Genomic DNA, 260,922 nt, shown 5'->3' on the forward strand with positions numbered 1-260,922 from the left:
ACTTTCACATTTGGATTGGATAGATTCTTGTTGGAAAATGAAACCATGGAAACGAACCTAATGAAATTAAATGGAATCGTAGTAAACATCAATAATCATATTGAATGGTCTGCTCCTGAGAAATTCAGATATTGTTTAGCTGAACCTTAACTTTAATCACCAGGTACCCTAAACTTGTGCTGCCCTTCCTGGATTAAAAAAAGTCTACCAATCTCAATCCTGACTATTTCAACTTTATGCTCAAAAAATACTCGAGGTGGCTTTTTATTATAGATTAGATAAAGATGGAAACATAACATAAATCTGTCCTTTAAATCCCACATCCAGTTCGAATCATACCTATCTCTTACAAGAAAGACTGAGTTCATTTGATATAATTCTTTAATTTGTGTTGCAGAAAGATCAAGAAGCTTCATACAAAATGAATTAAAAATACATTATTAGGGTTAATGAAGGGTACATCTGAAAAAACGTACCTGTTTGATTTACACACCACATATAAAGGAGGCTTCATCACCTTGTCAATTGCTAAAACCTGATTCAAATTGATCTAATTCTTGCTGAAAATGAAACGTATTTTGTAGAAGCTATTTGTCTGTCACACATCAGGACAATTCACAAGAATACCAGCACAACAATTACCTTGGGGTGCTAATTCAACCCTTAGCGATGTGATCAAAATGTAACTAATGTAATGCAATATGACAATGTCAACTGGCAATTGTAGAATTAAATGTCTCACACATTTGATGAAAATGTTACCAAATAAAATTGACTGAACCACATAAGGTGGTATTAGTAAGGTTTTTCAAAGTTAAATGAGAAAAAGATATATTTTAAAGGAGCGTCTTAAATGAAGAAAACAAATAGCGAGCCGGAGCAGCCTGTGGGTAACACCACTTCATTGAATGGCCAGTCTAATGTTTATTTACCACTGAGAACAAAATTTGGACCCATGAAGCAGACCAATGCAAAATCGTAAATTATTTTGAACTTTATTTTCCTCGGCTGTATAAAATAGATATGCCCCAAACTTATATCCCAATCAAGGAAATAAAAGGTTCCAACCGATGGAAACCTGAAGTTCATATTTTGTTTTCTGTCAGCCCACATAAACTGATCCAGCAATCATTCCTCAGAATAGGTTGCCAAAAGGAAAGTCTTACTATTAAATACTTAAATTCCATTAAGGTGAATAAATGAAACAAACATTAAAGCATTTCAATTAGCGGAACACTATATTGGTGCTCATGTCAAAGATGCTCTGAATTGCCATTGTTTGGAGCTAAGGCTGCACTTGTTAAACTGGATGAATATTTGTTTTGAGTAATGACAAAAGCCTAATAGGCTTTGCTGGCTAGGCATTACTTGCATAATGTCATTGCTGATTATCATCATTACATACTTGAAAGCCAACTGTATTGCAGACAGATAGCCATCATAATACCTTATCTGTACAAAGTGACATTCCCAGCAAGGTATATTTCAGAGCAGTTTGTAGTTTTAAACGCATGTATTATTTTACAGTCGATAAATGCAGCTACTTATATTTGAATGGATTTTGATCACCACAGTGCACATAGATGATCAATGTAAAACTCTTTAAATTGTAGAAAATTTTATCTGCAATTTAGATGGGTCAACAGTACTATAACACCCTGTATTACAAAATGCAGAGCGTATGTACTATATTTAGCTAGTTTCCTTTCAGAGCTCAAGTATTGACAGAGGCTCCATCTTTTTCCGACAAAAAAGGACAAGAATGTGAGTAAATGGTAATCATTGAGCTTCAGACACTGCAGTAAACAAGAATGGCTAAAAATACATCTATATTAATTCATTAACAGGATGTGGGGACTGCTGGCTGAGCAATGGGGGCTGATTTATTACCCAGCCCTAATTGCTCTTGAGCAGTTGAGCTGCCTTCTGGTAGCACTACAGTCCATGTGGTGCAGATACACACAAAAAGATGTCAGGGAGGGAGAATATGCCATATAATCACTTTGCCTCCATGGTCATCTATCTCCTGCAATCTCTCCTTTTCCAGATCTCTTTCTCACAATCTCTACTGTCTGAGTGTGTACCACTTATCAGAATGTAACATTGATATCAGCAATTGTTAAGAAGAGACTGTGAAGAATGCACAGAATGGTCTGTTCTAGTGAGAGCTGTACTCCAATATATAATAGAAAGACCTTCCATAAACTGAAAAGAGTCAGATAGCAGTCACTCATCGTTGAGGAAAAACGATCACAGTCCACAAACTATCGGAAGACACAAGGGACAAGTGCAGAATGGAACCACAAGTCATGAGCCTTGAGCCTTGAGGAAACATAAACTAAACATCTCCAAGAAACTAGCTAAATAAAGAAAGGAAGGAAGAACTCATATTTATATTGTGGTTGCCATAAAGTGTTGTTTAGCCAATGATGACCTTTTGAAGTGCAGTCACTACTCGAGTACAGGAATGGCAGAAACTGATGGATGCACAGCAAGATCTTGCCATGCTACAACAATGAGAGATAGTATGGAAAATAAAGAACATTATTAAAGGAAGGATTAAAGCATGAAGCCACTGGCAATCTGTGGTCAGTGGAAGGCAGGATGGAATAAGAATAGTGAAATGCTCTTACATGAATTAGCAGAGTAAGGTTAAGGCTGAAAGGTCACTATGGCGAGATGAGATAACACAAGTAATAAAGCAAGTTTCTTTGTTAAGTGTTATTATGACAGGATTGGGACCATAAATATTTGGGACATGACATTAAAATATCTAATTAATAGTTAGTAGTCAGCTTGAGACAGGACACTATTGTAATAGATGGAATAGCTAAATATCTATCATGACAGGTTAGTCTGGAATAGAAGATCACTGTAGCAGAGTTAGCAATAAATATCTAACCATGACATTAGAATAACATTAAGTAGAATGTACAACTAAGGAGCTAATGGGAACTAACATCACTGGTTTATTGTGTAGCTAGAGTGAGGTACTTTGATTAATATAGTTGGACATGCTGATAAGCTAACAGAAACATGATAAAAAAAATAAAAATCCACGGACCCTGAGGTTCGTGGACAATCAAGAATCTGCTTTCTCAGTGTCACAGTTTTTTGTTGCAAAAAAAGACCTACTTCTTGAGGAACTCTCTGCGTCTTCTGATGATTCTCTATATTTTCTCCACAACAAATTTGGCGCTGCAAACAGGGTCATGCAGAGACACACCTGGACAGAGGGCGGCAGTAACAGGGTGCTTCTTGGTCCACTGGGGGCACTCCCAAGACTGACAGAATAAGGGTACCCAACAAAAAAAAGTTAGCAGTTTTGCTGTGAATTTGGACTATATTCTGTTGGCTTGGAGTGGTCCTTGGGGAGTTGAAGGTGCGGTAACTTGCTGGAGAGTCTCTCTGATCCAAGATTAAAAGGCGAGGGGTTAATTGCTGCTGAAGGAGACGTGGAGAATTGGTCAAGAAAACTGCACAGTGGGGTAAGGAGTGAATAAGAATATAACGTAGCAATTGTCTGAGTAAAAAGTTCATGGTGGTATATATAAGACCCTATAGATAGATAGGACAGAATAAATAAGGGGAACTTGTTTTACTTGAAGCACTGATTGACCGATTCAGAAAGCCGGCAGATTGGTAGTGAATGATTAAGAGTAAAATAGAAAATAGTCATAGTGTTATTGTGTTACTAGATTGTTAAATGTTTTAGATAAGGCCTGTAGGATAATAGGATTTTTGGAAATGAAGAAAGGGTCTGTTTAAGTAATGCTTTGGCTGAGAGAGATTGATCTAAGTTCTTGTGTGCCTGTGAGTGAGTGACAGAGAGAGAGAGAGAGAGAGAGAGTTTATAGTTCAGTCATTGTGATCTGATTTTATGCATAATTGTTTGTTGGTAGTTAAATGTTTGTGTTTTGTTTCCCTGGAGCTCGAGATCCCGGAGTATTTTGATTATATTTTGCACTGTAAGAATTTAAGATAATTTCTTTTTGAGAGAGAAATTTTTCAAGAAATCATTAGTGATTGGTGCATTTTGAAGTTGCAGTATTGGATTGGTTTAGGCTGAATGCTGCAATTGAGGATGCTTAGGGATTGATGGATTGGTAAGGGACATTTGCAAGTTATAAAGTTAGGGATTGCCTATACTATGGACAAAGCACTACCAGACTTGAATGGTATGAGGAAGTGATTAATGACAACAAAGATAGTACATTAGCTGGACTGAAATATATTGTAGGATGGATAAAGGACTGCAGTTGAGATACTGAGTAAGAAATTTCCAGTGGCAAGAAATGATATTGTAAATATTTCTGAGAAATGGGAAAAAGGAACTAAGGATTTATTGACTTAATGGCCGACAGAAGGTACCTCTGATATACATATGTGCAATGAGATGGAAGGACTAATTAAGAACTATAAGCCAAAAGATAAATCGAAAAATAGAAACCAAAAGAGGGATCAGGAGATGGAAATACTGAAACTTTTCAGGAAAGAGAGTGAGGAACTGAAGGTAGCTTGTCAGGCCCCTGTGGTGGTTAGGAAAGCTGCAAAAGAACAAGCTGAGCAGTTTCAGGAAACAGAAAAGCAGGAATCAGCCTCTGCCGCCACTCCCCACCTCAGAACTGGAGTCCCCAAGGACAGGGACGTAGGAATAGAGGACTAAGGTACATAATAAATAATCAGGCTCAAAGGGGTCCAAAAATGATGTGCTGAGGATGCCATCAACCAGCACACTTTAAGAGGAATTGTGCTTATTGGACCAGGCCCTCTTTGCCCTACAGTGAACCTGGATGGTCGGAATCCCCAGTGGCCATTCCCAGACACCTACAGGCCCAGCAGGACCTGTTAACCCATATGGGATGTGCTAGGGATGCCCTGAGAAGCTGGTTGGGAAGGGGCACTATCCTGTAGTGGCATGGGAGGTTGATCAAGAACCAGTAATAGAGGTTAATATAGAAGGGCAGCAGACACTGGTGATGATAGACACTGAAGCTACATACACTTGTGTATAGCCGCGATATCCCTCTCACCTTCCCATGTCAAGTAAATTTGTTAACATTGTCGGGTTCTCAGGGAAATCACAGTTAACTCAATTTACAGCTCCAGTAAGATTAGAATAGGGGAGATAATTCTGCCAATATTAATGTATAAAGAGACGCCAATTAACTTGTTAGGTAGGAATCCTTTATTACAGTTAAAAGTGAGATTGGAGTGCATACAGCAGGGCTTGGTCATTGAAAAGTTCAATACACAATTAGTGATGTAAGAAGTAAAAGATGTTAATGTCTATTGGATAGGGGATATAGCAAGTGATATTCAAGACATCTGGGGGATGTGGGAAGCAGAAGTGTTGATGATGTTGACTAAGGCAAGACCACCTAAGTCAGAGCTGCACTGTACAGTGATATTTGATGAGTCTCAGGATGAGGTGTTAGAGAGGCAGTGGCAGCAGGAAGTCACTGTTCCACAACATTTGAGAAGTGAAGCAATAGCATTAGGGGGGCAGGGAGTGATCCTGCAAATAGAGAGAAATGCATTCCTGGAAAAGTGGCATAGAGTACCAGGCACCGCAACACATGTAACCTTACTGGGAAATAAGGGATATCAACCTAAAGACTTAGGACCTATGGCCAGGCATGTAGAAACAGTCAGGGAATGGCATATCCTCACGACAGGGGTTTGAGAATCCAGGGATGGCAGCTATATTAAAATCCTAGCATGCTGCAACTTGACAGGGAACTCGAAGGAAGTCAAGATAACACCCCAGCGGAGTATGACAGTGGAGGTAGGTGATCAATGTGGTAATGAACAATTGGATGCATTACTAACCATGTGGGGAGAGTGAAATCTGTTAGCCCAGTGGAAATAAGGTTGAAACCAGGAGCTGGGACCATAGTGAAATTTCTGACGAATGAAGTACCCTAAGGTTTGGTATACTGTCGGAAGTTAGTTCAGACAATGGCTCTGCCTTCATTCAAAAAGTAGTGAAGTTGGTGCTGCAGACTTTGAGAATCAAACAGAGGTTTGGGTGTGTGTATCATTCCCAGTCCCAGGGTATGGTGGAAAGGATTAATGGGACATTGAAAGCCAAATTAAACAAGAATTGCTCAAGCACCAACCTTAATTGGGTTGATGCGCTGCCATTGGCGATAATGAGTTATCGCATGCAAACTAATCGCATGACCAATCTAACACCGCATGAGATGCTCACAGGTAGACCTATGCCAGAGCCCTGGTGGAGAGGCCCATACAAAGGGCCTAGCTTGGAGCAGATAAGCGTAGAACTTAAGCAATATATGCAGCAGCTAACTATGATACGAGACTATCCACCTGCAGGAGACACAAAGGGAACCGGCACCTGTTAACGAGAAAGGACCTATTAACCCCAGGGATTGGGTGTACATGCGGGTTTTTCGAAGACGCTGGAATGAGCTGAGGAGAGAGGGACCTTTCGTATTGACTAAGGCATCACCTACCGCCATCCAAGTGGAAGGACGACACATATGGCACCACACTAATCATTGTACTAAAGCTCTCCCACCGGCTCAAATGAACTCTAACACTGAGGTAAGTGGAGCTGAGGCCAAGGAACTTGGACAAGGGCAGGCCATACAGGAGGCTAGTACCGCTCAGCAGGGTTCCGAACAAGGTACAGGTGAAGTTCATGGGGATATTGATCATTCCAGAAATGATTGTGATGGAGATGTGGAGCACAGTTCTCCTAGCAGCAGGAATGGGGAAGACATGAGGGAACGCCCATGATGCCCCCCTCTCTGATGGCAGGACTGCATACTCACACTTGGAGACCATTAACTTGGCAGACCTGGACTGGTAATACCGGGGTCATTCAGGCTGGGAGGCAAAGACATATTAGAATTGCAGATCTTACTGCCCTAACATGGGTGCGCGCCCCTTGACAATCACTGGTATCAATGGGCAAACTATACAGCCATAATGATGGCAAGACAGGACTGTTTCCTGTGTACAAAGGCAATCCCCTCATACTATGTTGTCCATTTGCCTTATAGCTTGGCATTTGCAGCACTCTAGCCGACCCCTTAATCCAGATGACTCATCAATTTACAGGCCATCCCATTGCCCGTTTTGGTGCATCCTACTTCAGGCCTCTATGTTTTATCAGCAGGATGATGTGGGCAGGCAGCAACTTCAATGGTGGCGTGACTATAGTACCCCATGGAACACCAGTAAGACTAATCGCCCATTCCCTGTGGCTGCTTTTAGGATTCGGGAAGGATTGAGTTTTAAATGCTTTAAGCAAAATGGTTCCACACCAGTCGGCTATTTTAAGGGTCTGTGCGGGAATACGATTGAATTGGAGGTGGACACCACATTTGGGACTGTCCCACTGGCAGATACTTGATGGCTGTGTGGTGAGAAAGGAGGGTTGCACCCGACGCTGTCCACTGACTGGAGTGGCAGCTGTGCCCGTGTAATGCTCCTACACGAGGTAGTTATATCACCACACACGCAGCTCGATGCTACGTTGCAGTCAGCTTTGTGCCAACCTAAACGATGGTATGTCCCTGATCTGACGATTCGGATTGATTGCACAGGACAGCCAAGAGGTATTCCTAATGGGGTTAAGGCCTGCAATGAGATTGCAGTGGGCTGGGAGGCTCTCATCCCAGTGATAGGGGTTAGCAAGAATGCTGAATGGATTAATTACAGTTATTACAACCAGCAGAGATTTATTAATTATACTAATGATGCCCTTGTGATCTTGGGAGAACAATTGGATGCTACTGCTAAAATGACATGGCAAAACAGACAGGCCTTAGATTGGACGCTGGCAGAAAAAGGTGGGGTTTGTGTGATGTTTGGGGAACATTGCTGTACCTTATAACTAACAACACTATCCCTGGGGGATCTTTTACTAAAGCAATGGAATAACTAAAGAATCTAAGATAGGAGATAAAAGACAATGTGGGGTTTGGTCATCAGGCTTTTGATTGGCTGAATAATATATAAGGGTCTTGGGGAGCATGGTTTGTCAAGAATGGTCTTATTGTAGGCGCGGTTCTGCTTGTTGTCGCCTTCGTCTTTTGTTGTGTTTTACCTTTTACTAAATCCTTTTTGTTCACATCAATACACGGCAACTTGTGGTCATTTCAGCTACCCCAGGAAGTATTTACTCCTCTAATGGAACCCCACCGCTCTACTATTATGATCTAACAACTGCCACGGTGCAAGGAATATGTCCACGTGGGGATGTCGGTGATACTTCTGACGAACAGGAGTCCTAGATTGTGAGGGATCTTGGGTCTTTTTTCCTGTTCTGGTTATTGGAAGACAGGTTTTTGGCCCAAGGGACCCCAGAATGGGGGAAGAACCCTTTAAATCTCAGACCCCGAAAATTATTTAGTCCTTGTTGGAACCTACATTGTTTGTATTGGGCACAAGAGGGGCTGAGCTTATTGCCTTATTTCTCTAGATGAGACCAGTAGTCTCAAAGGGGGAAATATGGGAAAGTACGGGAAGGGTTAAAGCTGAAGACCACTGGCAATCTGTGGTCTGTGGAAGGCAGGACAGGATAAGAATAGTGAAATATTCTTACACCAATTAGCAGAGTAAGGTTAAGGCTGAAAGGTCACTATGGCGAGATGAGATAACTCAAGTAATAAAGCAAGTTTCTTTGTTAAGTGTTATTATGACAGGATTGGGACCATAAATATTTGGGACATGATACTAAATTATCTAATTAATAGTTAGTAGAGTCAGCTTGAGACAGGACACTATTGTAATAGATGGAATAGCTAAATATCTATCATGACAGATTAGTCTGGAATAGAAGGTCACTGTAGCAGAGTTAGCAATAAATATCTAACCATGGCATTAGAATAGCATTAAGTAGAATGTACAACTAAGGAGATAATGGGAACTAACATCACTGGTTTATTGTGTAGCGAGAGTGAGGTACTTTGATTAATATAGTTGGACATGCTGATAAGCTAACAGAAACATGATAAAAAAAATAAAAATCTACAGACCCTGAGGTTCGTGGGCAATCGAGAATCTGTTTTTTCAGTTTCTTGTTTGCAAATAAATGACCTACTTCTTGAGGAATTCTCTGTGTCTCCTGGTGATTCTCTATATTTTCTCCACAACAATAGTAAAAGGATGGAACACATCTTTATCTAGTTTATCAGCCTGAGACCAGCATTGGTCATCAATATCAACAGCAAGCAGATATTTAATCTGCATAGAGCGAGCAGAAATACACCATGACATACCCTGACCCTAACATTTAAGGGGTGGAAATGAGAGAGTGTTTACACACTTACGAATCAGGGAATACTTTAGGAATCAGGGAATCTTGGAAATGTAAAGCTTCGGCTGAATTTTAATGGAAAACAGCCAAGAGTAATTCTTAGACGATTTTTACCCAGCATTTGTCACAGAGGTAGAGATGTCCATCTTCCAGAACATAGTTAACAATTGAGGCCAAACCAAGATTGCCCTCCAACCAACCCCCCTTCCCCTGCCACCACCCCCTGCCCCCCCCCCCCCCCCCCCCACCGGCAATACCACCACCACCACCACCCCAGTGGTTCCTGACATTTGAAGAAGATTGGAGCCTTATGGAATGCTTCTGAGTGGGACACAAGGAATGCTAGAGGGATCAAGGGAGGAGAGTTTACAAGAGAGGAGAGGTGAGAGGCTGAGATTGCAAGGCAGAAATCTTAAACGGAGAGGAGTTTTAATGAGAGATAGGCCACCAGAAGGCAGAGATTGTGAGCGGAAGATCACAAAGAGAAGAGATTGCTGCTGAGAATTCCAGAAGTGGAGAGAACCCAGGGGAGGAATGAGCAGAAGGAGGAAGAGGTCACTGGAGGCAGAGACAAAGAGGGAGGAGTGGAATAGAGATTGCAGGAAGGAAGACAAAATGCATGCCATGTTTATCATCGGGAAGAGATCAAGGGTAGGGAGAGATCATTGGGAAAATATCACAGGGAAAAAAGTTATTGGGAGGAAGAAATTCCAAAGATGAGATCATCAAGATGAGTGATGGTGGGGAGAGTTGCTGAGTCAGAAACAAAAGTGGGAGAGGTCACAGGGCAAAGATTAAGAAAAGCTGAGATTGCAAGGTGCTGATATAACTTTATAAATCACCAGTACACTTAGGTACAGGTTATGATCAATTATTCAAACATAAACAGCGAATGCCAGACTTAGGCAGTTTAAGACAGTCCTCTGAAAAGCCACAAATGTTTGCTCCTTCATATGCAATTTTAGTTACATCCACATACCCTTTAGTCATTTCTAATTTTGTCAATTTACAATCACATGTTGAACAGATGTCCAGACAAAAATGCATTAGCTCCTGCAGTGCATGCAACATGCAATTTTGTTTTAATCCATCCAAGGTCCTCCATTATTCTTCTGATTGCGCAGTCTAGGCAATGTTGTTGTTTCCATCACACACTCCCTAATCTGGTCCTTTACCCTAATCTCATTCCTAATCCTCTCTACAGTGCAACTGCACACCTTCTGTTCCACTCTTTTCTGCTTCCACCTTATTTTACAAAAAGACACTTCTAACTGTCCATCTTTCTGGCCCTTGGTCTAACCTAAGGTAGCCAACTAAGTGGTAATGTCACTTCCCTTGCTGTTCACCACCATAAATACTGGCCAGATATTGATATTGTGATTTGTAGAAGTACTTTGTTCTACAATCTGTACAGATTGCACAGGCACTTATCTCATCTGCCCAGCCCCTGCAGTCTCCTAATGCCTTTTCTGGTGCAATAAACCAAATATGCCAGGTATAGAACCACTATCAATGGAGCAATAACCAAAACATGGGAAATGATCCTAATCCATTTGAGTTCCAATTCCAAAGCTTCTTCCACCAGATGGTGGCATCTATTTGCTTGACATTGTTGACCAATGCCCTGTCTTGTTGTTGCAGTGTGTCTTATGCTCGAGACAATCCATGCACTCGCAGCGCCTCATCTCGAATACCTGTAAAATGGTCAAACAACAGTGGGATTACATAGGAAAACTGGTTCAGATACCTTCGTGGGTTTGCCTTAATGCCTTCTTATGCCTGTATGTTAACTGCTACTCTACTGTAGATTTCCATCCATTCTACCTTGCCTATGCTAGCTGGTATCTTTGGTTGTAAATAGGACAGAATCTAGATACAAACAATTATGAACTGTCAGCATTCAACTCTACCAGTTAAAACTTGAACTACCTTATAAAACTCTCCTTCAGCATCCATGCACGTGTAGACAGACCCAAATAAAAGACATGGGCGATTGGCAGATGGAAAGATAGTTCAGCAGTCCCTGGCATGGGTTCACTGAGATGGTGCCCTAGCTTGTCATGTCCTTGATCTTCCTCCTCCAGCCACTTTCACTTGCTTGCAGGAGACACTGGGTAACTGGTTCACGTTTATAACCTCTCTGGCTCATTGGTTTAGAACCACAGCTTAACAGCAACTGATGAGGGAAAATAGATGGCTTTCTTTGGACTTCTGTTTTTTTTAAGTGCAGCGAAAGAACAACAGTGTTCTGATGGCTTCTGATGAATCATTCACACCCAAACGCTGTGCAGCGAGCTGGAGTTAATGGCTGGCAGGCAAAGTGCCTTTGGCATCAACAACTCATCATTTCCAGAAAATTTGTTACCTGTTTCTGGCTAAACCTCATTCATACTCAGCCCTTGGCTATAGTTCATCTACAACTCAACCCACCCCCAATGCCCCCCCTTCCCATGCTTGAACAAACAGCAGTGTAAACTACACTAAAAACAAGTGTTGGTACAGGTTGCTCTACTATAACACACATTTGGTTAATGTTAATTCACTGTAACACAATTGATGAATTGGTGTCATTGTTTCTATAGCACAAGCTTTTAAAGTATGTATTGGTGATAACGTGATTCCGGACCCAGTAGTATACATGGTGTTGCTATTATATGATTTTGTTATAAAAAGGGGTTGCATGAGAACGGAACTATCGCATTAAAGCAGAACTGACTGTAATTTGCTTTTAAAATGTGCAGTAGCCCCTCTGTAATCCTTGAATTTAAAGCAGTGTTGATTTCAGCTCACAATCAACATTACAAAAAGGTTAAGGGTTATGGTCCTTACATTGCACAGGCTCACATATCATGAATTGTGATTGTCTCATAAGGCCCCATCCATTTTGGCATGAATCCTGGCTTCATCAATGCAAAATTCACCAAGGTGTTATCTCTTACACTGCTCTCCTCTTATACAAACGATTTAGGTCTCTTCCTCTCATGGGTCCTATTTACCTCAGGACCAGTCACAACATCCTCTGGCAATCTCATTTCCCTTCATTAGCTCCTACAGAATCAATCTAGTTGATATACTGTGGAGGGAGTGGGGGGTGGTAGGATAGACACATAGGACTGAGTACCTTTACTAGGTGACAGACTGGACCATTCCTGCACTGTCTTTTGGTTGGCTTGAGCTAATGGTCTCTTTAATATTCTATTTATTTGCTTGCCATGCCTGAGCTCCCTAATTTGAATCTAATTGTAATAGCCTGGCCCAACTGGGGCCTACAACCTCTTCTACAATTGTGTTTGATCAACAGTTGTGTTTAAATAATCTCACGTGGGATAGGGCCACCTTATAAATTGACCAATAATGACCAATGGGTCTTTCTGCAACTCAATGGAGGGTTCCGATGCACCCTATCAATCCACTGTCGCTATCTTACTTCCACTTTGTTAATCCAACACTGTAGCCCATTGCATAATATTTATGTAGCTACCATCCAATTATAGCGACATCCTTAACATCTTTTGACATTTTGGTCCAAAACCCTACTTCAACAGTTTTGAGCACATTTCAATCATCACATTTGGGAGCTTAATCCCTTGAGGATTGCACGTAGGCATCCCAGTTTTGCTCTGCATAATTTACTATGTGCACACCCTTCTGGGAGATAGACACTGTACATCACCAATTGTTCCTCCCTTTCCTAGTTTCTCCCCTCCCCCATTACTTCAAACATAACCCTATGTTAGTCATTGGTGCATTTTCCACCTCAGCTCTTTCCCCTGAATTGTGGTCAGTAGGTATTTTATCCCAAAGTTCTGACAGCCTCTTAGCTTTTACTGGGACATGAGGAAGCTCTGCATCTCCCTCCATTTGGGTCACAACACTAGATTATTGCTCCAGGGCTTGAGCTGGGGTAATTCTCTAAGCATTATCTGTTTCTTCCCTGGATGAAGTAGAACATCTGCGATCTTTTCAGCCATATTGTCTGTCTCCCTTTCTTGTCCTGTATTGGTGACATCCTCAACCTTAGGTGTCCCAGTCTTTTCTTTCAGTTGTTGTGGACATGGGGCTATTTCTTCCAGATACAGGGTACCAGGATTGCTGTGGTTTCAAATGGGTCTGGTTATTTCCTATTGCTGTTGCATCTTCTTCTAAACTTCCCCAATGAATTTTCTCCTCAATGTCAGTGGCAGGGGACATTGCTGCACCACCTGATGGTTTCTTTCCCTTAGACTGTTGAATGTCAGCATTCACGTGCCTGCACGGAGGTAAATATGAATGGTCATAATTGAGATAACTCCACAATGGCCAGTATCTCAGCACTAAGTCACCCTTTATTAACATATGGAGAGTCCTTGACATTAATCCAGCTCCCTCAGAGCCAGCTCTCGGAGTGAACAGATCCTCTGGCACCTCATACCTGTCAGCCAGGGCTCCCTGATTGGACCATGTTAACAGCCCTAATCAGAGAACTCATAATCTGGCTAACCTTGTTCCAATTACATCAATAATCATGATCCCATTTTGTCACTTTCTTTCTTTTGGGCGAATCCTCCTCTTTTTCTCTTTCATTAATTGGGGGGGGGTGGTGAAGGTGAAGTGGGTAGAGGGTGTGAAGGAGGTTTGGTTCATTGCATTTTCCTACACTTTCTTAATTATCTTTTTTTGATGCTCCACTGAGAATCTCATTATGGATCCCTACAATCTCAAGTCAGGGGCACAGCAGCCTCCTTCTTCTGAAAATATCTTGAGTCTCTCTTCTAGACTTCTACCTTCTCTGGGCAGTCTTCGTACACCAAACACCAAAACTTCAGCTGACCTGTTCCGTTAATGGAACTAACCAATCTGTCTGGCTTCAGCCTCCTGTCCTGCTCATGTCTTTCTGCCTCCTTCCCCTATACCTCCTATCCTGAGTCCTCTAGATTCTTCTGATATTATCCATGCCAGTCCCTGATGCTAACAGCCCTACCTATAGACATACTCACCAGTTTTCAATTCCAATCCCAGTAAGAACCTGCTGACTATAGCAATATTGTTACACAGTGACATGCCAAAATTGGCAGGTGACTCTGGTAAAGATGTTTAATAATTCATTTAAATCTACACAGGGACAGTCAGTCTTAGGTAGTACTCTGAAAAGCTGAAAGGGGAAATATTTAAAGGGGACCTTTTTCACGCAGAGAGTAGTGCATGTATGGGATGAGATGCCAGAGGAGGTGGTGAGGGCTGGGACAACTACAACATTTAAAAAGCATCTGGATGGGTACATGAATAGGAAGGGTTTAGAGGGATATGGGCCAAATGCTGGCAAATGGGACTAGATTAATTTGGGGCATCTGGTAGGCATGGACAAGTTGGATTAGAGGTTTTATTTCCATGCTGTAAATCTCTAGGACTCTATGACTCTATAAGTGTTCATACCATCTCCACTGTTATAGACCAAACCAGACCCCTCTCAAATATTTTAAGAAGGTATCCTAGACCCTAAATGTTTCATACTTTAAAGTCAAATATAAAGTGTCTGTTGCAGATGCAATGTGATTAGTCAAACTACTTGATGTTAAGCAAGACAATTTATTTAAATATTCAAGTTAAAATACCAACCAAAGACAGAGGAATTTAGAACAACTCATTGGAAACGTAAACAAATAATACATGTAGTAACTACTCCTAATTAACCGTTCCGATATAGTAACATCCCATAAACACACCTCTTGGCAAAATGGGAAAATTCAGACATAGATTCTCACATTCAGATCTACAGTCCAGGAGGAAATAACATCAAGAGAAAATTCAGAGAGTGTTGCAGCTGGGAGACATTCGCTGAAGCTTCCAACTCTGTTGAGAGCCCAATAGTTTTTGATGCAACAGAAAAACCAAAACCCAGATATCCCAATCTGTGAGAGCTGGCCACAACCATTCAGGCTGTTTACAAAAATCCCAAGGCCTCCATAGCTGTTTGCACAAATGGTTTTAACTAGCCAGCTCAGACCCTCTACCCTATAACTTTTCTTTAAAAGCAACCAGGACATAATAACCTCTTAAAGTGATAGCACTGTTGCAACACAAATTTATACACATACCATTACCAAATTCTAATCTCGTCAAATTAACAACCATGTTTTGAACAGATGCTGCAGCACCAGATGATTTAGTACCTGCATCGGGAATTGTTCTCTCTACAATCCAAGATTCCCACTGTCTCATCCCACTGATTGTGCAGTCCATACTACGTCCTGCCTCTTATCACCCACTCCCTGACTGACCCTTTGTCCTTTGCCGTGTTCTCATTCCTTGTCCTGATCGATGTACACCTGCTGATCTTCTACTCTGTTCTTTTTCAATTACATCTTATTTTGCTGAATGATATTTCAAGCTGAAACCACTTCACCCTTGAAGAAGAAGAGAAATCGCAGGGAGCAGAGATGATTGATTAGGAAAGGTAGCAGGAAGGGAAGAATTGCAACAAGTAACAGATCAAAGGGATGGGGTGATCATGAAAAAGAGGCAAATCATGACAGAGGTGCATCTAAAAGCAACACTATTTAAAACGCTGATACGATGAATCTGAAATCTTACCTTCCTTTGCTGACCAAGTTTCTTGAGGCCAAGGAAGCCTAACTCACAGTCCTTAAAGTCAAATGCCAAACTATGAGGAATTAAGCGAATGTTGCACATTATAATTAAGATCTCTGGAGCCAACAACTAATCTACTGTTGTTGAACTGCAAACAGGTTCTTTCACAATGTGCAGTATCATGTCACCAACTCCAAAACCCACTGACTGTTTTCAACTCATTCTGCAAGGTGTTAAATGTTACACAACAAATCTTTGGTCAATAATGTAAATGCATAGCGTGGAATATTCTAGTACACAGTGTAATTTCAGCATCAGAATTAAGCATTAAACAGCAGCATCTTGAAAAATGTCTGTATCACAGAGGAGGAGCTGCTGGACGCCTCAATACGCATAAAGGTGGATCAATCCCTGGATCCTGATCAGGCCTATCTTAGAACTCTGTGAGAAATGACGTAAGAGTATGTTGGGCCCCTTGCTGAGATATTTGTATCATCGAAAGCCATAGGTGAGGTGCTGGAAGGCTGGAGGTTGCCTTACATGGTGCTACTGTTTATGAAAGATGGTAAGGAAACATCAGGGAACTATAGATCAGTAAGCCTGACATCAGTGGTGGGCATGTTGTTGGAGGGAGTGGTGAGGGACAGGCTTTACATGTATTTGAAAGGATGATTAGGGATAGTCAACATGGCTTTGTTCAAAGGAAATCGTGTCTCATTAACTTGATTGAGTTTTTTGAAGAAGTAACAAAGACAATTGATGAGGGCAGAATAGTGGACGTGATTTATATTAACTTCAGTAAGGTTCAACAAAGTTCCTCATGGTAGACTGATTAGCAAAGTTAGATCACATGGAATACAGGAAGAACCATCATTTGACTCAAAGGTAGAAGACAGAGGGTGGTGGTGGAGGGTTGCCTTTCAGTCAAGGCTTGTGACCAGTGGTGTCGGCTCCACAAGGATCGGTGCTGGGTCCACTGCTTTTCATCTTTAAGTAAATTTGAATGTGAGTATAAGAGATATAGTTAGTAAGATTGCAGATGACACCAAAATTGGACAGCGAAGAAGGTGACCTTAGAGTAAAACAGGATGTTGATTAGATGGGCTAATGGGCCAAGAAGTAGCAGATAGAGTTTAATTTAGATAAATGCATTTTGGGAAAGCAGATCTTAGCCGGACTTATACACTTAATAGTAAGGTGCTGGGGGGTGCTGCTAAGCAAAGTGACCTTGTAGTGCAGGTTCATGGTGGCTTGAAAATGGTGTTGCAGGTAGATAGGATAGTGAAGAAAGCTTTTGGTATGCTTTCCTTTATTGATCAATGCATTGAGTATATGTGTTGGGAGGTCATGTTGTGGCTGTACAGGACATTGGTTAAGCCACTATTAGAATACTGCACGCAATTCTGGTCTCCCTTCTATAAGAAGGATGGTATAAAAGTTGAAAGAGTACAGAAAAGATTTTCAAGGTCATTGCCAGGGTTGGAGGACTGAAGCTATAGAGAGAGGTTGAACAAGCTGGGGCTGTTTTCCTTGGAGCATCGAAGATTGATGGGTGACCTTATAGAGGTTTATAAAATCATAAGGGGCATGGATAGGATAAATAGACAAGGTGTTTTCTCTGGTGTGCTGGACTCCAAAACCAGAGGGCATAGCTTTAGGGTGAGAGGGAAAAAACTTAAAAGGGAGGTAAGGGGTAACATTTCCCACTCAGAGAGTGGTGCATCTATGGAATGAGCTGCCAGAGGAAGTGGTTGAGGCTGGTATATGTACAACATTTAAAAGGCATCTGGATGGGTATATGAGTAGGAAGGGTTTAGAGGGATAAGGCCAAATGCTGGCAAATGGGATTAGATTAATTTAGGATACCTGGTCAGCATGGACAAGTTGGATCAAAGGGTCTGTTCCTAGCTGTACATCTCTATGACTCTATAACATTGCTTCTAATGGGCAGCCTGCCTCCCTTGGCCATCTTCTGTGCCCATGCTCATTACACTCCTGCCTCTGTTCCTCAGTAATCATCTGGCCCAGGCATCTGAAGGCTATGGCCACCAGATGTTTAACCTTGGCCTGGCCTATACTGAGAGCCTTTTCGTTTAATGCAGTGCAATCTATTTTATCTCCTAGTCATCATTATATCACCTTGAGAGTGGAATTTTTTATTTCAATATATCTTAAAAATTATAATGTATTTCTCCAAGTATTTGCCATTGCTTGTTGATCATCAGGCCTATTGCAATTATCCTCTCCTCATCTTATCCAGTTACAGCAAGGGGTTTACGGGTTCAGTGGCAGCCTTTCAGGCCAGAAGCTGCTGATTCAAGTCTGACCCAGACTGAATGGCGACAAAGACAAATGTAGGTAAAACAGATTGATTCTCAAACAATCACTGAGACTCCTGGTCAAACTCAGCAGCTCTGAGATTCACAATCCTGACAATGGGTCATGCCAGACTCAAAACATTAACGATCTCCGCAGATGCTTCCACATCTGCTGACTTTCTCCCAGTATTCTCTGTTTGTTTCAGCTTTCCAACATCCACAGTATTTTCCCTGTGCTAGGTTGATTCTCTACCTGTAAATCCTCCTGCTATGTTTTCGGCAAGAGCTCAGAGAGATAGGGTTTCCTGGTCAGCCAAAATAGTCAGGCAGCTGTGACACAACAAACTGCCCATGTCAAAAACAAAAACTCCGCATGTAGGTTACCATCCAAGGGAAACTTTGTTCAAAGGGATTACCACACCATCATTTTCCCTCCTCTACTTTTCTGTTCCCGAAGCCTGCAAACTGAGAAACTTCAGCATGTCAATAATTCTGAGTCTGGTCAACTGGTAAGCTTCACTTTAGTCATAAATGCATGCATCTGGCTTCAAAGATTAGTAGTTCGAGTTTGGTTTCAGCTTACTGACTTTTAAATTGTGTGAAAGGATCCAGGCAATGAACACATTGGTCTAAAAATCCCTGCTTAGCTACTTTACGCATTTGCAAAGGACCCTTTTCATTTCATCTCTCCATCATTTTATTTCTTCTCCTTGTCCACAGTGCAAGTAAGCCTCACCAAAGAAAAAGCTCCTAGTTACCAGATACCTTGATAGAAATGCCTGACACGTAAACACCTTGTCAGCAACATCTCAGTGATCACAAAGTCTAATCTGTCCCCACGGTGTTGGCACATAGCTCATTGGTGTGCATCACCCTTCCATGCTTGTCAGGAACAAAAAGAAATACTAAATGGGCTTATTAATTCATCAATTTCTGTATTTTAATCATGTCTACCAGAAATAGCCAGCAAGGAGAGAGAAAGTACATTTATTTTCCAATTAGGCTGTGATCTATGATCTGAAATCCATGTTGCATGGAGTCTAAAAAGACTAAATTAACCTATTACAGACTTAAAAGTATGACAGGCCCCATAAATAAAGAATGCCTATCAGAACAACCTTGACCTGTTATAGCTTAATTCTTTGAATTATCTTTAAACTGTATGGCTGTGGCTTGGGATAAACTAAAGTTAAAGAAGATTGGAGTTTAGGTTTAAAAACTATTGCAAACCCAGTGAATCTGTCATTATTCAGGGAAGCTGATTTTGGTGAACTTGTATATCTGTTTCCCTCATTAATACTTACATTTGAATCTGGAGTTGATTACTTGGCAGTACACTGGAAGCGGATTCTACCAAAAAAGGAAATCACAAATGCAGGGCTTTGGGGACAGTGATAGTACATGCACAATGGGCCAACCAGCATCTTTCCCTGAAATATGATTCAATTTTGTTGGACCGAAGGGCTTGTTTTCACACTGTAGGGATTCCATTAAAAAAATTATATTCTATCTTTGAGTTTGCCACAAAATTATCAGGGGCTTCCTTTACATCTGAATAGACCAATCACAGACAAAGTTTACAATTCAACACAACTGATGAAAATTTTTATTTTCCTTTGAATAAATTGAAAACCATTACATTTAATATGATCAGTAAGACAGATTCATAGTTGTTAATGAGATTTTGCAATTAATCACATTTACAAGGAATGCTTTCATAGTAAGAACTAGCGTTAGGTTGGATATTGTTATTTGTGAAATGAATGGTCCGCTGAGAATTCAATACTGAAATAATGCCAGTTCTCAATAAAACACAATGTCCAGTTACTGTCTTTCATGTTTCCATTCATTCACATTTATGAGCAACACATGCACATTCTTGCATATCAATGACTTTATGTTGGAGTACGGTTCCATTCAGACATCGCAGTGGCACTAACAGTGGTGTTGATGCTGTCGCTGAACAGCAAGTACATTCATTCTGCACACCATCCTCCTGCATGGAATAGGCTGATTTGCTTGAACAGCGTCCCTGAAAATTAGAATGAGTTTGCAATTGGATAATGACAGGATTGTGCAAACCGCTTCCAGTTTCATTACTTGACACGATCTGTACTTATGAATAAATAGTGTTTTCTCCTTCTTGAGGTGAGAAATTCAACTTATTTGTGATATCGTAGAGGATGTGGATGATGCAGGAATGGACCATATATATGAAACAGGACAATTCTTCCTATAATGTGCCCACTATGAACCCATGGAGCAATATTCATTCAAAACTAGGTTTAGAAAGGATTGTATGAACTCTATCTCAAGAGCACGCCTCAACAAGATCTCAAAAATGACTTATATAGATTTCAGCAATGTACTTTATCTGTATTTATAACAAGATCATCATCATCATCACAGAATCATCAATACCTTAGTCTAAGTGATTTCAGAAGACTGACCATCGTGCAAAGTATATTAGTTCAGTTTCCACAAGCCAACAACCCTTGTGATATTGTCTAAGGTATTTGAATAGATTAGATTCCCTACAGTGCGGAAACAGGATCTTTGGCCCAACAAGTCCACACCGACCCTCCGAAGACTAATCCACCCAGACCTATTCCCTTACTTCCTACTATTAGGATTAGATTAGATTAGATTACTTACAGTGTGGAAACAGGCCCTTCGGCCCAACAAGTCCACACCGACCCGCCGAAGCGCAACCCACCCATACCCCTACATTTACCCCTACCTAACACTACGGGCAATTTAGCATGGCCAATTCACCTGACCCGCTCATCTTTGTGACTGAGGGAGGAAACCGGAGCACTCGGAGGAAACACACGCAGACACGGGGAGAATGTGCAAACTCCACACAGTCAGTCGCCTGAGTCGGGAATTGAACCTGGGTCTCAGGCGCTGTGAGGCAGCAGTGCTAACCACTGTACCACCGTGCCGCCCATTGCCCCTATCACCACGGGCAATTTAGCATAGCCAGTTCAGCTGAATTGCACATCTTCGGACTGTGGGAGGAAACCCACGCAGACACAGGAAAAACGTGCAAACTCCACGCAGCCAGTTGCCCGAGGCTGGAATGGAACCCAGGTCCCTGGCGCTTAGGCAGCAGTGCTAACCACTAAGCCACTGTGCTGCCCCTACGTGTAGATAGTGCTGTGTGGTAAACATGGCCTTTGAAAGTTACAACAAAAGGAATCCCAGTCAATTATATCCAAGTAGCAATCTTTTGAGCTGCACTTGAGACCAAATCTGAGGAGCGAAAGAGCTGTGCAAATTTTTGCTGTCTTATCCACATCCTGGGAACAACACATATCATCAAGATGTAAAGAATTCAGATGCGGACATCTGGAGTTTATTTTGCTGCGGTCATGAATTTCCCTCCATTAACTGCACCCATGCACAAACTCCTCTATTTACTCTCATTGCACACAGTTTGGACTGGCCATGCACCATCACAAGATTACTAATACCTTGTTTCAGAGCATTGATACAATTGTGAGGTTAAGGAGAAGGACAATGTATCATGGCTTGGATCTTTAAATTTAGGGAAAACAAAGACCGTTGTGTGCCTTATTCTAAAACCTGACAGTAAGTCTGGATGATTTATTTGTTTCAGATTGAAGGAAGGCTGAGATTGTTTTACTGAAGTAAAGGGGCAAATCATTACACTTGGGACAGTAACAGCAGCCTGTGCGCTCAGAATGGATAGACAATGAGCCGCCTGAAGTCCCAGAAAGGTGCTGTAGTTATCTGGTTATAAACTGCTGAGTTACAAACTGTCCACTTATTTCTGCAATGAAAGAAAGGTAGGGTTCAAGGATAGCTAATTAGCATTTCTATCCAGATCGAAGTCTAACATATTTCATGTTGCCAATGGGAAGAGGCTAGAGCAAGTCATTGTTGAGATCAGTCACTACATGATCTTTTAGATATTTATTGCAGCAAAATTTTTAAAACATGAAATTTTGTTGCATCATTCTTTCAGCAATTTACTGCAGATTCAAACTCGTCCAACATTATTGGACTCTACAGGAATCATAATAATGACCAAATCTCTGTAAAGCAAAAGAAACTATTTTAAGTAACTTTCTGTGTACCGGGTTGGCCTCCCTCCTTTATAATATCCCAGATAGTTAAGGAGTTTTAAAACGGACTCACTGTTATAATGTATAGAACACTGCCATCAGATAAATGACAACATAGTCCCTTTCAGTAATGCTAGTTATGGGGTAAATATGTGGAAAGGGACACTGCACAGAACCCTTCTGCATTATATATAACCATAGCAACTCTTATGTCCATCTGTTAGAGGAATATTGTAAATTGTCTTCCCTCTCACCTAAAATGTGACCCATCTGATAGTCAGGACAATTTACCTCAATGCGTTGAGTTTCTGGCATGTGTTTGTCTGTATGAAAGTGAGTAGGAAGGGTAAGTCTTTCAAATAATTTGATCAAGTATTGAATAGATCCAACTTTATGATCTCAGTGACCTTGTGCAGCACCATCTTGTGGCAAAGTCTGGTAATGCTGCAACCATCACGCCTCTGGAATTGTATCTTGTCATCTTTACGGACCTGAATAATCACCAAGTGAAATATGCAGCACACTCACAAGTCTGCTGAGAATAGCACGCTTGAGACTTTTCATTAAAATAAAGTCATATTACAAGGTTAAGCAGTGCTTATGATGTGACTTTGAGATAATTCTAAGAATCCAGACCTCGATGCTGTGCAATAAGTCTTTCTACTGTGACTTTCACGTGTACATGTTCTGAATTGTATTAGTGGGACTGAAAATAACTGCAGTACCCACCAAAGCTTTAATTCAAATTAATTCCAAAAACATAGAGAAATTGTTTGGTTACATGCTAACATTTGTAACTTAACAATAGCCCCTAAAGTAAGAAAACAGCTGTGTGTATTAAAATTACTGCAAATATTCACACACAACATTAACATATGGAGGTAAGTACACTGGTTCCAGGCACTGATTTTAGAAATATGTTTGAAGGGTGCACTGATATTTGGGTTGCCAATTGGTTGGAATTATCTCCTGGGTATTGTTGCAATCAAAAATTCATAGGACCCGCAATCCAGAATATAGGAGGGCCACGGTGAATTTGCCCCCAAAACACCAAGGGTAATTCAATCACAATACCATTGGGGCAAAGCTGCTTAATTGCAAGAGGGACAAGGGAATAGGGAGCTGAAATTTGGGGGGGGGGGGGGGGGGGGGGGGAAGGTGGAAAGCAGGTTGCAAGGGAGGGCAGGGAGAGGGAGAAAAAGTGGAAGAAGCTGGGAAAGTTGCAAGTGGGAGAGGGAGAGGTTGAAAGGTTGAGGGAGAGGGAAGGTGTACAGAGAAGTCAGCCGCAAAAGAAGGGGAATTAGGGAGGCTGCAAATTTGGAAAACAGCCTTAATGCTATCAATAAGGGAATATCCAGCTCAGTAGGATGTGGGAGCTCACTGAGCCTACTGGGTTCGTTGCAAATCACTGTATAATCACCAACAGAGGGCACCATATTTTCAAAAGCCACTACATGGGGAGAGATTGTCATGAATGTTTTTGTAATGATCACTGTGCTAACTGTTAAATTTTAATCTGAGATTGAGATCTGAGATGCTGTAAAGATGGGAGTAACTGCCTAGCTATAGTTCTTTTTTAATTTATTCGTAGAATGTGGGCTTCACTGGCAGGGCCAGCACTAATCATCCATCTGCACCTGCCCTAGAGAAAGTGCTGATGAGCTGCCTTCTTAAAATACTGCTTCCATTTGATGTAGGTACAACCACACAGTGTTGTTAGATGCAAATTCCAGATTTTTGACCCAGCGTCTAGCAGATTTGCCCTTTATGTCTTCACCATCCAGTCAGTCATTATGTTTTTCAACCACTCTTGATGACAGATATTAAAGTCACCCACTTACAGCACATTCTGTGCCCTTATCACCCTCGTGGCTTCCTCCTGTCTTGTAGCTTTAAGTTTAATGGCAGTTGAAAATTATTGAGGAGACTGACAAATTCTTCTAACTGTTTTAACTGTTCAGGTTCTTCTGTATGAATTAAAATCTGCATTTGTCAACAGGAGTGGAGAAGATATTGTTACAATATTCATTGTAAATATGTATTAATGGGAACAAAAAAGAAGACTTGAAATGGCACAGTGGCTCAGTGGTTAGCACTGCTGCCTCACAGCACCAGCGTCCCAGGTTCTGTGACTGTCTGTGAAGAGTTTGCACTTTCTCCCCATGTCTGCGTGGGCTTCCTCTGGGTGCTGTGGTTTCCTCCCACAGTCCAAAGGTGTGCAAGTCAGGTGAATTGGCCATGCTAAGTTGCCCATAGTCAGAGGGAAATGGGTCTGGGTAGGTTACTCTTCGGAGGGTCGGTGTGGACTTGTTGGTCCGAAGGGCCTGTTTCCACACTAATCTAAAAACACAACAAGTAGCCTGAAAATCAAACAGCAGCCCTTGACAAAATCTCAAGAAGAACCTTCTAAAAACGTATTGGGTCCTGCCACACTAATGAAAAGAAAAGACTTGCTTAGAATACTTTGATTTACTTGCTAGTAAATAATTGAAGATTGTGAGAAAGCTGGTGGACTTGTTGGGTATGGTGGGTCATCCGCAGGCAAGAGGTCATGTAACGAAACTATAGGGATTCAGAACGTCGATCTCAGTTGATGTAGATAACATTAGCCTGCAATTCTCTGACATTTCCTTCAAACATTGATTTCTTCTGGAAGCTTGGGATGGATACAATTACTCCTCTGTCATTCTAAAAGCTATAATTTAAGTGCAGATTTGCTCTATAACATCCGCTGACCCCTAGTCCTTTCCCTAATGGTCAATGCAATGTCTTAAAGGGTCAAGTATTGCACAGTCGCTGTGAATTAATGTGGGTTTTACTGCCTGGGTTGACCATATTGATGCTGATTTGTGAGAATTCCAAATCAGTAACCATGACCAGGTAGCCACGATGATAACTGAGACCTGTTTTGGCCAGGAGTGACATTCTGAATATCAGCTAATATTTTCCTTTAGTGATGATAATGGTATCATAAACCCATTCATAATATATAGGTCATCTTCACAGTTGAGATTCTTGTGATCAATAAATTTATGCCTCAAGTGATACAGCTCACTGAAGCACAGACAAACCCCACAAAAGATGAACAAGAACAACTAACTGGATGGAATTCGCAAAAGATACAGTTCACCTTGTCCAACAATTGTGGGAAAAGTGAAAAGAATGGGACACCAATGGCATAAGAATATAGCACCAGGACTAAATGTATTTATGCATGAAAATATACATCTTTCAATGAAGACTACTCAAGGGAAATGATTGGAAGAAGTTCTGCCATTAGAAGCTAGTCACTGAAGAAGGCATAACTATTCAACTTATAGCTGAAAAAAATTCATTCATTACTAAAATACCCTGCTTATTTATGGTTTCGACCATATTGTTATCTTAAATATGCTAAGAAAATTATTGCAGGGAAGAAAAAAATAAAACACTTCTGTATGCATGATCCCAAACGCATTGCAAGCACTTTATCGTGGTATGCATAGCATATGCATAGGCTACTTATTTTTATTTGTTGAAAATGTGTTGCTGGTTAAAGCACAACAGGTCAGGCAGCATCCAAGGAATAGGAAATTCGATGTTTCGGGCATAAGCCCTTCATCAGGATTGAGGAGAGGGTGCCAGGCAGGCTAAGATAAAAGGTAGGGAGGAGGGACTTGGGGGAGGGGCGATGGAGATGTGATAGGTGGAAGGAGGTCAAGGTGAGGGTGATAGGTCGGAGTGGGGTGGGGGCGGAGAGGTTAGGAAGAAGATTGCAGGTTAGGAGGGCGATGCTGAGTGCCTATTGCATGCAATTTGTCCAAGTGCATTCTTCACACACTTGCATGCGAAGCAGCTAGAGTTCAACATGTAACTGAGTGAACTGAGCTTCTTCGGGAAAAGTGATATGGAACAACAGTGTACTACAACTGATATGTTTTAGAAACTTGTAGATGAGAAGAGACTGGACATAAACATGAACACGAATTGATTTAAAAAGTTGAGAAAGTTGATATGGATATAGATTTCTTCTGAGCATAAATAAAGCAATAGAATATAAAAGCAAATAGAATGTACGAGAACACTGCAATGCATTGACTCGGCCTGGAATATTCTAGACATTTCTAGGCTTCTGGAAAAATATAAAGACCCTGGTAAAGCTATAGAGGAGGATTACCAGGTGAGTGAGTCATTTTAGTTATGAGGAAAAATTGGAAAACCAATACTTCACAGAAATAAAAGAAAATATATTATAAAGGTACAAAAGACCAAAAAATATGCTGGAAATCACACCGAGTCAGGCAGCATCCATGGAGAGACAGCAAAATAATGGTTCAAGTCTAGAGTCGACTCTGATGAACAGTCATCTGGACTCGAAATGTTAGCTTGCTCTCTCTCCGTGGATGCTGCAGACCTGCTCTGTTCTCCAGCATTTTTTGTTTTCAGTACAGATTTCAGCATCTGAAGTACTTTGTTCCAATGTGTTGTTATAAGGGAGTTGGTTTTCCATTTCAATGCTCTGAAGAGTGTCTTACCTTAGTTAAGAACATTGCCCACCCATCCCAGTATCTCTTCATCTATTGGGAAGTGCAAAGATGGAACACAGAAGAAAATAATTTATAAGAACACTCAAAAATGATCTTGAATTGTAATTAGTACCTCACAGTAATGCATGTAAGTTTCTTTTTCAGTCACACAGTCGTCAATCCTAATATGTTTAATTATTCCAGTTATCTTTCTGCACTGTTGTGGCTTGTACTTGCCTGAAAGTAAAATAGAAATACAGAAACATATTAGAAAGATAAAGCCATGAGTTAGTTTATTTATGTGCCATAGGGTGGAAATTTGAGGAATCCATTATCTCAGCTGAAATCATCACTCACAGGACTCTGGTCTATTATCACTGGATGTGATTGACCATTAACTAAGTATTTGTTGCTGGACCATTATTATGGTCCAGATCTTCCAACAGGGAGTCTCTGCTGCAAAGCAGAGTTAGGATCTCACGTTGGAGCTCTGCAGATGTCTCAATGCAGCTGACTCCACTTGCCTGGGAAATTGAAACTTCCAATTGGCAATTAACTGGATGTTGTAGCCCTCCAAGATAGTCGCAGACTGGAATGGTTCTAAGTTATTTACCTGAACAGATAGCGAGGAAACGTTGGGGAGATTAAGACCTGCTCAACTTCTTAGTTAGCTATAAAACTGAGCTGCCTGATCACATCCCTAAAGCCTTGCTGTAGGCACTCAACTTCTCACCCCCGACCTCACCAAACCCAACTGGGCCCCTAAGCCAACAACCAACAAAAGGTCTGGAATGTTCTGGAAGGCATCCCACCCAGACTCCTACCATGGAGCAGACAACCCACAGACTCCCCCTTCCCAGTCCATCAGGAAGCCTTGTCAAAAGTGTCCATTACTACAGTGGCCAGAAAGAATGCAGTACTCTCAAACCATTGCCTTGGAGAATCATGGACTTGGGAAGGGCTCAAGTGGAAGAACAGCACAAAATATTTTAAATACATCAAAAGCAAGTACAGGTGTCCCACTGTATCATGGGTGATATGTTTCAAGACAGATAGTAGCAAACATAATTTAAATGGGAAATTTACCTCCCTGGCAGCCCTCGGGAATTATTTCTGGAATGTTCCATGTAATATTTTTGCGTTGCAGTAAACCACAGATAATTGAAACCGTGGAAACCGAATCCACGGATATGGAGATTCTAGTGTATGTTGTAACCATGGAGGGACAATCAATTCCACTTGAGATTGAATAAGCTGCTCCAAAATGAAACACTCAAACTGTCTTTTGATTGATAAGAATTTGTAAGAGACCTAAGCTGAAAAGTTTGTATAGAAAGTTTGCGTAAATCAGAAACATCCCCAGATGCTTCCACTCGACGCTGGATGGTGGAGGATGTGCTCTCTCTCGATCGCTGTGCAAAATGCCAGCAGAATTAGTTCTGTCGCAATGCCTTGACCCCACATTCCTGTCCAAAATGTCACAATTTAAAAAGCGGTTAACCCGCATGTGAAAATTACTTTGGTCATCCTCTCGTTATGCCCAATCTCATGCTCTTGTTTTCTGCCCCCCATACACTTTGTAATCTGCTTTATCAATGAAATAACTTTATATTAAAAGTACTTATCAACCCTGCTTCAACAATAGTTTCGAGCAGATATTTTTTATAGTTGCTGCGCCACCTCCTCCTTAAAATTGTGAGCTCCTTTATTTCATGATATAATTTATTTCATGATTATCTTTACTCCCACTGTTCCCATCTTCTGCTGTGAAGCAAAATTAATCTAGCACCATTTGCTTTAATAGAACTCTTCATAACTTTGAAGACAACAATAAGGTAATCCTTTCACTCCCTCTATTTCAGTATACAAAGCTCTAACTTTATAATTCCTTTTCCATTACATTAACCATCTGTTGCATTATATTAACCATTCATTACTTAATCCACCCACAAATTGCATTGGCATTTTACTGTTGACTTACTCTGAATGTTCCATATTTTTAGGTGCACAACTTAAAATAGTAGGACAGCATGATACATTGTATAGTTACTCACAGGAGAAGCAACAGGAACTATCCACGCGGACAATTTCACCCTGCATATCGAGAGAAGGGGGAAATAAGTGAATTAAAGTTCATGTTAATACTTAAAAAGGTTTTCCTTATTTACAACTTCCAAAATGTAGTCAAGTTTACAGAGGGTACTCCCACTGCTCTCATATTAAAAATTCTCTCTGCACACAAACTAACAAATGCATCATATATACAGTCTTACCATGAACTACTTATGTTGGAGGGAAATGACTACGAACCAACGTTATTACATCAAAGATCCTGACATTAGATTTCACTGCTGGAAAATACTGAGGCTGAAAATCCTTCAGACCAATATCCCTGCATAAAGACTGGCAGAGGTCTCTTGCTGATCTCATTGGCATTTATGAGGGTCCCTCGGAGCTTACCTTCCCTTGGAAGGGATTAATGGGCAGCTAGTGTGGTTTACCTTGAATGTCTGACTACTGAGTCCATAGGGACAATGTTAGTACTTGGACGGGGTACTTAGTGCAATCATTCCACAAGTCAAAAATCTGCAAGCCTCCCAAGTTGGCGGGGGGGGGGGGCGGAAAGGTGCATGCATGTGTATAAATGTTCACCTTAAAGAAATGTACTGGGGTTCAGGCTGAAATGCAATGCAAGAGCCCACTTAACACCAAGAAGTGGGCATTTCAGCTGTGTCAGCACAGGGGTTGACATTGAAAAGATTGTCAACAACAATTGCCTGGAAGGAATGGGAACAAACTCTTTTGTCAGCCCTGCAAGCACACTCAGTGTAGATCTCAGCTGGTGTATTCATCTCCTAAGCTATTTCTTGGCCTTTAGAACTGTTGTATAAAGTAGTAGTTCTAAAAGAATTAATGTTGCAAACTGTCTTAAGCTCCACCCAAATGGATGATTTCATACAGTCTTCATTAAAGAGTCAAGCATCAAACTCCCGATTCCAATGGGATCTCATCCCTGGCTGTTATAAGTCTCGGTTCTTGTGTCTAACTAGCTATTGTAACTGGTGGCTATTGCTATCACGCAAAAAACCACACCTTGTCATGAATATTTGCTGTTAAGACTCACTTGCAGCCCATCCTCTATCCTTGGTAACTAAGTGACCCCTTAGGCCTAATGTAGAAGCGAGAATTGGTGGCTTCTCAACTTTAACCATGAGCTGATAGTGGCTGATTCTGCAACATTTATAACATGTCAGCCTCCTGCTAGACAGTGTTGGGAGGGAGAGATGTTGTAAAGGCTGAGAAATGTCTTTGCTGCTACCTGAGCGGTCAACTACAAACATTTCAGAGCAGAGACTGCACTCAGATCACCATATTGCATTGATTACATTTTGGAGGTTTATCAATTTCATTTTGCACATGAGTTAAGTCAACAGGAAGAAAAATAATTTTTTTTGTGGACAGCCAGTTCCATTAATATAGGAGGATTACAGCTGAAGTCACACAAAATGCTGACAAAGTAGAACCACTTTCAGATAGGATACTTCAGGTTAAATCCTTAGAATCAAGAAATAAAGAGACTGTGGTTTTGTTCTTGATGACTGATCATGATGCCAAAAGTGACCTTTTTCATTTGTGCTTAGCTGGTGATCTTGTGAGCTACCAGCGACACCACTGTGAAATAATTTTCAGCTTGAAAGATTCCAGTTTAATTTAACAGAAGTCCATCATTTAAAGACATTGAGCACATTGACTCTTACCCCTCCAGATATGCATTCTTCCTTATCAAGTGGAGTGCACTGGACTGTTCGTTTCTCTGTAGAAATCTCTCCATTTTCATTTACTTTGCATCTGTATGAGTCACAGTCATCTTGTATACTTTCATCTGCCTGTTAAAACAGAAAGTTCTTATTATACTCATGCTTCTTTCAAACCTATTTTTTAAAGACTAAGACTTCATTTTTTGCAATAATCTTATTGAACATTGGTGAGGCCACAGCTGGAGTATTGGGCGCAGTTCTGGAATCCGTCTTGTAGGAGGGATGTGATTGCACTGGTGAGGGTGGGGGGGGTGGGGTGGGGGAAGCGAGGCTACAGAACAGATTCGCCAGAGTGTTACCTGAGCTGGAGAGTTTTGGTTATGAGGGAGATTGGATAAATGGGAGCTGCTTTCCTTGGAGCAGAGGAGACTGAGTGGGGACATGATTGAGATCTATAACATTTTGAGGGGGTTGGACAACATAGATGCAAATAAAATGTTCCCTTTGATTGAGGGATCAGTGGTCGGGAGCATAGACTTAATGTAAGGGGCAGAAGGTTTGGAAGGGGTGGTGAGGAAAACCTTTTCGCCCAGAGGGTGATGGGAATCTGGAACTCACTGCCTTAAAGGGTAGTAGAGGCAGAAACCCCCATAACATTGAAGAAGTGTTTAGATTCACACTTCTGATCACAAGGCCTACAACGGTAGGAGCTAAGTTCTGGAAAATGGGATTAGAGTAGTTAGTTGGTTGTTTTTGACCAGCATAGACTTCATGGACTGAAAGGCCTTCTTTGTGCTATAGATCTCTATGACTAATCAGTGAACATTAATGAAGTCTGTATTCCTGTTTTCAATCGCTTGAAGACATTCTGTTAGAAAGAAGGGAGAGGCAAAAAGAAAGAGAGAAAGTGAGGAAGAGCAAAAGTAATGTTGTATAATAAGATAGACTTTTCAACATGTCCCAAAGTGTTGTCAGCTCAGTATTTTATGACATATACTCACAGTAGTAGCTGGGAAAATGTAATAGCCAATCAAAACACAACACAGACCACACTAGCAATAAGATATTTGACCAGAAAATGTATTTTTAGTGATATTGGTTATGCAAAAAGTACTGGCCAGGATATCAGATGAATATTCCAATCCTTCTTATATTGTGTCATAATATTATTTTACATACACAGGAGAGTGTGATCCAAGAGTGATGTTAATCTATGAGTGCAAACTTGGATTAACATCATGTCTGAAAGACAATATCTCAGCCAGGCCATCATTCCCCAGGCATTGCACTTAATTGTGAACTTGGATATGGGCACAATTCTCCAGCATAGGGCTTAAACTCGAAATTTTCAGATTCATTCCTAAATGTGCTATTAGAGAGTCAAAAACTGTACCTGAGAGAGAGTAAAGAGTTAGCTGCATTCAGTATCTAAATAATTTCAAAAGATACCTTTAACATAACCACCGTCCCATTTCCCAGATGGATAATACACCTTGTGGCCAGGCATATTCCACAACAAGAACCCTTTTCCTTCTTCACTCTGTATCCCTGCAACAAACAGCAAAGCAGGCTCTCAATAAATACCTTAGACAATTCTTTCTTAGCAGTGTCACTGTTCAAGTCTGTAATCATGTGGCATGGCCTGTTTACCAATATTACTAAATGATTGCAGTGGCATTTTTACATTAATTGCTATGTTTAATATTATTCCTTAATATTATTTAATTCACTCATAGCTCATGGGTATCATAAGTGGGCCACCATTTACTACCCATCCCGATCTGCCCTGGAGAAGATGGCGATAAGCTGCCTTGTTGAACCACTGCAGGTAGGTAGAACCATAATGTTGATGTGTGTGTGTGTGTCGGGGTGGAGGGGGGGAGGAATTCCAGGATTTTATCCCAGTAAAGAATATTTTTAAGACCTTTGGAATGTGTTTCAATGAAATCTAATCAATAAAATTATTCAAATCTATTTGTCACCACTCTTTCAACAAAGGAAAAGCTTCACTTTTTTTTAAACATAATGGCTTGTCTCCCATTCATTCTCATTGTATAGCAAGTTCCAGTATAAAGAACATATGATTTTAGTGGTCACTGTTACACAGACCAGTTGCTTTGAATTTATTTTCAAGAGGTTATCTGCTGATAAATATCATACCCAAAGTTTACTTCCTTATTGATTAGGATCTAACTAATCATCAAAGTTAGAAAGTTAATAAACAACCCAACAAGTGGGAATTAAGCTTGAAGAAAAATATTTACTCCACAGAACAATGTTTGCATCAACAGGTAGTGTTTGTAAATCAGGATTCATTACAAAATACTCAACGATCAGCAGCAATCGCCTTGACACAATATTTTTGCCATTAATTTTAATATTGCACAAAATGCACCTTTTTTTAAAAAAATCTGTTCTCACAGAAGTGAGAAAATGAATGAAACAGGCAACCATGATCCCCTTCATTGTGGAGGAAGGCTGACTTTATCAGATAACAATCATTATTTGGTCATTATTTGAACAACCTAACATTTCAAACCACCGTAAGTTGTGCCAACCTGTCATGTAAGGTGACTCAATCTTACAAATACAACAAAATTGGCATGTACTCAGCAGATGCTATCTTCTGCCATACTTTGCTTTGTCTGCATCAAAAGCCTCATTTTTCCCTCCACAAATGCACTTGAAATCAACTTATAAGTGGGCATTCTAAAGTAAGAAAGTGACGTGAGCTGTGTTGCGAACATGCTCAGGAGATTACGACAGATGGAAGCAGATGACATTTCAACTGGTAATCATTGAAACCCCCGGGTCAGAGTTTCACTTCAATACCCGGCATTTTTGGAGAAATTTTGAGGGGGACTTTCTGTATCCCCACAACCACAGGTCCAGACCATGCACAAATGTTTCAGCAATTGAGTACTGCCGTGACACAGTTAATGAAAATTAACATCTGAAGAGGATCTTACATCAGGGCAATTTCTACAACGTTTGGTACTGCACTGAAGTGAGTGTGTATTTGTCAATCTGTCCATTTCTTCTGAGCAACGGCACTCAGTGCAGTCATCTATTTTCAAAGTGTCTCCGGCCTTGGGAAAAACAAAAACAGAAGTTAATTCGCTTCCAATATTCCGGTGAATATCCTATAAACTATTGAAACATACGTGTACATTATCCTGGAAGTTTAAGGTGCATCACTGATTTTGCTTCCAATCCTATTTACTTAATGCATGTTTATATTTAGTGAATAATCAGCTTCAGGTTTCCAAATCTTTATAGTTAGAGTTGAAAAGGGTGGCACATGAAAAGCACCAGCAGGTCAGGCAGCATCTGAGGTGCAGGAGAAAGTGAGGACCACAGATGCTAGAGCTCAGAGTCAAAAAGGGTGGTGCTGGAAAAGCACAGCCAGTCAGGCAGCATTCGAGGAGCAGGAGAGTCAACATTTCGGACTCTCCTGCTCCTCAGATACTGCTTGAGCTGCTGGTGCTTTTCACGTACCACCCCTTTTGACTTTGTCTCCCAGTCTATAGTCCTCACTTTCTCCAAATCTTTATAGTTAGTCTATTGTAGCTGATGTGGCTGCTCCACCATTGGGAGCCTGAGTGGAAACTTACAATAAAACACTGTAAAATATCCAAGGAGAGTGGAGCATGGTAGAGATTTACCAGGTGGAAAATTAGCTGTAAATTATTTTTAAACTTGCAATGATAAAATCAGAATCGTTAATTCTTCAATAAGAATGTCTGCCTGCAATTCTGACCATTAATAATGTGCTGACTCAAAGTCTCTGTCAGCAGAAACATTGATCAAAGGCAAACCATCGATGTTCAGAATGTAAATGAAGACTCCCGATGATTCCAAGGACACAGTTAACTTCTGATTATGGTTGGCAAAAACTTTAATTTTGTGCATTTCTTTGCTGTTTTCTGGACGTCTCCATTAAATCAATTACTGTTAGTTTAAACACTCCAAAGTATCCATGATTCTTAAGATGAGGAATGGGAAACTAGAAATTATGTGGATGATATTAGAAGGTCTTTATTTTCATTGGGAATAAAACCTTTGTTAATCAAGCAGATAGATCAGTGTCTTCAGAACCAATTGAGGATTTGTACTCTAATATTTACAAGCAACAACATAAATTATGAAAACTATGACAGATGCGAATGAAGCATATTCCCACTATGAAGAGAGAGAATTTTTAAAAAAATTATATCTGTATTAAAGGATTCCAGAGTCTGGAGAACACAATGGGCATTTTATCATTCTGACTGCCTCAAAATATTCAGCAATGTCTAGATTCTGAATCAAAAACAGCATTTGCTGGAAAAACTCAGCAGGCCTGATCGCATCTGTGAAGAGAAATCATTGTTAACGTTTTGGGTCCAGTTATAAGGAAAGATCACTGGACTCAAAATAGTAACTTTAATTTTTCTTCACATAACCTGCCAGACCTGCTGTGCTCTTCCACAACTTCTGTTTTTGATTCCAATTTACAGCATCGGGTGTTCTTTTGCTTTTTACCTAGATTCTGAGTGATTGCTTTATCATTAGCTGCCACAAGATGGAGGTAGCAGCAACCAGAGAGTTAATCCTGAAAATCTGGCTCCTGAGTATCCAGTCTTTTCAAGGCACAGGTAACATTTTGGATGCTAAATGGTATCTACTGCACACGTTTCTGGTGCAAGCCATGCAGGATGTTATTTTCATGAGATTGTTATTGTGTGCAGGGGGTAGGCCCATTAGAACAGACAGATTGTGACAATCATCAGGGTGTATAACTGTTTTGATGCCAGCATTATCAATTTGGAGTTCAACATTACAGCTAATGCTGGTCCTGGAGTATATGTTCAACAAAACACAAGACCCAATAGCAACGCTTTTTAAAAAGATCATCAAAACTGCTTCCGCATTATTGATTCCTGGCTGCTGCTGCAGTTGGTGGTTTTCAGAGTTGTTTAAGGTCATTGAAGTTTTTTTTAAATTATTTGTCCCTGGGATGTGGGGAGAGTCTCTTGTTAAGCGTATTCATCTCTAACTACCCTTGACAGGACCACTGCAGTCATTGGTGAGTAGTTATGATCACAGTGCTGTAGGGAAGCTGGTAGGTGCTAATGGACTATGCACTGATTTCAAAAATCCTGCAGAAATGGCCTGCTGCAAGATATGGATAACCTATCAGAACCCAGGTCATCAGTCATTAAGCCCATTAAAACTGATTAACATAATTCATTAGAACATAAGGGCACGGTGGCATAGTGGTTAGCACTGCTGCCTCACAGCGCCAGGGACCTGGGTTCAATTCCCACCTCAGGCGACTGACTGTGTGGAGTTTGCATGTTCTCCCCGTGTCTGCGTGGATTTCCTCCGGGTGCTCCGGTTTCCTCCCACATCACAAAGATGTGCGGGTCAGGTGAATTGGCCATGCTAAATTGCCCGTAGTGTTAGGTAAGGGGTATATGTAGGGGTATGGGTGGGTTGCGCTTCGGCGGGTCGGTGTGGACTTGTTGGGCCGAAGGGCCTGTTTCACACTGTAAGTAATCTAATCTAATCTAATAAGGTCATCAATCTGATACGTTAACTATGCTTCTCCCTTCACAGATTCTATCTTACTTGCTGAGATTTTCCAATATTTTCTATAGATACAGAATTTTCTATAACTTTCTTGGACAAGGCTTATAGGGACGGGGGTCTTGTTCTTTATGTTCTCTCTCTCTCTTTAATCGATTTTACAATGGCCAGTGCTCTTTTGCAGTTTTCTCTCTGAGTCTTTCTGCAAGCATGTCAGTCTACAATAAATAAAAGCAAATTACTGCGGATGCTGGAATCTGAAACCAAAGAGAAAATGCTGGAAAATCTCAGCAGATCTGGCAGCATCTGTAAGGAGCGAAAGATCTGACGTTTCAAATCCAACTTACTCTTTGTCAAAGCTTAGTTGATAACTAAGTTCGGTATCCTAGGGAGGGCCTCAACCGGGACCTTGGGTTCATGTCACATTACAGGTGACCACCATTGCACTACACACATACACAGATACTCCTACACACACACACTCTCACACATACCCAGGCACTCCTATGCACACATACACACAGACGCACGTATGTACAGGCGCGCACACAGACACCCACACACACCCTTACAGACACACATACTCCCACACCCGCACATGCACCCCCTCACAGACTTAAGACACTCTGCACTCAGTACACACGCACACATACACTTTCTCACACTCACAACCCTCACCCCAGACAGACACATACACACAGACAGACAAAGACTCACATGCACACATATATTTTGTGGGGTGAATTTGTACTTTCAGGGTTACATTGTACTTTGCTCAAAAACTGCATGCATCCATGTAGAACTCTGAGCTCAAAAACTGCATGAATTCATTTAAAACTCCATTATCTCACTTTTTAGATTAGAATCAATCTAAACATCATGGCATAGACAGAGAGCACAGGGGGCCAACACCTTCAACATAGTGTCTAGCTATCACCATTGTTAACAGCTAACCTGACAATGCAACTTTTTAAAAAAAGGTTTGTGATTTACACATGAAAGAAGTGAAACTATCACGGTATTCTAACAGGTGAAAGGCTTAACAGACAATCAATTTTTCAATGTATAATTTCAGTTACATCACACAGTAAATTTTTGCTATAAATTCTGTGTGTTAGGATTGTGCCCTCCACTATCACCCGATGAAGTAGCGATGCTCGAAAGCTAGTGTGCTTCCAATTAAACCTGTTGGACTATAACCTGGTGTTGTGTGATTTTTAACTTTAAACACAAGGTTCTGCTGCCTGAATTAACCTTTCTCCTTGAGCCTGCTAGATGGCGCTCTGCACCAGGCTGCTTGTCCATGTAATCTCAATTAAAGCACAGTACTTGTTTCATAACATTTTACAGTGAAATGTAACAAAACATCCATTGTCTTACCCCAATGCTGGTTCCATTCAGTATGCAAACGTTTCCTGGAACTACAAAAAACATGTCGATTAATTTTATTTGTACTATTAAGAGCTAATATAAAATCTTGAATGCCCCATTATGTTCATGCACTACTGTAAGTTATAAAGTATAATTTAGTGGTTATCGTCCAATTCAAACATTAAATATCAAATTTTCACACAATTTATATTGGTTTCTAACTTTATGCCTCTTATGATTATTCTTGTTTCTACAATACTGATGTAGGAACATAAGACTTAGAAGCAGGAGTAGGCCATTTGGCCCATCAACCTGCTGCTATATGAAGGGCTTATGCCCGAAACATCGAATTTCCTGTTCCTTGGATGCTGCCTAACCTGCTGTGCTTTAACCAGCAACACATTTTCAGCCATCAACCTGCTGCACCAATCAATAAGATCATGCCTAACTGGATTGCAGTCTCAGATCCACTTTTGAATCTCAGCTGCTTTGTCTATCAATAGTCCATCTTTGGTTTGATTTGATTTATTATTGTCATATGTGCCTGGGTACAGTGAAAAGTTCCTGTTTGAGTGCAGTACAGGTAGATCATACTGTACAAAGTGCATTAGGGTAATAGAACAGAGTGAGGAATACATTGTTATGGCTGAAAAGAGTGAGATCAACATTAAATCTGAAATTTGAAGGTTCATTCAGACGTCTAATAACAGCGGGGAAGAAGCTGTTCTTGAATCTGTTGGTATATGTGTTTCAGCTTTTGTATTTTCTGCCCAATGGAAGAGTTTGGAAGATATGACCTTACTCAGCGTTGAGTATCATATCACAAGCACAGGTTCCAAACCCAAGAGCAGAATTTCCACCTGCTAAGAATAGTGATGCAGTGGTATGAATGAGAGGTTCATTGAGGATCAGTTCATCTAATGGAGTAACATGTTAACTCTCTAACCAAGAATGCAATGTTCAATTAGCCCGTCAGAATAGGAATGAATTTGCTAACCCTCAAACAAGTGAGCACTTACAGCTGGCAGTGACATTTTTTATTGCCTCACTGTAATTCACAAAACAGACACTGACAGCCAATTGTTTGTTTACTTTGCATCGTTGTGGGTATGTTCGCTGAGCTGGGAAGTTGATTTGCTGATGTTTCGTCCCCTGTCTAGGTGACATCCTCAATGCTTTAGAGCCTCCTCAAAAGTGGTGCTGTACAGTGACTTCTGGAATTTATTTGGTTTCGTTTCTGCTGCTTTTGGTTCCAGTAGATTGTTGCAGTAGTCGATATATTGGGTCTGGGTCAATGTGTTTGTTAATGGAGTCCGTGGATGGTCAGTATATTGGATCTGGGTCAATGTGTTTGTTAATGGAGTCTGTGGATGGTCGATATATTGGGTCAGGATCAATGTTTTTGTTAACGGAGTCCGTGGATGGTCGGTATATTGGGTCTGGGTCAGTGTGTTTGTTAATGGAGTCTGTGGATGGTCGGTATGTTGGGTCTGAATCAATGTGTTTGTCAATGGAGTCCGTGGATGGTCGGTATATTGGGTATGGGTCAATGTGTTTGTTAATGGAGTCCATGGATGGCCGGTATATTGGGTCTGGGTCAGTGTGTTTGTTAATGGAGTCCATGGATGTTCGGTATATTGGGTCTGGGTCAATGTGTTTGTTAATGGAGTCCGTGGATGGTCGGTATATTGGGTCTGGGTCAATGCGTTTGTTAATGGATGGTTGGTATATTGGGTCTGGGTCAGTGTGCTTGTTAATGGAGCCTGTGGATGGTCGGTATATTAGATCTGGGTCAATGCATTTGCTGATGGAGTCCGTGGATGGTCGGTATATTGGGTCTGGGTCAATGTGTTTGTTAATAGAGTCCGTGGATGGTCGGTATGTTGCGTCTGGGTCAATGTGTTTATAGATGGAGTCTGTGAATGAGTGCCATGATTTTAGAAATTCTCTGGTTGTCCTTTGTTTAGCTTGTCCTATTGTTGTTGTGTTGCCCTCATTGAATTTGTGGTCCTTGTCATTTGTGTGTATGGCTACTAAGGACAGCTGGTCATGGTGTTTAGTGGCTAGTTGGTGTTCATGGATGTGGCTTGCGAGCTGTCTGCCTGTCTGTCTTTTATAGTGCTCCATGCAGTCTCTTGCATGGAATGTTGTAAACTACGTTGTATTGCATGTGATTAGTATAGGGTCTTTTGTTCTAACTAGCCACTAAATGTCACAACCAGCTGTCCCTGGTAGCTATACACACAAATGACAAGAACCACAAATTCAACTGGAACAACACAACGATCATAGGACAAGCTAAACAGAGGACAACCAGAAAACTTCTAGAAACATAACACTGATCCACGGAGTCCATCAATAAATACATTGACCCAAACCCAATATACCAACTACTGCCACAAATAACCAGAACTGGCAACCGGGAGCAGCAAGAACGAAACTAAATAATTTCCAGAAGACATAATACAACAGGACTTAACAGGATGCTCCACAGCACTGAGGATGTCACCTAGACGGGGGACAAAATGTCTGCAGCTTGGCGAACATACCCACAACTACGGCAACTGGCACCCGAGCTACAAATCTTTACACAAGCCTTGTTTGCTTACTTGTATGAGAGCTGGCTGCCATTTTTGTCCATTAAAATCCAGGCACACCTATTAGAAGAAAGTGAAGTCTGCAAGTGCTGCAAGGGTGTAGTGCTGGAGAAGAACAGCATGTCAGGTAGCATCTGAGGAGCAGGTGAGTCAACATTTCGAGCATAAGCTCTTCATATTTCCTGAAGAAGGGCTTACGTGTAAAACATTGATTCTCCTGCTCCTTGGATGCTGCCTGACCTAGCTGTGCTTATCAAGCACCACACTGTTGACATCTACTAGAGGGGTTTGAAAGCAACCAGTTTCACAGCCTTCATAAAACTTCACAGTATGGCTATGTGCTGAACTCTGACCAACAGATAACACTGACAATTGACATGCCTTGTCACTGGCGGAGAAGAAAACCAAAAAAAAAATCAAGCACGTGTGACTTTCAGTTTCTTTCATTGTTACCTCCTTGGAGATCAGAAACCCATGTTGAACTGCAGCTGCAGCAAACCAGTTAGAGTTGAGCAGTTTACCCAAGCAATCACCACCATCACTTTCCCTGTGGGAAAACAAGTGACAAACCCGAACTTTCTTCCAAGTGTGAGGCATGGATGGTAGCCAAATGGGTCTCAAGGCCTCTAAACTTAATGACATAGTGTTTGTGAACCACAGGAGTTCATGATCAATGACCAGCCACAAGGGACCCAGTAGATGAAAGCCAATTCCCCGGGCAGGGATTGCTTATTTTCAAGAAACATTCTGTACATCTGCGAATTGAAAGAGGACCAGAGACAAAGTTTATTCTTCCTATCACCTATGGGAAACTGAGAGTTAACTAAACAATCATTAACCTCTAATTTCTCAACATTAACCGATGCTGCACCCTAATAGGATGTCTCTCAGTAAAGTAGCATCATTCACTTCAAAAGATTCTCACAGCTATCATAATCAACCAAAAGACATCTAAAATAGAGAAGTTAATGCTAGGTCCAATTACTTTGGAATTGTATAGAAAAAGGTACTGATTGTGACAACCATTCTGATGGGCATTAGGGCCAAACTTGTGGCCTGGAATTCTTAACTGGTAGTATCTCAAAGAGCTGAAGCTTGTGAGCTCCATTGATTTGTTTTAATTGGCAGAAAATATATAAACTGTGCGTCCATTATGTATTACAATAAGCAGCTTGGAATATTGTACCATGTTAAAGATGGGATAGAAATTGAAATTGATGTTGTTATGGTTCACATTGGGAATGAAGCGTCACAAATGTATTGTGTGTTTTTATGAAGCCCGAGTGCGCTACTGATTCCAAGAGAGGATAATGAGCTGCTATTTGTAAGAACTTACCACACTGGCACATGGGACAACAGTTTCTGACTCCATTGCACTTCAGCTCATAGCCGAGAGGACATTTGGGTACATCAATATGGGTACATGACTTGTTTAGTTCATGCACAATCACTTCCCCATTGAGGTCCAAGCATTCCATCGTGATACATGGATCGTCCAGGGATGGCCATCTTTCACCAGCCTACAAGATAACAGCAACTAGTTATACTTCACTAATACATGATACCAATTGAAAGCAGATTTGTCTCTGATGGTTAAGTTTTGAATTTTCACACTTGACCCTCCCATCCATTATCTACAATCAATTTGATTGTGCCATAATAAACTAAATGTTTTGTTTCTGTTTTTACTTTTCTCATAAATACAGATAATTTGATCATTGCATCTGAAAATCGGAACCTGGTTAATCTAATTAGATCATTGAACTATCAGACACAGGAGCAGAAGCAGGACATTTCGCCCACTAAAACTCATCAGCCATTCAGTGAGATCAGGGATGATCTGATCATCCTCAACTCTTGCCCTTCCCTCAAAATCCTTGATTTTCTGACAGACTAAAAATCTGTCTGTCGCAGCCTCGAATATACTTAATGACTCAGTTTCAACAACTTTCTGTAGTAATGAATTCCACACATTCACTACCCTTTGACTGAAAGATAATACTCCTCATTCCTGTCCTAACTGGGAGATGTGAGACTCTCCCACAAGGGGGAGCAACTGCTCTGCATCTACCCTGTGAAGCTCACTAAGAATCTTATATACAATGTGTTTCAATGAGATCGCCTCTGGTTCTTCTAAACTGTAATGAGTACAGGACCAACCTACTCAATCTTTCCACATAAAACAAGCCCTCTCTAATCAGGATCAGCTTAGTGAACCTTCTCTGGATTGCCTCCAATGCCAGTATATCTCTCCTTAAACAAGGGGACCAAAACTGTTCAGAATATTCCAGTTGTGATCTAACTAGTGTCTTGTATAGTTTCAGAAATAACTTTCCATTTTAATATTCCATTCCATTTTGAAATAAAATGTAACATTGCATTCGTTTTCCCTATAACCTACTGAAATTGGATGCTAGCTTTCTGTGATTTATGTACCAGGACTCCCAAGTATCTCAGTGCCACAGCTTTCTATAGTCTTTCTCCATTTCATTAATATTCACCTCCTCTAATCTCCTTGCAAAGTGCATAATATCATATTTTCCCACTTTCCACATCTTTTGCCTCCCCATCTATTTTTATGTCATCCACAAACTTGACTCTACTTGATTCAACTCCCCCAGGCAAGTTATTAATATATATTGCAAATACCTGCAGCACTGATTCCTCTGCAAAGCCACTAGATCCAGGTTGCTATCCTGAAAATGCCTCCTTTATTCCAACTGTCTGTCTTCTGTTATCCATGTTAATACACTACCTCAACGTTCTGAGCTCTTATCTTATTAAGTAGCCTAACACCTGCTACCTTATCAAATTCTTCTGGAAATTGAAATACCTGTATATTATTTTCACTGCTTCCCTTTTATCTATCCTACTTGTAACGTTATCAAAGAATTTTCATAAATTTGTCCCCTGTATGAAGCCATGCTGACTCAAATTGAATATCTTATGTATTTCTAAATGTTCTCCTATTACATTCATTCAATTATTACAATGTAAGATTAAAATATTTTAATATCAGATGTTAAGCTAATTAGCCTACTGTTAACTTTTATTTTTGTCTGACTATTTTTGAATAAGGGGGCTACATTGGCAGTTATCCAATTCTCTGTTCCTTTTTAGTTTTAAATATGGTCTTGCTGACAATCTTGATATTATTTACTACTTTACTCTAAAAGTATATTTCCGCTTTCTTTATTTTTTATGGACACCTTTTGTTCATTTTTAAAACTTCTCCAATCCTCTGGTTGACCACAAATATTCACCACTGATTTTTTTTTTCAAATTACTGCTATCCTGAACTTCCCTGGTTAACGATGATCAGGGCACCATCTTCCTAGAATCTTTCTTTCTCGATGGCGTGTATCTTTTCTGTGATACATGAACTATTTTCTTGAATATCTGGCATTGTCTCTCAAGTACCTTTTCTTGTAAACTCCTTTCTTGTCACTCTGCCCTCATTCCTTCACAATTAACCTTGTTTAAGTCTATCACAGTTATTTCAGACCTACGTTCCTTTGTCTCAAGCTGAATATAAATTGTACTATGGTATGCTCTCATTTTTCCAGGAAATCTTTTATTAAATCTGTCCCATAACAGATCATCAAATTCAAAACAACTGATCTTTGGTTGGATCCACAACACATTGTGCTAGGAACCTGTCTTGAATGCATTCTATGAACTCTTCCTTACGGTTATGTCCTCCAATTGGACCATCCCAATTGACATAAAGATTAAAGTTTCCATGATGGCTTCTTTTACATACCCTAATTATCTCCTGATTTACTTTCTGTCCCATTGTATTGCAACCGCTAGGAGGGCTGTAGACCACTCCCATCAGTGTCTTCTTCCCCATGATATTTCATACCTCCATCCATATAAATTTTACATCTTCAGATTCAAGATTATTTCTGGCTATCTGGCCTATTCCATCATTACTAACAAAGCTACCCCACAGCATAGTTAGTATCATTTTGACTTCTGATTCAAATGTAGTGATGAAGTCCCAAATCAATGACTTAATGTGAATGAATGTCAATTAATGCTGCAATGTTGTTGATTGTTCATGAGGGGGACATGTTAAACCATTTAATCATTGAGCAGATTGAAATTTTATTGGAAGTGATACTAAAAGTTCAGTTCACTTTTTCGTTTTAAAACAATTTAAGTCCCAATGTTATTTTCAACTTCTGAATCCACTGCATAGAACATTGAACATAGAACATAGAAAGATACAGCGCAGTACAGGCCCTTCGGCCCTCGATGTTGCGCCGACCGAATCCTACTTAACCTACACTAGCCCAATAACTTCCAAATGCCTATCCAATGCCCGCTTAAATGACCATAAAGAAGGAGAGTTCACCACTGCTACTGGCAGGGCATTCCATGAACTCACAACCCGCTGTGTAAAGAATCTACCCCTAACATCTGTCCTGTACCTACCACCCCTTAATTTAAAGCTGTGTCCCCTAGTAACAGCTGACTCCATTAGCGGTAAAAGGTTCTCAGTGTCGACCCTATCTAAACCCCTAATCATCTTATACACCTCTATCAAATCTCCCCTAAACCTTCTCTTCTCCAATGAGAACAGCCCCAAGTGCCTCAGCCTTTCCTCATAAGATTTTCCTACCATTCCAGGCAACATCCTGGTAAACCTCCTCTGCACTCGTTCCAATGCCTCCACATCCTTCCTATAGTATGGCGACCAAAACTGCACACAATACTCCAGATGAGGCCGCACCAGAGTCTTATACAGTTGCAACATGACCTCAGGACTCCGGAACTCAATTCCTCTACCAATAAAGCCCAGTACACCATATGCCTTCCTCACAGTGATCTACACACATCATCTCATTTTCATCTAAATTTGACTTAATTCAGCCAGAATTATACAAATATCGGGAGTGCATGGTTACACTAAGTAAAATATTAAATGTTTGCTACTATTAGTTTAAAATTGACGGAAATATCGGGCACATGTTCAGTTCAACACAGAAATTGAGAAATTACTGTCAGTGGTACACTCTTCCTCTGTATAGTAAGCTGTTTATAGATAGAATCAATTTTGGATGACCTGCTTTGATTTGCCAGTATTTCCCCCTCTTTCAATTTCAGGTTTAAAGGATTGAATCCTCCTAAACACAACTGAGTAAAGTTCCTGCAGAAAACTTTGAGATGAATGCAGACTAAATGCAATCTTCTGTCAAAAAGATTGTAGCTACTCACTCGATAGACAATCTTCTGCGCAAATTCGTCACCTCTGTTGAAACCATCAACTTCACAAACTGCAACTTTGCATTTTCCACAACATGCACCTTCCACATCTCTATAGATCTGCCCCTTTATAAGGAAAAAGACACTTTTAGTGGTATCATTCCAAGCTTTGATTCTTGTTTGTGACAAACCCTGGAAATACAATTGGCTTTGACTCAAATGCATTACTGCATTTCCTTCTGGATGTCAAGCCACAGCTCATTACAAAACAAAATACAGCTGTTAGCTTTGTCCTTGTAGTAAGTAGAGAGTACAAAAAGCAATTAAAATCAGGATAGTTTATTTTATTCGTTCATAGTATGTAAGAGTCACAGGAAAGTGTCATATTTGTTGCCCACCCCTCATTGCCTTTGAGGATGGCACTTTCTAAACCGCTTCAGTCTTTCTGATGCAGGTTTTCCCACAGTGCAGTGAGGAAGGGAGTTTTGAGACAGTGACAATGAAGGAGCAGCAGTAATGAATCATGTCAGGGTGATATGCGACTTGGAGGGAAACCTGCAGGTCGTGGCATTTCCGTGTATTTACCAAACCAGTTCCTTGAATTGGTAAATGCAGTGGGTTTGGAAGGTGCTAGGACAGGAGCCTTGGAAGGCTTTACAGTGCACCTTGTATGTGTTGCACACTGCTGCCACTGTGTACCAGTCATGGAGGAAATGAGTTTAGATGATGATGGATGATGCAAGTTATGCAGATTGTTTCTTTTCTGAAGGGGATGACCTTCTTGAGTACTGTTAGTGCTGCACTCCTCTGGACAAGTGGAAATATTCCATCCCACTCTTGACTTTTTCCATTGGATAGAATTTGGGAGATTAACAATTCTCCCGTATTCTGCCTTGTCTTGTAGCCAGAGTGTTTACATGGCTCACCCCATGAATTTTCAGCTCAATGATAATCCTCAGGAAGTTGCTGCACAAGAGACCAGAACTAAAAGGAGTGCAGAGATCTGAGAGGGAAAGGCAGGGAGGGGAGGAGAGGGTAGTTATACGAGGTGGGGAGAGGTGAGATATTGAAAGAACTCAAAGAAAAGGATGTGCACTTTAAAGTCAAGGCACTGCCAGACAATGAGACAAAGTAGGCCTGAAGGACCAGTGGTGAAACAAGTTAGGTGATGACTTTGGAGATTACTATAGAGTTTTGGATTAGTGAGTGTTTGGCAGATATAGTCAAGTCTAGTGGTAATATTGGTATGGATAAGGATTTCAGTGGTAGATAGATTAGGCAGGGTTAGGGGTGGGGATATTATAAAGATGGAATCATACAGTCTTGGTCAGCAGCTATGGAGTCAAAAGTCCCATCAGAGTGTGACAGGATGTTTCTCTTGTTGACAATCTGGTTCGATTTGTGGCAATGGCCAGGGAGATAGTGAGGCCAGAGACTGTGGGACCAAGGTTGTGGCAAAGTTCAGTGGCAATGATTTTCCCAATAGAGGAAATGCTTGTATACTAGAGCTGAATATCAGACAAGCAGTTTGACAAGTAAAGGAGGAAACAAGGTGTGAGGTAAAGTTGGTCATTATCAGAGTATACATGGAACCTGTTGTTGTCTTTTTGGAGACTATAGATGAAACACAGAATTTTGGGGAACCAAAGACAATGGTAAGGGAGAAGGAAGGGAAGCCATTGCAGGTGATTCTCTGGTCACACATGTGCTGTGTGTCTTTCCAGGGAAACAGACTTCACTTATTTAGCACCTCATTACATCTGCTGGATGCTCCACAGCTCCATATATGTTGGTTGGATATCTCATTCCTAAAACTTGAACTGTATTGAATTTCATATATTCAGTTAGGGGAGGGGGGGTGGGGGTGGGTCAGTGAGCTCAGTTGGCTGGACAGGCAGTTTGCGATGCAGAGTGATACCAACAGTGTAGATTTAATTCCTGCACTGACTGTGGTTACCATGAAGAATTATCCTTCCTAACCTTACACTTTGCCTGGAGTATCGAGACCTTCGAGTTAAACCACCACCAGTTGTCTCTCTCTCTCTCTCTCCAATGAGAGAACAGCCCTATTGTCCAGTTGGACTAGGGCGACTTTATAATATTAAGAATCTTATCTGACTGTCACAATGTAAACCATAAATATCTTCCACATTACATGTAACGTTTACAGCAATCTGAATCCAGTTGAGATCTGAGCTTTCCTTCTATTTCCTGTTAAATAAAAAGTGTATCCAATGTTCTTTTACTTACAGCTGGACAAACATTCTTGCAGGTTTTAGTAACACACTCCACTTCATGAAGTCCTGTGACAGCGTTCTTCCTGTCAGTGCAGGTGCATTGTTGGCAAGACTCCTCCCATGTCTTTCCAGTCATGTAGACAACACCATTGTGAACACAGACCTTCACATGGTAGGTATCAAATAATGTGCACACAAAACATTTTTGCATGTTAATATTATAATATTAATAATTTATCTCTTATATTAAGTTGATAGAGTAATATCCCTCACATCAACATACTCACACACTAATATAGTAAAAGTAACAAAACAAACTTAATTCAAACCATCTATAACTTAAATGGCAGTCTATGATGTGTAAGATGTATTGTCAATGTTACAAATTCACATAGCCATGTACACACAGTAATTTAACATCACAATAGCACGTAAACAGCAATTTAATTTGGTCTTCACAATACCATAACCTCCCAATGATACACCCTTGCACTGATGTATCTTCACTCACACATCCATACCATTTCCTCGCAGTCATTAGCATTTCAATTATAAACAAAACGAGGTTCAAGACAATAGCATGCATAGTTCCCAGTTACCTCATTAGGTTCACAATAGGATGTGGTACAGTTGCAGTCATTTATCACTGACTTGACTGAATATCCAGCAGGACAGGTTACTACCTCACTGCTACAACTGCAAGCACATTCGTATTTGTCACAACATTGTGTCTTTATAACAGACAGTGTTCGGTGAGGTGGGCATGTTATAGACTTGGCTTCACATTGGTTCCGTTTGCAGACTGAAAACAGTGGAATACGGATTAGTCTTTATAAAGTACCGTTTTAATCCTTTTAACATTAATTTTCTTAATTGTATCTTGGAGATGCTTGAACAGTACAGATTGAACATTAAGCTGAAGGCTTTCCCTCAGCCTTGTAATCATGCTGCAGGGCTACATTGGGCAGATGGCTTTTCATTAGGAACCATCTGGTGCCATAAACCTTCTTCTTTACAACAATAACATTGAATTGTAGTAATCAACACTTTTCCCAGTTAGCCAATCAACCATTAAAGTGTGAGTTTCATTAGAGTCTGTGCAGCAGGGGTATTCTTGTGTAAGATTCGCTTCCCAGTCCAAGGGAGCTCAACTCATTCCATTGCAATGGACAGGGCAGTGAAGCATTATTAGGATGGGCCATCCATAAGCTTATGAAGGGGTAGCTTGACACCAAAATTACCTGACAATGCTTATAAAGGGTGGTGACTAATGCTTTGTATTAATGCTCCTCTGAACAGTGATAATCTCATTGTGGGTAAACAAGGCCATTTCAATCACCACTTCAAGGGAGAGTCACTCTGTCATATTCAGTGTTGCTGGAATTGGGACAAGAACCTCTGAAAACATCAAATGGCTTTATAGGATGCTTTGTCAAAACTTCACCAACATTCGAATAACCTTCCCTGAAGATTTTACTTACAATGATTTGAGAACCTCATCGGAATAAGCAACAGGAAGGGAGCTCTTTGGGCATGTTCCTAGGAGACACCTTGGTCTGAATGATATATGGGAGATGAGTATGAGGCTACACATAAAGGGACAGGAGGATGACGTGGAGTCCTTCCCTTTGCAGATCCAGGACATCTCACATCCCCTGGACCTTTTCCATTGCGATCTTCAGTAGCACATTCAAGATTGTCTGTGTAAGGTCCCCCAAATCTCAGCCGTCCCACACATTCCACACCCTGAGTAGAACTGGGTGTGAAGACCTTCATATACAATGCACAAATTGTAACTGATTAGCACTTGAGTGTAAACATGCAGATTTCTGGTTTAGCATTTATAGTCAAGTCAAATTATAGTCATCAGTATCAGGACCAAAATTGCTTGCTAAACCTAGACTGACAAACAGACATTAACACAGCACAAATCATTGATTCTTTTCATCTTAACAGCAAAATAACCCCACTACTCTTTAATTACACAGACATAGTAGAAGAACAATCATGGGAAGGATTAGGCTCATCTCAAATGTTGTAACTGTTGTGTTCAACTATTACCTAAACATGTGGGTGGCATGGTGACACAGTGGTTAGCACTGCTGCCTCACAGTGCTAGAGATCTGGGTTCAATTCCCACCTCAGGCGACTGACTGTGTGGAGTTTGCACATTCTCCCCGTGCCTGCTCTGGTTTCCTCCCCAAGTCCACAAATGTGCAGGTTAGGTGAATTGGCCATGCTAAATTGCCCGTAGTGTTAGGTGTAGGGGAATGGGCCTAGGCAGGTTGCGCTTTGGCAGGTCGGTGTGGACTTGTTGGGCCGAAGGGCCTATTTCCACACTGTAAGTAATCTAATCTGCAGATAGCCAATTACCATTCAATGCTAACAACCATCTGATATGAATACATGTTCATTGTAACCTTATCTGCAAACCATGTTTATTGGAAAATTATGAATATTTTCTGTGCATTTCAATTGAATTGTGGGCACATATGCTCTGATCCTCACTTTCATGAACTAAGGTAGCAGATATGAGAAGGTTACCTTCTGCAGTCCACATTAATGAAAATCTACACGAGGTAGATTAGATTACTTACAGTGTGGAAACAGGCCCTTCGGCCCAACAAGTCCACACCGACCCGCCAAAGCGCAACCCACCCATACCCTTACATTTACCCCTTACCTAACACTACGGGCAATTTAGCATAGCCAATTCACCTGACCCGCTCATCTTTGGACTGTGGGAGGAAACTGGAGCACCCGGAGGAAACCCACGCAGACACGGGGAGAACGTGCAAACTCCACACAGTCAGTCGCCTGAGTAGGGAATTGAACACGGGTCTCAGGCGCTGTGAGGCAGCAGTACTAACCACTGTGCCACGGTGCCGCCCACCGTATAGTGTCGACAGAGAAAGTTTGTATCCATGCAAAGGTTAAATAATAGAAGTAATATTTCAAACTGGCTTGAAATTTCATAATTCTTCTAATCACTATATAGAATGACATTAACAAGTACTTAGAGTCATAGAGATGTACAGCATGGAAACAGACCCTTCGGTCCAACCCGTCCATGCCGACCAGATATGCCAACTCAATCTAGTCCCATCTGCCAGCACCTGGCCCATATCCCTCCAAACCCTTCATATTCATATACCCATCCAAATGCCTCTTAAATGTTGCAATTGTACCAGCCTCCACCACTTCCTCTGGCAGTTCATTCCATACATGTACCACCATCTGCGTGAAAAAGTTGTCCCTTAGGTCTTTTTTATATCTTTCCCCTCTCACTCTAAACCTATGCCCTCTAGTTCTGGAATCCCCCACCCCAGGGAAAAGACTTTGCCTATTTATCCTATCCATGGCCCTCATAATCTTGTAAACCTCTTTACGGTCACCCCTCAGCGTTCCAGAGAAAACAGCCCCAGCCTGTTCAGCCTCTCCCTATAGCTCAAATCCTCCAATCCTGGCAACATCCTTGTAAATCTTTTCTGAACCCTTTCAAGTTTCACAACATCTTTCCGATAGGAAGGAGACCAGAATTGCATGTAATATTCCAACAGTGGCATAACAAATATCCTGTACAGCTACAACATGACCTCCCAACTCCTGTACTCAATACTCTGACCAATAAAGGAAAGCATACCAAACACCTTCTTCACTACCCTATCTACCTGTGACTCCACTTTTAAGGAGGTATGAACCTGCACTCTAAGGTCTCTTTGTTCAGCAACACTCCCTAGGACCTTAACATTAAGTGTATAAGTCCTTCTAAGATTTGCTTTCCCAAAATGCAGCACCTCGCATTTATCTCAATTAAACTCCATCTGCCCACTGGCCCATCTGGTCCAGATCCTGTTGTAATCTGAGGTAACCCTCTTCGCTGTCCACTACACCTCCAATTTTGGTGTCATCTGCAAACTTACTAACTGTACCTCTTATGCTCGCATCCAAATCATTTATGTGAAGATTTTCTCAATTTAAGCTCTCTGATCAAATCAAAAAGCTGCAATAAACTTTGCAAAAATACCTACCATTTACTTTTGTGGGCTGCCTACTGTAGCCGGAGTACAGATATATCAAATGAGGAGGGTTATTCATTCATGAATAACGGGTGTATTCAAAAACCTACCACATTCATAAGTTGATTTGCATTCGCCTGGATTTTTCAATGACAGAATACTTCCATCTTCACATGTTGGGGTGGGTGGCTGATCGCAGCTGAGCAAATCACAAACTAAGGAAATGTGAACAACCAAGACTAAATTATTCTCATAAACAAGCACTGTATGAAACATAGAACAAATAACACAACAATTTCAGCAGTAAGGTTTGCCAAGAGTATTTCCCCTAGTCACCAGCATATCAATATGCAACATGGGAGGAAAGAAATGCAGAGAATGCTGGAGAAACTCAGCCTGTCGAGGGAGAACAGAGTTAATGCTTGGAGTCCAGTGTGACTCTTCTTCAAAACTGAAAGTTGAAAGACCAGAACTTTATAAAGTTTATTATAAAGTTGCCAAGTCCAGACAATACAGCTTGCTAATGCTGTTAATGTTTAAATCCAAAACACACCTCTTTAATCAAAAGCATTCTCTAAATTTATCTCAGTAACTGAGGAAGGAAAATAATGCATTATGTAGATATTGACCAGCTCTTTCTAATGTAATATTTAGATACAAACTGCAGTGATCTCTCATTGCTCACAACAACAGAGTGTGGATAGTGGATTAGTGGTGCTGGAAGAGCACAGCAGTTCAGGCAGCATCCGTGGAGCAGTAAAATTGACGTTTCGGGCAAAAGCCCTTCATCAGGAATAAAGGCAGAGAGACTGAAGGGTGGAGAGATAAGCTAGAGGAGGGTGGGGGTAGTGAGAAAGTAGCATAGAGTACAATAGGTGAGTGGGGGAGGGGATGAAGGTGATAGGTCAGGGAGGAGGGTGGAGTGGATAGGTGGAAAAGAAGATAGGCACGTAGGACAAGTCATGGGGACAGTGCTGAGCTGGAAGTTTGGAACTAGGGTGAGGTGAGGGAAGGGGAAATGAGGAAACTGTTGAAGTCAACATTGATGCCCTGGGGTGAAGTGTTCCGAGCCAGAAGATGAGGCGTTCTTCCTCCAGGCGTCTGGTGGTTAGGGAGTGTCGGTGAAGGAGGCCCAGGACCTCCATGTCCTCGGCAGAGTGGGAGGGGGAGTTGAAATGTTGGGCCACAGGGCGGTGTAGTTGATTGGTGTGGGTGTCCTGGAGATGTTCCCTAAAGCGCTCTGCTAGGAGGCGTCCAGTCTCCCCAATGTAGAGGGGACCGTATCGGGAGCAATGGATACAATAAATGATATTGGTGGATGTGCAGGTAAAACTTTGATGGATGTGGAAGGCTCCTTTTGGGCCTTGGATGGAGGTGAGTGTGGATAGTGTTCATACTTACCACAAACATACCGTGGGCAGCACTCATCAGCATTCCGTCGTAATGTTGCCTTTTCACAAGCTCCACATGATGGGACTATAAAGAAAGAGGAAAAGAACAGGTAACACCAATATTTGCAATCAACAATTGAAAGAAACTTTTATGTCATTAAAGGCATGCAGATTGGACTTTGTGGACTATGACAAGTGTAAAATGTAGAAATGTCTGCCAGTTCTTTGAATAATACGTTTGGAGTGTTGAGGTTATTGAGCATATGAGTTTCAACTTATTAAATCTTAGAATGGATCCATGCACACTAGGCAGCACTTGGCCTGTTTTCTACATGCCAGCTCTCTGCAAGAGGAACTCACTTAGTCCTACTCCCCTTCGTTATCCTTGCAATACTGCAATTTCTTCTTTGTCTTCAGATAATCATCTAATTCTTTTTGAAGGTTTGGATTGAATCTGCCTCCACCCTCCCCTCAGGAAGTGCATTCTAAGTTCCAACTGTTTTAGATTAGATTACTTACAGTGTGGAAACAGGCCCTTCGGCCCAACAAGTCCACACCGACCCGCCGAAGCACAACCCACCCATACCCCTACATTTACCACTTACCTAACACTACGGGCAATTTATCCTGGCCAGTTCACCTAACCTGCACATCTTTGGACTGTGGGAGGAAACCGGAGCACCTGGAGGAAACCCACGCAGACACGGGGAGAACGTGCAAACTCCACACAGTCAGCTGCCTGAGTCGGGAATTGAACCCGGGTCTCCGGTGCTGTGAGGCAGCAGTGCTAACCACTGTGCCACTGTGCCGCCCACCGTTCACGATGTAATGAGGGGTTTTTTTTCTGCATAGCATCACTGGTGCTTTTATCATTTATCTTTTGGTTTATTCATTCATGGGATGTGAGGGCATCGCTGTCTGGCCAGCATTTATTGCCTGTACCTAGTTTCCCTAGAGAAGGTGGGGGTGAGCTGCCTTCTTGAGATGCTGCAGTCCACCTGCTCTGGATTGACCCACAATGCCTTACAGAGGGAATTTCAGGATTTTGACCCGGTGACAGTGAAGGAATGGCAATTTAGTTCCAAGTCAGAATGGTGAGTGGCTTGTAGGCAACTTGCAAGTGGTGGTGTTCTCATGTATCTGCTGTCTTTGTCCTTCTAGATAGATGTGATCGTGCATTTCGAAAGTGCTGTCTAAAGATCTTTGGTGAATTTCTGCAGTGCATCGTGTAGATATACGTAGTGCTGCTACTGAGCAACGATGATGGAAGGAATGGATGCTTGCAAATGTGGTGCCAATCAAGAGGACTGCTTTGTCCTGGATGGTGTCAAATTTCTGAAGTGCGGTTGGTGCTACATTTATCCAGACAAATGGGGAGTATTCCATCACACTTCTGACTTGTGCCTTGTAGATGATAACTCTTTTGGAGTCAGGCCTCCCGCAGTATTCCTAGCCTTTGACCTGCTCTTGTAGCTGCTGTGTTTACAAGATGAGTCCAGTTGAGTTTCTGGTCAATAGTAGCCTTAACTCAGGGCTCTCTGTTTCTTGATCCTTCTAAAAATGGGAACATTTCCTCTTTATCAAAATTTCTATACCAGACTCCTTGACTTTGTACATCGCTATCAAATGTTCTCTTAATCTTCTATTCTTGAAGGAAAACAACCCCGTCTTCTCCAGTCCATTGAATTGAATTGAATTGAATTTGTTGTCGTGTGTACCGAAGCACAGTGAAAAGCGTTGTCTTGCAAGCAATACAGGCAGATCACAGAGTGAAGTAACATAGATAGATAATGAGCATTGTGATTCATGACTGGAGTGTGAGGTTGCAATATTGAACATAGAACATAAAACATAGAACATTACAGCGCAGTACAGGCCTGGCCCTCAACATTGAGCCGACCTGTCATAACAATCTGAAGCCCACCTAACCTACATGTACGTCCATATGCTTGTCCAAAGATGACTTAAATGTACTTTAAGTTGGCGAATCTACTACCGTTGCAGGCAAAGCATTCCATACCCTTACTACTCTCTGAAGTTAATGATGGCATAAGTTTAGAGTGTTGAGTTTGGAGTGTTCATATTTTGGGGTGCAGGCACTGATGGCAAGGCATTAGTTGCCAATCCCTAATTGCCCTTGGAATGAATGGATCGTCATTCAACTCCTATTTTTGAGGGCAATTAAGACTCAATCACATGACTCTGGGTCTGCCATCACATTGAATCAGATAGTTTTTACAACAATCAGTCACAGTGACTCTGAATTAGTAGTTCCAGTGACATTAAGACTTTGCCACTTTCTCCCCAACACAAAAAGATCAGAAGTGATGCATAGCAAGATAAGTTGCTGGAAGAATTAAGGAAGAAGGCACACATCCACTCTGGGTGTCCAGGCAACACTCTCCTACCTGAAGCTGGAGTGTGAAGTTAAATGACAATGTTGAGAATAATAAGAGTGTTGATCAGAGGGTGTTGAGGTTAATGACAATGCTATGGCTATTAATAGTGTGAAGTTGATGGGAATATGAGATTGGTGAGAGCATGAGATCAATTGCAAGTGATGCTAGAGTGTAGAACCTTGTGGCAGCATGAGTCCCAATTTAATGCATATAGTTTCACCATCTTGATCAAAGCATTTCATTTCACAATGTGTGAAGTAGTTTGGTGAGATAACCGAGCATCTAATCATCAAAGTTGAATCTACCCAAGAAACTAGTGACAAATAAGCATATGCGTTAAATCATAGAACTCCTACAGTGCAGATAGAGGCCATTTGATTCTATTGTTTGTACCTCCGCGCCAAGGCATATCCTGCCCAGACTCATACCCATAATCTTGCATTTACTACGACTAATCCACCCAGAATACACATCCCTGGACAAATTAGCATGGTTACTCTATCCTAACCTGCACATCTTTGGATTGTGGGAGGAAACCGGAGCACTCGGAGGAAACCCACACAGACACAGGGAGAATGTGCAAACTCCACACAGACAGTCGCCTGAGGAAGCAATCGAACACAGGTACTTGGTGTTGTGAGGCAGCAGTGTTGACCACTAAGTCACAATGCTAGCCCTTCTATTTGACCTCAATAAAATCATATCCACCAAAGTGCAGTGCGCCCAAGGATGATAAAGAGTTTTGGATAGTGTGAAGTGTCTCTTACCTGTGATGGTAGGACACAATCTGTTTGTGCAGTTAATCTGCCTGTTGTCTAAGCATGTGCAGAACTGGCAAGGTCGGTCATGCGGTATCCATGTATCCAAATGCTGAAAAAGAAAGGATAGTTACTAAAACCCCTGCCTTGTCCCAAATTGTTACATTGTATTTTTGAAGGGATTGTGATACTGTCAGCAGCATCTGTCACATCATTTTACTTTGATTTAGTTTTTTTTATGCTCTTGTCCTTTGCATTCAAATTGATTTCAAATGAATACAATTGGAACACTGCATGCAATTCTGGTCTCCCTACTATAGGAAGGATGTCGTGAAACTTGAAAGATACACAAAGATTTTACCAGGGTTGAAGGGAGATGCTGAATAAGCTAAGGCTATTTTTCCCTGGAGCTTCGGGGGCTAAGGAGTGACCTTATAAAGGTTTGTAAAATGATGAGAGAATGGATAAGGTAAGCAAAGTTGTTTTTTTTCCCTAGGGTGAGGGAGTCCAGAACTAGAGGGCATTGGTTTAAGGTGAGAGGGGACGGATTTAAAAGTGACCTAAGGGACTGCGTTTTCATGTAGAGTTTGGTTCGATTATGGAATGAGCTGCCAAGAGGAAGTGGTGGAGGCTGGTACAATTATAACATTTAAAAGGCATCAGGATGGGTATATGAATAGGAAGGGTTTAGAGGGATATTGGCCAAATGCTGGCAAACGGAACTAGATTAATTTAGAATATCTGGCCAGCATGGATGAGTTGGACTGAAGGGTCTGTTTCCGTGCCGTACATCTCTATGAGTCTTTAAGAAATCTTGTAATAGAAGTGATTTGGCCCATTGAGTTGATTCTTTTTACAGTGCATTGTCCTCAGGATCACTTTCTCTTCCCCTCTCTGAAGGTCAGTTGTTAATTGCTGATTATTCTCCAGACAGATTTGTACATAATTTAACTTTATTTTTGTTTGTCTTGTCTAACGTAGCATATATTATGAAGGCTAACTAATTATATGGCATCTGTTCTTTTTTTTACTTTTAAAGTAGATTGAGGTGCTGCAATGTGTATTAGCACTTCCTCTTCTCCTAGTGCCTCAGTCTCTTCAGAGGCATTGAAAAATTACAAGATGAAGAACATCTCTCTGTCTGTCTGTCTCTCTTTCTCTCTCTCTACTCTCTCTACTCTCTCCATGGTTGTTGCCAAGGGTTCACGGAGAACTGTGATCAGATTTCACACAATACCAAAATATCGAATCACTTTCATGTTTGAGAACTAGATATTTTAAGTACCGAGTGCACCAGAAGCAGGACTTCCATGGGAGCACCATTTTATTAGAGAAGAGTGTGCATCAAAGCTTCTGAAAATGTCATGTTTTACATTAAATAAACTTCAGATCTGACTTGGGATGATTTGCAATGTGATACTGTGGTCTCACGATGCATCAGTACGGAGAACCATATTGTGTTTTTAAAAGGGACTTTAATCTTGACCTTTTGAGATTTCTGGCATATTAATTACAAAATGAGCCATTACTTTTTTTTCCTGACTAATCTCTTCATATCCCTTTATTAGGTTCAACATTGCTTATAGGACATTTTAATGATGTGACTGTATCCCTAAATTTTACTCTCTAGCAAATTGGTGCTATTGAATTTGATTAAATCATTAAAGAATTCATAGCTAACATTGATTTAATGATGGTGAAAGATCATTAACTTTAATATTTGTTGATCAACTTGTTCAGACACATCTTAACATTCCTCCAAGACAAGACAGGAGAGGCTTGAACCTGATCTTTTGGCACACTGCTAAGAACACAGGTTTACTAATAGCCAAATTTAGGTTAAAATTGCCCCCTAATAACTGTTCCTCCTTTGCTATTGTCTGAACTGTTGAGATTTTTTTTTAATGCTTTTATTTCAAATTTTCAGAATCAAGCCTATTACAGTTTTGCATACTTAAAAGGAGCAGATTTTAAGTCTTTCAATCTTGCTACTTGACTTTAAATACCTGACGAGGAATTTGCTGATCATCAATACATTGACTGCAGACATCAGCTGTGACACATTTTCCTTCCAGCAGCACTTTCCCTTCTGGACAGAAGCAGCCTTCAGTCGGAGAATCTAGGCAATGTGTTGTGTTCTTTGTCGCAAGGTTATCGCAATGCTGGATGCAATTTATCCCACAAGGTTCGTAAACGAAGGAATCGGGGCACTCAATAGCTAAAGGCAAGGAATAACAATTTAGGCAGGAAGCCAATGCAAATTGTAAAACTGTGTTCAAACTGTCAAAGAACCATGGGAAATGTCCTTTCAGTGGTTTAGGGTTTAACACAGCTCTCTTCGGTATTTCCTTTCACTGATGCTGTGCCCTGAATTGTGGTATGCATTTGTTAAGTTCAACAGACACATCTACAATCAAATTTTACTGTCAATAACAAAACAGCAACAATTTAATTATGTAGTAAATAGCCGTTTGCAGGCATTTATGTTGACACATGCAAATACATTCTGTTCAACATGATGGGTCAGGCCTCAATGCTGCAGATCACTCCAAGTAGCTGGGCCATCCTGTATCATTTGTCCTTCATGGAGAAATGTGCAAAGAAAACCACCTTTGACCACAATTCCATCAGGAAGTGGTCAGCATGTAGCGTCCTCAGGGAAAACGAAAGGGTAGATCCAGTTGGGGTGCTCTCTGAGCAGACTGTCAAAGTCATTTGGATGAATACTTCATCATTAGAACTTTCCAACAAGCACCAAGTATTCCTACAGTGTGGAAACTGGCTATTTGGCCCAACAAGCCCAAGAGGGCAGCATGGTGGCTCAGTGGTTAGCACTACTGCCTCCCAGCACCAAGGACCCGGGTTTGATTCCAACCTTGGGTGACTGCCTGTGTGGAGTTTGCATGTCCTCCCTGTGTCTGCATGGGTTTCCTCTGAGGGATGCACTGAAACTTGGGGTAGCTGCAATCAAGTCACAGTGGGAAAAGGTCTAAGGTCTTTCTACCAAAGTACAATGGGGGTCTGCTCAGTTAACAGACCTTCTCAGTGCCTCAAATGAATGTAAATATAGCTCAGCATTAGTAAGAAGTGCCTTGGGATTTTTGGAACTGCAGGGAATGTCAAATTTCAATGTTTGTTTGTTCTTCTGTACAGGCTATACAGAACAGCTTCAGCAATTATGTATGTATATACAGATGTTTTTGTGAATAATTATATTTTTGCAATAAAAGAGCTTATCAGCCAATCTTAGTGAGCTGAGGGATGATATCTCTATTTATGGAAGTTTTAGAATTTGGGGTAAAGTTTAGATTAGATTCCCGACAGTGTGGAAACAGGTCCTTTGGCCCAACAAGTCCACAAAAACCCTCTGAAGAGTAACCCACCCAGACCCATTCCCCTCTGACTAACACAAGAGCAATTTAGCCTGGCCAACTCACCTAACCTGCACATCTTTGGACTGTGGGAGGAAACCAATGCAGACACAGGGAGAACATGCAAACTCCACATAGAGTGGAGACACAGCCCAAGGCTGGAATTGAACCCGGGTTCCTGGTGCTATGAGGCTGCAGTGCTAACCACTGAGTCACCGTGCCACCCCACCCAACAAGTTCTGTGCTGATTGCTTTGTGCATTTTTGCGAACCTGACTGACAGATTGATAATGCATAATTCGCACTGGTTTGGAGGCTTCAGACTGTCAATATTTGATGTGCTACACCTTAGTGTTCTTCACACCCTTTTCAGGAGTTAACCATGTGTATTAACTATCTGCAGTTCAGTAGCCAGCACTAACACTAAAACTAATGCAACAGTTTCAGGATTGTAGCTATCTTCAGTTTGAACTGCATAAGACAGATGATGAGGTACATTCTTGAACAGAACTCTAAGAGGAATAGTGAGAGATACTGACAGAGAGAGGCTTCTCAACAGGGAAATGGAGAGAGGAAAACCAACTAAAGGTCTGCTGTACCCTACCAATGACCACAACCCGCAGTGCTGTGAAACAACAGAACTTTCAATCCTCTAAGACCTTTCTGTTCAGTCTACTGGTGGAAGCAAACTCTAACAATTAATCTAACCTGGCTGTCATAGCTGCTGAATTCTGACTTCAATTTTCCAATCACTTCACCTTGGAAAAATAAACCTTCAAGTGGCAACACTAATAGACTATGACCTACTTTCATCTTTCTATCATTTATCTGTACATTCTTATAACCTTGGGGAATCTCTTAACTGGTGTAGCCTTCATTTACCATCACAGCGTTTGGTATCACTCAAATATCTTCCACCAGGCTGACCACTGAGGATTGCATTTTGTCTGGTTCCTCCCTTCCCGTTTTACTGTCAGGTGATCCTGCCAGGAATTGAGAACCCCCAATGGCATTGCTCTCTGGATCAAAGGAACATTCAAGCCTTGCACCACAGCAAAGTGGCAATCCACAGAAAGGACCACCACTCTATGGATATAGAAAAAGTGGCACAAACACCTGGCCTGAATCTCAAAATTTACAACTGATTATTCTGGTTTCTCCCCCTAAGCAAAGAGTTTGCCTCCAGCTATCTATGGAATCATCTTCATACTTCACTCACACATTTAGCAGTTCAGTTTATGAGAAATAAGTCAAAATAAAATGTGTGTTGAGGTAACTTATTCCTATCACTGCTTGTTAATTATCCAAAAAGACACTTGTTAGATCAATACAAAAAAAAGTCCACTTACAGCAAAAATCATTTGACCTCCAGTTAACACAGATGCCCATAAGATTGCATCGGAAGTTATATGCTGAAATGGAGTCACATATATCATTCTTGTTACAGGCTTCCTGTTCGCATTGTCTGAGATATGGTTGCACATCGACTACTTTCCTGCATTCATCAAATATTGCGGAATGCAAAATGCTGCACTCATTTCCAGTTAATTTACAATCCGGGGATGTGTCGAGCACTTGTTCAAAACAACCCTGTGACGATTCTTTCAGAGTCCAATCCTTTATAAACGTGAGACTGTTATTAACAACAGAATGATCCTGGAGTTCAAAATCATTGAGTGGATTGTTGTCACATTTACCTTGATGCAAACAAATAAAAAAAGTCACTAATTAGAATGTTAACCAAACAGTTAAGTATCACATTTCACATGGCAATGCAACCCAAAGGCAACTTATCAGACAACATTCGATACATATTGAGATAGTAAGATAGTTGACCAAAGGTTAGAGGTAGATCTTAAAAGTGCTTTTTAAGGTACAGAGAGAGGTAAAGACTTTGGAGAGGGAATTGAGGCCTGGGTTGGAACAACGAAAATCAGGGTCATGACTCCATATCCTCTTTACTTTCTTCATTAAATGATCAAAATTTCAAAGTTATTCAAATCCAACACATTATTCAACACTGTTCAATAAGATCATTTCAGTAGTGGATCAAATTCAGAATCACAGCCGTGTAAACTTGTGGCATACTGGCTTAGTACATAGCACTATTGCCTTACAATACCAGGGACCTGGGTTCAATTCCAGCCTGGGGCAAATGCCTTTGTGGAGTTTACACATTTTCCCTGCGTCTGTATGAGTTTCCTCTCAAAGATATGCAGGTTAGGTGGATTGGCCTTGCTAACTTGCCCATATTGTGGATGTCTATGGTAAAATATGGGGATTAGGTGGGATGCTTTACAGAAGACTGGAAGGGTTAAATAGTCGCTTTCTACACTGTTGGAATTATGTTTATTTATTTAAGTCTACTGCACTCTACAATTCACCCTGGGATCTCAGCATATGTGATGAACTTCAGATTTCAGGCTTGATTGCTCTCATTCAGTTCATGCAAGAGTCTTCCCCAGGGGAAGGATGGGCTGGTTTCAGATAGATCCTGTCAACTAGTCTACAAATGGCACTCAATTCTGGTACAGTAAGAATAGGTGGTGATATTCAGTGGTAATTTAATAAGTTCTCTTGAGTTAGAATATAAATGAGGATAGAAATTTTAGTTAACTTGAAAACAGAACATTGAAACATAAGAAAATAAGGACAAGAAAAATTCATCCAATTGAATAGATTGTATAACCTTGTGAACACATGCATTAATGCTGTAATCTGGGTGAAGTAGAAGTAACAAGATAAAACTCTATGAAGTAACAAGATAAAACTCTAAGAAGAATGTTCCTGACAGTCTGATATGACTAGAGTGGTGTTGAAAAAGGTCAGCCAGTCAGGCAGCATCCGAGGAGCAGGAAAATTGACGATTTTCCTGCTCCTCGGATGCTGCCTGACCAGCTGTGCTTTTCCAGCACCACTCTATTCTAAACTCTGATTTCCAGCATCTGAAGTCCTCACTTTTGCCTAGTCTGACATGACTCCACACTTAGTCTGATTATAGGCCCAGCATTTTGCACAGCCAAAGGGGGGTCTCCATCTCAGTGAAAGTGGCACTGAAAGCTGAATCTGGAAGTACCACCTCTGAATCCCGTACCCACAATTTCACAGGAGCAAACAGGAAGATGTTGTTCATTGAAGCAACTGCACATGTTAATAGGGAAGTTGTCTTTAGTTAGATACAGGTTTTGCTATAGAGGTATCCAAAACATAACTTGTACATTTTACATCTACTGGAGAATATCTAAATTTATCAAGAATTCTTTGGAAAAATAAGTATCCTTTCAGTTATGGTCCCAGAATATGTTTGGGAGTAGTCAAATGTCCCTTAGGAAAGGTGGGATTCCCTCTACAAAACTTAAAACTTGAAATTGTTAAAAGTGAATACTTGCAAAATATGAACAAACTGATTGGAGTTGTCAGAGGAAACTATCAAACTGTTGAGGCATTTAACTCTCCTATCTCTTAAATATTTGAACAATCTGCAGTGCTTTTCTAAAAGTACTTTTTAATTCACTTGCCTGTTGATACAAACTTGACGGCTATCATGCTGCATGGTTGATTTCATATCCTATTAATATCACAGTGGAGTGCTGATCAGCGTGAAGTTTGAGAAAAAGGTTTTAAGAGTTTATTAAGTCCAAAATGTGGGATGGAAATGCTTGCTTTTGTAAAGGATTCAATGTAATTAATGTAGTTCATGGGTGTTTTTATAAATGAGATTTGAAATTAATTCTTCAATAGGCTCAACTTTATTTTCATCTGGGTCCTGAGGCAATGGTGGATACTGGGCGATTTGCCACGGAGAGTGTAAGGGACAGAGTCTGAAGTAGGTGCTCATAAGTTAACATGTTTAAGTACTGAATTAGCATAAGGACTATAAAAAGGGCAATAGGGATAGGGTAGAGGGGCATATATTGGCATGGGGCTGAGGTGCCAATGGGCAAGATGGGTGAGGATAGATTGACATGGATAATTCATGGGGAGTGAATAGAGGATGGAGTGAGGGATGGAAGATAGTTTTCCTTTTTTGTTTAAATCTAAGTTTGGTGAAGTGCAGAAGAAATAGATCAACTTCCTGATGAAGGGCTTTTGCCCGAAACGTCGATTTTACTGTTCCTCGGATGCTGCTTGAACTGCTGTGCTCTTCCAGCACCACTAATCCAGAATCTGGTTTCCAGCATCTGCAGTCATTGTTTTTACCAACTTGTTGTCCAGCCCATCTGCACTCCCCAGTGGTTGACTTGAACTCTTTCCAAGGAAGATTCCCAGTAACTGAAATGAAAATCCAACTTTCTGGTACACTGCCTCCCTGATTAGGGTTTGCAAAGCTGGGAATTATGTCAACTCCGTGTCCCTGACCCATAGGCCAACATTCAGGCTATCCTCCCAAAAGTCTGTTGTGTACCTGTCATAGGTCTGCTTTGTACTCTTACAACTTCCAGTCTACTGGAGCGCTATCTTTAAATCAAAGATCACCCCATATTTCGATACCTTGGAATTCAGGCTTTCTTGCGAAAATAGAACATTACATAGATTAATAAAATCTACAAAGGCCTTGGAAGAACATTGTTTATCCCACAATTCTTCACCACTCACCACAAAGCCCAGATACTCTGGTGTGGAACAGTGTCGGAGAAACCCAAAGAATGAAAAGGTTGCTAAATGGACTATAGACAAGGGCTATTCCCAAATCTGGAATATTTGCTACAAAGCTGTTGGACCCATGGTCAATGACCTCCATATTCACGACAGTTAAAGGCAGAGAGACAAATTTTCCATTGACTGAAACCTAGTGGAAAGAAAGAGTACAGAATTGATTAAAATTTTTATGTACAAGAAATGTAAGATCATATCCTGAATTTGGTAATTATTAACTCAGCTGAGTAACGCTTTCCTCAATAGTTAAAAAATACATTTATATAGCACCTTTTCACAACCTTCAACCCTCCAAAAAATGTGGCATATACAATGGATAGTTTTGCTCTGTTAGTCACATCAGAAAGACTCGAATACACTTACTGTCATATCATCATTTAGCAGGGTTGCAATGCTGTATTGCTTTATTTCAATTGCTTTAAGGCAGTTTTCTTTGGCGTTTGAGTGACAGGGACTCTTATGAATTATGATTTTTGTTTCTTGATCATCAACTTGGAGCAACAAGTAAGAGCAGTTCCCGGTCAATGAGAACTCGCGTCCATCAAAAGTAACAAACTGTGTTTTTGCAGTCACTGTGCATACACCTGTTAATAAAAGAAGGAAAAAGGTGTAATTTATGTCAGATTGTACTTACACCACAGAAATCGATCATTTGACCAACTGGTTTATACCGGCGCTTATGTTCCTCACAAGTCTCTACTTTAGCTGATTCTATCAATATTTGATTATGCAGTGTCCCTTGAAAAACATCTATGTTATTCATCTTAACCACATCATATGGTAGTGAGTTTCCAGGTAAGGAATTGGTCCTAAATTATTTTCAGATTAATTAGTCACTTCCTTATATCGATTGCTGTTATTACTGGATTGCTCCAGCAGGGCAAATATTTTCTCTCAGTCCACCCTAGCAAATTCCACCATAGTTTTAAGGAACATGATGTATCGAAGAAAAGACTGTCAGATCATTTGTGATAAGGTTTAACAGCAAATTTAACTTTTCAACAAAAGCTATTCTCTTTTTCATCATTTTAAGACAGATTATTGCACTAAGTATCAAGACAGTAGGTCCATGACCTGCAACGGAATGAATGCCCAATTCATGTCAATATTGTATTGTTACAGATGATTTCCTCCTGTGCCTTTCATATCTTCAGTGCATCCTAATGTGTTTCATGACAAATTAATTTTTTTTTATGCTGGTAATAATATCAGCCAGTTTGTTGACATCAGTGTTTGAGGGGTCACAGAGAACACAAGCTTACAATGTTCTCATTGACCAGAAAGGCCAAATCATTTTAGTTGATCTACTCAGAAAGATCTTGTGGTCTTCCCAATTCAGTCAGAGGTCACACAACGCCAGGTTATAGTCCAACAGATTTATTTGAAATCACAAGCTTTTGGAGTACTGCTCGTTCATCATGTAGTCACTTCACCAGATGAAGGAGCAGCGGTCTGAAAGTTTGTGGTTTCAAAGAAACCTGGAGGACTATAACATGGTGTTGTGTGACTTCTGATTTTGTTGGAAATTTACCCAATGTAAGTCACGTCTTCTGAGCATGGGGAGAAGGGGTAAGTAGGCCATATATGTGATGGAGGCACTGTGGCTCAGTGGTTAGCACTGTTGTCTCACCGCACCAGGGACCCAGGTTTGATTCCACCCTTTGGTGACTGTCTGTGTGGAGTTTGCGCATTCTGCTGGTGTCTGCATGGGTTTCCTTCAGGTGCTGTGGTTTCCTCCCACAGTCCAAAGATGTGCAGGCTAGGTAGTTTAACCATAGGGAATGCAGGGTTACAGGGATGGGGTGGAACTGGGTGGGATGCTCTTCACAGGGTCAGTGTGGACAATGGACCAAAGGGCCTGCTTCCACACTTTAAGGACTCTATGAATGCTTTCTCTCTCTCCCTTTCTCTCTCTCTTTCTCTCTCTCTCTCTCTCTCTCTTCTTTGAAAGGACATTGGAAACCATGGATCTCTGTGTTGGTCCAGGATCCTGCTTGGCAAAGCATTGTAGCGGTGTGATAAGAATGCAAGAGAGTCAGTCAGCCATCTAGAGAAGGCACAGCACACTACTTCAAACAACAACAAAGCAAAATGAATAGTAAAACAGAATAGAAACTGACATAATAAGTAAAAGTTTGAGACTTATTTTGATATTACTGTTTAATATCAGTTTGAAACATTTTTTTTAATATCCTAGTTCTTTCAGGGTGAAGATATCTCCAAATTAGAAGATTCTGGGTTTGTGGACAGCAACAAATGCTGAGCAGATAGTGTAGGTTCCTTGTGAAATGCTATGTTACTTACGTCCCAGTTTTTTGTTTGAGGCATTGAACTAATGAACTGTGAGTCAGTGTGGGTGGGTATAAAAGCAGCCCTGATACTTGACTATGAAGAGAAGCAGGGAATATTTACACTTTTCTTGCTAACATTCAATTTAGCCACCCAAAAATAATCAGCAATAACCTTCAGGTAAAGTTGAGAATTGATTTCAGTTTAATTGCAAAAAGAGAACAAAGAGATCCTAGAATAAAGGGTTCATAACTTATTAATACAAAAATCGATAATATGTGGAGTAGTCATTTGGGGAGCGTAATGGATGCATAAAGCCTGAACTTGTTAAATAAAAACAAATTGGGTGCTGAATTGGGCAGCCATGGTATGGAGATGCCAGTGTTGGACTGGAGTGAACAAAGTCAGGAGTCACATGACACCATGTTATAGTCCTCCAGGTTTCTTTGAAACCACAAACTTTCAGACCGCTGCTCCTTCATCTGGTGAAGTGACTACATGACGAAGGAGCCGTACTCCAAAAGCTTGTGATTTCAAATAAAATCTGTTGGACTATAACCTGGCGTTGTGTGACCTCTGACTGAATTGGGAAGACCACAAGATCTTTCTGAGTAGATCAACTAAAATGATTTGGCCTTTCTTGTCAATCATAACTTTCACTTCATTAACACCAATGGCGTGAAACCGTATGAGCCAACTACAGGCTGATGAAATTGATTCTGACAAATTACTGCTGGTATGGTGTAGTTGAGCAATCAACCCCTGTGCCTCTTGCCCTGCTTTTTACAAATATTTTAAATAGGTATCCAGAAGCTGCTGCAGTTCAGAATCTACTCCAGCCTGCGTTAGTTTCCTGTAGTCATGGTTTTACTCCAGTGTATCAAACCCTGTGACCAAATGGCAGAAAATGGACTCAGCTGCATGGACACTAGATGTCAGTGCACAGCTCCAAAAATCTAGACCTAAAGACCAACATCCAAGTAACATGAAAGAGAAAGAGCAAGAGACAAATAAAACTGGTGTCATGAACACCATATCAGTGAATGCACCTTCTTGACATCGCAAGCTCTGTGAAAGATTTTAAACAGCACTGTCAAGCTAAAGTTGATCCAGAGAGAAAAGAATGTCTTTTAACCAGTTCCAAATCAGCCTCTGTCCCTGCTCCCACTAGATACCTTCTGGAAATAATTCTTATTGTGCTACTTACAGGGGCATGCATTCCGACAGCCACACTTTTCCTCAATTTTGATGCTGGATAGATTGTTGCTGCAGGTGGGTTTCTGTAGCTTATCACAGTTTATTATATGATTTGTGGAAACCACTTCTCCATTTGCTTTGCACGTGAAACTGTGACATTTATCGGGCAACATCCACTTCTCTCCTGCCTGCAAACAATGCAATGGAAGCAGCATTAGGAATCAATAACTGCATTCAAGTTTGGGCTGAATTTTAACAAACTGTTAGAGCTGGCTGGGAGGAACAGCCCTTGGAAAATGGTGTGGAAAATATTGAGAGGGCGCAGCTAACGCGGGATATTAGGTAAAAACAATGACTGCAGATGCTGGAAGCCAGATTCTGGATTAGTGGTGCTGGAAGAGCACAGCAGTTCAGGCAGCATCCGAGGAGCAGTAAAATCGACGTTTCGAGCAAAAGCCCTTCATCAGGAATAAAGGCAGAGAGACTGAAGGGTGGAGAGATAAGCTAGAGGAGGGTGGGGGTGGTGAGAAAGTAGCATAGAGTACAATAGGTGAGTGGGGGAGGGGATGAAGGTGATAGGTCAGGGAGGAGGGTGGAGTGGATAGGTGGAAAAGAAGATAGGCAGGTAGGACAAGTCATGGGGACAGTGCTGAGTTGGAAGTTTGGAACTAGGGTGAGGTGGGGGAAGGGGAAATGAGGAAACTGTTGAAGTCAACATTGATGCCCTGGCGTTCTTCCTCCAGGCGTCTGGTGGTGAGGGAGCGGCGGTGAAGGAGGCCCAGGACCTCCATGTCCTCAGCAGAGTGGGAGGGGGAATTGAAATGTTGGGCCACAGGACGGTGTGGTTGATTGGTGCGGGTGTCCCAGAAATGTTCCCTAAAGCGCTCTGCTAGGAGGTGTCCAGTCTCCCCAATGTAGAGGAGTCTGCATCGGGAGCAATGGATACAATAAATTATATTAGTGGATGTGCAGGTAAAACTTTAATAGATGTGGAAGGCTTCTTTAGCGCCTTGGATGGAGGTGAGGGAGGAGGTGTGGGCAGTTCCTGCATTGGCAGGGGAAGGTGCCAGGATGGGAGGGTGGGTTGTAGGGGGTCGTGGACCTGACCAGGTAGTCATGGAGGCAACGGTCTTTGCAAAAGGTGGAAAGGGGTGGGGAGGGAAATATATCCCTGGTGGTGGAGTCTTTTTGGACATGGTGGAAATGTCAGCAGATGATTTGGTTTATATTGCCAATGGTGCGAAAGACAGACAAGAGAAAGCCAGAGAATGAAGTAACTCTGAACAATTCAACTGCATTTATTTCAATTACAGGTAAGGCTGATGAACTCAGGGCATGTATCAGAACAGGACTGCGACATCATAGTTATTACAGAAACTTGGCTGAGGGAAGGACAGAACTGGCAGGTCAATGTTCAGCGTTTTAGATGCTGCACGAAGCATAAAAGTGGAGGAAAGAGAGGAAGGGAATTGGCATTTTAGATTAATTTTTGAAAAATCATCCAGTGAAAATATATGGGTTGAAATTGGAAATAACAAAGGAATGATCATCTTGATGGGACTATACAATAGGTCCCCCAATTGTTAGCAGGAAATTGAAGAACAGATATATAGGGAGATTTCAGATATATGGAGGAATCATAGGGTTGTAATAGTTATGGATTTTAATTTTCCAAACATTGACTGGAACTGCCATAGTGTTAAAGGCTTAGATGGTGAGGAGTTTGTTAAATCTGTTCAAGAAAAGTTTCTTTATCAATATGTAAATATTCCTAATCGAGAAGAAGCAAAATCTGACCTCTTAAGAAATACGACGGAGCAGGTGACTGAAGTGTTAATAAGGAAACAATTTGGGACTAGTGATTAAATTGTCCTAGGTTTAAAACAGTTATGGAAAAAGATAAGCCTTCCATTAAAAGTAAAGATCCTAACTGGAGTAAGGCAAATTTTAATGGTTTAGATTAGATTACTTACAGTGTGGAAACAGGCCCTTCGGCCCAACAAGTCCACACCGACCCGCCGAAGCGCAACCCACCCATACCCCTACATTTACCCCCTACCTAACAGGCAATTTAGCATGGCCAATTCACCTGACCCGCACATCTTTGGACTGTGGGAGGAAACCGGAGCACCCGGAGGAAACCCACGCAGACACGGGGAGAACGTGCAAACTCCACACAGTCAGTCGCCTGAGGCAGGAATTGAACCCAGGTCTTTGGCGCTGTGAGGCAGCAGTGCTAACCTGCCAAATTTTAATGGTATGAGACAATAATTTTCAAAAGTTGATTAGAGTAGATAGTTCACCAGTAAAGCTATGATGGACAACTGGAAGGTTTTCAGAAGTGTGTCAACAAAAGCTCGGAGGCATTGTGTTACTGTTAGACTAATGCTGGTAAAATTAAGGAATAATTGATGAATAAAGATATTGAGGTTCTAGTCAAGAATTTAAAAAATTATATATTAGTTGTAAATAACTGGGATCAAATGAATCGTTTGAGGTGTATAAAAGATGTAGAAGCATTCTTACAGAGAAATCAGAAAGGCAAAGAGGGGATATGAGATAGCTTTGGCAGATAAGGTTACGGATAATATAAAGAGATTCTACAAGTGTGTTAAGAGCAACCAATGAGAGAGTAGGGTCCCTTAAAAAGCAACAAGATCATCTTTGTGTTGAAACTCAGGAGATGAGAGAGATATTAAATTAATATTTTACTGTGGAGAAAGAAATGGAGCTTAGCGAACTCAGAGAAATAAATATTGATGTTTTGAAAACAGTTCACATTACAGAACAGGAAGTGCTGGAAGTCTTAGCAAACATAAAGGTGGATAAATCTCTGAGACCAGATCCAGTATTTCCCTGGGTATTAGAGAAGATATTATGGGCCTCTAGAAGAAATTTTAGCATCATCTATAACCACAGGTGAGGTCCCAGAGGATTGTTGTGCCTTTATTTAACAGACACTGTAAGGAGAACCTGGTAACTATAGAGCTGTGAGCCTGACATCAGTGGTAGGTAGTTGTTGGAGGTGATTCTGAAAGATGGACTAGTTTCATTTGGGAACATGGTCAGTGTGGACTAGTTGAACTGAAGAATTTGTTTCCCTGCTGTATGGTTCGATGATTTATCAGCCAACCACCAGGTGGCCAATTACTGCAATTTTATTTTCCTTTTGAGTAGAGATACTCTCTTCTCTGTGCAACCTCAGTAGCAACCACCTGTATCAGGTCTTTGATTTGTCCAGAAGATTGGAGAGGCAAGCACATCCTCCTTCATTGTTGGTGCTTTTGGGGCAGCCTCTTATTAGCAGCTGGCAACAAAACTCCCCCCTTGGGTTTGCACCATCCGCCCATGTGGGCTCGGATTCAGATGGCACACTTTGTGTAAGTCTATAATTTCCCTTAACCCCAACTGGAAACTTTTCTCCAATCAACGCAAGCATCGTAAATCACTATACAATTGGTCAGGGGTCAATATAGAGTAATCCTGTAGGGGAATGGGTTTGGGTGGGTACTCTTTGGAGGGTCGGTGTGGACTCATTGGGACAAAGGGCCTGTTTCCACACTGTATGGATTTGAAGAAATTCCTAAGAAATTTCAACAATTTAAAAAGGTAGCCTTCATTCTTAAATAACGCAAATGTTGAAGTGTAATTGTGTGCTTGCAACTAATATCAGAATACCATTCAACATAAGGGAATGGACAATTTACGCTCAAATCCAGCCTCAGAAGTTGCCAAGGGAAAACTGAAGGTATAAGTTAAAAGAAGGTTGTAGACTTACTAACTGGCCAAGATGATATAAAGCAAGGCAAATATAATAGAAAATGATTCAGGAGAGAATTCGGTAGATATCTAAGGGAGAAGAAATTATTTTGGTGATTGCTTAGAGGAACTCAAGATGTTTTCTAATCTGGTAAAGGCAAATTCCAATTTATGGATGTCTGACTTGTTAATTCTCATACTTTACGAATGTTGTCCTATATATGGATGAAACTTTAATGATTCAACATGCAAACAGCTAATTTATTTTGTCCTGCATTGTGTTCTGACTTGCACTCAAATCAACTTGTGAACAGACTCCAGAGTGGAACCCATTCATAACCTGGGGACAGTTTGTACTTCCCTACATTCTTAATCTTGATCCAGATCCAGACATTCCTTGCTCCTTCCCCCGAATCACAATTTTGGTTTCATTGGAAGCCTCCTAGAAAGGCTATTTCTCAACAGTTTCTACTGTATTTCTGCCACGCGATGTTGGTGGTTTGGAAGTAATTCTGCAGAACTTCAGGTCTTGTGTATATTTAAACGGTGCAAATTATGGGGCAAATGGGCCTTGTTATATGTGAGCAAGTGGACCTGCAATTATGGGACCGTAAAACTCTGACGAATGAGAGCTTCTGAATAATAAATTATACCTGTCGTCGATTCCCCTTGTCATCAATGCATTCCTGAGGTAAAGTTGCTGTGAAAGAGAAATGGAAACTGGAATTACCCCTGTTTGTGCTACAGTTAATAACTAATCAAGGGAATTCATCATTTGATTTAATTTTTCTGATCTAAAGATTAATTACTAATATTGATTTATGAGACTTACCTGTACAGATTGTTTCCATAAAGTTATTACTAATTGTCATCATGATGGGAAGATTTTCTGTCTTAGCCACGTGAAAGACATTGTTTGGATTATGCCCAGCTAAGGTTAGAAGTTGTTGCTCATCAATTTTTTTACCTATGCCTATCGGAATCACTGTTACACCTAAAATAAAAGAGATTAAGAAAAAGGCAGTGATTTTAATATGAATGTTCATATAGTGTCATAGAGTAATAGGGGTGTGCAGCACGGAAACAGACCCTTTGGTCCAAAAGATATCCTAACCTAATCTAGTTTCATTTGCCAGCACTAGGCCCATATCCCGCTAAACCCATCCTATTCATAAACCCATTTGGATTTCTTGTAAATGCTGTAATTGTACCAGCCTCCACCACTTCCACTGGCAGCGCATTCCATACACGCACCACCCTCTACAAGAAAAAGTTGCCCTTCAGGTCCCTTTTATATCTTTCCCCCTCACTCTAAACATATACCCTCTAGTTCTGGACTCCCCCACCCCAGGGAATAGACCTTGTCTATTTATCCTTTCCATGCCCCTCATGATTTTATAAGCCTGTATAAGGTCATCCCTCAGCCTCCGATGCTCCAGGGAAAACAGCCTCAGCCTATTTGGCCTCTCCCTATAACTCAAATCCTCCATACCTGGCAACATCCTTGTAAATCTTTTCTGAAACCTTTCAAGTTTCACAACATCCTTCCAATAGAATTTTGGATAAAATAAGCTCATTATGCTTGTCTGTTTCCTTTGTAAATGCCTTGAATAATTTCTGATCTTGACTACAATTTCACCACTTTGAACAGAAAAGCTCTGTGATCCAATAATCTGGTGCCAAACTTTAATTCATTTTTTCCTCTGGACTGCTGCACACTATACTCATCTGTACGTGGAGTAGAAACATAGAAGTGAGCAGACACGAAATGAAATTTAAAAATAAATAATTGACATAGTTCACAGGACCAATATCCATTTTGACATTATTTTTGGTCAGGTTGCAAATAACTAAGATGAACCAAACAACATTGTATCAATATTGATAGCTACAGATAGATAACTAATACTTCCAGCAGCTACTGAGATTATTTTAAATCGGAGGTGAAAGAAGAATTTGCAGATGCTATAGCCAATTAAATTTTTTTTAACAAATGGCCACTGTTGCAATGTACAAAATGCCAACCTGAGCTCAGCTGAACAGCCATATGATAATAACCAGTTATTTTCCTCTTATGGTGTTGGTAGAAGGATGCCAATGGCATGGGTTCAATTCCCACACTGGCTGAGGTTACTATAAAAGGATAAACCACCACTAGTTGTCTCTCTGCAATGAGACAACAGGCCTCTGGTCTGGTCAGCCTATGTAACTTTTCTCTTTTACCTTTATTAATTGAGGTGTAATCATTGGGCAGAACACTGAAGAAGCACTCCCCTGCTCTTCTGCCAACCAGGGCAACAGGATCTTTTACACGGATCCATGAGGAAGGCAGTGCCACAGATTAGACAAAGATTGCAACCCCAACAGTGTGGCTCTTCCTAGGTACTGAACTTTTGAAAGGGCATTGACTTACCTGTTATCACTGCTTCCTGTGCTGCCCGACCAACATCATCTTTAGAGGTGTCAGTCACTATCATCACGACAATCTTTGGAATACCAACTCTTGCCCCTTTTGCTTCCATTACCATATTCTGTACGGAGAAGGAGAGTGCTGATCCTGTAATAGATCATAGAGAAATTACAGGAATATATCTCTTTTTTTGCTGGTGTAAAGAAATTATAAAATAAAGGAATAATAAAAAAAAATTTAGGACATGGGTGTCACTGGCTGGGGCATTTATTGCTTGTCCCACATTGAGAAGGTGGGATGAGCTGCCTTCTTGAACCACTGCAGTCCACCTGCTGTGGGTTGACCCACATTAGGGACGAAATTCCTGGTCTTTGACTTTGACCCAGTGACAGTGAAGAAATGGTGATATATTTCCAAGTCATAATGATGAGTGGCTTGGAGGGGAATTTGAAGGCAGTGGTGTTACCATTGTCATTCAGACGGAGGCGGTCAAGGATTTGGAAGGTGCTGTCTGAGCAACTTTGGTGAATTTCTGTAGGAATTCTTGGAGATTGTACACACTGCTGCTACTGAGTGTCAGTGTTAAAGGGAATAGATGCTTGTGGATGTAGCGCCAATCAAGAGGGTTGCTTTGTCCTAAATGGTGTTGAGATGATTGAGTGTTCTTGGAACTGCATCTATCCAGGCAAGTGGGGAGTATTCCATCACATTCCTGACTTGTGCCTTGTAGATGGTGGACAGGTTTTGAGGTGTCAGGAGGTGAGTTATTTGCCGCAGTATTCCGAGCCTCTGACCTGGTCTTGTAGCCATTGTGTTTATGTAAAATTGAATTTAAAAAATACACTTTAATATCAGAGAATGTTTACCGAGGCGACTTGGTCCTGATACCCTTTGCTGAATTTGGTCAATCAATTCGAAAAGCTGTTCCTTTTCCTGGTTTTCATCGAAAGAAATTTCCTGTGTCATGTCCCTTCCGTACTGCAGCACAGAGATATGAGTGGCATCTGTTCCTGCAGTAGAAAAAACTGTTTTGGTGGAAAAACATACACAACATTTCCTCTTATGTACGTAAAGCAAAGCTCAAATGGTAGGATGGAGCAGCATGACAGGAATAATAAAGGGTTCCTCAACATTCTAACTTAAATAGGATAGGAATGTTTACCCTCACCAAAAACACAAGTGATTTTCAATCAGGTGGGAAGTTAACATTTTAAAACGTTAAAAATCTGTCACAAATTGAACCTATCCGACTTCCCTGCGGAATAAACTCATCTTTTAACAGAGTCGGTGATTATTCCTCTCTGGGAAATTAGGTTGACCACTAAAACCTTTTCAGGAGTGGTATGCCCTCATTCTAACAGTTACTCTATCTTTAATCATTGCCTAGGCATTCCAGCTTTCAAGAAAATGCCAGGTAGAGCATGGGGATACAGGCTTGATCTATTGCTTTTATAACATTATTTATAGATCAGGAGGCATAGGAGCCATGCCAGGCCTAACTAGTTGATCTAAAACTGTGTCTCTACCTTTATGGGTTCCACATGCCACTCAGTAATTATAGAACTTCCCCCTTCTGCTTTCCAAAGCATTACCAACTCAGTTAATCTCTGACTCTGCTTTTAATCCTCCTACCTCTCATTCCACTCTCTGATTCAACAATGCAATGCCTTTCCGATTGTGGCCTAAAATTTTCCATGTCATTATCTCTGACTGCCGATTTGTATCTCTGACCTGCCTCTAACCATGCATTTTTGTCTCCAATCACTCTCCAATTGTCTACCACATCACCTCTGAACTCACTCCTGTGTCCATCTTTGGTCTCACTGACCCTCTCAAAGTCTACCTCTGAATTCCTTCCAATCCCCTCATTCTCTGCCTCTGAGCTCTCCCCAGATTGCAATCTCTGTTTCCAGTCTCTCTGTCTACCTCTACAGTGAACGGTCTCTCTGCTGTGATTTTGTTCTAATAAGTGCATGTTTGACTTGTTTTGGAGTTGTTTGCTGAGTAGTTTGGTGTTTTTCATAATGTTGACATTCTTTTCACTAACCTGTTTGGATTTTACCAACAAAGGCTTTCACGAATGATTTCATTTTGTCAAACTGTGACTCTCCAACTCTGTCAGTAGCATCGAGGAGTATGGCAACATCCATTGGCTCAGTGCATGGAGCTATGTGAAAGAAATAGAATTATGCCTTAGCACACCTGCCTTCATAACTCAGAACTTTGAGTATAGGAGCTGGGATGTCATATTGTGGTTGTACAGGATGTTAGTGGGGCCTTTTCTGGAGTACCCTGTGTGAGTTCTGGTCACCCTTCCCTCTGGTGGGCGATTTCAAAACTAAGGGACTTATTTTTAAGGTGAGAGAAGAAAGTTTTAAAAAAGACACGAGGGGCAACATTTTTACTTAGAGAGTGTGGTGTATGTGTGGAATGAACTGCCAGAGGAATCAATGGATGCAGGCACATCTGAGGAATGTTTGAGGTCTCTGGGTTTATACTTGATGGAGATTAGAAGGATGAGAGGGGAATCTAATTGAAACTTACAGAATGCTGAATAGCCTGGACAGAGGGGATGTTGGGAAGATGTTTTCATTGATAGCAGAGACTAGGACCTGAAAGCACAGCCTTAGAGTAAAGGGAAGACTTTTTAGAACGGAGCTAATTAGAAACTTATTGAGTCAGAGAGTGGTGAATCTATGGAATTCATTGCCACAGAATGCTGTGGAGGCCAAGTCATTGAGTATATTTAAGATGGCGACAGATGGGTTCTTGATTGTCAAGGGGAGAAAGCGAGAGAATGGGGTTGAGAAACTTACCAGCCAAGATTGAATGGCAGAGCAGACACCGTGGGCGGCACGGTGACACAGTGGTTAGCACTGCTGCCTCACAGCGCCTGAGATCCGGGTTCAATTCCCGACTCAGGCGACTGACTGTGTGGAGTTTGCACGTTCTCCCCGGGTCTGCGTGGGTTTCCTCCCAGTCCAAAGATGTGTGGGTCAGGTGAATTGGCCATGCTAAATTGCCCGTAGTATTAGGTAAGGGGCAAATGTAGGGGTATGGGTGGGTTGCGCTTCGGCGGGTCGGTGTGGACTTGTTGGGCCGAAGGGCCTGCTTCCACACTGTAAGTAATCTAATCTAAATGGGCTGAATGGCCTAACTTCTTCTCCTACGTCTTAGGGTCAAATATCATTTGAACATTTAAAAGACATTTCAATAAGTTCATGAATAGGGAGGGTTTGGATGGAAATGGGCCAAATACAGACAATTGGGACTAGTTTAGTTTGGGAATACAGTTGGTGTGGACTAGTTGGTCCCAAGGGTCTGTTTTCATCCTGTATGACTCTACGACTTAATCAGCCATCCGCGATTTGAAGGTAGGTGGCCAATCTTATTTTTCTTTTGACTGAGGTATTCTCTTCCCCCTGAAGTCTCAGTGGCCTGCTTCCACACTATAGGATGCTATGATTCTATGATTCTGTAAGTGGTGTGTGGACATTGATAAATGAAGGGAAAATAGATCTATGCCTTCTAGCAATATTCAGTTACTTGAGTGCAGGTGGGCACTGGAAAGATGAAATAGTTTCAAATTTGTGAGATGGAAATTTCTCAAAACTTTTCAAACAAGTGCTTAAGATGTTTGGCAAATTGTCACTGTTTGGAATTCTCAGAAAATCATCAATCCTTTTAACAAACAAGTTGAAATAAAAATGCCAGCTGGACCAAATGACCTGTCTCTAAGCAACAAATATAATGTAACTCCATCTCGAAGTCCAGGTTATCCACAGTTCAAGTAAGCAGGGATTCTCACCTAATGGCAGTCGTGTTGTGGTGGTACTGGTGGTAGTGGCCAAAGTCGTAGGCATCGTTTCATCAGTGGCTGGTTGGCAACAAGTTTTGTAAACCTTGTTAACTATATCAGTAATATTGGCATAGGTAGTTTGCACAACTGGAAATGGGAACTCAGCTATATCGATATCAGATCCAACAACAATTGGTATTAAGTCTACGTTGTTGTCTTTGACAGCCTTTATTGGATTTGTGATACTGTCTGATGGAGGGTTGCTGGTTATCATGAACACTAAGTCAGGTGCTTCCTCCCTTGCACCATTCTGCAAACTTAATGTTTCTTCAATGACGTAACTTATAGCACTGCCAGTGTTGGTCTGCTCTCCTCCATGAAACCGCATTTGTCTTATTCTTTCGATCACTTCCCAGTAACTCTGAGAGCTAATGAAAGTAAATTCATCGTTTATTTTATCAGAGAACAGGATGACAGATATATGCGTGGTTATCTCTGTTACATGAAATTTTTCTACAGTTTTTATCATAAATTCTTTTGTCCTGTTAAAGTTAGCTTCCCCAACCTTATTTGAGTCTTCCACAAGGAACACAACATCCCATTTTTTACCTTGCCTTGGCGGTGTGGTGGTGATCAGTACCTGGGCGGCAGGGGGGGATGTGGTGGTTGTTGATGGTATTCCTGCTGGTACAGTTCCTGGGATGGTAGGAGGTGGTGGTGTAGCTCCACGACTGCACATATAATCTAAGATTGTACTTCTGTATTCTTTAAGCTCACTGACATTCTTCAAAATGAATGACTTGCCATCACGTGATTTGGATGTTATCAAGTTTATTTCTTTTTTATTTATATGTGAACCAATTCCAACTGTGATCATAGTGACTTTCCTCTTGATGATGAAAGGCAAGACCTTTGTAACACCTTTAGATGAGGCACTAGCTGTCACAAGTATGGCTACTTTGGGAACCTTTTTCCTTACATCCTTTCCAAACACAAGAATTGCTGTGTGCTTCAGAGCTTCAGCTAGATTTGATCTAGAATCGCCAATGTACTGCATTGTTTTCACTAATGCCTTCAGTTCTCTTACACTCTTTTTTTCCCACAAATCAAACAGTTTTGTGATGCGTGAATGAAACTGCAGGACAGAAACACGTATGTTGGATTGGCCAATCTGCATCTGTTCCATCATTGCCAGCACAAACTTCTTCACTTCTTCAAATTCCTCCTTCGAAAATGACATACTGCCATCAATCAAGAAAGCCAGCTCCATTACCCTATGGCAGCCACCAGAGATTATATCAGGGACTTCTGGTGACGGGGTCAAAGTTGGCGTTTTTTCCGATACCGGGCAATTTTGGCAATGCAAGAAAGTTCCAGTACATAAACTGAGGGGATGTAAAAGAGAGAAAATAGAGTAAATGATCATTCCTATCATCTTTAACATGCTTCACAATAGAGACCATGATAAAAAGTCATCAATATCCCATAACCTTGAGCAGAAACCATAAGTGAACAGCGTCTTTAGACAGAACCAGAACTAGAACAGATTTGAGATGCTTCAGTGATAATTACTAAATAGATTACCATAGGGGACCTATTTCAATTGCTCAATCATAGCAGCTGCCTTCTCCTCCTGCCTGAACTCTGAACTACATTGACCAAGGAGCTGCCTGAGCCAGGCACAGGTTCGATTATTGTAAATAGTTCAAGGGGTGAAGGTGGGAGGTTAGAAGACAGGGTATACGACTCTACGAGCTCTGTAGTAAATAACATTGGTAAGCTGTGTCTCAAAAAGTTGCAACTGTGTGTCTTTTAATCCCACACACAAAAATCAATGTGCTTGTACACAAACAAACGGGGACAAATGTAATGATGCAGTTGTTCTTCTGCTTACTTGCAGCTTTTCTGTGAAGCACTTCTGCAAAACTGAAATGTGATTCAAAGAGGATTTGCAAGTGATTAAACTGTATCTTAAAATCATTGCTGGGCACATTTTGGATGTAGTTGCTAAGAGTTTGCAAGATCCAAAGCATGAATTTAACAGAATTAAAACTCATCCTAAACCATAACCCAAACTCAAATGCATATGGGGTCTGGAAGGAATATTGGAACATAATGTAATATTACAAAAGCATACCAGGTCTGACAGTGTTCTGTTCCTTCATTAATAACGATTGTCTGTCCATCTGGAATACGTTGACCCTCATGGACACACACTGGACAAAGTGCAGGATCAATGCATTTTTGTGAACTCTCATCCAGTATAGTTCCTAGATGTTATTGAAACAACAAAAAGTGAAGAATTTTACTGTCAATGGTTTGTCAAACTATCCCATTCAATGGCTTAGAGATGTATCATCAAAGCTAGTACCTGTACTATTTATCTCATAACTAAACAGATGCTCTCGAGTTCAATATCCTTTTATTTATTTCTGAATTTTGGTCGATTTGTAAAAAAATCTTTCAAGAGGTATAGGCAAGGCCAGCATATTTTGCCCTTTCCTACTTGCTCTTGAAATGAGTGATTCACTAGGCCACTTCAGAGGGTAATTAAGAGCCATTCACTTTGCTGTGGCTTTCATTTAGGCTGGACCAATACAGGACAGCAGATTTCTTTCCCTATAAGGATGTTAATAAATTGCATAAATTTTAATCTTCATTGAAGATAGTTTTATGGTTACCATTAATGATATTAGTTTTCATTTCCAGATGGTTAATTGAATTTAGGTTCGGCTTTGGACCCATGTCTCCAACGCATGGATTACCAGTCAGTTCATATGACTATTTCTCTATCCTCTCGTTTACAAGGAATCTGAATCAGCGTAGATTATTTAAGATAAAACAAGGCCTTCTTATGATTACACCACATTATTGCCAGGGGAAATGAAAGATGGGAAGTAAACATGATCTGGTACATACTCTATGCCAGTTGTGAGAAAGTCTTAGACTTTATTATTGCTTCATACCATATTCGAAGATGTTCACAGAATCATTTGTTGTAATGAGAATAGAAATATAGCCCTCTCTACCTCACTAATTTATTGAGATGCTGACAGAGAACAACCAAAAAAGCATGGAGGAGTTGGGAATCTTCATCCCTGTCTCCCACTGCCATTTCTCACGACCTTTGCACTAGCTGGACTTGTCTGATGTCATTGCTAGGGTGAACTACAATCACCAGCAACCTTACCCACACATTCTATTACCTCATCAGAAATCCCTAACTGCTCTAAAGCGAGTGTTTCAAGCAGAGTTAGAAAGTTTGTTGCTTCAGCATTGCATTTACCCCCCAGTCTTAAAACATCTCTCAATTATGAAAGGCTTCTAGTTCCAACTCCAAAAAAACCAGATGTCCCTGCTCTATCTCAACCTGCCTACAGTTGAAACTCTCATACATCCCTAAGATTCCCTCAACCTGACCTATTCTAATTCTTTCCTTGCTTCAGAGGGTCCAGTTCAGGTTGTGATGTAACTCCACCTCCCACCCCCACAAGAAATTTATCAAGCAAAACCATTGCTTCTGTTTGGATTGAAGTGATTGTTTCACTATGCAGGTTGTTCCATTCACAAAAGGTGAGATTTTATTCACAACGAGCAGTTACTATCCTGTGTTTGGCGATGAGCCTCCAAACTGTTCACTGTATTCCTCGCCAATAACAAGGAAATGCGGCTTTACACATTCACCAGCTTGTGAGTGAAGTCAATCAACATAACAAGCACCCAATCTAACTAATGAAACCCAATAATGAAAAATAGGCACAGGCACAGAATAATTCGTGGAGGGATTTAATTTTATAAAAGGTAGGAAACGTTTTTTGAATTGCCTCTAATAACCAGGATACGTAAAACAGCCAGCATGATCGGTAGTATTGGCCTGACATGAGTGATTGAGTATGGTAAGTGTTGACATTAAACAGTGGTAACAATATGCCAATATTTGAGACCAACCTGCGTTTAATAAAGTTCTGGAATTATGAAATGTTCCCTTTGTACTTTTTTCTTTCTCCAAAACTAACCTGAAGGACAATATGCATGGCAGCCCTCCACACAGTTCACAGGGCAGTTTTCCTCTTCAAGGTGATGTTGGCAGGTCTTTGGGCAAGCAGGAGCACACACATTGTATCGCCACTCACACACGTATTCTGCCTGTCCGGTGTTCAGTTCTTCACAGCTTATTGCTGCAGTGAACAGAGAAAGGATCTTTTAGTTGACAAGGTTAGAGAAACTCAACCATGTACCAATACGTATGCTCATTTGGGGTGGTAAAAGTGATTGTGGCCTGCCATTAGTGTTCACATGCAACATCGGTTAAATTTGGCAAACCTTTACTCCTAGGGCTTTTAGGAATCATGATGGAATGTCTTGTGGTTTCCTGTTCATGCCAGTCCATAAATTCATGCACATATCACAGAGAAAACTCAGCACCAAAAATGCAGAATCAGACAATTAACCTCATTTGTTTTTTTAAAAAACCCTATCTTTCTGAGGTGAGGGAGTTTTGTAAATTAGCAGTGCTGGTTGCAGTGGGAAAGTTATAACTTCAGCAAAAATACTCTTCTTTCAGATCTTTAAGATGAATTGGGGTGAACAAAATTTTAATTGAAACATTTATCGCTAAAACTGTCCAGTCCACACCTGGATTAATAACCTCTTCAACATGCATATGAGCCGAGTAGTCCACTACTTTCCAAATTCAGTATCACCACTGGAGATGCCTCATGATCTACATAATCAGCATGGTTGGTGCCATTTGCTTAACCTGGGTGGAATAACTGTTGATGCTAAAAATGGTGCAAACTCTTTTTTTTAAATCACTATAATGAGACCTATCAAGAACACATTTTACAACGGCATTTACCCACAACTTTACTGGAGTAAATTATTCACTTTGGTTTTTACATCAATCCTGAGCAGACTAACAAACCACATTTTCAATAATGAACAATCCTAACATTGAGTCGTAGAATCGCAGTGTTTCATAGCATGGAAAGAGGCACTTCAGCCCATCATAAAGTACCTATCTGCTCTAGTCCCACTTTCCAGCACCAATGCTCTTGAATGCTATGGCATTCATCTAAATACTTCTGAAAAGTGATGATACTTTCTGCTTCTACCATTCTTTCAGACATTCACCACCCTTAGGGTGAAAAGAAAATCTTCCTGAATCCCCTCTAAACTTCCTTCCTTTTATCTTAAATCTTTGCCTTCATGCTATTGAGCTCTCAGGTAAAGGGAAAAAGTTTCTTCCTATCTATCTTCGCTATGCCCCTCATAATTTTGTAAACCTCAATCAGGTCTCCCCTCTCAGGAAAACAACCCCGACCTATCGACTTTCTCTTTATAGGTGAAATGTTCCAGGCCAGGCAACATCCTGGTGAATCTCCTTTGCATCCTCCAAACTGCAATCATGTCCTTTATATAGGGCAGCAACCAGACTGTATACAGTACTCCAGACATTGCCTAATCGATGTCTTATACAGATCCATCATAATCTTTCTGCTCTTGCAGTCAATGCCTTGACTAATAATAGCAGGTATCATACATGCTTTTTTAACCACCGTATCTGCCTGTAGACATGCACACCAAGATCCCTCTTATCTTTCTAGGGTCCTACTATTGATCATGTACGCCTCTGACATGTTAGTCTCCCAGATACATCACCTCATACTTTTCAGGATTAAGATCCATTTGCCATTGATCTGCCTTTCTGACCAGTCCATCCATTTCGCTCTGTAGTCTAAGGGTTTTCTCCTTGCTATTTACCACAACACCAATTGTGGTGTCATCTGCAAACTTACAGATTATTCCTCTAGCATTCATTTCAAGATCATTAACTAGCCTTCCAACCAAAATCTAATTGCTATCAAGGTTACTTACGGCACAGATTAGCAGTTCTCCACTGGACAAGGATGCCGAGTTGTGCACATTCGTGTGCATAGGCTGCTATAGCATTGCATAGACACAGACACTCTCCAGTAGAGTCACAAGAGCAGGTGTCATACACACAAATCTCCCAGAAAGGTTGAGGGTCAATCTAAGAAAAATGAGAAGTATTTATCCTTGCCCGACTCTTCTTGGTTCTTTTTACATGTTTGCTGCTTCATATATGCTGTATACATATCTTCCTTTAAGGAAGGTTAACATGCATTGCTTGTATACAATGGTGCACCCCTGCCTGGCAGTTAGACTGCTGTAGGTTTGTAAGCTGCACGCAAAAAAATCACCTGGCTTGCTGTAATATCTGCTTCATAGAATGTAATGTTTTTAACTGTTTTTGATAAACAGCCCACAGAGTTAATGAATCACCAATGAGCAATTGATCACTAAACATTCTTTACAATATGATAATACCAGGACTCAGATTGAATGAATCTTATGTTCCTTTGAAGCCACAGGCAGTGAGGAAAACATTTGTTAGTATAGATCAAGTGGAACACTTATTATAAAATCTGTTTTTTATCTTTGGATACATAGGAAAGACCTCTTAGTTGTTGTCTGGAATCCGTCATTTATGACTTACAGGGGTTATCTGCTGACCAATCTGTTTTTCCTGGATCCCCAGCAGACTAACATATCTATCTTACTGTCATGATTTGGAGATGCCGGTATTGGACTGGGGTGTACAAAGTTAAAAGTTACACAACATCAGGTTATAGTCCAACAGGTTTAATTGGAAGCACTAGCTTTCGGAGCACTGCTCCTTCATCTGGTGGTTGTGGAGGACACAATTGTAAGACACAGAATTTATAGCAAAAATTTACAGGGTGATGTATCTGAAATTATACATTGAAAAATACCTTGTTTGTTAAGTCTCTCACCTGTTAGAATGACCACGATAGTTTCACTTCTTTCATATGTAAATCATAAAACTATTTTTAAAAGTTACATTCTCAGGTTAACTGTAACAATTGGTGTCAGGCCAGATAACATGTTAAAGGTGTTAGCCCCCTGTGTTCTGTTGTCTGTACCATAATGTTTGGACTGATTCTAATCTAAAAAATGAGTTAACAGTGTCTTACACAGATTCATTACACAGAGTCTTGCTGTCAATCAGGTTCTCAGTTGAATCAATTATGAATGCTGAGGTTATGCTCACACTGTTCCATTTGAGATCAGACTCTTCCTATCCTTAATACCCTCCTTCTGTAGTACCTACATCTTTCAGTGTGGATGATGTGCGCATACACATTATGGGTGATGTAAGTGATATGCTGCATTATAAGCTGGTGCTTGATTCTGTGACATTGATATGGTTAGGCTGCTCTTGTAACAATCTCCCATAAGCAGAAAAAGGACAAAGCATTTTGATGAAGGACATCCTTCAAACAGCACCAAATGGCAATTTTCTGCATGCCATTGTATTATGTTTGAAAGCTTGACATTTATATATATTAGATTACTTACAGTGTGGAAATCAGCCCAACAAGACCACACCGACGTGCAACCCACCCATACCCCTACCTTTATTCCTTCACCTAACACTACGGGCAATTTAGCATGGCCAATTCACCTAATCTGCACATTTTTGGACTGTGGGAGGAAACCGGAGCAAACCCACGCAGACACGGGGAGAATGTGCAAATTCCACACAGTCAGTCGCCTGAGTCGGGGATTGAACCCAGGTCTCTGGCGCTGTGAGGCAGCAGTGCTAACTACTGTGCCACTGTGCCGCCCACAGCTGCGGTTCTGCTAACCAGACCAGGTAACCATGAAGAGTGGTCAGCTTTCACTTTATGTTTGTATATCATGTATAATATACCACTGTATTCTAGGGCTTTATTGGTCACATGGGGGTCATTTCAGATATTTCAGAATCTGAAAAGCCTAGTAGTACATGTGCATTTATTGCAATTTTGCCTTGAGAAAGAGCAGGAAGGATAAATGTTGCAAAAGAAACTGTTAACAGTATTCCTCCCTGTGACCTCTGCTTGGAAGCAGATTTCTGCTAATCCAGAGACTGAGAAAAGGGTTTCTTCTTGGCTATTCCCAAATTTGGCCCACGAAATAACTCAGATAAAGTTAGAGATATAATTGAATGTGAGTGTGAGCATGTGTGCATATGCGCATGAGAGTGTGTCTGCTGCCACGAAAACAAGTCTTATTTTAATATATTTAACCATAAATTGTTCTGTGATAATTGTTTGTGATCCTTTAACAGCTTCCTGCTGTACATGTGGAAATGCCACTTGCCTGATCTGCTTTCAATGGATATAATTAGTACTGGATAAGGAAGGAGGGACGTCAGTTGAAATTGTCATTACGAGATGTTCTATTGACACCTTAATGCAAAGGTATAACATAATGAAACAGTCACCTCATGTACTCAGGGAAAACATGGACTGACAACATCTTATAAAGGGGGCATTTTCTGAATGGCAACCAGCAACTTGTAGAGTGCTTCAGGGGTCAGTGTTGGCACCACAATTGTTTACAATATATATTAACAATTTTGATTAGAGAAGTGAATGTATCTCTCTGAGTTCATGGATGACACAAACATCAGTGGAGAAGCAACTGGTGGGGATGCAAAAGGAGTACACAGTGTGGGTAAAAACTTGGAAGATGGAAGATAATATGGGAAGATGCACATTTGTGTACTTTGGCAGGCAGAAAAGAGGAGCTGACTATTATTTAAATGGGGAAAGACTACAGCAAGCTACAGAACAGAGGGGTTTGGGGGGGGCGGGTCCTCATCCATGAATAATACACGAGAAAGAAGTCTCAAATCTAAATGCAGCCTGAGGGCTCTGCGTGTGAGCTTTTGGATTAGGATACAGTATGTTGATGTTTGCTCTGAAAGGACACAGCTGTGAGCTTCCATGAGACAGCCCTGCATGTGCCCATAAAAAGAACTGAAATATCTCTCTACTTACTGAAAAACAGCTACCAGCCAAGCCACTGCTGAAGAAAACAAGACAAACCCCTTACTGCAGAATTCAGAACTGGTTCATTGCTAAAGTTAACATCACCAGAATCAGCCAGTTTAACAGACATAAATTTTCAAAATCTATTCAACTTGGACAAGCCAAATACTGGCTTCTTCTTTTTACCTTTACTTTCTGGATTCACCTCTCATCTCTAATTTGTGTGTATGTGTGTCACATCTTATTATCTTTTCTTGCCTTGTACTAGCTAATAAACACCCTGATTGTTTTTCTCAAGAAAGCCTGGTTAAAGTATCTCTTCATTAAATATACCTGCATTTGACCCGGCAAAAGGAGTTTGTGTAAATTAATCTTGCAGAAACTAACAGAGGGAAGAGTTGAATAAAGAAGGGGTGTCAGTTCATCCCTTCTCACCAGGAAGCATTACCATTCCGGGTATTCTATCCAGAATTGGAATAAACTGGGGATCCTCACCTGAGAACCAGTCACAGCAAGTACATTAAAATTTTGGGGGAAGAAAAAAGTCTCACCAACTGTGCACATTCACTGAACAGGCCACTTTTGATGATGTCGCATGAATTTTCAACTAATGACTGCTTCAGGCTGTTTCCACTGCATGGAGAAGGTGTCTGAGAAATTGAATGCAATCAAAATTAATATTTAAAATGAGTAAAGTGTCTATTCTTTTGTGAAGACATTGTTAACAAACTAACGTGCATAGCATAGTTTAAGAAATTACCTCGTAGGCATCTGCACACAAATGCTTCACTGTCCATGAATTTCCAAAATCAATGGGCTTAATTTCAAGTTGATTACCACTGCCAACTAAATCATTGTTTGCATTTCCATCAAAGTTGCCACACAATCCACAAACTTTACCCTGTTTCATGGGGTGGGTAGAGGCAGAATTGAAGAAGAAAAATTGTGATTATTTTTCCTCAAATAAAACATTAGGATGACTAATTTCAGTTGAAACATCATGGTTTTTAAATATTTCTTTGAACTCTCACAGGCTATCTGACGATCCCTACAGTGTGGAAGCAGGCCATTCAGCCAGTTGAGACCACACTGACCTGCCCAACAGCATCCCACCCTGACCCACCACCCTACTCTATTACCTCGCATTTCCCATGGCTAATACACCAAGCTGCACACTATGGACAATTTAGCATGACCAATCCACCTGACCCGGGAGAATGTGCAAACTCTACACTGCCAGTCACCTGAGAGTGGAATTGAACACAGATCCTGAGCCGCTCCAATGCTGTATATCATTGTGCCATAATGATCAGACATTTATTAAACATCTATTGATAAGAATTACTGTTTGCAAAAAAATCAAAATGCAAAGGTTGTTCCAATTCTAAAATTATTTGAAAAGGGGTAAAATGGTTTAGAAATATATAACGAATATCAAAGATAGGAAAATAATGAAAACAATTTAATATTTTATTTCTTTTGCAGGTAGTTTCTTCAGAACCACTGGATATAATGCAGTGAAACTATTAGCTATAAGAGCAGCAAAAGAGTGAGTTGTACTATTTCAGTCTTATTTATACCATCTTACCCTTGACATTGTTACAACAAATTTTATATGACATACAGCATAGAAACAGGCTATTTGGCCCAACTGGTCTATGCTGCAGTTTATGTTACACATGAGCCTCCATACCCTACTTTATTCTATTCATCAGGATATCCACTTATTCCATCTTGGTGTTGTATTCATTGAACATTTCTCACAAAATAAGTCTATACTAACCATCTCCACCACTCTCATCAATAATGTGTTCCACATTGTTACCACTCTCTAAATGTCTGATTAGCTTACTTTGTGATTAACTTATATTTAGACCTCCTAATTTTGGACTCCTTCACAATTGGAAAAATTTTCTTCACGTTGACCCTATCAAACATTTTAATGACCCTTAAGTTAGTTTACCTCTTTGCTTTCTATTTTCTGAAGAATTCGAGTAAAAGGTGAGATCTGCAGATGCTGGAGATCAGAGCTGAAAATGTGTTGCTGGTTAAAGCGCAGCAGGTCAGGCAGCATCCAAGGAACAGGAAATTCAACGTTTCGGGCTAAAGCCCTTCATCAGGAATCCTGATGAAGGGCTTTAGCCCGAAACGTCAATTTTCCTGTTCCTTGGATGCTGCCTGACCTGCTGCGCTTTAACCAGCAACACATTTTCAGCTCTATTTTCTGAAGAAACAAATATTATTACTGTATCTACATCCAGAAAAAAGCTATCAGGAATGACCTTCTTCCATGAAACCTGCTGGCTTTCTGTATGATTGACAGCATAACTAATTAAAAGACCCTGTTTCCTTTTGGCACTTAACTGTTTTCCTGTCTGTTCCAGTGTTGAGATCCCAATTCTACAGGAAATGGAAAGATGGAAGTGAAAAGGGAAAAAAAATGAGTAGAAGAAGAGATAGGGAAGAAAGGATGAGAAATGAAAGGAAGGAAGGAAGGAAGGATGAAACAAAAGTAACTCAAAGCCTATTTTAATTCTGAAAAACAAACAAGGAAGAATGAAGGAGACAGTGATGAAGGAAAGGAGCTAGGAAGAAATAGTGAAGAAGTAGATCATTAAAAGTAACTCACCTTGTATTGGCCCTGAAGTTGAATGGAGATCCGAATGCCCTTGTCCCAGAGAATGGTAATCTTTTTGCCCAATATAATTACGTAGTAAAGACCAGATTTGTGTATTTGCACATCTCTTTCATTCTTAAGGTGCTTTTTGATAGTCACCTGACACAAGAAGCAGATAAGTTAAAACTCAATATGAAAACATGACATCATAAAAGAAAAGTCATCTTTAATAAACGCACCAATTACGATTTACTGCACAACTCCAAAAGTTCCAAGAGGATTGAAACAAAATGGCAAACATTCCAATATGCATTGGTATTCATATGATTGGTGTTGTTATTACATACCTCTTTTCCAAACAGCTCAAGCTCTCCTCCGTCATAGAACACAGTGATGTCCTTCGAGCATTCTTCGCCTGGCACGCCACAGCCAGTGTGTTCTACTATAATACGGAAAGTCCCTTCAGTCCCATCACAACTATCCTAAAAAAAATTCAAAAAAGTGATGAAGGAAGCAAATAAATGTCTAAATAGTAGAGTACTTTGAGGTTTCCACAGGTAGGGAGTTTAACACACATGGGAACAAATTCCTCCTTATGACCCCTGAAAATGCCTGGGAAAATTGCACACAGGGTATATCAGGGAAAGATCGCTTTTTATGTGAGACAGGTAGGATATGTGAGGAGTTCTCCAATCATTGATTATGTTTCTCTCATGCTCGTCCAATGTCAGGCTACTTTTTGACTGCATGTGCCACTGATTGGCTGACTCATGACAGAATTAGCAGCAAATGCAGGAGATTCTACCTTCAATTTTAATACCGAGGGTAAAGGTACTTTGGAATTGCATCATCTCATAAACGAATTATTGAGAATGAAAAGGGAGAGTTGTGAACCAAAATGTAGCTTTCATAAATTAAAAAGTATTCCTTGAGAAAATCTCAAGAAAATCTCTGAAAAATAACAAAATCTTGACTCCTGGTAAGGAAAGTTAAGTCCAAAAAGGTTCTTTAGTAAAACACAGTTCTAAGGAATAGTTGGCAGGCTTAAGTGTATTGCAAGAAAATTAGAAATTTAGCATGCTTTTTTATACATAGGGATGATTTTATTAAGAGGTTGCCTTAGGATTATAGAATAAAGTCTACAGAAAGGCCTGGTTCCTGTTAGAGAAAACAATATAGGAAGTATTATCACAGCAAAATATTGATTGGGTAGTTTGGGCTCGATGCCAGGTCACAGACTGAAATATTACCTCAGTTTTTCTCACTACAGATGCCTGCTGCCTGATCTGTCAATACTTCTAGCACTTTTTCTTCTTATGGCCAGATGTATAAATGGCTTCTCCGATGCAAAACATTCCTACACTGCTCTGTTATTCAAAAGCTTAAACATTTACTTTACAAAAATAAGAAGATGCAGTAAATTGTACAAAGATGTACAGCTAGTGTGGGGTCTTGCTGACAAAAACATATTTTGGAAAGTCCACATTTGTCCATCTGTTTTGAAATGATTACAAAGAGCCACAACAGGGAGTTCTTACCTGTACCAGGACATACTGACATTTCCCTGGGAATGTATACTTCAGTCCATCAAAAGTTATGTAGTGGGACTCGCCGACTCCAATGCAAGTTCCATCACAGACTTTGTCAGTGCAGTGCCACTTTCGATTGAAGCATTTACTTCAAAAACAAACAGCAACAATAGTTAGCTCCTACTTTTCCAAAATATTGTCAGTCATTCAGTCCAGAATGAACAGTTCGCATTTGATTTCGAGGCTGGAACAAAAGATCATTGAGTATATACCTTCCCACCTCCCAATAGGGATCATTGAAATCAGCTATTATGTCCCACCATTGCTTCAAGTTGCATCCAGTAATTCAGCATAAGTCTTGAATTTCCCAACATGGATTAGATCTAATTGTCTTCTCAAATACTGGAATGATGTAAGAAACAGCAGACTCCCATATATTAACTTGGAGTTAATTTCTGCAAGCAATTCTCAATTGAACTAGCTGTACCTATTTAAGAAAACAATGATTGACATCTAAAATGTATGAGGTTGTGACATTCCAGCCTGAGCCAGAGGTAGCTATTTGCCTCCAATATTAGCACAAGCCACAATATTCAATGTAAAATGTCTAATTTCTTCCAGGTCAGAATTTAAGTAATTAAAGCTCAAACATTTCTGTTGACACGTTTATGTTTATATCAAGAGGATTTGATTGTGTTTGGACTGGAACATGAACAGTTCCTCCATTTGCTTTCTGCAAACGCAGCGCTGTACCTGAAATTTAAGTCCTGCTATCTTGTCATGGGGATTTGTAATAACAAGACTTGAAATCACAGAATCAGTAAGCAATAATGGTGGTGCCTATTATATCCCTCCACTTTTACACACACACACACACACACACACACACACACACACACACACACACACCTGATCTCTCAGACTCTTGTTCTTGTTTCGATGCCAGATACTTTGTAAGCTGACGATGTAATTTTCAGTTCTTGGCTCTCACTGTATTTGATGGAAGAAAGTGAACAGGAGACTTTTTCCATATTATATTAATTGCTTTGCTATGGTCCCTGTGGTAAATTAATATGCCATGTAAACAGAAAAAGATTCCACTCCATCAGTCTGCTGTTTGGAAATAAGCCACAATAAATCAAGTTGTTCATCCACTTTGAGTCAAATGTCATGACATTAGTTTCATTGTACCTTAATGCTAGTGCATGGGCTCTCCTGCTCTGCACATTCCTTCTTAGGATACTGAGGCTCAGGAGTTGGGTTAGCTCAGTTGGCTGGATCATTGGTTTACAGAGCAGTATGATACCAACCATCACCGTCTTGAGGTTACTATGAAGGACTCTCCTTCTTAACCTCTTCCCTTGCCTGAGGTCTGGTAGCCCTCAGGTTAAATCACCACCAGTTGCTTCTCTCTCTCTAATCTCTCTCTAACGAGAGAGCAGCCCCTATAGTCTGGTAAGACTGACGCAATGCAACTGAGGCTCACCTGATACTGACAGCTCAAACACATTCTGCATGTGATTCCCTGCAATGGTTCTAATTGCTTTTGAAAGATAGAAAAAAAATCATAGAATGCTTATTGCACAGAAAGAGGCTGCTTGATTCTTTATATCTGCTGTGACTGAAAACAGGACATCTTGCCCAATCCAGGATGAGAGGTGACTCAGTGGTTATCACTGCTGCCTCCCAGCACCAGAATCCCAGGTTCGATTCCAGCCTCGGATGACTGTCTGTGTGGAGTTTGCGCATTCTCCCTGTGTCTGCGTGGGTTTCCCCCCAAAGATGTGCAGGTCAGGTGAAGTGGCCATGCTAAATTGCCCCATAGTGTTAGGTCAGTTAGTCAGGGAGAAATGGGTCTGCGTGGGTTACTCTTCGGAGGGTCGATGTGGACTAGTTGGGATAAAGGGCCTGTTTCCACACTGTAGGGAATCTAATCTAAACCTGAGAGTTTTATGGGAAAAGGTATGGAAATGAAAATCTAAATGTGATGTTGAATCATTAAAAAGACTTCATGGGAGAGCTGGAGCTCATTACTAGTAATGACAAGAGGATACGATACACAGTCACTACATACTGCCTGAAACAAGGAAAGATAATGGGAAAACTTAAACTCAGGCTGTTTAATTAGAACAGATGAGGTTATTGTTCAATTTGATTGAAATGTTAAAAATATAAAATGACGGGTCAGAGCACACAGGTTGATAAGAGGTACAACAAGACATAACTCAGGCATTCAGAGTTTAGATCAGAGTGTTGCTGGAAAAGCACAGCAGGTCAGGCAGCATCGGAGTCCTGCTCCTCAGATGCTGCCTGACTTGCTGTGCTTTTCCAGCAACACTCTGATCTGAACTCTGGTTTCCAGCATCTGCAGTCCTGACTTTTGCCTCAGACATTCAGAGTTAGTTTAAAGATTTACAACACAACAAGAGAGGACAATGTTTACGCAGGGATTACACAAGGCAGTGGATTACACGAGTCAATGGATTACGTGAGGCAGTGGAATACATGAGGCAATAGAATATGTGAGTCAATGGATTATGTCAGTCAGTGGATTATGTGAGGCAATGGATTATGTGAGGCAGTGGATTATGTGAGGCAGTGGATTACGTGAGGCAGTGGATTATGTGAGGCAGTGGATTACGTGAGGCAGTGGATTACCTGAGGCAGTGGATTATGTGAGGCAGTGGATTATGTGAGGCAGTGGATTACATGAGGCAGTGGATTACCTGAGGCAGTGGATTACGTGAGGCAATGGATTACGTGAGGCAGTGGATTACATGAGGCAGTGGATTACCTGAGGCAGTGGATTATGTGAGGCAGTGGATTACATGAGGCAGTGGATTACCTGAGGCAGTGGATTACGTGAGGCAATGGATTACGTGAGGCAGCGGATTACATGAGGCAGTGGATTACGTGAGTCAGTGGATTATGTGAGGCAATGGTATGCATGACTGCGGTTAGTGATTAAACTAAAGATGAAGAGTTCAATTGGAAATTTGTGCAGGTGAGTACATTTTGAATGGGGCAACATTGGACCCAATATAATCATTAAAGAATAAATTGCAGTTAACAGAAATAGGGACGAGGGAACTTGGGAACAGCCTGAGCACATAGATAAACACCACATGGATCAGATGATCTACTTCTACGTTGAAAATTTTACATAATTTCATTGTGACATGTTTCAGATATAAATTGAGATTTGCTGTACAGTTACAGTTCAGATTATATGAGTGGATTGGATTGGGGTAATATTCATAGAGTAACAGGTTATGAAGGAAATATTGTGGCATTAAAAATTTGAGGTAGATATATTTAACATAGAAAGTAAATCCAGAAAAGACTTTGCAGTATTCTTCTATAATAATGAATTAAAGTCCCTTGCATATTAGCAGCAGACTTCACCTAACCAAGTATTTCTCAGGATACTTTGGTGACATGGTTTTCATAAAGTGACAATGAGTTCTTTGGTGCACAGAATCCTTCTATCCCATAGCTAGGACTGTTGCTATTGAGAACTCAATTGTGCAGATATTCCACCAGGGCAGCCTGATGTTCATGCTCATACTGAACAATCAAAATATATTGGGAAGAAATGAATATGTGTTCTCGGTCTGGGAAAGCAGAAAGATTGTATCATTTGCACCACATTTGTGCACTCGCATGATGAGTCTAACCATCCATAGAAAATAGCTACAGGGCAACATTTTTAAACTGCACATCCAGCAGAGAATCTCATCCGCAGGGAATATCGTTTCGGAAGTCTGGCACATGATCATTGCTATTTCCCATCTGTAAGCACAATAAATTACAGGAAGTGCATTTCCCGGAGTGGTTTTATGAAGTCTGCTGAATATATATTTTCCTTTCCTGGCAAAGAAATTAAGACTTCAAATGAGGTACTTTTCAAATACTTCGTTACTTATCATTTTTAAATCCCCCATGGGCTACATATTGGAAGCAAGGTAACAAATCAACCCCTTATATTCACTACTTGGAGAGAATTGCTTGAGTTAATTTTCTTCTTCCTGTCAGCTAAAAGGGACAAAGGTGAAATCATGAGCAATTTGCATATTTTACAAAATCTGATATGAAAAAGAATTTGGAGCTGATTTTGATAACTGCACACTTAATTCCAAGTAATCATCTGTGCTTGCATGTTAATAGAATTAAATTGTCATATAAGGTAATGATATTGAAAGGCTTAATGTTGAAGACCACTTTTAGCTCTATCCAATCTGAACATGCCATAAGGACTTGCATGGGGAAAGTCAAGACATCTTAGGATCTCAATAGTTTTTGTGACAATGTTCAACCTATTAATGTAATTTATACCAACAGACTACCTCTTGTCTCATTAAAGACTCGATAGTTTTCATTGTAAACCAACTGGACCATTACCCTAGGCAAGGAAAAAATGATGGTGGCAGAAAATTACATCAACCAGAAGATTGCAGCACTATAACAGAAATGGATTAATATTATATTTTGTGTCATTTAAGGTCTGCACTGAAATAACAAACATAATATTCACACGGTGATAACAGTAGAAAATGATTTCCAAACCCATGGTCAACAAGCCACTAGATATGGGGCAGTGTCATTTAAAGCAATAGCTAACCGCTAAGCAGTGAAGTAAAAGTAGCCAGCAATTACTCTCAGTCAATAAAAAGCGTGCACACAAGACTAGTATTTAGAGGCAGATTAAACAATAGAAATGAATTTAATTCTTGGTAGTGATGCTGAAAGAATCCTTTGTTTATTAATCAGATGTCTTGTAGAGACAGGGAGTAATATAGAAGTTAGCTTTACGCAATGCAGGTAACCTTTTAGGAGAAGTTTGGTCAATAAATATTTGAATCTTGGTTTTGTTGAGATGGCTGCACATTAAGTATGCTTTGATTTTTCAGTTATTTTGAGACCATCTAATCATCTTATGAAAATTGGATATAGCCTATCAGCCATCTCTAGTTTGTACATGGCATTTATTTCAACTTGCCAAACAAAGTTTCAGAAGGTAGGAACAAATTACTGCAGATGCTGGAATCTGGACTGAAAACAACAAATGCTGGAGATCACAGCAGATCAGACAGCAATCTATGAGAGAGAGGTCAGTACAACTGTATGCTTCCTTAATTTTGATAATCCAATAAACAATGGACTAAAAATATCAATGTCTTGAAGTGTCACAAAACAGTTCTACAGATTTACACAACATGGTGACAGCCAATGGTCACAAGATAATGGCATGCCTTTTCCTTTGTTATTTTGGACTTGCTCTCTGTGATATAGCCCAATGCTCTCTCTGCATTTGGGCTCTTCTTCTCTCACTGCTGGTGAGTTGGAGGTGGGAGTGGCATTTAATTACATGGAATGCTGTTTTGCCTGAATCCTCACTGCCTTCCCATCACCATCAGGATTAAGGTTTGGATGAGAAGGCCCGTCATTGACCTTCCCATCCCTCTGCCAACTGGAGCCCTTAAGTGGTCACCTCCTTTGCTGTTATCAGTCCAAGAATAGGTCAGCATATTGCAACATTGCATGTAAGAAAGTTCAAGTTGTGCAGGGCCACTCATCACCATAGTGTGGTGCAAAGGGGCATCTCTATCAAATGCTACCACTGCTTGATCAAGGGGCTGGACCTCAGTACAAGGAGTCCAGTAAGACCCATTCCCCATGAACCCTACCCCACAATCTCCCACATTACTTCTCTGTGGCCTGGGCCCGCCATAATCCTGCAGGAGGTGCTCTCCAGCAGCAGTCAAAACCTCCCAGTGCAAAAACTGTCAACTTCTGATTGGGCAGCAGCTTTCATCAGGGATTTCCAGTCCTGGGGTCTTGATTCTGTGGGACTTTCTACTGGTGTCTAATCCACTGCGTAACTGAAGCATTGTCCAATAACTGTCTTGCCAGCTCTCCCTGAGCTGGCCGTTGACAACACAACAAGATTCTGTCCATTGTTTCTGATCATTGACCTTTTGTGTTTGAAATTTGGGAATAAGTCCTCAATTTTAACTATCTCCTCCTGCTAGGTACAAGGCAGAAGATCAGCGAACTGAAGGTAAGAACAAACCTGGCAGCTTCCTGCTCTATATAACTTAGCTCCTTGCTGCATAAACTGGATGTCAGAAGTAGCACTGTAACAGGTACATGATCGAGATCCTAAACTTTTGCAACTAGATCATAGAGGTTCTGACAAGCATTGCTCATAAATATTCAGTCATCAGAAAGCAGTGAGTAGCCAATAATTTAATGCACAATATGTTGTATATGGGTGAAGCCTCACACCAGACATGCTAATTCTAACATAAATGTGACCAGTAGACGTCTGCATCCAACATTTTCCTTATATTAAATTTACAATGTCATGTGTATTAATTATCGTAAGAAAATAGCATTACCAGGTATTGCAGTCATGCCTGACAGTCTCTCCAGGGCGATATTCCTTGCCATTGTGTGGACACGGGCACATTTCTGGAGAAATGCATGTGTTCTCTTCTTGTACCTGAAGAATAAATGACGCGTAAACTATACAGTAAGAGGTAAAAACAGGGCGCTGTTTCATTGCACATTCGGATTTCTCACCTGCCCATGAGGACACATGCAACCTGATATGCATTTTGAGCTCACACAATCCAAATCGTAGTTCTGACACGTCTTTAGACACTCGGTACCTTGGGCTGTAGGGTCATCTTCTGGGCAAGAAAATCTACTCATTGGTGAGTCACAACTTGCCTCTCGTTTGGCTGGAAGAAGGGAGTTTGGAATTCAGTATCAATTGGCTACATTTAAAATCAAGCTGAGATGGTAAATGTGACAGTTTAGGAGCACAAGTTGTACAGTATTTATGCTACATGCGTCTTTAATCGATTGAAAGCTATAATTAATGGCTACTTAATGATTATAAAACTTATATGTTGAAGGAATATTACTTAGGAGTGCGGACACAATGAGTTAACTAAGACTTTGGTATTTCTGTTCAGAAACCTTGGTGTGAAAATAATGAGCAGTTCACAGAAAATGTCTTAGAATTGGCACTAAGTTCAAAAAAATTGTTATTCATTCATAGGATGTGGTTATTTCTGATTACTCCAGCAAATATTAGCTGTACCAAATACTTCTCCTAATTTAATGTTAATGTTTCTAGAGGAGTGATGATCGGGGATCAAATGTTCATTACCTGGAGCTTGGCATAATCAGCACACACAGAGAAAAGCATTTGCTATTGATTCTATGCACTCTGATTTGACGGAACCACTGTTCAAGCCACATCCACAATTTATAGTGAGCTGTGTTAACTTACACTGTTCAAGACAAACAATTGATATCTGCTGTTCGAATAAAGAAGGTTGAAACTTATGTTCATCTGCTTTCAAAAGATATGTTATTGACTTGTCTTCAGAATAGAGTTGATTTGGATCAGAGAAGAGGATTCCAGTGATGAACATGACAATAGCTGTGCATGTGTTGGTGGCATTGGGAGACAACTGGAATATGGCATTGAGATAGAGGATCAGCCAAGATCATACGGAAAGGAAGACCAGGCTCAAAGGCCCAAATGGCTTACTCCTGCTCTTGATTTTTATATTTCTATGTCTCCATGTCCCTTACCTGATTAGGCAGCTCTGTGATATCTGACAGTACTAATGTTCAAAAACCAGCAAATGTCTGGCTGACAAACGGAATCTGGAGTTGTGATCATAACAATTAATCTTGTATATTCTTTTCACATGTTTCAGTGGTGCATCTTGCTAACCAATTCTATTGCAAGTCATGGTGTTGTTTGGAAGCTTAACAGTAAATTATAATGCCAACCTGCATACTCTCAGCAAAATAGTTCCTGCACACATTTAGAAGCACCTAGCCCTGTCTAAGCTCTATGGGCTTACTGTGAACAGAGTCTACATGAGAGAACATGTATACATGCTCCCATGTATTGGGAACTGAAATGATACTTGAAAGCATTTCTCGGTAGTTTAGTTTAGAGACTATTAACATCCCAATAGGTTTTCAAGCATGCCAGGCAACTGGCAGATCAAAAAATTCATTGGAAAATCTTGTGGTGTTAAATGTCCATGGGAACCTCTGGGGTCCAGAACAAAGATTCTCTTTGGCTCCTTAACCCTCCCTGCACCACCCACCTACCCACCCACAACAATCCAATAAATATTCAGACTCTCACCTCTGCCACCCTCTTCTGTGTCTAAGAAAATGTTTGGTGGATAATGATGGGCTAAATTATTTGCACTGCAACGCATCACACCATTTTCACAGTAACTGCAAAAAGAAAAACAAACAGGTTGTTTGAAACTTGGAAAGTTACCAAAACTTCGACTCAGTTGGCTACCTTGAAAGAAAAGACTAGAAAGTGGCAGAACCTTACAGTTTAAACAATGAACTCGAATGTCTATATTTTAATACACAAACAAGTCCTTGCTCATTTGAACTGGTTCTATTTACAAACAGAGTGATCATTCTTGAATTTAACAATAAACTCTGAACACTGAATACCTGTAAATTTTTAATTAAAATAAGCAAAAGCAATCGCATTCGTGTGTAATCTGATTCATTGGTTCAGATCAGATCGGATTGAATTGAATTGGATTGACTTTATGTTTGAAGATTCCCCCTTGAAGAGTCAGCCTGGCAACACTATCCAGGAAGTTACTGCCATACTGGGGCTGCCAGTGTAGTTTCGTAACAGGCAGGATTGATTTAAAGTAGTGAGAAGGTGTGAAAATTTAGGACAGTTTAGAGGCCTCAGCATAGTTAAAAGATAGTGGAAGGCAATGTAGGGCATTTGGATATATAGGAATATATATATTTTACATTTACAGAGTAGAAAAGCATAGGGCCAGAAAAGGCTTTGTGCTGCATAAGGCAGTGTGCAGCATAAATATTTCCCAATGTTCCACTCCTTTAGATTTCTATCTAGTTCTTGTTCCCATTTTCCACACCTTTGTTTCCTCTGCCTCTCTGCACAGGACCCTGTGAAGAAATATGTATGTATGCATATACTTAAAGGTTTTAGGGTTTGCTTTTCAAAGTAGTGGCATATGGGTGTTGGTTACTTTTACAAAGTTACTTTTTAGAAGAGGAGAAAGTGAGGTCTGCAGATGCTGGAGATCAGAGCTGAAAATGTGTTGCTGGAAGAAGTGCTTATGCCCGAAATGTCGAATCTCCTGTTCCTTGGATGCTGCCTGACCTGCTGCGCTTTTCCAGCAACACATTTTCAGCTACTTTTTAGAAGAAACTAAGTTAGACAGTCCTCCAGAACTGAGCTCAGCCCATACGTGCCAGAGAACAGGTGATTGCAAATGCTTAGTGTGGTAATGGAAAATTGTTTTTAACTACAGGTGATTTACAACAGGTGAAATAATCATTTAAGGTTATTAGCTTGTTTTACATTCACAATAATCAAGGATTGATTTTAGCTCTGGAAACTAAGAGATTGATTCCTTTTCTAGGGCAATTTCAAGGAGCCCTGACTGGAATTGGTTGTAAGTATTGTCTCTGTCCTAAAAAAAAGGAGGGAATTTTTTTTTAGAGAAGTTAAGGGAATGGGTTACCTCAGTAGAATGGTTTAATCTGTTCAAATTTCAAGTCAAAAGTGTTTGGTTAGAATCTACAAGTTATTAGAAGCTGAAAAAAATCTAAGTTCTCAGTTTTGTGAGCGTTCATGTAAAAAGACTCCACAGTTTACAGGACAGAAAGTGAGAAGCATCAGTTAAGTCAAGCTTAAAGATTTGCTATAAAAATATAATTTATCTACATCTGAATCACTGTAAAATGCTGATATTGCAATATAGGTTGAAACTTTCCTTTCAGCAGAAGTGGGTACTGTAGATGCTGGAGATTAGAGTCAAGATTAGACCGGTGCTGGAAAAGCACAGAAGGTCAGGCAGCATCTGAGGAGCAGGAAAATCAATATTTCAGGCAAAAGCCCTTCATCAGGAATCCTGGTGAAGGGCTCTTACCTGAAACGTCGATTTTCCTGCTCCTTGGTTGCTGCCTGATCTGCTGTGCTTTTCCAGCACCGCTCTAATCTTGAAACTTTCCTTTGCTGAGTGTTTTAAGATTTTTCTGACTACACTGTATATCAAGATCATTTCTGCTTAATTTTTGCCTTTTGTATAATGAACTTTTTTTTGTTAAAGGCACTCTTCAGCCTTGTGTGACTATGTTTCAGTGAATGACTATCATGTTATCTAAAATAAAAATAGATCTATCAAGCCAGCTTTCATTCTGGGATCTGACTTATCCAGTATTAACATCAACTGGGATTATAACAAAGGACTTGTTCCTACTCATCAACTTAAGCATCTTTTCTCTTCTGTCTCAGCCCACGTTCTCTTCTAGAGTTGAAACAGTTTTAGACATGTCGTAAGGAGCAACTTATTTATTCCCTTCAAAATATTACATACAATGTATGGATATGATGACCTTGAATGTTATGTGCTCCAACACAACAATCCTGGGCTCTTCAAACTATCTTAAGTACTTTAAACCCAGTGAACAGTTTGCTTGCACTACTTACAAAGCTTGAATATTCTTGGTGTTATTTGTTGACCACCAATTAGGGGATGATCAGCCATGATCATATTGTATGATGAAGCAGGCTTAAAGGGCCAAATGAACTACTCCCGCTCACATTTTCAATGTTCCTATGTCTACTGACTGTATCAATGTACTACACAGATATATTTAGAGGCTTTCAATTGCTCACCATGCATTGCTGAAAACAAATTGGATCAGGCAAGCCCTGAAATAGGTGCTTTCCATTTCTAGCTAAAGTGGATCAGAGTCTGTTAATCAGGTTTACAACCCTGCAAAAGGACCACGTTCACAAGAAGCGATGATGAAGGTGATGTGTGGTGCATGTCAATCCAATTTGTAGTGTATCACACCTGATAAGGAAGGCCAAATCTAAGGTGGTTCAGACCTCCTGCATGCCCATTCCCATTCTGTGCCCAACCTGATAGTCCCCCTCAATATCACCACCAGCAATTTGCAATTGTCCACCTGAATGGAAATTTGCAATGCACGTTTCACACATCTCAAACTTTGTCAGGCACAGCGGTGATAAAATTATGTTTGAAATCCCAGGAGCTTTGGCGTGGCACGATGGCTCAGTGGTTAGCACTGCTGCCTCATAGCACCAGGATCGTGAGTTCGATTCCAGTCTCGGGTGATCCTCTGTGTGGAGGTTGCACATTCTCCCCGTGTCTGTGTGGGTTTGCTCTGGTTTCCTTCCACAGTCCAAAGATGTGCAGGTCAGATAAATTGCCCATAGTGTTAGGTGCATTACTCAGAGGGAAATGGATCTGAGTGGGTTACTCATCTGAGGGTCGGTATGGATTTGTTGGGCCGAAGGGCCTGTTTCCACACTGTAGAGAATCTAATCTAAATAGTGTGAACATCATGATTTTTTTTTAAAAAACAGCTTGACAGGCATTCACTCTATTTAGATTACCAGATGGTGTAGTCAAATGTAATGTCCTCATGAGGTTTGTAGATTTCGCCATTGAAGTAGCAGAAGCATTTAGATCTGGGCACACACTTGCCATCTTCATTGACAAAATGATTGGGTGGACAGTAACATCCTTCTACACAGAATTCAGTGCAGTCCTCATCTGGATTCGAGAGTGATCTGCAGCTCTGGTTACATGGTGTGCCACACTGTTCATATATCTGATCGTCAGAACAAGTCATTTCTGTCATAATAAAGTTTTCATAAAGAAAGTAAGAATATTAATACAGAATGCTATCGCACAATCTGTTTACAAATTACCGAACCATGAACACTGTCACATAGGCAAATGCAACAACCAAAATGCCATTCAAATCAATTAGCAATGCAATGAAAAGTCTGCCAATTTGCCTTTAATGCTCATGCAAAAATGAAATACAGCATCTGCAGGAAATCTGCAATAACAGCAGAAAGTGCTGGATATACTTGTTTGGTTCTCGACTTTTTTCATGCAGAGTGTGGTGCATGTATGGAATGAGCTGCCAGAGGAAGTAGTGGAGGCTGGTACAATTACAACATTTAAAAGGCATCTGGAAGGGTATATGAATAGGAAGGGTTTAGAAGGATATGGACCAAATGCTGGCAAATTGGACAAGATTAATTTAAGATGTCTTGTCAGCATGGAAGGGACTGTTTCCATGCTGTACAGCCCTATGATTCTATGACTCTCGGTCTGGTAGTTTCTGGGGAAAGAGAAGAGCAGTTGAAAATGTGTTGCTGGTTAAAGCACAGCAGGTCAGGCAGCATCCAAGGAATAGGAAATTCGACGTTTCGGGCATAAGCCCTTCATCAGGAAACCTGATTTCAACAGAATTCTTCAACAGAATTATGCCTGAAACGTCGAATTTCCTATTCCTTGGATGCTGCCTGACCTGCTGTGCTTTAACCAGCAACACATTTTCAACTGTGATCTCCAGCATCTGCAGACCTCATTTTTTATCCAAAGATTATTTAAAGAGAAGAGCAGACCTTGTACTTGATAAAGTGCAGCTAAACTTACTGCTTTTTAATTCTTTTTTGCAATGTGCTGGTTAGGAGAAGAATTTTGACCAAGATAACTGGAGAAACCTCCCCAAAGGATCTTATAACCTCCACTGGACAGACAAGGGACCTTGTCCTTGGGAATAGTACCTCTGACAATGTAGCATTCCATTGATACTGAATAGTGAGTTAGCATTTGACTCTTCACTTGAAAAATAGGAAGCAAATGAAAGAGTGAAAACCACTTACCACAGAAGTCTGGGGACCTCCAGGTAACAAGTACCCCTTTCCTGGCACACGTTTCAGCATAACTGGAAACAGCAGAACACAGGCATTCGTTGCCATTGGAGCATGCGCACACATCATAGTGACAGATCTTGAGGAATGGTGCAGGATTCACCTCCCGGTGACACGGTTCAAACTCAGTTAGCAATAGAATAGAGCAAACCTCCTCGGCATAACTCACTGAAACACAAATGTTCTACTGTGGTGACAATTCCCCAGTAAGATTTGTTTCTAGATCAACAATTGTGAAACAAAACTAGTGTCAAATTTAATGTAACTCCCAATGGGATCATGTGGGGCATTATTCGGCCAACCTTCCCAATGTCACACTTTTATTAAATGAAGTGTAAAACCATCAGTTTACTGGAGAGGTTTTTTTGAAAAATCCCAACACCATAAGACATAGGAGCAGAAATTAGGCCATTCAGCCCATCTGCACCGCCTTTCAATTGTGGCTGATAAGTTACTGAACCTCTTCCCACAAGCTTTGATCCCCTTAACAATTACCACAATAAGTAGACAAATGAAAAGAGATGGTAGTGATATAAAAAAAGAAGAGAGCTAAACCATACAAATTATTTCTCCCAACTACTTCACCAAAGCGTAAAAAGGTTAGATATCTGTCTTTTTCTACTTCACATGGAGGATGTTCCAGCCCATATTTTAAGAACTGGTCTTCAGACATTAACTGATGTCGCATATTGTGACATTACTCCATTATATACTTCCCATTTCAACATATTGTGGAAGAATTCAATGGTTAAAGGCTGAGGATGTTCTTTAGTTATTATGAAATCAGAAAGAATCCATAGAACCTGCAGGAAGCCAAAGTTTATTGAGACATTGTTAGATTTGCTTACAAGCATTGCCTTGATTGATGAGCTGTTTACTCAAAGCCTTTCCTTAATGTCCCATAGCAAGAAACATAATTGCAGTTACTTATAATTGAATATCAAGAAAACATCTGGATTACAAGAAACACCAACAGTAAAGGAACAATTTGCTTATTTACTCGAACATGAATTCTCCATAACTTATCGGCTTTAAAAACAAAGATACGGAGTTCATATCTTTCATAAAGAAACTAGTGTGGGAGTTTTTCTAATTGGTCAGTCAGGAACAGGTACACTCCAGTCACAAAAATATATCATTGTAAGTTACATAGAAAGGCTCCCTTTACTGTGTTCTACATTGATATCTTAGCTCAAGTTAATGCCCTAGTGTGATTTCTTTCTATCATCTTCACCAGAAATTCTTGCAGCTCTGAATGAGATTAACAGTGTGTCTCAATCAGTGCTGGATCATGTCCAGTGAAAATGTGGTGAAGACTACATAAGTTCATTTCATAAGAAATATTTACATTGAAAGTATTGTCATCTCATCACTCTGGGTCAGACGCGAATTAAAAACTCCGAAATGAAAAGGCACTGCGTCAGTTGACCTCCCTTCCATTTTGAATAATAATTAGAACAAATGCTTTAGCCACCATGAAGTGGTTAAAAGACTGTGGTAAAGCTAAGTATCGATCCTCCAGGGTAATGTTAGTGGTTGAGGCTGCAAAGAGATTTGAAGTTTAGCCATGCAGGTTATAACATGTGAACTAAAAGATGAAGGTTTCCTACAATATAGTGTTACTGTAAGCCTGTCACCACATGGACAACAATCTGGGAAAACAGGTAATCCATTCATTCTAGAAGTGGTCAGATGATCATTTTTTTAATTTCAATTTGGCAGGTTCTATGACCACCAATAAGATAACATTGTTCCCAATCCATCTGGAGCTGCATTCAATACTGTGCCTGCAGCAGCAGTACAGATTCCATTAGACAATACAATGTGATCAGGCCATTTTATCACTGGATTATCTGTCATCATTCAATTGGATCATGGATAATTAGTTTAACTCAAAGTTTAACTGCTTTCACCATAGTGTTTGGATATTCTATTTCGTACATAAAGTGGAACTTGATAACAAGCAGATAGCAATGTATTAAACATCAATATAACATTCCTCTCAGCTGGAGATTTATAATAATCACATGAAAAGCAAAAATAAAGGCTGTGACAATTTCCCAGTCTCTGCTATTTGTGTGTGGTTCTGCATAGGTTGGTGGTTTTAGCTGTATTTTCCTTTGACAGTGGCAAGGTAATAACAAGATGACATGACAGAGAAACTTTAGCAATTTTTTGTTCAAAACCTCAACTCATTTCAATGCTACAACAAACTGATATGATGACCATTTCATGACCTGAGTCATTGGAAATCTCTCGTCTCTTCATTAATTGTGATTCAGTCACATGACAGCAATTGTGAAAGTTGCAGGTCTACAATCCAACCTCTGTCAGTGTGACGCAGATTGTAACATTGAGCAGAGTGGGACTAAACATTTGTTCTCCACTAGAACTCCTGCATCATTCTTATAGTCTTTCGTAGGAGTTATCAGTTCCAATATTTAGCATCAGCACACGGTCAGTTTCAGACATATTTCCAATAAATAAAGACATCCTAAAATATGCACACCCATCCAGAATCAGCAAGCCACACACACTGCAGCCAGAGTGAAGGCAATTGTAGGTGATAACTCAGGGTTAATGCTTGAGAGATTGAGAAACTTTATAAGCACAGGAATGGAATTTGGCAATGGGAGCAAGGAAAAGCTTAATTAAAAATTGCATCATTAAAGTCATTAAAATGCTGACTATCAGTTTGCTCCAGCATATCATTAAAAGGCTGAAAGAATATAAAGAGAAATGGGTTTTGGCAAATGCTTAGTTTAGGGATACTTGTAGAAAGAAATTTGATGTTTAAACTTTCTTTCATGTAAGATGTCCCAAGGCCAAAGTGCCATACCTCGTGCTTTCAAGTCCCTGTACCTCAGAAAAAATGAGGACTCTAGTTTCCATTTCTCTGTAGAGAACAAAATGAGAAACTAAACTACTGGTGAGAGAGGATATTTAAAACCTATGTCATATTTAGTACAGGCATGAAGATAATACAAATTATAAACTGTTTAAATAACTAATATTTTAAACTATATTAAAATTCACTTAAAATATAACCATCACAGCCACTTACACAATTCATAAGTCCCTTCCTAAAATTGTCAACAAAGCAAGACTTTCTACATGAGCCAACCTTCCTTCGTATTTCACCCTGGTGCCACAGAGATGTCAAAATGCTTTTCTGAAAGGCATTTGAAAGTTTAATTTGAATTGAAGAAGGTCCCTCCACTGCTTAATCCTGGATAACTGAAAGACTTTAGAAATAGGAAAGTCTGTGAAACAAGATGTGTGGTCCCAAACTATGACAGTTTGTTTTTAGAAAAAGGACTTCGATACACAATAGGCCACATGGTTAAGCCAGTCTGTTTGTGACCCAAGACAAAAACAGAAATTGTTGGTAAAGCTCAGCAGAACAAATCTGAAGAAGGGTCACTTGTCCTGAAACATTGACTCTGCTTTCTCTCCACAGGTGATCTGCTGAGATTTTCCAGCAATTTCTGGGTTTTTTTAATGTCACAAACAGGCTGTTTTGTTTCTGATTTCCAGCATCTACAGGTCTTTTTGGTTTCAATTTGTGACTTATCCTATCTTTTGAAAATTAAAACAAAAATTACTCTGATCAGCAAACTCTCTGAGCAATATGACATGAAACATCATCCAAATAGGCCATGGACCCTGCTACCAGCCAACTACACTGAAAAAGTAGAACAACTTTACATCAGAAGTAGAAGACATCCTCAATCTCCCCCTTCAAGTTCACCTGAGAGCTACCTTTCTAGCTACTACAAGCAGCATCACAACTTACTGAGAATCTTTCACTTCACAACATCTCCACTCCATCTAAAGCATCAATTCATCCTAGAAAGAAACAGTTCAGCACAAAAAAAAATTAAAATCATATTAGATCGCAACCATTTCTTGTGTTGGATCTTTTTGTGTGTGAGAGAGGTCACATTTAAATCTGCGAGACAAGTGTGTGTTAATAAATTAACGTTTTTGTTTTAAATGCACAAATAACTTGCTGCTGGAATAAATGAAATTGAGACATGAGGCTACCTAACTTCACACATGAAAACATACTTTGATATCAGACAATAAGAAAAGATAGATTCTGTCCACAACATTTGAGAATTATCAGCTTGGGTCAATTTAAATGGCCTCCTTTACATTGGGGAAACAGGCCGCCTACTTGCGGAACGTTTCAGAGAACACCTCTGGGACACCCGCACCAACCAACCCAACCACCCTGTGGCTGAACACTTTAACTCCCCCTCCCACTCCGCCAAGAACATGCAGGTCTTTGGCCTCCTCCATCACCAGACCATGGCAACACGACGGCTGGAGGAAGAGCGCCTCATCTTCCACCTAGGAATCCTCCAACCACAAGGGATGAATGCAGATTTCTACAGCTTCCTCATTCCCCCTCCCCCCACCTTATCTCAGTCTCAACCATTGGACTCAGCAACGCCTTCTTAACCTGCAATCTTCTTCTCGACCTCGCCGCCCCTACCTCCTCTCCGGCCTATAACCCTCACCTTAACCTCCTTCCACCTATCGCATTCCCAACGCCCCTCCCCCAAGTCCCTCCTCCCTACCTTTTATCTTAGCCTGCTTGGCACACCCTCCTCATTCCTGAAGAAGGACTTATGCCCGAAACGTCGATTCTCCTGCTCCTTGGATGCTGCCTGACCTGCTGCGCTTTTCCAGCAACACATTTTTCAGCTCAATTTAAGTTAAGCCAAGTTAATTAATAGTTAATTCACTCAATGCCATTGTTGGTGAAATGTTTTAATTTAAATCTTATTTCTGATATAGTCTTCACAATAACTGTGCAAGAGATAGGCCAAGTCATGAGAGTAACACTAAGTCAGATTGTTGCTTGACTAGTCTGTGAGACAGTTCTCCCAACTCCGAATCTAGTTCCACATGTTAATGAGGAAGATTTTACAGGTATTTGGGATTCATCCTGTCCTGATTTAATGCACACATTGCAGCAAAATAATTTTACTGATTTTCATCTTGTAATTCTTTGCAGCAGTTTGATATGACTCAATGGCACTCCATCAAGCAGCAGTTGTGACTCCACCACAATGCTATAGAACTGCGGTCAAATTTAGGCCAAACCAGGTAGGAAAGACAGGTTTACTTCACCAATTGATTCATGCATTCAGTCACCAGTAACATCCAAACAATGAACACCACTGCTTGCAAAACCAAGGTAATTTTGCAGATTCTTGTCCAGTAATATGACGACTACATTATCATACATTTGATGTATCACGATGGTATGTATAATTATGGAAAATAATTTTTAACCACATGAGATTGATGGTAAACAATGCTAATTGTTAATCTAAACTAATGAAATTGCTGTAAATGCTGAAAATAAGACACAGGAGCAGAATTAGGCCATTCGGCGCATTGGGACTGGTCTGCCATTCAATCATGGTTGGGATGTTTCTCAACCCCATTCCACTCATTCTCTCCATTACCACTAGTGTCCTTACCGATCAAGAACCTATCTACTTCTGTCTTAAATACACTGAATGACTTGCCCTCCACGACCCTCTGTGGCAAGGACCTCCACAGATTCACTACTCACTGGCTGAAGAGCTTCCTCCTCATCTCAGTTCTAAAGGGTCATGCCTTCAGTTTGAGCTGTGCCCTCAGGTCCTAGTGAGGGTGGCACGGTGGCACAGTGTTAGCACTGCTGCCTCACAGCGCCAGAGACCCGGGTTCAATTCCCGCCTCAGGCGACTCTCTGTGTGGAGTTTGCTCTGGCGGCGTGGGTTTCCTCCGGGTGCTCCGGTTTCCTACCACAATCCAAAAATGTGCAGGTTAGGTGAATTGGCCTGGCTAAATTGCCTTTAGTGTTAGGTGAAGGGGTAAATGTAGGGGAATGGGTCTGGGTGCGTTGCGCTTCAGCGGGTTGGTGTGGACTTGTTGGGCCGAAGGGCCTGTTTCCACATTGTGAGTAATCTAATCTAATCTGAATCCCACTCTTGAAAGCATCTACTTCATGTCCACTCTATTCAGGCCTCTCAGGCCTGTAAGTTTCAATAAGATCCCCCTCTCAGCCTTCTAAGCTCCATCAATTACAGACCCAGCCTTCTCAAATGCTCCTCATATGTCAAGCCTTTCATCTCTGGAATTAATCTTGTGAATCTTCTCAGTTCACCCTCCAACACCAACACACCCTTCCTTAGATATGGGACCCAAATCCTAAATAAAAACAGAAAACGCTGGAAGTACAAAGCATATTAGTGAGCATTTGTGGAAGAAACAAGCCCCAGATAACAGCTAATTGGTGCTTCCACAGGCACTAACCAAGCAGCTGTGCATGACCAACTCTTTCTGGTTTATCTTTGTTTGATCATTTTATGGGCAGCTCTGGTATGCAAAGATGTAGAGAAGAAAGGAACTTAATTTCTGAGAAATGTGGTAATTATGTTGGGTCCCGTGTTTAATCTGGAGTTACTGGCAGTACCTGTTTGAAGGCAGTTTTGATGAAAACTTACAGATGCTAGCATTGCAGAGAATTATATTGTTTTACTAAGATCTCATGAGGAAGGAACCTGATGTTGGTTAGTAAAGGATCACATTTGAAAGCTGTCTTTTTAATTAAAATGCAGAAATTGCAGGAATAAATCAAGGATCATTCAACAATCGGTAGAACAAAGCCTTGCAGTCCTGAGAAATATCTTTGACGGGGCTGTATTATTTCTTATTCTTTGCCTTCCACCTCAATTGATTAAGAATAGCTTGCCTGGAGAGTAGATTTATACTCTAATGAAATACCTGTAAATGCTGGAAATAAGGCATAGGAGCAGTATTAGGCCATTTGGCACATTGAGTCTGTTCTGTCATTCAATCAAGGTTAGCATGTTTCTCAATCGCATTCTCCTGTCTTCTCTTCATAACCCCTGATCCCCTTATCAATCAAGAATCTACCTATTTCTGTCTTAAATACACTCAATGACCTGCCTTCCATAGCCCTCTACAGCAACGAGTTCCACAGATTTACAACAGTCTGACTGAAGGAATTTCTCCTCATCTCAATTCTAATGGGTCATCCCTTCACTACTAGCTGGACAGCTAGAAGAGTATTGATTTGGTGAATGGGACTATTGGTGCATGCAATAGGAGAACGAAACTTTGAATGGCTCTCCAGTCGATGTGACCTTCGTTCCCGGGTTCACTATCAATCTGTAAATGCTTCCGATAGGCCACTGTCAGGCAGTAAGAGCAGAGACTCTCCTAATCTGCCACAACTGTGAGGTAATGCAGCATAGCAGACCTCCAATGTTTACAGATGCTACAAGGAGGACCTTCCAAGTGACCAACAGAAAAAGAAGAAAAAAATTCTCACAGAGTATATTAACAGGAAAAACCTGCTGATCTGCATTCAGCGGATGAAGCCAGAGAGATAGGAGATGAAGAGACCAATCCTTAGATGCGCAGCCTAATCCAATGTGACTGATCTTACTAACAACTTCCTGATGTCTTTTGGATTTGAAGAAAACTCTTCATTCTCTTTTGGCTCAAAAGGCCAGAAGACTTTGACACTGTAGCGGATGGTTTTCCAGATAATATAACAACAGACATGTTACCAGAACTAGAGGTATGTATGAGCTGAAAATGTGTTGCTGGTTAAAGCACAGCAGGTCAGGCAGCATCCAAGGAACAGGAAATTCGATGTTTCGGGCCAGAGCCCTTCATCAGCCCTCCTGATGAAGGGCTCTGGCCCGAAACGTCGAATTTCCTGTTCCTTGGATGCTGCCTGACCTGCTGTGCTTTAACCAGCAACACATTTTCAGCTCTGATCTCCAGCATCTGCAGACCTCACTTTTTACTAGAGGCATATATCTCTCATACAAACTAATGTAAATGGTGATCACTTGACAGAATAATTTTACAGTGCACCCAGGGAACAAAATTAAAGAGACAGGATTAGAATTAGAGAAAATACTTGCCTCCTTAAAATTTAAATTAATGACCTCAAATGTAGAGTGCTTAATTTATGCAATTCAATGATATCTGCTGTTTAGTTAAATCACTAAAAAATGGAAAAGTACCTCCACTTATAGGTTTGTGTGAATGGTACTGGATCTGAGCAGCATGGTGCTTTGTCACAGGGTGGTAACTTGGGTAACACAGTGCAGCTAGATGTAGTGAATAATCTAGATAGCTTTGTGTGCCAGGATACCAAATTCAATGACATTGCAGTGCCAAAGCACACAGTCGAGGCTGAGGTCAGGATGTTGTGGTGTGTGTGGTTGCTTGTAGTGTTGGGTAGGCAATTGGAATGGCATTTACTTCAGGATGCCCTTGTGCATTTTGGCTGAGTGGAGAATTAGGTACATGTGACATTGCTTGCCTTTAGTTTCAGGATTGACCACAGCAAGAAAAGTAGTTTAAGAAAGGCACATTATTAAAAAGAAACTCTGCTTCTTTATCTGTGATGTTCAAAGTTTAACTGTTAGTCACTCAAATCAAGTTCCTGTTTACTGATTCCTTTTTGCCCTCCTTTGCTTTCCACCCAGTAGACAAGGTGTTACGACTGTGGAGCTCTATGAACGTTATCCCTTCTATAAGTTCTACTTATTTACCAATGCTGAAACGCACTTACGCTGCGAAATTATAATGTAAATCCTATTCTGCTACATTTCAATTATACTTAAAATAAACAGTGCAAGTCGCTGCATTGTTAAGGTGGCCATGACATGCAGTTATCTGTAACACCAGAGGCCACAGTCTGATGGTTGCTGGCATTCCAGCATTTTATTCAAATGGGTCAAACATTACCTCAATGTTATGTTGGAGAGTTGCACAATGATTAAAAAAGAGACTCAATTTTTTTTCGGACAATAAAATGGACTGGATACTTAACCTCTAAATAATAAGTCTAGGGAACGTGCCGCGTTTAAAACATAGAGTTTGTACCTCTTCCTTCCTTTAGCTGGTTATGGTGATTGCACAGCCGTTATTTCCAGACAGTACTTGTTTCAGTAAGCCCTGTGATTGTGTTTACATATGTCATCATAAATTAGCCATGATGGCATGTTTCCAACTGGCAGCAAATCAAGGGCAGCACTACGTAACTGAATGCTTCCTTTAAATTTTTGTTTTGGTTGTTTTAATTCTTAGAGTAGAAGAATAATTCACTTCAACAACATGTTAGAGCATTTAATCTTGGGCATCTTACCTTAAGTTAAGCTTCCTTCAATATTCTGTTAACAATCATGTCTTGCATGAAAACACCTCCACAGGGAGTGAAGTAATGCAAACAAAAAAGTTAGAAGCTGGAGTAGGCTATTTAGCCCCTTAATGTCGGCTCTGCCATTTGATGAACATCATGTCTGATCTGATTTGGCCTTCATTCCACTCTCCTCTGTACCCCTATATCCTTTGACTCTCTTTGCCAATCAAGAACTTACTTAACTCAGCCATAAAGACGCTCAATAGCATCCCTCTGCTCCTCTCCAGGGAACAGAATTTCACAGATCAAAGACCCACAGAGAGAAAAAAAAATTCTCTTCATCTTGATATAAAATGGGAGACCCCTTAATTGAAAACTAACCCATAATTTCTAGCCTCTCCCACAAAGGGAAACATCTTCTCAGCTTCCACCCTTCAGATTTTGCCTTGAGATCTTTAGATTTCAATAAAAACACCTCTTATTCTTTTCAACTCTTAAAATATCCGAGTAGATATCAAGTGTTAATAACATTGAATAACCTTCAAAAATGTTTGGGCATGCTTCAAGTTGTTTTGTTATAGTGTTGTGCCAAATTGAAGACTTGTTGATATTCTTCTTTGTGTGATGTACATCAAATAATATGGTTTTTTTTAATGCCATACCAAATGTCTAAACTAATGGTAGATCCAGCACTCAAAGCAAGAAGGGGCATTTTAAAACAGAGATTGGGCTGTGACAATTTTCCCTTCCTGTATGGTTCCCCAATGAAGACACAGGACTTATCAATTCAACCTTTAGATTGCTTACATGTTTTTTTTCATTCTGAATGTTGGATGCAACAAGGCATATTGAAGATATTTCCAGGATGCATTGAAATTCAGTTACCTCTCTTTGGATTTAAATTGCATGGGTCAGTGTGGATCAGTTCCAGGTCAGCACAGCCACCATTCAGCTTCCAGGAGTTTCCAAAATTGACCATCTCTGTTTCAACAAGTCCAGATGGTGTGAGGAAGTCATCACCCTGGTTTCCATTGAAATTTCCACACAGACCACAAGTTGTCCCTGTGTATATGGCACCCAGCTGAAGAAAGAAGATGTAAAGTTAATGAAGTGCCTGAGCAACGTAGAATCAAATATCCAACTGCAAGTTTCAGGGAGTACCTTCAGGTAAACCTTTCCATATCCATCCCAGTCAAGCTGAAAATCTTCATCATAATTCACCCGAACAGATGAGAGAACAGTGTGCTTAATACGAAGGGGATCTGCAAGGAATGTATGCCAAACAGAATGAATGTAATTCATCGAGCAACAATGCAGTTTTAAACAAAATATTGTTGTGAAAAGCAATCAGCCTTCCTCCAATTCTTTAAGTGAGAATGATCATACCAGAAGTTACACACAGTCATTCAGCCACTCGTTCCTGAACTCGTGTTAACTGGGGTTAGCTTTTTTGGACTTGTTTGAATGAGGAGGTTTATAGAAAATATTGAAACAATCACACATTGTAGAACCTGGAGGAATTTCATTATGCTAAAATGAAAATCAGGCCACATCTACAAACAGTGTGTAATTATTCCAACAGATTATATTCTCCTCCTTTTCCGGCAGAAAATTTATCTCAGTGAAAACTGAAAGAGCAAACATAAGTAATCATGTGTAATGCATATATGATAGTTACAACTTCAAAAAGGCAACAGAGTGACTTGAGGATGTTCACGGGTACGTTTCTGAAAACGGACAGAGAAGTGGTGACAGCTATTATAATTATATTGAGTGCAGCATGCTGTTTTGGGACAATTTTTTTTTACAATTTCTGTAATATTTGAATCAAGCCTTGTAATTTTTTCAAACATGTTTATGAATAATGTAATTTGTCTTTGAGACAAAAGAGCTGGATGCCATTCCAAACTGGCACATTCAAAGTTCCAGGATGACATGCTGAGGAAGGCATCGAAGCTGGGAACAGACCAGAGACATAATAAGGGCAGGTTCAATTCTAAGACCTTTCAGCTACATTTCATTGAGCAGCAATGTATACCTAACAAAGCATGCAGACTGTAAATTGAGAGTACCGAAAATATATTGAAGCACCTCAAAGTGAAATATCTGTCTAAATTTTTCTTCTATATACCATTTAGACCATGTCATTTCCAATTTGAAAGACTTTCCTCTCAGGCTGTTTACCTGATGCAGAATGAATTTTGCAAACATTAAGACTACTACAATTATATCATGGAGAGCAACCTGTATGGGGACAAGTTGGATTTTCTTGGAACTATTGTAATGTTCAAGTTGAAATGTTTTGTAGCGTACATTTTACAAATCTTATGTTAATGAGTAAAGTTTTGGGCAAAGTTGTGTACTGTGTGCCTTTGTAAACAGAGGCAGAACCTATTCAGTACACAAGCTAGGAAGCTATGGTAAACTTTATAAAGTGCTGGTCAAACTCCAGCTGGAGTACTTTGGCCAACTTGGGGCCTCCAGGCCTTAGTAAGGATGCACAGCAGAAATAGTAGACTAATACAATGCATGAAATAGATAGAAATTCCTGATGAAGGGCTTATCCAGAAACGTCGATTCACCTGCTCCTCGGATGCTGCCTTACCTGCTGTGCTTTTCCAGCATCACACTCTTGACTCATATTCCTAATAGCCAAAAAGGCTGAGGGGAGGTTTAACAGAGGTGTTCAAAATCATGAATGATTTCAATAGTGTAAATGTTGAGAAATTCTTTCCAACTGGCACAACCAGAGAAAACAGTTTTAAAGGAAATTGGGAAAAAGCAAACGAAACATAAGGGGGAAGAAAATAAAGATGTGTCAGCACAAAATGGCCATACCAACCAAAAGAGGGGTGCCCACAAGTTCTATAATAATTTTCTAAAGGGAGTTGAATAAGTAATTGAAGCGATAAATTTTCAGGGCTAAATGGAAAGAATAGCTTGGTGACTAATTGTATAGACCTCTCCTGGAGTCAGCACAAGTTAGCGTGAGCTGAATGTTTTTTCTCTGTTTAGAATCATTTTGTGACTTTAAATACTTTGTGGGCGGCATGGTGGCACAGTGGTTAGCACTGTGCCTCACAGCGCCTGAGACCCGGGTTCAATTCCCGACTCAGGCGACTGACTGTGTGGAATTTGCACGTTCTCCCTGTGTCTGCGTGGGTTTCCTCCGGGTGCTCCGGTTTCCTCCCACTGTCCAAAGATGTGCGGGTCAGGTGAATTGGCCATGCTAAATTGCCCGTAGTGTTAGGTAAGGGGTAAATGTAGGGGTATGGGTGGGCTTCGCTTCGGCGGGTCGGTGTGGACTTGTTGGGCCGAAGGGCCTGTTTCCACACTGTAAGTCTAATCTAATCTAAAACATATAGTTTGCATATGCATGGTTTTGTCAATGTTTTAAATACACAGCGAACATGTGAAAATGTGTAATACTGTACTAATTGTATGCAACAGTTAAGTGAACAAGTCTGCTTGTCCATGCATATTATGCTATTTGCTGTCTTCACAGGGCAAAGGAAATTGAATCGGACACTAAGCAAATTAAAAGAATTTGAGAACTAGCTCTGATATTGAAGTTGGCATGAGTGCACATGCTTAGTAATTTGTAGGTAAATTACAGGATAAAGCATTGAGCATGTTTGGGAATGGGTGACAATGACAGGTTGAAGAGGAGACCTCATTTAGACCTCACTTATTAGATACAGATCAGCGCCCCACTCGCCAAGTTGTGTTTACTTTAAAATGAGGTTAATATAGAGACATCATATTTGGTAATGAATTTCTTTCCTACAGATAATACAGGAGGACGACCTGGGAAGCCTAGAAGAGTCTAGCATCCAACTGTGTTCATGAGATGATTGGGAAATACGAGTTTGCACACCAGTCAGTCAAGCAGCACATGACAAGTGCAAAAGGTAGCCTGGGTATAGGTTTGTATAGCCTACGAGCATAAAACACTTTCCTTGATGGCCCCATGACACCCATCCCAATCAGTGAACATGGTACCTTATAAAGAGCACAACAGAAGCAGGAGGGTGGCACATGGTTTGGAAGACTCCTATCTAGTTGCTAATCAGCGCCATCTTAGAAATCGCTGAGGTCATAGTGACTGCGGCAACAGGCTTCTGAATCAATCCAAAGCCCAGAATATGAGTCAAACAGCAGCTAGCACCGTTACAGTTGATTAGTCAAATATAACTTGGCATTCATTTGTCACAATGACTTGCCAGTTTCTATTAGTTGTTACATTCATCAGCAATCTCACACATCAATCTCCAAAAGAAACTGTGCAAGAGAAATATTCACAAGCACCTCAAGACAGTATCAGGAATACTTGCTCATGCAAATTTTCTGACCCAGAAATCACAAAATGAGGCGGATTCTAACACTGCCCAATTAGCAAGAACAAATTCAAAGTGACCCTTCCAATTTCCAATCCCTCAGCCCATTGCTTTTCTGCAAGTAACAAGTTGTACTAGCTTTTCTGAGCAGGCAAGTGAGAATCCAGTCAATATATAAATCAGACTTCAATGGCAACAGTGAAACCTACTGTCATTTTAACTTCCGGGCCTCCACAGAGAAACTGGTGCCACATGCTGCCAGCAAAAAGGACCACTCAATAGGTTGTTTTTAGTTCTACAATGTGTTTGGAAAGAGTAGGAGTGTTCTGTCGAATCTAAAAATGAGATCGACTGCTGTTATCCCATCGCCAAGTCACCCTTTATTTACATGTGGGATGTCCTTGTCACTAATCCAGCTCCCTCAGAGCCAGAGTGAACAAGATGTCTGACACACCTGTTTATATCTGCCAGTCAGGCTCCCTGATTGGACCACGTTAAACAACCCCAATCAGGGAACTCATATTCTATGATGTCCAGCTGGCTAATCTTGTTGCAAACAGTGCATCCCTCCCCCTCCAAGCCCAAGGTCATTGGCAGCTTCTTTTTTTGTAACTCTTCCAGGGGTCAGGTTCCTCCAGCTCTGCCTCTGATAAGGGTGGCATGCCCTCTGTGCTCGGAGCATCTCGGAAGAAATTCATTCTCCTGTTCAGGAGGTAAAGTTGTTGAGGCAGCAGCATCTGCTGTGCCCATCTCAGATTCTGCGGTATCTGTAACGCTTGAAGGAGAGGGAGAACTGTCGGAAAGGCTGTCAAGGAGCTGGGCACATTTTGGCCCCACATTGTGAGCAAGTTGGAATTTCATGTGCTCTGTGTGCTTGTTCAGGACCATCACACTGACCCAAAGTTTATACGTCACTCGGTCTGACCTCATGTCGACTACACCTCTTACCCATACAAGACCTTTCCCACGGTTTCTACACTAAACTTTGTTTTCTGAAGTAAAATGTCTCTCTTGTTTAGCTAAGTTTTTGCGTCTGGCCTTAGTGTTCCTGATACTGTTTCATCAAGTCCAGGAAGATCAGATTTAACCTGGTGTAGATTCTTCTCCCAATCAGCAAAACACTTTTTGAGCTTTCCCTGTAGTTGCATAAGGTTTAATCCTATAATCAAATAGGAACTGGGAGTTGGTATCTAGTGAAGCCATAGGCCATTTCTTTAAGCCTGCCTGCAAAGTTTGGCAGGGTCTTTCTGCCAGACCATTGGATGATGGGTGGTATGAAGCTGTTCTTATATGATGAATACCACATGACTTTAGGAAGTACGTAAACATCACATTGGTAACCGATGGTCCATTACCTGTGAGCAACACTTCCAGTAGTCTATGTATTACAAAAGATATTTGCAGCTTTTCCAATGTCAGTCTTGTGTTTGACAAATGAACTGTATGCAGATCCAGTCATTATGGAATATGGTATCCCATACTATTGGAAACTGAGTTTGCCAAAATTCAAACAATCAATGAAAGCAATCCAGGCAAAGAGTAATAAACCAAAAGACTACTCTTTATTCATTCACGGGATGTCAGCATCCCTAATTGTCAGAGTTATGTGTCGGCCAGATGAGGTGAGGATAGCAGTTTCCTTCTCTAAAGGACATTAGTGAACCAGATGGGCTTTTCCTGACAGTTTCATATTTATCATTAGTGTCTTATTTCTAGATTTTAATTGAATTCAAATTCCACCATCTACCAAGATGGGATTCAAACCCAAGTCCCCAGAATATTACCTGAGTCTCTGAAGTAATAGTCTAGATAATACCACTAGGTCATTGCCTTCCTGGGCAATTTGTGGCTCTATCTACTTTTCTTTCAACCAATTAATGAAACTGTACAGTAACTGAAAATGTTCTTTCTTTCAGACCTTGTATCAACTTCATGTATAGTTAGTATTGATAATAGTGAAGTGTGCACCTTGATACAGCGGTGGCTGCACGTCCATGCCATTCACTGAAACTCTGCCGCCATGTTTAAGTTTAATCGTCATGTTGCCCAGCTCTTGGAACTTCAGCATGACTGATCTTATACAAACAGCATCTGGGTCATCTGCACACTAGGGAAGAGAGTTTAAAGCACTGAACATTGCTGCCAACCACAGACATTGCTTCACATTCAATAGAATACAATTGTTCATCTCCTATACCTGCACTTTCTCAATGAAGACTGCAAATGTGTTTTCTTCACAATCCTTTGCTAGTAAGTACTGGCACATTCCAATGAAGGTGAAATACTTATCGTCAAAACTCTTAAAGTGTGACTGTCCAATGACAAAACATTCTCCTGAATGGAAAAAACATATAAAGATGTTATCCAATTTTGTGTTAGTACCTGCTTGCTGTGTTTCATTGGAAATCAAGCACGTTTTACTTCATTTACCTCAACAGCACTGACATGAAAATAGTTTAGTTCCTTCTTTATAACTTTCAGTTACTATAGCTGGCAGATTTTGAGAGACTAAGGTTGGTTACTTGACAATGGCTTCTTGCTTTCTCTCTTCTCAGTATTTTTATCTATCACTCAGTTTCTCTCATATGTTAGTATCCTCGCCGTGGGGCAGAAATTGTGATTTCACATTAAGTCTGTGATTTTGGACTACAAGACAGATATTCCAATGCAACGTTACATTGCCAGAAATGTTGTTCTTTTGGATGAGACATTAAACCAATGTTCTATTTGCGTAAAAGTTCCCAGAATAATATGTGAATATGAGTAGAGTGTGTGAATGAGAGAGTGGAAATAAAGAACGGTTTGCATTTATATTGTGTTATCACAATCTCAGGAAAAGTCAAAACCCTTTAGAATCATTGAGGTGTTTTTGAAGTGAAGTCACTATTTTAAGGCACCAAGTCCCACAAATTTGCTGCAGTGATGTTGACTGAGGTGATCTGGGGTGCAATTAAGACATGCAAGTTATTTCTTGGTGAAGCCTTGCATGAAGCTTTATCTCTTCAGCTTATGATTACTACGTTGTGTATGTAAATTCACAAGGGTAGGCATATTTATGCAAAATGTATATTTTTTGCCAATCTATTTCTGTGTCACCATTGTGAGGAAATCAGCTGGAGGGATTTAGAACATTTCTGACCATGGAATTGGCTTTGTAGTGCAGTGGTAGTATCCCTACCTCTAAACCGGGAGGCCTGGGTTCAAATCCCACCTGTTCAAGAGGTGTGTAATAATGTCCCTGAACAGTTTGATTAGAAAATAGTTTTGTTTTTCAGATCAGGACAGAATTCAACACATTCATTGCTGTTGATCTACAACTGGACATTTCTGCAGATTATTAAGGTGTAGGATAGGTAAAGTGCAGAGGTAAGAATTGGGAAAGTCATCCCAGCAGATTAACCTACTTTGTTCGAACTTCAAGTTATTATTTACATACTGTATTACTGGGTATCTTCAATTGTGAACTCTTGTAAACAGATCTGATTGTTATTGTTACGATTTCCACTTTATAGAGTACAGACCTGGACAGGCTTCATTGGTACACTCCCATTTTCCATGCCTGCAAAAACTGTAAAATAAAAATATGAACATAGAAAAATACAGATTTGTTGAAAGAAACAAAAAGGGAAGATAGTTTTATTAAATTTGGATTTCCATATTAGTTGAATCAAAAGTTCTGGTTCCAGTATTGAGCCGCAGGAGATCAAAGGAAAATAATTGGGCAGTACAATACAACCTCCAGATAGGCTTCATGTCATAGAGTCATAGATATGTACAGCACGGAAACAGACCCTTCGGTCCAACTCATCCATGCCGACCAGCTATCCCAACTCAATTTAGTCCTACCTGGTTCATATTCCTTTAAACCCTTCCTGATGCCCTTTAAATGTTGCAAATGTACCAGCCTCCACCCCTTCCTCTGGCAAGCCATTCCATACACATGCCACATTCTGTGTGAAAATGTTGCCCCTTAGGTCTCTTTTATATTTTTCTCCTCTCACGCTAAACCTATGCCCTCTAGTCCTGGAATCCCCAACCCCAGGGAAAAGACTTTGTCTATTCATCCTATCCATTACCCACATGATCTTATAAACCTCTATAAGGTCACTCCTCAGCCTCTGATGGTCCAGGGAAAACAGCCTTAGCCTATTCAACTCTCCCTATAGGTCAAATTGTCCAACCCTGGCAACATCATTGTAAATCTTTTTCTGAACCTTTTCAAGTTTCACAACATTCTTCCAGTAAGAAGGAGACCAGAATTGTACGCAATATTCCAACAGTGGCCTAACCAATGTCCTGCACAGCCGCAACATGACCTCCCAACTCCTGTACTCAATACTCTGACCAATGAAGGAAAGCATACCAAACACCTTCTTCATTATCCTATCTACCTGTGAGTCCACTTTCAAGGAGGTACAAACCTGCACTCCAAGGTCTCCCTGTTCAGCAACCCTTACCATTAAGTGTATAAGTCCTGCTAAGGTTTGCTTTCCCAAAATGCAGCACCTCACTTTTATCTAATTTAAACTCCATCTGCCACTCCTCAGCCCATTCGCCCATCTGATTAAGATCCCATTGTAATCTGAGGTAATCTTGTTCACTGTCCACTACACCTCCAATTTTGGTGTCATCTGCAAACTTACTAACTGTACCTCTTATGCTCGCATCCAAATCATTTATGTAAATGACAAAAAGTAGAGAACCCAACACTGATCCTTGTGGCACTCCACTGGTCACAGGCCTCCAGTCTGAAAAACAACCCTCCCATACCACTCTCTGTCTTCTACCTTTGAGCCAGTTCTGTATTCAAAGGCTAGTTCTCCCTGTATTTCATGAGACCTAACCTTGCTAACCAGTCTCCCATGGGGATGTGATCTACATGGACCTTACTGAAGTCCATGTAGATCACATCCACCGCTATGCCCTCATCAATCCTCTTTGTTACTTCTTCAAAGAACTCAATCGAGTTTATGAGACATGATTTCCCATACACAAAGCCATGTTGACTATCTCTAATTAGTCTTTGCCTTTCTAAATACATGTATATCCTGTTCCTTAGGATTCCCTCCAATAACTTCCCCACAAACAACACCAGGCTCACTGTTGAATAGTTCCCTGGCTTGTCCTTACCACTCTTCTTAAACAGTGACATCACGTTAGCCAACCTCCAGTCTTCTGGCACCTCACCTGTGACTATCGATGATACGAATATTTCAGTATGAGGCCCAGCAATCAGTTGCCTAGCTTCCCACAGAGTTCTAGGGTACACCTGATCAGGTCCTGGGGATTTATCCGCCTTTATGCGTTTCAAGACATACAGCACTTCCTCCTCTGTAATGTGGACACTTTTCAAGATGTCACCATCTATTTCCCTACATTCTATATCTTCCATGTCTTTTTCCACAGTAAATACTGATGCAAAATACTTGTTTAGTATCTCCCCATCTCCTGTGCCTCGAATCAAAGAAAAACTTCTGACTAATTTCCTTGCATCCCAATCTTGCAAGCCAAGGCAAAATCTGATCCTAACAGCTTTTGAATTTATAAACCTGCCAAAAAATATGGATTTCTGTCCTTCCTTTACTGTTATGTTCACAATCAACAAAAATGCTAGCAATACCAAACACTTGGAATTAGGAACATTGCAATGTATTGGATTTGAGCCGATCATAGAATCCCTACAGTGTAGACACAAGCTATTCAACCCATGTTGACCCTCAAAGAGCATCCCACCCTGAACCCTGCATTTCCATGGCTAATCAATCTAGTCTGTGTACTACAGCCAATTTAACATGGCCAATCCATCTAACCTGAACATCTTCAGACTGTGAGAGGAAACCAGAGCACCCAGAGGAAACCCAGGGAGATTGTGCAAACTCCACACAGTCACCTGAAGGTAGATTTGAACCAGGGCCTCTGGTGTTGTGTGGCAGCCTTCACTGACTATCAAATAATTGCTGCAGTTCTTCATTCTCACAGTTATGGTAAAATATCCTCAATGTCAAATTTAATAACTTTTATTCTCAATTTATTCACTTTTTAACCTTTTTTAAGAGTACATTTTAAATATAATTTTCCAAATCTTTTGCATGGATGCAATCTCTAATCTGTACCTGACTCCAAAAGGGCTTAAGATGGCTGTGCTAGCAAAGATAAAAATCTAATGAACAGAAGAGAGATTGAGCATGTTTTTCTAAGCTATACCCAGTGGCGTTCCAAACAGTTAGCTCGATGTACCCCACAGTGAGCTCTCCATCGCTGATCATTGAAGTTTAGTTTCAATACTAACCATGTGCGGCAGTCCTGGGAGATGCTTGAATCAGGAGGGTACTGTTTACCCATATGCATGCAAGAACACTCTGAAGAAGCAACGCAAGTATCTCCATCTAACAGTCTCCCATCTGAAATCCAAACAAATATTACATCATAATGTTTGGGATCACGATGTGATACTGTGCTCTTGATAAACTTTTAAGAGAGTGTGGCAAAAATGTAACAATTACCTCCACAAGTGCAGCCATCCATGCATTGCTCATGACATAACTGATTGATATTTAAACTCCTGCATGTTTGTTCACAAGCTGGCACACAGACTCGATACTCCATTCCAGTCGGACAACTCAGCGCTTGTTAAAACAAAATGTGTATTTACATCATGAGAAAAGAGGCATTTTAAAAAGCTGGAAAGTCCTCACTCCTAACCATGACTTACCAAATGACTTTAAGGAAATGGTGTTTTGGTATGTTATCGAAATCAAATAAAATATGGCATTAATCCCAATAATTAATTTATGAGATTTTTAGAATTAACGCTAAAGATCTCATTTTTATTTGGATAATATTTTCTTGTAAAATCTACAGTTTAGAACTAAAGCTAATCTTTAATAACCTTTTTTTTTTGTTTTGCTGGTTATACATATTCATTACCGTCAAAATACAGAAACTCGCAAAAGCCAACAATCTCTGCTGTAATTGCTTTAATTTAGCTGTATCAGAATGATTTTAGTTTTCAAATCTATTACATTTATTGCTTTTGTTTTTGTCACTGTTATTAATAAACACAATGAGTGTGAGTTTGTTGACCTTTAAAAGTTATATTATTGTATGTAAATAAGTCAAGGCAAACAGGAATGTCAAAGTAAAATCAAAAGCATGTAAGGTCTGAGAAAGAATTAGTTAATAATTGCAGTACAGTTGTATGTTAAAATCCTAAGAAGTTTACAAGAGAAAATCAACTTTTTTAACTTACTGCAATCACTTGCTGTAAACCAGTTATTGAGAAGTAAACCTTTCAGCGTACAGGACCTTGCATATTCCAAAAATGCATGACAGTGACAATTTTCTCCTGGGCAGTGGCACATATCATCCTCACAAAGTGCAATGAATGGTTCTGGATCCAAATGGTCATGACAGCTTTGGAATACTTTGCTTGTTTTGAGCATTTTGCATTTCTTCATCATGTTCTATATCCAAATAAACGTTCAAGGTATTAGAAAGGTAACTTTCTCATGTTTTCCAACACAGATATACAAAAATACACACATACACACACCAAACTTCCTTTTCATTTCAAACTTTTATGCTTATCAATGATTGATCAGTTTAGAATGCAGATATCATAGCATTGTGACAAAACACTTCAGTAAGATAGAAACTTTATCACCACCAGGTTCTGTAACAATATTTAACTATCATTCAAAAATGATGTGGACCTTGAAAATATTGGGGACCAAAGTATAGAAGCAATAATGAACTTGAAACAAAGAGTGCTCTTTCAATATTTCTACATTTATGTGTTTATATAGATCAGTATTTCTAAATGACAGACCAGCAAGTTTATTGAAGGTGATTCCATAGATCATAAATGTCACTTTGAGGTAAGTAAGAACTGACATCCACAGTATCGACTGGTATATTTAATTAGGGGAAAAAAGTTAACTTGAGTAAATTTTGCTCAACATATTAAATTGCACACTTCTTGTTTATGTTTCAAGACAATACAATCCTTGACTGGCAATTAATAAACAAGCCTGATTCATGTATTGTATTATTTTCCAGTTGCATAGAACAAAATAAGCCCAGGAAAATGCAATAATCAGATCACCCTTTTAAAGAGCCGGCACGGGCACAATGGACCAAAGGTTTTGTGCTTGAAGATTCTATATCTTTATTGAAAGGCTGAACTCACATTTTGTATTGCCTCAGAAGACATATTGCAGGTCTTGCTTGGAGGTGATACTCTGTTGCACAGCTCCCCAACATCATGCATTGCCCAAGAGTTGGCAAAATCATAACTGTTCTCTACCTGGAAACCTGCAAACATATCAGAATAAGAAGTTTAACTTCCCGCGGCTGGGTGTTTCAGTCTCGGGCTGTTAACAAAGACCAATAAAATATCCATTTTAAAAAAACGCTAAATTTAATAATCTGATTTATATTTTTATAAACAACGTTTACGACATGTTCAATGTTTCATGACTCCAAAAAGGCAACTCAAATAAATGCATTGGAGAATGCAATTTAGTTTGGGTGACCCACACATATAAAGTTCAGCGGAAAGAGGATGATCAGAATTATTTCAATGATTCATTTCCATTCTTTTGAATTTCTTCTTTTGTTGTTGCAGTTTTTAATTATACATTCAATCTGAAACTGCCAACTTGCACAAACTAATATAACCGTAATTTACTTTGTCTCACCTTTAGTTCATCTTGCCTCAAGGACAGAAGTTTGTGTTATGGACCAGACCAGACCCCCTCAAAATATATTAAGAATGCAGCCTCGACCCTAACTTTTTCTGATTTTTAAAGGTAAGTGTGAGGTGCTGTGTTCCAGGTGCAATTTGATTGGTCAAACTACTCAATATTAAATAAAACACAATTTATTCAAACACTATAGTTAAAATACAACAAAAGGAAGAGGAACTTGGAATAACTTAACTCTATTGGAAAACTAAACAGAATAATTGATGATTTTACAATTAAACAGCAACTTTTCCAACATCGTATAAACGCACCCTTGGTAAAAGGCAAATTCGGAAAATAGAATTGTCTCACATGCACCTCCAGCAGCTCAGGAAGAAAAAAATGCAGAGAAAACTAAAAGAGTGAGAGCATAGCAACCGGGAGAGAATGATGCTGCTGAGGCGTGGGCAACATCCGCTGAATGCTAAAACTAACATCCCTGGTTAAATGGGTGGAAGCTTCACCACACCCATTCAGGCCACTTCTATTATCCCCACTTTAAGGAAAGCATCCAAGGCTTCACAAGTTGTTTATCATCTCATCAACTGCTTGTCACCTGTCCCCCAATCTCTCTCTCTAAAAGAAACCAGAACAAAGCACACCTCTTAAAGCCACAGTGTTGTCTCAATAGAGTTCAATTAAAACTTGGAAATAGAATATAGTGGAGTTTTGAAGTAATGGCATCCCATTAGTGTCACCATTATCCAAATGTGGCACAGACCAATTTGACATTCTTTGTGGATACAAGTGATCTCATTATAAATTCAAAGAAGTGGAAGGAACCTCTTTATGTTTGGCTAACATTTTCCTTCAATCTACATCACCAAAAAAAACTGACTGATCATTTTCTCAGTGATTATTCATGGAATTTTGAGTTTAATTATCTGAATAATGAATTCAAAGTGCTCTCAGGTATAATAAGGTGTTTCTTAAAATTTTGATCCTTTCACAGTATCATTAAGGCTGGTTCCAAGTGCCCTAGCATACATTATTGAAATTAATTGGCCTAATCCAACACAATCAGTTTCACCACAGTTTGCCTTTAAACTTAGAGTAAAAAGTGAGGTCTGCAGATGCTGGAGATCACAGCTAAAAATGTGTTGCTGGTTAAAGCAGAGCAGGTCAGGCAGCATCCAAGGAACAGGAAATGCGACATTTCGGGCCAGAGCCTGATGAAGGGCTCCTGATGAAGGACTCTGGCCCGAAACGTCGAATTGTCTGTTCCTTGGATGCTGCCTGATCTGCTGTGCTTTAACCAGCAACACATTTTCAGCTGCCTTTAAACTTAACCTGCCTGGCATCAAATCTCAGTCTTGTTGTAGGAATCTGGGTTTATTGCTGGTCAACGTTACAATTTTAGTTGACTTGATAATTATCTTGATAATTAGTTTAATGTATGTTTGTTATAGAAAGAAAAAAAAAGAAAACATGTGAAATAACTCCACAGAGACTGGTGTTCCACATCAAGTTAGCTTTAGTTTACACTTGCATGGTACCTAATACTGGTCCAGCTCCCACAGAGTACCTAATACATGGTACCTAATACTGATCCAGCTCCCACGGAGCCAGCTCTCAGAGTGATCAGAACCTCTGACATTCCTGTCCTTATCTGTCAGCCAGGGTTCCCTAATTCAACCAGGTTACCAGCCCCAATCAGGGAACTCATATTCTATGAGGTCCACCTGGCTGGCCTCATTACAATCACTACAACATGCATTTTAACATAGATTTTTTATAATATTTATATGAAAAATTAAAGAAACAAATTAAAAAGTGCAGATAAATATGTTGTTTTACTACAGTAATACCACCAGAACTGGTCAGCATGTTTAAAGATGCACAACAATACAATAACAATGTGGAAGGAGTAGAAAGAAAGCAGGAACTAGATGAGCATTATTAATATGTATTCCCCTACAGCTTTTAAATTGTTGATAACTCGTCCTTCAATTAGGGCGAGTGTAGAACCATGGTGTCTATTGACTAGAGTTTTGTTTTATCCACATCACTTATTTCAAATTAATTTGGAGACTTGGTGAACTTAAATTCAGTTGTTATTCAGATCATAGGTTTTCAAAGACGGTGCCCGTAGGCTTTTTCAGGGGTTTCCTCTGACTCTTCAACATTTATCAGACTCGTCTTTACATTTTTTATGCTTGACCGACGAACATTATATCCATGAATGCCCATGTCACCGGGTGCCTCCAGGAAAATCAAAGTATTTATTATGAAAACAGTACCTTACCTTGTGTAACTGACGTCTTTTGGAAAATCAATTATGACCTCCCCAAGAGGATTCCAATATTTGCACTTGGGTTGGACTTTCAGAAGCATATGATTGCTTTCAGAGAACCCAAAGACAGTGTCAATATTTTCAAGGGATCCCAGGCAGCAATTATCTGCAATTATCTAATTGTTCTTAAGAATGTACCAATTATTGCCAAGGCACCTCGGAAGTATTCATGAGTGTCTCATTACTCTCAGTGGATACTTCAAAGCCTGTCTGTTTATACAGTGAATTTCAGGCAGCATACCAATACTTGCAAAGATTCCCATATTGACACCATCCACTGGCAGAGGGTCCCAGGACAATGCCAGAAGAGTCCCAGAAACATCAATTAGTGCAGGGCCATTCCTGGGAATCTAATCAGTATTTGCAAAGATCTCCAGGAGCATGCCAGGTTTCATAAAGGATAAGCGAAAAGGCAAGCCAACACTTCTAAGGGTTACTGAGAACCGTGCCAATATTTGTGAGGCTTATTGGGGAAAACAACAGTTCGAAGAGTTCCCTAGAAACATGTAAATACTAGCTGTGGACTTTCAATCTCAAATCTTTGAAAATCAGATGACTGGCCATCAATGATTAGTATATTACCTTCTTGAGTTATGTAGTCATCTTGCAGGAAATTATTGTAATTGCCACACAGTCCACATGTCCGACCAGCGTATTTTTTTGATAGCATAATGGCCACATTTCCACTTGTGTCGATCCTAACTGTGAACCCATATTCATCACTGGATATGATGTAGAAACCTGCTTCTGTTCCTATAAACACTCCATGGGATGCAAAAGGCAGCAAGACCCTAGCAAAACAGAACAAACACATTTAAAGGTATTACATTGCACGAATGGTGTAGTTATACTTGAACTGGTCTCTGGAGTGCACTTCTACCCTTGTAATGCTGTGCATTCAACATGTACTGAAGGGGAAGAATTTTAATCTAACCTACCCCCATTTGAAAATAAATTAGAATGGATGCAATGCAAAATTACAGTCAAGACATAAAAGACTTGCATTTACACAACATCTTTCATGGCTGCCGGATATCTTAAAGCACTTTATAGCCAATGAAGTTCTTTTTTAAAAGAGTAGCCATTGCTGTTGATATCAAAAAATTGCCATCAGGTTCCATAAATGTTCCCAAACTGCAGTGTGGTCATAGCAGATAATCTGCTTATCTGATATTAATTTAGATGTAATTATTGGCCGGACACAACAGATAACTGTTTGAGATAGTGCAATGGGATCTGTTACATCTACAGAAAAAGGCAGAGGGTCATCTCAGTTTAATACTTCATCCGAAAGATGACACCTCTGACAGTTCATCCTCTGTGTTGCAGATGGGTGTCAACCTTAATGTTTGTGCTTCAGTCCTGGAGTGGAATGTAAACCCAAAATCTTTGACTCAGGATTGAGAGTGCAACCAGCTAAGCCACAACGGACAGCGAGAGTCGTCTCCAACATGAAATGTTAATTGTTTCTTGCTGCAGATGCTGCCAGACCTGCTGACTACCCCCAGTGTTTTCTATTTTTATTCGACTGGGCACAGGCTTATATTGCTTGGCTCTGACTGGTTGGAATCTACATTTTTTGGACAGGTCAATGCACTACAGGAACAGATAGAGCTTTATCTTTTAAAAGTTAGAACTATAGTTGTCTGCCTTCAGAGAGGAAAGACTCCCAGTTATTTTAGCTCAAATAGTTTTTTGTTTAATCAAGAGGTCCATGATCATGTTGCAAATGAGATTCAAGAGTCCATTGGCTTCATTGAGCCATACAAATTAAAATTTTGGATTCATTCTGTATATATTTTTAAATTGAGTTTTTTGAGACTGTGCCCTTCAGAGAATTATGTTACAATTTCTTTCAGGCCTGTGAGAGATTAGAAATGTTGTTTTTGCAGGTGGGGGGAAGGGAAGGGGAACATTATACAAACAATCGCAGAATTCTTGTAGCATGTAGCATACTTAAGGATAAGACTTTAATGGATATAGAGGGTCTTTTAAATAGTTTTAAGCTAGGGAATAACTTTCATTTCACAATAAAGCTTATAGTATGATAAGAGAAATTGGAATAAAGAACAAGCTGTAACAAACAAGGAACAAAGTATGCTGACAAGGACAGCAGGATGGCCGGATAAGAAAATAACTAACAAGTGAGGTAATTGGCTTATGATAGGATGGGAAAAGGGAGGCGTGATTCCGCAACTTGTAAGCTGAATAAGAATGCTTTAATGTGTTATTTTCGCACGCATTTCTGTTTGATTACAGAAGCGTCCAGTTCTTGCAAGACTGTAATAAATTGTTCTCGTTTCCAAGGTTTTGTCTCAGACCGATTGATTTGTGAGTGAGTTCTGTTTCTCACAATTGGGGACTCGTCCGGGATCCAAAACTCCGGCCGCTCGACTCTCTTGGGACGACGGGGGAGGTGCACCTCACCGATTTTGGTGATCTCCGACTCCCTTGCTTGTTGTTCGCGGTTTGGGCAAATACGATCCAGACTGGGAGTCCCTGGAAACAAGGCGGGCAGACGCGGCGGGTTCAGTCGGGCAACTCTTGTGCACAAGACCTGGGTAGGGAAAGGTCTTAAAGGATATATGCGGGCGACCGGGGGGCAGCGGTATTTGCTGCAGAAATTGCCGTAGGACGGGGCGCACCGAAATGACCAGGTAACTCTGTGCACAGACCAAGGTAAGAAAAGAGACCTTTAAGTATTGCCTTGGTGGTCGGGTGTACGAAAGTACGGGGAATTGGCGATATATAAAATTAAGCATATGTCCATGGAAAACAGCCTGTGTCAGACGGGCTAGTAGCTGAAGGGCTACTGAGGGTGCACTTCGTAACTAACTTATGGCCAGATGTCCAGAAAAATAATCAAAAGCTAGAGGAGTCGTTGCAGGAAGCTCAAAGTGTCTGTGAGACACAATGTCTTTGTGTGTGTGAGAGAGAGAGAGAAAGAGCTGTACAGCAAGTAGAAAGTTTAACCCTTTGTGATTCGGTTTGAATGCACATTTATTTGTTGGTGATTGAATGTTTGTGCTTTGTTCCCTGGAGCTTGAGATCAGGGACTGTTTTGAATTTGATTTCTACTATGGATATTTAACATGATTTCTTTTAAGGTTAAGGATTTTACAGATTACGAAATAAAATGTTAACTCCTGTTCTTTTACAGGTCATGACTGCCTTACTATCAGTTTCTAACTAACCTCTTTTATTCTTACATAAAAGTGATTTATAGAGAACAGTTGAAGTCTTTAAAAAAAAGCATATACTTGGTCAGATTAATTGGATGAGTAAGGTGTCTAGTCAGGACCCTGAAGGGGGTGTGGAAGAAGGTGACACCGGACCTCGTTAAGATTAATTAAATTAGCAACAATGGGAGGCATGGGGAGTTGCCTGTGTAACGATCGATCTGCAAATAATGTTAAAGGGGGATGTATCCCGCCTAACAGTCCTTTGGGGAAATTTGGGAAAATTGGGAACACAACTCCCGGATGTGGGAGAAAGATAAGGCTACAATGATAAACTATTGTTGTTTTGTCTGGACTAGAGAAAGTATTAAGGCGCCTGGTATTTTTTGGCCCAAATATGTGTCCAATCAGGATTGGCTGTGTCAAGGTCTTAATATATATGTCAATCGAAAAGAACCGTACAGTCAAAAAGAGTCCGATTATGTGGCTTGTTGGATAGCTAGCGCAGGAGTAAAATTATGCCCCATGAATACCGAGGAATCAGGGAAAGAACAGAAAAAAAATGAACAAGGGAAGCCACAATGAGATCCCTTAACGTGTTTGCCGCCCCCATATACTACTGTCCGGAACGAGCCTACAGCTCCCGAAGTAGAACCGAGTCCAGACACAGAAAAGGGAACAGACTCTGAACTAAAAGATGCAGAACTGGGGGGGGGGGGGCAGAGTCACTTGAGCCACCACACGTAAAAGAGGGGCAGAGATAATGGAAAATGTAAAATTATGTCCCTAACGAGAGGTTCCGATTGGGGAAGGCACAATCGGATATGTAAATGCTCCCTTAACTAGCAGTGAAGTTAGGGCCTTTAAAAGGAAATGAAAAGTTTAATAGAGGAGCCGGTTGGACTAGCCGAACAATTAGAGCAATTCCTAGGGCCTAATTTATATACCTGGGGAGAACTGATGGCAATTTTAGGAACGTTATTTTCAGGGGAAGAACGAGGTATGATTAGGAGAGCGGCTTTACAGGAATGGGAAAAGAAGCACCCAGCTGGGGAAGAAGGGGCCCCAGCAGAACAGAAATTCCCAAATGTTGACCCTCATTGGGAGAATAATGACAGAATAGATAGGGAGTCAATGCGGGATCTATGAGAAACGGTAATATTAGGAATTAAAGAGGTGGCACCTAGATCACAAAACTTTGTTAAGGCCTTTGAAGTACGACAAGAGAAGGATGAAACCCCTTCTGCATTTCTTAAAAGGCTCAAGGAGGCCACAAGGAAGTATTCGGGAATGGATCCCGATAATCCGATAGCACGGGGACTCTTAAAGGTCCAGTTTGTAACTAAATCATGGCTGGACATACAAAAGAAATTACAGAAATTAGATGGATGGAGTGAAAGACAGATGGAAGAACTGTTACATGAGACACAGAAAGTGTATGTGAAAAGGGAAGACGAGAAGCAGAAACAGAAAGCCAAAATGATGGTGGAGGCAGTATAAGAAATAACAAAAAGTAGAATGGGATCAGGGAATAACAGGAAGGATAGGGGAGGACATGAAAGACAAGGGTCAGATACCCGAGAAAGGAGGCAACAGGCAGGGTGCTACCATTGCGGGGAAGTGGGGCATTTTAAACGGGAATGCCCGGAATTAGCACGAGAAAGGGAAGCCGTTTCCCTAATGACTTTAGATGATGATTAGGGGAGTCAGGGGTTCCTTCCTCCTGAGACCCACCAGGAACCCTTGATAACTCTAAAGGTGGGACCTGAAGGGGAGGAGGCAGTATTTTTGGTGGACACGGGAGAGGCCCGGTCATCCCTAAGTTTTAGACCTACCAGTGTTAAATTGACTAAGGAGTATCTTAAGGTTTCTGGAGTAAAAGGCAAAGAATTCTTGGTGCCTATTTTTGAACCAACCCTAATTAGAAGAAATGATGAGGAAATGATAGGACAATTACTATATATTCCTGACATTGGAAGTAATCTATTAGGTAAGGATTTGATTATATTGCTGGGCTTAAAAATTGGGGTGGAGGATAGTGCAGTATCTGTAATGATGGCTATGTTAACACCTAGTGAAGAAAAACAAATCAGCCCCTGACATGTGGGTGAAAGTGGATAACACAGGGCATCTAAATATTACTCCGTTGGTGATTATGTTAACTCGAGAAGATGAGACGGTTTGGGTTAGACAATACCCTGTATCGTTGGAAGGCCGTAGAGGTCTGCAACCAGTTATAGATTCTTTGGTAAAAACTGGACTATTAGAACCATGTATGTCGCCCTTTAATACCCCAATACTGCCCGTCCGCAAACCAGATGGAACCTATCGATTGGTGCAGGATCTTAGGGCATTAAACCGATTGGTTCAAACATGACACCCGGTGGTACCTAATCCATATACTTTGCTAAGCAAAATACCATGTAACCACCTCTGGTTTAGTGTGATAGATTTAAAAAATGCATTCTGGGCTTGCCCTCTGGCCCCAGAAAGCCACGACATGTTTGATTTTGAGTGAGAAAACCCATACACTGATAGAAAACAACAGTTCCGATGGACGGTACTTCCCCAGGGATTCACAGGATCACATAATCTATTCGGGCAAGTACTGGAACAGGTCCTGGAACAACATAAAATGCCTCGAGGAATGTCATTGTTACAATATGTGGATGATTTACTAGTATCAGGACAAAAGAGAGATGGCGTGAGTTTAGCCACCAATACACTGTTAAATTTCCTAGGGCAACAGGGTTTAAGAGTATCTAGGAATAAAGTGCAATATGTAGAGAAAGAGGTGAAATACTTGGGACACCTTATTAGTGAGGGCACTAGGCGCATTAACCCTGAGAGAATTAAAGAGATAGTAGAACTACCCCTTCCGACCACCGAACAAGAATTATGGAATTTCTTGGGGCTGGTGGGATGTTGTAGGTTGTGGAATGGAAGCATACGCCCAGAAAATGAAGGGGTTATATTACAAATTGACAGAATCTGAACATGAAAGACTGCACTAACAGAAGAGGAAAGGGAAGGGTTACATGAGTTAAAGTGTAGTTTAATACAAGCTCCGGTGTTGGCCCTTCCTTCCCTCGAGAAACCATTTCACCTTTTTTGTGACAGTAAATGATGGAGCAGCCTTAGGAGTGTTAACCCAGAAGGGAGGGGGAAGGAGGCAGCCCATAGCCTTCCTGCCCAAGATCTTGGACTCTGTCTAGACAGGATGGCCTGAATGTATACAGGCAGTAGCAGCCACTGCCAAACTGGTAGAGGAGAGCCGTAAGCTTACTTTTGGAGGGATGCTAGTCGTTAGTACCTCCCATTAAACCAAAAGGAAGGGAGATAGTTAACAGACTCATGAATCTTAAAATACGAAGCCATGCTGATGGAGAGAGATGACCTTGTGATAGCAACAGACACCTGTCTCAACCCAGCTACCTTCCTATGGAAGAGAGAATCTCTGGACAAACAAGAATTAGAACATGACTGTCTGGATATCATAGAGTATCAAACCAAAGTTAGACAGGACCTAAAGGATATCCCCTTACATGACGAGGACAGACTGTTTATAGATGCGTCATCAAGAGTAGTACAAGGAAAAAGACACAATGGATATGCGGTAGTGGACGGTAACGAGAATCGAACAGTTGAGGTTGACCGGTTGCCTAACACATGGTCGGCCCAGACTTGTGAATTGTATGCATTAAACCAAGCTTTAAAACAATTAGAGAACCGAGATGGGACAATTTACACTGACTCTAAGTCTGCCTATGGGGTGGTACATATCTTTGGAAAAATATGGCAAGAATGTGGACTAATCAATAGCCAGGGAAAGGAATTGATACATGAAGAGTTGGTAGGACAAGTGTTGAAAAATTTGGAATTACCCTGGGAAATAGCTATAGTCCATGTACCTGGGCACCAGGAGGGGAACACTCTAGAAGCAAGATGGAATAGGCTAGCAGACAAGGCAGCTAAAGAGGCAGCTATGAGCCATACAGTAACAAAAATACGGATTCTCACGCCCAAAGTGGAGTCCCCTTCTGTGAACCCTGTGTACACGGAAGAAGAGGAAAAGGAATTCCAGGAAATCGGGGCCACTAAGACAACCCAATGAAGATGAATCCTCCCGGATGGAAGGGAGTTATTAAGTAAATCAGTTATGAGAAACATCCTATTCACCTTACACCAAATCAGTCACTGGGGCTCCCAAGCTATGTGTGGCATAGTGTTAAGGAAGTACGGATGTAAAGGGATAAGCACATTAGCCAAGCAAGTATGCAAAGGATGCCCGACTTGCCAAAAGATTAATAAGAAAGTAAAGAGAGGGGGGCCAAGAGGTGGAAGAAACCCTGGGGTAAGACGCTTTCAAAGAATACAGGTAGATTACACAGAATTGCCCCCAGTAGGGAAACAAAAGTACTTATTAGGCTTAATGGATCACCTAACTGGGTGGGTGGAGGCATTTCCAATGTCCTCAGCTACCTCGAAGGGAGTAGTGAAAACTCTTTTAGAACGTATAATTCCTCGATATGGAGTGGTGGAAAGTATAGATTCAGACCAAGGTAGCCATTTTACCTCTAAGATCCTACAAGAAGTAATGGCGGATTTAGAAATCTCTTGGGAATTCAACACTCCTTGGCACCCACCTTCCTCTGGATGGGTGGAATGAATGAATCAAACCTTAAAGAAGCAATTGTCTAAGCTAGTCCTAGAGACTTGATTACCATGGACAAAATGTTTACCTATCACGTTGCTACACATTAGGACTTCACCTAGATGTGATATAGGCCTCTCTCCTTATGAGATGATGTTTAGATTCCCTTTCTTGGGTGGAAGACGGTAATTACCAACTGTAGAGTTCAATGATAAGTTTTTTAAAGAACTATATTGTGGCACTTGGCTCTTCTTTGTCTGTCCTTAGGAAGAAGGGTCTGTTAACCCAGACACCTCCACTCAAGTCCGCAGTACATCAGATACGACTGGGTGATTGGGTCCTGGAAAGATACCAAACTGCACCCATGTTGGGAGGGACCATTCCTAACCCTCCTGAATACTGAAACAGCCGTCCAAACTGCTGAAAAAGGGTGGAGTCATCACACTCGTGTTAAGGGTCCGGTGGACGCTCCTTCACCTCTGGCAGAGTGGCAAGCTCATCCTACAGACAACCCTCTGAAAGTCAAGCTGAGCAAAAAGAATGGACTGAGATAAGAGACTATTAAGAATTGGTTAAAAAAACTGTGTCCCAAGACAATTGTAAGTGTTGCATGGACTCACTCCTCCCTGGTATTTAAAGGATTAGGGATTAGACAGATAGGATTGAACAAGGACGGAACGCCCCTGGTGATCACCTTCCACCCTACAAACCTTCGCATAAACCAAATCATCCGCCGACATTTCCGCCACCTCCAAAAAGACCCCACCACCAGGGATATATTTCCCTCCCCACCCCTTTCCACCTTCCGCAAAGACCGTTCCCTTCGTGACTACCTGGTCAGGTCCACGCCTCCCTACAATCCACCCTCCCATCCTGGTACTTTCCCCTGCCACTGCAGGAACTGTTAAACCTGTGCCCACACTTCCTCCCTGACCTCCATCCAAGGCACTAAAGGAGCCTTCCACATCCATCAAAGATTTACCTGCACAACCACTAATATCATTTATTGTATCTATTGTTCCTGATGTGGTCTCCTCTACATTGGGCGCCTCCTAGCAGAGCGCTTTAGGGAACATCTCCGGGACACCCACACCAATCAACCACACCACCCCATGGCCCAACATTTCAACTCCCCCTCCCACTCTGCCGAGGACATGGAGGTCCTGGGCCTCCTTCATAGCCGCTCCCTCACCACCAGACACCTGGAGGAAGAATGCCTCATCTTCTGCCTCGGAACACTTCAACCCAGGGCAACAATGTGGACTTCAACAGTTTCCTCATTTCCCCTTCCCCCACCTCACCCTAGTTCCAAGCTTCCAGCTCAGCACTGTTCCCATGACTTGTCCGGACTTGTCCGACCTGCCTAGCTCCTTTTCCACCTATCCACTCCACCCTCTCCTCCTTGACGTATCACCTTCATCCCCTCCCCCACTCACCCATTGTACTCTATGCTATTTTCTCCCCACCCCCACCCTCCTCTAGCTTATCTCTCCACGCTTCAGGCTCACTGCCTTTATTCCTGATGAAGGGCTTTTGCCCAAAACATCGATTTCGTTGCACTTTGGATGCTGCCTGAACTGCTGTGCTCTTCCAGCACCACTGATCCAGATAGGGTTGTGGGCTGAAATGAATGGTCAGCTTTATGTTGTCACGATAATATTGGCACTAGCTGACAAGGGAGGGTGGAAAAATCATTTTATCACTTTATGTCAGAATTATGCTAAACTGAAGGGGCATATCGACTGTTGGGTATGTGCGGAGATCCCACACCATGGGGAATCTGGAATTCCTCTCATGGTAATACCACTTACCAAAGAAGAAGTGTATGATGTACAACAGTTTGACTCGGGCCCAAATGATACAACTTGGAGATTTGAAAGGGGTAATAATAACTTTGCGGGATGGTTCCCTCGACCAGCCCCGAAAACTCTGGGTGCTAGCGATGGCCTTAGAGTTTCCCCACCGAAAGGAGCAGTAAATACCACTTGTTTCTGTAATCAGAATGATACAGCACCCTTCCGATTAGGGAAATTATCTTGTGTCCACACCAGCCAAGCCACTGCCATGACCAGTCCCCAGTTATTGAATGGGATATATTGGGTGTGTGGCTTAAAGGCCTACCCATTTATCCCCGGCGAGAAGTACGTTTGGAGTGGCGGATGTAACGGGAATGGGTGCTAGGACCATCCAGTTCAAACACTGCCTCAAAGCCAGAAAGGCTGGAGTGGCTGCTGCTACCTCACCTATATAATTCCTCACTTGAGACTGTTAAAGAGAGCCCCAAAAATACCTTAGAATAAACAGGGAGGAAGGCGAGTAACCCGGAAAGTAACCGAAGGAGATCGCCTCCTCTGGACTATGATACCTATGTATGGGACTGCTCGAGCAGGAGTAGAAATACAAAAGTTGGTGGCTTCCCTGGAAGAGTTGGCCAACAATACTGCTGATGCGTTGGCCGAAACCGAATACCAAGTAGCAGCCATAACAACCAAAATGATTGCCACTAGGCTAATGACCCTTCAGAACAGGATGGCTCTGGATTATATTCTAGCAGAGAAGGGTGGTACCTGTGCACTAATTGGAGAGAAATGTTGTACATACATACCTGAGGTCTCCTCTGACATTACTGATGTCTCCAAACATGTGTGAGACAAAATCGCCAAGATAAGGGAGGCCGGTAATCGGTACTGGAACGAAAAAGGATGGGAATGGGGGAATTGGGGATTGACTGGTTGGGGAAGGTGGTTAGTCAATCTAGCTATCTATGGATTATTGATATTAGTGGGTCTGGTGGTAGGGTTCAATGTCCTAAAATGGGTAATGAGCCGACTGATGACATCCCTTGGGGAGGGAACCCAAATAAATCATCAGATGCTTTTACAATCAGCAAGTGATATGCAACAAAGAGAAAGTCAAAGAATGCTTTTAGAGTTCGAGGGACGAACAACACAAATGTAAAATGTAAGATTGTGAACCTCAGCTCCAGAAGGCGTAAGAGGCAGAACATAAGAAAATGACTTAAAGGAGACCTAATAAGTGCAAAAACAACAGTTAGAGAAAAAGAAAAAGGGGGAATTGTGGGAGATTAGAAATGTTGTTTTTGTAGGTGGGGGGAAGGGAAGGGGAACATTATACAAATGGTCGCGGAATTCTTGTAGCATGTAGCATACCTAAGGCTAAGACTTTAATGAATATAGAGGGTCTTTTAAAGAAAATAGTGTTAAGCTAGGAAATAACTTTCATTTCACAATAAAGCCTATAGTATGATAAGAGAAACTGGAATAAAGAACATGCTGTAATAAACAAGGAACAAAGTATGCTGACAAGGACAGCAGGATGGCCGGATAAGAAAATAACTAACAAGTGAGGTAATTGACTTATGATAGGATGGGAAAAGGAAGTTGTGATTCCGCAACTTGTAAACTGAATAAGACTGCTTTAATGTGTTATTTTCACGCGCATTTCTGTTTGATTACAGAAGCGTCCAGTTCTTGCGAGTCTGTAATAAATTGTTCTTGTTTCTAAGGCTTTGTCTCAGGCTGATTGATTTGTGAGTGAGTTCTGTTTCTCACAGGCCCTTAACTCTTTGCTGCATGAAGGACACGGAGCAAGGCTAAAACAAATATTTTTTTTAAAATGCTGGGAGAAACTCAGCAATCTGACAGCATCTGTGGAGAGCGAACCAGAGGTGGGGTTCCGAGTCTGATCTGACTTCTTCAGAAACAATGCTAAATTGGCTGAGGGAGCAGAAATATATTCAAAAAAAAAGTTAAAGGAATTGTGTGCCCTCTCACTAGGCAGGGTCACGTGCCTACAGAAAGGGCAAAGTATCAAAGCCAAGGGCACTGCACCTGAGGGCGGATCATAGTCATAGACTCACACAGCTTGGAAACAGACTCTTCTGCCCAACTCATCCATGCTGACTCGGTTCAGAACTCTGAACACAGAAGGTGCACCTTTGCACTAGTTTTCAGTTATCTACGGCTATTACCTTTCCTTCCTCACAGATGCTTCTCCTTTCAAAGATAGAGTGACTTCAAAGAATTCTCCCAGATACAAAGAAATGCTTGTGCGTTTTCCGCTTTGGAAGTTACCTGAAAAGTGCAGGGACTTTGTCAGTTCTCCAACATTACCGCACGACAGTCATCAATTGCACATTAAACTGAAATGAACTATTAATGTCAGCGAGTGATGGAAATACCTAAAATACTGAATGAACGCTTCAAGCAGTCGCCTGCCAGTTTGTAACTGCAGTGTCCTGGAAACTCATAGAAGCTCCCATCGAAAGTCTGGATGCGATACTCCCCGAACAGGCTGCAGCGAGCTTCTCTGTTGGGTTTGTTCTTGCTCTCAGTGAGTGACGGATTCCCCTGTCCTGCACGACAGACATAAAATTATACAACTTGGAAACAGATCCTTCAGTCCAACCTGTCCATGCCGACCATAATCCCAAACTAAAATAGCCCTACCTACCTGCTCCTTGACCATGCCCTTTCAAAGCTTTCCTATTCACATATATATCAAAGTGTCTTTTAAACATTGCAATCGTGCCCCCATCCATTACTTCCTCAGGAAGTTCATTCCACACGCAAACCACCCTTTATGTAAAAATGTTGTCCCTCATGACATTTTAAAATCTCTCTTCTCTCACCTTAAAAAAAGTCCCTTAATCTTGAAATCCTCAGGAAAAGACATCTATCATTAACCATATCTATACCTCTCACGATTTTATAAACCTCGGTAAGGGCACCTTTCAACCTCCTACCCCCCAATGAGAAAGTTCCAGCCGATTCAGCCTTTCTTTAAAACTTAAACTTTCCATATGTTAAAGAACAACTTGTCTCACCTTCTCACAGGGGTGCTTCAGACTTTTTACACATTAAACTCTCCAGAAACTTTAAAAGGTGTTTTTCCTGTTTGAAATATGTCTTTAAAAAGCAGTCTTAGCTCAGTGCACCCAAGGAATGAGGAATAAACTGGAATCAGTTAATTCAATACCCCCAGTGATAGAACCCAATGATTGACAGTGCCAAAATAATGTTCATATTGCTGCAGATTATTGATCTCGTGAAATCAAGCTTACAATACCTTGAGAGCAGGACATCAAAGTGAAGAGGAGAAGCAAAGACAGACAATTGCTTGCCATCTGTGAAAACCAGAAAGGAAGACACTTAACAAAATGCTGTGCAAAATGATTGTCATTTCCACTTCTCTCCCCTCCTGCAAATTTGCAGACAAAACTACAGAACGCATAACTAGAACAAATAATCTCACATACTTGCCTTTTGACTCGCTAGTCTGCCCAACTCCTTCAAAGTTGCAGCTTTGAATAATACTTGAATATTCCACACAAGTCCCCAAGGACACGGGGGGCTTTGCTGCTGTGGACAGGGACAAGAAACAAGTAGCACTTACCTTGGCTCCTGCTTTTGGGGAGACAGACCAAGTCTAGAACTAAACTGACTTCAAAACAACATGCTCTGAACTTCAGCAGGGTGAACTCTACGACGTGATAAGTGCCTTCTGGGGAAAACAGTCCAATTTATACAGGACAGGAACTGTAGAATAATCAACATTTTCAGGGGGTGGGCCAAACTTTGCATGTTATATCCTTTAGCGAATTCACGGTATCAGATTCAATAGAATCACTACCCAAAGGAAACAATGGAAGGAAACTGGATAAAACACACTGACAGATTTACCAGACGTGAAAGAACAACTTTCGAAAGGCAAGGTTTCTTTTTAATCCACCAATGAGACTGTAAAGTAATTAACACTCCAAATAATCTCTCTCAGGAACTGAGTTTATTTGGCAAATGCTTCCACAAGACAGAAACAAAATACTCACAGCTCATGCATAACATCCACTGAATCATCTTCTGAACTTCTAATTGGATTGCAGTACCGATAACAAGAATTATCAAATTTTATAACACTGATCATTTCCACAATATTGAAAGTAACTTTCATCACACCAGCCATTTAAAAAAAAGCAATATCTCATTCTTTGGCCTTGTATACCCAGCAGGAGTGTTCTGAAGCAGGGTCACTCGACCGGAAGCGTTAACTGCTTTTTCCCTACGGAAATGCAAGATTTGTTGTTTGTTTCTGATTTCCAATTGTCACAGTTATTTGATTCTTTGCTGTTTTCCTTTAGCTTACAATGAGTTTGGAAACAAGGACATATTTTTCCCAAAGGGATGGCATTCAGTTGAACCAGATCATGTCACTGTCCTTGTAGAAGTGGGAACAAGAGCATTTAGAAAGTAAGCACAGGACTGGGCTATTTAAGCCTACTCCACCAGTCAATATGTTCATGGCTGATCATCCAACTCAGTGCCTGTTCCCACTTTCTCCCCATGCACCTTGATCTCTTCAGTCTTAAGAATTATATCTAACTCCTTTTTGAAACTATTCAATGGTTTAGACATCAACTGATTTCTGTGGCAGGGAATTCTATGGTTCACGATTCTCTTAATGAAGAAATTTCTCCTCATCTCAGTCTTAAGTAGTCTACCCAATATTTTTAGACTGTCATTCTTGGTTCTGAACTCCTGGGTAATTGGCAACATCTCCCTGTGTTTACCTTGTCAAAAGTTTTTTAGAATTTTATAGTTTTCTTTGAGGTCATCACACTTCACCCACCCCCTGCACCCCCCTGCACACACACCCCCATCCTCACCACACCCCCCCCAGCAATTCTTCTGCACTCCAATGAATATAGTCTTAACCCAACTCAATGTCTCTTCATACACCAGTTCTGCCATGCCAGGAATCAATTTGGTAAATTTTTATTGCATTCCCTCTATAGTCAGAACATCCTTCCTCAGAGAAGGAGATCAAAATTGCACACAATACATCAGATATGGTCTCACTAAGGCTCTGTACAATTACAGCAAGACCAGGTTATCCCTGTACTCTAATCTTCTCACTGACGGCTAATATACCATTTGCCTTCTTCACTACAGGTTGGACTTACTTTCAGGAACTGATGTACAAGGCCATCCAGGCCTCATCCTACCTTCCTATTTCACAAGCACTGGCCATTCAAATGATAATCTGCCTCATGTTTCTGTTGCCAAAGTGGATAACTTCACATTTATCCACATTATACTTCATATACTGTACGCTTGCCCATTTACTCAACTTATCCAATCATACTGAAGTATCTGCATCTTTCATACAATTCAATATCTGACCCAGCTTTATCTGTAAAACTGAAGATATTATATTTAGTTCCCTCTTTTAAGTCATTAATACATATTGTGAATAGCCAGGGTTCAAGCACCATCCTGCTGCATCACACTAGTCATTGCTCACCACTTGGATACTGTTTATTCCTACTCTTTGTTTCCTGTCTGTATCCATATCAGCACACTACCCCAATCCCCCCATGTGCTTCAATTTTACATGGTAATCTCTTATCTGAAGCAAAGCCTTCTGATAGTTCAGGTAAACAACAGCCACTGGCTCCCCTCTTCAACACAAATAGTTGCATCCACTCAAAATTTCAACAGATTTGTCAAGCATGATTTCCTTTTCATAAATCCAGCTAACTATCTGATCCTGACATTGTTTTCCAAATGCTCTGCTATTAAATCTTTTATGATGAACTCCAACATTTTCTCCACTGCTTATGTCAGGTGAGCCAGTCTATAATTTGTGGTGTTACTTCTATCTCCTTTTGTAAGCATAGGTGATACATTGGCCACCCTCCAATCTGTAGGGACTGTTCTAGAGTCTTTGGAATCTTGAAAGCTGACCACCAACATATCCATTATTTTGTGCCACTTCCTTCTTGGATATAGATTATTTGGCACTGGAGATGTTTTAGCCTCTAATTCCATCAATTTCCCCAGTACCAATTCTGATTTCCTTCAGTTACTCCCTCTCACTAGACTCTGTGTTCCTCCAATGTTTTTAGAGACATTATTTCTGTCCTATAAACCCTACGTTTCCAGGAGCAGCAGGTGGAGATACTTCCTGTGTATGTTCTGATTCCAGACACAGAAGGAACATACCACTGCAATGAACTTTCCTTCCAAGGCTTACGCCTTCAGACACTTAGATTTCCCTCAAAATTAAATTATATTGAATACTCTAGAGCACTTCTTCTGTGGATCTCTGCATTATGCCCTTACAAACTATAAAGATATCACAAAAGATGAGTGATAAACATAGTTTAAACATTCCCCCAATCTTACTCACCCACGCATCTGCTAGATTTTGTCCCCCATGGCAACTTTTTTCAACCTGACATCACCTCAGGAGATCCACCTCTAGATTTTGTGAAGGTTCCCATCCATTCCCATTGCTGCACCGACTGGGCTCGATATGGGCATGACCCTCAGGCTTTTAACAGGAGACACTGCAACCAACGTTTATCTCTCAGCTTGTGCCAATTCTGTTGTTAATCCAACTGTGATGACAACTGCAGGACATACTTCCCAGACTCAGTATCACAAGGAGTTTTGTAAGACTTGAGCCTAAGGAGCTGGAGTGGTTGGTTAATAAAGTTGTTGGAATGAGAATCACTGGCTTGATTGAGAGTACTAATGAGGAAACCTAATCAGAGGAAAAAGAAGTCAAGAGATGTTGAGAAACAGATGCACTCTTGTAGAAAAGGCAAGGACATTGAAACAGAGTGGAGAAAAGCAGGAAGAAGAATAAAGGCCAACACGCAAAACAAACTGCACACCAAAATGGAGCAATATGTACATGAATGCAAAAAATATTTGAAGTAACATTGGAAGCTTTGATGTATTAGTAACTAAGGAGGAATATGACATAATAACAACAGTGATATGGCTGAGGAGTGCATTTGATAAATTATGATTAAAACTTTTGTAGGAAAGACAAGGGAAGGGGAATGCAATGTAATTGCATCATTTCTGAATCATCACTACACAAGAATAGGAGATTGTTTTGGGGCAGAATTACGATAAGATGTATGATATGATGTAGATATGAAGTGGGGAGGGAAATGGTATAAGAACATCTGGGCAATAATTTTGGGTGATTTGCACCATCTCAACAGACTGGAATAAAGATAAAGATATCTCAGGGTGCTTTCTAGATCATTATATTCTGGGAGAAGAACCTGATGTGAGAACATAAATAATGAATGAACTGAAACCTAAGAACTGAATTCAGTTTAATACAAAAATAGAAGTCAACAAGTCTCAACAATCAAGGTGCTGAGCTAAGAAAAGACCAAGTTATTTCATTTCATAAAGGGTGTGGCCCAAATGAATTGGCCATTGATTAATCGAGGATCGTCAATGTGGCTTTGCTAAATCAGAACTATGTTTGACAACCTTCATAGAAATTTTAAAGAATCAACTGTGAATTGATAGAAAATATTCAATTGATGGAATGTGTGTGTGTATATATATATATATTATATATATAATATATATTTATGTATATATTTGATCATGATGTGGAGCAGCTGAAAATGTGTTGCTGGAAAAGCACAGCAGGTCAGGCAGCATCCAAGGAACAGGAAATTCGATGTTTCAGGCATAAGCCCTTCATCAGGAATCCTGATGAAGGGCTTATGCCCGAAACGTCGAATTTCCTGTTCCTTGGATGCTGCCTGACCTGCTGCGCTTTTCCAGCAACACATTTTCAGCTCTGATACTCCAGCATCTGTAGACCTCACTTTCTCCTCCATGTGGAGTAGCCAGTGTTGGACTGGGATAGACATAATTAAAAATCACACAACACCAGGTTATAGTCGAAAGTGTAGTGCTGGAGAAGCACAGCAGGTCAGGCAGCATCTGAGGAGCAGGAGCATCGACATTTTGGGCATAAGCTCTTCATCAGGTTATAGTCCAACAAGTTTATTTGGAAGCACGAGCTTTCAGAGTGCTACATCATCATCAGCTGGTTGTGCTTGGTGTTTGATAAGCCAACTTACAGAAGGTGCGCTGAAATAAAGCACTGTGTGATGCAAAAGGAAATGTAGCATTAGGGTTGAAGCGTGACTTGACTGATAGGAACAAAAGGATAGGATAAATAGATGTTCCTCGATTGGAGAAATGCAAGACATGGTATGCCTCAATAACCTGTGATTCTTGGTATTCAGAGATTATTTGCTTTGGGTTCTAGAACCGTTCTTGAAATTTGCAGATGACTTTGCAATGGAAAAAAGTTTCAAACAGGAAGGAGAGTTATAAAAGACTTTAGGAAGGTTTGGATTTACAGACTTGTCAATAAAACCATTCAACATGGATAAGAATGAGTTGGCGTAATTTGGGACTGAAAATAAGATTTAAGAGATTGTGCTTTAATGGAAAGAATTTAAAGCAAATCAGAGGCAGGAAAAGAGATAGAAAAGGAACAGAGGTGCTTGAAAGTTAAATTACATTTTCCTGAGAGCGTGAATGCACATATATAATACTGTGTCAAAGCTCCAAAGGCATTTTCAGCTTTAATAAGAAGGAATGTAGAGTCTAAGGGTAAAGAAACAATGATACCTCTCTACAAAATATTGGTTAGTTACAACACTCTATGTAGGTTTAGGCATACTGTATGGAAAGGATACTGAAACATTGACAACTTAGAATATACATTCACCAGGATATGGTCTAGATGAGAAGTTATGATCATGACAAGAGATTTGGAACTTTCCTCACTGGAACAGTGAAGCTAGGAGGACTTCTCAATTGGGGATTCTAAAATAGTTATAAAATTTCATAGGTTGACTAGAGAAAGACTAACTCTTTTGACTTGGTAGTCAAAGATGATCACTAATTGAACACAAAGTAAAGAATGACCAGGGGAGTATTTTTCTTCAACAGAGAAATGTTGAAGTGTGAAAGTGTTTTCCCAGAACTGAGGCTGAGACCATAACATCTCTTCAGGAAAACCTGAACAGCTATTTGTCAGAGAGGAAGGTTGGAAGGCTTCTGAAGGAGATAGAACAATGGGATTAGTTTGGATTGTTAACAAAGTGCAATCAAGAATGCCATAGGCTGAATAAATTTGCATTGTGCATTCTTTCTGTTCTATAGAAAGATTGTTAGGGAGGAAGAGATCATCAACTGTCACAATTATTACTATTTATTTCCCATTTTCAACTTTAACTTTGGTTTCATTTAAAGGCATGGTAAGTACTCCAACCACAAGGTTAGCTTTGAGAAAATGTATAAGCTGTATACCGTAGTATCAAAATATTCTGCTTTCTGTGCAAGAATGTGCATATGAAAATCATTTAGTTGATCTTTAATGTGATAAGAAAGAGTAGAACACACAAGCAGGAGTAGACTCTTAGCGTCTCCAGCCAGCTGTAACTTATGAGAAACTTGGTTAAACAGAATATACCAATTATGATAGATTACTGAATAAATAATATCTATATTTGCTAAAAAGATATCTTACCAGACAGTGTACTAGGAGAACTGCCATTTAGATTTTCTTAGGTTGAGTGTTTGTCATTCTGAATTGGGTAGAACTGTATACTTAAATGTCTTGTCAAAAATATAGATACAGTGGCATAAATAACAAGTGCTGAACATTGTTGCTAGGACATAATTCAAAGTCTATAAATAGAACTACTCATTCAGCAACATCACTCACACAGATATTTGTCTCTATGGACCATGCATAACTATCATGAAATTTTGAGTGCCATGCATAAAGTTACTGAAATTAATCAATCATGATATTTTAGTTTCAATTTTATCCATATTTCAGTAACAGCATCAAACTGATGATTCTTTCCAAAGCATCAAGCTCACAAAAATCTAACTGCATGAAATTAACAAGTAAAAGATACAAAAAAAAGGGATATTGAAAGACATGGGCTTTGAAAGATAGATTTTGAGGCTGTGTTGGATTCTCTGAATTTCCTCGTACGATATAACAATATTATCACCGAAATGCATAAAGTAAGATATTATTCTGCACATAGACATAATGAATTTCCCTTCCTTATAGGTGCATATGAATGAGAAGTCTCAATTAAACAGATGTATTTCGTGAACATCATAATCCAATAGGCCTTACTGATTCCATAGATTATTTAATGTTATTTTCTGCTGTATAAAATCAACCTACTTTTACCTGCTATAAAACTATATTGCAAAGTAAAGAGGAACTTAAACTATGGAAAATTAAATAAATCCTGAAAATAGGCTTTGCCATGTGTACTTACATCAAGTGATAAACCCAGCAAAGCAGGTAAGAATGCTAATTTAAGTATTAATGACATCCATCAAAGTGTGAAACTCTGAGTGCTAAATTCACTGTCGAGAGGCCGACTAGCCCTGCGAGCGGATCAAGCTTTGTGTGAGGCGAGCACAACATAAAGCCGCAATCACTATGACATAAAGGGGAGGTGGATTTTGGAAGCAGCAGGGACTGGAAATGGCTGGGGGAGAGATTCTGACCTGCAGGAAAGTGATTAATAGCACAACAGGGCAGAGGGTAGTGGAGAGGCTCCAAATTCTCTGGTGCCTCAGTTCAGGAAATAGTATGAGGAAAGAGATCTATGTACTGTCAACTGAAGACAGAAATGGAGAAGGAAGCCAAGCTGATAGTCATCAGCTCTGTGTGTGTGCGCGCGTGTGTGAGCGCGTGTGTGTGTAATTGCGTGTGCATGTGTGCGCGCGCGTGCATGTGCATGTGTGTTTGTTGCACATTATCTCCAGACACATTAATTATACTGTTCCTCCAGATCCCAGACTATTCCACCAGCTCGACCGTTCTCTTTATTCCAATGTATTGGGGCTTGATTTTATGGCTCTCTGTTGGTACATTTTAATGCTGGGGCCTATAAAATGCAGTGAAGGCCTGTCTCAAGCACGCCAATTGTCTAACCACTGAAAGGAAGCAATGAAGGCATCAGATGTCACACCTACTAGCCATCCTTAGGTGACCAATTAATGAACATTGAAGTGCCTCATCCAACCCTTGCTACTAACGTACACACATTGGAGGAGACCTGCACCCTGTTAGCCTGGTAGGTATTATTGGCCTAGCTAGAGTCAAGCCAGTGGGGTGGGGGTTCTCCCTTGAGACACCACAGGAGGACATCTTGACACAGAGTAGTTAAGTCTTCAACAGTTGAACTAATCTGTTCTCTTCAGAGGTTATCCTGAGGTTTCCACTGGTCTGCCATGTTTCCCCCATTCCATGAGTGTTCTGCCTAGAGCTAGGTCACTGGCTTGTTATTTGGTGATGTTTCATCCTGAGCTGTTTTACTTGGCATTTGCTGTTGCTGTTCTCACTCAGGGAGCAGGGTGAGGATGCAGGTTTCAGGTCAACCTTGGGCAGAACAGGATATCAAACCCACACTAGGGCGCCATTATTCTGAACCTAACCACCTAGCCAACTGAACGAACTGGCTGCCCCTTTCTTAGTCATATTCTGGGCAAAATTACAACATTCTGTAGTTACTGACCAATATAAGTTTGGATTTTTTTTTCCAAAATACTATTTGTGATGTGGCCAAAATAGGAAGGGAATAAATATTACGTTTGAGTGTGAGAGCTTGGAATAAAACTTTAAATGCTTTTTTTGGGTGGATGTTAAAATAGTTTTGAAACTGTAAGACATGTTTGTGGACTTCCCAAAGTCTGAACTCTTGATGGTTGGAATTTGGTGGAAAAATAGAAGCAGGCTGGATGACTAAATGTTTAGCTGATTGATGGGCAGGAAAGGTATATGCTCATGTATATTAAGGTAAAAATAGGAATTGTTTATAACTCAAAAAGGTTAGAATTTTCTCCCAGGAAGCTCTTGTGAAGGCAGCAAGAGAGGAAGATGATCGGGTGGATTGGTGTTGGGGAGATACTTCTAAATACAAGCATTTTATTCTGGGCAGTAAATGTTAAACTTCATTTTGCTACTGCAGTGCCAAAATGCCAATGGTACCCAGCCCAGCTTTCCTAACTTCCTCTCCCTAGGGTCTGGCTGTGGTGCCAGAAATGGCTTTCACACAAACCTAGCACTGCTGGAGCCATGGGGGTGGAAGTCTCAGACTGAGCCAATTTACCCTCCCCCTAACAAACATAAAATGATTGTGAGCTGTATATGGTTCTGAGAAGGTTAGTACATGGTTAAAATGCTGTAGGCAGCACTCACTGTAATGTTCCAGCAACTTGGGAAAGAGTAAAGAAGGAGTTTGTGAGAGACCGACCTGGGACTAGTATGCTACAAGGTAAATGCGAGGACTGCACATGCTGCAAACCAGAGTTTAGATTAGAGGGGTGCTGGAAAAGCACAGCAGGTCAGGCAGCATCCGAGGAGCAGGAAAATCGTGGAGAAATATCTGTCTGCCTCCATTCCTGATGAAGGGCTTTTGCCTGAAACGCCGATCTTCCTGCTCCTCGGCTGCTGCCTGACCTGCTGTGTTTTTCCAGCACCACTCTAATCTAGTATGCTACAAGACTAATTTTCAAACCTGAGGTAGCCAGAGGTATCATTTTTTGCTGAGATTAACCAACTGAAAAAAATTGTTTTATGGTCACCTTCTCCAACCTTGTAAGCCATTGCTATAAAATTATGAATTGTTTTATTGAGTAACATTTGATTTAAAGTGGGTTCTAAGCTGCATGTCATAAAGCATTGATTCATAAACAAAGAAATACTTAGCATTTGTACAGCATCCATTTTCAAACAAGCTGTGAGCCAATTAAAAGTGGACTGTAATCATTGTTATAACACAATGCAGAAAGCCAACTCCATAAAACAGCAACAAAATACATAGTCAAATGACAGGATTTTGTTTGGTGATGGTGGAACAAATAATGTCCAGAAAAGTATGAAGGTTTAAAAATAATTACTTAGTGGACACATCGATCTGAAGTGTGCTTTGTTGATCCATTATCACTGCAATCAATTAGCTTTCTTTGTTAAATAAAGCAAGACCTTTCCTGGTGTATTGTGATGGACAATTAATCTGTTAGTGTGGATCTCAGAGGTCCACATATATTATTTTTTGATCCCCTTGTGTGAATATTTGCCAAGTCTGCTGAGGTAAGGAAAGTTGTTAACTTAACTTTTAAGAAAAAAGCTTACTGTGGCTTCATCTTGCCACAAGTTTGCAAAAGAGAGCAAGATCATATGACATTGCATCACTTCCTGTGATGATAGTGTGCTACAAACCTGTGGTAGTTGCAAATATCAGTCCACGCTGAGAATAATAAATTGCAAAATCTAACTTCTGGTAACCTTCTCCAATCTTGTAAACCTCACCTATAACGTTATGAAGGATTTTACTGAGTAGTATTTGATTGAAAGGTGTCTAATTAGTGAACCACATGGTCAGATGTATTAACTTATATTACATATTCACTGTAGGCTATTCATTGTAGAAATTGAAAAAGTGATTATACTTTCCCATACAGATAGGCCTTAATGAAAGAACTCAATGCCAACAGCTTTCCATACTTTATGTTTTAGCTAATAGTAGGTTTGCAGCATGGCTAATATTCAACATTAATTCCTAAAAGATATTTGATGAGTATGGGTTGAATGGTGATGTTTTGTAGAACAGCAGAAGAAAGACCATGATCATAAGAGTCTATTGAAGAAAACACTGACTTGAGGTGCAAGCTATAGATTCAAGACCATGGCTGTGTTAGGGGAAGGAATGTACTAATATGAACCGAATGACCAAAAAATCATATTTGATTATCATCAAGTAAGGTGGCTCTTCAGGTTATCGGCATCCTAATATCAGATAGTCTCAAATGAATTGTGATATGAGACTGGAAGAAGTTTCCCAAGTTAATGCTTTTCCAGATGGGATATCCCAAGTTGTAGGATAAGGAGGGACAAACTAGCTTCCCTTCTTCATTCATCTATAATACGGTTAACTTACCAAGTGACCTCTCCCTTAAAGATACCTTTCTTACAAATGGAGTGGAGTTTTGTGTTAAAAGATACAATTTAATCAGACTTTCATTAGTTAATAAACTTATTAGTTACTCAGTGCAAGAAAAAAAAACACATGTATACAGACTAGAAATGAGAGGATAGTCCCAAAAAAAGTTAAATAGATATATGAGGTTCAGTTCCTAAGGGCCAGATATGAAGAATAGGCAGTGGGAATGTTAATAATTGAACTGAGGATTTGGAGTTCATGGCTTTGTATGTTAGTTAAAATCCTTTTGGCATGTTTCCTTTTGAGAGTGATTCACTGGCAGCACTCAGAGCTCAACAGTCCTTCTGTTGCTCTGTTTCCTCTGACTAGCTTGCTGGCTTCCAGCACTCAAAGCAAGAGAATCATTTACCTACTACACAAGGGTGATCAGAGGGTGATTCTTTAATTGTCACCTTCACAGTGCATTAGTGTTTGAACCAAGGCTAATTAACACAAAGTAGCTGCCTCCACAAGCACACTTTTTTCCATGAGCTATTTGTAGACTAAGGCTGAACTGGCTTTTAACCCATTTTTGTTAATTCTCAAAAGGGGAAGACACAAAACATATCTCTTTCCCAAGCTGCTGCCCTTGCTCCCATCATGTTTACAATTCAAGGTAACTCCCAGGCAGTTACAGTTCAGTTTGTTGTGCATTTCTCCACTTTTAATTCTATCACTTTAAAGTCTCTTGAACCTCAGTTTTGACATTCCAGGCTCTCTCTTTTTCCAGACGGCCACTGAATGTACATATGTAATCAATCTTTGACTGTATGCCCTTTTTGAAAATAAAACTCAAATTGGAATTAAAGTTCGATATGTCCATAGGTGATCCATGACTATGATCCATGGTCCTGACAATATACTGGTGTGAAGAATATGTACGGTAAATTGTTGTTTTTGTATCAATTACAGCATGGGATTTTACTTCCATGAGGAGCATGACCTTGTACTTACGCAGTCTTAATGAAGTCGCCAGAAGCCATAGAAGTCCGCAGCATAAAATTTTATTTTACCTAAACTGTGCACATATTCTGCATAAATTAATAAATATACACCTAATTTACTGCATGGCAAAGAATTCTCCAGTTGCAACACCAAACAAAGTGACAGCGGTCAACACAAGCTGCATTCAGAGCTGGGATGAAGATGAAAGTGAAAGATTCAACAATATTTTGTTAATTGGCGTGCATCAAGATTATGTTTGGCACATACACAATTGAACAAATACTGTTCCAATAGATGTGAGACACACTCTTGATGAACCAGATACATCACCATCTAAGTGTAGATTTAAGCTCTTCCACTTGTTTTGATAATGCAGTAATAACAGTTTACATTTCCTTTGATATTTTCACTTGCAGGAAGATCTATCACAGAGCTTCAGATTAAGGACAAAGATGGCCCCAGCTGTGATTAAAAGGGCACAAAAACAGAAAGATCTATATTTTAAAGCAAAAGTTCAAGAGTGAAGTACCAAAAAACAAAAGGGAAAACCAAAACAGGAATGCTGCATATCTGCAATGTACAGGGAAAATCAGAACAACAGACTCAAAGTTTCAGAACTGGAAGTAGTTAGAGATCTATAATTTGTCAGTATGTGCAATGAAGTGACCAGATTTGGAGATGAAATTACAAATGGGAAGGTCTGTGATGGAGCGTAACTGTGATTGAAGTGTTGATGGTGCAAGGATAAAGAAGGTAATAAGGTGACAAGTAAAGAGCCAAAGCTGTAAATGGTCACGGCACAACCACTAGCAGCACACATCTAAGGGAATGACCCTGGAGTTATGATCTTTCCCCTATAGTTGCTTCTAAATTGTTAAATTTTTAACTTCTTCTACTCATTAACCTGAAATATTAACTCAGTTCCTCTTTTCGCAGATGTTGCCTGCCATGAGAGTGCTTCTAACACTTTCCAATGTTGAAACATTAGTCGGAAATCCATCCAATTTATTCTTTAATCATTTATTTCTCTGCCTTTGCAACAGTAACTTTAGTTGAAAGCCATTTCTTTATGCGAAATATACATTTTGAGTTGTGATAAAGGATTCTTTATTTTCATGGCATTTTCCGAATCTCCTGCCTAAACATGTTGGTGAAAGCCTCATCAAAGCATTATAAATACCCTTCTTTAACCAATGTTTGCCTAATGATTCTGCCAATATGCCACTTGGGATGCTCAAAGAAATTCCAGAAAAGCATTAACCATCTAAGATGTGACTATTTTGGGACGTTGGGTTTACAATCTTGTTGGGTGAACCATAAGATCAGAAGATACAGGATCAGAATTAAGTCATTTGGCCCAGCAAGTCTGCTCCACCATTTTATCATGGCTGATATGTTTCTCAATTCCATTCTCTTGACTTCTCCCTGTAATTTTTGATCTCCTTACTAATCAAGAACCTGTTTATCTCTGTCTTATGTACACTCAATGACTTAGCCTTCACACTTAGCCTTCTGTGGTAATATGTTTCACAGATTCACCACCCTCAGCCTGAAGAAATTCCTCCTTATCTCAGTTCCATAAGGGCATCCCTTCACTCCCAAGCTCTGCCCTCGGGTCCCAGTCTCTCTTACAAATGGAAACATTTTCTCCATGTCCATCTTTTCCAAGCCTCTTGGTATCCAGTAAGTTTTGATGTGGTGGGACTGAACAGTGATATGAAGGAAAAAGATGTTCTTTCTTTAGCCAAATGTTGATGAAAAGTCACTTCAAGATACTTGAGGAATTTTCTCAGAGATTGGGGACTATCTTAGATTTTAGCTGAATGTGATTGAACGTTTGGAATACAGGGACATAGAGAGACAACAGGAATGACTATTTTGTGTAACTAGTTATCACAACACAGAAGTAAGTCACTGCATCCACTGAGCCCAGATTTTCACACTGCAAGATCAATTTAGTCAGTCTCACTCCCTGCTCCAGCCTGTGGCCCGAAATTTCTTTACCCCCTTCAAGTGTTTATCCAATCCCCTTTAAGAAGCCACAACTGAATTGATCCTTATCTCCCTTTCAGGCAGTGCGCTCCAGTGTAATCATTCAATGCAGAAAACAGATGTTCTGAAGTCACATTTGCTTCTTTTTCCAATTACCTTAAATCTAATCCCTTTGGTTCTTGATCCCACTGCCTGGGATCCCACTGTTGGAACTGGCTCTTTCCATATGCTCTGTTCAGAACCTACATGGTTTTGAATGTGATAGCATATGAATTTTAGATATGGATAACATGGTATTGAAAGATCCAACAGACGTACATTACAGTTTAATAAAAAATAAAATGTTGCACTCACAAGCACTTCAGTGTTTGAGTTAATGTTTGATTAAAAAGAGTAGCATGCTTCCATCAGCATGTCATGCTTCAAATGCCTGAAGTCAAGAAGGAATCTGAGACCTTTATACCCTCAGGTCAGAATGATATAATGATGATATCATGAGCATGACTCTTCAAGGTAGATAGTCAAGATGTGAGTCATAAAAGCTGCAAGTATAACAGTAAAAGGAGAATAATAATAGGGATATTGTGGAAGACAAAAATATAAGTTGGCAGTACTCAGAGTTGAGGAACGTCTTGTGATGTGGTGGGCAGATTATCTCTGACCCAGAAACTCTGAGCTGAAAATGTGTTGCTGGAAAAGCGCAGCCAGGTCAGGCAGTCGATTCTCCTGCTTTCCTGAAGAAGGGCTCATGCCCGAAACATCAATTCTCCTGCTCCTTGGATGCCGCCTAACCTGCTGCGCTTTTCCAGCAACACATTTTCAGCTCAGAGTTTCTGGGTCAGAGATAATCTGCCCACCACATCACAAGACGTTCCTCAACTCTGAGTACTGCCAACTTATATTTTTGTCTTCCACAATATCCCTATTATTATTCTCCTTTTACTGTTATACTTGCAGCTTTTATGACTCACATCTTGACTATCTACCTTGAAGAGTCATGCTCATGATATCATCATTATATCATTCTGACCTGAGGGTATAAAGGTCTCAGATTCCTTCTTGACTTCAGGCATTTGAAGCATGACATGCTGATGGAAGCATGCTACTCTTTTTAATCAAACATTAACTCAAACACTGAAGTGCTTGTGAGTGCAACATTTTATTTTTTATTAAACTGTAATGTACGTCTGTTGGATCTTTCAATACCATGTTATCCATATCTAAAATTCATATGCTATCACATTCAAAACCAGTGAAAATGTGTTGCTGGAAAAGCGCAGCCAGGTCAGGCAGTCGATTCTCCTGCTTTCCTGAAGAAGGGCTCATGCCCGAAACATCAATTCTCCTGCTCCTTGGATGCCGCCTAACCTGCTGCGCTTTTCCAGCAACACATTTTCACCTCTGATCTCCGGCATCTGCAGTCCTCACTTTTTCCCAGAAACTCTGAGCTCAAGTCCCACCTCAGGACTTGATAACCACAGAACATGCATCATAACACGGTGTAGGAGTATTAAGGAGATTGCAGTTCCACAATTGGTTTAGTTTACTTAAAATCACTTATAGTGTACTCCTCAAACCTAATAATCTCACGTTCTGCCAAATTGTAATCTTTAATATCATCTGACTCTGTTTAACTTCACTTAGGGAAAAGAACTGCAAGATATTGAATACAATGACTGTAACACGTGAAAGAGTTAATTGGAAGACATATATCAAGAGGCTTATTTCAGTTCACAGAACTATAATATGAGAACTTGCAACCTTCAAGGTTGAACAAACTCACATACCCATGACACATTAAACCTTTATCAAAAAAATCAAATGTTATCAATAAAGGAAGGCTGGAAGGCATCTTGTTGCCTGAATAGAGGACAAAAAGAAAACAGCGCCTGTGTTCCGCATAAGAACTAGGATCAGCAAGACGGAATTTAGCCCCGAGAGCCTTCTCCATCATTTGATAAAATCATCATTGATCTCATCTCAGCATCAACTCTACTTTCAACTCCTGCTCTCCAAATCATTACTTCTTAAAAATCCTCCTATCTCCTCCTAAATCTTACTCAGTATCCTAGCTTCCACCCCACTCTGGGCTAGTGAATTTCCTTTATCCTAAGACTATTAATTTTCATTTTACATTGCCCCATGTGAGGAAACATCTTTAATCCATGTGCTTTGTCAATTTCCTTTAGCTCAATCAGATCTCATGTCATTCTTCTAAACACCAGAGGATAGGCTTAAACTGTACAATCCCGCTTGGTCAGCTAAACCTCTAATTTCAGGAATCAAGCTGGTGAATCTCCTCTGAATTGCTGCCAATACAACTACGTCCCTCCTCAAGTCAAAGCACCAAAATTGTATATAATACTCCAGGTGCCATCTCACTCATACCTTATAAAGCTAAATCAAACCTTCCCACAAGGGTGCCTACTCAGCCCCCTCCTTATACACTCATAACTGTCTGGCCAAATGCTGCCCCAACTCCATTTACAAATTTGCTGATGATAGCACTGTTGTAGGTCAGATCGCAAAAAAAAAGACAGAGAACAGGGAAGAGATTCAGTGCTTAATGGTACAGTGTAAAGACATCAATCTCTCCAACAACATCAGCAAAACGAAGGAGCTGATCATTGGCTTCAGGAGGCGGGGGGGGACACATCCCTGTCAGCAACAATGAGGTGGAGATGGTCAAGAGCATCACGTTCCTGGGAGTGATAAGTCACTAACAGTCTGTCCTGGTTTGGACTCAGAGTTTGAAATGATGTGTTGAACATGGAGTTATAGTCAATAAGACGGAGCTTGATGTATGCATCTTTCAGTTCCAGGGAAATCTGTAGGGCCAAGGAGATGGTGTCTGTCATGGGCCAGTCAGCAAATTGCAAAGTATCAATGCAATCTGTTAGCCTGGAGTTGATGTGAACCATGATGAACTTCTTAAAGCACTTCACAATTATGGAGGTCAGAGCAACCAGGCGATTGTCATTGAGGCACACTGCATGGGTGCCTCTTCAAATAGCTATCACTATTCATCAACTGCCTAACATTTAGTCTGAGGTAAAAACAAAGATGAGTATGATGCAGCCTGAACTGCTGTGCTTTTCCAGCACCACTCTAATCTAGAATAACATTTAGTCTTCCCCCGCAGTCCACTGGAGTCAGATCAGTATTCATGCCTCTGTCATTACCTTTGTTTTACTCCAGCTTAGCTTTGAACTTACTCAGCTTTATATTAATCCATTACAATTTAGAAGATAAGCAATTCCATTTGACTAAATTAATATTTGTTCTAGAGTTAACTTTGTAGCAATGTGTATTTGGATTTGTATGTGCTGAAACCTCTCGACCTTTACCACTCAAGACCATGTAATGACAATGTAAAAATATCTTGCTATCTCATCTTTTATACAGTTTATTATACAATGTTTACACAATTACACTTTACACACACTCTGCACTACCGACCTTGTAATTTGTCTGTATCAATACTTTGTTACCTTTTGTTTTACTTCTGCATAGGTTTACAAGCAACTTTACCACAATATTCTTGGTCTTAAATGTCAAACCAGCTTGTTCTATGCACCATCAATGGAGGGAAAAGAAACACATAACAAATGGCCTTTAAAAGCAAATAATCATTGCTAGATATTTAATTTCAGGAACTGATACTATTTAAGCAACAACCAAGATGAAGAGTAAAGAATAACAGCATACACCTCCCTATTCTAAAGACATGGGCAATATCAGGAAACGTCCTCTGATTTTATCAAGGAGTCATAAAGAATCAGAGACTAACTCGAATGGTGGGAAACATGGTTTTATGTGTGATTAGTAGCAAAGAGAAAGGATAAGGATATAGTCGGAGGTGACATCAGTTAGTGTCCATCACCCTTAAGGGCTAGTTAGAGATTAATTAAATCAGTTAGAAAAGAGCCTTGCCTCACCTTGACTAATGAGGGTGTAACATAATTGATGATGCTGTGAGCAGTGGCTTGGAAAGATTTAATGAACAGCAGCTTTAATAAACATCATTGTTGTACAGTAGTAAAGGGGATTTAAAAAAGAATAAACAAGAGATGCAGAATCTCCTTAGTGCAGGAACTGACTCTGAGCTGGCTGACCACAGTCGGTTTATTGTACATATGTAAATAAAGGGGAACGGGATACCAGCTGCTGCGCAGTTATTTCATTTACAATAACATATTTTCTTACTGTAAAATAAACAGCAGCTTTCACTGACCAAGGTGTGCACCAAGTTTGAAAGCAGACTGTAGTGGTGAATGTTTTTCATTTGGAGGCAAATGCAACGCTATTCCCTAGGGGTCAGTGTTGCAATAAATAACATGAAACTCAGAAACCAAGCAAACAAGATGAATACAGCAAATGAGAGTAATAAGAGACTTTGGTGGACAGAGAGGGATGAGTGAAATGGAAATAATTGACAGAACTTCACATACATCAATGGTCAGAGTATCAAGTACAGGAGTTGGGAGGTCATGTTGTTGTTGTGCAGGACATTGGTTAGGCCACTTTTGGAATATTGCATGCAATTCAGGTCCTACCGAAAGGATGTTGTGAAACTTGAAAGGGTTCAGAAAAGATTTACAAGGATGTTGCCAGAGTTGGAGGATTTGAGCTATAGGGAAAGGTTGAATAAGTTCGGGTTGTGTTCCCTGGAGCGTTGGAGGCTGAGGGGTGACGTTATAGAGGTTTATAAAATCATGAGGGATATGGATAAGGTTAACAGACAGGGTCTTTTCCCTGGGGTTTGGGAGTCTAGAACTAGAGGGTATAGGTTTAGGGTGAGAGAGAAAAGAGACCTGAGGGGCACCTTAAGGGGTGGTGCGTGTGTGGAATGGGCTGCCAGAGGAAGTGGTGGAGGCTAGTACAATTGCAACATTTAAAGGGCATCTGAATGGGTATATGAATAGGAAGGGTTTGGAGAGAGATGGAGTGGGTGCTGGCAGGTGGGACTAGATTGGATTGGGATAACTGGTTGGCATGGACGAGTTAGACTAAAGGATCTGTTTCCATGCTGTACACCTCTATGACTCTAAAGTGTTACATTTTAGTAAGGTGAGGCAAGATGGGTACGGTTTTAAAGAGATGCAGGTACAGAGTGAGCATGAGCGCTGAAGGTAGTGGGACAAGTACAGAGGTTGTTAACAAGAAAGATGGAGTAGTTGACTTCAATTGTACAGTCATAGAGTACAAGAGTAGCTGGTGATCTGTGTAAATAAGGTTCAGTGAAGTCACATATGGAGTAAAATCTTATTCTGTCATGAGATATTATTGTCACGTAGACTGATTTCAGTGGAATACAAAACAGTTAATCTTCATACAACTCTGCTTAGTGCAGTGTTGCTGGAGTAGTATTCACCCCTGTGCTCTGCAGTTTATAATATATGTCACAGCCCTTAAAAACAATATAGAAGAGATAGAGGGCTTCAGTTACATGAAGAGGAGGGAGGATGGAGGTTATTTTACTTGGAACATAAAAGGTTAAGAGGAGATTCAGTGGAAATGTTCAAAAGAAGAACTGTCAAAGGGGATTGATTTTATGTACTGGCAGGAGAACTCTAGTTGACAGGAGGTCATGTTATTTGTACAACCTGTTGTGCTCTGAAACACAGTGCCTGAAAGGATGGTGGGTTTAATAGCAACGTTTTAAAAAGGCATGCAAGTGAATTGAAAAAAATAAGGTTTTCTGATTGTGGAAGTACTATGAAGTTTTGGACAAGCTGAATGCCTCTTTTGAAGAACTAACACAGATGTGATGCATGAATGACATTTTTTGAGTTAGGTTCACTTCCCTTGAACTGGACACATTGAATATTAGGGTTTTGATAATTGCATTGATAAGAAATCACAGTGTGTGCTTATTTATTGCTACAGCTTATCTGTTAAACATAAAATAATTTCTTACAGACATGTTTATTATTTATATATGACTTAAAGGTGCCGGTGTTGGACTGGGTGGACAAAGTTAAAAATCGCACAACAGCAGGTTATCTTCTTAAAGGTTTATTTGGAAGCATTAGCTTTTGGAGCGCCACTCCTTCATTAGATATTTGTGGAGAATAAGATCGTGATCACAGAATTTATAACCAAAGGAATCCAGAGTCATGGAGATGTGATACTCTAAACAATTTTAAATCAAATCTTTCATCTTTTAGAATGGGATATGCTGGTTTACATTCTTTGATGTGTAAATCCCAGATCTTCTGGTAATTTATATTTTGAAGATAGCTTGGATTTTCTAACAATGGGTGTGAAGTCTGTCTGTGTCCCAATGTTGAGTCAGACTGACAAGCCCTCTCCATAGTTTTACACGGATTCATGCAGATGTTTGAGGAATGGCCTCAACCGGGACATTGGATTCATGTCACACAACAGGTGACCCCACTGCACAACACACGCACGCACACACACACACACACACACTCATGCAGACCCTCACTCATACACAAGCTCTCTCTCATATGCGCACACACACACGCACCCTCTCACAGACACATACCCATCACACTCACACACACTTAGCTAAGCTTATACACACACTCTCTATTATGTGCACTCACGAACACACACACACACTCACAGTCACTCCGACACATGCACACCTATAGGTTTATGGGATGAATTTGTTTTTGCAGAATTACATTTTAGTTTGCTCAAAAACTGCATGAATCCTAGTAAAACTATGCAGAGGATTTGTCAGTCTGACACAGCATTAAGACACAGACAAACTTCACACCTGTTGTTGGAAAAGGCAAGCTACCTTTTTTTTGAGGGAATCAAATGTAGTATTTGTATATCTAGATTAGATTAGATTCTCTACAATGTGGAAACAGGCCCTTCGGCCCAACCAGTCCACACCGACCCTCCAAAGAGCAAACCACCCAGACTCATTTCTCTCTGACTAATGCAGCTAGCACTATGGGCAATTTAGCATGGCCAATTCGCCTGACCTCCACATCTTTGGACTGTGGGAGGAAACTGAGCACCCGGTGGATCAGAATATAAGTTAGAAGTTCTGGGATTTACATATCAAAGAGCAGAAACCAGCATATCCCATTCTAAAAGATGTACGATTTGATCTAAAATTGTTTAATGTATCATACCTCAATGACACTTTGGCTATGAATTCTGTGATCATTATCTTATTCTCCACAACCATCTGATGAAGGAGTGGCGCTCCGAAAGCTAATGCTTCCAAATAAACCTGGTGTTGTGTGATTATTTATATAATTACTAAAGTCACCAGTAGATGGTGGTATGTATAAATAAAGTTCAATGAACAGTTACATATGGAGTGAGGGCTTCCTCTGTCATGTGATGTTATTGTCATGTGGAATGATTTCAGCGTAATACATTGTCAGCTTCACTTAGCAGTACGGCTCTTGACTCAGGGTTAGAAAGTTGGAGATTTATCCCCAGAACAGGACATAAACAACGCAGTTCTGAGGGTGTGCTGTGCTGTCAGATTAGCTGATCAGGTACCTTATATTAGTGCAAGACGAATCTCAGCACATCATGTACATTACCCCCCATGTCAACTTTTATTTCAGTTTGTGATTTGTGTACTCTGTCACTTTATAACAATAACTTTTTTGATATGACATATAAATATGATTTTCATTTATTTCTGAGATGTATACATTTTAATATATGGGCCAATGGGCTGAGACGTGGCAGATGGCATTTAATTTAGATAAATGTGAGTGCTGCATTTTGGGAATGCAAATCTTAGCAGGACTTAAACACTTAAGATCCTAGGGAGTGTTGCTGAACAAAGAGAACTTGGAGTGCAGGTTCATAGCTCCTTGAAAGTAGAGCCGCAGGAAGCTAGGATTGTGAAGGAGGTGTTTGGTATGCTTTCCTTTATCGGTCAGAGTATTGAGTACAGGAGTTGAGAGGTCATGTTGTGGCTGTACAGGACATTGGTTAGGCCACTGTTGGAATATTGTGTGCAATTCTGATCTCCTTCCTATTGGAAAGATGTTGTGAAACTTGAAAGGGTTCAGAAAAGATTTACAATGATTTGCCAGGATTGGAGGATTTGAGCTATCAGGAGAGGTTGAATAGGCTAGGACTGTTTTCCCTGAAGTGTTGGATGCTGAGGGGTGACCTTATAGAGGTTTATAAAATCCTGAGGGGCATGGATAGAATAAATTGATAATTTTTTTTCCTGGGGTGTGAGAGTCCAGTACTAGAGGGCATAGGTTTAGGGTGAGATGGGAAAGATATAAAAGAGACCTAAGGGGGAACTTTTTCATGCAGAGGGTGGTCTGTGTATGGAATGAGTTGCCAACGGAGTGGTGGAGGGTCATACAATTGCAACATTTAAGAGGCATTTGGATGGGGAAATGAATAGGAAATGTTTGAAGGGATATGGGCCGGGTGCTGGCAGGTGGGACTAGATTGGGTTGGGATATCTGGTCGGCATAGACGAGTTGGACGGAAGGGTGTTTCCATGCTGTATGTCTCTATGACTCTGTATCAAAACTGATAATTGGATGTTTTCGAAGTATTTCTTGAAATCTGATAACACTCATAACTCTGATCATGTGAGTAAATTATTTTCTTCAGCTCAGCGTCTCAGGTAATGAATTCCCATGGCACTATTAGTCAGATAAACAACTATCATCTTCCCACAAAAGAACATTTTGCAATATATTTTTATTGAAGGGCATATGTAGTCTGTTGAGTTTCTTCATAATTCTGAAAATCATAAAGGGTGTAGAATGATAGAACTGCCGCTTCTAGATAACATAGGAGCAGATTAGTATTTTCTGATGAGTAGAAACCTGTACGAAGTCAACATAACAGAGGTATCAGAAGATCGCAATCATCATTACATACTCGGACTGATATTGTCTTTAAGTTTTTTTTATTGTGTACAGATTGTTGTATCATTTCTTAGTGAGAATCTATTCTGAGGAAGAATCACTGGACCTGTAACATTAACTCTGATTTCTCTCCACAGATACTGCCTGACCTGCTGAGCTTTTCCAATAATTTCTGGGTTGTTTTGTCAGTTCTTAGTCTATTTAAACATTTTTGTATGAAATTTATCATGGAGAAAGGGGTATTTTACAAGTTGCTATGAGACTGCATACTCATTCGGTTTAAGAACAACATTGCATTGAAATTCACTTAGCCTTCTCCATCTCCATTGGTTTCATCATTCCTTCCAAAGATATATCCTTCTTCTTTTACTTGTCTTTTACAACTGTGTGAAGCCTCATTCCATCCAAGGCTTGAACTCTACTTCCAAATTTGGGGACTATCATCTACTAACTCTCTCAGAGTCTCAGACAGAAAGCAAGACAATGTTTATTGCCAGATGATCACTTACTCTTACAACATCAACCTGCTCCGATTTCCATTACTAATTAAAATCAATGGTCCCCTGAGGATTTTGTTTTTAATTCTTTCTTTGAAGCTGCAAATGTTCATATCCCCATACTTCATTTTCAATTTATTATCAGCCAAGGAGACCTAACGTGCACATGATATACCAAGTGTGGTCTCACCCGGGTTCTATATTATTGCAGTAGGATACCTTTTAAAAACGCTCACACATCAAAGATATGAGCACATAATCAAGGCTGGAACTCTGACACAGTACTGAGGGAAGAGTGCACTGTTAGCTATTAGTTGTGGCTCAGTTGATAATGCTCAAAGAGAAAAGAGAATTTTTATTCTGGGGTGAGCGTTGAAGTCTGTGCAAAATAAACTTACAACACAGAACCGGATCCAGGGTCCATCGGATTTCCAGTACAATATCTTCTCTTACCATCCTCTGTACATAGCCATGAATGTACATATAAACATACAAATGGGGAGCAGGAGTAGGCTATCCATTTCCTTGAGCTTGTTCAGTCATTCAATGGGAACATGGTTGATCTGGTGACTCACATTCACATCTACTCCCTGTAACCTTTCACCAAAGTGGTTATCATGAATCTATATTCTTCTGCCTTAAAAATATTCAAAGGCTTAGTTTCCATCATCTTTTGGGGAAAAGCCTCACAATCATCTGTGAGAAGAGAATTCTCACTTTTCTCTTAAATGGACACCCCTTAATTCAACAATATTTAATGGTCAATAAAGTTGATGTTGACTCACATCAGGAACATAACAATTAGAAGCAGGACTAGGCCATTCAGCCCTTCGGGCCTGCTCTGCCATTCAATTGGATCATAAGGGATCTTCTACCTCACCACCATTTTGATTTTGTGCTATTCCAACATCCTCTGAAGAGATTAATATATTCCAATCTACCAACCTAAGACTTGAATGTAACCAACAACTAAGCCTCCACAGTCCTGTAGGGCAGACAATTCAAAGGTTTACCTGTGTAAACGAATTGTTCCTTACCTCAGTCCTAAATGGCTTGCTCTTAATCAGAGACTGGTCCCTGATTCGAGACTTCGCAGCGGGTGGAATTTTGTATTTTTGAATGAAATCAGCTTTCATCCTTCTAAACTTCAGAGAACATAGTCAGGCCTATTTAACTTTCTTTCACAGGAAATTCCAATCCCCTCTCTTCCAAATGGACACCCACGCCTCTAGGTATGTTTAAAGAAACTTCATTGCACTCACTCTCTGAAAAGTTTATCTTTTCTCAGGTAAGGAGGCGAAATGTGCACACAACATACCAAATGTGATTTCACCAAGGTTCTATATTATTGAAGTAGGACATCTTCATTTCAATACTCAAATCATCTTGTAATTAAAAGATTAGATTACTTACAGTGTGGAAACAGGCCCTTCGGCACAACAAGTCCACACCGACCCGCCGAAGCGCAACCCACCCATACCCCTTACCTAACACTGCGGGCAATTTAGCATGGCCAATTCACCTGACCCGCACATCTTTGGACTGTGGGAGGAAACCGGAGCACCCGGAGGAAACCCGCGCAGACACGGGGAGAACGTGCAAACTCCACACAGTCAGTCGCCTGAGGCGGGAATTGAACCCAGGTCTCTGGCGCTGTGAGGCAGCAGTGCTAACCACTGTGCCACCGTGCCGCCCCCAAAAGCCAATTGAATGTTTGTCTTCTCAATTCCTTGTGTTAACTTTCAATGACTCATGAACAAGGACACCCAAGTTTCATTGAACTTCAACACTTCCCAACCTTGAACCATTTAAGATCTACTTTGTATATGTTGTTTCTCATGCCAAAGTGGGCAATTTCACATTGCTCCATTTTGTATTTCACCACACACTTTACATTCAACAACCAGATATACGAACAAATCAACGGAACACCCATGGGATCACCAATCTTGGGACTCATAGCAGAGGCAGTTATGCAAAGGTTAGAACATACAGCCCTACCACAAATCCAACCCAAACTCTGGATCAGATACGTCGATGACACCTTTGTAATCATCAAAAACACAGAAATAGAAAAAATACACCGAATCATCAACGCCACACTCACAGGAATACGATTCACGAGAGAAGAGGAAAAGGATAGCCAACTCCCATTCCTAGACGTGTTAGTAGAGAGAACACCCAACGGAGAATTCACCACAAGGGTACACAGGAAACCAACACACACAGACCAAGTCCTAAACTATGAAAGTAACCACCCCAACACACACAAACGAAGCTGCATCAGGACACTATTCAAAAGAGCCACAACACACTGCAGTACACCAGAACTGCGAAAAGAGGAAGAGGAACACCTATACAAGGTATTCGCCAAAAACGGATACCCATGCAACTTTATCACCAGATGCCTAAGAGATAGACCACGGAACGAGGACATGCCACAACCAAAAGGACTAGCCACACTACCATACGTCAGGAGCGTCTCAGAACTGACAGCCAGACTACTGCGACCCTTAGGACTCATAACAGCACACAAGCCAACTTCCACACTCAGACAACAACTCACTAGAACAAAGGACCCAATAGCCAGCACGAGCCAAACCAACGTAGTTTACAAAATACCATGCAAGGACTGCACAAAACACTATCTAGGACAAACAGGAAGACAGCTAACAATCCGCATCCATGAACATCAGCTAGCCACAAAACGACACGACCAGCTATCCCTAGTAGCCATACACTCAGACAACCAGGAACATGAATTTGACTGGGAAAACACTACCATCATAGGACAAGCCAGACAGAGAATAGCCAGGGAATTCCTAGAGGCATGGCATTCATCCACAAACTCCATTAACAGACACATCGACCTGGACCCCACATACAAACTACTACAGCTGAAACTGACACCCGGAAGCGGCAAGAACAAACCACTATAAATACCGGAAGAAACATCAAAGCAGCGCTTCACAGGAGGCTCCAATAGCACTGATGATGTTCCCTAGCCAGGGAACGAAACGTTTGCAGCAAAAACTTCCAGCTCGGCGAACAGAACCACAACAACGGACACCCGAGCTACAAATCTTCAACCAGACTTTAAATGTATTTCACCTGCTAAATTTTTGCCTACTCACTTAAGTCTCTCCAAATCTTCTTGAATTGTCTTTGATTCCTCCTTTATAACCCACATTCCTACCTAGTTTTTGTTCATTTCTAAATGTAATGTTCCCAAATTTAATCTTCATATCCAAATCATTGATATAGATTGAGAATAGTGAGGTCCAGCACCAATCCTTCTGGTACCCCACCGATCACAGCCTGACAACCTGAAAATGACCCATTTATTCCCATTCTCTGTTATCTTGTCATTAACCAATTCTCAACGTAAGCAATAAATTCCACCAAAAACCTATTTTTGTTTATTAGTCTCCTGTGTGGGACCTTGTTGAGCACCTTTTGAAAACTGACCACATCCACTGGTTCTCCCTTATCTACTTTGCTTGTTACATCTTAAAATAAGATTTTTATTTCGGAAACTCATGTTAACTTTACCCAATGCTACCAGTATTTTCTAAGTGTCCTGTTATTGAATCCTTTGTTATAGATTCTGGAATTTTCTTTCTTTGACAGATGTTTGATTAACAGGTTGATAGTTCTCTGTTTCCTCTCTTTGCTTTTATTCAGTAGTAGGGTAACATTTTCTACCCTCCAATCTGCAGGACCCTCCAGACTCTATTGAATTTTGAAAGATGACTGACAACAGATTTCTAATCTCTACAGCTACCTCTTGCAATACCCTATGATGTTAACCATCAGGCCAGGGAATGTATCTAGTTTAAGTCAGTGAAATATTCTGGCATTTTTAGTAATATTAATATCTAACACAGCCATATTTGTATAAGTGTCTACATTATCCATTATTTCAGAGAGGTTTTCATTATTTTCTTCTCTGAAGACAGACACAAAATATTTGTTAAGCTTCTCTGCCATTTTTCTAATTTCTCAATATAAGTTCTCCTGAATCTGTTTATATTGGACCTATATTTGTTTTTGCTCACCTTTTCTTTTTTACATATATATAAATATTTTGCACTTCATGTTTGTGTTTTGAGATAGTTTTCTTTCATATTCCATTTTCTCCTTCTTAATCAATTTCTTGGTTATCCTTTGTCACATTCAACAGGCCCCCATTGTTGGGCTAAAGATTTCATTTTACAACTTTATCGACATCTGCCTTTAATCTAATGTAATCCTTGATTCATTCTTTAGCCTGACTGGAATACCTTCTTTGCTAAGTTTTTGTACATTAAAGGAATGCATTGTTATGGTAGTTATGTTTATTTTTCAAAATTGTCTGCCTACCATCATCATTTTTATATAGTTCCCCAATTTGCCACTATCTATTTGCCCCTCATAGCTTCTTATTTTCCTGTGTGCAGATTTAAGACCCTACTTCGAAATTCAGTGTGAAATACTACCTTTCCTAACCATCCCATCATAATTATTAATTATTCCTTTCTCATTAAACATTGCTAGATCTAGAAAAGTTAGTTCCCTAGTTCATTCTTAAACGTACTCTGTTAGAAAACTACCTCACACACATTCCAAGAGTTTGTCTTCCACAACCTATGTTCCCTGTAGAGTGTGCAGCCATGTAGCTGCTCGGAGTGTCCGCACACAACAGTCAGCGTGCAGAAATACCTCAGACATTGCTACCATGCATGGACATCAGAGATCCACACAGCAGAATGCAAAATGATGGATATCATAATCCACAACATCAGTACTTTTAAACTTACCCAGTCTATATGTAGATTGAAACCTCTCATAGAACATAGAACATTACAGCACGGTACAGGCCCTTCAGCCCTCAATGTTGCGCCGACCTGTCATACCAATCTGAAGCCCATCTAACCTACACTATTCCATGTATGTCCATATGCTTGTCAAATGACGACTTAAATGTACTTAAAGTTGGTGAATCTACTACCATTGCAGGCAAAGCATTCCATACCCTTACTGCTCTCTGAGTAAAGAAACTACCTCTGACATCTGTCCTATATCCATCACCCCCCAATTAAAGCTATGCCCCTCGTGCTCACTGTCACCACACTTGGAAAAAAGGCTCTCCCTGTCCACCCTATCTAACCCTCTGATTATCTTGTATGTCTCTATTAAGTCACCTCTCAACCTTCTTCTCTCTAATGAAAACAGCCTCAAGTGCCTTAGCCTTTCCTCATAAGATCTTCCCTCCATACCAGGCAACATCTTAGCAAATTTCTTCTGCACCCTTTCCAAAGCTTCCACATCCTTCTTATAATGAGGTGACCAGAACTGTACACAATACTCCAAGTGCGACTGCACCAGAGTTTTGTACAGCTGCAGCATAACCTCATGGTTCCAGAACTCGATCCCTCTATTAATAAAAGCTAAAACTCTGTATGCCTTCTTAACAACCCTGTCATTCTGGGTGGCAACTTTCAAGGATCTGTGTACATGAACACCGAGATCTCTCTGCTCATCTACACCACCCAGAATCTTACCATTAGCCCAGTACTTTGCATTCCAGTTCTCCGACCAAAGTGAGTCACCTCACACTTCTCAGCATTAAACTCCATTTGTCACCTCTCAGCCCAGCTCTGCAGCTTATCTATGTCTCTCTGTAACCTACAACATCCTTCGTCATTATCCACAACTCCACTGATCTTAGTATCATCTACAAATTTACTAACCCACCCTTCTACGCCCTCATCCAGGTCATTTATAAAAATGACGAACAGCAGTGGACCCAACACCGACCCTTGTGGTACACCACTAGTAACTGGACACCAGGATGAACATTTCCCATCAACCACCACCCTCTTTCAGCAAGCCAATTACTGATCCAAACTGCTATATCTCCCACAATCTCATTCCTCCACATTTTGTACAATAGCCTACTGTGGGGAACCTTATCGAATGCCTTGCTGAAATCCATACATACCACATCAACCGGTTTACTCTCATCTACCTGTTTGGTCACCTTCTCAAAGAATAATTACTCATGATTATTGTTTACTGTACTTTTGTTAAACACAACTTCAGTTTCCCTGATTTATGTTCTCACTGCTGTTTTATGGCTTATAACCAAGGTTTCTCATCTCCTCCTCTTCACTGTGAATGTTCAATCCCTCACCATGTCCATTTTCATCAGGATGGTCTGACATATTTCCATTTCTTTCTTGAAAGCCAGACTGAATAGTCACATCCACTACAGTCCTTCTTTTCTTGTCTGAGCTTATTCTCACTTTAAGCAATTTCTTCTTTAATTCACCCACTTTCTCCAAGGTGTGGCTATGTGTAATTGCATGATCTCAGTTATGCCTATCTTTTTTATCAGGTTTGTGAATTATTCCTTGCTCCAGTCCAACTTGCACCCCCCATCCACAACTTTTTCTTTGATACATCAGTGTTACTTCCTGTTTTTGTCAGGATTTGGAAACAATGGATTTCAGCAAGGCCTTTGATAAGGATCCACATGGTAGGCTACTCTGGGAAGTTAGATCTCTGGGAAGTTACATCTGGGGAAGCTGGCAAATTGGAAACACAATTGGCTTGATGGTAGGAAACAGAGGGTAATAGTGGAAGGATGCTTGTCAAACTGGAGGCCTGTGACTAGTGGTGTGACTCAGGGGTTGGTGTTGGGCCCATTGCTGTTTGTTATCTGTATCAATGATTTAGATGAGAATATACAAGGCATGATTAGTAAGTTTGCAGAAGACATTAAAATAGGCGATATTGTGGACAATGAAGAAGGTCATCAGAAATTGCAGCAGGACCTTGATCAGCTGGGGAAGTGGGCCGAGAAATGGCAATTGAAGTTTAATATAGATAAGTGTGAGGTCTTGCATTTTGGAAAGTCAAATCAAGGTAGGAGCTTCATGATGAATGGTAGGGCCCTAAGATGTATAGTTCAATAGAGGGACCATGGAGTTCAGGAGCATGGTTCTCTGAAAGTGGAACCACAGATACACAGGGCAGGGAAGAAGGCTTTTGGCACACTGGCCTTCATCAGTCAATGCACTGAGCTTAGAAGTTGGGAAGTTATGTTGCAGTTATACAGGATTTTGGTGGGGCCGCACTTGGTGTACTGTGTTCAGTTTTGGTCACCTTGTTACAGGAGGAATGTTATTAAAGTGGAAAGCGTGTTGAAGAAATTTACAAGGATGTTGCCAGGACACAAGGGTCTGAGTAATAGGGAGAGGTTGGACAAGCTAGGACTTTTTTCTTAAGATCGCAGGAGACTGAGGGGACATCTTATAGAAGTGCATAAGATCATGAGAGGCATGGATAGGGTGAGTGCTCTGTCTTTTTCCCAGGGTTGGAGAGTCAAGGACTAGACTGCATCAGTTTAAGGTTAGAGGGGAAAGAACAAAAGGGACTGTGAAGGGCAACATTTTTACAAAGAATACTCATTTGGAATGAGCTGCCAGCAGAGGTGGTTGAGGCAGGTTCATTAACAACATTTAAAGGGCATTTGAACAAATACATGGATAGAAAAGGTTTAGAAGGATATGGGCCAAGTGCAGGGAAATGGTGTTGGCATTGATGGACATTTGGGTCAGCTTGGACTAGTTTGGGCCAAAGGGCCTGTCTCTGTCCTGCAGGACTCTGACAATTAATCACTTTAGCATCAATATCCATCCTTCTCTCTGGTCCATCTTTGCTCCTCTCTTTTCTTTCTTGAGTTCTCTGAATCCATTTCCGAGGATAGGTTATGCGTTAAAAGCTCACCCACTCCAGCCTACATCTTCACAACCTGCTTCCAGACAGGATTCCACTCATACGTTCATAGAGGTGTACAACATGGAAACCGACCCTTCGGTCTAACCTGTCCATGCCAACCAGATATCCTAACCCAATCCAGTCCCACCTGTCAGCACCCGGCCCATATCCCTCTAAACCCTTCCTATTTAGAAATTCATCCAAATGCCTTTTAAATGCCTCCACCACTTCCTCTGGCAACTCATTCCATACACATACCATCCTCTGCCTGAAAATGTTGTCCTCATTCCATTTTGACAGATTCTCCCATTCTTATGCATGTTTCAATGAGGCCACCTTCCACTGGCAGCCTCCAACATATCCTCTTTTATCTTCATCAAGGATTCCTGCATATCCCCACAGGCTGTGGTTGACAAGGCCCTCACCCTTCCTCCTTCCTTCCAGAACAATAGGGTTTCCCTTGTCTTCACTTTCCACACCGCCAACCTTTCCATTCAAAGGACCGTCTTTCACCATTTCCACCACCTCCAGCAGGATGCCACCATAAACACACTCTGTCCAACCAATATCAGCATTTGACAGAAACTCTTCCCTCCTCAACATTCTGGCCCCCTCCTCCATCACTCCCTACACTTCCTCACCCTAGCGCCATTGCACTTGCCCTTGCATTTACAAACAATGTAACACTTGCCTGTTTGGTCCCTCCCTCGTCATTGTCCAAGGTCCAAACACACCTTCCAGGTGAAGTAGCGATTTACTTGTCCATTTTTCAAACAGGTCTACAGTATCACCTGTTCAGAACGTTGTCTCTCCGATATTGGTGAGACTAACCCAACACTGCATTATGATTTACAATAATATTTCTGCTCTAGCTATGAGAGTCCAATCGTTCGCCATTTCTGTGAACCTGACTCTCATGCTAACATTTCTATCTGAAGTCTGCTGTACCAGTGAAGCCCAGTGCAAGCTGGAAGAATAGCACCTCCTTTTCCACTTAGGCTTTTTACAGCCTTCAGGCTTAACAGTGAACAACTTCAGAACTTGAACTTTGTCCTCTATTTTGATTACACTCAGTGTCATGTTTGCTCTCAAAAAAGCCAACCTATTTTCAACTATTCACACCCATCATTAGCTCATTTTTCACAACTAGTCCCTTTGTCTTATACATTGGATACACTCACAATCTCTTCCACTCACCACTCCTCCATCTTCGTCAACAGCATAAAAGCCAACGCTTTCTTTCGCTCTTCAATCCCGAAGAAAAGCTTTAAATTATTAAGTCCCTTCCTCTCTCCACAGATTCTGCCAAACCTGCTATGTTTCTCCAATACTTTTTTGTTTTTATTTAAAGCTTCCTAGTTTCACCCAAACTGAAAGGCAGACAAAGGCAGAAGGCAGAAAGCACATGGTCTGTAAGGGAGAGAGAGAAAGAAATGTACACTGCTAACTGACATAGCAGTGAATCTGTGCAGTTACTGCTTTTGCTATTTGAATTCTTGTATCACTGGACATCGGACTGTGTCGAGGAAAACTTAACAAAAAACAAAATTCACAACTGATCTTGGATGAACCTGATTGGGAGAGGTCACCGCACAGAAACAGATAAGTGAATAGTCTTAAGCATAGCCTTGCTGTAAATCTACAAGAGCAAGTTGAATGGATTCCTTCATGATTGTATGTTTTCATTCGGATCTGTCTCTTGAATAAATTTTAAAAATATAAATCAAAAGTATTACGTTGTCCTGGAGCAGTGTTTTGTAGAGCAGTAAGATGGTGCTATTTCCTGGGTCTGTAGATTGGAAGGAGAAAAATTGCCTTTAGTAGAATGATATGCTCTTCTTGTCAAATATGGGAGTTTCGAGAGAATTAAGGATTACTGAGGATTATATCTGCAATAAATATCATTGGTTGCGAATCCTGTCAGATCAAATGGATTAGTTGGAGCAACAGTTAGAGGCAATGAGGAATTTACAAGAACCAGGGGGTGAGATGGATGACAGTTATAGGAAGGGACAAAAGCCGCAAATACAGTCAGGTAATGAGTTAACTCCAAGAAAGATAGGAGGGATAGGCAGTTAGTACAGGAGTTTTCTGTGGCTATCCTCATTTCAAACAAGTATGCTTTTTGGAAAATGTAGGGGTGATGGATTTTCAGGGGAATGTAACACAAACAGCCAAGTTTCTGGGTATCAAGATTATGGATGTAATGAGGGGTACATTGGCTTCCAGGCAATCAATAGTGTTAAGCGTCTCACTAGTCAGGGACACAGACAGATGTTTCTGCGGCCAGCAGTGAAAAATCAGAATGGTTTGTTGCCTTCCTGGTGTCAGGATCAAGGACATCTCAAAGACAGTGCAGAATGTTCTCAAAGGGGAGAGGGACCAGCAAGAGGTCATTGTGCACATTGGTAACAACAACATAGGAAGGGAGAATATTGAAAGTTAGGCAGGAATTACTATCCTCAAGGATAGTAATATCTGGATTACTCCTGGTGCTACGAGCTAGTGAGGGTAGGAATAGGAGGATAGCGCAGAGGAATGTGTGGCTGAAGAGCTGGTGTTTGGGTGAAGGATTCACATTTTTGGATCATTGGAATCTCTTCTGGGATAGAAGTGACCTGTACAAGAAGGATGGATTGCATCTGAATTGGAAGGGACTAATATACTGGCAGGGATATTTGCTAGAGCTGCTGGGAAGGATTTAAACTAGTAAGTGTGTGTGTGTATGTATGTATGTATGTGTAGGGGGGTGAGTGGGGGGGGATGTGGTCAGGAGCCCAGTGACTTACTGAGGAAAGAGATCAATCTGAGACCAGTACAGTTGAGATAAGAAGCGAGTCAAATAGTCAAGGCAGGCAGGAACAGGGTAGGCTGAATAAATTAAACTGCATTTATTTCAATGCAAGAGGCCTAACAGGGAAGGCAGATGAACTCAGAGCACGGTTACAACCATGTGACTGGGATATCATAGCAATTACAGAAACATGGCTAAGGGATGGACAGGACTGGCAGCTTAATGTTCCAGGATACAAATGCAATAGGAAGAACAGAAAGGGAGGCAAGAGAGGAGGGAGAGTGCCGTTTTGGATAAGGGACAGCATTATAGCTGTGCTGAGGGAGATATTCCCAGAAATACATCCAGGGAAGTTATTTGCGTGGAACTGAGAAATAAGAAAGGGATGATCATCTTATTGGGATTGTATTATAGACCCCGTAATAGTCAGCGGGAAATTGAGAAACAAATTTGTAAGGAGATCTCAGTTGTCTGAAACAATAATAGGGTGGTTATGGTAGGGGATTTTAACTTTCCAAACATAGACTGAGACTGCCATAGTATTAAGGAGAGGAATTTGTTAACTGTGTACAATGAAAATTTTCTGGTTCAAAATGTGGACATACCTTCGAGAAGCGGTGCAAAACATGACCTACTCTTGTGAAATGAGGCAAAGCAAGTGACTGATGTGTCAGTGGGGGAGCACTTTGGGGCCAGCGACCAATATTCCATTAGTTTTAAAATAGTGATGGAAAAGGATAGGACAGATCTAAAAGTTGAAGTTCTAAACTGGAGAAAGACCAATTGTGACAGTATTAGGCAAAAACTTTTAAAAGCTGATTAAGGGCAGATTTTTGCAGATAAGCCTTCAGAAATGAGATAATGAGAATCCAGAGAAAGTATATTCCTGTTAGCGTGAAAGGAAATACTGTTAGATGTGAGGAATGCTGGATGACTAGAGAAATTTCGGACAAGCCAGGGAACTACAGACCAGTGAGGCTGATGTTGGTGGTGTGGACATTGTTGGAGGGAATCCTGAGGGACAGGATGTACATGTATTTGGAAAGGCAAGGACTGATTAGGGATAGTCAACATGGTTTTGTGCATGGGAAATCATGTCTCACAAACTTGATTGAGTTTTTTGAGGAAGTAACAAAGAGGATTGATGAGGGCAGAGCGGTAGATGTGATCTATATGGACTTCAGTAAGGTGTTCAACAAGGTTCCCCATGGGAGATTTATTAGCAAGGTTAGACCTCATGGAATACAGGGAGAACTAGCCATTTAGATATAGAACTGGCTCAAAAGGAGAAGACAGGGGGTAATGGTGAAGGGTTGTTCTACAGACTGGAGGCCTGTGACCAGTGGAATGCCACAAGGATCGGTGCTGGGTCCTCTACTTTTTGTCATTTACATAACTGATTTGGATGTGAGCATTAGAGGTACAGTTAGTAAGTTTGCAGATAACACCAAAATTGGAGGTGTCGTGGACAGCGAAGAGGGTTACCTCAGATTACAACAGGATCTTGACCAGATGGGTGAATGGGCTGAGAAGTGGCAGATGGAGTTTAATTCAGATAAATGTGAAGTGCTGCATTTTGGGAAAGCAAATCTTAGCAGACTTATACACTTAATGGTAAGGTCCTAGGGTGTATTGCTGAACAAAGAGAATTTTGAATGCAGGTTCATAGCTCCTTAAAAGTGGGGTCGCAGGTAGATAGGATAGTGAAGAAGACTTTGGTATGCTTTCCTTTATTGGTCAGAGCATTGAGTACAGTAGTTGAGAGGTCATGTTGCATCTGTACAGTACATTGGTTAGGCCACTGTTGGAATATTGCGTGCTATTCTGGTCTTCTTCCTATCAGAAGGATGTTACGAAACTTGAAAGGGTTCAGAAAAGATTTACAAGGATGTTGCCAGGGTTGAAGGATTTGAGCTATAGGGAGAGGCTGAACAGGCTGGGGCTGTTTTCCCTGGACCGTCGGAGGCTGAGGGGTGACCTTATAGAGGTTTACAAAATCATGAGGGGCATGGATTGGGTAAATAGACAAAGTCTTTTCCCTGGGATCGGGGAGTCCAGAACTTGAAGGCATAGGTTTAGGGTGAGAGGGGAAAGATGTAAAAGAGATCTACAGGGCAACACTTTCACACAAAAGGTGGAATGTGTATGGAATGGACTACCAGAGGAAGTGGTGGAGGCTGGTACAATTGTAACATTTAAGAGGCATTTGGATGGGTATATGAATAGGAAGGGTTTGGAGGGATATGGGCCAGGTGCTGGCAGGCGGGACTAGATTGGGTTGGGATATCTGGTCGGCATGGACGGGTTGAACCGAAGGGTCTGTTTCCATGCTGTATATCTCTATGACTCTATAACTCTAAATTGAGAGCTTGGTTAGGTAAGAGAAGGGGACATATGTCAGGTATAGACAAGATAGTCAAGATAGATCAAACAAGTCCTCAGAAAAGTATAAAGGCAGAAGGAATATACTTAAGAGGGGAAAAGGGGACATGAGATAGCTTTGGCAAATATAGTTTAAGAGAATCCAAAGGATTTTTACAAATATGTTAAGGACAAAACGGTAAGTAGAGAACAAATAGGGCCCCTCAAAGATCAGAATGGCGGCCATTGTGTAGAGCTGCAAGAGATGGGGGAGATAATAAACAGTATTTTGCATCAGTGTTTACTGTGGAGAAGGATATGAAAGATATAGAATGTGAGGAAATAGATGGTAACATCTTGAAAAATGTCCATATTACAGAGGAGGAAGTGTTGAATGTCTTGAAACACATAGAAGTAAATCCCCAGGACTTGATCAGGTGTACCCGAGAACTCTGTGGGAAGCTAGGGAAATGATTGCTGGGCCTCTTGCTGAAATATTTGTATCATCGATAGTCACAGGTGAGGTGCCGGAAGACTGGAGATTGGCTAACGTGGTGCCACCATTTAAGAAAGGTGGTAGGAAAACTATAGACCGGTGAGCCTGACGTTGGTGGTGGGCAAGTTGTTGGAGGGAATCCTGAAGGAAAGGATTTATACATATATGGAAAGACAAGGACTGATTAAGGATAGTCAACATGGCTTTGTGTGTGGGAAATCATGTCTCACAAACTTAATTGAGTTTTTTGAACAAATAACAGAGGATTGATGAGGGCAGAGCGGTAGATGTGATCGATATGGATTTTAGTAAGGTGTCTGACAAGGTTCCCCATGGGAGACTGATTAGCAAGGTTTGATCTCATGGAATACAGAGAGAACTAGCCATTTGGAGACAGAACTGGCTCAAAGGTAGCAGACAGAGGGTGGTGGTGGAGGGTTGTTTTTCAGACTGGAGGCCTGTGACCAGTGGACTGCCACAAGGATCAGTGCTGGGTCTACTACTTTTTGTCATTTACATAAATGATTTGGATGTGAGCATAAGAGGTATAGTTAGTAAATTTGCAAATGACACCAAAATTGGAGGTGTAGTGGAGAACGAAGAAGGTTACCTCAGATTACAACAGGATCTTGACCAGATGGGCCAATGGGCTGAGAAGTGCAAGGTTTGTGAAGATTTGTAGCTCAGATTGAGGTTTAGGGTTTAGGTTTGCTCACTGAGCTGTAGGTTTGATATCCAGATGTTTCATTATCTGGCTAGGTAACATCATCAGTGGCGACCTCCAAGTGAAGCAAAGCTGTTATCTCCTGCTTTCTATTTATATATTTGTCCTGGATGAGGTTCCTGGGGTTTGTGGTGATGTCATTTCCTGTTCATTTTCTGAAGGATTGATAGATGGTATCTAGATCTATGTGTTTGTTTATGGCGTTGTGGTTGGAATGTCAGGCCTCTAGGAATTCTCTGCAATGTCTTTGCTTAGCCTGTCCCAGGATAGATGTGTTGTCCCAGCCGAAATGGTGTTTTTTTTTATCCGTGTGTAGGGCTACGAGGGAGAGAGGGTTGTGTCTTTTTGTGGCTAGCTGATGTTCGTGTATCCTGGTGGATAACTTTCCTCCTGTTTGTCCTACGTTGTGTTTGTGGCAGTCCTTGCAAGGAATTTTGTAGATGACGTTGGTTTTGTCCATGGGTTGTACTGGCATTGTGGAAAGCAATGGAAAGCAGGAGACAACAGCTTCTCGTCACTTGGAGGTCGCCACTGATGATGGTGCCTGTGCTGCCTCTCAACCAAAGCCCTAGGTTTGAGCCTTGCTCTACATCCTGATGGTCAAGGAAGGCATGTACATGACACAAACAACTTGAGTATCAGCCTTCGAATCCTTCCAAAGCACACAAATGGCAGAAGGTCAATGTATAGGTCTAACCCTCGTCAGCTACATGACGCAAACAAACTTCGAGCCTCACTGTCTGCAGTTGCAGATGCCTATGTGCAACAAAAAGGCATGTTGTCACCAGACTTCCTGTGTGAACTACAGGTCCATGTCACTGTTTCCTGGTTTCTGCAACTTTCAACTCAGAATTACTAACTGGATGATGCAAAAGTTCCATGATATCTGTGTGTGTAAATGTTTATTTAAATGGAAATTATATCAAATTCATTTGAACAAGGGTCTTGTGGCTTGTGATGTGTTGTTCAAACATAAATCTAAAAGTGAGATCAGAAAAGAAACTGTTTAACAGGATTCTCAATCTGCTGAGAGTTAGTAGGCTGCCCCCATTATTTTCTGGTGATGTACACTTCACATGTAAATATCAACCTGTATTCACTTGTTCATGCTTGAGACAGGAATTGATATGTAATTTTTTAACTTCAAGACTGATTGTTCTTTTGTTTTGTTTCAAGGACTCTCTAATACTTGAATGTGGCCGGCTTTGTAACTTTTGGTTTGTGTTGTCAGGGATTTCCTGAATACTCTGATGAAATTTTAAATTAATATTTTTGTTTTAAAAGAAGGAAGATCATACACAGCTTTATCTCATGCTGGAAGCTAATCCTGCTTCCTGCACATTGAGATGTTGGCTTGGAATATTTCTGGGCTGTGGGTATCTGTGCATACACTATCCCTGAGGCTGATGGTTCTTTCTCCATAAGTGTGGCTCTTCAACTGTTTATTGTAACACTCCCTTATATACATCTTAGAATCATAGAACCCCGACAGTGCATTTGGTCCAACACATCTGCACCGACCCACTGAACGGTATCCCATTCAGACCCTTGCCCTCAAACACCATTACCCCACAACCCTACATTTACCACAATTAATCCACCCAGCCTATACATCCCTGGACCCTATAGGGTAATTTACATTACAAATTTGCAAGTTGCATTGGCAATAGTCTTAATATAAGATCATAAGCCATAGGAGTGGAAATAAGGCCATTCAGCCCATTGAGTCCACTCCGCCATTTAATCATGGCTGATGGGCATTTCAACTCCACTTACACGGACTCTCCCCGTAGCCCTTAATTCCTTGCGAGATCAAGAATTTATCAATCTCTGCCTTGAAGACATTTAACGTCCCGGCCTCCACTGCGTTCCGTGGCAATGAATTCCACAGGCTTACCGCTCTCTGGCTGAAGAAATGTCTCCTCATTTCCGTTCTAAATTGAGCCCCTCTAATTTTAAGGCTGTGCCCACAGGTTCTAGTCTCCCTGCCTAACAGAAACAACTTCCCAGCATCCACCCTTTCTAAGCCATGCATTATCTTCTACAGATCTTCTATTAGATCTCCCTTCAACTTTCTAAACTCTAATAAGAACAATCCCAGGATCCTCAGCTGTTCATCACATGTGGCCTGCCATTTCAGGGATCATCTGTGTGAATCTCCACTGGACACGCTCCAGTGCCAGTATGTCCTTCCTGAGGTGTGGGGCACAAACTTGGACACAGTATTCCAAATGGGGCCTAACTAGAGCTTTATAATGTCTCAGAAGCACATTGCTGCTTTTATATTCCAACCCTTTTGAGATAAATGGCATTATATTTGCTTTTGTAATCATGGACTCAACCTGCAAGTTAACCTTTAGAGATCCTGGACTAGCACTTCCAGATCCCTTTGCACTTCAGTTTTACGAATTTTCTCACCATTTAAAAATAGTCGATGCCTGTATTTTTTTTTCCCAAAGTGCAAGACCTTGCATTTCCTCTCTATTGAATTTCATCAGCCATTTCCTGGACCACTCTCCTAAACTGTCTATATCTTTCTGCAGTTTCCCCACCTCCTCAATACTTCCTGCCTGTCCACTTAACTTATCACTGGCAAACTTCACCAGAATTCCCCCAGTTCCTTCACCCAGATCATTAATATATAAAGTGAACAGCTGCAACCCCAATACTGAACCCTGCGGGAGATCACTTGTCACTGGCTGCCATTCTGAAGAAGAACCTTTTATCCCAACTTTCTGCCTTCTATCAGACAGCCAATCCTCAATCCATGCCAGTAGCTCACCTTGAACACCATGGGTCCTCATCTTACTCAGCAGCCTCCCGTGAGGTACCTTATCAAAGGCCTTTTAGAAGTCTAGATAGATAACATCCACTGGGTTTCCCTGGTCTAACCTACTTGTTACCTCTTCAAAGAATTCTAACAGATTTGTTAGGCACAACCTTCCCTTACTAAATCCATGCTGACTTGTTCTAATCCGACCCTGCTCTTCCAAGAATTTAGAAATCTCGTCCTTAACGATGGATTCTAGAATTTTACTAATAACCGAGTTTAGGCTAATCGGTCTATAATTTTCCATCTTTTGTCTTGATCCTTTCATGAACAAGGGGGTTACAACAGCGATTTTCCAATCACCTGGGACTTTCCCTGACTCAATTGACGTTTTGAAAGATCACAACCAACACCTCCACTATTTCCTCAGCCACTGCCCTTAGAACTCTAAGATGTAGCACATCAGTGCCAGGAGATTTATCAATTTTTAGACCTTTTAGCTTTTCTAGCACTTTCTCTTTTGTAATATCTGCCATACTCAACTCTACCCCCGACTCTCCATAATTGTTGGGATATTACTCATGTCTTCCACTGTGAAGACTGACGCAAAGTACTTATTAAGTTCTTCAGCTGTTTCCATATCTCCCAGCACTAGCCTTCCAGCATCAATTTACAGCGGTCCACTGTCTATTTTTGTAGTCTCTCTTGTTTGTTTCTCATGTATTGAAAGAAACTATTACTATAATTTCTAATATTAGTGCCAACCCAACTTTATATTTGATCCTCGCCTTCTTTATTTCTCTCTTTGTTATCCTCTGTGTATTTTTGTAGCCTTCCCAATCTTCTGATTTCCCAGTGCTCTTGGCTACTTTATAGGCTGTCTTTTTTTCTTTGATACATTTCCTGACTTTCTTTGTCAGCCATGGATGTCTAACTTCTACCCCATTTCCCCCACCCCCTCCCCAACTCTGGAATATGCTTGTGAGTTGAGAATTGAGAAATTCCACACAGGTCCCCAGTGGATTCTTGGAAGGAATCAGTTGCATATCGATTGAAGTACTGCTGCCACCTTGATAGATATGGGGATAGGGTGACCAACCATTCCCTCATGTCATGTCCCATTCCAGCAGTTGGCATAGTTCTGTGACAAGTTACCAGGGCATCCTCCGTCTGGGGCAGCAATGTACTGTGTTCACCTGAAGAAAATCTCATCAAGGACAACACACTCTTGCTCTATTTCCTCCCTGGTCTTGAGGTGACCTTCAGCTGTAACCTCTTCCTATGCAGGCTGCTCAGCAGCCATTAGAGTTACTGCTGTCCTTGACCTGGTTGCTACATCACATCCTGTTCTAGTTGTCTGCACTGAGGTCACAACAACAATGACCCCTGTTGTGCCTGGAATCAACTGCCTTCACTCATACCTCCTCCATTTCCTGGAATTTCACCTACCCCCAACCAGGCCAAAATCCTCCTTGTCCTCCAATCTCCAAATCCAATGCAGCATCCTCCACCACGTTTGCCATCTACAGTCGGACCCCACCACCAAAATATATATTTCCCTCCCTACTTCTGTCTGCATTCCGTAAGGACCATTCCCTCCATGACTCCCTTGTTAGGTCCACACTCCCCAGCAACCCCCTCTCCACACCTGCCATCTTCCTCTGCAGCCATAAAAGGCACAAAACTGGAGCCTATACCTCTCCCCCTCACCTCCATCCAAGGTCCCAAAGAGCCATTCCTAATAAGCCAGAAATTTACTTGCATATCCTCGAACCTCATTTACCTCATCTGTTGCTTTTGATGTGGTCTCCTCTACATCAGAGAGACCAAGTGCAAACTCACAGAAGGATTGATTGAACATCTCTGGGATGCAAGACCAATCGACCTCACCTTCCTGTGGCCATCCTCCTTCCACTCCTGTGAGGACATGTCCATTCTGGACGTCCTCCTCTGCCTACATTAGGCCACCTGCAAACTGGAAGAAGAACACCTCATCTTCCACCTCGGGAGCCTACAACTACAAGGCCTCAACATTGAATTCATCAGTTTCCAAATCCACATACCCCCATCCCAGATCTAACCCTCCAACTTGGCATCGCCCTCTTGACCTGACCTACCTAACCATCTTCCTTCCCACCTATCTGCTCCACTCTCCCCATTGATCTATCACAATCATCTCCTACCTGCATCCACCTATCGCCATCCTACCTACCTTTCCCGTAGCCCCACACCCCCATTTATCTCTCAGCCCCATTCCCCCTCCTCAATCCTAATGAAGAGTCCTGCCGGAAACATCAACTCTCCTTCTCCTCAGATGCTGCCTGATCTGCTGTGCCTTTTCCAGTGCCACACTTTATTGACTCTGGCACTGCAGTACCTGCAGTCCTTACTATCACCTAGATGCTTCCAATGAACAAAATAGTTTCTTCATGATATATACAGTCAACATTTGCATCAGACACAAATGGCAGTTTAGCCTAGGTCTAGTGGGACATGGAGGACTCCAATAAGGAGGATCAGGGAGCTTTGAGGTAGGGACTTTAGTCCAACATACATAGCAAAGGCTGTGTCATGTATACTATTTACAATAGAAGATTGTATATTCAGTAGCATTATTGAAACTATGTGTCCTTATGCCCGTTACTCCCCTCCCACCCCACCCCCCCTCCTGCCCCCCTCCCATCACCACAAAAAGGCAGCATTGCAAGTAAGAGTCTGTTCAGGGGGGGGACAAAATCAGCTCGAATCAGCAGGGTGGCATGGTAGCATGGTAGCTCAGTGGTTAGCACTGCTGCCTCATGTTACTAGGGATCTGGGTTCAATTGTCAGTGTGGAGCTTGCATATTCCCCTCATGTTTACATAGGTTTCCTCCCATAATCCAAAGATGTGCAGGCTAGGTGAATTAGCTATGCTAAATTGCCTGTAGTGTTCTGGGATGCATTGGTTAGGGGTAAATTTTGAGTAACACGTTTGGGGAAGGGGTGTGGTTGGGTTACTCTTCAGAGTATTTCCTGATGAAGGGCTTTTGCCCAAAACGTCGTTTTTCCTGCTCCTTGGATGCTGCCTGACCTGCTGTGCTTTTCCAGCACCACACTGAACCAAAATTTGGTTTCCAGCATCTGCAGTCCTCACTTTTGCCTAGTTACTCTTCAGAGGGTTCGTGTGGACTTGTTGGATGAAGGGCCCTTTTCCATTCTGTTTTGATTCTATGAAAGTGGAGATTCTATGCCCTGTGCAGTCTATGAGACAATGGACTGACTTTGAGAAGTGCATCTGGTAAGGATGGTGGTATAACGGTAACATCACAGGACTAGTAGACTATAATGCAGGCTACTGTTCTGAAGACACAGACACAAATCACACCACGTCAGATACAATTGACTTTTGAAAAATCTGGAATTATAACTAGCCTAACAGCAATCCTGTAATCATTATCAATTTTGTAAAAATACCACCTGGTTTTTTTTATTATTCCTTTGAGGGATGGAAACTGCCATCTTTACTTGATCTAGCCTACATTCCAGAGATTCCAGACCTACAGCAATGTGGTTGACTCTCAACTACCCTCTGGGCAATAAATGCTGACTTTGCCTGCTATGCCATCATACATGAACGAATAATAAGAGAAATGTAAATGAAAGTAGACTGCAGAAAACTGAAGCATAGAGGGACTTGTAAGTCCTCATGCATAAATCGCATAAAGCTAGCATCCAAGTTCAGTGAATTTTGGCCTTTATTTCAAAGGGAATAGAGTATAAAAATAGGAAAGTCTTGCTAAAATGATACAAGGCTCAATTTCGACCAAGCTCTAATATTGTTTTGGTCCCTTTATCTAAGGAAAGATATACTGGCATTTCAGACAGTCCTGCATTAGTTTTCTCCATTAATTCCAGGTATAGAGGAATCATCTTATAAAGAGAAGATCTTGGGCCTGTACTCATTGGAGTTTAGGGGAATAAGGTAATCTTGAAGGATATAGGGTAGAGATGGATTCTGCTTGTGGGAATGTCTAGGACCAGATGAGACAATCTCAGAATATGGGAGCTTATTTAAAACTTGCTTGTTTGAAACAGAGATAAAGAGGAATTAATTCTCTCAGTGGTTAGTGAATCTGTGAAATTCTTTACCATAGAGGGCTGTGGTTGCAGGGTCATTTGACTATATTCAAAGCTGAAATAGACAGATTTTAATCAGTAAGGGAACCAACGGTTATGGGGAATGGGCGGTAAAGTGAAGTTGAGGATTATCAATTTAGCCATGAACCCATTGAATGGTGGAGCAGATTCGATGGACCGAATGGCTTGCATCTGTTCCTAAGCCTTATAATTGACTTTCCCAGCTTCCCTATCACAACAATGGCCTCTGATAACCATCCCATCCCTACCTTGACTTTCTGTGAGCACATCCTCAGGTCTGACCATGGCCTGTACCCTGACCAACTCGGACAGATGGCCCCGATTGAGGAGCGAACAGATCCCTGATTGATCTCAGTGAAACCTCATGACCTACTAACCACAAATTCCTAGACATGTTGCACTGGGACTTGAGGGATGATCACAGCCTATTTCTTGCATTGTAGTGATATTCACCTCTGGACCTTTACTACCTTAAGTGGTCAACTGCTCATGTCCAATCTCGTGAAGTAGGATCAGAGGTTCCCCCTTCTGACTGACAAGAATTCTCATTGACTTGACTGAGATCTGCTCCCCATGGATTTTGACACATGGTCATTAAGCAGAAATAGATGCAGAGTGTTGGCTGAATAAACTGCTCATTAATGATATAAGTGTGAGACCAATGTAACACAGTGTTATACAGCAACATGGCCACACCTTAGCCTGTTGACAAACAAGACACTCAATTTTGTGTTTGCACAATGTGGCAAAACAAGACAGAACAACTCTGAGGCTTTAAGTTCTGAGTGAGGTGTCAAGGCAAAAAATGGCATGGCAAAGTAAAGATGCTGTGAGCATCCAAGTAGATACAAAGTGAGTGAGCTCTAGGAAAGCAAGTGAAGAGCTCTAAGGTACACCTTGTTCGAATTCACAAGATGGTTGTTTGTTCCTGTGTCCCTGGCAGCACCATGAAAATGCAAGGTGTCAGTGCACTCCAACGTGCAACATTGAAGTGGAAATCTGTATTCTAAGTGAGTCAGAGATATGTCATCATGTTGTGGCAGTGCTGGTACATTTCTGTTCCCTATCCCCATGGAATAGGATTGTGGATGGTCACTGTCCATGTAGTGGTCATGGGATGCTGGGAGCAGCTGTTCAAGATGGAGGCCTGGAGGAGCCAGGGACTTACGCTGACTTTCATTTCAGGAATTGTCACCAATTTGTTTCTCTCAGGAGTGTGGAAGAAAAGGAAACTGCAAACTGAGGGGAAGGTTTCTTCAGAACATTATTAAACCCACATTACAAAATACATGTGTCTGATGTCAAAGCACAAGTAGGACAAAGCAAACCAAGATCGAATCTGTATTCCAGAGTTCTTGGGATTGATTTTCAGAATACCTAATCAGAAAGCAGCATGTTATGGAAATTCGAGCAGGAGTTCTTCATAAATTACTGCCCAATAATATTAATGTGTTGTAAAGTTGTGGATTGTGAGCTTTCTAATATTTACTCACAGAAGGACAAACTTGAATACTTCCTCCAATTTTAGCCACTGCTTTGGTATACAGGGGAATCTCGATTATCCGAACGTGATGGGCGGACACTATTTCATTCGGATAATCGATTATTTGGTTAATCGATTAAATGCCTTTCCATTGGGGCTCGGAGTTTTTAAAGTCTGCTCCCAGTTCAGGAGACTGTAGCAGCACACAGTGCGTGAGGCCCCGCCCCCAACCCTGCCCCACCGCCCCCAACCCGGTGCAACACCACCCTCCGCCCCCAACACCGTTCCACCCACCCCAAACCCCGTGCAACACTTGCCCCTCCCCCAACCCTGTGCAACACCGCACTCCTGCCCCCAACACTGGCTGCCCGCTCCCACCCCTGTACACACCCACCCCCTCTCTGGGGCAGCTGGACTAGACACCAACAACAAGACTGCTGCAGTTGCCTTTGTGGGGTAAGTCTCCAAATAGCACAGACACACACACACACACACACACACACACACATTTTTTGACAGGTTCCACCTTTGCCCTGTACAGGATAATGTTGGAGAGATTATCTGGGGAAGGGTGTTTAGGGTACACCCCTCTGTAGAACTCCAGGGAACTTGTGGGGGGAGAGAAAGAGAGAGAGGGCGGGCAGTTAGTCATTTGGAGGCGGTGCCTGTTTAATCACTGTAAACAAAAGACCCGATCACTGTTGGAAACATGTCTTTGATGTAACGTTTCCATTGGGACCTCAAGATCTCCTTCGGAAAATCCAATTTTCGGATAATTGGTATTCAGATAATCGAGGTTCCTCTATATATGAGATGCTCAGCAGAAATGATATGGATTTGAGAGGCTCTGTGCTTTAACTTGGTTCAGCTTGGTGGAATATTTTTCAGGGGGGATAACAAAGACTTCAAACAATAGCTGCACTCGGATTCAAAGGATTCAAGGTGGGCCTGTGGAATTCATTGCCACAGAGCACAGTGGAGGCCGGATGTTAAATGTATTCAAGGCGGAGATTGATAAATTCTTGATCTCGCAAGGAATTAAGGGCTACGGGAGAGTGCGGGTAAGTGGAGTTGAAATGCCCATCAGCCATGATTAAATGGCAGAGTGGACCCGATGGATCAAATAGCCTTACTTCCATTCCTATGTCTTATGGTCTTATAGTCTTATGATCAACAGGAAGTTTGCTTAATGGGTTACCATATCTAAGAAGATCAGGCTTCTGAATCAGGATGAATATCAAGCTCTCTTCGGAGAAAATATTGCAAAACATGAAGGAAACCACCGAATGTATATAAAATGCTACTTCTAACTCACAGAAAAAAACAAGTTGGCTGGAAATTTGCAAACAACTTAAACGCACCATGAAACAGTTAAAAGGAAAATCCATCAAATGTGAAAAACTGCATGAGTATCGCACACTTATATTCAATGCAGATTACTTGAGATAATAACTGGTGGTCATTGTTGCTGATCTAGGAAGATTCCTCAGTCTGAGGGCTTAAGAATGTATGGAGGAAGGAGGGACAAACTTTGAAGAGCTTACATGGGATTTGGTGAAACTTAATTAATGATTCAGAGTCTCAAGTGCAGCAAAGAGTGATTCGAAGAAAGATATAATCAAGGGAGAAGAACAGTGAGAAACATTATCTGTAACAATAGGTTTCTCAGCAAATTTCAATCCAATATGTAGTGTTGTCGTATGGGTGGGAAGGTCAAAGGGCAATCATCACTATTGGCTTTGATGAAAGACAATTTCTATGATGTAGGAGGAAAATTACATATTTACCGTCGTAGGAATTATACTGCATTTTCCTTAAGATGGGAATGTGATGTTAATGTTTCATTGTACATAACAATCAGACTTATGAACAATAGTTGTGTCATTTCAGTGCCTTTTAGAAGTGACAAAGTCCAGTCATGCTGTTGAGATTTAGCCAGTTAAGATCACAAATGGAAATATCGATAAGATCAAAACTAAATTAAACAGCCGATGGTGTATCAAGAACAACATAATCAGAATTGGAATCTTCAATTGACTGTAGAAACTTGTACGGGATTATCATATGAAGTATCAATCACAGCATTGCCAAAGGAATATAACCTTGTTCATTAATTTAAAAATGCCGCATATCTCAGTTTTGTGACAAATACGAAGTGTTTGAAATCTGGACCTTCTCCCACAAAACCTGCTGAAGTTCAATTAGTTGAAAAGGTCAAAGTTGAGCTTGATCGTACTTTTGAGAATAAGGATAGTAAGAGACGTGGACCTCTCTATGTGTGCTGCCATCCATTTCCTCCTGGCCCATTCCCTATGCTGCAATGATATGCACCCCGACCGTATAATGTATTGCACTGAGACTCCCGACTGATGACAGTGCCCCCTATCCTGACTGAGGACTACAGCCATTCGTGACTGGGGCAAGATCATTTGATTGAAGTAGATGTTTATTGCATTAGCTCCTGGCACATGCTGCAGGTGTGAGATTGACAAGGCACATTGCTTCCAGCAACATGTTTGCCCCTTTACCTGATCACTGCTGACAACCATGACAAGATACCTGGCTTCATGAATGCACTGAGCAACAAGTCAAGACAGAAGTGATGAGTGTTCAAGGTCTGGCTGAGGGGCAATGCACACAATAGGCAAGAGAAGGCAAGACAACTCAGGAATCCTGTTAGCATCGAAGAAGTTGAGTGAACACTATGAGAACAAGCAAGCAGATCGGAGTTTTCCCCTGCAGTAATCCATGAGAATGCTGCCTGTCCCTGTGCACAAAGTGTCCTGGTAGTAGCAACTCCGTGAAAGGACTTTGTATTCTCCAAAGAAAACTGGTCAAGTACAAAACCATCTTACAAGTGACATCTCAGAGATGTCCGATGATTATGATGTGAGGCTTCAACATGTTGAATGCTAATGCCTGTGGACGGGGGATGTCACAGGGACTGTAATCCGTACATGGTACAGTTGCTGTCCATTGAGTGTCCCCTGAGATGTCATTGTCTGATGTCCGAAATGGAGGTGAGCAGGGTTGCCAAGTCACTGCTCTGACTGTCACATTGGGAATTGTTGCCACCTAGTTTTCATCTGACAAGTGGGGGAATGGAAACTGCATTTGAATGAGGGGAGATTAGGCAATACTGAATAGTTAATACATGTAAATAGGTTCCTCACCACTCACCAGTAAGAATTTCAATGAAAGCCATTCAACATATAGTTGAGAAAAGGGACTTTTTGCTCTTGGTGTTGAGAGCTCCTCACTGGACATCTCTCTTGGTTTTCTTACCTTTCTTGTCATTGCCAATGTCATTCATTGCCTGAGACATTTTTGTCTGTTCTGAACAAGAGCCTTGGGGCACCTTTTTAAGGTGAGATGAGCGAGCTTTTAAAAAGACATGGGGACAAATTTTTTACACAGAGGGTAGTTTGCATATGGAATGAACGTCCTGAGGATGTGGCCACAAATCCAATGTTTAAAAGATACATGGATAAGTACATGAATCAGAAAGGTTTGGAGGGCTATGGGCCAGGAGCAGACAGGTGGAACTGGAAGAGTTTGGGATTATAGTCAGCATGGACTGATTGGACAAATACGTCTGTTTCCATGCTGTGTTACTCCATAAGAGTCATATCAGACTCTGCTAACTCTGTTTCACTCTCCACAGATGCTGCCAGAGTGTCTCCAGCAGCTTTTTTTTTTGTTTTTATTTAAAATTCCACCCATAGTGTTCTGTCAACCAAGGATCACAATCTGATCATATTGTGACACTTGCTCCCATGTCGAACTTGAAATTAATGAGATGTTCAATGATATAAGTGTCAGTTTTCCAAAATGTTTGGTTAGGCTTCCTGATTTCCCAAAAGAAAACATTGGGTTTTTCCATTCCTGAAGATTCTCCAATCTCATTTATCTCATTGTGTAGCTCATTCTTTGCTTTTTGGTTTTCTGTGGCTCTGTCCTGCTTCATCATATTTTTCTGAAAGTTATCTATTGTTTTACAATAAAACCAGCCAGCTGGACATGTGAGATTCCTTTATTCCACAGCATTGGCGAAGACCGTTAGTATCTGGTGTCTGCCCTAATGATTGTGTTTTTTTTATCGCCTCTGCCTTTTATGGATCTGAACCTAAAGAATTTAATAGATTCCAAAGGTCTTCTGTGCCAAATTCTTTAAATGAGTTACATTGCTTTTGGATGTTTGCTTCACACACCGTGTCAATGACCTTGTCTAGAGTTAGGCCTTTTTTTTGGGTCCACAATACAATACTTTATTACATTTCTGCAACTATTTACAGATTATATGAATAGGCTCTACATTATTGCAAAGACCTTCCAGAGGACCTAACCTTAGGTTTATCTGCCACAAGGTCCTATTTCACTCTCCCACCCACCCAGTCCTCGTGAATCATTAAACTGGGCAGTATTTAGTGTACCTTTGCAGATCCTTCCAGGCCCATATACAAGAGAACAAAACTGGGTAGATTGAATTAAAACAAGTATCAGCCAAATATCTTATTGTTTAGGTAAACAGATTTAAGGCGTTGAATGACCTCGTCCTGTCTCTGAAAATAATCACGCTGTCTTATTGTTAATTGTTTTCTGATTTTCAACATGATCTACAAATTTGAAATAAAGGAGCTGTATTCTGAGGTAGTAGCAATGAATTGCAGGATTGGAAACAATGAATTCATTGTAGAATGATAAAGACTCCATTTTAGTTATTGGAACAATCAGGGATCACACACTGGCTCCTGATGATGGCCCAAACAGTTGAGGAGATGTTCCCACGTTTTAAGTCGGGCTTTAGGAAGTCCTTCATGAGTGGAAGGCTAACACTTTCTCCAAAGAATAAACCTTCCTTCCAAGTTTGCATCCACCATTACAAAAAATGGGATATTTGAGATATTATGTTATTATTATAATTATGAGGTGTACCCTGCTTTCTGACTCATTTGGAGAATATGTATTGATCCACACCAGGAGAATGTTGATGTAGGTAAATTGATGCCAGCAAGGGATATCAAAGTTCAGAAAACAGCTGTACAACAAAAGGGAAAAAAAAATGCCCACAGAGTGTGAAATACTGTTTCACACATTGTATGTGTTATGAGCGGGTGTGGAGGGGTCACGAACTCTCTCTTTTCTAAATCCCTTTATTGGTCAGTCACAAAAAGGACTTTTTTTTAAAAAATGTATTCCTTTTCAGCTTATAGACATCACACTTTAATTAAAGTTTGTTAACCAGCTTAAAAAGGAGCACCAATATCAAAGATTTCTTGAGAGACAGTGCCTGAAAAATGAATAAAACATGACAACAAATACTCACAAAGAAGGTGTGGTAGGAGAGATCTCCTAGGAAGTGGAGATGGTTGTAATTTACAGTTTGGCAAGAGTTAGACACGATAGCTTAGCTGTTGTTTTGTTTCTTCAGTTTGTACATACCCTTGATTTCTCAGTTAGTGGAAGCTCTTCCAAGTTTCCCTTTCACCAGCACTAGTGTCCTGAAGTTGGACTGGGAAAGGGAGGGAGAGAGCAAGACCGAGGGAGAAGGACAGAGCAGCTAATCATATCCTTGCTGTGATCAGCTCCTGTTGCTTTCTCTCTCATTCGTTGTTGAAAGCAAGCTACTGAAACCTGGTTCACTTGTATACTTCCACTCCACTTTTCCAAACTGAACATTCCTTAGGTAACCTTTCATTTTCAACATGCAGTTATCACGCAAGTAGAACAAGAGACACAGATTTCTCAATATCACACTGAGGATCATAATTTCTTGATTAAAATGGTAATTATGGACCAGCTTTTGGTGCATTTCAGTGGGCTTGCCTTGGATGGTCAGTCAATCACAGCACTAACCTTTTTACAGCAATTTCAAGCCCACATATTTCAATGATGTTTACGTCAAATGATGAACATTTGGCATTGATCGTCCCTTTCATGTACAATCATAACAATATGGCTGAAAAGTTGACATGTTACCTAATCTTTTCAAATTACATCCATCAGGACAAAGGTGAGAATGTGAAAATATTAAATAATCACTAACTTATACTCCAGGGTAAGGGGTGCTGATCTGTTCGCAAATTGACTCAACTGAATTTCAGCCATGGAGAAAGCAATAGAGAGCCATAGATTCCCTAAATTCCCAGATATTTCACAGAAGAGGCAAGACTTGAACAATTCCCTTTTTTGTTTGCACAGAATGGTTAATGTGCTTGAAAATACATTGGTGAGCATAAATAAACCACATGAAACGCTCAACTGATTGTCTTAAACGAGTTGTTAGTCTAACCAGCAGCACACTCAGGATCATTTGATAAGTGCCAATAGCAGAACCACATCTAGCAGTCGACATTTTGTGTTGGGTTTTGAAAGTGCAGATCTCTTGAGGGACAGTCTATACTTGGTATGTTCCAGACAATTACAGAAGCAACCAGTTTGACTTAAGCAGTCAGTCACTGGGATAAATGATCTAGGTGCTTGGCATTAAATTGGCAATGAAATTTAAAAGACATTGTTACTTAATTGTACAGTAGATAGAACATCTTTTTTGGAATAACAGCAGCATCCATAGGTGTAAAATATCAGTTACATAGTCACTGTATAGTAGCAACATGAAATGATTCACTCAACTAGTGAATTTGAGATATTTTGCCTTTTCAGGGTAATATAAGGCAGATTAACCATTTTTCACATCTGAAAAGTGGTGACCCTTGTTCTAATTGTGAGTTTGTGCAATAAACAGCAAACTTTAACTTGTTCAGCAGGACTGGCAGCATCTGTGAATAGAAAACAGACTTAACGGTTTTGGAACCAGTGAGTTCTGAGGAAAGATCACCGGACCCGAAACCATTAACTCTGATTTCTCTGCTAAGATGCTGCCAGACCTGCTGAGCTTTTCCAGCAACTTCCGTTTTGTTCTTGATTTACAGCATCTGCAGTTCTTTTGGTTTTCATAGCTTGTTCTGAATAGCCATTGTCCCATAGGGTCATTTTGACATGCTCTACTTATTCTCAAGTTGCAAGGTGAACAAATGGGTATGGCCCTATTTACAAAATGCTGATGAGGCCACTCATACACTTCATGGTGCTCTAACCAATTCCGTCATTTATATTGACTGGTGAAAAAAGAAAATGTTTACTCCATTAGTCATTCAGACTTCAAACATTAGAGGAAGGAGTGGTGAGGGTGTGAGACTATGGTTTTAATGTTCTCTGCCCAAAAGGAATTAGGCCAGTGAACTATTACAGTGGCCATTTAGCTAGTTAGCCTGGAAATGCCTGGAACAGAAACATCTACTTCATAATTCTTTGTCCTGAACAAGATGCAAGGCCATGTGACCTGAGACAGTGAGGTTGTTTTAGGAAGTGTTATTTTATAATATGAATGTGAACATTGAAATCTTTATTAAAGATGTGGCATGATCTCCAAAGAGTATTTTAGAGTGTGAAAAGAATGGCCTTAGTTATATAGTGAGGTATACATCACAATGTCAATGTACTGTGTAGCACAAGCATTAACTAATAAAGATATCTCTGTGGAGAGTGCAGAGTTGGGGATAGGGAGGCATCAGGGAGGCTTGGGGCTGTATTCAGCTCTAATTAGACAAAATTAAACTTAATGTCAAGTGCCTGTCATCACTGCAATCCCTACATGAGCAGCTAAACTCAGCTGATACAGTTATCGCTGATCCCAAAATACACAAAGGTGGAATTCAAAGTGCCAGGGTGGAGCTGCAGAACGTATCGTTCTGAGCTGTGAGTATCTGTAAATGAGAGGTGACTAAACTTTCCTTTCCATATCAGTGCAGAGAAATCACGACACTAGCTTAAAGAAAGCTACTTGAGAAAAGCATGAGCACAGCAGACATTCATCAGTCACGGGTTTAAAAATAAATGACTGTACGTGGACCAATCTCAATAGCATCTCTGTGAGGATCCCACTCAGCTGCTGCAAGGGAACACAATTGCTTCCACCACATAACTCACGCCCACACCTTATCGAAAATCCCTCCCTGATCATGATACTTTAAAGCATCAGAAAAATGTGGTCTATGGCAAAAATTCATGAATTGCAATACATCTCTGGATTTTTAAAATTCCTACAATTATTGCAGTCAGCTCATGGAATTGCAAAGCTCTTATCATGAGCTGCAGCGATTAGTAAACAAGTCTTTCCTCTCAGACTACGTCTTAGTGGTGAAAAGGTTAATTGGATCCCATCTAAAATCTCTTAAATCCTGTGCCCGTAAATCTAAAGAACTGGCATGTGAAATTCCAGTCAATGTTGATACCTCGTGGTATTAGTAGTCTCGGCCTAATCCGTCTCTTTGGCACTAAGGTTAACAGGTAGAAGGGATACTGAATTATAATGCAGGAGGTGAAAATAAACAGTACCGTGCTGCGAGCAGGTTAAGCAGTGTGTGCAATTCACCAAGGTATGAAGAACATATTCAATCTTGTAAGTTTAATGTCAGAGGATAGAGTAATAACAAAGAACTAGGTGAAACTGGAGCTGGAATATTTCACAAAGGTAACTGAAAGAACTTGACCGAGGTTATCAAAATAACACATTGTGTAGCAATAGGAAGCCAGAGCTCAACAAGTAGCTGCAAATTAATGAAGTCAAAAAGTGCTTCATTGTTATAAAATCATATAGTCTCTACGGTGTGGAAGCAGGCCATTCGGGCCATCGAGTCCACACTGACTGTCTGAACAGCATCTCACCCAGACCCCCACCCTGCATTTTCCATGTCTAACTCACCTAGCATGCACATCCCTAGAAACTATAGACAATTTCGCATGGCAAATCCACCTAACCTGCACTTCTTTGGACTGTGGGAGGAAACCAGAGCACCCGGAGGAAGCCCATGCAGACACGGGGAGAATGTGCAAACTCCACACAGTCACCCAGGGAAGGAATCAAACCCAGGTCTCTGACACTGTGAGGCAGCACTGTGCTGTCCTGAACAAGTGTTCGGAACAAGTGTTACTGGGAATGGTTCCTGGGTCAGGACAGTGCAGACAAAAGCTTAACCTTGGAATCATGGTTGAACATAGATGATGGAGAGCAGCGTATGTTTTTCTGAACTGGATGGGCTGACTGATATTCTTTATTTAATATTTATGATCACATGGTCTGTGGTAAAGTAGGGTTCATCTGAGAAAAGGATTGTATCGAGATCAGGTGGAGTAGATTTAGACAAATTGGTCAATTTGCAGACGTGTTGGCTGCCTCGTGTTGCAATAATCACATTTAATCACAATGGGTTTACAGACATTTGTATTTTAACTTTATTAATTCATAATACATATCAGGGAACAAGATTTGCATTTAAAGTATTCCCTTTAAGAACTGATAAATAATTCATTGACTAGTTTCCAGGAACGTAAGGTCTCATGGTCCATTAATTAAAATAGGCTGCAAATGGAAATAAACAATCTATTTTCATAAACAGTTGCAGAACATTAGAAGGAGAGAGTTGTATTTATGTAGCACTGAGTAAAATAATGAGCAGTTCCTCCAAATTGCTTTTGAATTGCAGTCACTACCGTCTAGGTTAACATGCCAACCAATCTGCACACAGAATGGTACTTGGGGGAAGGGAAATGGAAGTTTACAAAACAAGAGGATAAGGTGCATTTCAGGGGAATTATTTGGATTGCCAGTGCTGGACAGGAAGGGACAGAGTGTACAAATACAGAAAACAGCAGCAAATGGAGTCAAATGGAGAAAAATAGGTAACATTAATGGCTCGTTATTTGAATGCATGTAGCACTAAAGAATAAAAGAAATTAGTGAACTGAACGAATGCAATTATTCAAGAGATTGTACTTTTTTTGAAAGAACGGGCAGGAAGGAAAAGGAGTTGGGGTAGCTTTGTTGGTATAGGATGGGATAAATAGTAAGAAAAAGTCTTAGATTGGAAAGTGTAGAATGCATACAGAGATAAGAAATGAAAAAGGGACAGAAAATACTGGTAAAAGTAGTTTACAGGCCTTCTAATAGTAGCTATATGGAGGGAAAGAATGAATCAGGAGAGAATGAGGACATGTTAAAAAAAGGGACACTGCATTAATCATGAGTGACTTTAACATTCATGCAGATTGGGTAATCAGCTTGACAGAGGTAGGCACAAAAAAGCACTCTGCATTCTGGACATCTTCCTAGAACACACATTGTGGAACCAATCAGGGATCTGGTGATATGTATTAAAGCAGGTTTAATAAATTACCTCTGGATAAAAAGATCCCTAAGGAAACAATGACCAGAATGTGATAGTATTTCACATTCAATTTGAGAAGAAGGAACTAAAACAAAAAATTCTGGAAAGCTCAACAGGTCTGGCAGCATCTGTGGAGAGAAATCATATTTAGCATTTTGGGTCCAGTGACCCTTTCTCTCCAACTGAGAGGGAGGAACTTGGGTTGGATACAAATGTGCTCAGATTAAATATGTGTAATGGCAGAGGAGCAGGGGCGAAGCTGACTGAAGTGGAATTGGAAAGAAATTTAGCAGCAAAAATAGTTAACAAACAATGACAGAGTCATACAACACAGAAACAGACCCTTCGGTCCAACCAGACCATGCCGAGCAAAATCCCAGATTAAACTAGTCCCACCTGCCTGTATTTGGTCCATATCCCTCCTAACATTTCTGATTCATGTACTTATCCAAATGACTTTTAAACATTATAACTGTACCCAATTGCTCCACTTCATCTGGAAGTTCATTCTACATATGAATTACTCTGTAAAAAAAAAATTACCTCTTATATCTTTTTAAAATCTCTTTCCTGTGTCTTAAAAATATGCTCCCAAGTCTTGAAATCCCCACCATAGAGAAAAGACACCTGCCATTCACTTTATCTATACCTCTCATTATTTTATAAATCTCTCATCCTCTCATCCTCCGACACTCCAGTGAAAAAAGTGCTAGCCTTTCTTTATAACTTAAACCCTCCATTCCTGGCAACATCCTAATAAATCTCTTCTGAACCCTCTCTATGTTTAAGAAAAGTCTGTTGCATAATGTTGTCTCTGTAAGTGTACCAAGGAGGAAGCAGGAAAAGTGATTGCCAGGTATGGAGGAGTAGTTGTGGATGAGCCATTATAGGGGAGGAGATTGGAACAGTGAAGAACATAGGAATCACATGGGACTTAGCCAAGTGTAGTGTCTGATTTACTTGTTTAGCCTTGAAGAAATATTTCTGCTCCTTCTGGCCTAAAACAAGTGCTACGAATACACTGGCCTTATGGATCTAGTCCTATTCACCTTTCCTTACCCGAAAGGCTTATTGGAAAGTGAGAAAGTCTAAGCTCAGTCATGCAAATCCTCAAGAAAGAGATTATTGCACTAAAGTAACAGTTAAGGCAAATCTATTAATGTGATAGACAACAAATTCTCTGTGCTGTTCGAGAACTGTGAAGTCTTAGTTTTGGAATAGATATGATTGTATTTATATATAAGATGTTTTGACATTTTGAAAGATTGGTTTATTCTATTTATCTTTTCATTGGCATAATAAATTTTTGTTTCTTCGTTAAAATCAGATCTGCAGCATTGTGCACTTATATTTCTGTGAAAAACTACCTTGTTCAGTAATAAAATAGAACAAAAGATGACTTATCAGCCAGACTTTGGTTTGGGGATCTGACTTGTTCAGCAATAACATCATCATACCATCCTTTCCTGGGTTTAACAACACCCCCTTAAAATGAATGAAAAATTCATTAAGCAGTAACAGTGACATCAAGAAAGATCATAACTATTATAAAGTGGAAAACAGTAATGAAGGATTTGTTTCTTAAAGTAACTATTATAAACTTCATTAATTTCACAGTTTCATTTAAGTATCAGAAATGTTCCTATTTTCCTGAAGGAATGGGTTAAATCTATGAAGAGGTTGAAGTTCCATGTGGATTCTCAAAATTTAGATACAATACTCTGGCCAAAGGGCTGCAGAGAAAACTGGGGAATAGCCTTTAAAGTAAGTGGAAATGTGCTCGCAGAAATCCAACTCACAGTGTAAGTTACAGAGGAACATTACTCACATTTGCCCAGAATATGGTAGGACAATAATGAGGAGATTTTTGTTTGTTTTTAGACTCTGAACAGCCTGGCAATTTGTGGTGAAGAAGGGCTATGCCATAAGTTGTGAGTCACTACAAGTTGCTCAATAATTTGTGCTACTCCACCTCGAGCCCCAAGAAAACAGCAGCTTTCCATTCACTTCCCTGTGAATTTCAAAGAATTGCCCCATTTCAGCTGATAAATCAAATTTAATTTGTTGTGGTAAATTATCCTCATACTTAATAGTGTAAGGAACTCTTTATGTCAAGAGTGCTCTTTGTGTGCCTTTTTTATTATTTATTTCAAAAATATACTTTATCCATATAAAATGTTGGTATCTGTACAGTTGGTGATGCAATTCAAATGTATACATACAGAGGACAGACTAAGTCATTGGTGCTTACAATTCTGTATATTAACCATCCAGTTTCTTTGTATTTAGCTGAGGCATTCAGCAGAGCCCAAATCCTACGTGGGCCCCCCATTATTCTTCAGCAGAAGGATCTTATACAGTGGTCCTTCCCCATCGCGTCTTGGCAGCAGCGTGTCCCTCAGCACTTAGCCCTGGACCGTGGAATGTGCCAATCCGCATCACTCAGTCGGGGTCAGTTCCTTCAAGTGGAAGACCAGCAAGTTTCGGGCAGACCAAAGAGCGTCTTTCACTGAGTTGATGATTCTCCAGGCGCAGTTGATGATTCTCCATGCGCAGTTGATGTTCGTCTCAGTGTGCATCCCAGGATCAGACCGTAGAACACAGAGTCCCCATGTCACGGACCTGCTTGGGACGAAGACTTATGTGCCTATAATGTAAATCAACCTCACCACCCCAAATGGGAGACAATTTAAACAAAGGAAACTCATTCAATTGGGTAATCAATTGAAGATTGTGTTACACATTTTTAATTTTTCTTAACCTTTCCTTCCACTTATTTTTTTCTTTCAGTCGATCCCGCTTTATTTCTCTGTACCTAATTTGACTTGAATTCACTTTTATTTCGCTTTTCAGTTATCCTCTGTTGTTTTTTCTGCATTCTTACATCTCATTGGTATAGGAAAAAGAGTGTTGGCCCATCAGTGACTGAGTTTCCAAATGCCTCATTGATGTCACTGTCAATTCACATGATAAAACCACAAGTTGTTTTGTTAAATATCCAAGACTGAACTTCTGCTCCCAGCACGGAGTTGGGACAATTTTTGGCTCTGTAAACCTAACGTAGGAAAAGTTTTGCTACAAATTTGGATTTTGTTTCTGGAGTGGTCAGGCTTTATTGGAGTTGAAGCTGCCACCTCCTGTGTTGCTAGATGTGGAGAGGGACAGACAAGTGACTGGCCCCATTGCTCCAGCACTTTGTTGCAAGTGCATAGAAAAAGAAAAAGTCCTCAATCCTTACACCCCAACACTAAACTTCACATGTGAAGCCAACCCCATGGTCCTTCACATTCCACATCAATGTACGCCCATCTACCCACCATAGTGTCCCATTACAGTTCTTCTACCAACTTGATGCCAACTCATCTCAACTCAGACCCCACCAAAACCCTTTGCCCTTACACCCTCTATATAACTCTCAATGAAATTAAATAAAGCTCTTAAGTGTCTAGTGATGAATTCGAAGAAACACTCGATTAATTTAAAACCCATTCACTGCATTTACTCTTCTTATGAAAATATGCATTTCAATTCATGGACCCACTTTTCAGAAAGTTTATAAATATTTCCAGTTGTCACCCAAACCATAAATAGATATGCACCCACTGTGATAATAAAACACTCTGAAATTAATTATGCAGTGCTAAACCTGTAATGATAGCCATCAACAGTTAAATAGCAACCACCATCCTTATTGAACACTGCAGACAGTTTTACAAATATTTAAAGGACATATGATGTAAGCGAGTTGACAGCTTGACAGCTCATTTTGACAGTTCCAATAGGTTCATCCATTTTATATGCACATCCATGTCTACATTTAAAAATGTCAGGACAAATTACCACTTTCAACAGTATAGTAGAACCATATCCTAAAAGATACTTTAGCTCTCCAAAGGTCTCCAGTAAATTTAGACTTTCTTCTGCAGTTCTAAAGTTCACAAGCCATGTTTTGGAACTCCCATAAATGAAAGTTTGATCTAAACTGAAGGCAGCTGCACTTGTGCCTCCATGAAACTCACATTTGCAAATTACAGCCCATGCATCCCCTCCCACCTCCCTTGCAAAAGTGACAGGGACTGGGCTCAGGGGCAGGGCCTCGAGATTTGTACCTCCTGCTTCATTTTCACGAAGCCACAAAACATCAGGTTCCAGTTTGGTGCTGAAACACACCCAGACATAAACAGTTTAAACTGCGACCACAAAAACTGCAGTCCAGCCAAAGCTGGAGTTGTTTCGGAGTAACTGAGCATTTCTTTGCATCTGGAAAACAAAACTTGGGGACATACAACAATAATGATTCAAAGAACTCTTTCAAAGCTAGATTTTTAAAAACTGAGTTGCTATTCCATACAACTTATAAATGGTTGCAATTTAGTCCCTTTTTAATAAATCAAGCAGTAATTTTTGAGTCTTGTGCAGAGAATGGTAGGGAAAAGTGGTACAATAGTGTGGGGAATGTACATTTGGAGCATTTTGGCAAGTAGGGAGCCAAAAGGTCTTCCCTGGATCCAACAATGACTTAGCATAGTGGGTATCCATGAGAGGAAAGGCGAAAGTGGGTTGGGAAGCATTGCACAGCAGGTGAGATCTTGAGAAAAATGAAAGACATTGTGGAGTTCAGAAGACAGTGTGCTGGCCAGTTATGGAGGGGAGCTGTGCCCAGAGTTTTCAAATGAGTTGACAGAAGTAGTGATTCATTTTTTAAAAACACAGAACATCAGTAGTGTAGCTAATAATCAAGGCTCCGCATTCAAATCAACTGTGTCAGCTAGAAGAGCAAGGGAAGGTGGCAGATGAGAATGTCACTGCCTGCCAAGTCACATACCACCCTGACTTGGAACTGATATAACCAGTCCATTACTACTACTGGGTCAAAGTACTGGAATCACCTTCCAAAGAGCACTGTACCTCACAAAGACCATAGCAACTCAAGAAGGCAGCTCACCCGGACCGTCTCAGGGGAAATTAGGAATGTTACATAAAGATTGATCTTAGCAGTAATGCCCACATCTTAAGATCGAATTAAAAAAAGATAAAGGATCATTCACTCAAAGAAACTTTGTCTCTTCAGACATGATGCAGGATGGTATACTTTAGGATTCCTTCTCCCCTTAGGCGTGATTTGCCGTCAGAAAGCCGTATCTATGTTTGGGCTCTTCAATTACAAAATCTCAGAACAATGTTTCCAATGATACAACACTTGATCACTTATAAAGGCAATCATCGTTTCTTGTTTGTGAACACCAACTTTGCTTTTTGTAGTGCCCAGATTGTGAATAAAACAGGCAGGATAAGTAACAAATTGCAATTCCCAAACTTCTAACATATATACAAGTACAGAGATATTCATGAAAACAAATACAGGCATTACTGGTGAGTTTAATGACTTTCTAAAATGTCTTTCATATGTTAGAAACTTCGCAGAAAATTTCTACTGGAACTTTCATGCTATCCTACCATAAGTTTGCTGGAAACCCTGGGGTCATTGTTTTACTTTCTTTTGCAGTTGTCTTCTAGAGACAATCACTTGATGAAGGAGCAGCACTCTGAAAGCTAGTGCTTCCAAATAAACCTGTTGGACTATAACCTGGTGTTGTGTCATTTTTAACATAAATAGTAGATCATTTAACTAGCTTGTGAGTTGTGAGGGTGAATTGGAAGGGCACTAAAATGGGCAATATTCATTGGAAAATCTGTGCTGTTATTTCTTGTCTCTCAATTTAAACACTAATGGACAGAACCACAAGTGTATCAAGAAAGTCCTTTTGCAATGCAAGGATCAAATATCTTGGGCAAAATATTGTATGACGCCTTAATAATTTGGTGATGCAGAAATGAGATAGGCATTGCACACTACAATGTGTTCTACCAACAAGAAGGGAGTAAAGATTGAAGAGAATTAAACTGGTTGTTCCTAAAAACAAGTGCAGGGAACACAATGCACGAATAGCCCACAGCCATTCAGTCTGCATTTGAGATGTTCCTTTGTGCACTTTGGCTTGCCATTGTCATATGATCTCATTTGCCAAACTGCGTATAAAGGATTGACCATAAGCCACCTAATTCACCTTTTGTAATATGGAATCTCCTGAAATTGAGTGGATTATGATATCTGTAAAAGAGCCAGTCCCTGTCAAAAGCAGTGGAGAAGAATTAACACTTCAACCTGTGATTTTCTGTGGGACTTTGACTTCTGTTTGAATCATTATGGATTTGAACATTCCAATATTTTATAGAAAGAAAAGAAGATTTGCAAATGAATTAGAAATTCTTTCAGTCCCATGACAGAACTGTAAAATTGCCACAGAGTTAAATAAGAAAGCTGATCAAATAAGAGTAGCATCTCTTCAATCAATGCTGGGGAAAGACTACCACAAACTTTACTGTACCCTAGACCTCACTGAGGACGATTCTATCAAAAAGTCAAACATTCTATCAAAGTATGCAAATATTCCCCAATTTGCTTATCTGTTCAGACCCAGCTTAACAAAAAAGCAAAAATCATGTTTCAGTACTTAACAAAATTACTATTCGTTACAAATAAATAGACTCTAGTTACAGGAAAACAATAATGAATTGTTGACACATAACTCCAATAGTTAAAACTCCAATGTCTTACAAAGCTCCCCCTACACACATACAGTTGGACAATATGAAACAATTGATGTTGTGGGTGGACCAAAAATCTGGGAAGCTGGTTTTTTTTATCTCTCTTTTCATCACAGATTTCAGTGGTGGCCTCTTTGGTGAAGTGAAGATTCCTTAAGAGTTGGTTGTCGCTCATATTTCAGGTCGGAGCACCACCCGTTAATCTCTTAAGCGAGCATGATCTCCTGATTAGAGCATGACTTGGTCTTCCAGCAGGTTGTTCTGTTTTACCCAGCCTCCCTTCATTCTCCTAGTCATGCTCAATGGTAAGAGGAAGACTCTCTCATTTGTTCATGTCTGGGAATCACTGAGTTGTACAGAAACATTAAGTCAACAATAAAATACATCAGCACTTATTGCATCACTCCCTGAGCACTGTTGGAATTTACAATCAAATACAGAAAGCACACAAACCTGTACAGTTATCAAGATATATAGCATGGAAACAGGCCCTTCGGTCCAATAGTCCAGGCTGACCAGATATCTTATGTAAGTCTAGTCCCATTTGCCAGCACTTGGCCCATTTCCCTCTGAACCCTTACTATTCATATACCCATTCAGATGCTTTTTAAATGTTGTAATTGTTTACACCACTTCCTCTGGTAGCTCATTCCATACACAGACCACCCTCTGTGTGAAAAAGGTTCCTCTTAAATCTTTCCCCTCTCACCTTAAAACTATGCTCTCTAGTTATGGAACCCCACCCCCTCGTCCCGGAGAAAAGACCTTGTCTATTTATCCGTGCCCTTCATGATTTTATAAACTTCTATAAGGTCACCCCTCAGCCTCCAGTGCTTCAGGGAAAATAACCCAGTCTATTCAGCTCTCCTTACAGCTCAAACCTGACAACACCCTTATAAATCTTGTCTGAATTCTTTCAAGTTTCACAATATCCTTCCTATTGTCGGGAGACCAGAATTGTATGCAACACTCATGCAAAACAGCTTAACCAATGTCCTGTACAGCCGCAAAATGACTTCCCATCTCAATATTCTGACCAATAAAGGAAAGCATACCAAATGCCTTCTTCATTATCCTATCTAGCTATGACTCCACTTTCAAGGAGTTATGAACCTGCACTTCTAAGTCTCTTTGTTCAGCAACAGTCCCCAGAACCTTACCATTAAGTGTATAAGTCCTGCCCTCATTTGCCTTTCCAAAATGCAGCACCTCACATTGATCAAAATATCTGCCATTCCTTGGCCCAATGGCCCATCTGATCAAGATCCTGTTGTACTCTGAGGTAACCTTCTTTACTGTCCATTACACCTCCAATTTTAGTGTCATCTGCAAACTTACTAACCATACTTCCTATCTTCAAGTGCAAGTCATTATATAAATGACAATAAGCAGCAGACCCAGCACCGATCCTTGTGGCACCACATGCTCCCAGTCTAAAAAGCAGCCCTCCACCACTCCCCTCTGTCTTTTACTTTTGAGCCAGTTCTGTATCCAATCAGCTTGTTCTCTATTCTATGTGATACAATCTTGCCAACCAATCTACATGAGGAACCTTGTCGAATGCATTATTGAAGTCCATATAGATCACATCCACTGTTCTGCCCTCAATCTTCTTTATTACTTCTTCAAAAAACTCAATCAAGTTAGTGGGACACAGTTTTTCACACTGAAAGTCATATTGACTATCTCTAATCAGTCCTTGCCTTTTCAAATTCCTGATGAATGGCTTACGCCAGAAACATTGATTCTCCTGCTCCGCGGATGCTGCCTGACCTGTTGTGTTTTTCCGGTGCCACACTTTTTGACTCTGATCTCCAGCATCTCAGTCCTTACTTTCTCCTTTCCAAATACACGTAAATCCTGTTCCTCAGTCTTCCTTCGAAACACTTGCCGAATGTCAGGCTCACAAGTCTATTGTTCCCTGGCTTTTCCTTCCCACCTTTCTTAAATAGTGGCACAATATTAGATAACCTTCAGTCTTCTGGCACCTCACCTGTGGCTATAGATGATACAAATATCTCAGCAAGGGGCCCAGCAATCACTTCCCTAGCTTCTCAGAGTTCTAGGTACCCCTGATCAGGTGCCAGGGATTCATCCACCTTTATGTACTTTAAGACATCCAGCACCTCCAAAATATGGACATTTTTCAAGATAGCACTATTTATTTTCCCATGTTCTCTGTCTTCCATGTGCTTCTCCACAGTAAGCACTGATGCAAAATACTCATTTAGTATCTTCCCCATCTCCTGCATTTTCACACAGAAGTGCTCTTGTTGATCTCTAAGGGGCCTCATTCTCTTCCTAGTTACTTTTTTGTCCTTAATGTACTTATTGAATCTCTTCGGATTCCTCTTCACTTTATTTTCCAAAGCTATTTTATGTCATAGAGTCCTAGAGATATACTGCACAGAAACAAACCCCTCAGTCTAACTTGTCCATGCTAACCAGATATCCCAATCTAATCTAGCCCGATTTACCAGTACTTGACCCATATCCCTCTAAACCATTCCTATTCATATACCCATCCATTTTTTCACTGCCCTCCTGCTTTCCCTTTTAAGTATAGTCCTACTGCCTTTATACCCTTCTAGAGATTCACTTGATCTCTGCTGTCTATAGGAGAAAGTGAGGACTGCAGATGCTGGAGATCATAGCTGAAAATGTGTTGCTGGAAAAGTGAAGCAGGTCAGGCAGCATCCAGGGAGAAGAAGGGCTTATGCCCGAAACGTCGACTCTCCTGTTCCTTGGATGCTGCCTGACCTGCTGCGCTTTTCCAGCAACACATTTTCAGCTCTGCTGTCTATACCTTAATATGCTTCCTTCTTTTTCTTGACCAAAACCTCAATTTTTCTAGTCATTCCTCATTTTCTACATCTACCAGCCTTGCCCTTCACACTAACTGGAACATACCATCTTTGGACTCCTGTTACCTCATTTTTGAAGGCTTCCCATTTTCCAGCCATCCCTTTACCTGCAAACATCAGCCCCCAGTCAACCTTTTATAGTTCTTGCCTAATACTGTCAAAATTGGGCTTCCTCCAATATAGGAGAAAGTGAGGACTGCAGATGCTGGAGATCAGAGCTGAAAATGTGTTGCTGGAAAAGCGCAGCAGGTCAGGCAGCATCCAAGGAGCAGGAGAATCGACGTTTCGGGCATGAGCCCTTCTTCAGGAATGAGGAAAGTTTGCCAAGCAGGCTAAGATAAAGGGTAGGGAGGAGGGACTTGGGGGAGGGGTGTTGGAAATGTGATAGGTGGAAGGAGATTAAGATGAGGGTGATAAGGTGAGGGTGATAGGCCGGAGTGGGAGTGGGGGCGAAGAGGTCAGGAACAAGATTGCAGGTTAGGAAGGTATTGCTGAGTTCGAGGGTTGGGACTGAGACAAGGTGGGGGGAGGGGAAATGAGGAAACTGGAGAAATCTGAGTTCATCCCACTTCCTCCAAACCAAAGGAGTAGCCATGGGCACCCGCATGGGCCCCAGCTATGCCTGCCTCTTCGTAGGATATGTGGAACAGTCCATCTTCCACAGCTACACTGGCACTACACCCCCATCTTTTCCTCCGCTACATCGATGACTGTATTGGCGCTGTCTCGTGCTCCCACGAGGAGGTTGAACAGTTCATCCACTTTACTAACACCTTCCACCCCGACCTCAAATTTACCTGGACCGTCTCAGACTCCTCCCTCCCCTTCCTAGACCTCTCCATTTCTATCTCAGGCAACCGAATCAACACAGACATTTACTATAAACCGACCGACTCCCACCGCTACCTAAACTACACCTCCTCCCACCCTGCCCCCTGTAAAAATGCCATCCCATATTCCCAATTCCTTCGTCTCTCCCGCATCTGCTCCCAGGAGGACCAGTTCCAATACTGAACAACCCAGATGGCCTCCTTCTTCAATTTCCCCTCAGACGAGGTCGACGATGCCCTCCACCACATCTCCTCCACTTCCCGCTCCTCCGCCCTTGAACCCCGCCCCTCCAATCGCCACCAGGACAGAACCCCTATTGGTCTTCACCTACCACCCCACCAACCTCCATATACATATCATCCGTTATCATTTCCGCCACGTCCAAATGGACCCCACCACCAGGGATATATTTTCCTCCCCTCCCCTATCAGCGTTCTGAAAAGACCACTCCCTCCGTGACTCCCTCGTCAGGCCCACAACCCCCACCAACCCAACCTCCACTCCCGGCACCTTCCCCTGTAACTGCAAGAAATGCAAAACTTGCCCCCAGGCGTCCCCCCTTACTTCCCTCCAAGGCCCCAAAGGATCTTTCCATATCCGCCACAAATTCACCTGCACCTCCACACACATCATTTACTGCATCCACTGCACCCGATGTGGCCTCCTCTATATTGGGGAGACAGGCCGCCTACTTGCGGAACGTTTCAGAGAACACCTCTGGGACACCCGGACCAACCAACCCAACCACCCCGTGGCTCAACACTTCAACTCGCCCTCCCACTCCACCAAGGTCATGCAGGTCCTTGAACTCCTCCATCGCCAGACCATAGCAACACGACAGCTGGAGGAAGAGCACCTCATCTTTTGCCTAGGAACCCTCCAACCACAAGGGATGAACTCAGATTTCTCCAGTTTCCTCATTTCCCCTCCCCCCCACCTTGTCTCAGTCCCAACCCTTGAACTCAGCACCACCTTCCTAACCTGCAATCTTCTTCCTGACCTCTCTGCCCCCACCCCCTCCCTGGCCTATCACCCTCACCTTATCACTCTCACCTTAACCTCCTTCCACCTATCGCACTTCCAAAGCCCCTCCCCCAAGTCCTTCCTCCCTACTTTTATCTTAGCCTGCTTGGCAATTTTCCTCATTTCTGAAGAAGGGCTCATGCCCAAAACGTCGATTACCCTTCCTCCAATTTAGAACAATTTAGAAGTGCTGTCCCACTAACACACGAGTCACCTGCCCTGCCTTACTTCCCAAGAGTAGGTCAAGTTTTGCACCTTCTTCAGTAGGTACGTCCACATACTGAATCAGAAAATTTTCTTTGCAGCAACAGAAAAAAGCAGCAAGCCACCAGTCAATGTACAAGTAATTGATATTACCTACACATAATGACACTGGTCCTTCCTGTTGTTTAACATCAATGATCAGCTGAGCAAGGTTATGGGAGAAAGTATCCTGAAGCAAGGCATTTCAAAATAGCAATGCTGGCATCAAGTCAGTATGCAGTCATAACTTGATCAATCTGTGTGCTGCTGCTGGATGGCAGGAATGGACATGTTAACCCCTTTACAAATATGGCGTCTGATTTGCATCCTATTGGAAGTGTGCACATGCGCTGTGGGTGAAATTTCACAAACTGAGGAATCCAAATATGGGGACAGAAGAGCTCAAGCCCATCCCGAAAACGTTGAAAGAAATTTCTAACTAGTGAAGCTCTTAAAGTCTCTTGCCCAACTATTTTCATATGCTCACTTTGTGATCAACAAACTTAAAACTTGCAAACTTAGAGAATCTCTCCCTCAAAACTGAAGTCTGTTAAAAACCCATTGGGAGATTAAAATGTCATTTTCCTGATTCAGCATAATCATTTGTGAATAAGTTTCCAAGGAGTAGCCTGTATTTTTGGAATACCTTGTGGTTCCTTACAATTTATTTTGCGACCCGCCCTGCACAACATATTTGACTTTCCACAAAAAGTACAGATGACATCTCCAATGAGTCATTGCACTTTCAAACATTAAATTATAAGAGCCAAAAGCTTATAGGTTTCATGGCTCATCACAAATCTCCCTGGAATTTATTTTAAGAAAAAACTTGTTAATGATCATTGGATTTGAAGATTTATGATTTTCACAGACATTTTCTTTGTTTTTTGATACAGGTGATTTCTTAACTCCTTCATCAGTAGCATATTGTCTTAAACTGTCTCAGCCCCACATTTTGGAATTTCTTCCCTCAACTTTATCCCCAATTGCTCCTTCATTAAAATTAACATCGTTGACATTGTTTGGACCTTTTTCTTCCTTTTGCCTTATGAGGCTCAGTATCAAATGTTGTTTCACAATGTTCCCCTGAAATATTTTGATATGCTTTATTCCATTATAGGCACAGTACACGTGCAGGTCCTTTTCAAAAATAATTGACTGTCATTTTAAAATTCCAATGCTAATCCTCTGGTAGACAAAGCCTCAAATTATATTTTTGCAATTAGCAATGTTTATGGTCCTTAAATTTAAGTCTCTGTACATTATATTTGTGCAAAGATTAATCCATTTAATCTAAAAGTGTAGATTTGCATGAAAACAGAATGGTAGTGAGAATAGGAAGGGCCTATGAGAAATGTATGTTAACAAAGGCATCTGGACACTGAATCAGAAGGAAGGGGGCTGGTGTAATTAGGAGGAGAATGGGTTTTGGGAAAAGAACATGGGAGCAAAGAAAAACTCAATGTTTGAGGGAGCATTGGAGAAGCCATCCATTATAGGAACGTTGTTGTCTATCACTAGGAGATGACTTTTTAGTCTGAATCAACCTTGAGGACTATTGAATTCAGTGAGGTGTTGAGCCACAGGAGTACTCCTGAGTGGGCTACGAAACCAATGACACACTAGTACATGAGTCTGTGGCTGGGTAATTGAGGTGGGAGCACTCCAAGTTGAGACTCAGGGTGCAAATTGTCAGGGATCTGAGCGAATTGACAGTGCCTTGGGTTTTGTTAAGGTATTGGGGTGATTAAGGTAAGATCTGGGAACATGAAAATCTATAGACTCAGGTGTGGGTCTAATGGAGATGGTAAGGTACATTTCACAGTGCTGAAATGGGTTTGAAATTATTTTACGGTCGGTTCGGATGTAATGGCTCTGTTCACATGTGATCTCGTATTATAAGAAAATCATGCAATAGCCATGTCATTTAAACTGATGGTGCTGGAATCATGTTAAACCCTCCCACTTCTGATGTCATCAATACATAGTAACAACATTATAGATTTTTTTGTAAATAAATGTCATCTGTCCCTAAAATGGATACAGGGAAACTTACAAAATGGCTCCCAGAAGTCACATAACTGCCCTTGAGGAGTCAGCTGGTGTTGGGACCAGTATGTATTTTCTCAACAAGAACTCACAAAAGACCTTTCACAATTCAATGAACATGTCCGAGGAGGAACAGAAACATGTTTTCAATGCTTTTGCAAGAACTGTGAATACCATTTCTTGTATCAGCAAAACATGAGACAGAGGTCATCCAAGCTAATGGCAGAAACATTTAAAAGTTAACATTTCTACTAATAAACATAAGGTTTGACTCGATCTGGAACTCAGATCAAACCAACACCTCAAATAGAAGCATAATTCGACAGTTTTGATTTGATTTATTATTGCCGCATGTACCAAGATATAGTGAAAATTATTGTTTGTGTGGTATACCAACAAATCATACCTGACATAAGTATATCAGGGTAAAGGAACAGAATATAGTGTTACAGCTGCAGAGGAAATGCAGAGAAAGATCAACTCTAACAAAGCTGACATCACTCACCCTCAGGACCAGCCCTTATTAGTCCTCCTATAGGAGCAACCTACAACTATTCAACTGCACAAGCCATCGCAATTGTTATGTTCTAATATCATGTTTAAAAGCCCTTCACTGTGGGAAGAGAAACTTTAAGCAAGCCAGGCCTGCAACAATATTAGAGACTGGTCTTATTCTTAGTTTCATACATAACTGTCATCTTTGCTTGCTTCCATAATTTCATCACTCTTTACTTAAATTAGTTTGAGCAATAGTTGTGGAATAAACCAACATTTTATCTTGTCTAAAGCATAAAGCATAATTTTAAATTGAAATACTCTAAAAGGGAACTACATTTAAAAGTGCACAAATTCTCATGTCCGGGGCTGCTCTGAGGACATGTCCCATTTCAGATTGTGGCACCACTGATGGGCTCTCTTTCAGATTTCCTGCTAGACCCATTTTTGTTTCACCTGCTACCTGATTCACCGAGACTCATTTCACAGCACCTACCAAACTCAACATCTAACACAGCTAGCAAAACAAGGGCAGGCAATGGGCAGGAACACCACTATCTGCAGATTCCCTTCCAAGCATCGCACCTTCCTTACTTGGAACTATATCACAGTAGTTTCACTGGTGCTGGATCAATATTCTCGAAATCCCTTTCTAATTGCATTGGGAGCGTACCCACATCATGTGGATTGCTGCAGCTCAAGATGGCAGCTTGGCACCACAATTTGCAAGGCCATTAGGGATTGACAGTAAAAGGTGGCCTAGTCAGCAACACCCACAATACAGTACAAAAAGAACTGAGCAAATTACTGCAGATGCTCGAAAATCTATACTGAAAACAAAAAATGTTGGAAATCACAGTGGGTCAGGCAGCATTCATGGACAGCAAGCTAATGACTTGAATCTAGATGACTCATCAGGGCTGATGTGAAGTGTGGATGGGACAGCATTAATGAAATAGTTGGGAGGGTGGGGAAGAAAGGATGTTGATAGTTCAGATTAAATGATCAGAATATGAAAATGGCAGAACAATGGTGTGTCTAACTGCCAGACTGGAAAGAACAGACAGTCCTATTGGAATTGGGTGGGGGATAGGGAGAGGAAATCGTGACAGAGAATGTAATAATTAAAGCTAAAAGAAAGGGAAGTATTGGGAGTGGTTTCACAATTTGAAGGAGTTGAACTCAATATTAAGTTCAGAAAACTGTAAAGCACCTACTCTTACGATGAGATGTTGTTCCTCCAGTTTGCGCTGTGATTCACTGGAACACAGAAGCATGCCAAGGACAGACATGTGGGCATGTGAGCAGGATGCTGTGTTAAAATGACCGGCTATGGGAAGGTTGGGGTCATGCTTGCACACAGACCAGAGGTGTTCTCCAAAGCAGTCACCCAGTCTGCGTTTGGTTTCTCCAATGTAGAGTCGGCCACATTGGGTGCAGCAAATGTAACAAACCAGGTTGGAGGGGGTACAGGTGAAATGCTGCTTCACTTGGAAAGACTGTTTCTGTCCTTGGATGGTGAGCAGGGAGGCGATGAAGGGGCACGTGTTGTACCTTCTGCAGTTACGTGGGAATGTGCTGTGGGAAGAACTGACCTGATATGCTAGCTGGTTCAGTGTGAGAATTGCTTAATTACCAAAGATTCTGCAATTGATAGCTGTACTGAGATGTTTTCTACTCACATCTCACCGGTGATGCGTAAGTTAGACTTCTTGACCTACTTCGGACAATGTGTAGGCATTCTGCCAATTTCACAGACGCTTCAGAGGCAAGTGACCAATTATACAATCATTTCGAATTCTTAGGCATTTTTGAACAGTTCAGGTTCTGTTACTTTTAATGGTTAATTTTTCGACAAATCATAGCTGCAGTGATGAGGTGTATTAATCTTTTAGAATGTAGCTGATCATAATGTGTGATGCTTTAAATGTGAAAAGCAGGAAAGCCAATGTTGACCTCTGTGTGAAACAGTCATCGCCAATGGCAAAGAATATGATTTTAAGGATGTCTTTAATATCGACACTATGAAAATACATGAGTGTTTTCAAGTTTTGATGAACATAGAAAGCTTATTTTTGATTCTGGATTCTGAAATTATAATTGTAAAAAACAACAATCAGCTGTTATTAATTCAACACTTTTTTAATAGACTGAGCTTTTTCTGGTGCTCAGGTTTTGCGAATTCTTGAAAATTTGATTTGCTGTTTTGTTTTATTTAATGGCAATCAAAATCTGTGACAGCAAAGATCAAAGTTCCAATATGATGAACACAAAATGTCAACCAATCGATAGATTGAAACTATGTAATCAGCTGCTTTGTATACATTGAGGCAGCAGCTTCATTTGAAGTTTATGAACTAATCCTGTACTTAGTGCTCATGTTGTTCACAAACTGATTTATTTTTCCAGCCAACATTCCAGTAGATAATTTTTACAACAGTGACTGACTAGCATGTTGGCTTGATCCAGTTGAATTAAGTGTAATCACCGAATTGGAACAATGCGGAAGGATCTTAAATGGTCCATTGTGTCTGCAAGACCACTGAGCATTTTCCCTGTATCCTCATATGCGAAACGTGTGGTGCTGGAAAAGCGCAGCAGGCCAGGCAGCATTTGAGGAGCAGGAGAATCGATGTCTTGGGCATAAGTCCTTCTTCAGGACTTTTCAACTCTGGTCTCCAGCATCTGCAGTCCTCACTTTCTCCCTCTGTATCCTGATAGTCTTGTCTCTCTTCTAATAATCAACTCATGTCCTCTTACTCATCTCCATTACATCCCCGACAGTGAATTCCAGACTCAAACTACGCGTTGTGTGATAAAGCTTCTCTCACATCGCATTTGTTAATTTTGCAAATCACTAGGCAATGGCCTGGTGGTGTTATCACCGGAACATCAATCCAGAGATCCAGGTTCAAACCCCACTGCAGTGGATGGCGGAATTTGAATTTATCAAAAATCTGGAATTGAGAATCTAATGAATACCATTGTCGATTGTTGGAGAAAACCCATTGGTTCACTGATGTCCTTTCGGGAAGGAAATCTGCCATCCTTACCAGGTCTAGCCTACACGGGACTGCAGACACACAACAATGTGGTTGACTCTCAGTTGCCCTCTGGGCAATTAGGGATAGTCAATAAATGCTGACCTAACCTATGATGCTCTCATCCTGTAATGATTTTTTTAAAAATTTAGATCTGTGCCCTCTCATTCCCAACTTCTATGAGAGAGAACAGTTTCTCCCTATCCACACCATAAAGTTAGAGTCATAGAATCATAGTGTCCTACAGCACCGAGACAGGCCCTTTGGCCCAAACTGGTCCATCAATGCTAACCCCATTTCTCTATCCATGTATTTCTCCAAATGTCTTTTAAATGTTATTAATGTACTCGCCTCAACTACTTCCACTGGCAGCTCATTCTGTTTGAATACTCAATACTCTGCCTGATGCAGGCCAGTGCACCAAAAGCCTTCTTCATTGCCCAATCTATGACTCCACTTTCAGAAAACTGTGAATCTAAACTCACAATCTCTCTGTTCTACTACACTCCTTAAGGTCCTACCATTCACCATGAAACTCCTACCTTGACTTGACTTTCCAAAATGCAAGACCTCACATGTATCTATATTAAACTCCATTTGCTATTTCTCAGTCCACTTCCCCAGCTGATCAAGGTCTTACTGCAATTTCTTATAACCTTCCTCACCTTCCATGACACTGCCTATTTAGTGTCATCAGCAAACTTGCTAATCATGCCTTGCATATTCTCATCCAAATCATTGATATAGATAATAAACAGCAATGGGCCTAGCACTGTCCCCTGAGGCACCCCACTTGTCACAGGCCTCCAGTCTGACAAACATCCTTCCACTATTACCCACTGCTTCCTACCATCAAGCCAATTTAATATCCAATCTGCCAGCTCACCCCGGATTCCATGCAATCTAACCTTCCAGAGGAGCCTACCATGTGGAACCTTATCAAAGGCCTTATTGAAATCCATATACAATACATCTACTCCCTGCCCTTAACAACCTTTCTGGTCACTTCAGCAAAGCACTCTAACAAATTTGTGAGGTATGATCTCCCATTCACAAAGCCATGCTGACTACTCCTATTCAAACCATGTCTTTCCAAATGCAAGCATATCCTATCCCTCAGAATCTTCTCAACTTCCCTACCACAGATATTAAACATATTAGTCTATAGTTCTCAAGATTTTCTTTGCAGCCTTTCTTGATTAAGGGGACAACATTTGCTACCCTCCAGTCTTCTGGGACCTCACCCATGGTTAATGATGATGAAAAAATATCAGTCAATTTCTTCTCTAGCCTTTTGCAATGTTCTTGGATATATCTTCCTGATGAAGGGCTCTGGCCCGAAAGATTCCTGATGAAGGGCTCTGGCCCGAAACGTCGAATTTCCTGTTCCTTGGATGCTACCTAACCTGCTGTGCTTTAACCAGCAACACATTTTCAGCTCTTGGATATATCTGCTCAGATCAGATTTATCCACCTTCATACATTCTAATACATTCAACATTTTCTCAACTGTGATATGGATTACCCCCAAGGTATCAGCACTAACTTCCCCAAGTTCCCAAGTCTTCATGTTTTTCTCCATGGAAAACAGGAGAAATATTCATTGGGAACCTCACCAATCTCCTGCGGTTTTATACATGTCCATTTTGGTCCTTGAGAGCCCTATTCTCTCTCTTGTTACTCTTTTTCCTTTAATATACTTAAAGTACCCCTTTGGATTCACCCTAATCTTCTCAGTCAAGGCTATCTCGTGCTCTCTTTTCACTCTCATGATTTCCTTCTTTAGTAAACGCCTGTATACCTCCAGGGATTCCCTTGATTCTAGCTGTCTGTACCTGAACCATGCCTCCTTCTTTTCTGCCTTATTCCTGCCTCCTTGCCCTTCACCCTCACAGGAAATATAGACCATGATCAGCAAGCTCCTCTCTAATTCCACCAAAATTTTTCTTACCCCAGTTTAGAACTTGAGCTATGGACCAATTTTGTTCCTCTCCATAACTACTTTAAATTTAACAGAACTTGGGTCACTGGTCCCAAAGTGCTCCCCCACTGTCACCTCCATCACCTGTCCTGCCTTACTTCCCAAGAGTAGGTCAAGTTTTGCTCCCTCCGAGTAGGACTCTCTGTATACTGGTTGAAGAAACTTTCCTGAACGCACTTAAATTCCACTCCATCTGAATCCTCAATACTATGGTAATCTTGGTCCATGTTAGGAAAATTAGAATCCCCTACTATGACAACCCTGTTGCTCCTGCAAGTCTCCCCAATTTCCCTGCATAGTTTTTCCTCTAATTCCCATTAACGATTGGGGGGTTACAATACAACCCCAATAATGTCACCATTCTCTTCTTATTTCTTAGTTCCACCTACAAAGCCTCACCGGATGATCCTTCAGTTATTTAATCTCTGACTACTGCCATGATACTCACCCTAATCAAAAAAGCAAGTCCCCCTCCCCTCCTTCCACTACGTCTATCCTACCTAAATCACCTGTACGCTGGTACATTTAGCTACTAGTCCTGACCCTCCCTTAGCCATGTTTTTGTAATGGCTATAATAGCCCAGACCCATGCACCTATCCATGCCCATCAGCCTTTCCTATCAACCCTCTTGCACTGAAACAGATGAAGTTTAATGCAACTAGCATTCCATGCTCCCTGTTGTGTCCCAGCCTGACCTGTCTCTTTACTATTTCTGGTTACTGTATCTCCTTTGAGCCTCACATTTGCTGTTGAGGATCCCACCCACCCCTGCCAATCTAGTTTAAACACTCCTTTGCAGCACTAGCAAACCTGGCCACCAAGATATTGGACTCCTCAGTTTAGATGTAACCCGTACCTCTTGCACAGGTCACCCGTGCCCCTGAAAAGATCCCAATGATCTGAAAATCAGAATCCCTGCCCCCTACACCAAAATCTTTAGCTGAGCATTCATCTGCCATTTCCTCTTGTCCTTACCCTCACTAGCACGTGTTAGGAATCTCTACCAAATTTCCTCTTAGCCTTCTTCTCTCCAAGTGCCGAAAGTCCCAATTCCTCCCTTCAATTTTCCTAACTGAAATGTCTCATCTCTGAAACCATAACCTGCTTCTGCACTGGCTCCAGTGTGTTCATATCCTTCCTAAATTGTGAAGCCCAGATCTGAGCACAGTACTCCAGTTGAGGTCTAACAAGTAAATTCTACAATATCAGCATAACCTCCATGCTCTTACTCTCAATACTCTGATTAATAAAGCTAATGATACTGTAAACTTTAACTGTTCTCTCCATCTGTCCTACTAACTTCAATGACTTATGTACATTGACAGCCAGATCCCTCTGCTGCTCCAACTCTTCGACAATTGTACCCCTTATTTTGTATTGCTGCTTCATACCAAAATTAAGCATCTCACACATCTCAGAGAACTTCAAAACCAAAGCCTGAATGATGTCTGACAGGTTACTTGTTGTATACTATATTGTGGTGGGCCACAGCAATGAATCCATGTTTGTCTGTTGTGACTTTTGACATGCAAAGATCCAAACGCACATTCAAGTTTAAAAGAAAATCAATTTTTAAAAAAAGGTACTCAAAAAAGAAATGCAATTCTTTGTATATTTACTGTGAATTCAAATGTTGCACTGTTTCCTGATTGTTTTATTTCCTGGAGCCTTCCTGGGCATTTCCGGCATCAATATTGAAAGAACAAAGTCAATAAAAGTAAATTAATCAGCATTTAGGGAAATTCCTATGCAGCCCAAGGAGATAGAGAGCAAAAAATGGGTTCAATTGAATTTGTGTACAGAGCACTAGCATTGATTTGTTCGGTAAATAACCTTCTTCTGTGCTATAAAGATATGACAATATAAATTGAAATAATATAAAGCTTTTGTACAGCTACATACACATTAAGAACTGCCAGATTTTAATGATGTTGTTCATAAATAATTCAAAGGAGATAGGAGACTAAAGATGACAGTTCAAATACTGTACACTTATTGGATGTCAGCTGTGACTCAGTAGGTTCTTGATACGTCAATCCCCACATTCTAGGATTTGGTTAGTGAATCACTTTTGAATGACCTCCAATGCCAGTCCAGTAGTTCCTCTCACCGTGTCCGTGGGTGATATATTCCAAAACCTACCACGGATACTTGAAACCAAAGATAGTAGTAAAGTCTATCATTTAAATCGGAAATTTACCTCCTCAGCAGCCCTCTGCTCCTTGGTTCTGGAATGTTCCATGTAATATTTTCAAGCCATGGTAAACTGCAGAAACTGATTCTGCGGATGCAGGGGGGTTCTACTGAATATTTTTTCTTAAATGCAGGAACCAAGACTGCCCATAGTGCTCCAGGTATGCTCTCATTAACACCCTACAAAGTGGTCATCAGACTTTTCCAGGGGCGGCACAGTGGCTCATAGCACCAGACACCTGGGTTCAATTCCCACCTCAGGCAATGGTCTGTGTGGAGTTTGTACATTCTCCCTGTGTCTGCGTGGGTTTCCTCTGGGTGCTCTGGTTTCCTCCCACAGTCCAAAGATGTGCAGGTTAAGTGAATTGGCCATGCTACAGTGCCCATAGTGTTAGGTGCAGGGGAATGAGTCTGCGTGGGTTCCTCTTCGGAGGGTTGGTGTGGTCTTGTTGGGCTGAAGGGCCTGTTTCCACACTGTAAGTAATCTAATCATTTGGAAACTCCAACCCCTTAGCAATAAAGGCCAAAATTCTAGTTGCCTTTTCAACTACAGTACGTGGTGCACCAGAATGCTAACTTTGTGTTTTATGCACATGGACACCCAGATCCATCTGTGCTGTACCTTTTTGCATTCTCTCTTCAATTAAATAGCAAACTGCCTTTTGATTCTTCCCACCACTAGAGCCATTTCCCTGTCCTGTTATTAATTTCACAGTCACATCCTTCAAGAAGTTCCACACTAATTTTAGCTACTCCCTCTCTTTTTAGAAAGCTGTCAAAGCCCTGGCAGTTTGTTTTTATATTTCTTGCCAGTTTATTTTCATAATTAATTTTCACCCTGTTTATTAGCTTTTAGTTATCCATTGATTATTTCTAAAAGCTTTCCAATCCTCTTATCTATCACTTCTGTTTGCAATTTTGTGTTCAATTGAATACTCTTCTTGACCATCTTAATTACTACAGGTTGTTCATCCTTCCCATCGAGACCTTTCTCACAGGAAAACATTTTGGAGTGTTGCATAATATTTACCTCTGCTTACCGATTGAATTTCCCTTCGCTAGCCCTCATGAGGCGATTCTTTCTTTGTGGCCTAATAATTGCATTTATTTGAGTTGGGGGCATTGTTTTAAGATCCAAGTTGCTATCCCCTCAAAAAGTATTCAGAATTTGAGAAAGTTGAGAAACCCTTCCTATTCATATACCTCTTAAAATGCCTCTTAAATGTTGCAATTGTACCAGCCTCCACCACTTCCTCTGGCAGCTCATTCCATATACGCACCACCCTCTGCATGAAACAGTTGTCCCTTAGGTCTCTTTTATATCTTTCCCCTCTGACCCTAAACCTATGCCCTCTAGTTCTGGACTCCCCCACCCCAGGAAAGATCCACTTCGGAGCCTTCAGCACAGAATCGAGACTGACAATCGAGACTGACAAGGGGCGGCACGGTGGCACAGTGGTTAGCACTGCTGCCTCACAGCGCCAGGGACCTGGGTTCAATCCCCAACTCAGGCGACTGACTGTGTGGAGTTTGCACGTTCCCCCCGTGTCTGCGTGGGTTTCCTCCGGGTGCTCCGGTTTCCTCCCACAGTCCAAAGATGTGCGGGTCAGGTGAATTGGCCATGCTAAATTGCCCGTAGTGTTAGGTAAGGGGTATATGTAGGGGTATGGGTGGGTTGCGCTTCGGCGGGTCGGTGTGGACTTGTTGGGCCGAAGGGCCTGTTTCCACACTGTAAGTAATCTAATCTAATCTAATCTAATCTAATCATAATGCTGAACGAGGATTACGCTGTCAGAGATGCAGACGGTAAGGCTACACCCTGTCTTTGCTGCAGTGTACATACAAGATAAAGTAGTATCATCCTAAAAAAACAGGCAAATTTATTACAAGAGCCTTGGTCAATATTTAACTTCTGAACCAACATCACTGATAGTTGATCAGATAATTATATTGCTGTATCTAACACACTTCTTGTGTTCCAATGTTGACTATATTTGAAACGTATGTAATCAGCAGGAAAGAGATTTGGAACATTCTGAAGTCATGAAAAGTGCTTGTAAATCTTTGTTTCTTTGGCATCAGGTTGATGGTGAGAGGCAATTACTACAACACTTGTTTTTTTTTACTGCAGCTTAAATATAATAAAATGACAGAGCTATTGTGAAATCAAGCCACGCAAGGAGATATTGGACGATGACCAAAAGCTTGGTTAAAAAGAGGCAGTCTGACAGTTTAAAGAGGGAAGGAGACGAGAGAGGTGATAGTGAGGCAAAGCTGAGTGTCGTCAATCTATGTGTGGAAACTGGTGTCTGTTCAGATGATATTGCAACTGGGCAGCATGTGGGTGAGACATTGAATGCATTCAAAGATAAATGCTTCAGCAACACAAGAGGCAATTTTGCAGAAATGGATAGAGAAGCCTATTTTCTAGACAGGATTAAATAAGTAAGAACCATTTTGTTATTGTAATGGGAAGAAAGCTGATTGAAGGAATCCAAATATGGATACCTGAGAGAAAAAAAGGCAGGGAAGGAAGAATCATTTAGTGGGATTAAACAATACTGTGCACCCAATACCTGGAAATGTTCTATATCTGGCTTTTCTGTTCATCATATTTTAATTTTAAACACCTCCATTGGATTACTCAAACCTAACATATCCAATGAAAAATTCCCCCAATTGTCAAACACGCATTGCCTTACATTCATTCATAGAGTTATAGAGTCATAGAGATGCATGGAAACAGACCATTCGGTCCAACCTGTCCATGCTAACCAGATATCCAAACCCAATCTAGTTTCACCTGCCAGCACCTGGCCCATATCCCTCCAAACCCTTCCTATCATATACCTCTTAAAATGCCTCTTAAATGTTGCAATTGTACCAGCCTCCACCACTTCCTCTGGCAGCTCATTCCATACACACACCACCCTCTGTATGAAACAATTGCCCCTGAGGTCTCTTTTATATCTTTCTCCTCTCACCCTAAACCTATGCCCTCTAATTCTGGACTCCCCAACCCCAGGGAAAAGACTTTGCCTATTTACCCAACCCATGTCCCTCATAATTTTGTAAACCTCTATAAGGTCAGCCCTCAGCTTCCGACGCTCCAGGGAAAACAGCCCTAGCCTGTTCAGCTTCTCCCTGTAGCTCAGATCCTCCAACCCTGGCAACATCATTGTACATATTTTCTGAGCCCTTTCAAGTTTCACAACATCTTCCCAATAGGAAGGAGACCAGAATTGCATGCAATATTCCAACAGTGGCCTAACCAATGTCCTGTACAGCCGCAACATGACCTCCCAACTCCTGTACTCAATACTCTGACCAATAAAGGAAAGCATACCAAACGCCTTCTTCACTATCCTGTCTACCTACAACTCCACTTTCATGGAGCTGTGAATCTGCACTCCGAGGTCTCTTTGTTCAGCAACACACCCTAGGATCTTACCACTAAGTGTATATGTTCTGCCAAGATTTGCTTTCCCAAAATGCAGCACCTCACATTTATCTGAATTAAACTCCATCTGCCACTTCTCAGCACATTGGCCCATCTGGTCCAGATCCTGTTGTAATCTGAGGTGACCCTCTTCGCTGTCCAATTTTGATGTCATCTGCAAACTTACTAACTGTACCTCTTATGCTCGCATCCAAATCATTTATGTAAATGACAAAAAGTAGAGGACCCAGCACCAAACCTTGTGGCACTCCACTGGTCACAGGCTTCCAGTCTGAAAAACAATGATCCACCACCACCCTCTGTCTTCCACCTTCGAGCTAGTTCTGTCTCCAAATGGCTAGTTCTCCCTGTATTCCATGAGATCTAACCCTGCTAATCTGTCTCCCATGGGGAACCTTGTCAAACGCCTTACTGAAGTCCATATAGATCACATCTACTGCTCTGCCCTCATCAATCTTCTTTATTACTTCTTCAAAAAACTCAATCAAATTTGTGAGACATGATTTCCCATGCACAAAGCCATGTTGGCTATCCCGAAACAGTCCTTGCCTTTCCAACTACATGTACATCCTGTCCTTCAGGATTCCCTCCAACAACTTGCCCACCACTGAGGTCAGGCTCACCGGTCTATAGCCCCCTGGCTTGTCTTTACCACCCTTCTTAAATAGTGGCATCATGTTTGCCAACCTCCAGTCTTCCAGCACCTCACCTGTGACTATTGATGATACAAATATCTCAGCAAGAGGCCCAGCAATCACTTCTCTGGCTTTCCACAGAGTTCTCGGGTACACCTGATCAGGTCCTGGGGATTTATCCACCTTTACTCATTTCAAGACTTCCTTCTCTGTAATTTGGACATTTTGCAAGATATCACCGTCTATTTCCCTACAGTCTATATCTTCCATATCCTTTTCCACAGTAAATATTGATGCAAAATATTCATTTAGTATCTCCCCTATTATCTGTGGCTCTACACAAAGGCCACCTTGCTTATCTTTGAGGGGCCCTATTCTCTCCCTAGTTACTCTTTTGTCTTTAATATATTTGTAAAAAACCTTTGGCTTCTCCTTAATTCTATTTGCCAAAGCTATCTCATGTCCCTGTTTTGCCCTTCTGAATTCTCTCTTAAGTATACTCCTACTGCTTTTATACTCTTTTAAGGATTCACTCGATCTATCCTGTCTATACCTGACATATGCTTCCTTTTTTTTCTTAACCAAGCCCTCAATTTCTTTAGTCATCCAGCATTCCCTATACCTACCAGCCATCCCTTTCACCCTGACAGGAATATACTTTCTCTGGATTCTTGTTATCCCATTTTCCAGCTGTCCCTTGACCTGCGAACATCTGCCTCCAATCAGCTTTCGAAAGTTCTTGCCTGATACCGTCAAAATTGGCATTTCTCCAATTTAGAACATCAACTTTTAGATCTGGTCTATCCTTTTCTGTCACTATTTTGAAACGAATAGAATTATGGTCGCTGGTCCCAAAGTGCTCCCCCACTGAGACCTCAGTCACCTGCCCTGCCTTATTTCCCAAGGGGAGTTCAAGTTTTGTACCTTCTCTAGTAGGTACATCCACACACTGAATCAGAAAATTGTCTTGTACGTTTTCCTCTCCATCTAAACCTTTGAGTAATTCCTCTCCATTTAAACCTTTAACACTATGGCAGTCCCCGTCTATGTTTGGAAAGTTAAAATCCCCTACCATAACCACCCTGTTATTCTTACAGATAGCTCATGGTAAGTGACAATCCATAGAATATTTGCTGTTTCTTTTCTATTGCCACAACACCTTACTTGTATTGTTGAGGTAGCCATACTACACATGAAATGAACAGTCAATGCCAGCATGTTAACCCTTGGGTATGTTCTCCTACATTATACCTGCCCTCCCATGAAGTGATCACACAAATTCCCATCCTGTTTCAGCCTAGGTTTAGTTTTTAATGTATTCTCAGGCAACATCAACTCTGGAACTGCTGTCAGATGATTCTGAAGTCCTCATTCCCCATAGTGTATCATGGAATCAGGAGCTCTCTTTAACTAATACAGCAGTCTGACAAAGGGTTAACTGTATAGTCAGCCATTTCTTACAAAAAAGTGAGAAATGGCTTTCACCCCAGTGCCAGAGGCTGAGGGGCAACCTAATACAAATATATAAAATTGAGAGGCATGGACTAGGTGGATCGTCGGAGTATTTTTCCCAGAGAGGCAATGTCAAATATCTGTGTGCATTGGTTTAAGATGAGAGGGTTAAGTTTAAAGGAGATGTGCAAGACAAGCTCTTTACACAAACGGTGGTAGGTGCATGGAACACGCTACCATGGGAGGTGGAAAAAGCAGAGGTGATAGCAACATTAAGAGGCATTGAGACAAACATGAAGAGGCAGGGAATTGTGGGATATGGACCATGTGTATATTAGTTTAGAATGGCATCATGGTCAGCACAGACATGGTGGGCCAAAGGGCCTGTTTCTGTGCTGTATTGTCCCATATTTTGTGCAACTACTCTCGCAATCTGACAGTCTAACAGAAACTATCATGCAAGGAAGCCAGTGTAAGGTCAGGTTCTCACAGCTGTAAATATATTACAATACCATTAAATTGTTTTATACTTAGTATTCTTCACCAGTTGTTGAAACTTCTCCATCTTAACACCCTACAATAACTTGGCTAATGTCACCAAACAGCATGGACCAAGTTATCAAAAGCTGGTGGCCACAGTGATGCTAAAAAGCGGATAAGTTTGCAAAATAAAAAGAATATTGTCTTCTTCCAGCACAAAGGTAAGTACTTTAATTGTTATTGTCAGCCACAAATAGGCATATATATTTGTAATTCATCAGCCAAATAATCCTCTGCCCTTGAAGCGACCACTTCAACTCCCTCTCCCACTCTGCCAGGTACAGGCAAGTCCTGGGCCTTCTCTACTGCCAAATTCTTGCCACCTGACGCTTTGAAGAAGAATGCCGCATCTTCCACCTTGGGACCCTCCAACCCCACTATATCAATGTTAATTTCACCACTTTCCTCATCTCCCCTCCCCCCACCTCATCCCAGATTCAACTCCCCAACCAGCACCATCCTCTTGATCTGCCTCACCAGGTAATCTGCCTTCCCATCTATTCACTCTACCCTCTATCACTATCACCCCCCACCTGCATTTAGCGATCGCCTTGCAACTTCAACAAGGATAGAATGCCCTGATCCTCACCTTGCACCCCAATCTCCAGATCAACACATCATCTTCCACCATTCTGCCACCTACAATCTGACCCCACCACCAGAGGTATATTTCCCTCCCCACCTCTTTCAGCATTCTGCAGAGACTATTCCCTCTGCGACTCCCTCGTTAGGTCCATGCCCCACACCAACCCACCCTCCACTCCTGGCACCTTCCCTTGCCACAACTACCTGTGCCCACACCTCTCCCCTCACTTCCATCTGAGGGCCCAAAGGCTGCTTCCACATCCAGCAGAGATTTTCCTGCACCTGCAAACACCTCATCCACTATGTCCATTGCTCTCGATGTGGTCTCCTCTAGATTGGGGAGACAGGATGCCAACTTGTGGAGCATTTGGTGTGGCACAGTAGCTCAGTGGTTAGCACTGCTGCCTCACAGCACCAGGGTCCCCGGTTCGACTCCAGCCTCGGGTGACTGTCTGTGTGGAGTTTGCACATTCTCCATGTATGAGTGGGTTTCCTCCGGGTGCTCCGGTTTCCTCCCACAATCCAAAGATGTGCAGGTCAGGTGAATTGGCCAGGCTAAATTGCCCATAGTGTTAGGTGCAGTAGTCAGAGGGAAATGGGTCTGGGTGGGTTACTTTTCAGAGGGTTGGTGTGCACTTGTTTGGCCGAAGGGCCTGTTTCCACACCGTAGGGAATAAGAAAAAAAAATTTCAAGAAATATCTCTTGGACACTCGCACCAAACAACGCCGCCACCCTGTGAGTGACCACTTCAACTCCCTCTCCCATTCCGCCAAGGACATCCAAGTCCTGGGCTTCCTCCATCGCCAAATCCTAGCCACTTGATGCCTGGAGGAACAATGCCTCATCTTCTACAATGGCACCCTCCAACCACACGGCATCACTGTCGATTTCACCAGTTTCCTCATCTCCCCACCGCCCACCTCAGCCCAGATCCAACTCCCCAACCCAGCATTTGTCCTCTTGAACTGCCTCATCAGTAAGTCTTCCTTCCCATCTATCCGCTCCACCCTCTACTCGGACCTATCGACATCATCCCCCGCCTGCCCACCTATCGCCTTCTAAGCTACCTTCACACCAGAACTACACACCCTCCTATTTATCTCTCAGCCCACATCCCCCCACCCCCACATTCCCGATGAAGAGCTTATGCTCAAAACATTGATTCTCCTGCTCCTCTGAATACTGCCTGACCTACTGTGCTGTTCCAGCACCACACTCTGCGACTCTGATCTGCAGTCCTCACTTTCTCCTGTAGATAATCCTCTAAATTAGTTAATATTTGTATGGGCAATTTCTAGTTAGCAAATTGCTTTGTTATAGGCATTCAAGACTCAAAACAAAACTAATAGAATTGAATAAGAAAGGAAAGCATTTACATATTTATGTTGCAGCTTCAGATTACAAGCTGTTCAGAAGCACTTGATCAATTTTTTACTTGTGAAATCTGGTTACTATTCCATATAGGGATGCACAGCAGCCAAATTGCACAGCAAAGCACAACCAGCATTGACACAAATGACCACATCTAATGCTATTGTTTGAGAGATTAAGACTGGCATAAATACTGATCTTTTTGCAACAGTGCCATGTGATTTTCATGTCCACCTGTGAGGGTACACAGAGCCTCAGTTTAATGTTTGATCCAAAATATAGCAGCTCTATAAAGCCTAAATGATGTGCTCATTGATTTAAAAAGGGGCTTGCCTTCATAATTATCTACTCAGAAGAGAGTTTTACCATTGACCAAATCCCTCATGCAGCTGAGGAAATTTGGCATGACGGCAAACACCCTTGCCAACTTTTATAGGTGCGACATAGAGAGCATTCTGTCTGGATGTATCACTACCTGGTGTGGCAACTGTACCATTCAGGATTGGAGATGGTTACAGAGAGTGGTGAACTGGGCCCGGACAGTCACAAAGGCCAACCTCCCGTCTATAGAATCCATCTCCCAGGCCTGCTGTCAAGGAAAGGCCGCCAGCATTCTCAAAGATCCATCCCACCCTGGCAATGTTTTTCTACAACCTCTACCATCAGCGAAAAGGTACAGAAACCGAAACACACACATCAGGGTCGAGATTAGAGTGGTGCTGGAAAAGCACAGCAGTTCAGGCAGCATCTGAGGAGCAGTAACATGGATGTTTCGGGCAAAAGCCCTTCATCAGGAACCCGATGAAGGGCTTTTGCCTGAAACGTCGATTTTACTGCTCCTTGGATGCTGCCTGAACTGCTGTGCTTTTCCAGCATCACTCTAATCTAGACTCTGGTTTCCAGCATCTGCAGTCATTGTTTTTACCTAAACACACAAACCAGCCTGTTTTACAACAGTTTCTACCCTACTATTGTTAGAATACTGAATGAACTCACAAACTCTCAATATTCGTCTGTACCTATGCTTTTGTTTTTACAGTTGTTTACCTATTATTTACTATCTATGCTACTTAACTCTGTGACTTGCCTGTATTGCTCGCAAGACAAAGCTTTTCACTGTGCCTCGGTACACGTGACAATAAATTTAATTCAACTGAATTCAAACTGTAGAGCATTATTCACAGTGAAATACCCCTGATTAATTTATCATGTCACTTAAAGAAAGAAAAGTTTCAAATTTGTCATGAAATGGAAGAATTCTGACAGGTAATTTGCCAATCTTCATTCCAGCATGAACGATTGTATGACCTGATGAGAAAGTGAGCTGATTTCAGCAGACCCTCAAATTTTCTTTCAGGCTAGAGTTGAAACCAGAGGCCTGTGCTGACTGCATTCTCTGTTATCAAACAAACTCATCATCCCAAAGTAGTCTGCTCCCAAAACTCTATTTGGTGTTAACATGTGGGATTCTTTGATCAAGAGTTTCACTAAGGTAACACCACTAATTAGTGTTCCGGCAACTGGTCAGGAGGAGGAGTAAAGGAGTTGGGACATCATGTTGCAGCTACACAGGACATTAGTGAGGCCATTAATACTGCATTCAATTCTGGTTGCCCTTTGGGAGGAAGGATGTTATTAAACTTGCAAGGATGCAAAAAAGATTTTCAAGGAGGTTGCTGGGACTGGAGGGTTCGAGTTATAGGGAGAGGCTGAATAAGCTGGGGCTTTTTTTTTTGCCCTGAAGCATCGGGGAGGCTAAAGGGTGACCTTATAGAAGTTTACACAAACATGAGGCGTATGGATGGGGTGAATTGCCAAGCTCCTTTTCCTAAGATGGGGCAAATCCAAAACTGGATGGCATAGGGTTAAGGTGAGAAAGGAAGGATTTAAAAAGGACCAGAGGGGTAACTATTTTATACAGAGGGTATTGCATGTATGGAATGAGCAGCCAGAGGAAGTAGTGGAGGCTGGTACAACTGCAACATTTAAAAGGCATCTGGATGGGAACATGAAGAGGAATGCTTTAGAAGGATACTGGGGCCCAAATGCTGGAAAATGGGACAAGATCAGATTGGAATGCCTGGTTTGTGTGGATGAGTTAGACCCAACGGTCTGTTTCTGTGCTTTATGACTCTGACGCTATAACAGGAAAATGCTATTCAAACTTAATTGAGCCTGTTCCACTTCTCAGTTAGACCATAGCTGATCTGATTACCTAATTATGTTCTGTCACATGAAGATTGGATGCTGCAGTTCATGAACTCATAGCCACAGTGTTATTACGTAACAAATTCATCAGAGCAAATGCACACGGGTAAGTTGTTGTTAGTATTTATTTCCAAATATGCCAATGAGATAAAGCATCAAGAGGTATGGTATATTTATAACATTTTATGTTGGCATTATCTTGCAGTAGTCGGCTATTCAAGCCTGTTTCCCCAGTCATTATGATCGTGGCTGATCATTCAACTCAATTGCTGTTCCTGCTCTTACCTTATTCAAACTGAAGCAGTCCTGGAAACAAAATTGCAATGCTAAATACTTCTTTCCAGGGTGAGTCAATATCTAAAGATGACTTCTCTACTTCAAGCCAAGAAAGTCATTGATAACACACCTAACTTATAACTCTGCACTCAGTTGCACCAAATTTGGGAATCGTAGCAGGGTCCCTGATGTAAAGTCTCACAGTCAGTTATTTGCATTTAATCACAACAATAAACAGCCATCTGCAACCTATTCTCACATTTCAAATGTGCACACTGATTGAATAAATTCAAGTCTGAGTGAGAAAGGTTTTTTGTGTCAAGTGAAAGGCAGGCAGATCAGACCAGACCCGACTGGCAGAGCAGGCTCTAGGGGCTGAATGGACTATTTGTAATCCTATTTCATACAATCTTATGAAAGCACCACTGTTTCTGAGCAAAGTCATTTCTTTAAAGACACAAATATAATCCAGCCAGATTGTACTTTGATTAAATGCTGTCTAAATTTAGGCCTTCTTCTTTATTGGAGATGACATATAGTTCAGGTTGAAGAGTGAAAAAAGACAAATCAACAATGTGCCATTTAGATAAAACAAACCTAGAGATTTAAAAATATTTTATGTGAATGTTGAACGAAGAGTTCGATAAGTTTGAGTTTTAAGGTTAGGAGAAGGAATTAAAGGAAGGGCTGGTGCCATAAGGGTTGATTTCAACATATTTGTATTTATATACCTCAGCAGGAAAAAGGAAGGAAAGTTTAGAGGATGAATGAACACGGTGGCAGTGATGAAGGTAAGAAATACTGACAATTGGGAGTCCAATGCTGAGTCAATAATTGTTTATTAAGCTGACGTGTTTACCTTTATCAGAAAGAGGTAAGAGAGAAGCCTCTCAATTATGGGAAGGTCTATGCAGGTTGCAAGTGGACTTCAGATTATTGACAACTGGGATTCGGTTTCAATTCACATTCTAACGAAAAACACAGTCACAACAGACAGAAAACAAGTGTCTGTTTACTCACAGCTTTATCAGTTTTTCAAGTTAACAAACAGAAATCCTGTATACATAATAAACATACGGTGTACAATAGCAAGGTCATGATAACTATTTGACTGTCAAGTGTGCTTGGATGGAGAGAGGAGATTACAGAAATATCTAGAAGCACAGGTCTGTCTGTACACAGTTAAAGCTGCTGCTGACATTGAGTGTACATTAAACTGTTCAAGAATCTGTTTTTGACAATGAAAAGTGACGCATGTGTGAAATGTGACGCAGTCAAACACTCAATTACGTTAACCCCTATTCATCCAGCAAAAAGTAAATTTAGCCAGTTTAGAAGAAAGGGTTTAAATTGCTAAATCAATTAAATGTACTAAGAGGATGTTTGCAGCAAAGTGACAAGAGATACCTTGTGAAATGACTCTACAGAGACCAGTATCCCATCACCAAATCACCTTTTATTTACATGTGCAGAGTCTTTGACACTAATTCAATCCTTCAAAGCGGCTCTCAGAATGAGCAGAACCCCTGCCAGTCCTGTTCTTATCTGTCAGTCCAGGCTCACTGATTGAACCAAGTTAATAGCCCCAGTCAGGAACTCATATTAGATTAGATTCCTTACAACATGGAAACTGGCCCTTTGGCCCAACGAAGCCACACCAACCCTCCGACCAGTAATCCACCCGGACACATTCCCCTATCCTATATTTACCCCTGACTAATGCATCTAACACTATGGGCAATTTATCATGACCAATTCACCTCTCCTGCACATCTTTGGATTATGGGGAGAAAACAGAGCACCTGGAGGAAACCCACGCAGACACGGTGAGAATGTGCAAACTCCACACAGACAGTAGTCCAAGGCAGGGATCAAACCCAGGTCCCTGGCAGTGTGCTAACCATTGAGCCACCATGCCATATTCTATGGCATTCACCTGGCTGATCTCATTACAATCACAACACCTTGAATTTAGAGAGCAATTGGTCAGAAGAAATGTAAAATGAGCATATGTATGCTATCCCTGTGTGTCTCAGAGTTAGTTTGAACAGTTTTCTGAAGTGATTTTGAATGTTTTTACAATGAACTAACTCAAGTTAACTGCATTTTTCAATCTGAACAGTGATAAATTCTGCTCAGGTGGTTCAGTCTTGGAATTTGGTTAATATCAGTCAATGTGTAGCAATTCCTGGTATCAAAACCAATTGCAACATTAGATCAAATGTTCTGGAAAGTGGTGCCTAAATGTCACCAAATACTCGGGGCACAATTACTGTGGAAGAGTCCACAACAATATTATCGGTGATCTCACAACAGGATATTCACTTTCTGGAAGCACTATTTCTTAGAATTCTAGGATATCTTCTTGAAATCACAGAGGCGTTTTTTTTCTGTTAAATGAGTCACGTCCAAAAGATAATCTGAAACCAGGCAATGGTATTGCTTGACACAAGAACGGAGTTGCATACAGAACGAACAATGAGTTCAATAAGCTTAACACCAGTCAGTGAAATTGACATTAATGTAATTTCTCTTCTCATTATTCAGCTGGCACAGACTTAGTTTGCACTTATTTCTCTAATAGTGATTTGAAAGGTATAATGAATCCCTACATCAGAGATTCTGTGCAGACATGTAAACATTTTGTCACTGGGGTAGGTACTAAAGTAACCTCCCCAGAATGCCATTCTCTCATCTGAGAGAGATGCCTGGTGGTGGTTTCACTAGATGGTGACCACACATCAGACAAGGGGAGAGTTTAAAAAGGGAAATCCTGCATGCTAAGCTCTGCAGTGGGGAGAATTAAACTCATGTCATTGAGATCATTCCGCATTACAACTAGCCATCCAGCCAACTGACCCCAGCTATGATACATCAGGGGTACTTACAGAAACAAAGGATTGATTGATTGATTTATTGTCATATGTACAAAAGTACAGTGAAAAGCATTTTTTACGAGCAGTACAGCCAGATTTCTGTAAGCATGGATGTGCAGATCAGAGGTTGTTAAAAATTCTTAGACGGAGGCACACAGGTTACATTGCACAGGATGTGCACTAGGTGAGATCAACATTAGCAAGATCAGCATTATTTGACGCTAAAGAGTTTATTCATCAGTCTAATAACGGCTGGGAAAAGCTGTTCCTGAACCTGCTGGTGCATGTGTTCAGGCTCCTGCATCTTCTGCCTGATGGAAGAAGTTGCAGGAGATCATTACCAGGTTGTGACAGGTCTTTGATGATGTTGGCAGTCTTTCTGCAGCAGCGAGTTGTGTAAATGGAGTCCATGGATGGAAGGTTGGCTTCTGTGCTAGTCTAGGCTGTGCACACCACCTGCTATAGTTTCGTACAGTCCTGGGCAGAATCTTCACTGATAGCGGTCTGTGGGTAGGAAGGCTGAGGATCTAGCTGCAGAGAGCGGAACTGAGACTGAGGTCACAGAGTTTTAGAAATGTAACTGTACATTCTTAAATTATAAATTTAAGTTGATAAGGCTTTAAAGCAAAATTAATCAAAAATGCTGAATCTGAGATTAATAGGTTTGCTTTGGAATGGCTACAAATCAAACACAGATAGACACCGATCAACCACAGTTTAATTTAATCGTTGAAAATTCATATATATGCTTTTACATCAGTTTTCAGTTTCAATTCAGTGGCTGAAACATTTCAGCCATGAATTTTATTTTTAGATTCAATCAGTGGTTAAACATTCAAGAAAGTGAAATGGTCCTTGTCTATTTCTGGATGGCTAAGATCAAACAACAGGTGCACCTTGGTCAAACGAAGAAAAAAACCACAATCAACCCCTACAATGGGGTGGCATGGTGGCTCAGTAGTTCGCAGTGCTGTCCCACAGCACCAGGGACCCGGGTTTGATTCCACTCTCAGGCAACTGTGTGGAGTTTGTACATTCTTCACATGTCTGCATGGTTTTCAAAGAACAAAGAAAAGTGCAGCACAGGAACGGGTCCTTCGGGCGCCAATCATCATGCCCTAACTAAACTAAAAAGCAAACCTTCTGCCCTCATTCTGTCCACATCCCACGATTCCCTCCCTATTCATGTGACCATCCAGATGCCTCTTAATTGTCACCAATGTGCCAGCTTCCAACACCTCTTCTGGCAGTGAGTTCCAGGCTCCTACCACTCTCTGTGCGAAAGACTTCCCTTGCACATCTCCCTTACACTTTCCCCCGTCACCTTGAATCTGTGACCCCTTGTAATTGAAGCTTCAACCCTGGGAAAAAGCCTCTAACTATATCCATGCCTTTCATAGGTTTGTAGATCTCTATTAGGTCTCCTCTCAGCCGCCATCTTTCCAGTGAAAACAATCCTAGTTGTTCTAACCTTTCCGCATAGCCAATGCCCTCAAGACCAGGCAACATCCTGATGAACCTTCTCTGTACTCTCTCCAAAGCTTCCATGTCCTCCTGATAATGGGGCAACCAAAACTGCACGTAACACTCCAAATGTGGCCTAACAGGAGTTTTTATATAGGTGCAACACCTTTTGCCAACTCTTGTACTCCATGATCTGGCCGCTACCATATGCCTTCTCAAGTCATCTTAGTTCCCTGTTTTGCCACTTTTAGGGAACTGTGGGTCTGCATGCCCAGATCCGTCTGTATGTTAATGTTCCTTTGAGTTCTGCCATTGACAGTATAATTCACATCTAAATTTGGTCCTCCAAAATGCATCACTTCACATTTGTCAGGATTAAATTCCATCTGCCATTTCTGTGCCCAATTTACCAATTTATCTATATCCTGTGATTCCTTTCACTAATGTTGGCACTGTCAGCAACTCCATCAATCTGCATGTCATCTGCAAACTTACTAATCAGACCAATCCCATTTTCCTCATTTATATATTTATATAAACAAGAGAGGACTGAAGACTGGATCCATTTGGAACACCACTAGTTATTGGTCTCCATTCCGAAAAACACTCTTCCACCACTACCGTCTGTCTTCTATGACCAAGCCAGTTTTGTATCTATCTAGCCAGCCCACCACGAATCCCATGTGATTCCATGTAGCTGGCCCTTCATTTAGATTTGAAATGTTAGCTTGCTTTCAATTTCCTTCTTAAAAGTTAGTCTCTACTGTGATTGTAAAACAGTACAAGGGAAGACAAAGGATTTGTGCACTATGTTTGAACTAGTACATGGATGGTGGAGATGTTCCCAACTTGGGGTTACCCAATGCAGTTGGACTTTGCAGGAGCTATTTTAAGGAATAGCTAACTTTGCCTTCTTTCTCATTCCAGAAGCTTTATTTATTTGGGGTTAAATGACAACGTAATATTCTAGGAGCAAATTACTGGAATCTGTCCTGAAAACAAAAAAAAACACTGGAGATCACAACAGGTCTGGCAGCATCCATGGAGAGAAAGCAAGCTAATGTTTTGAGTCTAGTTGGCCCTTCATTTAGATTTGAAATGTTAGCTTGCTTTCTCTCTGTGGATGCTACCTGACCTGCTGTGATCTCCAGCAGTTTTTTGTATTCAGCTGTAATACTCCACATAGTTTGGTTGTTATGCATTTACTGATGGGTGATTTTCAGCCTCAAGGTAAGACCCCAAGTGTAGTGCATCACATAGCTAAAGCATCAATTCTAAGGCACCATTTTGAACAATTAATCATCTTCTCCTTCAATGGTGAGCTTCAACTCTTTTATGAACTCACTTGCTGTATTTTGTTTTATTTGTTCAAGTGATGTGGGCATCACTGATTAGGCTAACAATCAACCCATCCATATTTGCTCGGATGGTAGTTAAGAGTCAACAGCATTGCTTTCCATCTGTAGTCAACTGCAGATAGGCCAGATCAGATAAGATAGTATCATAGAGTCATAGAGATGTACAGCATGAAAACAGACCCTTCGGTCCAACCCGTCCATGCCGACCAGATATCCCAACCCAATCTAGTCTCATCTGGCAGCGCCCGGCCCATACCCCTCCAAATCCTTCCTATTCATATACCCATCCAAATGCCTCTTAAATGTTGCAATTGTATCAGCCTCCACCACTTCCTCTGGCAGCTCATTCCATACAAGTACCACCCTCTGCATGAAAAAGTTGCCCCTTAGGTCTCTTTTATATCTTTCCCCTCTCACACTAAACCTATGCCCTCTAGTTCTGGACTCCCCAACCCCAGGCAAAAGACTTTGTCTGCTTATCCTATCCATGCCCCTCATAATTTTGTAAACCTCTATAAGGTCACCCCTCAGCCTCCGACGCTCCAGGGAAAACAGCCCCAGTCTGTTCAGCCTCTCCCTGTAGCTCAGATCCTCCAACCCAGGCAACATCCTTGTAAATCTTTTCTGAACCCTTTCAAGTTTCACAACATCTTTCCGATAGGAAGGAGACCAGAATTGCATGCAATATTCCAACAGTGGTCTAACCAATGTCCTGTACAACCGCAACATGACCTCCCAACTCCTGTGCTCAATACTCTGACCAATAAAGGAAAGCATATCAAACGCCGTCTTCACTATCCTGTCTACCTGCAACTCCACTTTCAAGGAGCTATGAACCTGTACTCCAAGGTCTCTTTGCTCAGCAGCACGCCCTAGGACCTAACCATTAAGTGTATAAGTCCTGCTAAGATTTGCTTTCCCAAAATGCAGCACCTCGCATTTATCTGAATTAAACTCCATCTGCCACTTCTCAGCCCATTGGTCCATCTGGTCCAGATCCTGTTGTAATCTGAGGTAACCCTCTTCGCTGACAACTACACCTCCAATTTTGGGGTCATCTGCAAACTTACTAACTGTACCTCTTATGCTCGCATCCAAATCATTTATGTAAATGACTAAAAGTAGAGGACCCAGCACCGATCCTTGTGGCACTCCACTGGTCACAAGCCTCTAATCTGAAAAACAACCTTCCACCATCACCCTCTGTCTTCTACCTTTGAGCCAGTTCTGTATCCAAATGGCTAGTTCTCCCTGTATTCCATGAGATCTAACCCTGCTAATCTGTCTCCCATGGGGAACCTTGTCAAACGCCTTACTGAAGTCCATATAGATCACATCTACTGCTCTGCCCTCATCAATCTCCTTTGTTACTTCTTCAAAAAACTCAATCAAGTTTGTGAGACATGATTTCCCACGCACAAAGCCATGTTGACTTTGCCAGATTTCCAACTTTAAAAGACAATGGTCAACCGAAGGTGTGTTTTCAGGAATTGAGTGATTTATAAGTTGGCTGAATTTTGTATATTCCAAATTTTTACTGAATTCAAATTTCACTATTTGCTATGGTTGTATTTGAACCCATGTCCCTAGAGCAGTAGGTGAGAGTGCTGTCACTGGTTACCACTACATCACTGACCCTCACCTGGTCAGTTGCATTTTTCTGTTAGAGAATATTAATTGTACTTCTTTGTTTCTTGGACTGCAAACAATAAGACCGTAATTTCTTGATGCTAACAATGCCTTAACTTTAAAGCAACAATTCATCTTATAGTCACATGTTAAATCAACACAGGGAAACAAACTGTCCTAAAAGTAGTCAATATTCAGTATCTATATGCTGCCATTGTATAGGGCAGGAACATGGATTGATTTAATATGCATGTACTAATGAAAGAAATAAAAACATTTTTAAAACACTGGATCTGCTCAGATAACCTCTCAATTTCAGTGTAACCTGCCTGTTTCGCAACATGATCCTTCTTCATGTGTGATCAGGTACTTACCTTAATTCCTTAATGCCTAGCTGTACAATAACATGACGTGGGTTGGAACAATGAAAGCCATCTGCCATCTGAACTAGACATTAAGATCTTGCACAGGCTAAAAATTCTGCAATCTTTTGAAAGTTGATCAAATGAACACTTTGCTGAAGTCAGATCAGATAATAAGTTAACAGGTTGATGATAATATAGAAAATCAAAGTACAACAAGTTCCCATTCCCACAGGGGATAACAGAACAGACTTTGGGGGCGGCTGAGCTAGCTGGGTCCCTTTGTTGCGTTAACAGTTCCTTATAATTACAAGTTGCTGTCATTGCTGACCTTACTATAAGTGCGTCGAAATCACCTCAAATGTAAACGTGCAAATTGAATTATTTGAATGCACCCATTCAGCAAATATTTGGTGCTCTTCTGGAGCAGTGGTAATGTCCCTACCTCTGAGCCGGGAGATCTCGGTTCAAATCGAACCTTTTCCAAAGATGTGTAATTATTTATCTGGACAGAAAGCAGATATATTATTACAGATGCTGGAGTTCTGAAACATGTAAAAGCAGGGTTTTCTCAAGAAAAACAGCACCAGAAAGCTCTGATGTCTCTCCATAGACCTGCTGAGTTTCTCCAGCAATTTGTTTTTGTTTAACACCTCTGAACATGCTGATTAAGAAAATATCTCCAACAAGTATTATTAACCTGCGGTGACTCAATATGTTAAAAATGTACCCAGTTTACAGCAGTTTTCAGTGTTCTGAAACACTGGTGGCATGGTGGCTCAGTGGTTAATGCTGCTGCCTCACAGCGCCAGGGACCTGGGTTCAATTCCAGCCTCAGGTGACTGTCTGTGTGGAGTTTGCATGTTCTCCTTGTGTCTGTGTGGGTTCCCTCCAGGTGCCCCGGTTTCCTCCCGCAGTCCAAAGATATAAGGTTAGGTGAATTGGCCAGGCTAAATAGCCCATAGTATTAGGTGCATTAGTCAGAGGGAAATGGATCTGGGTGGGTCACTCTCGAATAGTCGGTGTGGACTTGTTAGGCCAAATGGCTAGTTTCTACACTGTAGGGAATCTAATAAATTCTGCAGGCAACATAAAACATGGGTACCGCTCTAGTGTAACTCTCCCATGTACCATGAAGGACGTGTGATCAGACTAGAGAAAGGGAGGCAATGGCCTAGTGGCGTCATCACTAGATTATTTATCCAGCGTCCCAGGTTATGTTCTGTGGACCTTGGTTCGAATCCCACCAGAGCAGATATGGACTTTGAAGTCTATAAAAATCAAGATTATAAATAGGATCATGAAACCACTATCAGAAAAACCCATCTGGTTCACTAACGCTCTTTGGGAAAGGAAACTGTCATCCTTACCTAATCTGGTCTATGTGTGACTCCAGCAATGTAGGTGACTCTTAATTGTGGGCAATCAGGGAATAAATACTGGCCTGGCCAACAATGCCCACATCTGGTGAATGAATGAAAGGTGTGGGCCAAATTCACAAGTACACAGACCTGTGGGTATCAAAGAGTACTGTGGATGCTGGAAATCTGAATTACAAGCAGAAAGTATTTGAGAAACTCAGCAGGTCTGGCAGCATCTCAGGAGACTGCAATAGAGTTATTGATTGGAATCTGATATAGTTGATAGATACTTGAAGCAAAGAGGATTATGAAGAAGCTGCTGGTGATGCCTTTTAACACAGAGAAAGTGTTCTGACAAGGAAACCGCCCCCATCCACTTTTATTGTCTACCTCAGGTATATTGACAGGATTTACAGATTGATAATCAATATTTTTTTTAACCAGGTCATGAAAGCACCTGGTTTCCTTGGCCACCATCTCCTAGAGTGGAACTCAAACCATGTGCTCTAGCTCTCAGATTACAGCGTTTCCCACTATGCTATAAGGCATCCCACAGATGACTGCAGATGCTGGAGATCTGAAACAAGACAGCAAAACATGCCTGTCTCTGTTTGCTGGTTGAACGTAACTTTTCTGGTCAATAACCTCTCTGAGTTTGATCAGCAACAAGAGTAAAGAAGAGGACTTCCAGTTGCTGCATCTGGTACCCTTGCCAGATTTTCAAAACTACCTGCAAGTCTGTTTTCTTTATTTCCCAGCTGGAGAGGAAACCAAAGCCTTGACCTCTGAACTTCTACCAGCTCTCAGTATTCAGGCTAAACCATTAACCAAACACTAATGTGCTTCTGGGCGCAACCTGCTACCAACCCCTGCTAAGTTCAAGTAAATGAGACACTCCAAGACCTCAATGCATGAATTTTACTCAGATGCTATTACCAAGCCTCAGTCGCAAGCCATCTGCATAAGTATTCCATTGGAATAGAACTTGTACTTTCTGAAAGCTGTGTTTTGTAATTAACTTCTTAGAAGCTGAATCAGATTTAATACAATAAAGCCTTGGACAGGAGGGTCACGGAGCTCTGTGTCAGGGTGTGAAAACCTTGCCAATGCACCCCCAAACAAAGCAACTGACATGGAAGGTTAGGAATCGAGCACAGAGTCTTAAACCACGTGTTTTCTTCCTCTGAGTATATTTGGATGTAACTTCACTGAGGTGAGACAGAGTGCACCCAACTCCCTCATCAAGGGGCTCCAAGTGGAAGGTGGATGGGAAAGCTTGCTCATTAGACCTCCTCAACACAGGAGGCAAACTAGAAAAACTGTACTTTTCTGGATGCCCAACTCACACCTTCATCAGGCTGCTGTCACCTTACCATAATATTTCAGGAATCTATGGTGGTAGCTTTGAGGAGTAAATGGTAAAGGACTATACTAAAAGCCTCCCATCCCTGAATTGATTAACTTTAATGGGGTCAGCCATTGTGTCCCATAGTGAGTGTGATGTCAGGCATTAGAACTATAGGCAATCTCTCTGGGCACACATTCCAAGAGATGGTAATCAATTTAAACTTGGGAGAGGATTCTTATTCATGTGTTCAGTTACAACTTGCCCCTTTTGTTATTTCAACTCAACTTTTGCCAGTTTTAAAACAAATTGAGGCCAAAGGTAAATATCGAGGTAAATTCACGAAAACTGAGGACATTTTGTTTTGGACACTCAGTTGACAGAGTTGTAACCCTACTCTCTCCATTTTAATAAAGATTTAGAACATAGAACATTACAGCACAGTACAGGCCCTTCGGCCCTCAATTTGTACCGACCTATGGAACCAATCTGAAGTCTACCTATCCTACACTATACCATCCTCATCCATATCTTCATCCAATAACCATGTAAAGGCCCTTAATTTTGGTGAGTCTACTACTGTTGAAAAATGTGGTGCTGGAAAAAACACAGCAGGCCAGGCAGCATCCGAGGAGCAGGAGAATCGACGTTTCGGGCATAAGCCCTTCTTCCTGCTGTGTATTTCCAGCACCACATTTTTCAACTCTGGTACTCCAACATCTGCAGTTCTCACTTTCTCCGAGTCTACTACTGTCACAGGCAGTGCATTCTACACCCCTACTATTCTCGGAGTAAAGAAACTACCTCTGACATCTGTCCAATATCTATCACCGCTCAATTTAAAGCTATGTCCCCTCGAACTAGCCATCACCATTAGCAAGGAAAAAGGCTCTCACTGTCCACTCTATCTAACCCTCTTTATTATCTTATATGTCTCAATTGAGTCGCCTCTCAACCTTTTTAATGAAACAGCCTCATTCCCACAGCCTTTCCTCATAAGACCTTCACTCCATACCAGGCAACATTCTAGTAAATTTCCTCTGCACCCTTTCCAAAACTTCCATATCCTTCCTATAATGTGGTGACCAGAACTGTATGCAATATTCCAAGTGTGCCCATACCAGGATTTTGTACAGCTGCAGCATGACCTCGTGGCTCCGAAACTCAATCCCTCTACCAATAAAAGCTATGCCTTCTTAACAACCCTACCAACCTGGGTGGCAACTTTCAAGGATCTATGTACTTGGACACCAAGATCTCTCCGTTCATCTACACTGCCAAAAACCTTACCATTAGCCCAGTACTCTTCATTCCTGATGCTCCTTCCGAAGTGATTCACCTCACACTTTTCCTCATTAAACTCCATTTGCCACCTCTCTGCCCAGCTCTGCAGCTTATCTATGTCCCTCTGTAACCTGCAACATCTTTCAGCACTATCCACAACTCCACTGAATTTAGTGTCATCTGCAAATTTATTAACCCATCCTTCTATGCCCACCTCCAGATCATTTATAAAAATGACAAACAGCAGTGACCCCAAAACAGATCCTTGTGGTTCACCACTGACGTCCAGGAAGAACATTTCCCACCAACCACCACTCTCTGTCTTCTTTCAGCTAGCCAATTTCTGATCCAAACCACTAAATCACCGTCAATCCCTTGCCTCCATATTTTGTGCACTAGCCTACCATGGGGAACATTATCAAATGCCGTAATGATATCCATATACACCACATCAAATGATTTACCCTAATCCACCTGTTCGGTCACCATCTCCAAGAACTCAATAAGGTTTATGAGGCACGACCTATGCTTCACAAAACCGTGTTGACTATCCCTAATCAACTTATTCCTCTCTAGATATTTATAAATCCTATCTCTCATAACCTTTTCCAATACTTTACCCACAACCGGAGTAAGGCTCATTGGTCTATAATTACCAGGGTTGTCTCTACTCACTTTCTTGAACATGGGGAGAACATTTGGCCCTAATCTTTCTCTAGTCATTCTTTTATTCCTGATATACCTATAGAAAGCTTTCGGACTTTCCTTGATCCAATCTGCCAATGACCTCTCATGTCCCCTCCTGGCTCTTCTTAGCTCTCTCTTTAGGTCTTTCCTGGCTAACTTGTAACACTCAAGCCCCCTAACTCAGCCTTCATGTCTCATCCTAATAAAAGCCTTCTTCTTCCTCTTGACAAGAGATTCAACTTCTTTAGTAAACTACGGCTCCCTCGCTCGACCACTTCCTCCCTGCCTGACAGGTACATATTTATCAAGGACACGCAGTAGCTGTTCTTTGATTAAGCTCCACCTTTTATTTATGCATTTGTCACAAGCTTGCATTTTGTCACAATTCCAAACTCAATTAGTAACTCACTTTTTAGGGAAAAAATCAAAAGTTCTATTACCTGAAAAAATGAAGAAGCTACAAGATTTCACAGTTTAAAACAGAACATTTTTATTAGCATAAAGGGAGACAATGGTTTCTAACAAACAGATCAAAGTTAATGACTGTAGAATCTCTCCCACCCTTATTCTAGTTGATTCAATACACAATGGAAAATAACAGTGTTGTCATGTAAACTGAGAACTCAGTACAAATGAACACAAAGTTTCCACAAAATTCATTTATATTTGTTAGGCTAAGAGTTTGGGAGAACTCACATTTTAAAATGGATGTGGAAATGTGCTGCTTAGATTTAGATTCAAGTTTCTCCTAAACTTGATTTGCGCAATTACAAGCAGAAAGTCTTAGGGAATCTGGATGATCAGACAGCAAGTTGGAGCTTAATATTTTTCTTTTCCCACCTCTTTCAATTATAGCGCATCCATTGGAGAGAGAAACTGCCTTAATCTTACTAGAATTCAGCTAAACGTCATTTTTGGTGAGTTTCAAGGAGACTTAATCTCCATGAGGCCCAACTAATTTATACGTGTCTTTACTGGAAATGTCTAATACTTTCTCTCCCATATTTGCCTGTTTACCACATCCTTCTGGCTTGGTGTGGGCTTTCCCCTATAAAATAAATATCTTCACAATGTGAATCAGGTTGAGTGATAGCATTAATCATACGTGAGTCATCTGATTGATACGTTTAGGAGATTACTTAAAAATGTTAAGCAGACTTGCCCGATTTCAAGCTAACACACCACATAATTACAAATTGAACCATTCAGTTGCCATCACTAGTAAGTTATAAATGTGTTCTAGCTAGTCTCGCTTTTAGTCCACTGAATTTCTAGAAGCTGATTGAGCTTTACTCTGTGTTTCAAGACACATTGGGACACATATCTTCCAATCAAAGAATCCCGACAGTGGGGAGGCACACCCGTCAGCCCATCAAGTCCACACCAACCCTCTGAAGAGCAGCCCACCGAGACTCACCCTATCCCTGTAATCCCCATGGCTAATCCATCTAGCCTACACATCTCTTGCACACCATGGGCAAGTTAGCATGGTCGATCCACCTAACCTGCACATTTTTAGACTGTGGAAGATAACCCACGCAGACACGAGGAGAAAGTGTAAACTTCACACAGACAGTCATCCAAGGCTAGGATTGAACCTGGGTCCATGGTGCTGTGAGGCAGAGTGCTAACCACTGAGCCACTGTGCCACCAATGTCTCAGAACACTGAAACCTGCTGCAAACTGGATACATTTTTAATATATTAAGTCACCGCATGCCAACAATAATTGTTGGAGATGTTTTGTTAATCAGCATGTTCAGAGATGTTAACCAAAACAAAAGATCGCTAGAGAAACTCAGCAGGTCTGGCAGCATCTGTGGAGAGAAATCAGAACTTTCTGGTGCTGTTTTTCTCTGGAAAATTTTGCTTTTGCGTGGTTCAGAACTCCAGCATCTGCAGTTCTTTGCTTTCTGTTCAGACAAATTATGACACATCTTTGAAAGAGGTGCGATTTGAACCTGAGCCTCCTGCCTCAGAGAGAGGGGCATTACCACTGCTCCAGAAAAGCACCAAATAGTTGCTGAATGGGTGCATTAAAATAATTCAATTTGCATGTTGCCGTTTGAGGTGATTTCCACTCACTTATAGTAAGGTCAGCAATTTCAGCAACTTGTAATTATAAAGAACTGTTAATGCAACAAAGGGACCCAGCTAGCTCATTCGGTTAGATGGTCAACATGTGGTGCAGCAAAACGTACAACTTGATTCCCATTCCAGCTGAGGTAGGCTTAGGACCTGCCTCCTCACCCTGCAGTGAGAGAATACATGACACTGCCAGGATAATCAGCTTGAGATGAAGCCTCAGCAGACAGTGACCTGAGAGCCTATTTTCAGGCAGGCCAGTAATGCAATGGAATACAATAAAACTTCACAAGCTGTTTTACAGGAATTTTATAAAACAACTTTTGGCACTAAGTCACATAAGGAGATATGAGACCAAGATGAGACAGTACAGGAAGGAGATAGACAGCTTGGTGGCAGGGTGTAACGATAACACAAACTCTCCCTCAATGACAGCAAAACAAAGCAGTTGTTGTCAACTTCAGGAATCAGAGTGGAGGACACACCTCCATCTGTATCAATGATGCTGTGATGGAGGTAATCAAGAACATCAAGTTCCCAGGAGTAAAAATCACCAACAGTCTATCCTGGTCCATCTACATCAATGCTACAGTCAGGAAAGCACACCAATGTCTCTACTTCCTCAGAAGGCTGAGGAAATTCAGCATGTAAACAACGCCTCTTACCAATTTTTATAGATGCATCATAGAAAGCATCCTATCCGGATGCATCACAGCTTAGTATGGCAAGTGTTCTGTCCAAGACCACAAGAAATTACAGAGTTGTGAATGCAGCTCAGTCCATCATGAAAACCAGCCTTCCTTCCATTGACTCTGTCTACACTTCCCACTGCCTCGGGAAAGCAACCAACATGATCAAAGACCCCCCCTTATACTCCGGTTATACCCCCTTCCACCCCCTTCCATCAGGAGGAAGACACAATTGTTTGAAAATATGTGTCAATAGATTTAAGAATTGCTTCTTCCCGGCAGACTTATGTGTGGACCCCTCGTATATTAGAATTAGATCTTTTTCTGCACCTTTTCTTGCTGAAACACTATTGAAATAATTGTACAGAGGCTGGTATTTCATCACCAAGTCACCCTGTTTTTCCATGTGCCCAGTATATCAGTTGTGGCCAGCCAACTCGGAGTCAGTCTCTTCAGTGAGCAGACTCTGAATCCCGTAGCTGTGTGTCAGCCAGGGCAGCCTGATTGGCCCAGGTTAATGATCCCAATCAAGGATCTCATCATTAATTAGACTCGCCTGGTTCTAATCACTACAACTATTCTCTGCATTCTGTTCTATTACCGTACTTATTTCTGGGTGGACAGTGGCACAGTAGTTAGCACTGCTGCCTCACAGCACCAGAAACCCGGGTTCAATTCCTGCCTCAGGCGACTGACTGTGTGGAGTTTGCACATTCTCCCTGTGTCTGCGTGGGTTTCCTCCGGGTGCTCCAGTTTCCTCCCACAGTCCAAAAATGTGCAGATTAGGTGAATTGGCCAGGCTAAATTACCCGTAATGTTAGGGGAATGGGTCTGGGTGGGTTGCGCTTCGGCAGGTCGGTCGGGACTTGTTGGGCCGAAGGGTCTGTTTCCATACTGTAAGCATTCTAATCTAATCTAATTATGCAAAGTAACATTTGTCTAGTTGGTATGCAAAACAGTAGTTTTCACTGTATCTCAGTACATGTGACAATAATAAATGAAATCAAAACCAAATCAAATGACCCAATTCTTGGCCAAAACACTGGGTTTTAAGGAGCATGATAAAGGAGGAGATAAAAAAAAAGAGTTAGGTTGGAGGAATTCCAGAGTTTGTCAGGAGAACTGGCCTCCAAGCTATTCCTAGTGAACTTCACCATGGGAGATCAAGCACAACATCACCAGTAACCAGGGTATTAAGCACTTCAGTATTCATGTGAAGCCTTGCCAAGTTAAAGAGTTTCATATCAGTTTGGAAATGCAAGTAAACACTTATATCTGAGTCACTGAAAATGTACAATAGCATCATGGAAATAAATACTGTATGCCAAATAGAATTGACACCAAGATGCAGTTCTGCTTTATCCTGCTGCTGATCACAAAAATGTCCAATGTTTGCTGCACTGTAACTGATGCATCAATGCATATTCTTGTGGAAAGAAGAAACAATGGAAAGGGATTCAGGTGGGCAACCTAATTTTCATATCAATCCATCTCTGCTGGCAAGCTCCAAGCTCTTGGTGAAACATTGTATGTGTTATTTGCAGCACTTCACTCTCTCATTGACAAAGTGAGCAAATCATGTGAATGATTGACCTATCAGTTCTAAAACTTCACTTAGGGTGGAAGCATAATGTCAGAGTCTGCCATCTGGTAGAGCAAACATGGGCAAAGACCTATCCCACAATAGTTAATCAAGAGATGCCTTGGCAATTGTTATAGCTATTGAGTTCACCATTTGTTGTTCTACAACATGATTTTGTTTTCTCCATCTGTGGAAAGTGGGCATTGCTGGCTGGTCAAAATTTGTTGTCCACCCCTAGCTGCCTTTGAGAAGGTGATGGTGAGCTGTCTCCCCGAAGCGCTGCAGTCCACCTGCTGTGGGTTAACCCACAATGTCCTTCGGGAGGGAATTCAAGGATTTTGTTCGAGTGACAGTGAACAAACAGCAATATATTTCCAAGTCAGGATGGTGAGTGGCTTGGAGGGGAACTTGCAGGTAGTGGTGTTCCCAGAAATCTGCTGCCCTTGTCCCTCTAGACAGATGTCATCACGGGTTTGGAAGATGCTAATCAAGATCTTAGGTGAATTTCTGCAGTACATCTTTTTAGATTAGATTCTCTACAGCATGGAAACAGGCCCTTCAGCCCAACAACAACCCTCTGATGAGTAACCCACCCAGACTCATTCCCCTACATTTACCCTTGCCTAATGCACCTAATACTATGGATAATTTAGCATGGCCCATTCACCTGACCTGCATATATTTGGACTGTGGGAGGAAACCCATGCAGACACGAAGAGATTGTGCAAACTCCGCATAGACAGTCAACTCAGGTTGGAATCGAACCCAGGCCCCTGGCACTGGGAGGCAGCAATACTAACCACTGAGCCACCGTGCCACTACATAATCACTGAGCCACTATATCTTGTATATAGTACATGCAGCTATGACTAGGCATCAGTGTTGGACAGAGTGAATGTGATGCCCATCAATGCCAACTGCTTTACCCTGGAAGGTGTAAAGCTTCTTGAGGGCTGTTGAAACTGCATTCAAGCATTCAATCAAGCAAATGGGCAGTATTCCATCACGCTCCTGACTTGTGCCTTGTAGATGGTGGACAGGCTTTGGGGAGTCAGGAGGTGAGCTAGTCCTCACTGAATTCCTAGCCTCTGACCTGCTCTTCCAGGCATTGTATTTATGTGTTTTTGGGTTTAGTTTCCAGTCAATGGTAGTCCCAAAGATGTTAGTAGTGGGATATTCAGGTATGGTAATACCATTGAGTCTCAAGGAACAGTGGTTATCTTGCATCTTATTAGAGGTGGCCATTACCTGGCATTTGTATGGCACAGATGTTACTTGGCACATGTCAGGCCAAGCCTAGAAATTATCCAGATCTTGTTGCATTTGAACATGGACTGCTTCAGTATCTGAGGAGTCATGAATGGTGCTGAACATAATGCGTTCATACTTGATTCACACATTAGTGGACGGCACGGTGGCACAGTGGTTAGCACTGCTGCCTCACTGCGCCTGAGACCCGGGTTCAATTCCCGACTCAGGCGACTGACTGTGTGGAGTTTGCATGTTCTCTCCGTGTCTGTGTGGGTTTCCTCCGGGTGCTCCGGTTTCCTCCCACAGTCCAAAGATGTGTGGGTCAGGTGAATTGGCCATGCTAAATTGCCCGTAGTGTTAGGTAGGGGGTAAATGTAGGGGTATGGGTGGGTTGCGCTTCGGCGGGTCGGTGTGGACTTGTTGGGCCGAAGGGCCTCTTTCCACACTGTAAGTAATCTAATCTAATCATGAGACTGAAGTTTTTTCCTCCAGCAAACACAAAAGAAAAGATTAAGGAGATGCTGCAATAATGCCAGTTCTCCATTTTTCATAATCTCTGATGGAATGCTATTGTTTTACCAATGGCAAGATGGTCTTGTTGAACTCCACTTCTTTGATGATAGCAAGGTCCATTATGCTACATTACATTTCAGGGACAATGTTCCCCATTGTGTAGATTTGAACATCATGATCCAAGCATTTTTCCAAATGATTGTTACGTTCAGTGATAATCATCACTGTCTTAGTCTTCAAAGTGGCTAATTTGTTTGCCACTAAGCTTGATGTCCCTGAGACACCTAATGAGATAGATTTATTTGAAAGTAGCTGTTGATGACACTTAGCTCAATGCAACAGCAAAGCTCCATCAGCCTTTGCACTTTTTTTGGTCATCTTGTCGATTCTCTGATGGCCTATGTACATGTAAATAGTACTCATTCTTGCATTGACATGTTCTATAAGCTACCATCCCTTGATGCTGAGAATTCTGCTGGTGGCAACATCGAGTACCTTAAGGAACTGATATTTGACACTTAGGGAAGAGATGAGTATTGGGTTGTCAAGTCTCTCAGCCTTGTGTGAGGTGTTCAACCATCACAAGGAGAAGGTTTTTTTTATTCAAAGCACATTTTCACCTACTAGCTCTTGCTTTCTCTGCTGCCAGTAATGGTGTTTCTCGTGAAGGTACCCATTTGAACAAGCCTAGCTTAGTGCAGTGCAGTAATCTTCACACTGAGATTTGATATGCTTTGTTGATCACAGTCATCTTGCTTACATCATTAATCTGCAGACAGTCATCCAAAAGTCAAAGACACAGGATCTGAACATTTCAGGTTGTAATGTTAAAGACTGGAGTCATTGTTGTTAAAGACTAGAGTCATCATTGTTAAGGTTGTCTTGCCTGATGCATAGATTGGTAACTGACTATCAAGAGATGATCCCCTAAGCTCCAAGCATTTAGCAGGCAATGGCATGGCATCACCTAATTAAGTGGGGACTGCCTGGTATAAGATAGGTGGTAGCTATCCAATGAGGTATGATAATCTCTCCCAATATCACGAGTAACCCCTAGCATTTGTGCCCTATGTCAATTAAGAAAGAGTTTATCACCTGTAAAACTGTTTCTTCTTGTGCTGTGCCAACCTAAAACACAAAACTGCAGTGTCTTGGGCCAGGGTACAGGCCTGGTCAAATAGTATGGACACCCTGCATTGTTCAAACATCTGCCCCTTAGTATTGTTAATATTGTCAAAAGCAAAGACTTATTCCAATTCTGGTTGGCACCAACCCAGTTGCAGGAGTGGCTGAAAAGCTACCTGAAAGATGACATTTTGCAGTCCACAGGGCATCATTCTGGATTTTCTAGCTTTCATCTCTCTGTTGAAAAACCCACACTCTGTGAGGCTACTGCCCCAAAACTGGATATCTTATTTGTGGACACAAGAGTGTCACCACCACCAGTTGGCCCTTATGCCACCCATCTGGGTGCCAAGCCCCCTACAAGTCTGCTACAGTTAGGCTGGTACTGGGTCAGCTAAGTTCCAGGATTCTGAAGAAATGTCCGAATCAGACTCAAAACATTAACTCTGTTTCTCTCTCCACAGATGCTGCCAGGAGTGGTGAGTTATAGTGTCATAGAGATCTTTCTCTATTTATTTCTGCAAGGCACCCAGTTCAGTTATGTCACCAGTGGGAGGCATTACTTAAGACTTAATGAAGTGGCATAGGGTCATGCATTTAGCTCCTATCACAATATTTGTAATGCTGAGCATGAAAGCAAGAGTTGACAAACAGACTAACCACCATGCACTACCAATGACACTAACACACTTGGTGTAATGGTGAGAGTGAAAGAAAGACCTGACCCACAACCCAACCACTATGCACCACCCATGACATTGATATATGATATCAACCACAGGTACAGCTTGACACAGTGCCGTTTATTATGCAGTTTGCATTTCTGGTTTAAGCACTGATATTACAAAAATGGACAAAAAGAAACAGTTATGCTAAAAAGCTGTAAAATTCTGTAAACAACATGAAATTTCTAATTTTGTCAAGAATTTTGTTGCTAACTGAAGTCTTCCTTTTTGCATCACGTTTTCCATTTTTTTGGATTGGAGAAATCTACACGTTGGAATCTGTTGGAATCTATGAGAATACTCTTCAGCACTCTTCGTCCACTGCTTTCAACTAATTTATTTCCACAAATCATTGAACATTTTTACGCAGTCATGTGGAGGCTGAGCTAATGAAAGTATAAGTGGGGAAGTGAGGAAGTCTAGAATATCTCAAACTGAGAACTGTGGGTTACTTTAGTCCTACTCTAATGTAATAATTAATCAATTGCAGTCATTTAAATATCCAAGTAAGTCAAATAGGGAAGGATTAATTATCGATCCTAATTAGGTGTATCACATAATTCTGCGATATCTACGAGGATTCAAAATGTCCTGAGTTTTCAATTACTTTGAATTGTGAGGGGAACTGAATGCAAGAGTAGGAGGTTATCCATTCAGTTATACAGGTCATTGGTGATACTGTATTTGGAGTACTGTGTCCAACACCTGTTGCTGTACTTACTGAAGGATGTTACTGCATTAGAAACAGTTCAGAGAAGGTTTACAAGACTAGTGCCGGGAATGAATGGATTGCCTTTTGAGTAAAGGATGGACAGGCTAGGCCTGTACTGTCTGAAGTTTTAGAAGAATCAGAGGTAACTTAATTGTAACAATAAGATCCTGAGGGGACTTGATCGGGAGAGGATACTTCCTCTTGGGGGAGAATCTAGAACTAGGGTTCACAAGTGAAAAATAAGGAATTTAAGACCAAGATGAGGACTTTTTTTTCCCTCTCAGATGGTTGAGAGTCTTGAAATTCCCTTCCACAAAAGGCAATGGATAAAGAATATATAAATATATTTAAGAGAGAAGTAGATAGATTCTTGATGACCAAGGGAATGAAAGATTTTCAGGGACACGCAGGAAAGTAGAGTGGAGATTAAAATCTGATCAGCCATGATCTTTTTGAATGGTGGAGCACACTTAAAGGGATAGGTGGCATATTCTTAGTCCTTGTCAGGTTTGTTTTTGCTGTTGGAAATGAATAATCACTGATATTGAAACAGAGGTTACAATGTAGCCAATTTCCTGTATATTGATAAACTGATTGGCAAGCTGAATGTTTGGACCCAATGTATATAATGTGCACTTCTTTAATCTTATTTACAAACACCTGTTTGTGCAGGCGACATCGCTTTTAATATTCTTTCATATGATGTGGGCACCACTGATAAGATAAGCACTTGCTGAATTGCCCTTGAGAATCTAAACTAATGCTGGCCTTCTCAACAATGCCACACCACACTTGAAAGACTCGAGTCTATTTAAAGTCCGACTCATCATAATCTCATTTTATAAAGGGGAAAGAAACGATATTTATATAATGCCTGTCATGGCTTTAGCTGAGTCAAAGTGCCAACTTTAAAGTGCAGTTCCTGTCCTTATGCAAACAAATGCAATGGTACTTAAAGTCTAAAACTTGTGGCTTCTTCCCTTTTGGAGTTTTCCTTTTCTTCAAAATTATACTAAAGTCATAAGACATATAATATGTATTACATTATGGTGCAAAATGAATATCGCGTCAAGTGCAAAACAGGAAGCTATCTTCCAATTCTACATTATTTTCAATGATAACAATTACAGTCAAAAGCTGGGATTTTGTTGAGCTGACAGGCAGCTGGCCTTCCTCAAATCTGTGAGGGACACCCGACTGCATCGAGTGCTCTCAGGGACATAAGTGGCTGCCATCAAGAACAAAGGCTAATTCTTTGTAATCTCGTGATTGACTTTTTCACCTCTTGTGTGCAAGGGCACATGGGAGACAGTAATAAGGCAGAGGATGAAAACAATATAGTTAATGTGAATTGTGCTTTTTATGATGATGAAACAAATAAGAATTCTAACCCACAAAAAAAATCATTGCCCTCATAAACATCCACAAAAGAAACTTCAAAAGAAACACAGCAGACTTCCAAGAAAGTCATTAATCTGAACTATAAACAGAAACTGAGTTTTAAACTTAGGACGACATAATATAAATCCATAAAACTCCCAAATCTGGTCTCCTATCACACAATTCAAAATTGATCTTTAACAAATGAGGTGAAAATGTGTTGCTGGAAAAGCGCAGCAGGTCAGGCAGCATCCTTACGAAGGGCTCATGCCCTTCGATTCTCCTGCTCCTTGGATGCTGCCTGACCTGCTGCGCTTTTCCAGCAACACATTTTCAGCTCTGATCTCCAGCATCTGCAGTCTTCACTTTCTCCTTTAACAAATGAGGGCCAACTTTCATTATGAGTTGATATCAGTCAGACGCCAAGTGTGACAATCAGCTTGCTTGCCTAATACATTTAGCAAAGGGCCCAGGTCACTTTTATTTGAGCTTGACCAGAAAGCTGGCTTCGGGCTTCAGTCATGCAAAGGGTTGGAGGTGGAGGAAGAAGTCCATTATTTGCAAAAATATGGATCCAAGTTTGCAGAGGCACTTGAAGCAGCCATTGGTGATAGGAGATGAGGAAGGGTAGAGAGTGAGGCAGACAAGAGGATTGAGTGAAGAAACATTCATGCTTACCCTGCCCCTCAAAACTTGTCCCAATACCATTTGTGCAATGTTTTCAGAGCAGCATCTCTGTTCAGTTTCTCTGGGCAAGGTTCTTGCAGTGATCCCACAATAAGCCTAAATTGCACCAAGGATACATTTATTTCTAACAATCCTAACTTACATGGAATTAAAAAGTCTTCTATCCTCTTTTAGCAGAGATGATGCTCACTTCATTCCCAAACCCACTTCAAAGTTGTGACAGGTCAAATGTTATCTGAAATAAGGCAGTAGGTGCTGCTGCATCACAACTTTTATTTCTGCTCCTGTTCAATTCCTGTTCAGTGCAGGTGTGGAAATAGGACCCACAGTTCAAAATAGTTCCCAATTCTAATGTGAAATTCTAATTAAAAATAATTTATCATGCTAATTGTACTTCCCAAGAGCTCAATCTTCTGACCTGATCAAGGCTACTAAGTGATTTGAAAGATAACAGGAGTTTGAGCCACACAGCTCATGCATTACTCACAAAGGCTCCTTTGACAGCACCTTCTAAACCCATGACCTCTGCCATCTAGAAAGACAAGAACAGCAAACCCATGGAAACCTCACCTGCAAGTTCCCCTCCAAGTCACACACTATTCTGACTTGAATTAATGTCACAGTTCCATTGTTGTCACTGGGGTCAGGATATTGAAGTCCACTTCCTCACAGCGCAGTGGTGTGTAATGGAAAGACTACAGCAGTTCAAGAAAGCAGCTCAGCACCAACTCCTCCAGCATAATAAGTGATGGGCAATAATTGCTGGCCTAGCCTAGCCATAAATGATTTTTTTAAAGTATACACACACAAACCCTTATGAATCAGTTCATTACAGGATGTTTTGTTTTACAAGGGAAAGAAAGACTTGCATTTATATAACTCCTTTCACAATCTCAGAACACTCCAAAACATGATAGAGCCAATGTAGCACTTTTGAAGTATAATTAATGTTGTAATGCAGTTCAACAGCAATATAGTAACCAGATAACATATCTTTAATGAAGTTCACAAAGAAAGCAATAGTATATTATTCCATTTCTAAAGTGCAACTGGGTGCGAAACAAAGTTCCATTCAATAATCAGCCCTTGTCCACAAAGGTGCAAGAGTATTTTGATTCAGATTGGAGGTCTGACACAGGTTTCATTTGTAAAAGGATCTGTTAGTGGTTGAAGGCAATGTGGTTCCTGTACTTTCTGTCCCTGGTAAATTATCTTTGCCGCATAAGTAGTCACTCTTGTTTCCTTATTTCTGCTTTTGTAAGTATGATGCATAAGTTCCGATTAGATACATCATAGCTGACAGGCAGAGCTCAATTCTGCTGTAACAGTGATGGGGGTGGGGGGAGGGGCCGTACAATAAAAGAGAGCTGTACCAATCTTTCTAGCAGTAAGCTAGAAGGTAAATTAGGGGGGCCTGTTAAACAAGCAAGGTGAACTAGAACCTTCCACGAGGAGGCAGGCAACTATATACGTCGACAAAGCCCCCCCCCCATTTTACAGGACAGTTAACATTTCTCTGATGGTGGAGACCATTCACACATAGCTTCACGGGGGAAACAGCTCTTGCATTCAGCTGGAGGGCAAGAGTGGAGTGTGGGGAAGATGAGGTAAAAACAATGATCGCAGATGCTGGAAACCAGATTCTGGATTAGTGGTGCTGGAAGAGCACAGCAGTTCAGGCAGCATCCAAGGAGCAGCGAAATCAATGTTTCAGGCAAAAGCCCTTCATCAAGAATAAACACCATAGAGTACAATGGCTGAGTGGGGAGGAGATGAAGGTGATAGGTAAGGGAGGAGAGGGTGGAGTGGATAGGTGAAAAAGGAGATAGGCAGGTAGGACAAGTCCAGACAAGTCATGGGCACAGTGCTGAGCTGAAAGTTTGGAACTAGGGTGAGGTGGGGGAAGGGGAAATGAGGAAACTGTTGAAGTCCACATTGAAGTGTTCTGAGGCAAAAGATGAGGCATTCTTCCTCCAGGCATCTGGTGGTGAGGGAGCAGCGGTGAAGGAGGCCCAGGACCTCCATGTCCGTGGCAGAGTGGGAGGAGTTGAAATGTTGAGCCACGGGGTGGTGTGGTTGATTGGTGCGGGTGTCCCGGAGATGTTCCCTAAAGCGCTCTGCTAGGAGGCGCCCAGTCTCCCCAATGTAGAGGAGACCACATCGGGAGCAACGGATACAATAAATGATATTAGTAGATGTGCAGGTACAACTTTGATGTGGAAGGTTCTTTTCAGGCCTTGGATGGAGGTGAGGGAGGAGGTGTGGGCGCAGGTTTTGCAGTTCCTGCAGTGGCAGGGAAGGTGCCAGGATGGGAGGGTGGGTTGTAGGAGGGCGTGGACCTGACCAGGTAGTCACGGAGGGAACGGTCTTTGCGGAAGGCGGAAAGGGGTGGGAGGGAAATATATCCCTGGTGGTGGGGTCTTTTTGGAGGTGGCAGAAATGTCGGCGGATGATTTTGTTTATGCGAAGGTTGGTAGGATGGAAGGTGAGCACCAGGGGCGTTCTGTCCTTATTATGGTTGGAGGGGTGAGGTCTGAGGGTGGAGGTGCGGGATGTGGACGAGATGCGTTGGAGAGCATCTTTAACCACGTGGGAAGGGAAATTGCGGTCTCTAAAAAAGGAGGCCATCCGGTGTGTTCTGTGGTGGAACTGGTCCTCCTGGGAGCAGATACGGCAGAGGCAGAGGAATTGAGAATACGGGATGGTATTTTTGCAAGAGATAGGATGGGAAGAGGTGGTGTAATCCAGGTAGCTGTGGGAGTCGGTGGGTTTGTAAAAAATGTCAGTGTCAAGTTGGTCGTCATTAATGGAGATGGAGAGGTCCAGGAAGGGGAGGGAGGTGTCAGAGATGGTCCAGGTAAATTTAAGGTCAGGGTGGAATGTGCTGGTGAAGTTGATGAATTGTGCAACCTCCAGGCGGGAGCACGAGGTGGCGTCAATGCAGTCATCAATGTAGCAGAGGAAGAGGTGGGGAGTGGTGCCGGTGTAATTACGGAAGATCAACTGTTCTATGTAGCCAACAAAGAGATAGGCATAGCTGGGGTCCATACTGTGCCCATGGCTACCCCTTTGGTCTGGAAGAAGTGGGAGGATTCAAAGGAGAAATTGTTAAGGGTGAGGACCAGTTCAGCCAAACGAATAAGAGTGTTGGTGGAAGGGTACTGTTGGGGACGTCTAGAGAGGAAAAAATGGAGGGCTTGGAGGCCCTGGTCATGGTAGATGGACGTGTAGGGGGACTGGATATCCATGGTGAAGATGAAGCATTGGGGGCCGGGGAAACAGAAGTCTTGGAGGAGGTGGAGGGCGTGGGTGGTGTCTCGAACATATGTGGTGAGTTCCTGGACTAGGGGGGATAGGACAGTGTCGAGGTAGGTAGAGATGAGTTCAGTGGGGCAGGAGCATGCTAAGACAATGGGTTGGCCAGGGTGGTCAGGCTTGTGGATCTTGGGAAGGAGATAGAACCGGGCAGTGCGGGGTTCCCCATCTATGAGGTTGGAAGCTGTGGATGGGAGATCTCCTGAGGTGATGAGATTCTGTATGGTCTGGGAGATGATGGTTTGGTGATGGGAGGTGGGGTCATGGTCGAGGGGGCAGTAGGAAGAGGTGTCCTCGAGTTGGCATTTGGCTTCAGCAGTGTAGAGGTCAGTGCGCCAGACTACCACTGCGCCCCCTTTATCCGCTGGCTTGATAGTGAGGTTGGGATTGAGCAGAGGGATTGGAGGGCTGCACGTTGTGAGGGTGAGAGGTTGGAGTGGGGAGGGGGGTAGCTAGTTTGAGGCAGTTACTGTCCCAGCGGCAGTTGGAAATGAAGTGGTCGAGGGCAGGTAATAGGCTAGCGTGGGGTGTCCAGTGGATGCAGTGTATTGGAGGTGGGCAAAGGGGTCCTCGGAAGGTGGGCGGGAATCCTAATTGTGAAAGTAAGCTCAGAGGCCTAGGTGACGGAAGAAGTTTTGACATCACGATGTGTATTAAATTCATTGATGCGTGGATGGAGGGGGATGAAGGTGAGTTCTTTGCTGAGGACTGATCGTTCGTCCTCAGTGAGGGGGAAGTCTGGAGGGATGGTGAAAACTCGGCAGGGCTGGGAGCTGGGATCTGGTGTGGATGTGGAGCTGGGAGTGGAGGCGGAACCTGTAACTGGAGTGGGTGTGGTGGTGGGGGGAATGGGGGTGGAGTCAAGTCCATGGCACAAAGAGTTTAATGCGGGTATGAAAGAAAGCTCTGTTGTTGCCCCAGCGATCCACCTGGACAGATTCACCATTGTACTGACTGGAACCAAATGGATCTTACTGACTGAGATCCTTAACGGGGGTTGTTAACTGGGGTCAATCAGGTAGTCCTGGCTGACCAATATCAACAAGGGATTCTGAGTCTCCTCAGTTCAAGGACTTGGTGCTGGGATACCAGCCTCTGTGCAGTTAGTTCAACCACAAACCTGTGGAACTGTTGCCCTCGCCACCCTCCCAAATTATAATTTACACAGACCTGTCAGATGGCTTGCCCATTTGGAGATTCCCTCTTCCCTAGTCTCCCAATCTGCTTCTGCAGAAAGTAAAATAAAACAGCAAATCATGTACATAACACATAATGATCTCACCCATCTTGCACACTTCCTGTGCACCCAGTAAGTACATCTCTAACTAGTGCTGGGTATTTATCTGGTTTTCCCCTTTGTCTCAGTCAGGTGATTTGGGAGAATTGGGCACTGTTAAAGCTCCATTAAAGTATCAGGGGCCATATAATTGAGTAGTGGGCTTGCAAGCAGCACATTAGGATGTTGAATGCAGTAAAGACGCTAAGCCAATTTCACATCTGCATGCGTGGCCTGGACACTTGCTTCGCAAATTGAAGTTGGGTCTTGAAGAACTGTCCGCAAAAGCAACATAAATCAATAATATTGCCGGGGATTTTCCAGAGTTCTGTTCATGGTAAGCTTAATGAAAAACAAGGAACCAGATGTAAAATACTGCAGAATACCAATTTTGCAAATCCTCCATCACAAACAATGCTAGGACTGTGAACTTTGCTTCCACCTAGTCCTGGTGGTTTGTTCACATTAATTGGTGTTATTGACACCAGCAGGACCAGGGGGTGTCAGCTTCTTAGCCTCAGCACCCATGCATTTGGGAGGTGGGGGGAGAGGTGGGGGGAGGAATGGTATCAATTTCAGCAGGGCGAGGGAGGACATTAAGGGGGAGGCAATGGCTCGTGGTATTATTGTTGGACTGTTAATCCAGCATCCCAGGTAACGTTCAGGGGACCTGGGTTTGAATTCCACCACTGCAGATGGTGGAATGTGAATTCAATAAAAATCTGGAATTAAAAGTTTAATGATCACCATGAATCCATTGTCAATTGTTAGGAAAACACCATCTAATTTACTAATTTTGATTTGGGAAGGAAACTGCCATCCTTACTTGGTCTGGTCTATACATGATTCCAGATCCACAGCAGTGTGGTTGACTATTAATTGCCCTCTGGGCAATAAATGCTGGTCTAGCCAGCAATGCTGTGAGTGAATAAAAAGAGAATCAAGGTCGAGGTTGTCGTGTATAATTTCAGGGCTTATCAGGGATCCAAGAAGGTACGGTTGTTGAGACCACAGTAGTGGGTCAGAAAATCACCTTCATAGTTATTTAGGGGTGAAACCTCTCAAAATTCCTTGTAATTAGAACTAATGTTCCCTCTAAACTGTGTGTTCAAACAGGTGCTCTGATGTTCCTTTCAATGTTATCAACATTGTGAGGTGGAAACCTGCATTGAATTCCAGTTGTGGAGGTCCAGCACAGACTATGGAGATCTGCTCAGCAGAAAAAAAATGTTAGAGGGAATGCTGGTCAGAACCCTAAGTACTGTGGAAATTTTCCAAGTAATTCCAAATGCATTTTTTAAGAGAGGACTGATACATCTTGAACTGGCTGCACATCTAAATCTGGAGAGAGAGGCTCATGGAATGTCATACTGATGTCAAACTGTGAAGGGAACATGAAACACCAGCCCTTTATAAATGGGGGTGCCAGGCAAGTCAAAACAGGACTAGACTGTCATCTCTTCTGGCAATAAATATAATGAATTGACAACTACCCTACCCAGCACCATTGTGGATTATGATCCAATCTGCAGGCATACTTTGTGAGTTTTTTTCCTTGAAGAACAGGGATTAAAAAGACAGCTTCAACTCCACTGGAATGTACTAGTGTAACTGAACATTACTGAGTACACCAGCCAGAGACTGAGTATTAGTGGGCTGTGAAGAACTATTCCCTAATCACCCATGTGTTACAGCTGAAAACTGTCTCTTATTGAGGGTTGAAAGTCAACAACAAGCAACCAGACAAAAGCAAATAGGACAACAAAGAAAAAACAATAACTGACCAGTAAGGGTCCTCACTTTCTGGTTGTAACCCCGTGGTGGGTGGGCCAGTCACCATGTAATGACAACAGGCACCTAACTTGTCACTTCTGGGGTGGGGTCCTTGATCAAAGGTACTCAGTATCCAATTGAGAGACGAATCATTGGGTATGTGGGTGCCGTCTGAGAAGTATGCCCATGTTGCCCACCCTCCTGCACATCTGTTCCTCTTCCCCCTCACCCCCACAACATTACCTCTGGGACCACAGTGATCACCTAACCAGACACAGTAACCATTACCTTCCGCATTGTAGCTCCCAAACACAAAAGCAGCAAGCGTCTCATTGACCAGCAACTCTCAGTAGATGGAATTTCCACCCTCGGGTTCTTAATTTCATGGGAAGGCTTGTTGTTAACCTAACCACTACCTGATTGGTTAGAGGTTCAGTGGACCTTCCCAAAAAGAGGTGTTGAAGGTCTCTCTCGCTGATTTTCTAGTTTCCAGATGAGACCGCAGCAAGATTCTATCTTATGTGTGTGTTATTAAAAGGATTTTGAATGTATATTGCTCTAAATTTACATTCCAAACAAAGTTTCTGAAAAATAATAAATTGCTGTTTCACCGTGTATGATTATGGTCCAGAATTTGTATGTTTTCTAAAGGTGACACAGATCAAACGCTATTGTGTGCAATGCTTGTGGAATAGGTTGATTGTCAGTACCTGGTCCTAACTTTTTATGCATCAATTGCTATTCTTAGCTTCATACCATTTGAGTAAATTGGTTTCTGTTTTGAGATTTTAAAAATATATTCTCTCCATTTGATTAATGTCAAAGTTCTCAGGACATTGTGTCAAACCGCAAGGATTTAGGGAGAGGTCTATAGAGGGATAACTTGCATATTATCCATTAAAAGGGAGAAAGGTATGTCTGTCAGGCAAAGGGGAGCATTCATTTTCTTTGTGGTGAGATTGTAGACGGCAGAAATGTGACTCAGTTGTGTGTGAGGAGAATCTCTGTGGAGGAGTAACATGGGATGAGAATTGAGGGAGGGAGAAGGTTGAACTTAATCTACATCACCCATCGGATTCTTTGGCATATGTACATCAGTGGCCCAAAGAGGGAGGGAAGTATATTAGGAAATCAGATCGTGGATACTCTGATGGGCAGGTAGTCGTTGGAACAGTGCAAATAAGGATTACACGTTAGATCCCAGACATAGCAGACTCCATGGGTATGGTCAGGAAAATTAAAGATTCTGATCCCCTCTGTCTCGAATCTCCAAGAAATCAGAGACATCAGAGAATTTGGAGGGTCCACTGCCATTAAGTTAGTAGTTATCCAACAAATGTCAGACAATTAGAAATTTAATCTAACTGTTGAGTAACAATTAAGCTAACTCCCCAATTTACAACACATAGGTCCAACTATTCCACATTTAATGGTAAGGTGCTGGGGAGTGTTGCTGAACAAAGAGACCTTGGAGTGAAGGTTTATAGCTCCTTGAAAGTGGAGTCACAGGTGGATAGGATAGTGAAGAAGGCGTTTGGTATGCTTTTGTTTATTGGTCAGAGTATTGAGTACAGGAGTTGAGAGGTCATGTTGCAACTGTACAGGACATTGGTTAGGCCACTATTGGAATATTGCATGCAGTTCTGGTCTCCTTCCTATCAGAAAGATGTTGTGAAACTTGAAGGCATTCAGAAAAGATTTACAAGGGTGTTGCCAGAGTTGAAGGATTTGAGCTATAGGGAGAGGCTAAACAGGCTGGGGCTGTTTTCCCTGGAGTGTCGGAGGCTGATGGGTGATCTTATAGATGTTTATAAAATCATGAGGGACATGGATAGGATAAGCAGACAAAGTCTTTCCCTTTGGGATGGGGGAGTCCAGAAGTAGAAGGCATAGGTTTAGGGTGAGAGGGGAAAAATATAAAAGAGACCTAAGGAGAAACTTTTTCATTCAGAGGGTGGTAGGTATCTGGAATGAGCTGCCAATGGAAGTGGTGGAGGCTGGTACAATTGCAACATTTAAGAGGCATTTGGATGGGTATATGAATAGGAAGGGTTTGGAGCGATGTGGGCTGGGTGCTGGCAGTTGGGACTAAATTGGGTTGGGATATCTGGTCAGAATGGATGAGTTGGACCAAAGGGTCTGTTTTCATGCTGTACATCTCTATGACTATGACTCTATGACTGTATTCCTCCACTGACCTCTTACATCCCCCAGACCCCTGAAAAGTCTGACTAGAACTCACCACTCCAACACATGTTTGACTTTCCCTCATTATTTTGAATTAGAGAAGAATTGTGTTCATTTTCGCAAGTCCACATTTCTGAACGAGCTTGAATTAGTAGTCCCAGGTAGAAATGCAGAGTTCATTACCGACATTAAAAGAAATATTGTAGAGCAACATTCCAACTGTGATAGCCACTCCTTAGAATATCCAACATACAAGATTCTACATTTCGTGTCAAAGGACTTTCAGCTTTAGTTTTCCTCTCTTGATATGTGGCATTCTGAATTCACAATGCGCTAAACCACCACTTACCATGGTAACTATGGTGATCATGGCAGTATTCCAGAGTCAAGTTAACTTCAAGCATCTGGAATGACATTCAGCATATTTAACAGCTCATCTGACTGGGAAGTCAGTACTGTTGGGGTGGGGTGAAACATGGAACAGCTATTACATGCCTATAGCATTTTAAAATGAAAGTACTATCAAAGCTTGCACTCATTCATTGCAACCATGACACAACAGTATCCTGCAAAAACTCCATCCCATTCTCCCAATTCCTCTACCTCTGTCACATCTGCTCAAATAAGGAGACATTCCACTCACGAGCATCCCAGATGTCCACCTGTTTTGAACAATGTGCTTTTCCTCCCTCCATCATCCAGACAGCCCT

General features: G+C 41.2%; 1 protein-coding gene across 1 annotated transcript; it reads right to left on the reverse strand.

The window, feature by feature from the left end:
• Positions 1-19,753: 19,753 nt before the first annotated feature.
• vwf (von Willebrand factor) lies at positions 19,754-141,281 on the reverse strand. The gene is made up of 52 exons (XM_060842954.1): positions 141,196-141,281; positions 140,869-140,926; positions 139,982-140,155; positions 139,772-139,874; positions 128,530-128,738; positions 125,099-125,223; positions 124,160-124,373; positions 123,414-123,536; positions 123,200-123,311; positions 120,432-120,478; positions 119,108-119,244; positions 118,879-119,017; positions 113,735-113,835; positions 113,459-113,654; positions 103,336-103,551; positions 102,049-102,289; positions 98,758-98,852; positions 97,161-97,321; positions 96,977-97,080; positions 90,585-90,723; positions 89,394-89,528; positions 89,059-89,205; positions 87,190-87,330; positions 86,981-87,079; positions 83,443-83,599; positions 81,582-81,743; positions 79,703-79,835; positions 77,575-78,950; positions 75,814-75,933; positions 74,633-74,776; positions 73,770-73,913; positions 72,189-72,350; positions 72,010-72,056; positions 67,608-67,785; positions 64,475-64,695; positions 64,052-64,244; positions 60,805-61,152; positions 58,092-58,303; positions 56,095-56,197; positions 52,939-53,013; positions 51,648-51,752; positions 48,118-48,320; positions 47,532-47,681; positions 45,294-45,407; positions 41,407-41,590; positions 37,483-37,523; positions 33,501-33,620; positions 31,981-32,079; positions 30,532-30,660; positions 28,828-28,867; positions 26,907-27,010; positions 19,754-20,209 (listed from the first exon to the last, which is right to left on the reverse strand). The coding sequence occupies exons 2-52, from the start codon at positions 140,924-140,926 to the stop codon at positions 20,024-20,026; spliced, it is 8,466 nt and encodes a 2,821-aa protein (XP_060698937.1). The 5' UTR covers positions 141,196-141,281; the 3' UTR covers positions 19,754-20,023.
• Positions 141,282-260,922: the final 119,641 nt, after the last annotated feature.

The sequence above is a fragment of the Hemiscyllium ocellatum genome, chromosome 23 (genome assembly GCF_020745735.1).
Source record: "Hemiscyllium ocellatum isolate sHemOce1 chromosome 23, sHemOce1.pat.X.cur, whole genome shotgun sequence".
Taxonomy (NCBI): Eukaryota; Metazoa; Chordata; class Chondrichthyes; order Orectolobiformes; family Hemiscylliidae; genus Hemiscyllium; species Hemiscyllium ocellatum.

Bases quoted from the DNA above. Each gene is read 5' to 3' on its own strand.
- vwf (XM_060842954.1), bottom strand. From the start codon at position 140,926: ATGGCAAGCAATTGTCTGTCTTTGCTTCTCCTCTTCACTTTGATGTCC. The intron at 87,331-89,058 runs GTGAGTTACTTT...CCCATGAAACAG, and splicing joins AACTTCAGGGCCAATACAAG to GGTAAAGTTTGTGGATTGTG. The intron at 41,591-45,293 runs GTGAGTAGCTAC...GTTATCTTGTAG, and splicing joins CGCAGAAGATTGTCTATCGA to GCTGGTGAAAGATGGCCATC.